The sequence below is a fragment of the Equus asinus genome, chromosome 25, assembly GCF_041296235.1.
Source record: "Equus asinus isolate D_3611 breed Donkey chromosome 25, EquAss-T2T_v2, whole genome shotgun sequence".
Taxonomy (NCBI): Eukaryota; Metazoa; Chordata; class Mammalia; order Perissodactyla; family Equidae; genus Equus; species Equus asinus.
The window spans coordinates 31377541-31665898 of NC_091814.1; the positions used below are offsets into that span (position 1 = coordinate 31377541).

Below are 288358 nucleotides of genomic sequence, written 5' to 3' on the forward strand. Positions count from 1 at the left end.
ACCCGCTGAAGAAGAGATTCACATTTAAGAGTTTTCATACTCAGATTGGTGTTGTAGGAGAGGAAGCAGAAGTGAAAGGGTTATGAGGAAAATTTGGAATAGGAGCCTGGGCCAAGATCAATGATGGGCCATGGAACACGTGAGTGAGATCCAGATGAAACCAGTAGGAAACTCTTCCCAAAGATAAACATCTGTTTCTGACTTACTTATCTTGTAAATAGAACTTTTCTGCTAATAGCTTACAAAATGCTACAGTTTATTTCATCCTCATGATTTTATTTTGTTATAATTCCCATTTTACAGATAAACCTGAAACTCCATGAGGTCACTGGCTCATCGAAGTTACACAGCTAGTTAGCAGCAGAGCAGGAACTAAAGGGCATATCTTAGGAGTCTCAGCGTTGTACCGCTTCCTCTGCCCTACCGCCACCGTGATATGAGATATCTCTGATTCCTCATGTTACTGGGCACTTGAGATGACAGGCCTAGTTGTGCATCCCTGTTAAGATGCCTTGGTACGAGCAGGTAATGGGAATAGAAGGAGGCTCCCGCTCCTTGGGCTGAGAGCTGATGGAGGGCCTTTGAAGGTTCCTAGGTGGCTGCAACACAGCCAGAACCAACAGCTTCAAAGCACCTTGAAATTCCTGAAGGATAAAAGTATCCTTTCTTTGTCCTAGAAATTGTAGGCTAAGACCTACAGTTGCCTCACTTGGACAAAGTACACTACTAATCTCAGAGCACATTCATTAGTCACCCTCCTGCTACCCCCGTGAGACAGGGAAAGGACATTTTATCAGGGGGGAAATCACAGCAAACAGATGCTTAGGTGATCCAGCATCACAGAAAGTCTTTAGTAGAGATAAGAATGTACCATTTAATATCCCATAACACCCATAACACCCAGACCCCTGTTCATAGCTTCTTATGTCTATCACTTCTTATGCTATGTGCTATTCTGGAAAACTGTACCTATCATTGAATGCACGTAGATGGAGGACAATGGCTAAGGGTGTCAGATGATTGCCTCTTGGAAGACAGGGGGTAGCCTGCAATGATGGCCAATGAATATAAAAATCAATTTTTATCACCAGACGAGTTTGAACAGGGCTATACAATAATACCATTTTAAGAGAGAGCAGCACTAATTTCCTTTTATTTTGCCATAATAGACTCAAAGATATCAGCTACCTACCTATCAGATACCCTAAAGGGCATCCTTTACTGCAGAGTGGTTCTCCGCATTGAGAAAGGGGATGTTTACAAGCTACTCTGAACAGGCCCTGCTCTGTCTATACATTTATACTTAGAGCTTTTGGTGCATTTCAATTGCTTTTTTCAGCAGCTTAGGGATCAATAGCTCTTAGACTCTTTAAGGGACGAATAATATACAAGATGGACATTTTAAGCTCGTTAGAAAATATATTCATGAGGTCATCCAGATTCCCCTGGTACCCAAGTTTGCTGGTGACATTTATTAATGTTTTTGCAGCAAATAGGGGGTGGAGTTCTCCAAGGCTCTCATCTCTGTTCTTCCAGAAAATATTGATTTTTTTTTTTTTATAAGAATCAGGGAGAGAGGAAGGGGTAAAAACACTGCTCAAAGCAAAAAAGAAGTCTCACGAAAGAATAACTTAGCTCAAAGCTGGCTTGACAAAGTAATTCTGCCTAAATAGCTTTGTGCCACTTGATAGAGACAATTTCTCCCGATTTTCTCTGAACAATTTCATAGCCTTCATGAGCGGCATGCTTTGAGAATATTACGTTCTTAATGGTAATGCAGAACTTTCCACTGAATCTTCCTACGAGTGAGCAAGGACAGCCTTACATTACTGTGGATTTGGAAAGCGATTTTAAATTTCAATTAATTAGGGTTAATTAATTAGACTTGGTAAAAACACTTTCAGATGCCAGACTGGGGGAAAAATAACTATTTCATGATAGTTGCTTGAACAAAAAGCCTGGAATGAATTAGAAAGCTCAGTCTGGCTCAGAGAAGCCTTGAAGTATTTGGGTATGTGATTGAGCTTGAGAGAAATTAGGTACTGGAATTTCTTTCTCCTAATGAGGAAAAAAATTAATTACACTGACTTTCTTTTGTTAAGTTGATGTTGGATCCAGACAACAGAATACTGAGGATGTTTGGATGAGCAGGGCATGATGGTGGCTAGAGGATGGGTTGCACAGGTATCCGTCCATCCGTGCGTATTAGAGACAACTGGGTGCCAGGCACCGTGTGGCGCTGGGGAGAGAATGGTACAAAACAGGCCCTATTCTCACCTTCACCTTGCTTCCAGTCCTCAGCTGGACTGCAACAGATGACTCATGCAGTCTACAGAAGGCTATTTTTAAGGTTACAAAGTATTTTTTTAATTAGTTGTTAACGTTTGGAAATAAGTAAATTTCACATGAAAAATCCAGGTATTTAGCTTGTCTTGAAAAAATTATTACATATAGCAGTACTCCTGACTCTCCTGGGGCTCAGCAGTGAGCCCCTTTACATCAATCATGCGTGCTCCACCCTGCCTCTTGACTCATGTATTGCCCACTGCACATCCCCATGGGCATTGCTTTTGTCACAATTATCATAGACACACACACAGAATGGGGAAATACATGTGTCCTCTGCATAAAGTGAGGATAGAGTGGGACTTGTGCCTGAACATCTGGAAATCCTTGGCTAACCTATTGGGACTGGTCTGTGCATTCCCCACATTTCATCCGGTCTTTTTTGCTGACCTTGTTTCAGTACTATTGAAGACTTTTCTCCTCAAGGATCCCCTACACCCCAAAACCCTTTCAAATCACCACTCATTATTGATCATAACGTGCCAGCTAGAGTCCTCCTGGGCTCTAACTCTGGAAGAGAAAGATGAGGCTCCCTCACCCACATATACACACCTGTGTTAACCAATAATGAGTGGAGAAGGAAGCTGAGTAGTGCTGTCTTGGTACACTGATGTGTCTGATGTTCTTTGCCTAGCTGGCTACTCTTATTCATTAATCTTCAGCCTAAACGCCAGCTTTCCAGAGAATCCATCCATGACCGCCCTGCTCAAAGAAGCCCCCTCCCAGTTTCTCACTCTCACAAATCCTTACTTACTGGTTTAATGGCACTTAATACAAGATAGAATTGTTTTTTCACTATTTTTTAAGACTTTCTATGAAGAAAGAGACCACATCTGTCTCTCCATCCATGGCATAATGCCTGGTGGGTAGACGGTACTTAAGATTTGCTGGATTATTGAATAAAATCCTAAAACATTGCAACCTAAAAGACTCTTCTGGAAATTATGGGAGAAACTCAAAGAATATTTGTGCTTCAGACCTCAACCCTCAGGACCTAAATTCAAACTGAAGTGTATCTGAGTCATTTTATTCCTGTGGAAATGATACTCCCCACCCAAGTCAGGGTCATAATTGGGGTCTTTTGACTATGTTTGCTGTGGTCTACTTGTCTTTGAGAGTGTACTTTCCTAAGGCAATTAAAGAGGCTCAGGGGCTCTGTCTAGAAGATGTCAACTATGAAAACACCAGCTCACCATTTTTAAATGATTATTCCCAGACTGCTCCATTATTTTTCCTGTGGTGCCAGCTTTGGCTTACGCCGCAAATAATGTAGAATGATCCAAGGATTTGCAGACCCCCCACTAAGCAGAACCTTTAAGTAACAGGAGATTCATCTTCCTTGGACCAGGCTGTGAAAGACAACCACACAATACTTTCGTATCAAATTCTGTGCTATACTGGAAAAATGGTGAGACGTTTGGGCTGCTCTCTGTGGTTAATCAAAGAAATGAACCAGCCTCCCAGTGTCCAAAAATATAATTTCCCAAAATGGAAATAAGCTTGCTTTTTTTTTCCCCCAGCTAAAAAAACAAAAGAAGGCATTATGAGCTTGCTGATTCTATCTTTTTGCATCCAAGAAAGATTTCCTTTGAGCTGTTCTAGACCAAAAACTGTTATCTCTTCTCTTGAAATGTCTACAGCATATAGTGCATGGCTATATCAAAGGGATATTAGACAAGTCACATAAACATAAGTACTATGGACTTTCAAAGGAGAGAGAGATTAGGCTTGGAGGGGCAGGAAAGGCTACCTCAAAAAGAAGAGAGTTGAGCTGGTCATTGGACTATGGGGAGGATGCAAGCAAGCTTAAAGTCAAAGGATGCCGTTTCATGGGTGAGGGGAGGGAGTGGGGGCAGTAGGAAGTTAAAGCAAAGAGAAGCAGTGCACCCGAGATGTAGATTCATGTCTTTACTCAAGAGTGTCCCCAGGAGGCTCTGGTTCTGCCTGCTTATTACCATCCCTTGAAGTACTCCATTATTTTATTAGTTCCCCATATAAATTATTTATCTGAGAGATTGCTGACGCTGACCAGCTCTGATAAGTAATGTCTTCTATGGGAAATGCTGCTGGAGGGACTAGAGTCTCCTGTGACTGCCAAAACATTGAAAATCAATTTTAATTCCTTTGTGTGTGTGTGTATGTGTGTGAAAGCCTCTGAGAACGGGGGTTGTTCAGAGGATGGCTGCCCTTTCTAGTGGGTCTCCAGCAGATCTACAAATTAGATTAGGGAAGTCGCCTGGGGATGCTACTTGTGATGGTGTTTGTTATAAAGCAACTCATAATAACTTGACTGGGAGCAGAACATTAAAAGGTCGCCTCATTTTATCTCCAATATGCTTCCTTTGAACAAAGTCACCGCACAGCCACATTTTGAGAACAATCTGTTAGTGCATTTACCTTCTTCTTGTCATTCAGGCTGAGCTTAGCAGTCAGAAAGAGCATCACTTTCCAGACTGTTTCAAAAAGCTCATAAAAGCTTTGCACAATTACTTTTGCTTCCTTTACCAAAAAAAAAAAAAATGCCTCCTTTAACTACTCAACTGCTGGCGTTTGCCTTGGAGTTCTCCGGGGCTTTTCCGTATATTCTCAGAGGCTACAAATAGCTGCCAATAACATGTCTCCTTTCAGGAAACCTGAGCCGTAATTACCAAGTAGTAGGTAACTTGATGGAGGGAGAGTAGAAATTGAGTGAAGTGGAGAAGGGGCTTTGATTTAGTTTACAAAATATTCTTCATGTGTCTGGCAGACTTTGTGCTCTTTCAAATTGGGCTCAACTTACAAAATTAAAAACAAATCATCTTCTCCAGTGTAAAGAGAGACATTGCCTAGACTTCACCAACCTAATGGCAATTTCGCCCTGTAGGAAGAAGAGTTAATGTCAACACAGGCACAGCATTTAACCTTATTGGAATGGAGCTTTGGTTCACATTTTTTCAATAAGCAAATATTCTTGAGCCTTCAGTGTCCTGTTCTTCTCTTCCACATATATATATATGTATATATTTCCATGGTTTGTAATATGTCTGGATAATTCTAAAGAGATTTCTGCATTTCACTCCACCCCACAAGATTTTGTGGAGGGCCTACTGCGTGCTCAGCATAAAAATACTTCATAACGACTATGAAGCTGCCCTCAGACAGTTGTGACTATCTTTCCAGAGTTTTCCCACAGATGGTGGGAAAGGGTTCAGCTTGGGGTTTTAGCCCACTTGTATGAGCTTGGATTCTCTTCTGTGTTTTATAGACCATCTCATCCTGGAGGTGAATTGGGCGGCCTGCAGACAACTCGCCTCTCTAGTTCCAGGAGAGATGTGAAGTAAAGGTCCAGGAGGAGGCAGCCTTTCCTTCTTGGTATGGCTGCCTTGAGCTGAGGATGCTCGGATCCAAGGAGAATCCTAGCCACCAGTGCAATTCCATCTGTGCATCCCTCAGGGGAAGTCATGCTGAACTTGTTGTAGTGGGTGCTTCTTTTCATTTCCTGCCATATGCATCTTGAAATTAAAAATTACCACTCTATCAGTTAGAATTGCTTTTGGCTTCAATAGACAAAGACAGTAGGGTTAATTAGTAGCAGAAAGAAGTCCAGAGGTAGGCTGCTGAGGAACAGTGCGGTGGCTCAAAGATGCCAGCAGAAACCAGGTGCCTTGTGCTTCCGCTCAGCCACCTTGGTGATCATCTGTCATCCTCATGATCACATGTCTCCCAGCTTCAATTCCTACAGAGAGTAGAAGAATAATGAGCAAGGGGAAAAACGTGAGAGCCAGATGAATCTGTATCCTCTCTAAGACCTTTCCAGTAGTTCCATCCAGCAGCTTCCATGTACATCTCACTGGCCAGAACTGTTCCATTCGGCCACCCCTGTGTGCAAGGAGAGGCTGGGAAATCACTGGGCTCACTCTCACCCTAAAAAAACTCAGAGCTGAATTATTAAGGAAAAGGGAAAGATGGGGTATTGGTAGACAATCTACAGTATCAGCCACAAAGAGAAGGATCCTTTTCTTTCTTTAGACCTCAACTACAGTATGAAAATTCATATATATTACATAGGCTAGAAATGAGAAATAATCACATTTCTTGTAAGGACGACTAGAAGATCCATTCTTTTGTTTTTCCTCTGCTGGCCTTGCAAATTCCTTCCAGTTGGTATTTACTGTGGCCAAATCTAATTCATTCATTTATGAAGCTATCTCAGGCACCAGCACAAGTCATAAACTATTCATCTCCAGAATGTTTATTTTTGAGAAGGTCACAGTATTGAGTGTGTGTATACCCCAAGGCCTCCCTCTCTCTATTTGGACCCCTTGTGGCCTGGGCCTGCTATTTCCCTTTAAACAGTGAAATGAGATGTACACAGCTCAAAATATGTATTGTGTTTTCCCACAAGCTCAAAAGAACTCTTAATAAAAGAGGTTTGGACCCTCTCTGACTCCCTGTCTTTCCTCTCTGTCTTTCTTGCTCTCCCTGCTGGTTTTGGCCAAATGCAAGTAGCTGGTGATTAGAACAGCTTTACTGTTCCTCATGGTTTTTTCCCACTGTGGATATCTCTGGAATCTTAACCACGAAATGCAGGAGAGGGGAGATCTCAGTTCCTTGATCTTTCCTTCTGAAACCCCAAACAGAAAGAGATATGAAAGGAAAGAAACGCCGCTCCTTGAGGAGGAGCAGGCCTGGAATCCCCTCTACTCCACAACGCTGTAAAAGCTTGTCTGCTCTGTGGAACCATCTTGCAGTTGAGATAGATACGGGGTCCAGAGCAGAGAGGTGAACGAGTTACTACAGGACGCTGGCACAGATTAGCTCTGCCATTGAGATGGCCCATCTAGCGGAAATAACAAGAGAGCTAAATAAGAATATGTTTTTCCTATGGCATTTTAATGGAATCACATTAAATCAGAACCATAATTTTAATAAATATAACTGAGCCTATTTTAGCATGAAAACAACAGTGACGTTTAGCAAAGTTCAAAGACCAACCCAAGTACCCTAGGCCAACGTTGCCTTTGATACTTTCTACCCACACAATTTCTAGTTTCCTAAAGCAAAATCTAGTTTCTCCTCTCTTCACCCCACACCCATCACCCCTCCAGGTGTTACCTTCCCCCTGTAGGTTTGGTTTTATGTTGAATCTGTCCCTCCTGGGTCCCACTGCTGCCTACTTCTCTGCTGCTGCCTGGCTCTCTGTTGTCCCTGCCCTCTCTCCCTGAGGCCTCCACTTGTTTGTCAGCTTCTGGAGTCCTGGGATGAAGAGTTCTCTTTCTATGATGCTGCTATCACTTCTAAGCCTCAAAGTCTCCAAGAAGGATGTGCCAGAAAGGCCATTCTTCTCTCTGCTGCACAGAGGCCCACACATTGGCTTTCATTCCACCCAACAGTATTAACGCTATGCTCAGCTGTGAAACAAGGCTAGTGGGGATAAAGTGAGGTCAATAGCAGACATTCTGCCTAGTAAAGGTCTAGCACCACCTCCCATGCAATGGGGGCTATTATTTCCCTACTTTTTCGGATCTATAGAACTCACAGCCAATTCTCACTGTCTCATCCATTCTCTTTCTACCCACGAGAACTCTACTCCAGAAGTCTCTCCCACCACTCTCCCCAATCAGAACACGTCAGAACAATCTCTCTAGCCCCAGGGGGAACACACTTTTACTTTATACTATGTAGTTATATATACTCACTTAACTTCCCCATTTAGACAAGACCCAAGGCTGTGCCTTTTATGACAAATGTATATATATATATATTTTTAAGTGTTTTCCTAAACAAAAGAATAAATTTCCCCCTGAGGTAAATTCTGTGACTCCCCTAGAATGAGAAAAAAAAGTGCCTCTATATTTGGTTCCTTACTGAATAGTAAGTTCTCCTTCACTGCATCTGCCTGGAAGCAGTGACTGTGTATTCAGAGCTCCAAATTCCAATTCAAGTGCTGTCACCAGCTGCGTGATATGGGACAAAGTCTCCTATTTCTCTGGCTTTTAGTTCCTGTGAGTAGAGAGTGGGTTTAGGACTAAATGATCTCTCTAAGGCTTCTTTTAGCATTAAAACTCAAAGCTTTCATTCAAAACTTGGTCATCATTGAGAAGTCAAAAAATCAAGATTCATGTGTCTCAAAGAATATTCCCGGCTTGGGAATAAGGCTAAATTTGCCTATGATTCCCCACAGGTAGAAGGGCAGGATTAGAAGGTTTGAACTCAATTGAACACAAAGCTATTTCAGCAACCGTGGGTTCCAGCTGAGAGGGCCAGCAAGCAGCCTTCTAAAGCCTCCACTGACCCCATGGAGAGTTGACTTTGCTCCCTGGGGGTGATATTGGAATGCTGATGCCTTGCAGGCAGCACAAGCAGGAATTTTATTATTATTGGTTTTGCAATTTGTTCGCATTTTGCTGTCATTTGCCTTAGTGGCCACGGATCTCTACATTAAGACTTCGATTCCATTCCCCCCGGGGCTCCCGTGTTTTATGGAGATCGCTGGTGTTTGCCGTCTTTATTGAAGTGGCTGCTGTGTTGAGCATAATCAAATGTCATTTATGAAGTCCTCCTGCCACTGGAGGACGGAGGGAGAGCCCCATGGCCTGCGCCTGAGCAACTCAAAGAGACAGGCAGCCTCAGAAGCACACTTCCAGATGCTGATCAATTACGAGGCTGAGGCTTGATTATTTCTGACCCAGGCTCGCCGGCTGTGAGTTATAGGTCACTTAAGTCAGCTCCAATGAGTTTCTTCCAGATGGGAGTGTCAGGTGCTGCCTGACAACTGAGCCATAATCCTCTTCCTGAGTTTCTTGCCTGGAATAAGCAGACCATGGGAGGCAACATAGACAGCAGAGAGAGCAGTGGACTCAGATTTCTGAGTCAGAGTTCTAATCCTGCTCAGCCATTCTTCCACTGTGTGACTTCAACAAAGTCATTTCTAGGGCTCAGCTTACTCATCTACAGAGTTGGAGTTTGATTAAATAGTCTCCAAAGATCCTTTACTCTAAATTGTTCTTCATTACATTGATGGAGAATTTTGCCCTGGCTTTCATTCGTATGCTTGATTCCTGACTTACGTGCGCTCTCTACTTTCTGAGTCTCACTTTCTGATAATCTTCTCACAAGCTCTGTAATTCCGGTAGTTGATCTTGGAGTGATTGTTACCCAGTCAATAACTTTTCTTCCAAGCTCTTTCTCCTCTGGCTTCTGACAGTAACCATTCCCTCTATATGTTCTTCCTAAGTTCACTAATGGCTTCCATATTGCAAAATCTAATGGGTGCATTTTAGCCCCTTTACTAATGTGATATTTCAACAGATTCTAGTACAGTCAGCCACCCCTTCTTTCTCGGGATACTTGCTTTGATAATACCATATGCTCCTGGTTTTCTTCTCACCTCACTGGCTACTCCTGCTCTATGCAAACTCTAAGTGACAAGTTTATGTCACCAACTCCCACATTTTTATCTCCAGTTCATACTTTTCTTATGAGTTCTAGATTCATATACACAACTGTCTATTTAGCCTCTCAAATTTAGTGTGTCTTGAACTAAACTCCTTATCCTCCTCCTGCCTAAAATTGGCTCCAATTCAGAGTTCCCCTTATCAGTGAATGGTTCTCTGTTCAGCTTTTGCTCGTGCCAGAAACACCCGTTTCCCTCATCCAATTCAATTCCAAGTCCTTTTGTTTAGACCTCCAAGGTACCTCCCAAATACACTCTCTTCTTTCCATCAATCTCCATTACCACACCTGGTCCAAAGCGTGTTTCTTCTGGATTACCACAAAGGTGTCTCTTCTAGGCTTCCTCCAGGTCCTAATTCATTCTCTTTATGGCAATTAATGTGATCAATTCTAAGCGCAAATGCAATCCCCTCAGTCTCCAGTTTAAAGTCCTTTAATGGGCTTCCATTGCTCTAAGGATTAAAGTCCAAAATGTTCTAGTGGCTTCCAAATTTGCTGTGCTATTTGTAACCTCACAGCCTTTGAACATAATCTTGCCTCTCCCTGGACCGTTCTCCTCGCAAGTTTTCATCTAGCTGCCTCCACTCCCTGGTGATTTTTCCTTAAAAACCCTTCACTTATATCAGGTGTTTCTCTTATTCTTTCTCATAACATCCAATAATGTTTCTTCATACAATCATCATTATATTAACTTATACATTATTTTGTTTGATTATTTCACTAATATTTGTCTCCCTATCTGGACGATAAGCTCCATGAAGGAGTGACCATGTATGTTTTCTGCTTCACTCTACCTCTACTGCCTTTTCAGAAGCTGTCATATAAGAAAGATTCAATAAGTATTTGTTGAATGAGTTAGCAAATCCTAATTTCTGTTCATTGTTTCACTAGCTGCCTACCTGCTAAGGCTCAGAATTTGATGCCCTAGTGTGTGACATAGAGCTCACCTCACCTCTTTGTGGCAGAATGTTAAATTGGAAGTTTTACATGAGTTACAGCTATATCAGACACCAGGTTCAGACACGCAATCAAGATGCACATTTTCAGAGGAAATGATAAGAACCAGTGTCATGATTCTTGAACCTCCTCATCAACATTAAAGACATATAAGGGTCAAGAGAATGGAAATGGAGAGCAGATTTGTGATGAGGATCTCTTTGGGGATAGTGGTGCTATGAGCATCCCCTCTTGACCTTCACCTACCTTCAAGAGAAAGGGATCAAATGGGAACACTCCACGGGCCCTGATCTGTGTCCCTGCGTTTGGATGCGGGAAGGGTACCACAGTGGACTGAGGTCTTAATCCCATTTGGGAAATCAAGAGAACAAAAGATAAGCTAGCCTGCTGCTTTGGTGGTAGAACAAAGGCGGGTTTCTGCCGTTGTTGACTATTCACCCAACCAGCAAGAAATCAACTTTGGCAGATCAAAGGATAGCAAAGAGAGTCAGAACTGGAGTTTTTAAAATGCTTTTCAAAATAGCCCACCTGAAAGGATGCTGAGACCTCAACAGAGAGCATCTGGAGGTGCATCCTGAACTTTAAAGAGTGACGAGGAATAAAAGTGAGATAGAGACACGTACACCCAGGGAAGGAAGTGAAGGTGGGAGATGATCAGGGATGAGAAGTCACCAAAGAATTTATAAAAGAGCCTCACAAAGGAAAGAGACAGATACAAACATCTACCTCTCAGGCCCATCCTTGTTGGCACAACTTTTCTGCTGCCCTTCTCTCTCCTCACACCCCTGCCATGACCTGTCCACTATATTCCACACTCCATTTTACCCCAGGAATATCAGATAAAGAAAGAGGAGAAACCAACCACACCATCTGTCCACAAGGCAGGAGACTCTTCTGCAACATGCTCCTAGCAGGGAAGGAGATAAAGGAGTAAAATGTGACCTCTTGATGAAGCTGGAAGCTTTGGTTATTACATAGGGATAGGCATGTTTAATCAACAAATTGAATCTGTGTTTGCAGTTTCAAGTAAACCCAGAACTTTATCTTTCCTAGAAGGGACCAGAAAAGTTGTGAGGTTTCCCTAGTTTGTATCCATAGGCAAGGAAGGACCTCGCCCACTGAGCAGGTATAAAGAGACAGTGGGAAATAAATATAAAAGTGCTTTCTGATCAATCCCACGAGTTCTGCTTATTCATAGCAACATCTACATCTATAGTGCTGTGAGTAAATAACCCTTCTGAAGAAAAGTGAAAGAGCTATTTTATGCTTATCTTAGGCTTAACGATATTTAAAGTATATTAAGCTAACTGCAGTAGCAAATAACCCTTCAAAAATGTATAGCACAAATACAATAAAAGTTTATTTTTTGCTGGTTGGGTGAACAGTTGGCAATTATTCAAGGACCCAGACTAATGGAAGCTCTGACATTCAAGATTTGGGTGTTGTTCTTTAGAGGTATTCCTATTCTTGCCACCTAGGAGAAGAAATACACAAGGTGTGCCCATAGGATGTTTTCACGGGCCAAGCCTGGGTGTGGCATGCATCATTTCCATGTCACATGCTACCAGTTGGACAGACTGTCACACAGATGCACCTACTAGCAGGAGAGGCTGGCATCACATTCTGTCTGTCCAAGAAGAAGAGGAAAGTGTGAACTTCAGTAAGAAGTTAGCAGTTTCTGCTGCATGGAGCATTATAAAACTGTAATTATCTGTTACAGTGATGCTCACAGGCCTCAGCAGCCTATGGATATAAATGAGATTACATTAATATTTATGTCCAAATTTGCAAAGAATTGTGTTTCAACTGATTGACTACAGATCCTCAGTGTCCCCCGTAAAAGCTTATGCCGGTCGTTTGTGGGAGCTCCAGCAAGAAATCTAATCAGCTCAAAAATAATTCCATTAATGGTACACCGCTCTGAATTTCTCACAGCAAGAATAAAAACAATAGCAAACCAATAATGAAATTCCTTATAGCAACAGCAAAAATAATAGCAAACACTTCTAGAACTTTCTACATGTTAGTCACTGCTCTAAGCGCTTTACATGTATTTTCTAATTTAATCTTCAAATATTGGACCCATTTACTAGATGAGAAAGTCAAGGCACAGAGAGGTCAAGTCGCTTGTATAGTGCTGCAGAGCTAGTGAGCAGCATGGCAAGATACAAAGCCACTTAGTCTGGCTCCAGAAGCTTCCTGCTGAAGCTCCATACTCTCTACCTTGCCAATATATTCTAAAGAAACAAGGATGTCTGTGATAGGGTGCCGTTAAGTCTGCTCATCACAAAACACCACAGACTGCATGGTTTGAACAAAAGAGGTTTATTTTCTTACAGTTCTGGAGGCTGGAAAGTTCATGATCAAGGTCCTGACAGGCAACATTGTTGTTCTTGATGAGAGTTCTCTTCCTGACCTGCACATGGACACCTTCTCACTGTCCTCATGTGCCAGAGAGAGCGAGAGCAAGCTCTCTGGGACCTCTTTCTCTTTTATACGGACACCAGTGCTATGGGATCAGGGACCAGGACTCATTTAGCCTTAATCACCTCCTCAAAGGCCTTATCGCCAATACAGTCACATTCAACATATGAATTGTGGGGGGCACATCCAGTCCATAGCAGGCGCTCTCCTGGTGCTTCCCAAACCCATAAATCCTGGAGATCCCTGAGCTCCAGAAATAAGGAGAGAGTCCCTCTCCTAAATTCTGTCTTCTCCTTTACCACGTGGATCCTAAGCAACAATACTCATGCCTAGAATGTCATAACACTTCCCAGAAAAACTAGTCCTGCGGCTCTCTCTATCGTGAATATCCATGTCAGCTCCTCATCGCAGTCTAGCCCAGGAAAGGCAAGCGTGCCCCAGTCTTCCTTCTCATTTCCCCCTACAGGCTGGAGGAGAGATTGCCAGCCTACCACAGTCTGAGTTTCGGTGTGGCTAGGCTGATTTCCTCAGCCACAAGAGATTCTGGGGACCACTCCTTTCGTGTTTAGCCAAGTTGACCTGTAGAAGTGGGCGGAGCTGGCTACACAGCTTGTCAGTCACCCCTGAGCTGCAAATAAGCTGAAAGCAAGATTCATCCCTCCAAAAGGAAATGGGGATTTACTAACTGGGTGACCCCAAACAATACGAGACAGGCTTTTCTCGGACCATCAAATGAAGCTGTCATGATGCAGACAGGCTTCAGGGAAAATGGTGTGTGTTATCTAGGCTACTTGGCCATTATGCATGACAGCTGCATGTCCTGAATTTTCTAGGTCAGTCCCAATTCCAAATATTCTATCACCTTGTCAGACCACGTATCCCAATTTTGTGTTTGAAAAATGTGGCCACCAAATCTTTAAGACACTAGATCAGTATACTAGCTTAGGGGATAGAACCAGTCCTTGTAATATTGATGAATATGTTTCAGAAAAATAAAATTTTTTTTCAGGGGCAGCATTAGAGCTTATAAACTGAAGCCACAGAGACCTCTAGAAAGAGGAAAATAATGACTCTAAATTCAGTTGCAGAGTTTCTGCTGCTCTAAGAGGCATTTGTAAAATCAGATAGGATGAGACCCTCATTCTGGTAGACGGGACAGAGGAAGGTCAGAGGGCGGGCAGTCTCAGAGCATGCATGTGGGCACCACCCAAACCCTCAACTCCACTCTGCCAGCCCACTCAAGGTGACCCGAAGGGCTGGACAGGGTGACTGGCCCTTAGATGCAGGTTTGGGGAGGGAAACCGAGGGCTCCATTATAATCCAAAATGGCATTAACTGAAATCTACCACAGGCCAGAAATCTGAACATCTTGATTTAGCATCTACCTCAGAGAGGGGTGAATAGAAATAAACTGGTCCCTAAGCACTCTGAAAAATGTGCCACATTCTCTGGCTAAACAGGGTATAAAATTAGTATACTCAGACGTAAATGTTCTGCAAAATACCTCTATACTTGTTCGTGGCATCTGGTTTTGCTTTTATTCTAATTACTATGCCATTTTAAAACTCCGAAACTTATTTTCCCTGAAAAAGAGGAGATTGTGTTTTCTCTCTCCTTCCTCAGAATAGAGAGAGGGCTTGGGCTCCTGCGAAAGAAAGTTTGTGGTGTGGCAGTGAGTTTGATAAGCACAGGGACTGGGAGATGCCACAGAGCTTAGAAGATCAAATAAGTGTGCGAGTGTGTGTCCATGTGTATGTCTTGCATGCAAGTTGGGAGCAGGGACATGGGAGTACCTGTGGAAAAGGCTCAAGGACATGGTGGGGTGGATGTTGATCCCTTCCAGGTCCAGTCTGAGGCAGACTTGGTACATCAGCCACTACCTTCAGTTTCTTGTATACTCTTCTGAGCAATGAACCTCAAAATCCTTTCAAATCATAGTGAAGGTAAGCAATTTGCTCAAATCAGTGGTCCTAGGCACATCCATTCCCCTTGTTTCAAATAAATAGAAAACTCAACTTCTCTGAGGACGTCATCAGTTTTTGCTTGTTAAATCTTCTATAGAAGGAAGAAAGACCAGTGATGTCAACATCTTGGTTTCTGAGTAAGAAGGCGCTTAGTGCTGTCCATCACCAGTTCTCCTACGTTAGGCCAAACCCATCCCCAGGACGTCTGAGAGGCTGTAGCCAGCTTTTGTGCAAATTAGACAAAAATGCCTCTTCCTCCAGGTGGCACAGCCCTGTGCCAGGGCACCAGGCTTGGGAGGGAAGCACAGGCTGGATCACAGGGCTGCCTTATCCAGTGCCCTGGTGCAGGAGTGTGCTGCAAATCTGCCCATTGCCTACTGTACTGGTCTCATGGTGGTGGAGATTGTCAGCTGGTCAAAATCCATGGTTAGGTATTTCTAAGAAAATTCTCCAAATCTGAAATGATTTAAAGACAGAATCAGAAAAGTCACCTCCTCAGAGGTATATGCTCTGCAGACAGAGCACGCACAGGTTAGACTGTCTTATACAAGGGTCAATTGTTTTGTCAGACCTCAGAGCCTTGATGATTATTGATGCTTTTAGAGCTATCATGGGCATGCCGTTTAACATGGATGCACGTCCTTGTAGGGGACCTCAAAGATGAATAGGGTAAATATGTGCCCTCTAGAACTGAAACAGTCTTGCATGGGTGATGAGGAAATAAAAATGCAAAACTGTGTAAGAATCCAGATGAGTGGAACTGAGGTCCACTGCAGAAGTTCAGACAAGCAAGAGAGAGAACGTTATAGGCCAGAGGACTCACAGAGGCTTTGTGGAGAATTCAGACACATAAAGTGGAGACAGCGAGGGAAAGAGGGATGAGTTTGTGACAATGGAGCAAAAACTGTGTAGCTATAGGCACAGGGCCAGCAGAGGGCAAAGAGGATGGATGTGAACGAAGCTTGGAAGTCTGAAGTGAAGACCCGGGACCATGTCTGTGTTCTTAGAGAAGAAAAAAGTGATGAATATTTCATATGCATATCTTGGAAGTAAATATTTAAAAGATGACACTTATTTAGAAAGTCAGCTTGATGAACTGAAAAGATCAGAGGCTTAGTAGTGAGACAAACACAAGTTCAAAGTCTGGCTTCATTCCTGATTCATTATGTAACTATGAACCTGTTACTTAATCTCTCTAAAACTCCGTTTCCTTATTTGTAAAAATAGAAATAAAAATGTCAGTTCTCCAAGATATTTACGGAGATTGAATGCAATAAAGGACATATTTATCTGTCACATAGTAGGTATTCAAGAACCGGGAGCTCTCAGGACTATGACAGCTTCAAAATCCTCTAACCACGAGTGACAGAAGGTCAAATAATCCATTTTGCCTTGATTTCTAAGACTATTGCAAAAATTGCTAACATGCATATGCATCAATAATAGCCAACTATAGACTGTAATGGTAAGATGATCTCTTGTCAGAGTTCTTAGTAATAAATGACAGAACCTGATTCTGCTTATTTTAGGCAACAGCAATGTTTATTAGAAGAGTATCAGGTAGGTCACTGAATTGATTGGTAGAAAGAGTCCAATACAAACCAAGACAGGCGATGCACAATCAAGATCATACCAACGGTGACTTGCAAGGCACTGCCCCCACTGGACAGCTGCCACGTGGCTGGATTCTCCATCCCAGCACATCACCTCCAAGCTACTGAACGGAACTCTTGCCTCCAAGCAATTATGGCACCAAAAATATGTCTAACTGACCCTTTGCATTATTCTCTTAAGGTTTAGTTTCTCTGGTCCCTGACCAAGATTAGGTTATAAGTCCATTCTATAGTTGTCAGAGGTGCGGATATAAAATATTCCTTCTACTTTATCTTCTGTAGGAAGAGGCAGCTAGGACAAGAGCAACTCCTCTCTCCTACCATGAGATTCCCTCAAAATAGAAAAGGGGTACGGATGGCAAAACAGCAAATATCCAATACGCAACACCAAGAAAAATCCATTAAATGCATGCACTCAAATCTAACAAGAAATATGCAGGACCTATAGAAGAAAACTATAAAACTTTCCTCTAGGAAGTAAAAGAAATGTAAAGTAAATAATGAGACGTACTGTTTCTGAATGAGATGTCCATATTGTTAAGATATCAATTCTCTCTGGGTCTATAAATTCATGAAATTCTGATGAGAATCACTAAAGTTTTTGTTTGTTTGCTTGTTTTAGTGTTTGACAAGGTGATTCTAAAGCTTGTATACAAAATAAGGTTATACAAAGAGCAAAGAATTTTTTGGAAGAGTAAAACAAGGGAGTGTTTGCCATACCAGATATCAAAATATGTAATAAACCTCTAATTGTATAGTATGGCATTGACCCAGGAATGGATACAGAGATCAATAGAGCAGAAGAGAACTCAGAAAGAGTCACTGTACAAACAGACATTTAGTACATAAAAGAAGGTACTTCAAATCAGTAGGAAATCAGGGATCAGAGAAAAACATAAACATGTGAGGTGATGGATGTGTTAATTACCTAGATGGTGGGAATCCTTTCACAAATTATATGTATATCAATCACCATGATGTACACTTTAGATATCTTACAATTTTATTTGTCAGTTATATCTCAATAAGCTGAAAAAAATGTTAACTAAATTAAATTTTTTAAAAAATCTTATCCTTTCTGTAAAGGACAAGATTGCAAATATTATAGGCTTTGTGGGACGTAAGGTCTTAGCTGCGACTACTCAGCTCTGCTATTGTGATGTGAAAGCAGCCACAGACAAAACTAAACCAATGAGTGCAGGGGCAGGCCCCATGGCCAAGTGGTGAAGTTTGCGTGCTCCGCTGCAGTGGCCCAGGGTTTCACTGGTTCGCATCCTGGACGTGGACATGGCACTGCTCATCAGGCCATGCTGAGGTGGCATCCCATATGCCACGATTAGAAGGACCCACAACTAAAATATGCAAATATGTATCAGCCAGCTTTGGGGAGAAAAAGGAAAAAAAATAAAATCTTAAAAAAAAAAATGAGTGCAACTGTGTTCCAGTAAAACTTTATTTACAAAAATAGATGCTAAGCAGAACTATTCAAAACATGATGTTGAAATCAGTGGCTATTTCTTGCAAAAAATTAATCTGGACTCTCATACTATGCACAAAAATAAAATCCATTTAAATCAAAGATTTAATGTAATAAATGTAAACATTAAAGCTATAAAAGTATCAAAAAATGTAGAAGATGTAAAAATATGGGAAAAAATGCACAGAGGTGATTACATAAAACTTTAAAATTTCTATACTCAAAAGACAGCAAGTAATGATAAACACTGGGAAAGACTGGGAGAAAATATTTTCAATGATCATATAAAACAAAGGATTAATATCCAAAATATATAACTCACATCTACAAATTAAAGAGCAAAAGATAAATAGGCCAATAAAAATGCAAAGAATATGAACAGGCAATCCACAGAAGAAATTAAATGGCCAATAAAGATAAGAAAAGATGCTCAATGTCACCAGTAATAAGGGAGAAGCAAAAAAAAAAAAAAAAGATTTATTTTCCCTATCAGATTAGCAAAAATAAAACATAATATTAGTGTAGGCAGGGACACACAAAAATTCTTCTAAAAGACAATAGTATATAATAAAATTTTAAAATGCATTCCCTTGAGATGTTATCACTCCCTGCCAGAATCTATTCTAAAGCAATATTTCCATATGGGTCCAAAGACTTCTTTTTGTGTAAGTTTGTTAACTGAAGTTTGCTTGTATTAGTGAAGAAAGTGGAAACACTAATTGCAGATCAAAATTGCGATGACTAGGAATGAGGTAGACCTACACATGCTGAAAGGAGATATAAATTTAAGAGAAAATAGCAAGATGGGAAACAACTCAGGGCCAGCCCTGTGGCCCAGTGGCGAAGTTTGCAAGCTCTGCTTCGGCCGCTCGGGGTTCACCAGTTCAGATCCTGGGTGCAGACCTAGCGCTGCTCATCAAGCCAAGCTGAGGCGGCGTCCCACATGGAAGAACTGGAATGACTTACAACTAGGATGTACAACTATGTACTGGGGCTTTGGGGAGGGAAAAAAGAGAGAGGAAGATTGGCAACAGATATTAGCTCAGGGCCCATCCTCCTCACCAAAACGCATTAAAAAAAAAAAAGAAATTGTTAAAAAAACCACAAATAAATATATATAATGGAGCATGAGCCCATATTTTTAAAAAAATTATACATATTTATAAATAGAGAAAATCAATTTTTTTAAACAGGTCTGAAGAAAATCCTTTAGTAGTGGTTACCTGAGGATGAGGAGGGGAACCTGGAGGTGAACATTAACGTTTTAATCTGTAAATGTCTGTCGGTGCTGGATCCTTTTGCTGAGACCTACTGCAGTTTACTGTGGGGGGGGCCAAAACTCATCTCCCACAGACAGAGCTGCCTGCAAAGCACCTGCCCTTTCACTTTCCTAGCTGCCTCTTCCTCACATTAACCAATTGTGTCTTCTCTCTTATGGCTGAACTCATATATATTCCAATGGAAATATTTCCATATTTTAATTTTACTGATCACAGTTACGGGTTGAGTTGTGTCACCCAAAAACCTGCGTCCAAGACCTATCCCCCAAACCTGTGAATGTGACCTTATTTGAAAATAGGGTCTTTGCCATTTTAATTAAGTGCAAATGAGGTCATCCTGGATTCAGTTGGGTCCTAATTCAGGGACTGGTGTCTTTACAAGAGAAAGGAGACAGAGGATTTGGACACATAGACACAGAGAAAAAGAAACAGTATTTACCAAAAGCTATGTTCTTTGATCCACCAGTCACTCCGTGTGGGTGTGTGTGTGTGTGTGGGTCTAAGGAATGGCCACCAAAAAGATACCTGACAACTGACGAAATTAAAGGGTAGCGATTCTCTATCATGGGTAGGATTCAGACAGAGGCTGGATGGCCACCACTTAGGATACTGTACAGGAGGCTCCTACACTGAAGCGTGGACTAAATGACTTCTTCATGTTCATAAACACTAGGAGTCCATGATGTCTAAGGAAGAACAGCATCACGCTGAAGAGGAAGGATGTGGAATGAGCAAAACCTGGATTGCCATCTTGGTTTCACAGTATACCAGCTACTTGACCTTGAACAAATTTCTTAATTGCTAAGAGCCAACAATAATATTTCTTTAATGAGCCTGCAGCTTTAGATGAACGAAATTGGCACCAGCTGATATTTTAAGGAAACAGGAAATTTGTTAGAAAGTTATTGCGTAGTTTACAGGAAGTACCAGCGACCACGGCTGCCTCCGATGTCTCTAGAAACGAGTTATAGTTGCTGCTGTTGCAGCACCTGATATAACTAAAAAAGACTTTGTGGGGGGTAGCTCCTGATTTTTCTTGTCAGCGTGTGAAGTGAACGTGTCTGATTGGTGGGACCTATGTCATGAGCCCATGGCATAGCTGCTAGGGAGACTGGAAAAGAAAATGCGATAAACGTCCCTATCATTTACTAAGCATTCACTATGTGCCAGGCACTTTTCTGTACTTCCATGCATTAGTTCACTTAATCCTCACAAGACTTCTGTGAAGTCAGTTATGTCATCCCCATTTCCACTGGCAAGGAAACTGAGGTACCGTAAAGCCTACTAACTCAGCCAAGGTACCCAGCTGGTATATGCAGAGCTGGGATTAGAACCTAAACCGTCCTGTCCAGAGCCTGTCACTTTTGGGAACAGTCCTTTCTGCTCCTCACCTGGCATTTCCAACTTCTACAGGGTAGGTCACTGTCCGCCTCAAAAAGCAACAGGTTCTTCAAACATGAGAAAGCGATTCAGATTCTGAATGACCAAATTAAAAATATATATATATCCATAACCTACAACTTACCTCTCAGAGCTGTTGCACATATTAAAAGAGAATGATGCATATCTAATGATTAACATACTGAGGATGCATAGTAAGCATTCCACCAGTAGAAACTGTTTTCATAATAGTTGCTACTATCACTACATTGTTCTTAACTTTGCTCAACCGCCTCTCGGCTGCTTCTGCCATTTATTATTTGTTCTACTACAGCTCTGCCACTCGTTCTCTCTGTGACCCCAGGTAAGTGACTGTACCTTCTGAGCCTCAATCTCCTCGCCTGTAAAATTGAGTTGAGATTGGAAAGAGGCAAAATAATGAAACTACGTTAATTCCAGGCCTTTTCCAGTTGTGACATTTTTTTCAACTCTGTTCTTCCAGCCCACGACACCCAATCCCTTCCCGTGGATTTCTCATCATCCGGAGCTCACAATTCACTGCAGATTATGTGCCACATTCTATTGTTCTGTAATTGTTTCCTGTTGTTTCCTCCTCAAAATGTGTTGCACAAAATAGCCTCCCAGAACACATAATGTGCTTTGGAAAACGGACCTATTTTACAAACAAGAGATTTGTTGTAGGAGCCCCTTACGTGTACACACACAAACACACACACACTCGTCGTCTAAGGTGATGCTCTGTGGACAGACTAGTTGAGGCGGTACCAGGTTATTTGAGAGAGAAGTGGGTCTCTCCTCATCTGTCTCAGAAAAAGTCCTGGAGTTTTCCTCAAAATGGCAGATCCCTTCCCCCTTTATCTCCACATAGGGCCTGAAGGGTGTCCTGGATGCTTGTTCCCTGGGGCAGCTTCTTTGAGGCCTGTACCAGGCATGTCCTCCATTTTCCCTCCTTACTCCCCATATTTATCTCCCAGTTAGTCAACCAGCAAAAGCTCCTTTAGTCCTCCTTCTCAGATGAGACTGTCCGAGTAGAAATATTTTGTGCACCTTGGTCACTCCACCTTATCTAGGAACTTTTAAAATTTTACTTAAAAATAAACAAAAAACGAAGAAACTTCCCTGTGCCTTCGCCTTTAGTCTCAAAGATCCCTTCTGTTCAGCACTTTTCAACTTGCGTTTCAACCACGTCAACTTGCATTTACTTTTATGCTATAACAGATAGTAAGATCTCCAAAGGCTCTGTAGTCGTTTTTCATATTCAGAAAAAGAGTCATCATTTTTTCATATCATTAAATAATTGACAGGGTAAATTCTTATACATAGTAACTACCCTTGAGATGTGCGATCTTAGCCCTTTTCTAGATAAGAAAAATGAGACTCAAAGAGTAAAGCTACCAGCTGGAGGTCGCAGAACTAGGACATGATCTAGTCAGATGAAGACCCCAGATATTCTGCCTCCCTGCTCGGTGTATCCTCCGTCACACCACAGCCGCTCCCTGACATGGTGAAGAGATAGGATTATGTTCCAGATCTCTGTCTAATGCGTGGTGCAATGCTGCAGTTGGTTATTCCGAAGCACACATTGGTATCGCTACAACTTCAAAGTCTGTGATCTCCACTGGGCCCTGTAACCCTGTGATGGTCTCCAGTTGCTTCGGGTTCCAGGTATCCCATCCCCGCAGTGGTGCCTCCGCAGCCATTCTCAAATAAGACTTGCCCATGTCATTATGGTGTAAATACAAGTCCCCAGCAACTACTCTCTCAGCTTCCTCCTCTGCTACCTGCATTCTTATCTCCCTCTGTACCTACTCTTTCCTTCTCCCTCCTAGTCTGCCGTCTAAGAATAACGTCGCCATTAATGTTCTGGATTCTAACCCCTTGTACTTCCTAATGGATGCCACTCCATTGTTTCTCTCTCCTGCTTATTCAACTTCTTCCTTTCTAATGGTTTTTCCTACTCAGAAAAGAGACACCCTCAGCTCTCTCCCATTAAAACAACAAAATAAAACAACACAAATCCAAACCTTACCCCCTTGTCCAACCTTCCTACCTCCCTCCTTCCCTTCACTACCTTCTTGAAAGCGTGGTCTCCCTCAGTTGTCTCTAATTTCTTATAATTTATGGTTCCTCCCATTCACCATTCATCTTATAATATGGCTTCCAACTATACCTCTTGCTTGAAATTGATCTTTCTTAGGACACCAAAGTCGTCAATATTACTAAACTCTCCAGACCATCTTGTCTTTGTTGTCTAAAGCGCTTAAACAAGTAGAATTCTTCCTCATTAAAACTTCCTCCTCTGATCTCTGTTAAGATAACGTTTCTCCAGCTTTTCTTCTACCCTGCTGGCCACTCCTTGGTCTCCTCTGTGGACTCCATCTCATCTGTCCTTCTCAGGCTTCACACTCTCGTTGAGTATCTTGTCATAAACATCTGTGAATAATGAATCAAAATCTGTTTTTTCAGCTCAAGTTTCCTCCCTGAGACCCATATAGCCAACTATTATGCTGGTATCTCCACTTGAACATTTTCCAACTACGCATTCAAAATATCTTAAAAAGAATTAATTACTTTGCCTGAATTAAATCCCTTACCATGTGCTGCTCTTACGATATGTACTATTTTGGTGAATGGTACCACCATAAAAATAATTGCCCAAAGAAGAATCCTTGATTCTTTCTTCCCTTTCATCTTTATTTACAAATAGTTCAAGTCTTTTATATCCTACATCCTAAATATCTTTTTAATATATATTCCTTCCTTTCTTTAGTAACTGTTACTGCTTTATTCTAGATCCCATCTGGATTACATCAATAGCCTCCAACTCATCTTCCAGCCTCTAGTTTGGCCCCTTTCCAACACTTCCTCCTCCCTGCAGACAGGGTAATCTGTCCAAAATGTAAATCTGATCCTGCCACTTGCCTCTATTAAAATCGTTCAATAGCTCCCTTTGGCTTTCAAGATAAAGTTCAAATTCCCCAGCTTGGCACATAAAACACTTTGTGATCTTGTTCCTGAATAACTCTCTAGCCTCTTCCTTCCCTGCCCTCACTACTGAACTGTACACAACCTTTACTCCAATATTGAAGTACACGCCATTCCCTAAACCCGTCATGCTAGTTAATGCTTCCATGCCAGTGCATCAAGTAAATGCCCCACTCATTCTGCCTTAAGCTCCAATTTCTCCAAGGTGAAATTCATTTAAAAATTCAGTTTGGTGGCCAATTCCTCCAGGGTGTCCTACCTTATTGTTTAATTTGATTTACATTTACTTCTTCTGTGCTCCTGTAGAAACCCTAGAACATTTTTTTCCGTGAAAGAATGGATGGATGGATGAATGGATGGATACTTTGAGTGTTACTCATCTCTTATCCTCACCTAACACAGTCCCAGGCACAAACTCAATTAGAGTTTGTAGGAGTCGATTTTACCTACAGAATTGCCAGCATAAGAATCAGAGCCCTTGAAGATGATATTCCAGTATGGTAAGGAGCCCACCACTGTGGAATGGTGGAAACTTACCTTCTATTATCTTCCCATGCATGCTGAGACTCTTGACTGCATGGATTTGGGAGATCTAGGCAATGTGGGGACAGTAAAGCCTTTCAATAAAAACATGATATGCCAGCCACCTGCAAATCCTACCTGCAATTTCTTCTCTTCCTTCTTCGATCCCAGGGAAATATGTCAGTGGATGCTGTCAGATAAGAACAAGCCATTGATCTATAGGGTGTGAGGCAAGGCTAGAATATTGATGCCACAGACTCTCTCTATGTATCAGCTGCTCCTCAGTAAATAAGGTGCCTTGGGAATTCAGACTTCTTGAACTAATAACCAACTGAACAAATCAAAATCTCCAGCACCCTCTGCCTCCACTCTGGAGGCCAGTACCCTCACAGCCAATAGTAATTTGGGCCTAGAAATTGGGGGTTGTATAATTAAAGCATTTACCTTCTCTCACCTTGACTTTTATTCTTTTCTTGAGTGTGTTTTTTTCTCAGTGCATAATTGAGTGTGAGAGGCAAAATGGGTAGTAAATAAAACTGGACTAAGATTTGAAAGGCCTACATTCTACCCCCAGGTAATTGACTAAATATTTCCTTCCCCTCTCTTGGTAGTAGCTTCTCCAAAAGTAAATTGACGATTTGGACCAGATCAGGGATTCTTAACCTGAGGCCCATGGTTGGGATTCCGGCCTCTGTTAATCCAAGACATTAATATGAAATTTGATGCATATGTACATTTTTCCTAGGAGGAAGGAACATAGCTTTTGTCAGATTCACAGGTGAATCTGTGGCTCCCCAAATATATGAAATTGAGGGTTGTACTTGACTTCAGCATTTGCACTTCTTTGGGTAAAATACTTTTCAGCACTGGGGAATCAACTGAGGTTAAGGGAGAGAAGCTGAACTTGAGAGTTGGGTTCAAATCCTGGCTCTTCCATTCACTTCCCATATGCCTTCAGGTGAGTCACTTTCCTTCTGTGGCTCTATTTCTACAAAGTAACAATAATAATATCCACCTCATATGTTGTGAAAATTAATAGAAACAGACCATATGGAAAAATTTGTGCTAGCTTGTCAGAAATCATCAAGGAATGCTTATTCAATGTGTGTCTAAAGAAGGAGAACATTGAGAGCCACCGCTCCATCTCCCACCTTAGCAATCTTGCCATTTAAATTGATACTTTCTCAACTGTCCCCATGGACTAACAAAGTCTTTATGTGCTTTTTTTTCCTCCAGAAAGGTGAGACATGAAGTAGGCCTATTCAATTAACATGTTTCTGTACAACTGGAAATCCATTGGAACAAACAGAACCATTCCAAGTCTTCTAAGAAAAGGCCAGAGTCCAGCTAATATGGCCTAAACTTTGATCTGAACAAGAAGAGAAACTCTCTTTCTCCTAAGACCTTATTCTGACACCATGTCTGTCCACAAAACCTGGTAATCCCAGGTGATGAGTGTATAGCCATACACTGTGGGGAGGTGAGGAGGGCGGGAATAAAGACAACAGTGGAGAAGAAGCCTGGGGCTGACAAGAAGGTCGTCGCCCAACCCACTTGCACCATGAAAGACCTGGCAGACTTAAACATTTAGAATGAGCCCATACCATCCCACCACCATCTCCTGTACTCATGTCAGCAAAAGGCTGGCTGCTTTACTATTCACACCTTTCTCTGTCTTACATCTCCCTCAACCTTTATAGCTTTTGTGACAGGTTTTCTCCTTCAAAAAGGGTCTTGATGTTCAGTAAACATTTATTCAATAAAAGATAAGGCCCTATAGCAAGCTAAGGGAGTTATAAATATATCTTTTAAATTATATCAACCTTTAAGGCATTATTATCTTCATTTTATAGAAGAGGAAATTAAGTTCATAAAGATAGTAAGAGACAGACTAGGTTTGAATCCAGATGTCTCTGATTCAAAGGCTTTTAAACTAAACTCTGAGCCCTCAAGACACAGTGATGAATAAAATATTGTCCCTGCTCTCATGGACCAATGGGAGACACAGATATGTAAATGGAAGACTTTAATACAGTCCTGTGTGCTCTCTTAGTTGGAGGCACACACAGGAGGCTGCAAGAGCAAAGAAGTTCAACTACGTAGAATTGGTGGGGGAGAAGAGGTACATGTGAAGTGTGAAGTTTGGGGAAGAGTTGAGTCTTTGAGGATGGAGAGGAGTTAGCCCAGAGGATGCAAGCCATTCCACACAGAAGAATGAGTGAATAAAAAGGCACAGAGGCAAGAGGAAGAAGTCAGAAAACCCAAAAGCATACATCACTTAGATGTAAACATTCCTCTGGCACTCTGACTTGCAAACTACCCTGCATTCTCCCAGCAGCCCGCAGAGATGGGAAACTGCCTCCTGCCAAGAATGAACTTGTGATCTTAGCACTGGTGCTGTGGAAAGAGACAAGGACTTTGGGGACGTGGAAACCAGTTTTTCTCTCCCCTTCTCCAGCCTAGACATCCCAGTCTCGACACAAAAGGTTACAATTTCCCTGGGAAGAAATTGTGCTGACCTCGGGTTTTCACAAAGAGTGTGGTATTTCTGCTTGGCTGCACAGCCTGCTGAAACACTGCTAAAATAACTAGTGAGCAAGATGTCTCAAAAGCAAGCAGTTGCATATTAGGGCCAACCAGAAGTTTGCCTGTGGTTTATCGACCTCAAAGGAATTAAAAAAGGTGACTATTTTCTGAGAAGTCATAAATGCTCCAGGGCCTCATGGCACTTGGCAACTCAGCTCCACCAGTGCGCACTTTCTTATGGAACTTCAAACAACACTGCTCGCTACAGGGTTGAAAACATAAACAAGTAGGGACTCCAGGGCCAACAAAAGTAGTCTAGGAATAAGGGTCCATATTCGCATTCTGTCTCATCAATTAGGTTAGCTAAGAATCTCCAGGCCTTCATTCACTCCTCTCTAAAACAGGAAAATATTTCTCACCACAATGCTGTGAACTTAGTTGTTATAACTGTTTTTTTTTTAAGTATTTGATTTCTGAAGATTTTCAATAAAGACAGCACACAGTCCTGGTCCTTGACTTCCAGGAGTTGCAGAAATTAAATCTGATCCTAACACTATTGACTAGATTTATTCCATGATTGAATTAAGAAAGCCAAATAAGTCAAAATAATTATTTCCTACTGCATTTTCCTAACTTTGAACATTCAAGAGAAAGGCCTTTACCCAACTCATATTTGTTAAGGGAATATACTGTGGGGGACTGGAATTGGCCACCCCAAGATATGTCTCTTTGGCATAAGGATTATTTGGGGCTGGTTACTTTTAAAAAACTGCAGACAGGAAAGAAACTCTGAAAAGTAGAATTTACTTACCCTTTGTTAAGAGACATTTACATTGTAAAGGAAATCTCCATCTGTAAAGGTGTCTCCCTCTCTGTACCAGGAAGAAGGGGGGACAACCTTATCTCTAGAAACTCTTAATCAATGCCAAAGGCAAGGCCTTAAATCTGCATCTTGTTTACTGTACTTGTCTGGTAACCTCCTATAACTGACTCCCCCAACCACCGACATCCTCCTTTGTCTTTAGCTGAGGAGGATATTTAAGATGGTGGCTTCAGCCATCATGGTGAGTTGCTCAGGTTGCCTGAGCCTCTCCCATGTATACATGTTATAAAGCTTTGTTTAATTTTCTCCTGTTATTCTGTGTCATGCGCATTTAATTCATTCTCTGGCCAGAAGAACCCACAGTGGGTAGAGGAAATGTCTTCCTCCCCTACAATGCATTTAGAGTTTAATCTTTGGAGTTAAGAAAATCTTCTTTTAAAAATAAAAAATCTTACGAAGAGGAGGAAATAAATTATCAACCCCATAATATGATTATTTTACCTGATTTACTGTCACATAGAAATGTAATTATAATTACAACACCATTGATGGCACAGAAACAAGGAAATCCCCTGATGTGAAAGGGGAGACTTTTTAAAAAGCAATCTTGGAGTTTGGAATATGCCTAAATGAGGAACCAATAAGGAAGAGTATAAAAAAATAATACCCAACCGATATTTAGCACTTTTAATGGCACAGACACCAAGTTTGGTGAATCTAGATAAGGGATCTCATCCCATCCTCACAGGCATTCTATGAAGCAAATGAGGAATGAGGCACTTAGCCGCCAGGAGATAGGATGCTATGAAAAATGAAACACCTTACTTCATTCAACAGTAAAGGATCTGCTCTGCTTGGAGTTGCTCAATTCCAGTTTGATTTACAAAGGCAGAAAAGAGAAGAGGAAAAGTTATACAAGGGGAAAAGACAGAGACAAAATAGAATGGGAGCATAAAGGATGTTTTAGCCAAGTGCTCTTCATCTACTCAAACAAAGTAGAATAGATTTATTATTTAATTAATTCACTCATTCAACCATAATTTAGTTGACATCTACACATTGTGCAGACAATACAAGATGTCTGACACCTCTATTGCCCTCTTCTGGAATATTTCACAGTGCCTTCAATAATCACAGCACTTTTGTAAGTGGTTCATGCCACATGGTTACAAGTGATGGGACCAAGTTTGGGTACTTGTTCCAAAGCAGCCGTCTCATCAGCAGCCTATGATGCAACCCAGAATGAGAGCTCAGCCCAATAAGAACACAGAAAGATGAAATAGACAATAGAGAAGGACAGAAGAGGAGACACATATAGAAAGAAAGCAAGTAGAAGCTATGATGCAGAAAACCGTAAATAAGCACAAGCCATAACTAAGAAGGAAGAGCTAGTCAATCCACAGAAGGAGAAAAAGCGAAGTAAAGGCAGAGAGAAGCTGAGGCACATCACGACTATAATGGCAGAGGAGCTGCGTAGGGAGCAGTAGTGGATCAAACCGCTTCCAAGTATATAATACCTGATTGTCATAACTACAGTCTATCCTGAAGAATGTTCTCATTCCCCTTGAAGTTAGGCTGAAAGGTCCTTGAGAAGGTTTCTTCTCTTCCTAACTTTCCTAGTATCATGACTAAAAATCCTGTAAATTAGAGTAATCAGACATAACAAAGATCTGTTTTCTTATAATCCAAATGAGTCAAAATAGCATTATTATAGATGACGCTATCCTACATAAATATATAAATAAGACATAGACCTAACAAATTAATTCACTAATAAATTAGATCAGAAGTATAGTTATAGGTAAGCAGGTTCAATTCTTTTATGAAACAATTAGGAATGTAAAGAAAAGAGAAAAAATTCAAGTTTGAAAGCGATAGATGTTTAAATTCTTCAAAAGGAATTGACGAACTTCTCATTAAGAATAATGAATCTCTTAGTCCATCTTTTGCTTCCTTCTAAAAGTGAGAAAGAATATGCTAAACCCAAGCCTCATACATTAACTTATTCCTCTATTTTCACTAGTGCTGCAACATAGGAAGGAATAAACTGTTTTAAAACGAAAAGCTCAACAGTGCCAACTCAGCTCTGACGCAAGCTTCTTTCTGTAAGACCGGTGCACTCGTATGTCCTAGGCTGGCTTCTGAGGATAGGCTTGGAAAGTAGGACTCCTTGTCTATCACATTGACTTTCCTGTCATCCTCCAGAATCAGTGACCATGATATTGCAAGGCAGAAATCCTACAGAGTCCTCAGATCTCATGACAGGTGAAGATGGAATGCCCCCACTTACCCAGTGGCACCTGCTCTGATGACCCTTTTCTATACAAACACAGTCACCATGCCCTCATTAGGAACTCCACACAAAGTCCACCATCCTCAGGCCTTCTGAACCACGTAGAAAGAGCCCATCCAAGAACCAAAAATGCAATGTCTCTTTCCTACTTCTATTCCCCCAAAGCTTTTATCCAGTTCCTGCCTTTTACCTCAGTAATATGTCTTTAAAGGCAATCATAAAATGACTGACAGCATAACAAAAAAAGTTGATCACTAAAAAATTGTTTACCAAAGACCTCTGCTTCTGACTATGATGGAAAAACTGCAATCAGATTTACTCACCTGCCTTAAACAACAAGAAAAACAAAAAAATATATATTTTCAGGGACTGGCCCCGTGGCCAAGTAGTTAAAATTCTGCCTGCTCAGGTTCACGGATTTGGATCCTGAGTGTGACCTACTCCACTCATCAGCCATGCTGTGGCAGTGACCCACAAGCAAAACAGAGGAGGATTGACACAGATGTTAGCTCAGGCTAATCTTCCTCAAGCAAAAAAAAAAAAAAAAAGGAGGAAGATTGACAACAGATGTCAGCTCAGGGCAAATTTTCTTCGCAAAAAAAAAAAAAATTCAATCATTGGAATGCAGGTAGCACAGAACTGTGAGTCCTCTTAGGAAAAAAGTAAATGAAGTAGTTCCTATGACTGAGTAAGATTACTGCCTGGAACCAATTTCCAGGCTACTGTTCAGGGACAGGGAATCCAACTAAAGTCCAATGGTCCTGGTGAGTTGAAGACGTGGAGACTGGAGCTCAGGGAGACCAAGGTGGATAGATTTTGCAAGGAAGAATGTCGTAGAAGAGATATTCATAGATAGAGCTCCAGAGGTCTGAAGAAAGGTCCCCTACAGTCTTTGGCTGCTACCATTATGAGTATGCATGAGAGAAAACTACCTGACACTATGGAAAGAACCATGAGAAAAGTGTAGGCAGAACAATATCTGGAGATCAAATAATGATGAGAACAATTTGTTTTCACACCAGCCAGAGTGGAAAGACTCCAAATATATTGGGCATTGGATAAGGTCTTCAGAATGGAATTGTCTTAGTAGTGGAACTAAGTTAGCACTACAACAAAGCCTGCTTTAAACTTTGCCTAGAATGTTTGTGAGCAAGCCTTATAAAGATCAAACTGATCTGAAGAACTTAACTGCAAGACAGAATAACGTATGACACTCTTTAAATAATACAACAAAATTCCACACCCTCAAAAATAAAATTCACAACATCTGTATTCAATCAAAAACATGCAAAGAAATAGGAAAATATGAACCATAACCAGGAGAAAACTCATTGATTACAACAGACACAGAGGGACCGGCACAATGACTGAGTGGTTGGGTTCGCATGCTCTGCTGCAGCAGCCCAGGGTTTCTCCGGTTTGGATCCCGGGCGCGGACATGGCACCACTCATCCAGCCATGCTGAGGTGGCATCCCACAGAGCAGAACCAGAAGCACCTACAACTAGAATGTACAACTATGTACTGGGGGGCTTTGGGAAGAAGAAGAAAAAAACAGATTGGCAACAGATCTTAGCTCAGAGCCCACCTCTAAAAACAATAGACATAGAAATGACAGGTGACAGAGTTAGCAGACAAAGATGTTAAAACAGTTATCATAAATATATTTAATGTGTTCAAAAAGGTAAAGGACAGTATGAGCATGATGAGGGAGGAAATGGAAAACATTTAAAAAAAAGAAAATTCTGGAGGTGAAAAATACAATATCTGGAATGAAAAGGACACTAGGTGTAGTTAATAGTCCATTAGACAGAGCAGAAGAAAAGATCAGTAAATTTGAAAATATGGCAACACAATTTATTTAAAATGAAGTGTAAAGAGAAAAGGCTTAAAGGAAGTGAAAAGAACGTTAATATTTGTGAAACGATACCAGTGTGGGTAACAGTAGTCCCAAATGGAAAAGGGGACGGAAGGAAAACTACTTGAAGAAATACTGGTCAAAGCTTTCCCCAATTGGAAGAACAACATAAACACATAGATATAACAAGCTCAAAGAAACTCAAGCAGAAAAACATATAAAGAAAACCATCAAGGTGCATTATGATGAAATTGCTGAAAACCAGTAATAAAAAGAAAATCCTAAAACAGCTAGAAGGGGAAAAAAGGCATATATGTCCAAAGTAACAAAGATAAACGTTATAGTAGAGTCATCATCAGAAACTACACGAATAGAAGTTAATGGAATGACGTCTAAGTATGAAAAGAAACAAACTATGAACCTAGAAATCTATATCCAGGAAAAATGTATTTCAAAAATGAAGGTGAAATCAACATTTTTCCAGACAGACAAAAGCTGACATAATTTATTGCCAGTTACCCTGCACTACAAGAAATGCTAAAAGAGGTTTTTCAAGCAGAAAGAAAATTGTATCAGGAGCAAATTTGGATCTACATAAAGGAATGAACAGCACCAGTATCTGGTAAACACGGAATTAAATATAAAAAAGCTTTTATCTCATTTTCTAATCTCTTTAGCAGATAATTTACAATCTAAAGCAAATATAATAACCATGCAATGTGTGGCTTTTTTCATAAGTAAAAGTAAAATGAATGACAAAAACAGCAGAAACAACAAGAGGGAGAGTATTGTAAGATTCTTACATTATACTTGAAGCAATTTGATATTACTTAAAGGTAGACTGTGATAAGTTAAAACAATATATTGCAACTCTAGAGCAACTACTAAAAAAATAAAGCAAAGAGTTATGGATAATAAACCCACAGAGCACTTAAAATGAAATTACTTTTTGCAATTCAATTAATCCAAAAGAAGACAGGAAAAGGGAGAAAGAGAACAAAGAATAGCTGTGACAAATAGAAAAGAAATAGGAACATGGTAGATTTAAACTGAATTATATTGATAACTGCATTAAACGTAAAAGCTTTAAACAAGAGAATTGAAAGACGGAAATTGTAAGAATGGATACAACACCAAGACTCAACTAAGCTGTCTACAAGAAATTTATCATAGAAACATAGATTAAAAGTAAAAGGATAAAAAAGATATGCTGTACAAACACTAATGAAAAAAAATTGAATTGCTACCTTAGTACAGACAAAGTAGTCTTCAGAACCAGAAATTTTATCACAATATGGAAAGATAGTCCATAGTCATAATAAGGTCAATTCATCCTAAGGACATAACTTTTCTAAATGTGTAATTCATCTTAAGGGCATGATTTTCTAAATGTGTATGCACATAACAACAGAACTTCAAAATACATAAAGTAAAAACTTATAGAACTGAAAGAATAAAGAGATTCACAATTATTGTTGAAGATTTCAACACTCTTCTTTCAGTAATGGACAGAATAACTAGTCATACACACATGAAGATAAGGATATAGAACACTTGAGCATCAACAAACATGACCTAATTAGCATTTATAGAATACTCCATCCAATAACAGCAGAATATTCCTATTTTTTCATGTACACATGGAACATTCACCAGATAGACCATATTTTGAAGCATAAAACATGCATCAATACATTTAAGAAAATTAAAATCATATGTTCTCTGACAACAGAGTGAAAATGGAAATGAATAACAAAGAACTATCTAGAAAACTCCAAAACATTTGGAAGCAAAAAATACAGTTGTAAATAACACATGGGTAAAAAGAAATCAAAGGGAAGATCAGAATGTGTCTTGAGATGTCTGTAAATGAAAGTGAAATATCTCAAAATTTGTGGTTAAAGCTTAGAAAAGAAAAATGGCCTCAAATCAATTATATAAACTTAGTACTTTAAGAAACCAGGCAGTGAAGAAAGCATTAAACCCAAAGTAACAGAGAAGTAAAAATAAAAAGATGAGAGGAGAAATAAATGACATTGAAAACAAGAAAGCAATAGAGAAAATCAAAGAATTATAAGCTAATTCTTTGAAAAAGATCAGTAAGATTGATGCAGCTCAAATCTTGAACTGTTGAATATGGTTACCACTAACCACATGGGACTATTGAGCAATTAAAATGTGGTTAATATGAAACAAAACATGTTGTAGGTATAGGTGTAAAGTACACAACAGGATATTAAAGACTTCTAGAAAAATGACGGGAGAAAATCTGTATCACCTTAGGTAAACAAAGATATCTTAGGACACAAAAAGGACAAGGCAAAACAGAAAAAATGGATAAAACATATCATCAAAATTTTAAAAGTCTGCTCTTCAAACGAAATTGCTAAGAAAATGTAAATGTAAACCACAGACTAGAAGAAATCTTTGCAAAATATAACTCATAAAGACTTGAATCCAGAACACATAAAGAACTCGCACAATTATTGCAAGACAATAAAAGACAAATGACACAATGAAAAAATGGGCAAACGATTTGAAGTCACTTCACTGAAGAAGATATATGAATGCATATGAGCATATTAAAAGATATTCAACATCACTAGTAAACAAGGAGATGAAAGTTATAAGCACAGTGGAAATAACAGGACACACCCACTGAAGTAGTCAAATGGAAGAAACTGAGCACATAAAGCATTGAGCAGGATGCGAAGCAACTGAAATCCCCATACGTGGTTGATGGGAACACGAAATGCCGCAATCACTTTGAGAAATAATTTGACAGTTTCTCATGATGTTAAGCATATTCTTATCAACACAATCAATCATTCCACCCCTAGATTCATGCAAAAGAAGGGAACACACATGTACACACAAAGAGTTGTGCATGAAGGTTTAAAGTAACAGCCCTCCAGCCCAAAATCCCCAGGAACACGTCTGTAGTTGAACAAGTTGGGTTATTACTCATTGCGTTGAGGGAGAGCACATACCTTGGGGAACCTTGGGGAATCTCAGTAAGAGGGCATTAGAAAGAAACTACTATAGGATTTGGACTCTGGTTGGGTGATTGGGGAGGCAGGTAACCTGAGGAAGTAGGAGTTGACTCTGGATTGGAGCTGACAGAAAGTGAAGGCAGTTCTATGATTGTGTATCTGAATAATAAATCTGTAGAGAGTGAAGATAGGCATACAACAGTAATTAGTAAAGTGGCAGTCATTCCATACAGCCAAGCCAAGGGATGGTTAGTATTTTGTGGGTAGCAAACAACATTGTTTTTGTCTGTACTTAAACAAAATTATGAATTGGACTTGCTTTGTCTCATCTCATCATAGTAACTTTGTCTCAAAGTAACTTTGTCTGAGGTTTGTATTTAGTGAAATGTTTATGTCCTATAGGAGAATAACAACCTAGTTGTGAACGCCAGGCCACCTTTCAAATATCAGGGGATGCTCTTCTTTTTTTTTTCCTTCTTTCTCAGTCAAAAACTGGCAACAATCCAAATGTCCCTTCAACTGGTGAATGAATAAATAAATCTGGTGTATCAATATAACCAAATACTACTTGACAATTTAAAAAAATGGACATGCAACAACATGGATGAATCTCAGAAGTGAAAGAAACCAGACACAAAAGTCTATATACTATATGATTCCATTTATGTGAAACTCCAGAGAAGGCGACAGAAAACTGGCAAAGAGCTGATCGCTGGACGGATACTGGGGGTAGATGCAGGTATTGACTGCAAAGGACAGCAGGGAACTTTGGGAGTATGAAAATGGTCATGTCACGATTGTGATGGTAGTTAAGACTATAAACATGTCAAATCTCATCAAAATATACTGCCAAAATTGGTGATTTTTGTTGCATATAAGCTTTACATTCACAATCCTAATTTTTTTAAAAGAATCCTTACCCTCCTTTTCGGGTAAGAATGGTTCAGTTTTAGAAACACACCAGCCTATCTCTTCTCTCCAGAGTCAAGTGAAAACATCGCCATTCTTGCTGATTAGTTAACTTTCCCAAAGAGTAGAAAGAAGTTTTCTAAAACAAAGGGGAAAAAAGGAGTTGATTTCTTAGTGGATCACCCCCATTAGCCACTGGTCAAGGAACACCTGACTAATTTCTTTCCCCAGAATTGACCCTGTCAGTGGCTCCAACATTCCTGTTTCACAGTCACAGTGAACTCTGGAGAAATGAGGATCAGTAAACGAAATACTGGCAAGTTGCTTCCCTTCTCTTGACCTCTGTTCTTACCCTAAACAAAGGGAGAGGGTTGGATATGAGAATTTCTCAGTGCACTTCTAGCTCAGAAATATTCACTATACGAGTTACACTTCCAAGGCTCAATTTAGGTTAAAACTTGCTTCTGACATTCGGCATGTGTTCGTGTGTGCACATGAGCGTATTGTTAGTGAAACAGGCTGGGTTGAACAGGTATAGGAGAGGAGTAGATGTTACAGAGTTAGCGGATTGCTTCATCTAACTAAAACAGCAACAGTCTGAATGATTTACAAGAATTTTTGAGAGTGTATAAGGCTTGTTAATTTAATAAAAATAGTTATTGCCTATAAGACTGGAACCTACCTAACAAAATACGATGGAAATATCCTTAAAATAACAATTTGGTGTCAGCTCTGATTCTTCTCACATTAACTTCTCTAAACTCCACTGAAGTTTCTAACACCAATACTACCCTTTGACCACAAGAGGGGCCTCTACTCTGGGCCCCACGCTTTAAAGGGTCCTTCTTTGTCCCACTCCTCGGATTGGTGTCTACCCCATGGAGTAAGAAGGCCATGGGGCCAAGGGGACATATCTACCTAGAGTGCATGTGTCCCCCATCCCCATCTATCAAGGTTTTCTGCTTACTTATACCTCAAGTTGAGGGGAAGAAAGAGGTTTGATGGTGAATATTGGACAGAGCTTGGATGTGCAGACTATGGTGTTCACATGAAAGTTCACAAGAGCCCTTGCTGTGCAAGTCAGAGCCAAGAGTGGAAAGAAAAAAGAGAACCACAAGCCAGGGGCTAGGCCTTCCTATGTCCCCATACTACCATGCGCAGGAAGAGAACTCCAAGCAGTCTAAGAATTCTAAATGTAAACCTAGTCTTCAGGTTGATACTTAGATATAACTGTCAATGCAGACATTTAGAACATATTATATTTAACAGTTTGTTATCTCAATTTAGAACATTTAAATACATAGACATATGGGATGTGAGCCTCCATCTGGTACCTTTGCCCTGGGGTCCTATAAATATTAGGAGCAGGCCTATCCCAGACCCACAGACAGGTTGAGGAGTGTGTATTCACTATCAGGCAACTTACCTCAGACTGTGCCAACACAGAAACATCTGAAGGTGCGCCATCTCGATGCAATAACTCCCTCCCTGTTCTTGGCTGAGAGAATTTAAAGCAGGATCCTCAATATTTTGAGGCCCTCCCATCGATCATTCCAGTTAATTTAAAACAAAACTAATAAATGGAAGAATTCTCATTATAAACTCTGATTGGTGGCATATTTAATATATATTGACCTTAATTTGCTCCCACAGAGATTAGTTTAGGAGGAAGGCAAGTCTGGCATGAAGGGATTGGGGAAGGGGAGGTATTTTTAAATGAGTTAAAAGAAATTATTAAAAGTAATTTTGAGCTGTACCAAGGAAATTGCTAGCCAGGGAAGGAGGGCAAATCAAACAGAAAATAAGCAGATAATGAAGTACTGGGAGAGCTAATGGGACACATTACCTAGAAATGGAAAAAAGATGGAAAAAACCCATGGCAAGGCCTCCTTAGCTATGTAAGGCCCGCCTTGATCAGTTTTCAGGCTTTCCACTGCAGGGGTGTGTGTGTGTGTATCCACATGGGTGTGTGCATATGTGTATGTGCATGTGTGTGTATGCACGTGTGCATATCTGCATGTGTGCGTGTGTGTGTTTTTATGCATGTGTGAGTATCTGCATGTGTGCATGTGTGTTTGTGCATGGGTATGGGGACAGAGAAGGTGACAGAAGGAAGATGGCTTCTTTTGTTAATACCCATCACGAAACAAATGGACTCTGTTCCTCCATAAAGAGGGAAAGTGCCTGTAAATAGCTCCTTGTTTTTGGCAGAAAGTGACCCATTACTTTTCCCCATGGTAGTCATATTTTCATCCAGCTTCCTCACTGGGAAAAAAATAGAAGATACTCTCAGCCTCCCCAGGACTTCTGGTGTCATCAGTTTGCCCTCAAAGTCCTGAAAGGTTAGGAAGGACATGTGGAAGAGTCCTGCCACATCAGGGAGAGTTTATGATGAACTGTGGGATTGACAGGTATACAGAACACCTAGTAATCTTGACATTTGTTGTCAAAATAGACATATTGGAAAGGTATGTGGATTTAAGAGACATGTCCATATGGTGTCTGTTTATTTCACAGGAGGAGTTATTTACATTATTTATAGTTGGGTTTGCAAAGTACTTAAGTCCTGAGACAGAGATCCACTCAGACTCGGCTGACCAGTGCCGGGGGGGCCACAGGCTGGGGGCAGGTCCCTGGCTGAGGAAGATCAGAGAGAACAGGCATAAAGGCTTTAGAGCTCAGAAATCCCATGTTCCACTGAATTCATAGAGCATTTAAAAAACCATGACACATCTCATTAAAAACAACTTTAATTTGATGGATATAAGATTCTGTGAAATGATATTAATTCACTCAACCAGTGGGTGCAAAACAGCGGGAGAGCACCAGGCTGGGATCAGAAGACTCAGCCCCATGCAGCTGAGTAAGTCACTTTCCTTCCCCATGCCCCACCACCTGCCTAGTGCTAACTTTATATGACGCTGAGGTGCAGCCTAGGAATGGAAAAATGAGGGAAACAAGCAGCTGTTGACAGCTATACATTTCACACAAAATGTATCAGAGTAGAAATATCTAAAATGGTCCTAAAGGGTCTCTGATTTCCAGGGCAGTGTAAATTTAAAAGATGAGTAATAGAACATAGAGCCATCCATCTGAGCATTGTCCAGGGGACAAGGTGCTCTGAAGGTTTAAAGTAGGGTTTGATCCACCCGGCAGGTAAACCCATATGATGGACATGTAGGGAGGCACTAGACCATATTAAACATTTGAACCACATAGACGCTTCCTCATGCTGAGGTTAACCTCCTCAAGAATACTTCTAATTGCAGTTCACTTCCTATGTGGCTCATCCAGAGGGGGAGACTATGCTTGCCAGAGAATGTAAGTGTAGTGTCAACTTAGAAATTCTAGTTCTCATGGCGCCCTAATAAAAATTCTTTAATGCCTTATTCTCCTGAGTTTATTCTTACTCTACTACTTACTCTTTGGGTGTCCTTGCACGCGTTACCTTCCTCTAAACATCAGTTTCCTATAAAATGGAAAATACAGCCTCTCCATCTTCCTTAGGTTGTTGTGAGGGCTTAGTGACTAAAGCATGTAAGAGCACTTAGCATAGTGCTGTCCAATAAATGTCAGCTAGGACCAGTGCTACATTCCCTTTCCTCACTCCTTCTCTCTTCTGCCTGCTTCTCCTCTCTCTACTCATCTACCCCATCTACTCACTCATCTACCCAACCAGGCAGCCAACCACTCAGTCATTGAGTGGTCATTTGCCATCCAGCAAAATGTATTTGGAGACCAGACAATGAGCTGGACACTGAAGCTACAAACATAAATAGTGCTCAGATTATCTCCTCAAGGGCTCACTCTCTCCTCAGCACTGGACTCTGCCATCCCTTAACATCATGAAGGACATACAACAGGTGCAGTCGTATTGAATACTCTGATATATTACTGATGGTAAATATCATCTCCCTGATGAACTCTAGGAAACTGACAAAATTGAGTCTCTGAACCTGTAAAGCTGAGGGGTGGTCTCTAGACTCTGATGAATTCACCAAAGTCTTACTAGGCCTCCCAGAAGCCACATCTTTCTTGGTGATATCCACCTGCATTTCCTTTAACTAAGACTTCTCTCTTATTTCTGCATCATGTGATAAGATTCAAGGTGTTTGTACATAATAGAATCTAGATTATCAGCACATTTGATGTTGGCTACCCCTTGCACCAGACTGTCCAAATCCCATGTGCAACATTTACCCAAGGCTTGTAACACACCGTATTATTCCCTCTGAGTAAGTTCGCCCTTAGTGCTATTTCCATCCCTCCCCCTCCAGGTAGCTAGAAACCATAAAACAGCACCTATTCACTTAAAGGTATTGTGGTGACTGAGTTAGAGCATTTGCCTTCCTGCAAAGATATTAACATACTCAAAAGCCCTTGAAGAAAATTGCTCCAGTCGTTGCCACCTTTACTCTTGTTCCCAGAATCTCTGAAAGACAGGGTGGGAAGGACTTTTCACAACGATAAATGGATTTGAAAAACCCAGAGAAGGAAATTATCTGTTTCTATGGAGAGCCAGGGTGACATGACAGATAATTAGCAGGAAGACCTGTTTCTCTGCTATGGGAAGCTTAGCCATATCAAGGACTTCAAGCCCCCACTCCTTTTTATATCCCCCAGTGAATTCCTTCTCTGCAAACAGCCAGCTCTGCCAGCTGACAGTGACTTTCACCTTGAATCCTTCAAAGTCACCTTTCTCTGAAAATCCCTTCGCTGTGATGCAGAATAGCAATAGCTTTGCCATCTTGGCCACAGTTCGCAGGGTATGTTGAGATGGAAGCGAGTTGAACCCCAGAAGAACTGACCTGTCCAACAGGCACGCTTTGAATATGGATGTGCCTCACATACTGTCTTTCCCATGTGCAATTTCTCATTTTCGCATAGGGTCTGAGAGGCTGGGCAGTTCCCCAGATGCTTATTGAAGGGGAGAGTGTGTTTAGGTCAAAGTGGGGAAAATGCTTCTCCCCATGGTATGCTATGCTGAATTATTTTTGTGCTGATGTGCAATGATGCTTTGTGTAAGAGGAAAATGGAAAGAGGTGATGTACAAGGGAACAGCTTAGCAAAGAGGCAAGTTACCCAATCTATTTCATGAGCCTTGAGCTGATAACGACTGAATTTCGAGAGTGTTATAATTTGTAATCCATAAATATTCCCCTCGAACAGCTTTAGAAGCTTGTTTTTAAAACATGCCTCTCAGAATAAATTGCTATATATAGGAAATCCTCCCTTGAATTTCTTTTCCAAGAAATGGTGATGTCACTTAACTTTCCCAGAGTTTTCATTTACATCTTATCCAGTTATAGGGATCTTCCACAAAAGTGAGTAAGTTGTAGGAGGAGGAAGAAAGCTTCCCAGGAACTTTACAGAAGAGCCTCAGGGCATCTTTGGGAAGGCGAACCAGGAGATCAACAAGGATGGAGAAGCAGAAGAGCTTCAGCATCTGCATCTGAAGCAGCAGAAGTAGCTCCCACTGGTGTCGGTTCCTGAAATTGAATTTAGGCTGACTCCCTTGACCAGTTCACAATCATTTTTTTCTTGCTTGTTCAGTCTCCTTCCAGAAATGACAAATGGGAGATTGTCAATGTGTCATTTCCTATCTCAGTATGCTTTAGAACATTTCACTCCACCAAAATAGCATGTGACCAATGTAGCTTAGATGACTAAAAGTGACATGTAGCAAATCAGGCAAAGAACTGGTGCTACCCGGGCGTCTATTCTATAATCAAGCCATAAGCACAGAGGGCATAGTCTTCGCCAGGCATGGAGCTGAGTGCTGTAAATAGGGCCAGCCATCACTTTCCTCCACCCTTGTCTCCTCACCATTTTTGTCTTCCTATTCTTGTCTCAGTAACAATAATAGCTAACATTTACCTAACACGGTGTGTGTCAAGCATGTGCTGAACACATAATGTATTATCTCATTTGATTGTCCCCAAACTCTGTAAATACTTAACTACCATTTTCATCGTCTTCATCACCATCCTCATGAAGAGGTTTACCACCTTGCACAATTAGGTGAGAGAGTTAGGATGTGAATCCAGATAGTCTGATCCAAAGCTCACACAGACATCACTCTCTATCTGTCTCACCATTTGCCTTAACTCTCTGTTCAGCATGTGGAGTCATGGGCAAACCAGAGCACTTTAATTATTCTAAACGTTGTAAGTTGGTTAAAAGCATCATATTTTGTTGTGTTCAACTAGAGGGGAGGAAACTGAATTGCAGCATGGAAAATGTAAGTTAACTATAAAGGCATGGCTTATTTTAAATTGTCATTCCATTATCTTTTTTTTTTTCCTGCTGAGGAAGATTTGCCCTGAGCTAACATCTGTGCCAATTGTCCTCTATTTTGTATGAGAGTCACCACCACAGCATGGCCACTGACAAGAGGTGTATGTCTGGGCCTGGGAATCAAACCTGGGCTACTGAAGTGGAGCGAGACAAACTTAACTACTGAGCCACGGGGCTGTCCCCCATTATCTTTTTGATCAGAATAAGTTATGAAGGACAGAACATTTTTACATATGTTTCAGCATTGTTTGGGTAGTCATTCCTAAAGCAGAAAACAGATTAGTCATGTAGAAGCTTTTCAGAGGCATTAAAGTATTGGTGAATGAATTCCCGGTATTAGCCATTTCCAGCTCTCTCCTTCCACAGCACCTGCAGGGAAGTACTCCCTTGTCCCATCAGTCCGCTGTCTTCCTCATTTGTCTCTTTGTCTTTTTGTCAGCTGAGAATTCTTAAAAGATAGAATGGCTTCCCCTAAGTGCCAGTTCACAGACCAATTGGCAGTGACTGCCTCTTTTGCTGAACCAAGAAGGACTGGCAAGTCAAAGGATGCCAGGATTCCTTCTCTATGCCTGCCATGGACTGAGGAGGAGTGCACCTGCCAACTGTGCAGAGCATAAGTTGCCTCCTTGAGACAGTACAGAGAGCAGGTGGTGAGACGGACACTGGACTGAGTCAGGCGCCTGAAGCAGTGGATTGCTGGAGTGGGCAGGAAACGGCTTCAGGAGTCAGATCAACTTGGGTTGGAATGCCCCTAAGTCACAAATTAACTGCGTGACCTTGGATAAATTATGTAAGTTTTCTGAGTCTTAGTATCCAAGTCTCAAAAAGAGAATCAATTTATATCTACAGAAGAAGGCACGTAATGAAAGTGTGTATTTTTATTCTTTTTGAAAATGAACTTCTTTGCTTGATTTTTAATCATAATCTGAACTCACTTTATTTTTCTATATATATTCCTAAACTACTCCCCCTGTTGTAGTCAAATTGGACTATTCAAAGTCTTCCCCATCATTTTGTTTATTCTAAAATGTTCCTCTCACTCCACAAATTCCCCGCCTGAGGGCTTATGGATCCTACTGCCATTTAAATCTTAGATTATCTAAAAAACTTTCCCCCAAATATTCAAGCCCACATCTCCTTTAAACTTCAAAAGCACACAGGATTCTTTGTAATTCCACACCTACTCACTTCCCCAGCCTAAACGCCTTCTATGCACCTAATTTAGGCTGCAGAAATACCAAATTACTTTCACTTCCAGAAGTCACCATGTTGTTTTATGTGTCTGCTTTTTGAAACAGGTTTCTTTGTCTAAAATGCTTGTCCCCCAGGTGGACTCCTACTCATCCTTCAAAATCCTATGGAGATGTCACTTCCTTTATGTAAAGTATTCCCTCATGTCCCCTCTGTCTGGCCCACTGGAATTCATCACCCCTATTTCTACATTAATTTGACAACTTGTACATTTGCGATCATTGCTTTTATCGTATGATATTATAAATCATTTATTCACATATGCCCAGATACGAACTCCTTGAGGGTAAGAATTCTGCAGTGTATATTTTGTATGTCCAGGCTCTAGCACAGAGCCTGGCATGTAGTCAGGAGGTGCTCAAAATATTGGAATGGTTGACTAAACATCACATATCATCTGAAACACTATTTTGCATTTGATCATACGTTCTCTTATTCCATTGTTATGCCTATCTGTCTAGACTTCTCAACAGACGCTAAGTACTTTGGAGGCAGAAGGGACTAGGTTGACACCGTGTCTCCTACAGGGCTAAGAATTTACTGGATAATCATTCGTTGGGTGGGACAATGCAACAGGGAGGAGGGTGGAAATGGACTTGCAGCAAGAAGTGAGTGGATCCCTAGAGCTCACAGACATGAGACTGGCAATGATCCTTCCGGACGCACAGGAAAAGCATGTGGGGCTGACCACGCACGTGTCCTCCAAAGGGAGCCTGGAGGTCTTATTTGTAAGGTAAAACCAGACTCGTGCCTGAATCAGGAATAGAGAGAAAGCCCAAGTTATGAAGTTGAACTCCATTCTTGTAAACCTCTCCCTCGCTCCCTCCTGAAAGCCGTTGCGTAGCCCGCTAGGAAATTGGCTTTCATCAATTACACGTATTTTGCAAGTGCTAATAGTTAGGTGGTGGAAAAAGAAGGCAGAAGGGAAAAAAGAAAAACAAAGAAAAGTGAGGGAGAGAGAGGGAGAGGAGCTGGTTTGAAGGGATTTTATCTAATTTCATTTTAATTAGATCCTTTTTCTAACTGAGTTTCTAATTTTTCAATTAGCAATTAGCAGCTGCAACTCATTCTGAGCATCACGAGGTGCCAAAGACACTAATTACACCACAGGAGTAGGAGGCTGGAAATGAGAAATAAAATTATCCATGAATGTTATTAGAAGAAAGGAATGATTACTCTCTGTAATAATATACTGATGTGAGCCTAATTAGATTGAAGGATTCAGAGGGAAAAAATGAGATTTAAAAATGGATTACATTTAGATGCCTCGAGGTCATAATTTTGCTATAAATATTGCCTTAGAAGATCTCACTCAAAAACAGGTTTGCAAGCCTGATAACGTTTATGTCAGGTTGTTCGGCAATGACCCACGTCTCTAGTAGACAATAACCCAGAACATCAATGACTTCTGAAATGCCAGTACTCTTCCTGGAAAACGTGTGTCTGAGAGTTCAAAAATAAACACTCACACACATGCACATACATAAAGGAATCAATAAAAATGATGCCCAGGAACTGGGAGATACCAAAGTAAACATGCCATTTTTGGCCTTACGAATCGGGGGTGGAGTTTTTAGCCATGAAATAGAAAGATATGCAGCTGTAGTTTCCAATCTGTTGGTCCAATTACTTTCCTTCCACTCATGACAGTGCTGAACCCATGATCGTGTTTCAGGGAAGTGAGCCTGCAGCTGATGGCTCCTCCATGTCTAGAAACCGTTGATTCGAAAAACACTCCAGTCAAGGATAGCATAGCTTTCTACTAACAAAGCAGCCACACAAACCATCCGTATTCTCAGAGAAGAGCTGATTTTCTGGCTCTGGACACAGGGAATCAAAACTGCTGTACTGATCCTCCAGAGTGATCCCTAATTAGCTGCAGAGTAATCGCCCAGACTCCCTGAGGCCAGAGTGGCTGACCATGGCTCTAGTGGACTCTGACAGAGCCACCATCCCTTCTCCTTCTCAAGTGCCACCTTAGTGTTTGGACTTGGCTTGGCAGACATTCTCACACCTCTGTGGCCCATAGATTGCTTCCTGACAGCAGGAGCTAACACTGCCTCCTCTTATCTCCCTTGGGAGAAAGGTAAGAAGCTTTGGAAGCAAAGCAGAATATTCAGTGAGCAAGTTAAGTCTAAGCATCCACAGCACCCTCCAATAAAATTCCTGAAAATCTTGCCTCTGTCACCTTTTTTCTTCTCATTCTCTCACCAGGGTTCCTCAATTCTAATGGCTTTTCCTCTTTCCTAATGATTTCCAAATGCCTTGACCTCTCTCCTGAGCTTTATCCCGACAATTTTTACCACTTCAGTGGTGGTTTTAGCTGTAGATCTCCTCAGGACCTTAAAATCAACATCGGCAGTATCTATCACATTTATTATGCTCTCCATCCCCATCCCGAAGTGCCCCTCAGCCTGCATTCTAGATTTCTGTCAGTAGTTTGGCTATCCTCCCAGGAGCTCAGACCCCAATCCTTGAAGTAATCTGTAAGTCCTCCCTTTTCCATTATCCCCAGCACCTTCCTTGGCACTTCAATCAGTCCTATGAGTTCTGCCCTAATGATTCTCCCACAATGCTTCTTTTCTCATACCCTATGCCCCACTGTAGGCATCCCTTATTTCTTACCGTAGCTACTAACCAATTCCTTCCAGACAAATGCCTTCTACCCTACACTCCCAGCTTCATCTTTCTGCAAAACTGCCTGGATCATGTTATCCCCTAGCAGAACTAGTCAGTGGTTTCTCCTGCTTTGGAAAATGCTCAAACTCCTAAACCTCTCTGTTCTTGCTCCAGCCCACATTTTGGATGTAATATTTTCCTCTTATGTTTCAATATTCTGTGGTACAGCCAAACTAATGTATGGGCTCAATGCCTTGCTTGTTCTGTACCCTTTAATTGATATTCCTCATATCTACTTCTAGAAAGTCAGATCCAGCTCCAATAAGGATAATATTCCTAATCCTCCTTTGTACATATATAGGGCTTTTCATTTTCAAAGGAAATCCACATCCATATGGTTTATTCAAGCCCCACAACAGCTCCAAGGGAGGCAGGAAGCATAGGCATTATTAATCCTCTTTCACAGAGGAGGAAACTGAGACACGGGCAGGATAAGTGAATTGCCTGGTAATCAATGGTAGACCAGATGCAGACCCGCTGATTTTCAGATGATGCTGTTTCCTTTGAGCACTGCCAATGCTCACAGTGTGCTTGCTTTTGCTTTCCAATCGCTGGGATGGAGTCTCACAGTAAAACAACTGCCCTCCTGTTGCAACCTGGAAAAATTGATGAGCTCCCATTCCTTGGCCTGCCTATCTGTCTTTATATATCTCACCACATTTGCCACTAATTATATTTCTCTTTATAATCTGAGCTCTCTAGTTAAGTAATGTAATTGATCACTCCTGAAAAATATCACTAATTCCAAAATGGCCCAGAAGTACTTTGTCATGCTGTTTCCTTTTTCATTTCTCCACCCCTGGTGTTAGAATTATTAAGATGTCACAAGCCTCAGAGGGAAAAAAAAAAAAAAACAAAAAACAGTACTAAGGGCCTCGAAATGTGGTGTCTGTATGTGTCAGAGGAAAGAAGGCGTTCAGGAGCAAATGAGGTATTTTATTTTCAAGACAGAAAAGGCAAAAATTAATTTAAAATAGAAAGGAACTAAAAGAGACAGAAATCTTCGTTAATCTGAAGCTTCCAAGGGGTAGAGCGTCTGTAAAGAAGAGAAAGCGGAGAGCAGCCCTTACTCTGTAAACTGATCTTTGTCGTCAGCTGTCTGGGTCACTGCAAACAACTCTGATTGAGGAGAGAAAGGCAGGATGGGGATGGGATGATGCTGGGTTGGGAGGGGAGGAGGGTTCGTACTGGAATTTCCCCCTTCCCTAATATACCCTGCTTAAGCTACTCTTCTCTTTTGTTTCATTCAGGAAGCTAAAGCCAGAGAAGAACTAACCCCCAGGCTTGCTCAGAGCGGGTGGGGTGGGGGGAGCATGACTGACACTGCCGCCACGGGGCTGGTTAGGATGCAGAGCAGTAGTACTGGAGGCTTCTGTGCACTCGCTCTTCTGTGTTACCCCCACTCACTCGGGCAGCAAGTTGGATAAAGCAGAAAAGGAAGGACCAAGAATGACAATCCTCAGAAGCTCGCTGCCCTTGGAATTTCCTCTTCTTCGCTGAGAGTCTTAATTTTATCCTCAAAAGTCCTCTTCTGGATCTTCATGTCCTCTTCGCACTTAGACAACACTTCTTGATCTATGCGGGTTATTTGGTCTAAGAGAGGACTAGGGAATCACACCCAAATCAGCAATATAGACAGAATATAGACAGAAGGTCTATAGGTACCACGTGGTGAGTACCTATTATGTGTCAGACGTTATGCTAGAGAACTACCTTATCTCATTTAATCCTATAGCACACAGTAGAATAGGTGTCAATTCCATTATCACGGCTGAGGAAACTGAGACTAAAAGTGACTAAGGATCTCGCCCAAGTTCCCAGAGCTAACAGATCCAGAGTTTCAACCCAGGTTTGTCTGATTGCAAAGTTTATGTCTTTCCATCGGACCACACTGCCCCACTGACCTACAAAGTGTTACCTTGCCCATTGTCCAGAGTAATGGAGAGAATATGGCTATAGAATCATCCAGATTGTGGTTCAAATCCTGGCTCTACCGCTTCCATACTGAAGAATAATAATTTCTATCTTAAATAACTATTTTAAGAAGTAAATTAGATGAAATAGTCTGTAGCGTGTTACTGGGTAGAGATGAAGGAAGCACCTTCATGAGCACCTTGTCCACACCCATTCTTCCATCTCATATGTGCAAGGCAGAGTCACATAATGGAAAGGACGTAAAATTTTACATTAAGAAAGAAAATTAAGTCTGTCTGACAAACATTAATGTACAATTGAAATTTCACAAGATTGTAACCTATCAATAACTCAATAAAAAAAAAATGATCACAGAAAAAAAAAAGAAAATTAAGTCTGAATTCCAGTTATACCACCCAGTAGCTGTGTGACCTTATGCAAGTCACAACCTCTCTGAACTTTAGTTTTCTCTGTAAAATGGGAATTTTAACATTATATATCTTACAAGATAGTCATGTGAATCACATCAAATGTGATACTAGAAACGCAAATACTTTTAAAATATAAGTATTATACAAATACTTTAAATATTATAAAAAGATCTCATTTAAACATAGATATATGAATATATGTGTGTGTATATATAAATATATACATGTTATAATACATGTGTATACGTTACATATATACATGTATATGTATTTATATACACATTTTATATGTATACACACACAGTCACATGCCACATGACGTTTCAGTCAACAACAAACTGTATATATGACAATGGTCCCATAAGATTAGTCTAGTTTTTATCCAACACCCTATATATGTGCCCCTTTACCCCTTATGCCCTCCCCCCACCTCCTTCCCCTCTGGATAACCACTAATTTGTTCTCTTTGTCCATGTCTTTGTTTATCTTCCACATATGAGTGAAGTCATACAGTGTTTGTCTTTCTCTGTCTGGCTTATTTCATTTAACATCATACCCTCCAAGTCCATCCATGTTGTTGCAAATGGCATGATTTTGTCTTTTTTAATGACTGAGTAGTATTCCATTCTATATATATACCACATCTTCTTTGTCCATTCATCAGCTGATGGGCACTCGGGTTGCTTCCATGTCTTGGTTATTGAGAATAATGCTGCACTGAACATAGGAGTGCAGAAATCTCTTTGAATGTTGGTTTCATGTTCTTTGGATAAATACCCACTAGTGGGATAGCTGGATCATAGAGTATTTCCACTTTTGATTTTTTGAGAAATCTCCATACTGTTTTCTATAGTGGCTGCACCAGTTTACATTCCTACCAGCAGCGTATGAGAGTTCCCTTTCTCCACATCCTCTCCAACATTTATTTCTTATCTTGTTAATTATAGCCATTCTGATGGGTGTGAGGTGAGCTCCGTCTATCTTTATCCAGGTAGGAAAACGCCTTGGAAGCCTCAAGTCAGATCAAGAGATGATCACCAGTTAATGCAAAGAAATGACTGCATGACACTTCGAGTTACTCTTGTTTCTGAGCAGGGCAGGTGGGGCAGAGGAGCACGAGGTCTTTAATCTTCTGAGTTGTGAGTAACAGGCAGCAGGGAGATGCTCTCTGACTTGGAGCATGCCCTGTGATCTTTCAGGATGAAAGTTCAGTCAGAATGCAAGCAGGATGATTTGCTAATCAAGAATGGGATGGAGCAAGTGGAATGCACAACAGACCAGGGACAGCCAGGCAGAAGCCAACCTCCTGCTATTTTTTTTTTTAAGATTGGCCCTGAGCTAACATTTGTTACCAATCTTTTTTTGTTTTTGTTTTTGTTTTTGTTTTTGTTTTAATTCTTCTCCCCAAAGCCCCCCAGTATGTAGCTGTATATTCTAGTTGTAGGTCCTTCTGGTTGTGCTGTGTGGGATGCCTCCTCAGCATGGCCTGATGAGCGATGCCATGTTCACGCCCGGGATCCGAACCGGAGAAACCCTGGGCCACTGAAGCAGAGCGCGGGAACTTAATCACTCGGCCACCGGGCCAGCTCCAACCTCCTGCTATTTATTTCTATTTCTATTCAATGTTCTGAAATTTGGAGAGCCCAAAACCCTGCAGAAAGACCATTTCAGCTGCTGGCAGAGATACAATGTCACAGAGGTGGGGACGGGGAGGAGCAGCCTCTGCCTTGAAACTCACTGGATCTCAAAATCTCCCCTTCTTCCTCCTCCCTCCCTTCCTCCTCCACCTTCTCCCATCTTCTTTGTCCCCCATTCTTCTCCCTCCCCCTCCTACTCCCCACCCTTGTCTTCTTTCTCCTCTCCCTCCTCCCCCATATCCTCCTCCTCTATCAGTTGTCTAAAGGGAGGGATCATAGCCTTACCCACTAAGTCACCAGGGATGGACAGGGAAGGCTAGATGCGGGAGGCAGGAGGAGGTCCGAGGCCTTTCCTGTCTCATCACTATTTTCAGGTCTTGGGCTGAGGCAGAAGGTTCAGCTCACTGGTCTTGTGACAATATTCAGGTCTAGGATTTGACCAGCAGCTGTCCCCAGCAGACCAGACTTTTGAACACCTTGTTGGACCCTCCATTGTCTCACAGCACCCACCCCCCAACCAAGCTAACATCCCTTGTCTCCAGCTGCTTCTTGGCCCCCTACTGTTCTCATTTGTGATTTTATTTTCCCTGAATAGAGGGAGTTACTCAGAGCTGGGTTCGCATCCAACTGGTCCAGCACCATCTTTCTCCTCCCTGGGCCATTTGCTTCTCTTCGAGAGTGTTCTCGCTGGGTCTGCCTTCCCTCTCTCCATCTGGTGCTGCATGCCCTCTGCGTGGAGCCTGCAGGGCTGGAGCTTGCCAGGCGGCGCAGCCAGCAAGCAGCAGAGCCTTTACAGCGGTGAACTAGGAATCCACACTACGTAGGCTTCTCTCCAGTCTATGTCAGAGAGACGAAACACCTTAGAGAGGTTTCAAAACATTCAAGAAAAGAAAAAGCAAACGCACAGCATGAGAGAGCTTTGTCCAGCCAGCACTTTTACTAGCAATAAATCTTCTTTAAAAACGTATGAGGAAAGAAAGAAAAAAAAATTGGGCAAATTGCTTTGGTGGAAAATCATTTCTCCCTCTCTCAGTCATTTCCCTGCAACAGTTCTTCACTCTCCCAGAGAGAGCCGCCAGCCATGTAAGGCAATGGTGCAAATGAAACTCACGCCGAGCCCTCAGTCAAGTCAGCGACAGGGCACAGACTGCTGCTGTGGGTCCAGCTGCTGTGGCCCGAGGAGCCCACTGGGTTTCCGATTTTGTGCTGACCCTTGCAAGTGTGCTCCAACTGGAAAAAATCGCAGACCTATCCATCCATCTCCGTGTTGAAGTCCCCAGGGGAGGCTGGCAGACAAGCTGCAAGGTGTCTTATTTTCCCTGATCCCGAGGATGGCCGTGGGTCCCTGAAGGAGTCCAGAGTGATCTCCGCCAGGCTGCTGGGAAATGACTGCATACCAAATAGGAACAGAGCCTGGGATCTATTCTCTGTGGCTGGATGTCCAGAGGTCAAACGAGTCTGCTTTAAAAATATCCCTGCATTACCCTTCAGGTGTCCATCACTAGCTGTGAGACTTATGGAGCTTCAGGTCCTTACAAAATAAAGGAGGCATACAGTGAGCAATGTTTGTCACATATCTCTGAATGCAGAGCCCTGGCACTAATTTCCCAGGACCAGGCTCCTTCTCATCTGCTGTACCCATTTGCCTTTGTGATTTGGGCCACACGTTGGGCCCACATGGTATTTGCACTACTCCAAGAGACCGGGAAAGCCTCCAGAGCAGGCTCAGACTCCAAGCTTCTTTACGCACCATTCAGCATCCCTCAGGGAGCAGGGCGCACCACCTTCACTAGGAGGTTCTTGCTGATCGCTTTGGGAGTTTGAGCCTCAGTGACCACACTCTGCCCTGGCCTGATCCCTGGGGCACAACCATGTAGCAACCTGGAGGCAAATGCATGACCCCAAAGAGAATAATTATGTCGTCGCCAATAAATAAACAATCATTGGAACAATTAGTGCTCACGCCTCTGGAGTTTGCTTCTCACCTCAGGACAGCCTTGCTCTCTGACCTTGTCAGTACACTGATATGTTCTAAATAAGTGGTTTTACTGGGGGTGAGATGCAAGCTATCTAGAAACTGAGCGTGACTAGAATACACCATCCCTGGCCTTCCAGGAAGTGATTTGCATTCTGATGCAAAATGATGCTAGAATCCCAAACCTCACCAAGGTTCTCAGCAGCAAAAGGAAACATCGACCCAGTAATAGGCTAAGTAATGTTCCTACTGGTGATGCTGAGCAAGGAAAAGGAATAAGAAAGAGAAGGAGATAAAGGAAGAAAAAGGCAAGCCATTATCTGGGAACCTGAGATGATTGGGGGTAGGACATCAGAGTAGGAAAAGAAAGAAGTGGCAAGAGACAGAAGGAGGGTACGTGACAGGGTGCGGTAGAGGGCCATTCACTGCATTAGATGATCTCTCTCTGTGGCACCTTTTGTCCTCTTAATTAACTCAGTACAAATAGATTGCATACCAATTATAGGCAGGGCTCTCCAGAAATCCTCAGGAAGGAGATATGGAGATAAATAAGATATATGGTTTCTGCTCTCAACTTGCATACAGTTCAGTTAGGGCTAAATTATAGACACAAATACCAAAACCACATGTTGGACATTACTAAGTTTACCACAGAGGTATACATTAGTTTCAAAGAAGAAGAGATTCTTGGCTGGGGGTGGAAAATTTCATGGAGGAGCTGGAATTTGAGCATCCTCTAAGCTAAACGAATGCCCTCTTTCCTGGCACTAATGAATTTTCCCTTTCCAGGGATTCAAGATAAGAAGGTACAATCTTTTATCTCAGAGGCAATTGGGTACAAAATGACAGGTGAGTTAATGATGAAATGTAAAAGTGCTTCCGGACATTTCTAGGTGTAAATTTTGTCCACGATACGCTCCCAATCATGCACCTCCTTCATTCCCACATTGTCTTCTACATCTATTTCTGGCCCCCTCCTCAATGCTACTAAGCACTTTGAGCATCTCTTGTCCCTGTAAGAACCATGGTTGATGTCCATGGCTGCAACAAAGTCTCCTGGGAGCCTGTTAAAGTACAGATGAATAGGCCCTCACTCCAACTAACTGACGTGGGACCACAGTGGGTCCATCTGAATTTCTATATTTATAGGATCCTGAATGAATCTAACAGGAAGTCGTATGTGTTAATCACAGGATCAGTGCCCCTGCTGTAAGGTTCTTCCACCTGTTACATTGAGGACACTAAAATGTCCTGATTATAACGTAAAAATATGGTGACATCTCTCTTGTGAAAGCCAACAGGGAGGGTTCCACTTGTTAATATTTTTCCATTTTTCAGAAGTTTCAGACTTTCTTGGAAGACGAGTTTGGGCAGGGGGCAGGACAGGACCAGGAGTTAGACCTCAGAATTTCTTTATCCAGCTTGGCTGCAAAGCCACCTATGACCTGGGTTGAATCTCAGAGCACCAGGTCATCCACTTAGTCCATACTGGCCCTATAAACTTTGAGCAGACAAGTCTCAGGTGAAAGGTTCTTGAGAGCAAGAAAGCAAAACCCTTCTTTCCCTCTGCAGGGAATTCTTCCTCCCCAGGATGTTATTTCTTCCCAAGAAACACAAATTAACTAACTGCCACTACTGACCTCCAGACCAACACAAACCCATTTCCCCTTGAAATTAACCTTCCATTCAGAATCTAAACAATGTCTAATTAGCTCCAAGCACTGGTGAGCTAACTGGAAGAGAAGTCTGTAGGAAATTAAAACAAGGGGATAGCTTTACTGATGAAAAAAAAGAAGAAGAAATAGCAAAACACCATCCTCCAATTATCCTTCTTCAAACCTCTGCCCCGGTTCCTTATCCTGCATCTTCATCTGTCTTCCTTTCTACAAACCTTGTAAAGGAGTCTGCTTTTCAGACAAATATTTTTCCCATCTCATTTGACACTGAGAAGGCAGGAAAAATATTGCCCATCACGATAAATATCAGTATAATATTCCAATTTTCCAGCATTTGACAGCAATCAAGGGAAGAGTAATGTGTTCCCTCTGTGACTAAATCATTTAGAGACCAAGGTATTCTGTCTCATTCTCATTAGGAAAAAAAATATTCCAATAATCTCATTATCCCAGTGTGAATAACAGTAAAAAAGCGCCAAGACTAATGACTTCTTCCGCGCTTGCCTCCACAGATACGGGCCCGGCTGTGCTTCTGTGGGGCACGACGTGGTAATGGGGTCTTCTTTAACAGTGATCTGATCTGGCAGCAACTGCTGCTCTGAAAGTCCTGCCTAACAGAGCAAAGTCTTGCTTTGTCTGCGACAACATTTACACACACACCCCTGGACCCCAAAGACTCTTTTTACGTACTTCTTAAAAAACTAACTCCGGTGGAAAAAGAATGTGTCATGGCATGTTAAACTTTATGGAAATCCTTCTGGAGAATAACATAATTTCATGGTGCATTACTCTGAAATGACCTAGTACTTGAACAATTAATTTTTAAGATGTAGCATTGACTTCCCCTTGCTGTATTTAACCCAGATCTGAAATTGTCAACAATGCCAAGGGTTGAACAATGAGTTCAGAGAAGAGCAGCAGTCTGAAAATTATTCCATCTCCTGTGTTTTCTTTTATCAGACATAATGCTCCCCTCTTTGGTTCAAAATGAAAGGAGAAAGGAGCAGTTACTCTAATTAGGAACACCTCATAAGCAACACAGCCTGGCAGGAAAACAGCACAGTCTAGCAGACATAAACTCTACTTCTTATCTTTGCCACTAGTTTACTATGTAAACTTGGACAAACTTCTTTTCCTCTCTGGGCCTAAAGTGGGGAAAAGAGCGATCTTGTTTGTTAGGCATCTAAAAGGAATTCCTTGGTGGTAAGTGAATAGATTTATTATATATCCTCAGACCTCCTTGGAACAAAAGCTCAGAATTTCTCCTAACTCTTTTGCTGTCCTTTCTAAGTCCTACTTTTTGTTCTACTACTTGCTTTCCCCATCTCCTTCTCTACACCCACTCCTCCTCTACATGCCCACAGATAAGCAGAGAACTGGTATGCAAGAGCATCTTCTTAAGACTCACATGAGATCATTTAAATTCATGGGAAAAAGCTATAGTATGGTAGAGTTGGAAAGAATCTTATAAAACATCCAAGTGAGTTCCTTCACTCTGGGGAAGAAAAAGACTCAGAGAAGAGAGATTTTTCCCAAGGTCACACAGGTGTTTATTGGTAGAACCACTAATTCCCGGTCCAACACTCTGCCCTCTAGACCAAACTCATGCCACAATTATTGTTTTCCATTATAACAAGCCCAGAGTTCACAAAGGCAACATTGGACTTACATACGCAAGCATGAGAATAAAAGGATTTTAGAGTTCAAAAAAAGCCTTACAAATCATTAAGGCTGACCTGCTAGGTGGGTAACCAGACATCTGGGTTTGCTTAGGGTTGAGGTGGTGTTTGAGACGTGGAACTTAAAACCAGGAGGGTCCCAGGCAAACTGGGATGGGCTGGTAACCCTAACTCATCTCCAAATGATGCTTAAATTTATTCTCCAATCCTCAGCATCCTAACATGAATCTCTTCAGCACTAGAGCATTTACAACATTCTCATTTAGTAAATTGCATTGCTGGAACTCCAACCTGTGACTATGGAGCTGCATTCTGCCCTTTGCGGTCCCACCAAACAAGAACATGGATCTGTTGTTCTGTGTGTGCCCACAGCCACTCTGCTATGGATCCTCTCTCTCAGAATCTGAGAAGACAATAGAATTAGAAGCTATATGGACACAGCAAAGCATTCTAAACATGTTCTTTCTCTCTGCTGGGCTTTGTTTGATGAAAACAACCTCTTATTTCTTCATGGCTACCTATAGAAAGCATTATTAAGTGACTGTAGAACAAGGTTTTTGCTTTGCTTTGCTTTTTACTTATCTGAGATTCCAATGTCCCCAATTTCATTCTGAGGCAGTATTCCTTTTAGGGACTGGCCTCAGGATGATCAGATAGCATAGGGAGACAAATTTCTGAGGCAAGAGAACAACCAGAATCTGTGGCTTTTTGTAAACTCTTCTGGGACCCAGATGACTTTTCTAGCCACGTATATCTGATAGGGCCAGAACTGCTCCCAGATGAGAAGGATTTTCTTAGTACTCTGCTCGCATGGGTGGCTGCTGCAACCTCACCACTAATTCCTTTGGAAACTGACTTGACCCACCATTAGTTCTGTTCAAGGCATTGGTACCTTCTTTCCATAGCACAATGGCTGTTTGGGTAATTTTCCAGGGCACCAAGACAGATAGCTGAGTCCACAAAAAAAAAAAAAAAAAAAAAAAATTGCAAGAAAATAAAATTTGGGGGTAGGTTTTCTCTCCTCCCAATCTTCAACATTTCCCACCATCCTTTTCACTATTGCAGGGACCAACGTCTTTCAGTTGTCCTTCAGCTACCCAAAGTGTCCCCCCTCTCTGCCTAGGCCCTTTCTTTCTCCTAAATACCACACGTTCCAATTAACCACCACCACCCAAAAAAAATAATCATAAAGGAACAAAAAAAAAAGATCTCTCAATTTGTGGTTCTGAGTTGAGTTCAAAAGAAAGCAATTTAATTATCTGATTAAAGAAATGTATGCTAAGGTGAGAATATGAGGTTTAACTTCCACAAGGATTTTTGTCTTAAAAGAGGAGCTCATTAACCATAATGCAAGTCTCTAATGGATTTTCAAAATGTTTGGAAAGAAGAGGGTCCTTTCCCAACCCTTGCCTACTCTCACCAGCTGCTCCTCTTTTTGTCTTCCCAATTGAAAGCTTCCCATTTATATATTAAACTCGGAGAGAAGCTGGCAGCTCATTTGGCTGCTTCTTAAAAAATAAAAATCATTGTTATGTACAGCAGTTACTTTGTAGAATAACCTTCAGTTTGGATCTGTTTGACGTTTCCTCACAATTATACTTAGGTTATGTATTTTTTACAGGAATACCACAAAAGTGATGCTATATTCTTATCAATGAAACATCAGGAAGAATATAACATCTATTTGTCGTATTACTGGTAATGTTAACTTGTATCTCTTGATTAAAATGGAATCTGCCAGGTGACTCCACTGTAGAATTAATTACTAAGTAATTTGTCCTTATTAATTAATAGGTAATTTGTGGGAAGATGCTTTGACTGTAGATAAATCTCTGGTTTCTATTCAAACTTTTACCCACTAGTTTTAATATCTGTTGATGATTCTTGCCTGAATCGTTTAACATTAAGACAGTACTGAAAAGGCGATTTTTCTACTGTCTATACCACGTCTACATTCACTAGTTGGCATCCTACCATCAGATAGAGCTTTCTTTTTTCTTCCATTCATTTATTCATTTATATTAGTATGGAAACATGGATTCCCATTTTATTCAATGGATCATAACCTGTTACTATCATTATTGATTTTGATGTTCTAAATGCCAGATTTGGCTGGTAGGAATTCACACAAGTAGGCTTTTATATGCTTCTGTCACATCTTCCAACATTCTTCGAATGCTTTCGTACATTCTGATGCCTGAAGATGTTGCAGACTCACCTTGTGCTTTCCCTGACCCAGTCTAAGAATCAATGATTTCTTCAAGAAGTTTTTGTTTCTTTCAATGGATAATATTTAGAAAGCAAAATCTAGGTGTGTTCATTGCTCCTGCCATGTCGTTGATTCTAGGTCCTCTCAGTGGGCAAAGCCAGGAAATATATTTATGTATATACACATGAACTTCTATACTTATTTCTATTTCTGTATCCATATGTATGTCGATAGGTAGGTAGGTAAATAGATAAATGATAGATAAAAAGATGATAGATAGAGGGTCAGCCCAGGGGTTCAGTGGTGAAGTTCACACGTTCTGCTTCGGCGGCCTGGGGTTCACTAGTTCAGATCCCAGGTGCGGACCTACGCACTGCTTGTCAAGCCATGCTGTGGCAGGCGTCCCACATATAAAGTAGAGGAAGATGGGCAGGGATATTAGCTCAGGGCCAGTCTTCCTCAGCAAAAGAAGAGGAGGATTGGCAGCAGATGTTAGCTCAGGGCTAATCTTCAAAAAAAAAAAAAAGATAATAGATACATAGATGATAGATAGAAAGCCATGAGTTTACACCAATACCTCCAATTCTAACCCAATACCAGAGGGTGTATTATGGCCTTCTCTCTTTTCATATTTGTAACTCCATTCTTTAACAGTAAGAAACTCTCGCTATTCTCAAAATATTTGCTTATTTGCTCAATCTCCCTGTATTTAACCAATATTGGCTCCTCTCCTTGGTCATATTCACACCTATCCTGACCACACAAATTGCCACATTAGCTTTGGCCCTGCTAGACCATACCACCTTCATTGAATTCTTGGTCCTGGTCCCATGGACACACCAGACAACTGGTCAATTCTTCACACTCAGCCTACATTGCCAAAATTTTTGTGTTGATAGTCAATAATCCATTAGGGAAATCTAAAGAAAACATAAAGATCTTTTATATTTACCCACTGTTTTACCTTTTGTGGTGCTCTTCATTTCTTCCTGAAAACCCAGGCTTCCATCTCTTATCAGAAGATATCCTTTATCATTTTTTAGGTCAGGTCTGTGAAGAGGAATTATCTCTTGTCTTATCTGTCTGAAAAAAAGGAAGAATAATCTTACTGGACATAGAATATAGAATTTGAGGTGGACGATTGTTGCCTGTCATGCCAGTCCACATGCAGGCATGAAATGGTCATTAAGAATCCGGCTGGTTTCTCATTACCCCTTTTATGGTGGGTTCACTTCCTATTCCGCTGTGTCTCCCACAATTAAAGTGGATGTGAGACACTTTTCTCTTAGAAAGGGTACATCTCTTTCTGGATTTAGTTCATTTAGGATTCCTTGAATCCTCAGATCTTTGATGGATTTTTCAAAAAACAGTATGATTTTATAGTTTATCAATTGTCCTCATTGTTAGGATGAAATCAATTGTCTCCTGCATCAGCCCTATTTTTGATACTTTTCTTTCCCTTGGTTTCTACAACTCTAATCTTATTGACTTCTTCTCTAATTTTTGTTCTCTCTTTGTCTAAATCCTCTTCATATCAAGCCTTGAAAAAGCACACCTTGTGGGATCTATTCAAAATGCAAACTTATTTTTGTATTTCACCGTCCGTTTATACTTTTCCATTGGAAGATGTCTTTCCCAAGTCCCTGGATAAAAAATTGGGGTAGTTACTCTAGGAAAATAAATAAAACCAAAGATGATTTATGTCATAGAGTCTCAATTTAGAAATCAGAAATTCCTAGTTGAATGTGTTAATTGGCATTTCAATCTTCTTTCAAAGGTATAACAGCCCTTTCCTCTCCTCACACCCCAAATGGCACAATTGAAAGCAGACTGACTACCTTGAAGAAAGGAGGTGAGGTTCATCTTTTCTTTCTTTATTACTTGCTCCTCGTTGCTGTTTTTAAATTTTCCACGGTTCAATTGAGGATAGGATGGAGGAAGGAGGGAAGAGGAATGAGAAAGCTCTGGCTTGAGTGGAACTGTCTCTAGGAGGGTCTGTTATCTCCAGGCTTGGCAGGAATGGGAAGCTGACTCTTCCTTTCATGAGCAAATGAGTGGGTGTTTTGGAGGCTCTCCTACTAAAACCCCCAAACAGAACTCTCTCTGACATAAGCTCTCTTTGTCAAGGAAACGTTTTAAATAACACCAAACGAACATCTTACCATAAGGTTCACATCCTTTCTCCAAGATCATGCACCCTGGATGCACCATCAGAAGGAAATGCAATTCTCTCTCACTACGCTGCTACCACAGGCCAGTTCATCTGGCTTTTCCCTCACGTTATGATTCCTAAGGCATGTGCTGGATGCCAAGCAATTGTCCTCTCCACTTTAAATACGAGGTTTACATTCCAAGCTCTCCAAGTGATCTCCTTTGAGGTTCTTCCCCACAGACTTAAGTGAGAAATGGTAAGAATCCCAGAATAGACTTTTCCCAAAGAAGTCCTCATCATAAATTCTTCTATCAATTTCTACAGAGCCTTTCACATTTTCTTCGTTGACATGAGAGTTAGCAAAACCTTCTCAGACACCTAATTTTAAATTTCTGCCTGGTGATCTGACACCCCGCTTTGTAATTTGTACATCTATTTTTTTCTTATTGTCTCAGTGAAAGCTTCCAATTTAACATCCTGTTTCATCTTCCTTTCTCCATCCATTAAATATTGATATTCCACAGATTTCTGTCCTTGAGCCAATTATTGCTTCATTCAATACACTTGCCTTCTCTGAGCGGTTTTTCCACTCTTGTGGCAACAATTATGTACATGCAAATTTGTTCCAAATCCTTACGTCGAGTTCCATTCCCTCACCTGAGCCTCTGACTGTTAATTCCAGCTACTTATTGAATACTAACAGTGTAGAGGCTTCATGGGAACTTTAAATGTAATAAGTCCCAAAACAAACTTAACATTTTCTTCATGCTGTTTCTAACTTGCACATACATGCCTTCAGTTCTGCTCTTCTATCTACCTGGAATGACCTTCCCTTCCCCGCCACATTTCATTTCTGTCTATGTATTGAGAAACCTACTAACCTTCTAGCCTAGACATCAACTTCTCATTCCAACACCCAGAAAATTTGATTGCTTCTCTTCTGGATCCCACAGATTTTCCTTTCCTCCACTAATGGCATTGCTTTCTATATATTCACACGTGTGCCTGTCTCTGTCCTTGTACCTTGGGAGTTCCTCCCAGGCAAGGACCATGTCACACTCATCTCTGCATTCCCTAGTGCCCAGGGCAGTCCCAGTGCACAGTCGGGTCTCACCAAATGTTTGTTTTATGTTAATTTTGCTCTATAGACGTCATATCAATTGATTTTTACAATATATCATCAGAACAAAATTATTACTATCTCCAAATTCTGGACAACAAAATTACAGTTCAAATAATGTTGTCACTAGAAACAAGGTCTCGCTGGAGGACAGTGGAGTCAGCACTTTAAAACTATATATTTTACTCATAGCTGAGTACTCCTCTTTTCTGGGGTGTTTGTTTTCATTCCAACCTTAGAGTGTCTGGCCTTTCAAGCATCTCTAAAGATCTTTCAATCTCTAAGCACGTACCACACATTTTTAGATAAAAGATTTATGAGGACACTGCCTCTATTCTTCTGCCTCCTCCAATTCCTTCCGAACAACAGGCCTAAAATACATGAGCCAATTCCTTTGGCTAATTGATATTTCATAGGCTTTCTACTTTGTTTCGTCATGTCATGATAGCCATACAAGTTGTTTATAATACTGGTACAAGGCCACCTCTATGCTTCTCTGCCCTTTTTGTTTACACAAGCAAGTCATCTACAACTTGGCCTGCAGTTAAAAGGGCACCACAGAGCCATGTGTCTCTCCAGGAGCCAGGCGTTGTGCTGAGAGATGCTTCAGGCTGTTTTCTCCAGCCCTGGCCTGTGACTCATAGGTGGGTATTGTAAAGAAACACTGAACTTTGTCTTATTAAACTTTTTTGATTCTGACAAAGATTTTCCTCAGCTTTGCCAGTTAATATAGTTGGCATATGTCTTAGCAGAAACTGGGATGGAGCTTGCATTCATGTAATTCATTCTGGGAAATGATTTCAGGAAAGAGTAGTCAGGGAGAAGGGCAGGTAAAATTGATGAGGGTGAAAAGCCAGTATAAGGGTGTAGTATTGAGCTGGTCACTCCTGTGGACAATGGTGATGAGGATTTTTAGTCTGGTTAATTTTAAAACTGCAGATGAGAAGCAGGCTCCGAGGAGTGGAATTTGCTTGCCCCTTTCTTGGGAAACATTTACATTTCTAAGGGAAACCTCTGTCTGTAAAGATGCCTCCCTCTCTGTGCCAGGAAGAAGGGGGATGGCCTTATCTCTAGAAACTCTTAATCAATGCCAGAGGCAAGAACTTAAGTTGTTTACTGCCTGGCAACCTCATGTAACTGAACCCCCCCAATCCTCCTTTGTCTTTAGTTGAAGATAATATTTAAGTGGTGACTTCTGCCATTTACTCAATCGGGTTTGATTCTTATCTAAAAGTTGTGGGACCGCCAAATGGCCGGACCCACGGCCGGACCCTACGGGGACTGATACCATTTTAACTTTTTTACATATTCTTTCCTTTGTCTTGTAAAGAGATAACTCACATACCTATGCCTTAAATTTAGCTCTAACCCTCAACTTGGAGCAGCAGAAGTGGCAGCAGCAACATGCCGGCAGCAGTTCTGCCTGCCCATGGGTCCTGTCACCATGCCAGCGGCGGCAGCAGCAGCTCCCCATGCCAGCAGCATCTCTGACTGCCCGTGGGTCCTGTCCCCACACAGCAGCTCTGACTGCCCATGGGTCCTGTCCCCATGGCAGCAGCAGAAGCTCTGACTGCCTATGGGTCCTGTCTCCATGTTATTCTATACTATTCTCTAAATAAAAGAGCACTACTGCCAGATCTTAAGAGTCTAAGAAATCTTTCTTTCAACTCCTCGGCTCACCGACCCCGCATCAATGGGACATCAATTTCACTGGGACACACTGAGGAGCTGGTACAAAATACACTTCAGAAATGTCCACCTCAAGGAAGGAAGTGGACAAGATTTACCACAAGCTCCCGTTTCCCATTGATCAAAGATTGTTCCATGGAATATTAACTCCCACTCACTTCTAAGTTGTGTATGTAGATGCCAATTACTTCCTGCACCATCCCCACCATGGTGTCACATGATCTTGAGGCAAAAAGCAAGCAAGGGGATGTCAGGTTGCACCTGTGTGACGCTGGCTGCCCTAGCAATGACTGGGGTAAAGAGTGGGCTGAGTGAATGTGAGACAAGGCACTTGAAGAGTCCAGTTTAACAGTGAGTCTAAACTAGACAGCTGGTCTCCAATGACAGGGCTGTGCCAGAGTTTCCTTTAGGAGGAACTGGAAAACAGAGAGCGGTGTCAGAATATATGTATGGGTGTGTGAGAGCTTCTCAGAAGCCAGTATCATCAGGGCCAGTACCATTGAGAGGAAAAGTCAGAGGATTCAAAGGGCTGTCAAAGAACTGCCAACAAAACAATACAGACAGCCAGAAGCTGTGCCTTGGACTCACCAAGTCACCTAATCCAGGATTCTCCAAGTTCTGCTTTGTCTACTGCCGCTAGCCTGTGTTCAGCTTAGCCTACGGGGCTAGATGGACATCCACATCCTCAAGGAAGCTGCGTGGTCCAGAGATCAGCCATGCTGCATCCCACACTGCTTTCCTCAGCAAAGTTAGCCTGGTAAATTTAAGAGGCAATGTCCTCCATCACCTCTGCCTCCAGCTGAGACTCTCCAGTTTAAACTCTCATCTCCCACCCAATTAGGGGACAAGTGCCACCGGCCCCTCTCTATCACCCCTGCCCATCATTGTGATGTCCTCCTAATGGTCACTTGGCTTATTACAGGCAACACTCCAGGACTTGGCCTGCCCCCACATTTCTTTCCCAACCCTTTTCAAAACCTTCCTCTTGTGTTGTTTGAACCTATAGTAAGTCAAATAATGTCCCCAAAAAAGCCCATGCCTTAAATCCCTGAACTTGTGGAAATATTACATTACGTGGCAAAGGGACTTTGCAGATTTTGTTGTTATAGACCTTAAAATAGGGAGATTATCCTGGATTGTTCATGCAGGCTCAATCTAATCACTTGAGCCCTTAAAAGTTAAGAAATTTCTCCAAGTGGAGTCAGCCAAAGATGCGACAAAAGAGAAGCAGGAAAGATGAGGCAGAAGTGGAGGTCAGGGAGATTGAAATGTGAAAAGGACTTGCCTCACCATTGTCAGCTCTGATGGTGAAGGGGGCCATGACTCAAAAAAGGCAGGCAGCCTCTAAAAGCTGAAAACAACCCCACCCAACAACCAGCAAGGAAATAGGACCTCAGTCCTACAACCCTATGGAAGTGGATTCTGCCAACAACCCAAGCGAGCCTGGAAGCAGGTTCTTCCCCAGAGCCTCCAGTAAAGAATGCAGCCCTGCAGACATCCTGATTTCAGTCCTGTGAGAGCCATTTCAGACTTCCGAGCTGAAGACACTAAGGTAATAAATTTATGTTGCTTTAAACAGCCAATTTGTGGTAATTTGTTAAAGCAGCAACTGAAAGTTAGTATCAAGGCTTAAATGCTTCAAAAACAACTGTTTTGTTTACCTCTGATAAGCTGGTTGATTTTTAAGGTGCTTTGGATTGGCTATCTTACTTTTCTCAGGAGAAGTTGCATTTTCAAACTTGGGAGCAATATGGAAAAAAATGGAAGATTCTGAGACATGGGTACCCATTCCAAAGGAGGCTCCCCACCATCAAATTTAAAACCTTGGGATTAACATTATCAACATGAAGGTAAAGAGCAAAAATCATTGAGGGCTCCTCAGTCCATAAGGTTAACATTGGCTCAACTGGCCATCCACCCTCTAGCACATTGCTTAAAATCCTGAGAAATATGCCATAGGGATGCTCCAGGCAATTGCACATCCCGCTCCCCAGGAATCCCCACCATGCTCCCGTCCTGAAGGTCTGGACTGGGCAGATTTGCACTCTCTCCTCCCTGACTTCCTGATTCCCCCTTGCTCTGGCTTCTTCTCTTCTGGTCCCTCTATAACTCTCTTAGACCCTGCAGGGCACTGTCCTAACTGATGGCAGGGTCTGCTCCAAACTCCGTTCTGTCAGAGAAGTGGAAAAGGGAAGTCAGGAAGCAGTGAGAAAGCCTTTAACAATCTCTTCTTCTCCTATCAAAGGATTCCCTATCCAGGTAAAGAGGACAAAGGGAGGAATTACTCTGTGCTGTCTCCTTTGGGTCAGGCTTGCTCATGATGCCATTAAAGTTCCATTCTGAGATTAGAACGGAAAGAGAAGAGAAGAGATAATGGATGCGGCCAATGCAAGCAAAGCAAAACAAGAACAGTGAGTACAATTGAGTAGTTGTTTTTACTATTTTGCATTCCTTTAGGCCATGTGTCTTCTCCAAGCTTCCTTTACTTCTCTGCTAATATGACAGCCTGGTCTTAATTCTGGATGCCACTTGCATCTGGTTTCATCTATACTTTTGATCCATATTTCCAGATTATACCCTACATGACACATCACCTTTCTATATCAGTTCAAACTCATAGATCAACTCTCTCTTCTGATTTCAACAGAAACTGCCTCATCTTGTCACCTTGGTCCCCCAGGCAAAATGTAAAAATTGGATACCTTTCTCTCCAGAAAGGAGTGCTTTAAAATATACAGGAACCAACAAATAGATGCTAAAATTAGTGGGTAAAAGTTTATGGAGAAACAGAAGAGTATCTCACCCAAAATAAGTATTAATTTTAAAGGGAAAATAAGCACCTTTTCAGGAGAGAAACCTGGTAGACACACCTTAACCAAGTGATCAATGTCAACATCAACATTTATAAGACGTCAACATCATGTACCCCTTGATATCATATTCTGAGAAGGGCATATCACGTCTATGGCATTTTTACCAAAAATGTGTAATCTGAATCAGTCATGAGAAAGCATCAGACAAACCCAAATTGAGGGAAATTTTACAAAATACCTGACCAGAGCTCTTCAAAAATAGCCTGGTCACAAAAGACAAGAAAAACAGAAACTGTCAAAGATTGGAGGAGATGAAGAAAACAAACATGAAATTAAATGCAACACAGCATCCTGGATTGGATCCTGGAACAGAAGAAAGAAATCAGTGGAAAAACTAGTGAAAGCAGAATAAAATTTGCAGCCTAACTAATTGTATTGTACCAACATTAACTTCTTAGCTTTGATCACTATAACGTGATTATATGACATATTAGAGACTCTGGACCGTAGATATAAGAGAACTCTCTGTGCTATTGGCAACTCTTCGTAGTCTAAACTTGACTCTGCTGCAAATTACCTGTATGACCTTGAAAAATTAAACTGAGTCTCATTTATTCATCTTTGAAAGTTTTAGATCAAATGATCTCCAAAGATCCAAACTGAAATAAAAGAGAGGAAACATAAGCAAACGAAGAGAAGAAAATGATAACTGAGTGTACAAAATTTGTAAGACAAACCTTTCACATATAATATTCATCTTCAAAATAACCAAAATACACACACGACAGGCAAGCAAATTTCAGTAAGATAATGAGTAAACACTCAGCACACATTGTAGGTACTCAATAAATGTAATTGTTTGTGACTCCACAAAGTGATTTACCCGAGAAAGTAGAAAGGCTTTATTTTGGACCCTGGCCTTCTAGACTCTTAACGTGGTTCAGAGAGAAGGAGTAGTATATAAGGAAATAGTCTGAAAAACAAAACAGAATTAACATCAAAATCATGCGGGGTCGGTGAGCCGAGGAGTCGAAAGAAATATTTCTTAGTCTCTTAAGATCTGGCAGTAGTGCTCTTTTATTTAGAGAATAGTATAGAATAGCATGGGGACAGGACCCATGGGCAGTCAGAGCTTCTGCTGCATGGGGACAGGGCCCACAGGCAGTCAGAGATGCTGCCGGCATGGGGAGCTGCTGCTGCCGCCGCTGGCATGGGGACAGGACCCATGGGCAGGCAGAGCTGCTGCCGGCATGTTGCTCTTGCTGCTGCCGCTTCTGCTGCAAAGTTGGGTGGAGAGTAAGGCTAAATTTAAGGCATAGGTATGTGAATTATCTCTTTACAAGACAAAAAAAAAGTTAAAATGGTACCAGTGCCGTTAGGGTCCGGCCATTGGGTGGTCCCACAACTTTTAGATAAGAATCAAACTGGATTGAGTAAATGGCAGAAGTCACCACTCAAATATTATCTTCAACTAAAGACAAAGGAGGATTTTGGGGTGGGGGGTCAGTTACATGAGGTTGCCAGACAGGAAACAACTTAAGTTCTTGCCTTCCCCATTAAGAGTTTCCAGAGATAAGGCCACACCCCCTTCCTCCTGGGGAAGGCATGGAGATTTCCTTCACAAATGCAACTGTCTCTGATCAAAGGGCAAACAAATTCCACTCCTCGGAGCCTGCTTCTTATCTGTAGTTTTAAAAGTAACCAGCCTAAAAATCCTCGTCATAAACCGTTTTAAAATTAAGCATCCTAAAAATCCTCATCACTACAAGATACTATTTAGATCTGAGGAAAAGGAAGAGAACTGGAAAGTCAACAATGTTCCAAGAATGAAAAATCTCCAGTGGATTAAAATCTGAGGCTACAGAGAATAATCTACTGTGTGAATGAACCATTTGAAATCCCACCCCTACAGGACCACACATCTAGCTGGACTAGCTAAGTGGAGTCAGGATCACAGGACCACTCCCCTAACTCTCTGCCCAGGATCAGAACCAGTCACATGGATCAGGTCACTGGAGCTGTATTCATGCCTCTTCTCTGTGTACCTTTGAATAAACAGCAATAGAGACTAAGCTGACTTAGACTTTGCTCTAAAGAACTCTGCGTTTAAGTGGTTTTGAAAATGGGCTTTATGGATTGGTAGAAAAGATATACTGATAGATCTTTGAACAAAAGTCCAAAAGAGTGATCAAGGGACAATTTGAAAACATATACAGGATATTTGCTTCTAGGAATGGCAGGCTAGGTTATTTGGACTAATTTTCAAGCTGAAGACAAAATGCTGGAAAAAATATTTTTTAAATATTTTCTTTAAAATATCAAAGAGCTGAGGCAGTGGCATCACCAAGACAGCAGAATAAAAGACACCAGCCTCACTCCCCCCAACAAAGATCAACAATTAGATAGCTACACATGATTGAAAATAGCTCTGGGAGAGCTCAGGAGACCAATTAAGAAAAATCAGCAACACAGTGGAACAAAAGACCTGAGAATACCACACAAAAAGGGTAGACAGAACAGCTTCATTCTGCCCATATCATCCCATCCCCTAGGGCTGCACTGGTCAGCACCACGAGGGAACTCCCCAGGATTAAAGAGCTTCCTCACCAGGAAAGGGAGAGGAGGATGAGCCATCAGCTTCCCCAGACGTCCAGGGCACCGCATGAAGGACCCGAAGAACCCCCTTTGGGTTCACCTCAAAAAGAGACCAGAAAGCTGAGACCTCTAGAGGTGGCTAGCAACAAGGAAGAAGGGCAGAGGCTACCAATATAGCCACACAGGAGGAGTGATCCGGGTTCCCAGTGACCTGCTCTGCAGAGGACTCCAGCAGCCTTTACTGCAGAGGACTCCAGCAGCCTTTACTGCTGAGGACTCCAACAGCCCTTGTGGATGCTGTAGACACCCCAGTTTCATCACTCAGGATCTCATCAAGGACCCCAGCCATCAGCTCCAGAGAGGACCCCAAAAGCTTTCACTGCTGAAAACTAACAGCCAGTACAGCTGTCCTGGACCTCCTGCAGATGTCACCCTAATGTTTTCTCCCTACAGGTTTTCAAGTTCACAGATGCCAGCTGCCCAAGTCCCTCTCTACTCCCTCCCATCCATCCCTCAGCCTGGGATCTTCAAGGGCAGCCTCTGCAGCTGCATGCATGCAAGACACCAGCCTAGACCTCCATAGCTGACCCCACCGCTACGTGCACATTCATGGCTAACCACAGCAGCAGCAGGACTGCACACTGACACCAAGGGCCTCCACAGCTACTTGTGGGCCTGGATCCATCCCTGACTCCTGTCACTGAATGGCACCACTAGGCTCACTGCAGGGACACCCACATGCTGTGAGCCTGACTCCCATCATTGGCCTCCATTGCCATGCTCATAATGACATTAGAACCTACAGTAACATGACCGCATGCTGATAGCCAGGGCCCCCACAGCTGTTAGTGCACTCAGATTTGTTTCTGACCCCTGCTTCTACCTCCAACCCTCACCCCCATGTGTGTCTGCAGCTGATACTTGCCACTGCACAGGCACCTGCAGCCGTCCCCCACAATCAAGTGTGCTGCCTGTGCTGGTCCCTAGCCACTGGACCTAGAGACACTGCTGAAGACCCCAACAGTCCTTGCAGCCACTGTGGACTCCCTGCAGCTTTCGCCAAATATCACACAGTTGTGAATGTTGTGGACCCCAGCAGCCTAAACCAAGGAGACATCACACCCCCCTCCCACCTGGAACCATCTCATGGCCCTGCACTTGGTGCCCTGCACTGCTAGACCTGGGGTCACAGCACATTCCAGTGTTTCCTCACCTGCAGGTAAAAGGTCTTTCCTTTTCACAGTCATTTCACAAAGTCTGGAAGAGGTGACTGCTTCTTCAAATGCACAGACTCCTATGCAAGGCTGCTGGCATCATGAAAAATCAGGGAAACACAACTCCACCAAAGGAACACAGTCAACTTCCAGTAACTGACACAAAGAAGCAGAGATACACAAATTGCATAAGAAAGAATTTAAAATAATAGTTCTAAGAAAGTATCAAAGTGCTGAAAGGTGTTATTATCAGGTTTAAAATAGAGGAAAAGTCAAGAATTCAGAAGAGCAAATTGGGATTCCATGCTGCCTTTTCCCTGAGGGCATTTGACAGTCAAGAGGAAATGGCTACAGAACTGAGCTAAAGTTTTGATGGATTTTCTAGGTGAAAAGGGCAAACTGAAAACCGAAGGTGGGGAGTCCTATAGAACAACCCCCTTTCACACATGCTTACACACTAAACCAGCACATCAAAGAGCTAACCCCCCCAGAACAGAGGCTCCTTAGCAAAACATCTCTCATACCCTGACAAGAAAAATAGCAAGGATGATAGAAAGGTGATGTGGGAGAAATGAAAAGACCCATCTTTAAGAAGCTATAAACTAAATTCTGACAATGCAGTGGAAATTGCTCAAATTTCCATGATCTGGTTGGTCCAAAATATGCCATCTGACAGTATCATTCCCAGATGCCTGAAAAAGCAAACTCAAATCAACTCTGGAGGAGGATATCGTCATCCAAGGCCTCTGAGAATCTAAACAAATAATTTTCAAGGGCCATGAGTGGCAGAGAAAATTTTCAATTACATAAAGAAGCAAGGTAACAGAAATGAGAACCAGCAGACAAGGAGCAGAAACAGATCTCTCAAGTATCTTTTCAGATACTGAAACAACCAGAAATGTATTTTAAAACCATTATACTTGCTATTTAAAAAAAATAAAATATCTGCTTTTTCAAATAACAATATTTGAGGAAAATGGTTTGAAACCTGGCATGTAAGGAGCTGGAAGTTGTCATTCCCGTCCTCACAACAAGAAAAAACTGAACTGAAAATCAACATCTCTTCTTAGATCCAACAGAGAATTTAGATCACAGGGCAAACTGTTGCCCCCAGGATTGGAGAGGCAGACAGGCAGATACAAAGAATAACAATTTAAAGGAGCACAAACCTCCACCGGAACCATAACTTGGATAAAAATGCCTAAGCTGTAATTGGTGAATTGCTGGAGACTCAGTGTAGACAAGTCTGAAAGTTAAAAACTCCAGGATGGCTCAGTATAAGGGGGTGTACTATGCTTTGTGAGTCTTACCTCTAGGGGCTGTACCAAGTTCTCACAGTGAATACTGGAGGAAATCCCCTCATACTACCAGTAGGGGAAGGGGATAATAAATCATTTTAAAATACACTAGAGCATTCTGTTCTTAACAAGGACTGCCTTTAAGCAAACAGTAAAACATAGCTTAACCCCTTGCCAGATAAACATAAAACCTTGCAGTAAAGGCCCATTTACCTCGGTTCCTTTATACCCAGTACATCATGTCTGGCTTTCAACAAAAAATTACAAGGCATACTAAAAGAAGAAGACACAGTTTGAAGAAAAAAAGTGAGCATCAGAACCAGACTCAGTGATGGCAGAGATGCTGGAATTATCAGACCAGGAATTTAAAATAAATATGGTTATTATGCTAAAGGGTTTAATAGAAAAAGTGAAAAACATGCAATAACAGATGAGTAATGCAAGCAGAGATATGGAAACTCTGAGAAAGAATCAAAAGCAAATGGTAGAAATCAAAAACACTGCAACAGAAATAAAGTATTCCTTTGATAGCTTTATCAATAGACTAGACACAGATGAGGAATGGGTTAATTAGCTTGAAGAAACGCCAATAGAAACTTCCAAACTGAAATGCAAAGAGGAAAAAGAATGAAAAAGACATAATAAAATATCCAAGAACTGTGGGACAAGTACAAAAGGTATAACTCACAAAATGGGAATATCAGAAGGAGAAGAAAGAGGCAAAGGAAAAGAAGAAATATTTGAAGTAATAATGACTGAGAATTTCCCAAAATTAAAGACAGGCACCAGTACATAGATCTAGGAAGCTCGGAGAACACCAATCGTGATAAATACTAAAAAATCTACAGTGAGGCATATCATATCCAAACTGCAGAAAATCAAGGAAAGAGGCAATCTTGAAAGAAGTTGCAGGGGATGGGGGAATCAAAACCTTATCTATAGAGGAGCAGGATAAAAATTATATCAGACTTCTCAGAAATCATGGAAGCAAAAAGAGAGTGAGTAAAATGTTTAAAGTGTTGGGGGAAAAACCCCACCAACTTAGAATTCTGTATCCAGAAAAATTATCCTTCAAAGGTGAAGAAGAAATAAAGATTTTCTAAGACAAACAAAATTGAGAAAATTTATTGCTACTAGACCTGTCTTGCAAGAAATGTTAAAAGAAATTCTTCAAAAAAGGAATGAAATATAAACGTCAAATCACATTGCACACCTGAAACTAATATAAAATTGTATGCCAACTATGCTTCAACAAAAAAAGGAAGAAAACTGGTATCAGTCAAAAACTTGGATCCACATTAAGAAGAGTATTAGAGAAGGAATAAATGAAGGCAAAATAAAATCTTTAATTTTTATTCTTTTTTTTTAAAAAAGATTTTATTTTTCCTTTTTCTTCCCAAAGCCCCCCAGTACATAGTTGTGTATTTTTAGTTGTGGGTCCTTCTATTTGTGGTATATGGGATGCTGCCTCAGCATGGCTTGATGAGCGGTGCCATGTCCGCGCCCAGGATCCGAACTGGTGAAACCCTGGGCCGCTGAAGCGGAGCACGCGAACTTAACCACTTGGCCACGGGGCCGGCCACTTATTTTTATTCTTAATTGACTAAGAGATAATAGTTTCAATTTGTCAAAATAATAATGGCAACAATGTATTCAGTGATTATAGTTTATGGATAAGTGAAATGAATGACAACAATGTTATAAAGGATAAGAGAGAAGAATTGGGAATACTCTAAGGTACTTGCACTATCCATGAACTACTATACTGTTATTTGAAAGAAAACTTAGATTAGTTATAAATGTGTACTGCACACTCAAGAGCAATCACTGAAAAGGTAAAAAAAAAAAAAAGATAATAGTTGAGAGTCATCCAGAATTGAGGGAAGACACCAATCCATAAAATTAAAAAGCCCTATGAATTCTACGAAAGATAAAAAAGTCTATGCCACACATATCATTGTAAAAACTACAGAAAAGCATCAGCAAAGAGAAAATCTTAAAAGCATTCAGACCGATTTTCAACAAATATAAGGTACAGAGAGACATATGAAATGCACATAACATAGCACAACAACAGAACCAGCAACATCTCGAATGTTGGAATCTTTATAGGCCAAACAACACATTTCTTCAACAAATAAATTACAAGAAAAAAGCAGAGGCATTTGTGAGTAGGGTTATACATGAAACGTGATTGACATGAGTTGGTAATTATTGAAGCTGGATGATTAGTACATGTGGATTTATTATACCACTCTTCTACTTTTGTATATATTCAAAATTTTTCATGATGAAACTTTAGTTTAAAAGAGGAAGTGGTTGGGGCCAGCCCCACAGCCTGGTGTTTAAGTTTGGCACACTCCACTTTGGTGGCCCGGGGTTCGGTTCCTGGGCACTGACCTACACCACTCATTGGCAACCATGTTGTAGAGGCAACCCAAATACAAAATAGAGGAAGATTGACACAGATGTGAGCTCAGGGAAAATCTTCCTCCACAAAAAAAAAAAAAAAGGAAAAAGGAAAAATAAATAAAAGGTGCATTTCTCAACAGCAACAATGAGGGACAGAAGTCAATAGAATGAATTCTTTAATGTGCCAAATTAATTAACTACCAATTTAGAATTATGCACCTGGCAAAAATATCTTCCAAGAATGAGGACAAAATAAAGACATTTTTGGGAAAATAGAAACAGTAAAACTTCTCTAAAGGAAAGTGATTCCAAATGGTATAATAGAGAAGGTATAAAAAGGGACACCATATGGAAGATCTGAGATATAAAAAGAAATGAAAAGAACATGGTAAATACGTGGATAAATATACTTGAACATGATCTGTATAAAACAGTAATAACAATGTCTAGTGGGGTTATTTAAAAATGATAGTAATAAAATAGACGGCAGCAAGAACAACAACAAAAAAAATCCATATAATCCATGAGAAGTTTAAATGGCATTAAAATGTTCTAAGGTTCTTGAATTATCTGGGAAGCAGGTAAAGATGTTAATTAATTTTAGACTTAAACGATACGCATGCTTTAAATTCTAGGGTCCCTAGTAAAAAGGTAGAAACTATGTCTTTAACATTCAAAGGCAAAAAATACAATGAAAAAGATATAAATCCACAATTTGGCAAGAAAATTTTAAAAAATGAACATAGAGCAGATATAGCAAACACAAAAGCACAAAATAAAATGCTAAATTTAAACCAAATGCCCCATGAATTATATTATGTATAAATAGACAAAATATTCAGATAAGTACTGACTTTCAAAAGCATTCAGCTATATGTTACTTAAAAGAAACATCTAGTGGCTGGCACATGGCCAAGTGGTTAAGTTCGCGCTCTCTGCTGCAGGCGGCCCAGTGTTTCGTTGGTTTGAGTCCTGGGCGTGGACATGGCACTGCTCATCAAACCATGCTGAGGCAGCATCCCACATGCCACAGCTAGAAGGACCCACAACGAAGAATATACAACTACGTACCAGAGGGCTTTGGGGAGAAAAAGAAAAAAAAAATAATTAAAAAAAAGAAGAAACATCTAAAACTTAGGGATATGAAAAGATTTAAAAAAATGATTGAAAACTTTAGACAAAAGAAAGTTCGTATCGCTATATGAATATCTGTCAAAATAGACTTTTAGATGAAAAGCATTGCTAGAGAAAAGGAGAACAATAACTTTATAATAAGAAAATCTAAAGTTAAGCAGTAAACTATAACAACTTTACATTTGTATGCATCTAATAACATAGTCTCAAAATATGTAAAGCAAAAATTCATAACTATAAGGAACTGATATAACAAGAAAAAAATCAGTAAAGAAATACAATATTTGAACAACAAAATTAACATCATAGACATATGTAGAAGATTCTATCCAACAGCTACAGAATATGCATTCTTTTCAAGCATACATACAACACTTTTTAAAATAATCAGATACTGGGACATAAAGTGAAATGAACAAATTTTTGAAGAAATAAACTTTATAGAATATGTTCTGTGACAATAACATAATTAAGCAAAAAATCAACAACAAAAAGATGACTTGAAAAAGTCCTGTTTGGTAGAGTTAATAAATACACTTTTAAATACTTTCAGGTCAAAGAATAAAGCATAATAGAGGTTTCAGAGTGTTTTGAACTGAAAAATAAGGAAATAATATGTATACTATGACCTGGGATGAAGCTAACAGAATACATAGAAATTTATAGCCATAATTATTCATACTGGAAAAGGAGAAAGATCGGAAATCAATGAGCTAAGCATCATTCAGAAGAAATTATAATAAAAACATCAAAATAAACCTAAATAACATAGAGGAAAAGAATTAATGTAGGTCAGAGCTGAAATTTAATTTAAAAAATATGAAAGAAGAAAGAAGCTTTTTATGTGTTCTTTTGGAATGATGTTCAAGACATATTGTTATGAAAGAATTAAAAATATATGTTGGGGGCCAGCCCAGTGGAGTAGCAGTTAAGTTCATGCACTCTGCTTTGGTGGCCCAGGGTTTGCCAGTTCGGATCCCAGGTGTGGATGTACACACCGCTTATCAAGCCATGCTGTGGCAGACATCCCACATATAAAGTAGGGGAAGATGGGCACAAATGTTAGCTCAGAGCCAATCTTCCTCAGAAAAAAGAGGAAGATCAATATCAGATGTTAGCTCAGGGCCAATCTTCCTCCAAAAAAAAATATATATATATATGTTGTACTCTGCTACCATTTGTATAAAAAGGATATATTTATATTTGGAGAATTTTCAGTGTTTATACCCTCTGTACCATCATAGTTTTAAACAAAATGAAAATTACATTTTTTAAAATTAAGTAAACACAAATTTTAAATGAAAAAAATGATCAGTTGACCCTGCCCCAGGAAAAGGAACTAGAGTGAAGGCAGACTCATAAATACCCCATTCAAGTGAAGATGTCATTGCCTATGCTTTTACTGATCTTAAGTGAATGAGGCGGTAGTGCTGGCAGTGGGAGAGATGGAAGTGCCAGTGATGGAGGCGGTGAAGGTGGCAAGGTGGAGATGGTAGAGCTGGTGGCAGCAGTGTGGTGCTGAAGATGGCGGTAGAAGCAATCACAGTGGCATTGGAAATGGTGAAGGTGGAGCTGGAGGAGGAGGTGGAGGTGGAGGTGGTGGTGGCAGTTTGGCAGGACTTGTGATGGTAAAGCTGTTAGAACTGCTCCAACAAACCATAGAGGCTCTATTTGCCAAACTTGCTAGGCAACAGATAAGACTTACTCATCAATATGGGCCAAAAAAGTATGAGAACATTCTATCAAATCACTCCAGTTAAGGTCACCATGTTTTCTCCTTTCTTTCTGTGGGGGCCTGGAATTGGCCACCCCAAGATATGTCTCTTTGGCATGAGGATTGTTTGGGGCTGGTTACTTTTAATACACTGCAGACAGGAAAGCAACTGAGGAGTGGAACTTGCTTGCCCTTTGTTAGGAGACATTTACATTGTAAAGGAAATCTCCATCTGTAGAGTTGTCTCTCTCTTTGTACCAGGAAGAAGTGGGGATGACTTTATCTCTAGAAACTCCTATCAATACAGAATGCAAGGACTTAAAGCTGCATAATAATCTTATTCCTGTTTCTGGTAATCTCCTGTAACTGACTCCCCCCACCCCCAACATCCTTCTTTGTCTTTAGCTGAATATGATATTTAAGGTGGGGGCTTCAGCCATTTTGGTGAGTTGCTCAGCTTGCCTGAGTGCCTGAGCCTTCCCATGTATACACATTATAAAGCTTTGTTTAATTTTCTCTTGCTATTCTGTCTCATGCGAATTTAATTCGTTCTCCAGTCAGAAGAACCCAGAGAGGGTAGAGGAAATGTCTTCCTCCCCTACATTTCCTTTGTGCTCTATTTAGATCAGCAAAATTCTGTCTCTTGATTAGTTCCCAGATAGAACTGAATTGACTGTCAAAGGGCTGAGGAACGTCTGATCATGTGGGAGTTGACCATATAATATAAGGTGACAAATAAAAATGGCAAGCAATAGGATATATTGGAGAATATGAGGAAGCCATTTGGTATAAACCTAATTCAGCCTGACCTTTTCTTTCCAAAAGAGCCTGACCAAGGCCATTGAGCATGCATTGTATATCTGCTTTAGAGATTCCCTATGGCAAGAGCAAAAGGCCCTTGAGGTAAAGGTGCAACTTCCCTGCCCCTCCCAACATTGGCATCTCCTTAAGGATTAAGCATCTTTCCTTAGGCTAGAAACTGATTGCTGCACTCACCTGTGACTGCCCAGATTGAGACAATAGACTTGCCTCCTGCTACGCCCACCAAGATAGCAGAGCCACTACCTGCTGTGTCCATCAAGCGCTGTGCTGACAGGGCAATCTTGTGATTATTGTGGGAGGGACATTTCAATCATATGTAAAGCACCCTCTTTGGGGGTATATAACCACTCTGTACACCTCATTTCTTTGCTGCCCTTTCTTCCTTTGGGAAGAAAGGCCCCGGGCCATGGTCCTTAGATTTCAGCTCAGAATAAACTCACCCAAATTTTCATTTACAGATTGGTTATGGGTTATTTTTGTCGACAAAGGGATTTGAGAAGAGGTACACTATGAAATACTACTTATCATTGCTGTTGGAACCATAGGCTCTGAGAGCAGTTGCCAAAAGGGCAGTTAGCTACTTTATACCTTGAGAAACACCTGCTTTGTGTTTGAACAAGGCCATGTACCTGGTGACAGAAGGAAACCTGAGAATGAGTCTTTAGATGTGAAGGGTAAGTCCCTGGGTGATTCTGCACTGAGGACATGATGACCAAGTGGCCATGGAGGGAAATAATTAGTAAGCTCAGGAGAGAAGCCAAGAACCTTGGATAGGCCACAGGGGCCTATTCCTTCTCCCCTTCAGAGGCCCACTGGCTCTAGGTCAGAGGTGAGGCAATTGAGTGAATTCCCACCCCCAGAGAAGAGAAAGGTTATCCCTGCATCCCAGCCAGCAGCTTCAATTTCCCTCTAATCATGCCCCTTAGTTGGCCCAAGCAAGGGGGCTGATTGCTCAAAGACTTTAAAAATGGGGGATGAAAAGCAGAATCCTTAGAATAACATTTTATCCACATTCAGTCAATCATTTTTCACTCTATACTTCCCAAGATCTACACTTAGGCAACCACACAGGGGCTCTCTGATTATCTCATTGGCTTCTACTGTGTGCTCCAAAATTTCTCAAAATCAAGCTGTCTTAATTCACTTTTATTTAGAGAGAAATGCAGAGATTGCATTATACATGACAGTGCTAAGAGGAAAAATATAGCCATAAGCATTGAACAAACAACTGGAGGAAAGAAAGGGAAGGAAGAAAGGAAAGAAGTGAGGGAGGGAGGGAGGAAGGAAAAAAAGGGAGGAGGGAGGGATGGATGGAGGGAGGGAGGAAGGAAGGGAGGGAGGAAGCGAGGGAAGAGAAAGGACACAGAAAGCTAACATCCCAAAGGTCTGAGACTTACTGCCTTAGGACAGTATTAGTCAAGAGAAACCTTTCTGCCCCTCAATAATTTGAAGGCAAAATGAGAACCAGGTGAAAAAACAACACTACAGGCTACACAGGCTTAAATTCCCTCAAGAGTGAAGGTGAGTGACATTTACTGTTCAGGAGGATTCTGTTATTATTAACAGCATTATTGTTATTCCAACTTATTCCAGGTCGCTTCTTTAACATCACAAAACTCCCTGAAAGTGACTATTCTCTTCTTTGGTCCTTTCTGTACCCTTTCGTCCCCCTTTGCATTATAATACACAGGCTAACAATACAATAATTTTCCCCCATTGAAACGTACCCTCTCCCCACCCCCAAAAGTAGACTAGTGTGATTATTGAGTAGATCTGGGTACTTTGTGCTTCATCTTTTCTTGCTGTAACTAGACAGCTCTTTTTCATTCTTATGATAACTGAAACATTTGAACAATCACTGTCCTACAGAGGAGCTGATCTTGGAGCAATTGTGCTTTGTACCATTCTATCCCCTTTGGGAGCAAGATCGTTTTTAAAATAATGACTTCTCTAGCAGTTTATTACCAGCCTGGAGTCATTTTCACACCTCAGAAGTGAAGGCTTAATGAGCAGAGAAATTAAAGAGTAAAACTCTCCTAGTGTCTTCTTAAATGGTGGCATTTTGGCAGCTCAGGAGAAGATGCGCTTCCAAAGAGGAGAGCAGCACATTTATCTTGTTCTTCAGGTGACCTTTAGGTAATGAACCTCAAAGTTCCCTCCTCCTCACCCTGCAACTCTGCGCCCTTCTTTTCCATCCTAAAGGAGATGTCTTGCAGGAAGATCAGTTGGAGAATAATGGAACGGTGTTGGCATAATGAGTTCATCTGGCACGATGCTGAAAATACACTAATGGCTCAATAAAATCTTTCTGATTGAGTAGTGACCACACCCCCCAGACACACACCACTACAGACACTCCCTACCCAAAGTTGCAAATTCCTAGGCATCTTTTAGAAACACTCAAACACCACTTGTTCTTATGACCCTTTCATAACTCTCCCAGTTAATTGCTCCCTCTTCAGTGCTCTTCAGGATTCTTATGTCAATTATTTACACATATAGTTGTGATCATTGTGGTTATAATCATCTATTTACATGTCTGTTTTTCCCACTAGACCTTGAGTTCTGCAAGGATAGTGACAAAACTGTGTTCAATTTTACATCTCTAACGCCCATTACAATGCTCAGCCAAAGTAAGAACTTAGTAAATATTTGATGAATGAATAAATGATGGAATGATTCCAATGGTTCTTTTTAAATGAATGATAGTATCAGGGAGCATACCCTTTGACTTAAAATAGAGCAATGAAGATCCACAGATAGATGTAAGGATTGACTGTGCTATGTGCATGAATGCCATGGTTCGGCTAGAGAAAAAAGATTTACCAGCCCACATCCAACCTCTTGAATAAAACTTCCCGCATCAGTGCTACCATACAGATGCCCTGGGAAGCACTTATGCAAATCTATTAGCTTCCCAACCTAGCTTGGAAAGATCAAAGATCTCATGTTTGGATGGTCTTTCCCTCATAACATCTGTAACCTTTGGGGATCTGTTTCTGGCTAAGAAATCTGCTGTGAGGGTACAATCTAATTGCCCGGAGGAGGCAAGTCAAATTAATGAAGTAGGAGAAATCAGTGTATAGCAGTGGCTGCCGAAATCAGCATCTGCCTGCCTAATTGCATATTTTGCTTGATTGGATTTGAGGCTCTTATTGATATTTGGAATGTTTGTCTCGATCTGTTAATATTGGTAGTTAGAGGGCTGGACTTTAATTTTCAACACTTTCATGTATTTTCTCCTGTGATAGAGAAAGCCATAGAGGAAACAAGTCATGAGAATCTGTTTGGGGGTGAAAGAGAATATTGGGGAAGGAAGGAGAATACAGGAATATGAGAGTCCTACCCCTGGGAGGACCCGGGAGGTCGAGATCTCCCCAAGATGATCAGCAGCCAATGCTATTAACAGACATGGAAAGCATCTCTGTGCAATCCCAGGTTCCACACGTTGTTGTCGAGTGGAGCTTATTGTCTTCGGAGGCAGGAGATTCACCCCTCCCCTGCAGGCAATATGAGAAATGAGGCTATTTGCTTTTAAAAAAGCCAATGGAATTAAGCTGGTGTTCACTGCTTCATAAGGAATAGTGGACAAATTACCTTAGCTAGACCATTTTCGGTAGAATTGTTAGTTAAAAGTGACAAGCAGGTCTGTAATTTACACCCCACTTTGGAAATTTAAGCTGGGAGGCTCGGAGCTCTCAATCGTGCATTGTAAAGCTTCCTTTGTATTTCTGGCTCATTTTGTGCTGGGAATCATTTAGCCATTGACTTTAACTGCTAATACAGTTCCATCAAATACCAAGTATAAATCAAAATTACTGAATCATTCAAAATCTGTCCTCAGAGTTGTTTATATGTATTTTTTCCACCATTACTTCAGTATAGTTACAAGAGAAGCTGCTAAATGATGATATATTGTGCATGCCTTGTTGCCATCTTACTAAAGCCTCTTGCAAATAAGATGTAACCCATGACAAATTATTTTTCTAGTTATACAAAACGTAAATAATGATAATAAAAAGGGAATCAAATTGATGAAAGAAGAGGGAGAGAGAGAGGAGGGATGTTTCAAATAAATACCTCTTCTCTTAGTCTTTGCTGTCCAAAACAGGTGAGAAAGACAAAGGAGGAATTTTAAAACTAACTGCACCACACAAGGGGCTAAATTCCTGTCTGTCTAGACCAGCCTTCAGGAGTGAGAGAAGACTCTCTGGTCACATACATAACTTTCTGTTAGGAGTTGAATCTACTCACTTTGAGCCTTATATGTAGAATCTCCATGCATCATTTGTAAAAGTCATTCCATTTAAAGAAATATTTGGTGTGTACAAATCACCACAGATCGTGAAGATAACAGTGGGAGAGGCCCAACCTGGTGATTCTAGGCTCACTAATAGCCATTATATGTTAACAGACCTCAGATGGTAAAATTCCCTGCAGTATTCAACCTGAGCAAATCTGCCATCCTGCCCAAATCTTTGTTTTATGGCTTTTTAAATGGTACTTCAAAGGATAAGGATAGATGGATAAATAAATTAGCATTAGACATATTCACAGTGGAGTAAGAAATATTGTGGCAGGAAGAAATTGCTAACATCCTAACAGTGTGCTGCCTTTCCCCACTTTTACTTCTAAAATTTCTACCAGACCTGCCTGGCAGAAATGTTAACTATGGCTTATTAATTGAAGGCCTTACCCCTATCTTCTACTTAAATCGTTATTTTCTCCTTTTCTGCCACAGATACATTTTGCAGATCTGTGTGATATTGGAAGACACAAAGAAAGCAACAAATCAAAAAATCCCACCTCAAGCCATCATGATCATTAATCTTACATTAACACATAAAATAAAAGATTTGGGAGTGGGCATTTATCAAATGCTATTATCATTATGCTTTTGTCTGACGGGTATTACAATACAAACATAAGGCTCAGAGATAAGGCGAATTGAACTTTCTAATAGCAGCATCAACAAGAACCATTAGATTTATGTCATAATAACAACATACATTTTTTTTTCCAGATTCCAGAACTCAGGAACATCAGTTTTTGAAGGAGGTTTCAGAAACCTTATGAGCCTTGTAAATTTGGAGTGTCACTGCTGTGTCCTCCTAAGCATCGATAATCACCCGCTATCACAGCATGTTGGCTCTCCAGGGCCCCACATCAAATCATCAAAGCAGTTTAGAAATCTAAAGAGAGAGAAGAGCCGTTGCAATTAAGGGTGTTCTGCCCATTTATAGAATGAAATTTTCCAGGAACACAGCTTAGTATAAACCACGTTTCATGAACATTTCAACATAATATAACGAACACAAGATTTTCAATGAAGCAGATAGCAGAGCAATTTGTACTAGCAGATGGTTCACCCTGGGATCAGAGCAATTATCTCCTTTCTCTACACACAGGGGTAGCCAAAGATTCAACAGTTGATGATTCAAAGCAACTTAGCAATACAAGTGAATTTCCCAGATCTTGAAACAAACAGGGTTTGCATCCTCCTCCCTCCACAAGCAAGTCCTGGAGAATGTTCTGAGGAATAAAAGATGACTTCTTAGCTGTGTATGCATGCTCACCCTGCTGAGTTATCTCAGGGAACTGGAACCAGAAGATGTGAGGACTCAGAAGACTGCTCATCATTTTGCCACTCCTGAAAGACTTAAGACTTTCTTGTGACCATTGCCTGGGAAAATGTCTCCCATTCCCATTTTTACTTCTCCACTATGTCATCCTGAATCTATGGACAGGTCAAATCACCCTAGCTAAAACGAACCAACTATTGTCAAGTCAGAGTTTGCAGTTCACTCTTCAAGTGGTGAAGAGATACAAATTTGTATACCATCTTCTATAGGTAACTATAGAATATGGAGCCAGCACACCCAAACCAGCTAAAAAATGTTTACTGGGGAAAAATTGGCTAAATACAGAAAACAGCTATAATAACCTTTGTCTAAATCAAAATGTTAGTTCAAGTCACCCAAGTTATGAGTGCTTCCTTCAGCTTCCTTCAGTTGTGGTGCAAATACTCCCAAAGTTTGAACATCTGCTTGCCTTCGGCAGAAGTAATTATAATATAAATATGGAATTAAACATGTTATGTCTGGGCTCAGTCACTTTTGTGTACCTGAGTAAAACAAAAACTAGAAGTAAAAATAAACAAACAAAAAACAGTTGGTGGTAGAGGGTTGGACATTGGGGAAAATGATAAATCAGGCCCCTGTACAGATTTGAGAGTTAGAGATTGACACCCACCAAGGAAAGACTGGAAACAAAGAGACAGTCATAGAATTTACGACTTGGAAAATCGAAGCAAATTTAGGAAGATCATTAGCAGTGGAAAAACAAGGGAACGGGGCCACTCAGATTGTTGAAGGCTGCCTGGATTACATGTGAGTCTTCTAGATTCCAGCCAGAAACTAGACATGCCAGCTGCCTCCATTCTCACGGAAATAGAAAGAGGTGGCCTCTAGTTTGGAGCAGAGGTAAAACTCAAGGAAGAATTAGGAGATAAACATAGAGGCTACCCTGAAATCCTGAGCATCGCCTATAGAAGAATCTTTTAAGATTCAATGATTCCTGAAGTCTATAAATCACCACAGGTGTGACCTTCTGCTCTAAGATGAGTAGAGTAGCTTCACATGCCCCGTGGTTGACTGAATGCCTTCTCTATTTAGGAGGAAGGCGTCAGAGAGATATATAAGGGAAAGTTTACACAGAGACAAAGTGGGGCCTGGCCTGAAAACTCCCTGGGCCTTGAAGATTAAGATAATTTTATTACCTAGGACAGGATAGTTTGCTGGAGCAGTGCTTTACTCTCTGGCTTCTACTTCCAGAACAATCTCAGACTCTCTGAGATCTCCATGTCCACTCTGGTTCTGATGAGCAAAATAAGAACAAGAATAACAACAAAAATTTAAAATTTTATTTTAAAAAACTGTTTAAAAAACACTTAGACACCAAGTGCCAAGCATTGAGTTAATTAGTTTGAGATATTTAATTTAATACTCATTAGACTTTATGAGATAGATCTTATTATTCCCCTTGTCCATATGAGGAAACTGAGGCTATTATTTTATTCTTTGGAGTCCAGACTAAAACTCTGACTATCCTTTTGATATATCTTTATTATTTGAATCAAGGACCATTCTATCACTATTAGATCATCCAGAGAGCACTTTTTGCTTTTTCACAATTAATTTTTATTTAAGCTATAGTAATTTAACCCACGATTATCAGGACAAGAGACCACAAATTGAGATATAGGTAAGGGGTTAGAGATATAGCGAAGAAGAAAGAAGAAGGTTGTCCAAGCACCTCTGTTGATTATCGTTAACTAATAATGTAGGTTTATTCTCAAGAGGATAAGCTCTTTAACCCTATCTGTTGTCATAACAACAGTAAAGAAAACAACATCAGCAACAACAACACATACTTGTAGTAGGAGGGCTTGCTATGTGCCATTCATTGTTCTAAGTGCTCAATGTAAGTCATTTAATAAATTAACTCATTCACAAGAATTAATGAAGCACTCCTACAATTATCATCTCTATGTTCTTTTCTTTTATCTAGACAGTCACAGCTGTGAAGAATTTACCATACGATCAAATACCAGTAATGTATTTTTTAAACAAGCATATTAATGGTTGTAGAGATCTGAAATGCAAGTTTCAAACACTTTTTACATTAGAATTATAGATTTTACTTTTTCAGTCACTCCAGGAAAAAGGATTTATTTTGCTCTTCATTTTTCTGGTGAGCAAGACATATATGAACCAATTTACAGTACAAGACTAGACATCTTGAATTTGAAGCTGCCCTGTTTTCTACTTGTAAATTCTGTTATTTAGAGGAATCCCTGTACCTATTCTAAAAGAGCTCACGTGGTGCAGATATAAGCTGTAGTAATGCCGTCTTATTTAATGATTTCAAAACATCAGGCATTAGGTGTTGTTGCCAACTCACTAACTCTCTTCCTCATAATGATATTGGTAAAAAAGTACAACAGATGCATAACAGCTGGCTCATGAACTTCAACATCTCAGCCATTTCTTGGCACCACTATCAATGTTTTTCCCCGAATACCAATTCTAATTGGTTAGCATTGTACAAATGTGGGGTGTGAAATCTTAAATACACTTCCTGGTTATCGATTTTCAAATTATATGATTCCACACAATAGGAGGTAGATAGTTAGGCACTTAAAGTCCAGCATTGCTTTATTTTCCATGAGCATCACTTGCAGGTTATAGGACTTTCTCCTGATTAGTTAACCTGCAAAGAGTCATTTCTTTCCTAAGTTTTATCTGACAGTATAATTTTTTACGGTTGACTTGTAAAATCTTTGAAAATAGGATTTTATAATAGGAAGTGACAAATCCTAGCTCAGTTCAAGCATGTGCTTTCAATAAATGCATGTTCCTTTCCCCCTGCAAACCCTGACATTTTCTTCTCATGACCCAAGGTCAATCGATCAGAGAAAGAGTAGGGATGATAATTAAAAAGAGACTGTTAGTAAATCAGCACTGTGAAAAATAGTTATAAATGAAGTGCATGTATTTCTGAGAAACAGCATTATCAGAACCTTGCTTTCGAACACGCTTTTCTAATATCTACTACTGTTTTCATTAATGAGTGTCCCACATCTGAAGTCAGAGCAGGCTTTTTAGGACCACGGACAGGGACACAGACGGGAGGCAAACTCACTGCATATGGCAACATCAAAGGTAGAGAGTTTTGAATGACAATTACATGCATTCATCTTCATTTGGGGGGGCCATCTGGTTTGCACGAGCTGCTGGGATTTCAAAACTCAATGAAGATCGATATTGCCCAGGAGACGGAAACCTTCAGGCAGACCAAGGACAAATGTGCCTGTCCAATAGACAAAATATTTTTTAAAAATCATAATGTCACCAGATTTACTAATAATCATATTGTATTTAATTTAATAATTTTGTGATTTTAGGAGCAGAGTGCCAGGATCCATCAACATTAGGTTTTTACTTTCTTCCCTTGGGGAGATTGATAAAGCTCAGGCCAGCATCATCGGGTACTATTTTATAATTGAATTGGTTTTGTTTCCTTCAGCAAACTGTTTTGAGTACAATGGAGAGACAGTTAGGAGTGCCATGTTGTAAACCAGAAGTAGAAATAAAGGGGCAGCAGCTGAAATGTGCCAAGTGGGCAAGTTAGGAAATAAAATGCAGGCTCTTAGCTTAGATATGCTGTTCTTGAGGAAATTTATATTGAGAGATGGAGAGAAAGAGATAAATATAGATATGGATATATAGAGAAAATGATTATCTTTATATCAGATAGAAAAACTTAATGGAGATGAGGATGAGTCAAGGAAACAGTGAAGAATACAGTTTTCACTTTAAGATTTTTCTCTCTTTATGTCTATCTATAAAATTTTGCCTCTAATCTTCTTCTAATTTTGAGAAACGCATCACAGTTTTACGCTTGTTGGATAGAGGTAAGTGAGGTATTGTGACTTTAAGATTTATTCAGAAATCACTGCTACTTGTGGTCATAAACTTTAGATTTTTTTCTTGTAACTCCAAAGAACATTCATTCAAATGTTCCTTCCTATTTCTACCAAGTAAAGCAATTCAGCTGCTTTGCTGACTGCTGAATCTCTAGCACGTGAAAGAGCAAGTGGCAGACACTCAATATATATTCGTTAAATAAATGAAAATTTGGCCTTCTCAAATTTATATTAATTCTTTTTTTATTTTTTTTTGAGGAAGATTAGCCCTGAGCTAACATCCATGCCCATCTTCCTCTACTTTTTTATAGGTGGGATGCCTACCACAGCATGGCTTGCCATGCTGTGCCATGTCCGCACCTGGGATCTGAACCGGCAGATCCTGGGCCCACTGAAGCAGAATGTGTGCACCTAACCACTGCCCCACCGGGCTGGCCCCTATATTAATTCTTAAAGGATTCATTTTCACTTCCTCTGTTACTAAGATTTCTCTCACTACCTCCATCCCCGTTGGAAGGGGCATGTCTCTCCTCTAAACTCCCATAGCTCTGTGTGCCTCTCTTGTAGCTCTTGGATTAGTATGGCTTACAGCAAAGTAAGTTGTATAGGTCTTTTATTTCTGTTACTCAAATACAGCCTGTAAGAGCAGGGAGTGTGTAATTTGAACCAGGTAGCTGCTCAATGAATATTTTTTCAATGGAATTAATTTAGTCTCAACCTTTTGCAATGACCAGACGCTCCAGAGATTTCCTGGTTCACAGCTCTCTCCTTGCTTCATAGCTGTTTTCTAGAAGGGTCCAAGGCTCTGCCACCCACTTTCCTGAATAATAATAATAGCCAACATTTATTATTGAGCACTGAGATAACTGCTTTAATTTCATTATCAGGTTTCATCTTTGCACTAAGGACTGTGGTAATCCCCATTTTAAAATGGACATAACTGAGCCTAATGAGAGAGAAATAAAACTTGCCAATAGCAAGCCAGTCATTTACAAGGGCTGAAATCAGCTCTCTCTGATGAAACTTGGGCCAAAAAAAAAAAAAAAAATGGAATTTGGAAATCAATGTCTAATTTAAAAACTGAAATCCATGTCCTGAGATGAACGTCTTAGAATTTTGAATTGTCAAGTTTCTAAAGCAACTATCTTCAGATTTTTTCAATTTCCAAACTCCTATGTACTCAGGACACTTTTAAACACATAAAAGCGGTGGGTTTTTTTAGCCAATTTGACTTATTCTGATGATTTCATCATGCCTAAGAGAAGTGCTAACTTGTGCATTTCTCAGTTAAATGGTATTATTTGTTCTTTACATCATTCTTACTTTTTTTTTTACACACAAACGTATGCGTTTCACATGACGCACATCATAATTTTGCCTACTGTCACGTAATGTTTAGAGTGATGATTTCCGATGGAGGAAAGGAGTAAGGGGGAAAAAAATCTTTAAAGCCTTCTGAAATGAGGTCTTTATTTACAAAGTTATGTTGCTGCGTGACTGTTGCAGACAGATTTGTAGTCAATGTATTCGGAGGTTTATATGCGCTCTTTACTCCGGACTTTGATCCCTCTTCTCTTAAAATGCAAGCACTTATTCTCAGCCTACTTTAGGATTTCAATTCTGCCTTGGAGATATTGTCCTGATAGTCTGAGTCATTGGTCCTGTTCTCAATAAAGTGTAGAAGATGGATAGCTTTAGCACTTTCCTTCAGCTCTTATAAATCTCATAAATGGCTTCATCCATATTGCCTCTTGGAATCCTTCACACTGCTTTGGTTGGTTTTTGTTACAGATAAGAAAGAGGAATGTTGGCCAACCTCGATGCGGAGGAGACCGAACCAGCTATGCTAATAATTCTACGTCTCTCCAACTTTATTCTTATTGTTCAACCAGCAATGAGTGGCACTCCCTAAGCGAAAAACTCTGTGGCCAAAGCAATAAAGAATCAGATACCGTCAGATCATTTGGTGCCTAAGTGAGGCCGGACCAGGCAACTCTCAGGGTCCCCTAAAGGTTAGAAATGATCTCCTAGCCATCACTGCTAAATACTGGTAGCAGCAATTCTCTCAAGATAGATAAGGAGATTAGACAAACTTTCTGAACTTGTCCAATTTCTTTGTTGAAAAACAGGAAAATTGCTTCATCAGAATGAACTTCCCATGAATAAGCAAGTTTCTAAAATTAGGAGACACAATATGCTTCAGCAGAAGAAAGAAATCACAAGAACTAGACCCTGAGCAAGAAATATTTTTCTTTGCTTTACCCCAAATCTCACTTATCTTATATTTTGTTTCAGCATATGCTTTGTAAAACTAATTTCTTCCCCCAGCCTCCTCCTTAGGACTCTCTGCAGATGTAGAGATGATTTTTCAACCCATGAGACTGAGTTAGATTATTTTAGACCTCAAGTAGTTTTTTTTTAAGGCAAGTAAGAGAAAAATGAAAAGAAAATAAACAGAAGTTATTTGTTATTCTGCCCTGATTGGACTATAATTATAATGAGATAATTTACAAATTGAATCATGCTAGAAAATGCTATCTTATCCTGAGTTTCATAGAAGTCTCACTGCTAAGATGATGGCTTTACTGATACCCTTCTTGAGCACGTTCTCTGAGATTTCAAAGCCCTCGAAAGAGATTTCTTATGTCCCTTATGTTTAAAAAAAAAAGAAAAATCAAAATAAGCCTTACCAGGGTCTACCTGGCACACCACAAGGGAGGCCAACATCTTTGTGCTGTACTGAATTATCAGATCACACAAACCCTTTAAGGAAGCCCAGTGAACTCACGTTTGCCACTTGGTTTCTCACTGACAACAGTAGGGCAGGCCCAGCTGTTCCTAGCAGCTGTTCAGTGTGGAACTGCCTGAGCCGAAATGCCTTCCAGCTGATGGTGGTCCCCAGGAGCACTGGAGGACAATCACCGTGTCTGGGAATGGAGGCGGATAAACCCAAAGGGAGATAAACCCAAAGCGGAGGGAAGTAAGAAAACCACCCCCCACCCTGCCTCTGCCTCTTGTAGAAGAAAAAATAACTGTAAACCTGTTTGTTCCCAGCCTGCCCTCCCGAGGGCTTCACCTTTATAATGAGCTAGACTAGATGAGGAGATTCCATTCCGCTCCAAATGAATTATCATTATAATAGGCATGTAGGCTGCCCATCAAAGATCCCAGGACTGGGGTAGCAGTAACGTGGAGGGGGTGAGAAAGAGGAGGGGGAGAAATTTACATACAGAGATAAGCATGGACAGTCATTAAGAGAACAGGCCTTCACTTCAAAAAGACGTGAACTCGGCACAGGTCTCCTGCCTGTTAAATATGTACAGTGTGTGCTTATTTGATGATGAAAATCAGACGATGGCTATTTGAATGGAAATGAATTTTAATAAGCGTTGGAGGCAGAAGAAGCAGAAACTCTCCTTTCTCCCCTCTATCGCCAGGCACCTTCTTGACCATCATTACCACAAAGGAAAGAATGCCCGCATGCTAATCATCCGGTGAAGAACACTCGCTCTCCTCCTCAGTCTTTGTGGGTGTTCATTAACCTTGTGGGCTCCTCAGCCAGCAGTGTACAGCTGTCCTGGGGATATTTCCATATCCCTTCAGAAAAGCAGGGTGTCGAGTCAGCCTCAGGGATCCTGCCTATAGAAAAAAGGGGGAGAAATCTCCCTTAGGAATGAGAGGAAAGAACTATTAACGTTTAGCACTTATATTGCACTATTTAAAAATTTGCAAAATTCTGCACTTACTTTGCACTTTTATGAAATTAAGTATGACATGATTATTTATTACTCATTTTTCATCCTGACAGAGAGACAAAAGAATCGTCCTATTACTGTAATTCCTAATCTCCACCTTCAGTCTGAGATAAAAACTAAAACAAATCCCCTTGGGTCATTTATCTCTTATTGGTATTAAAGCATAGAATCAGAACAGAGAAATATCCTGGTGACCTTAAGAGCCTGTGAAATCTATGCTCTTACTCCAAGCAAAACCACATAAAAACCATCCTGGCAATGACAACAGAATAACGTAAAAATGCTTTCGAAGGAGTTTGGCTTGAAAATGGCCGAGTTTGTTTGGGAAACGACGGATTCTTTAGGAACTGTCTTTTTCCAACGTTCTCCACCCTAATTCACGTGGTTATTGTTCTTTCTCTGTGCACAAGTCCTGAGTTTGTAAGGTCATTGACCTTAAGTTAGTCCAAGCTCATTAAGCCTGACCTTAAAGGCACCACTATCCCACTTAAACCTTTTGGCAAAAACCCTGTAACAGATTTTATTTTCCGACTGCCATCTCTAATGGTTCATTAAAGTCACTAAGGCTCTTCTGGTTTATTTCATACTAAGCCGGATAAGTTGTGCATTTTTAGGATGGAAAGAAAGAAAACACTCCTATTCTCTAGTCATGGAATATCTAACAGCTTTAGGATCTAGAAGTAAATATTGTCCTCAGCAAGAGCTGTGGGCGCTCTGTAATCTACATGTCATTGTGTTAGAGATATTGCCGCTAACTCCACTCTGCACCAAAGCATTAGGGAAACAAGAGGATGGAGGATGTTCCAGTAAGCTTTTTCTTCTCCCAGTCCTAAAGCAAGTATTGCATTCTTAAAAACATTCGCAAATGAATGTTTACTGATGTATGTGTCAACCATATATTTTATATTTGAGGATTTGCCTTATGAGGATTAAGACTTCATCACCGAGATTTTGACAGACAGTTCTTAACATCCTATAAAGTTTTGCGTTTTTTTTTTTTTACCAAATCTCAATATTGAATGAAGCAGGAGAGTGCCAGCCCAAAGAGATCTCCACACACAAAAAATTAATTGTCCCCCACTGCAGAAAACTAAAATTAACCTCTGTATTCCTTTTTGCTAGAAAGGAGGGTTTTAAAAGTTTAGTGATGAGTTGAATGAAGTTGTTCTCTCCCACCTTCCTTTTCTCTTGAGCTCCTCTCACCAGCCCTGGCGTCCCAGAATTGGCTAGGATAGAATAGCAAGAGGCTGGGGCTGGGCTTGCAAAGGTCTCAGCCATTTCCTCCCCATTATCACCCTGTTAAGCTGCTCGGGCTCTGACAGCCTAACAAGGTGCTAATGGGCCATACGTTCTAGCCCAGTTCACAGCAGGTTGTTTCAAATGGTTTGAGGAGGTTGATTTGCATTCGAAATCTTCCCTCTCTCACTTGCTTTTTTGTTTGGCCCCTTGATTTCTGCTCCCCAGACACTCTTCGAGGTTGACTCAGAATGGAACAAAATCACATCAGTTCAGAATTTGAATTGCCTGAGTTTGGATTTTAAATGTGCCCCATTATTTCATCAAGTTATGGTGGGGGGAGGAGTGCAGGGAAAGAAAAGAGAGCAAAGAGATTTTAAAATGAAAGGGAGAGATGATGACAGATGGATGCAAATGTTCCTTTTAAGTGGAGAGGAGCAGCTGATGTTGGGGCATGAAATTAAATTAGTACATCTGTGGCTGGATGCATGTCATTCAGCTTCATATTTTCTACTCCAGAGGAGTTTGGTTACCTCGTGATTAAACCGGCTTACTTTCACAGGCCATGAGTACTTTCCTGCATACAAGATGGAGGCCCTTTTCATAAAATGGGGCTGCTTGTAGAAAAACCTATCGCATCTGGGCAGCCCTCTCATCTCACGGTATCCTACCACCCTTGGAAGGAGGAGTTGGTGTGGTTGAAACTCCAGTTCCTAAAGTCAAAGGGAGGTGGGAGGGAAATGAAATAGAAGTTAGCACATTTTCCAAGGAGATGGTGTTTACGAGTGGCCTGCAGCGTGCTGGGCAAGTGAACAATCTGCCGTTGAAAACCCAGCTGGCCTCTGGAAGTGCTCAAGATTCATAAATGTTTACAGCCATTTCTATGGAGCAACAGAATGGCTGTTTCCTCAGGACCAGGCTCCAGGGGTGCTCCCCATAAATAAAGGTGCTCAAGCTTCCACTTCTCTTTTGAAAGCCAAGCAGCCCTCAAGAGTCAGGGCCACTGTCAGGAAGGTTTATGGCTCAGCTCATCTCCTAGGTCTCTAGTTTTCTCTCCTTCATATTGCATCTCAATTTCCATTCTCTCTTTCACACCAAAGCTAAAGATCTAAGCCAGTTCCCCAACCAGTAAGGCCCTAGGTCACACGACATCATATTGTAAAAGGCAAATGGATGGGGGAACCACATTACTCAGAACCAGTTAGGTGAAACACTAAAAAAAAAAAGAGGAAGACACTTGAAGCAAAAGTTAATTCCTGGATATGTGCAACAGATCCAGTAACCACCTTGCCCATTGGCCATGGCAGTATTCTAAGAGTGGCCCCCAAATCTCCAGAGAATCTGTGGGCAGGATCACAAATAGGGTTTTTTGTTTGTTTCTTTTTAAAAGAACATTATCCAGTGTCAACTTGAATCTATTTAAAAAAACAAGAAAAGGGGCCAGCCCCGTGGCCGAGTGGTTAAGTTCGCGCGCTCCGCTGCAGGCGGCCCAGTGTTTCGCTGGTTTGGGTCCTGGCGCGGACATGGTACTGTTTGTCAAGACACGCTGAGGTGGCATCCCACATGCCACAACTAGAAGGACCCACAACTAAGAATATACAACTATGTACTGGGGGGCTTTAGGGAGAAAAAGGAAAAAATAAAATCCTAAAAAAACAAAAACAAGAAAAACAATTAACTTAAAAGTATCATCATGATAATGCTTCCTTATCCGGGTAAAACAGCCACTGAATTCTCTTTTCATCCACCAAACTGTTCCATGGATTCAAAAATAAAGTTAAAGACATTCACTATTTTACTGTTCTTCTCTCAGCAATGACAGGGTTCAGAACAGGCTACCCCAAAATACGGCAGCTCAGTGCATTGAAAATTTTAAGCTGAAGGAATTTAAGAAGTGGTAGGTGCAGGAAGGACCTTCTGACCTTCCCCTGAAGCAGTTCAAAATGATGCCGGCTCGGTGAGCCAAGGGGTCGAAAGACAGATTTCTTGGACTCTCAAGGTCTGGTAGTAGTGCTCTTTTATTCAGAGAATAGCATGGGGACAGGAGCCATGGGCAGTGAATGGCTGCAGGCATGGGGACAGGACCCATGGGCAGTGAATGGCTACAGGCATGGGGACAGCACCCATGGGCAGTGAAGAGCTGCAGGCATGGGGACAGGACCCGTGGGCAGTGAATGACTGCAGGCATGGGGACAGGAATCATGGGCAGTGAAGAGCTGCAGGCATGGGGACAGAACCCATGGGCAGTGAATGGCTACAGGCATGGGGACAGCACCCATGGGCAGTGAAGAGCTGCAGTCATGGGGACAGCACCCATGGGTAGTGAAGAGCTGCAGGCATGGGGACAGGACCCATGGACAGTGAAAAGTTGCAATGTGTTGAGTGTTAGGGCTAATTTTATAAGGCATAGGGACGTGACTTATTTTCTACTAGACAAAAGAAAGATGATGTAAAAAAATCATTAAATGGTATCAGTGCAGGTGGGGTTTGGTTATGGTGTGGTCCTGTAACTTTAGATATTAATTGGGTCATATAGATCGGCATGTAGGCCAGAATGCCTTGGGCTTCTCTCCCTGGGGCTGCCCTGCTCCACATCAATAAGACCCTCACATGAGAGGTGCCCTCCCTACACTTGGAGGAAAGCAGTACCCTATCTCCAAAACGGCGTGACTCTGAGAGGAATCCAAATGAATAGGCCTAGTTAAGTCTCTCCCAGTTTACCATTCTTAGCTCAGACTCCTTTGTCCTGTCACATTTTTCCACTACTGTCCACTCTTCATCAAACCTAGTATAAAAACACTCAGGTTTCACCATTTCTTTGGGGCTTGGCTTCCCTATGAAGGCTCCTGTATCACGTAAAACTCATATTGTTACCACACAAAATTGGAGTTCTCTGCCCGATGCACATAAACAGGCCAATTAATTATGGCATCAGGCTTTGGGGGAGAAATCAGCTTTTATTCTGTGAGATTGATATGCAGGGAGACAGGTGGCGTGTGCCCTCAGATCTGTCTCTCTGATTCAGGATTTAGGGCGAAATTTAAGAGGTTAGGGACAACAGGCCGGCACACAGAAATGCTGGTGGGACAGGTTTTGATTGGTGGGCTTCAAGCGTTTACAGTACAGTTCTAAACATTTATGATGAGGTGGGTAAGGAACTTTAACACTGATCTTCCTGAATGAGGGACCTCTCACTTCTGATAAGAGTCCGACTTTCAAGTTCCAGTCATGTCCCAGTCCTTGGGTTCCGTGGAGAGGAGGATCTTTGGTCCCGAGTTTGTTTCAGGTCATGATTTCTTCTTTTGCACATCCCTGGCTGTGCGACTTTGCAGATTTTCTGAAAGGCAATTCTGCATCACTCTGTTGAGAGATGGAGTCAGTTGAACTGGTCCTGGAGGGCCTGTGGTTGCAATATTAAATAAATTTGGGTGCTTTTTCTCTTGTTAATATGTCTCTTGTTACAGAGCTCCAGCTGAGAACCTAGAAGGGTAAAAATAAAATATTTTTTCCCTCCCTTACAGCAAGCAAGAGAGGAATTAGGAAAAATGCATGCCCCTTCCATACAGACCCCAGCATTTTATGAAAGACGTTCTCCAAACGATGTCCACCTGTGAAGGTGCGTAAACTTGAGCGAAGGCCTAGTCACATCATCTGCCTAGGTTAGCACACACCGTGTGGTCTTTCTTCAAGCAATTTGCAGGTTGTCTTCAGATTTCTTACAACGGAAATGCACGTACAACAAAGATGAGGAACGTATGACCTCAGGGGAAGAAAAAGAAGAGAGAGTCCCCTGTAAATCCTTCCATAAGGGTCTCCCTACCTTTAAATTTGTTTCATTGTAAGCCTTACAGCCCAGGCGAATTCCCCATAACACTTTGCCCTGAAGATCATCACCACACATGTTGGTTCCTCCTTCAGAAGCAATTAGCTAGCCAGTCCATATTTAGCTCCTTTCCCAGACAACTCCTTGACTCCCTGAAGCACTTCTGATGTGGTTCTTGGAACTGTCTCCAATGCGCTAGGACTGATCCTCCCCAAGCAAAATGCTTTGCCTTTCTGTGCCAGGAAGATGTTTGCATTGTTTTCACTGAATCTTTCTCTCTCTAAAGAGATAGGACAAAAAAGCATATCTTATTCCATTGTTGCCATTGTCCCATAGCAAGAATCCTTGGAATGGTTCTTACTAAGGAAAAATTAAGCCTGAGTTGGAAAAGTCAAATTGCATTGCTTCAGTAGCCAAGCCTAGACAGACAGAAGACTGTGAAGCATGGGAAGTGTATCTCCAGCTCTTTCTCACTTCCCCATGCAAAGCATCGCTTCTTGCTCTAGCAACCCCCGTTCCCGGTGCTGTCCCCACAAACCCCCACGAGCAAGCCCTACCTTTTTCACGGTCTCTGCCTTCTAGGACTTTTTTATTGCTTCTTTCCCCTTCAAAATTGGACTTCCATCTGTTTAATGGACATTTTTCTTACTTAGGCTAAAGTAATTCACCTAACAGTTTATTTCACTGTCCCAACTGATGTGACAAAGGAATCTGAATCCAAAAGAATGACTGTTACAGAATTTTGAGGTCCCTGTGAGCCACTGCTGAGGTATTCCTTAAAAGGAGCAACTATATTGACTCAGCTCTTCACAGCACATAAAGAAACACCTACCCCTTGTCCAATAGTGATTCAATAACTATTTGCTGATTTCATTTTATGAATAGGAGATGAACCCTTCTGATTCCCATGATCTCAAGTTGAATTGTACCTATAGAAACCAAGAGTCATTTGAAAATGAAACAACTCTGAAGCAAGTATCTGACAACATTTTAGATCACTGCTTACTGTGCATAGGAATCACCTGGGAATTTCATTAAAATGCAGATTTTTTATTTACTAGGTCTGGGGAGGGGCCTGAGATTCTGCTCTAAGGTGATGCCTCTGCCACCATAGCTGGTTTATATCTTGAATAGCAAGGATCTATAGGGTTAGAGTGGAGCTCAGAATAAGAGAAAGGGAAGATGGGATCATTTCTGGATAATTTCCTGGGCAGAGATGGAGATAAGGAGATGGCATTGACTTACACACAAGATGTGGTAGACTATTCAGATTCTCTGAGGAGGGGCCTGTTGCAGTGATTCCTTCTTTCATTCAGTTTTCCTTCATTCAACCAATATTTCTAGTTCATTTATTTATTCAACAAATATTCATCCCACTCCTGCTGAGTTCCATGGACCGTGCAAGGCTCTGAAGGAGGAAGCAGTTGTCAAGGTTGGCATCACTCTCACAAACACAGAGCTGAGAGAATACACACAAAAACTATGTGGGAAAAGAATAATGGCTACTTTCCATCCAACAACCAGATATCCATAAAACAGCCATCAGATTAAGTATCCTCAAAGAAAACCCCCTGATTTCTAAATTCAGCTGCTTCTTTTCAGTTCTCAAATCAAGCTGCGCGATCACGAGATGGAATCTCATCCTCGGTGCTCAGGGAAGACCTAGTGTGTGCGGTGCATTTGCTTCTTCACAGCTTCAGCTCGCAGCCTCCCGTAACTCAGAAGGTAGAAGACACCCTCCAAAGAGACAGAGTTTATTTTAAAACTCATTCATATTTGTGTGAAGTAATTCAACCCAAATCACTGCTTGCACCCCTACTATGTGCAAAACTGCACTCAGTACTAGGGTCCCCAGAGATGAAAGTGCATAGTCACTGTGCTCAAAGAACTTGGATGGAGGTATTTTAATTTGAACACAATATGGCCGTAAAGTCAGGCCATTTCCATACTTAACAACATGGTAACAGTGACAGCTTCAGTGACCCTAAGGAACATTTCCTGTCCAAGAACCTGGAGCCCATGGTTTGGGGAGACTTCAAGAGTAACTCAGGGATTATACAGCATGACCAAATGGGATTTATCCCAGAAATGCGGTTATTTCAACATAGGAAAATCAATCAGTGTAATACTTTGTATTAACAGAATAAAGGGGTAAAAAAACACATGATCACTGCAATAGATGCAAAAAGGCATTTAACAAAATCCAACACACTTTCATGATAAAAACACTCAGCAAATTTAGAAGGGAGTCTTCTTGACCTGATAACGGGCATCTAAGAAAAACTCACAAGTAACATTTAATGTTGAAAGACTGAATGTTTGCTTTCTAAGATCAGGAACAAGAAATTAGGCAACAAAAAGGAATAAAAGTTACTTAGATTGGAAAGCAAGAAGTAAAACTCTCTCGTATATGGAAAATATTAAGGAACACACACACTCTCACACACAAACTATTAGTATTAATTTCAGTAAGGTTACAGGATACAAGATCAATGTACAAAAACCAATTATGCCATCTATACACTCACAATGAACAATCCAAAAATGAAGTTAAAAACAATTATATTTATGATAACATCAAAAAGAATAAAATACTTAGGAATACATTTAACAAAAGAAATGCAAGTTTCATTCATTGAAAACTATGAAATATCTTTGAAAGAAATTAAAGAAGACCTAAATAAATGAAAAGACATCCTATGATCATGGATTGAAAATTTAATATTGGTACCATGGTAATACGCTCCTGATTGATCTACAAATTCAATGCAATCCCTACCAAAATCCCACCAGGCTTTTTTGCAGAAATGAACAAATCCCAAAATTTTCAAGAGACTCAGAATGGGCAAAACAATCTTTTTTTTTTTCCAAGGCAGGTTAGCCCTGAGCTAACTACTGCCAGTCCTCCTCTTTTTGCTGAGGAAGCCTGGCCCTGAGCTAACATCGTGCCCATCTTCCTCTACTTGATATGTGGGATGCCTACCACAGCATGGCGTGCCAAGTGGTGCCATGTCCACACCTGGGATCCAAACCGGCAAACCCCGTGTCACCGAGAAGTGGAACATGCGAACTTAACCGCTGCGCCACCAGGCTGGCCCCTAGGCAAAACAATCTTGAAAAACAAAAACCAAGTTGGAGGGCTCACACTTCCTGATTTCAAAGCTACAAACAAAACTACAAAACAAAACAAAGTTACAATAATCAAGACAAGGTGGTACTGGTATAAGTATTACATGTAGATCAATGGAATAAAATTGGGAGTTCAGAAATAAAACCTTAAATTTACTGTAAATTAATTTTGACAAGGATGCCAAAACAATTGAATGGGGAAAAATTAAGCTTTTCAACTAATGGTGCTGAGACAATTGCATATTCACATGCAAACATTGGCCCCCAATGTCACATGAATGAAGTCGGACTCCTACCTCACACCATGGACAAGAATTAGCTCAAAATGGATTAAAGACCTAAACTTAAAAGCCGAATTATAAAACTCTTAGAGGAAAACAAAGGCATAAACTTTCATGACCTTGTATTAGGAAATGGTTTCTTAAATATGATACCCAAAACAAGCAACAAAATTAGGAAATAGATATATTGGACTGCATTAAAATTTAAAACTTTTGTGTTTCAAAGACAACTATCAAGAAAGTGAAAAGACATGCCACAAATTGAGACAAAATAATTTCAAACTGTATATCTTAAGAATTGTATACGGGAGATATAAAGAACTCTCACAACTCAACAATAAAAGGTAAATAATCCAATATTAAAATGTGCAAAGGATCTAAACAGACCTTTCTCCAAACATACACAAATGGGCAATAAGCACTTAAAAATTTGCTCAACCCCATTACCCGTTAGGGAAACAGAATCAAAACTACAATGAGGGAGAGTGACATCAGCAAAATGGCAGCATAGAAATTTCTAGCACTCATCCCTCCCCCAGAAATATCAATTGGAAGAACTATCCATACAGGAAAATACCTTCATAAGAGCCAAGGATTCTAGGTGAGAGATTTCAGCGCCTGGGTGAAGCACAGAAATAAGAAAAGACACATTGAGGAGGGTAGGAAAGACAGGTTCATATTACCCTCATCACCCATGCCCCAAACCCTGGCATCCCAGTGCAGAGAGAGAGACACTCTCCCCACGGGAGAAGGAGAATGAAGTGAGTTCCTGACTTCACTGAGGACTCCAGAGCTGGCCTGTCACAGCACCAGGCTGGCTCCTATAGCCCTAGGTAGCTTCCTGCAGGCTCCCATGAACCCAAGCCCCCAGCTCCTCCTGGTGCCTGCTGGCTCCAGTGGCCTCAGGTGGCTCCCAAGGCCCCAGCAGCATCCGTACGTAGCACCAGGTTCCGAGTGGATTCCTACAAACCCAGGCTCCCACCTACCCCAGCACTGGTGGGTTCCTGTGTTCCAGGGCAGGTCCTGTGGCACCAGGTTCTGAATCAGCTCCTGTGAACACAGCATCCCTGCCAGGCCCAGCACAACACTAACTATCACAGACTCAGGCTTTTGAGGCACTCCAGTAAAAGGCCAGATTCCAAGGTCTCAGGTTACAGGAAGGCTCCTGTGGTCCCAGGCTCAAGCCTCACCCTGGCACCAGGCTCACTCCCATGATCACAGCCTCCAGGCTGGCTCCCAGAAAACCAGGCTCTGAGCCCATCCCGGTACAGGACTGGCCCCTGCAGACTCCGAATCCAGGTCCATTCATGCAGACCAAAGTACCAGGCCCATCACCACAGACTTAAGCATCAGGCCCACCCCAAGAACCCAGGCTCCAGACTTGCCTCTGCAGACACAGGCACCAGACCTGCCCACCCAAGGACTTCAGCAGCAAGCTTGCCCATAGACACCAACAGATGGCCCACCTAGAATCTCTGGACAGCCTGAGTGGTAAAGGGCTTCGCCTGCCAAAGTCAGTCTATAAAGACTGGAAGAGGTGCCTACTTCCTCAAATGTGCAGACACCAACACAAGGCCATAGGATCATGAAAAACCATGGAAACATGACACAACCAAAGGAAACTAATAAAACTCCAATGAATGAGCCTAAAGAGCTGTCTATGACCTATCTGACAGAGAATTCAGAATAATACTCTTAAAGAAATTCAGAGAACTACAAGAAAACACAGACAACTAAATAAAATTAGGAAAGCAATGCATGAACAATATGAGAAGTTCAACAAATAAATAAAAATCACTAAAAATATTTAAAGAACAATGAACATCAATCCATCTCAAACCCTTCTAAAAATATTGAAGTGGAAGAAACGCTCTCAAACTCATTTTATGAAGTTAGCACTACTCTGATACCAAAGCCAGGTAAGGATACTACAAGGAAAAAAACTATAGGCCAATATCCCTAATGAACATAGATGCAAAAGTTCTCAACAAAATACTAGCAAATTGAATTTAGCAGTACAGTAAAAGAATCATACATCATGATCAAGCAGGATTTATCCCTGGGATGCAAAGATGGTTCAACATACACAAACCAATAAATATGATATATCACATCAATAGAATGAAAGATTAAAAATCATATGATCATCTCAATCGATGCAGAAAAAGCATTTGACAAAGTCCAACATCTATTCATGATACAAAGGCTCAACAAATTGGGTATTGAAGGAATATACCTCAACATGATAAACACCTTATATGACAAACTCACAGCAAACATCATACTGAATGGTGAAAGCTTTCCCACTAAGATCAGAAACAAGACACGGATGCCCAATCTCACCACTCCTATTTAACATAGTACTGGAAATCCTAGCCAGAGCAATTAGGCAATAAAAGAAATAAAAGGCATCCAAAGTGGAAAGGAAGAGGAAAAACTGTCTCTGCAGATGACATGCTCTTATATAGAGAAAACCGTAAACACTCCACCAAAAAACTGTTAGAGCTAATAAACAAATTCAGTAAAGTTTCAGGATACAAGATCAATATACAAAAATCAGTTGTATTTCTACACACTAACAACAAACTATCTGAAAGAGAAATAAAGAAAACCATCTTATTTACAATAGTATCAAAAAGATACATAGAAATAAGTTTATCGAAGGAGGTGAATGATCTGTACACCAAAAATTACAAGACATTGATAAAAGAAACTAAATAAGACACAATTAAATGGAAAGACATCTTATGTTCATGGATTGGAAGAATTAATATTATTAAAATGGCCATATTGCTCAAAGTTATATTTAGATTCAATGCAATCCCTATCAAAATTCCAATGATAATTTTCACAGAAATAGAAAAAACAATCCTAAAATTTATACAGACCACAAAAGATCTTGAACAGCCAAAGCAATCCTGAGAAACAAGAACAAAGCTGGAAACATCACACATCTTGATAAAAAACTTTATTACAAAGCCATAGTAATCAAAACAGCATGCTATTGCCATAAAAACAGACACATAGACCAGTAGAACAGAACTGAGAGCCAACTCAAACCCATGTACATACAGTTTACTAATATTTGACATAGGAGTCAAGAATACTCTACGGGGAAAAGAGTTTCTTCAATAAATGATGGTGGGAAAACTGAATATTTACATGCAAAAAAAGAAATTGGACCCCTATTTTACACCCCTTACGAAAATTAACTTGAAATAAATTAAAGGCCACCTGTGAAACCCAAACTGTAAAACTACTAGGAGAAAATCTAAGGGAAAAGCTCATGGACATTGGTCTTACATAAAGCTGGGAGAGAAAAACACAATGAGATACCACCTCACTTCCATTAGAATGGCTATAATTTTAAAACAAAGAAAAAAGGAAAGGAACAAGTGTTGGCAAGGATATGGAGTAATTGGAACCTTCATACATTGCTGGGGAGAATCCAAAATGGTGCAACTGCTTTAGAAAACAGTTTGGTAGTTCCTCAAACAGTTAAACATAGAGTTGCCATATCACCAGTGTTGAGCAGAGTTCCATGTACCAGTTACTAATACCAGGAAAGGACTCTAAACACTTCTGCCCATTGCACCTTCCAGTCTTCGTATCAGAGTCACCAAGGAAATCACAAGGCAGTCAAGCACTGGATGAACAACATTTTACTTACACAGAGAAAAGACAGACCAAGACAATCCTCATTAGTGGGTATTGGTCTCCCATAGCCAGTGGGTTTCTCCCAGCAGCTGCACAGGGCAATTCACTTACATGCACCCCTCTTGTGCTACAGTGGAAGGACCCTGTCCTCTCCCCACAGAGGACAGATATAGCAGAGGGGTTGGCCAGGTACCATATGACGCACACACTTTAAGCAGAGACAAAAGAACACTTATTGAGCATGTAACAAGAAAAGATGTTTCTACACAAGGTTATAAGTTTAGCACAGGTTTTGTGGGTTCTTTCTCTCTTGATAAGAAAGCTCCAAGTCCAAGGCCTGCTCATCTGTGGCCAAATGGGGATCAAAAGACTACACGCGTTAGACTGCATTTCCCAACAGCAGCATATATCCAAGAGAACTGAAAACATACGTCTCCGGAATAACTTGTACACAAATATTCAACGCAACATTATTCCTAACAGCCCAAAAGTAGAAACAACCCAAATATCCATTATCTGATGAATGGATAAACAAAATATGGCATATCTATATAATAGAACATTATCTAGCCATAAAAGCAAAAGAAATACTGATATAGGCTACAACATGGATGAACTTCTGTGCAGTAAAGAATATAAGCTTACCCAAAGAGAGATCTGGCCTTTGCCCTTGGCTCCTGGGAGGTAACTCTAGGCCCTTAGAATGTCCTACTAGATAAAAAGTGTTTTTGTTTGCTGTAGGGCCTTGGGCTAGGCAGATTTTAACAATGGAATTCAGGGTAGGGGCTTCGGGACACATAGTATTAGTGGACCTGTTATATAAAGCTGGGACAAAAAAACAATGAGATACCACTTCACGTCCATTAGAATGGCTATAATTTTAAAAAAAAAAAGGAAAGTAACAGGTGTTGGTAAGGATGTGGAGAGTATTAGTTGGATGTGGCAAGTATTAGTTGCCCTCTGAAGACTGGAGACTAAGGTCACATGTGGGTAGTCACACAGGTTTGCATGATCGAGCCACAGTACAAACTGGACACCAAGGCTCTGGTGAGCTCCTCCGGTTGGCAATACTCTATGGGCACTGTCACACATCGATGACAGGAAAGTAATGCCATCCATGACTACATGGGGAGAGGACAACTGGAAGTCCTGTGTTTGGAACTTTCCTGCCCTATGCACTTCTTCCTTTGGTTGGTTTTACTGTGTATCCTTTATCCCATAACCATGAGTATAACAGCTTTCAGTGAGTTTTATGAGGCCTTCCAGCTAACTGAGAGTCTTGGGAACCCCCAAACTTGTAATCAGCAGCAGAAATGAGACTGATCTTGCAAACTATTCCTTCTAACTTCTCAACTTTGAAAAGATTATGCTGAGTGAATGAAGCCAGACACAAAAGGCCACGTATTATATTATTCTATTTTTATGAAATGTCCCAAATAGGCAAATCCATTGAAATAGAAAGTAGATTAATGGTTACGAGGAACTGAAAAAGTGGGAAATGGGGAGTGACTGCTAACGGGCACAGTTTTCTATTTGGAGTGATGAAAACGTTTTGGAACTAGATAGTGGTGATAGTTGCACACCTTTGTTAACACTCTAAAACCTACTGAATTGCACACCTTAAAAGGGTCAATTTTATGGTGTGCGAATTTTGTCAAAAAAAAAGAGCTTAGGATTGGTACCCAGTAGGTTACACTTGACCAGGCTCAGAGATGAAGAAGAAAATGAGGATTGACTGGAGCTGGTAATCCACCTAGCCTAAGGGCACTCATGAACATAAAGCCTTACTGGGGGCTAATTTGTCAGCATCCCTCATGTGACTTCTCATGAGAGACTCCAGTGAAAGAGGCTAAGGGAGCAGCAGTAACAAACAGAAGTCAACAGCTGGACTCTGCTCCCCCATTTCACCAGTACCCTTTGGATAAGCAGTGCAATTCAGTGTCAGTGTCTCCATAAAACACTCTTGTTTAAAAAAAAAAAAATCTTTCTGCTTGTGTTTCTCATTAAAATGCCACCTTTGAGTCATTCAGAAAGGGTCAGGTTGGATGTTGGTTCTAAAACCTTTGACAGCTACTGTAATTACCTAGAGGTCTGATAACAGTGATGGCTCTCACAAGTTTAATTTTGAAGTTTCTGCCAAGCCATTAACATGTAACCAGAGCACAGATATCAAAGGAAATTAGCAATGAGGAGAAAACCAATCTCATCTACCTCCCGACTGTCACCTCTTCCCTGGGCAAGGACATGTGCTCCTTCTAAGTTGACATTTCCTGGTATAGTGAGAGGAGCCTGGGGTCTGATCTCTAGTTCTGTCACTAACTAATCACATGGTCTTGGGCAAGTTATTAACCATTTTTGGTATTCTTAAAAATGGGATACCGTTGCCTCTCCTGCTGTACCCTCTGGCCAAGCGTCATCTTGACAACACCATTCTATAGATAATTTCTGTAGAGTGAGGCAGGCCAAGGACAGATGTGTGCACAGGGCACTCCAAGAACACCCTGAGAGGGCAGTCATTGAGCTTAGCATTGGGTAGGGAAAGCTGCCTGCACACAGCTAAAAATGGATTAAAATAAAACATGGAGTTGAGCACTTTTAGGGAATATAAGAGAAAACATCTTAAAAACATTTTTAGGGGCCAGATTAGTGGCACAGTGGTTAAGCTCGCACATTCCGCTTTGGTGGCCTGGGGTTCGCTGGTGCAGATCCTGGGTGCGGGCATGGCACCACTGTCAAGCCATGCTGTGACAGGCGTCCCACATATAAAGTAGAGGAAGATGGGCATGGATGTTAGCTCAGGGTCAGTCTTCCTCAGCAAAAAGAGGAAGATTGGCAGCAGATGTTACCTCAGGGCTAATCTTCCTCAAAAAAAAAAAAAATTTTAAAGGGTGTTCTAATTTATTGTGACTCAGCTGCCATAGTGGCAATTTCACCTCTTCCAATGTCATTTAATCACATTTAATTCCTTCTTTCAATCCTTACAACAAACATTCCAGAGGTTGTTATACTCTCCGTTCTACAGATGAGAATACTGAGCTCACAAAGTTTACGTACTTGCTTAAATTTCACTTGACTGGTCAGTGGCAGAGATGGGCTTTCAATCGTAGTTTTCTGATGAAATCACCCACGTTCTGTCTACCAGACCAGTGGCTCTGGGATCTGACAATAATCAAAATTGCCTCAGGTGTTATGAGGCTCAACAGGCACAGGACCCACTGCTACATCCTGCTACCTATCTATTCAATCCTTAGGGGAGTTTTTAAAATTTCATTTTAACACAGGGTTCCATCTTGCATGTTTTCCCTGGCTATTCTTTTCCTAGAGAATGCTCTGGATCAAGCCCAGGAGGCAGTGTAGTGTAGTGGGCAAGTCCATGAATTTGGAGCCAGCTGGAATCTTTGCTAGCTATACAATCTTAAGCAACTTATTTGACCTTGTTATGCCTTTGTTTACTCAACGATGCAATGGGAATAATGCCTCCTTCAAAGGATTGTTACAAAGATTAAACCAGTTAACGATATAAAATGGTTAACAAAGTGCTAGACACAGGGTAAGCGTGCCCAAAATTCTGCCTTGTGTTGTTCTATCTCACCCTCCTTAGAGGAGAAGGAAAAGAAGGGAAAGGAGCCGAAATCCAAATCCATTTAAACAGTCTGTCCCTGATAAGGATGCCAGTCAGTGACAGCTCTTCCCACGTGACCTTCCATCTAGCACTCAAATATTGCCTCTACGGATCCAGAGGTTTCCTGTGAATTTGTTTTCCAAATTAACTTAGAAATGTCAACGGAAAGTTCATGCCACTTCAAAATTAGAAACCCAAATGCTGATGAAAATCCAATTCAATCACTATTTAATGATCACCTACTATGTGCTAGACACTGGGAGACAAAGAGAGACAAGCAGGACACAGACCCTGCCTTTGAAGAACTCATGGTTCATTAGAGAGGGTCAGATAAGACCATAAATGATCATATTATAAGGTGCAATAATGTTACCAAAACTAAAGTGTGTTTGCTTCCTGGCGAGTTGAATCAGACTGTCCGCCAGAAGTAGTTGTCACACAAAGTAAAGTATGTTTGTAGCAAATAGGAGACCACGTGGAATCATTTTCAAAGTCATGGCTCTCCCCAAACACCAGAAAGCAGGGGCGGGTATTTGCTTGCACATGCTCAGTTGGAAAACATCCTTCCACATACACTGCAGGTTACGGTAAGAAGGCCTAATCTCCTCCCAGAGAGGAGATCTTAGCATTAAAAATGAGGCAAACAGCACTGGTGGGATAGTGGCTAAGTTCACATGCTCTGCTTTGGTGGCCCGGGATTCGTGGGTTTGGATCCTGAATGTGGACCCACACACGATTCATCAAGCCATGCTCTGGAGTGGTCCCACATACATAATAGAGGAAGATTGGCACAGGTATTAGCTCGGTGACAATCTTTCTGAAGCAAACAGAGGAAGATTGGCAACAGATGTTAGCTTAGGGCCAATCTTCCTCAAAAAAAAAAAATAAGGCAAATGTCAAAGGTCATAGGTGTTTGCCTTTGTGGTGGGTCTTGGTCTGGTCTAGGGTGGCTAGGGATTGCATCTCCTAACATAACAAAAAGGAAAAATAAAATTGGAAAAACAGTTAAATGCTTCCAAACCCACCCTTGAGTTCCTGGGGCAATTAGTCAGTGACAATGGGAGAAGCCCCATAAGAGAACAGAAAAGTGCTCTGAGAGTCCCAGGGAGGGAGGCGTTACCTCCATTTTGATAGAGATTTCATGAAGAAGAAGAATTCACATGACTTTGAAAGATAAGAAGGATTTTAACAAATGAAGGGAGCAGAGCAGGAGGAGATGTCGAGAGAACATCCCAGCTGGAGGGAACGGCATCAACCAAGGCAGGGAGATGGAGCAGGGAGGTCCGATTGGAGAACATCAAGGAGTCAACTTCGTCTAGCCCTAAAGCAAGAGATGCATATGTATAAGTGGTGGGGGAAAAAACCCCAGGAGAGATGGGTGGTGGCCACATGTGCAAGCTTTAAATTCTGGGGGTGGAGGAAGGGCAGAGGTCAACTCAATTTAAACATAAAGAGCCAATGGAGAATTTTGAACAGCAGGGGTGATAAGATTGGAGTTTTGATCAGTCTATTATCATGTTGTAAATAATAATACTCACCCCTCAAGAGGTGATGAGGATGAAAAGAGCCCAAATCAGTAAAGCATCTGACAAAAGTGATTAAGTGCAAAATTAATTCTAATTCTCTTCTCCCTTCTCTAGCACCCAGGAAATCTGTTGTTTCTGAAACTGAATGTCTGACACCTACAAAATTGGGCCAAAGAGTCTTGTGAAGACTCTGCTGGCTGTGAATTTCTTCTTCCTTCCCAGAATCCAACTAGAGAAGGGGTCACCCTGTGACCGGGGCCTAGAAAATCCCCAGGTGGAGGCCAGAGGCTAAGCTTTATGACCTGTTGTCATTTGCCGAAGCCTGAGGAACTTAGAATTCCACAGCTTATCCGCAGCCAGCCTCGCACCCCCTGCTAAAAGCCAGCCTGCAGGAAAGCTGGCTCCTCTCATCTTTTTTAATATCTCTCTTTAGAGGCTCGTTTTGACTGACCAGCCAACGTCACTTGGCATTCAGGAACCGTGCCTCCCTCATCCTCCCCACTGCACTGAGACTGGAGAATGATTTGGGGGGTTGTAGCCTTTCATTTTTCCCCCCCTCTCCTCTTCTCCTGCTGCTGGGAGTCTTTTCTTCCTGATAAGAACCTTCCAGCAGCTTCATCAGAGCCATTGTTAAGAGAAGGCGAGTCTTCTCACAATGGATACCTGATGACTTCTCCTTTCTGCAGACAAATCAGCCCTTGGAGAAAGGTCTCATTATTGCTCTGGTGCCATTATTCTGAACGTGCCGGCTCAGGGCCCCTCACTCAGGCCCAACGGGGAAGGGAGGGCAGAGGGAAAGAAAAATCCTGTCTCTTGCCATTCACTTTTTAAAAATGTGGCTGTGAAAATACTCTCTTTCCCTACTAATGGGATTTGAAGGAGACACAGCTTCCGCATCTCCTACCCTCACACATTCTCACAAAGTCCTTTATAGACTCCAAGGTTAACTGTGCGTTTCTGGGGTTGCTCCTTTCTTGTCCAGCTCAGGGTGTTTCATCTCCCCAGAGATCAAAATGCACTGACCTCTGCCCTCTCAAGCATTTCACAGTGTCTTAATATCGAAACACCACTCTTTCCGCCCTTCGCCCCTCCTAGGTAATTTCTCTTTTCTTTTGTCCTCACATCTGCAGGTAACTCCCATCAGCTCACTCAAAAAACCACGAATTAAGAATCCATTGAGGTTAAGGCACTGGGATAGTCTCAGTGGGGGATAAATTACCTCTCAGCCCTCTCTGTCCACATTTCTGTGTACCAGAGATCAGGGACAGGCACTTTCATTATAAAAGGCCAATGCCGCGCAAGGCTTTCACCCACTGGACTTACTTGTGACGTCCTCCAAGTAACAGACACTCACCAGAGTAATTATGTAATGACAGCTACTCAGTGGGGAATATTAAATCTAGATTTCCTAACGCAACTCCCCCGAAATTTCAAGACTAAATCCAATGAATTCCTTTCTTACTCAATCTTTGCCTCTTGGAAAAGGGGAAATAAATTATTTCAAGTCAAACTGAAAAGTGAACATACAGATATTCACTAATAAGGGGAAAAAAATGTATTGGCTAGAAAAGGGGAATGGTAGAGATCTCCATTCTTAGGCAAGAAAAAAAGAAAGAGAGAGAGATTTAAAGTTATAACTGAATCATTTGTTGGAAGAAGAGCAAATACTGTAGGTTTTGCTAATATTGACCTCTAAATCAGAGAATTGGAAGGACCAGTAGACAATTTTAAACAGAATTAAAGGCATTGATTTTGGTAAATGAATATGGAAAGCCAACATGGTTTGGATAGTGGAGCCACACCCCTCTCCCTGTCTCCTTTCATCCCTGTCACCCTCGAGAAGTTAGCAGAGCCCACTCTCCACAGCCCGTGCCAAGGGAAGGGGGTCCCACATCTTGAGACTCTAAGGCTCCTCTGCAGGAAGTGGTACTTTGGCTGCAGAATCTCTCCTTTCTAACTGTTGAATTCAGTTCATGGCATCTCTTCTCACACTGAGGGTCTCCTTTATTTGCTTTTTTATCTTTGGCTATATTTCAGCAAGCTGGGGTCATTGAGTAAGTGACATTTTCCATTAGTCCTATTAAAGATTAATATCCAAATGCTAAGGGAAGAACTAAAAGTGGAGATTTTCCTTTAAGCAAACAGACCATTTCAAAGGGGGTTCACAAAGATTCACACGGAAGTTCATACAGAATCACTAGAAATAAGTAAGATAGAAACAAGCCTTGATGCCACCCCCTAACCTCCTCTCCCCAGTGGGAGAAATGGGGAGCATCCCTGGTCCAGGGTTAAGCTCTCACAGTTCCAAACAGGGTGAGGACCATGCTGATGGATGGACATTGCCCTGGGAGCCTGTGAATTCTTAAAAAGTGATGATTCCTCTTTGGTCAAGGAGGGACATCAGTTCTGCTGGCAGGTTCCAGAACGGACAGGCACACTAGGATGCCCCAGAGGGAAGTTGCTACCTAGAAGTAGGCATGGCCCTTAGGTTAGGTATTCATGTGCTGGGCATCCATGCTAAGAATTGCACTAATTCTTTCAAATTATATCCCTAAAATTCTGCCACTTTCCAGATCAAATATAGCATTTGCACCTAAATTCAAAGAACAACACTATAATAGAGTTGAATCTCTTTGTACCTCGGTTTCTTCATTTAAAATATTAATAAGAATAGTTCCTGCTTCTTTAGGTTACGATGATGATGAAGTGAGATTATCCAGCTGGGCACTTGGAACTGTTCTTGACGTGTTCCAGGGCTCACTAAATGTTGTCTAGTATTATTGTTGCTGCTGTTGTTACAAATTAAATTGTATAAGCCTTAACTTATTTAAAGTAGAAGCTGGTGTCTAATTGGAGAAAGAGTCATTTCAAGGCTTAGGTCCCACAAAAAAGAAAGTTTTCTGAGGCATTGTTATTATAGGGGACGAAGACATTTCCTCTTCCCAAATGTGGGTTCGTCTGGCCGGAGAATGAATTAAATTCACATGAGACAGAATAGCAAGAGAAAATTAAACAAAGCTTTATGAGGAGCCATGGCCCGGGGCCTTTCTTCCCGAAGGAAGAAAGGGCACCGAAGAAGTGGGGTGCACAGAGTGGTTATATACCCCCAAACAGGGTGTTTCACATGTGATTGAAATGTCCCTCCCACAATAGTCACGAGGCCATTCTGTCAGCACAGAACTCGATGGAAACGACAGATAGGTCTGCTGCCGCAGGGTGGCAGGTGTGTTGCCTCGGGCTGGGGGGGGGGGGTCACAGATGAGCGCTGCAATCAGTTCCCAGCCTAAGGACAGATGCTTAATCCTTAAGAAATGCCAAAGTTGGGAGGGGGAGGGAAGTCAGTTACAGGAGGTTACCAGACTACCACAATAAAATGCAGATTTTAAGTCCTTGCCTTTGGTATTGATTAAGAGTTTTTAGAGAGAAAGTCATCTCCTTTCTTCTTCCTGGTACAGAGAGGGAGGCACCTTTTACAGATAGAGATTTACCTTACAAATGTAAAGGTGTCCTAACAAAGGGCAAGTTCCATTCCTCAGAGCCTCCTTCCCTGTCCCAGTTTATCAAAAGCAATCAGCCTCAAATAATCCTGATGCCAAAGAGACATATCTTGGGGTGGCCAATTCCAGGTCCCCACATTATCAATACACATCCAAATAAATGAGGCAACACAATATCATGTCTTCCTTTAGCAGGACATTCTTTTTCTGAGTCTGTTTCACTTTGACCTAAAAGGGGTGGTAATTTACAGTCTCAATAAGAGCATGCTCAGTGGGTGGCAGTGAAAGTCTGGTACAGTTCCCATAGCCTGGAACATTCTTGACAACAAGTAGAAGTTATCCAAAAAATTAAAATACAAGATTATCTGCAAGCTGTACATTGATAATCAAAGGTTAGTGTGTTATTCTCACTCAGATGAACAGAGGTTCAAATTGTTCAGCAGGGTAGTGGAGTGGTAGAGACCGCATGCTGAGAGTTTCTGGTTTTGGTAGAGCGTGCCTTCCACAGATGGTGGCAGATAGAGGGACTCCGGGCAGGGAGTGGTGACATTTACCATTACTGGCAACCCAACTGGCGCACAAGTTCTCTAGAGGACGTGGAGAGCAACTAACTCTCTAGCTCCATGTTTTACGAATTATAGCGCAAGAATCACCCATCTGTATAGATAGTAGTGATAGTTCCACAACAGTGTGAATGTATTTCATACCAGTGAATTGTACACTTAGCAATAGGTAAAATGATGCATATTAGGTTTTGTATATTTTACAACAATAAAAATAAGAACTACCCATCTTCAGCCCAGAAGATATGATATCACAGCAACACACCTACCCACAAGATGATAGGACAAAACAGGGAGTAAATCCATTGGTGAGAAAGTTGACCCAAAGAAAAGGAAGCTGGCCTATCAGTGGTTTCTATCAACTGCTGTTGAGATTTACGTAAACCCTCTTACATATGCTGGGAATTGAAAACTAATAATCAGGAAAGAAGTTATCTCCACAGTTTGGAAAGGTAGCCAAAGAGAGAAAATAGATTCTGCCTGGAAAATGTTATTTACCCAATTAAGACAACTGTTTACCGTGAGGCCCAGTTTCTTGGGCCACGTTCTCTGCGGTATGGTTGAGGTTGAGTGGGGCTTCCAGCCCAAGTTCATGGTCCTTCAAGGCTCCTGTTAAGATGGCCATTGATTCCTCTTTTCAATGAGACTAGTTTTGCCAGGAATGGCAAGATTGCCAGCGACCTCACATCTTTGCCACCACTCACATAATTGCTACTGAGTCCGCAGGATGAGGTGGGGATTCTTGGAAAGGCACCTGCTGTGCCCTCTAGTGGCAGCTGTGTTCTCATGTGGTTCTTTGAAGGAGAGGGAAATATAGTCTACCATTACTGAAGGTCTGACTTCTAGTCATTTTCCTTACGGGACTCCTCCTTGATTGAGAGAGTGCTCTCAGGGTCACTGCAGAGAGGAGCCCTTGATGCCCTATATTTCACTGTCTGTACCCAGGAATTCAGGGCATTTCACAAGATCCTCATCATCTTCTTCCTTTATTTTTGAGTGAAGTCCAAGAGCATACATGCAATAGAAATTCTAGAAACTATTCTGGACATACAGGTCTCCAGGGTATAGAGGTAAACCAAATGCTAACAGTTTCTGTGGCAGAAACTGGCCTTGGCTCACCAGCCCTGTTTCTTCTTCCCAAGCCTGTGTCTGGACTGTGTCTGCCTGCCAGCCTGCAGTTGGATTTGGCCAGTGACTGAGTTCTAGCTCCTGAAAAGCATGAAGAAATGAGAAATGCCACTTTTAGGCCCACAAAAACTCCCACACTTGGTCCTCCATTCTTTTATTTTCCCCCCTCTTATGCTATCTAAATGGAGAAGGGCAATGGAACCATAACATGGAACACCACCCAGGGAAGAACATGGACATCAGCCTGTGACATGGCTCATTGTATTAAGCCACTAAGGTTTGGGGATTGTTTATTACAGCAGCAAGTATTCCTTGGCCTAACTAGTATAGTGACCCTTGTTCTATTTCCAACATAGCTTGCTAATAAGAGAAATGGTGATGCACATAATAAAAGAAAAGGTAATAAGGAGGAAAAAGTTATATATCTTTGCCATAAAAAAAAATCCTTGCTTAATGATATGAAAGGCTTCCAGTAAGCTGAACATACCAGAAATGATTGTTAAGCAAATCGTAGTTCCATAATGATAACTATTGTAAAACCAGTTATATGTTTTTCTAAAGACAAAACAGTCCCCTATGTGATAAAATTGCCTGCTTAAGGATATAAAAAATCTTTTATGAATCAAATTTATAAAAGGACAGCTGAATAACATATCACAATGATACACTATCAAAAGCTATATAGAAATGATCAATAACATTGTGCCTCATTCTAGATTGCAAAAGAAGTATCTGCATTATATCAATTGGAAAACACTATTCAGCTGCCAGGATTTCACTATAACAACCTCATCAGGGAGATTCTGCCCTTTTGTCCAATGGTGGCAATGAGGAAAAGCTGGCCGACCATCTGGCGAGGATGCTGTCTGGTATGCAGGTCTGCCCTGGGTGGATACTGGCTGGAAGACATCTCAAGCCTCTTTAAACCCTGGGAGTTTGTGTCCTAGGAAAGGAGCCAAATGATTTTGCACAAACTCCAAATTCCTTAAGTTTCACAAATGCTGTTTTTGGACTTCCTGGAATGTGAAGACTTATTATGTGAAAATTCCCAATTCTAAATAAGTAATGCAAAAAGCAAACAAACAAATAAAAAAGCCCACATTTGCATGTAATGAGGTCTTCCTAGCTGTTTCCCTGATGCTCTTTTGGAAAATAAAATTACACTGACTTTGCATTACCTGAACTCTTACTAACTCTGGGGTAAAGGGAGGGTGGGAAGAATGTGGATTCTTTCATCCTAAAGAGCTACCAGCATTTCAAAAGCAGGAAAGTCATTTTGCAACTTCCCTGTATATCTGGGAGGGGAAATGAATTTGAAATAAAGTAAATGGCTAAAAACTAGTGTTAATTGAAGATCCATCAGAAATTAACCTATATTACATCTGAAACTGTAGTGCTAATTGATGGAAAGCTAGGATTCAATTTAAAAGCAGATGGTTCACACGTAAATTTTCACAACTCAAGTAATAGAAAAGATTTGATACCCTGCCATATTTGTTTACCCCTTCAATATTCAAGAATGGACCCCCTCAAAGACACACATGTGAAAGAAGGAAAGTTCCTCTTTCCTTTTATTGGTTTAATTTCAGTGGGTGCCTATGTTGGAGATGGAGGTAGGGTAGGGGCAGGGTCTGGGCAGTGAGAAGATGCATACATATTACCAAACATAAATTGCCAGTAAGCGTTCTGTTTAACTGCTGTTGCACAAGAAATCTTGGTTCCCAGCAAGGAGAAATTTGCAGGCTGGTCGCATTCATCACCACAAAAAGCCCTGGGTTTTATGCTGCTGTTGTGTTTGGTGGCTTGTTTTAATTAGGGACTGGGAAATTGATCAGTTTTAGCCTACCAAGCACGGATTCGGGCTTAGGTTCTTATTTCTTTCCCCACCATTTTCAGAATTAATTTCTACAATTCTTTAGCTGCATCAGCTCTTTGACCCTGAGTTCACCTGAATCCAAAACAGCTGGTTGAGTTGGTCAATGCAAACAAGCAAATTCATAAAATAAAGTCAAGAAAAATCACTATTTCAGTCAAAAAGTTGATCTAAATGCAGTACAAAGAGCTTATAAATTCCACTCCTTTAATGAGAAGCAAACAGCTGTGAAAAGAATTGACTCTGAAGGCATCTTATCTAAGGCAAAATTTAAGATAAGACAAATGTTTTTAAAATGTCACTATCTTAACAACCTAAAAAGCCTATGGCACAATTTCCATGTGTGTCCTTTTAACAGTGAATGAATTTAGCATTCTGTAAACACTTGCCTGTATTTCTGCTCTCCACCCCAATACACACGCACACAAAACAAGAAAAAGCCACCAGTTTTAGATGCAAAGATTGCACTTTTTCCTAAACAGATACATTCATTGTTTAATGGGACCCATTATTTTGAAAGCAAATAAATCCTTTAGTTCTTAAGATGATATCAAGTTTGACATTGACTTGCATTTCAGAAAACACTCGTACACATGTGGCCTGGAATTGAAAACAAGAAAAAAGGAGGAGGAGAGGAGAAGGCTTTAAAAAGAGAAGATCTTACCAGATGATGAAAGGAGTGTTCTGTAAGGTTTGGACAATAAGGAACAAAGCCTACACTGCCTATAAAGCATAGCTAAACACTACCTGGCTCATTGTGAGGCCTCTCTGATTGATGAAACATGTGAATGGACATGGAATATGTTGTCAGTGCTTCAGTTATTCCTAGTATATTAGAGAGAGCAGTGGAAGAGGACGAAGGGACATGGGTCTGTTCTCAGCACCAACCAGCCATATGTGACCTTGACCAAGCCCCTCACTCTCTATGGGCCTCCAGTTCCTCATATAGAATAAGGGGATTCATCCAGATCAGAGCTGCCCACAATGAGTTCGTCAGAAACTCTAGTTTCACAGGCCATAGTATAAGGTGAAACAATAAAAACATTGAATTAAATTAAATGATTCTATAGTCAAAGAAATTAGGAAAACACTGGGTTAGACGAAGTCAAGCAGGTCTCTTTACTGCAGAACCTTTCAGTCTTCCTGGCACTCTTTATCATATTGTAACCAAGGGTCCTCCAGGACCAGTTCAACCGACCCCATCTTATCAACAGATAAATTAAGAAATTGTCTTTCAGAAAATTAGCAAAGTCACATTGCCAAAGCATGAACAGAAGAAGAAATATTGACCTGAAATGAACACAGCACCAAAGATTCTCCTCCCGACAGAACCATAGGACCAGGACATGGCCAGAACTTAAAAGTCGGACTCTTATCAGAAGCAAGGAGTCCATCATTCAGGAAGATCTAGTGTTAAAATTCCTTCCCCATCTCGTCATCAATGTTTAGAACCTCACCATAAATGTTTAGAACCTTACCATAAATGCCTGAAGCCCACCAATCAAAATCTGTCCCACCAGCATTTCCTCATTCCAGCCTGTTCTCCCTAACCTCTTAAATTTCATCCCAAATCCCGAATAGGGGAGACAGATCTGAGGGCACACGCCACCTGTCTCCCTGCAGATTGATGTCACAGAATAAAGCTGATTTCTTTTCCCAAAAGCTGATGCCATAATTAACTGGCTTTTTTATGTGCATCAGGCAAGAGAACCTGAATTTTGTGTGATAACAATACTGCATTGTAATTTTCTTCCTGGCATATGCTGCTGCCCTGTTTATTTAGTGTATCACCCACTCACCCCCTCCAATTAGAATGACAGCTCCATGAAGGCCTTGTTTGCTATGAAAGACAGCAGAGTGTTGACTAGAGCCAGCATCATGAGTGTGTGACCCATGCAGTCCTGCAGTGCCCCGTGCTCAGATGGGCCCCAGGTTTGGTTTAATGCCCTGCTGTTGTTGTATTGGAATTCTTCATTTTTTTTATTGGTCACATTGGTTTATAACGTTATATAAATTTCAGGTGTACATCATTAAATTTCTACTTCTGTATAGACTGCATCTTGTTCATCACTAAGTCTAGTTGCCATCCATCACTGTACACACGTGTCACTTTACCCCTTTCACTCTCCCCCCATCCCCTTCCCCTCTGGTAATCACCAATCTGTTCTCTGTATCTATTCATTTGTTTATTTGTTTTATCTTCCACATATGAGTGAAATCATACGGTAATTGTCTTTCTCCATCTGACTTATTTCACTTAGCGTAATATCCTCAAGTTCCATCTGTGTTGTTGCAAATGGCAAGACTTTGTCTTTTTTATGGCTGAGTAGTATTCCATCGTGTATGTGTATATATATATATATATATATATATATTTACACACACACACCCCACATCTTCTTTATCCATTCATTCATTGATGGGCACTTAGGTTGCTTCCAGGTCTTGGCTATTTTAACTAATGCTGCAATGAATGAAATTCTTAATAATTTTTGAACAAAGGACCTCAGATTTTCATTTGTCACTGAGCCTGCAAATTATGTAGCTCATTCTGGTATGAACTAAAAACGCAGACTCTAGACACAGATAACCTGACTTTAAAGCCCAGTTCTTCCACTTACTACTTGTTTGCTTTTGGGCAAGTTAGTTTGACCTCTGTGACCCTGTTTCCTCACCTAAGTGGGGATGATAATGATAGGACGTGCTCATACAGTCAGTGCAAAGTTTAAATGAGTTAGTATAATAAGTAGGACACTGTGAATCGGGTCTGGTACATTGCAAGTACCATATAGGCCTGAGATATTGCAGCCCACCCCTAACACCAGAATAAGGTCTGGCACAGAGTAACATGACATAAACATTTATAAATTAATGAGTACCTATGCCATGATGTTCATGCAAATCTTTCCAAAAGGAAAATACAGTATGTACTCAACCCCATTGTGTGTCATTTGACTTCAGAAACTGTACTCTTACAAAATTCAAAAAGTATACAGTGAAGGTTTCTTTTCCTGACCCTTTCTGCTAGCCACACCACATTTCTCCTTGGAGACAACCAATGCTAGAAATTTCTTAAGTATATTTCAGATAGTCTACGCAGAAACAAGCAAATGTAGTTTTTTCCTATTTTTACATAAATGATAGCATATATGGCAAAACATATATACACACATACATAAAACATATACGTATAAAACTTATCCATCTATGTTTTGCTATATATATATATTTGCCATACATGTATAGTATATATGTGTGTAAGTAGACATACTTGGATTTTTTACTTAGTATACCTTGGAGACAGTTCTAAGATCCTTGACAATCTCCTTATGGATACATTATATGACACTACACAGATGTACCACAAGTTACTGAAGGAATCACCCACTAAAGAATATTCAGATTGTTTCCAATCTTTTGATATGAACAGCATCGTCATATAGATTTATTATTGTGTAATTACAACTGTAGAATAAATTCCTAGAAGTAGAATTGCAGAGTCAAGTAAGTTTGGTATATTTTTGCCAAAGCCCTTACTAACGCTGTATGGTAGAGCCATTTTCCACACCCTTATCGATGCAATGCATCCTCAAACTTTAGAACATTTACTCACTGTATTTCAAACAAATATCAGTTTCATTTTAACTTGGATTTATCTTATTATAAATAAAATTAGGCATCTTTTCCTATATTCAAAGAAGCAATCCTTTTTTCCTTTCTTTCTTTTTCTTTCCTGCCTTCCTTCGTGTATGTATGTGAACTCCCTGCATATCCTCTGCATGCTTTTGTATCGAGTTAAACTATTTAAAAGTATATTGTGACTTTATTATTAAATTGTAGGACTTCTTCTTCTACTTGGGAAACAAGCCTTTTTGTGGTATGAATTGAAAATAGTTTACCAGTTTATTGGATTTCTCTTTTTTACTTTTTTGTAATAGTTTATTACATGCTCAAATTTTCATTTTCATGAAGTCAAATTAAGAGTGCACACGTGTAACCATTTTGCTGTACTGCTTATCTGAGCTTGCCATGTGGCATGTACTAATAGATCCCATGTAACTTCCTCTTACTCTCATGAAGAAGATCTCTCTCTTATCCCCAGTTTACAGGTGAGAAAAATGAGGTTTAAGGTGGATAAGAAACTACTCAGACAGTGAGTAAGTGGCAGAGCTAAGATTTAAACCCAGCTCCTTTGATTAGAATCCATTCTTTTAGCTTCCTTACTGTGCTGCTTCCTCCAATACCTGTGAGATCCATGGGAGGTGAGCTTGCCTTTGTTTTCTGCGTTCTTATAGTACCTAACACAGGGCTAGGCATATAAATGCTCACTGATTGAAGTACTGTTTTCCTTTACACTTCTCTCTCTCTCATCTCTCTCTCTGTCTTTCTCACTCCTCTCCTCCTCCTCTCCCCCTTAATGCAGCTCTTACGGGCAGCTCGTTTTAACTTCCTTTCAGCCTCTTATATTGATTTTTAGGAAATCCACAAAGTCCCGAGATAAGAGAGAATACACAGGAAGACAAACATCAGACACAAAATAGCTAAAGGACATTTGCTTTTAGAATAGTCTAAGGTGGCTTCATTTGGCCAGATAAATGTTTTCACTTTAATGGGAAGCATAGACTCTAGCTACATACAAACACCCAAGTCCTCAAATAATGGCCAGTTCACCACTAGAAAGCCAAAGGCCAAGCTGGGAGCCCGAGCCAACTTCCGACCACAAGGAGGTGTGTTTCCGGAATCACCCGGCTTCAGCCGCCAATCTCATTCCATGGGAGTTAGTGACCCTCGGATCACGAGGCCTCCCATTCCTGGGATAGCAAGCATGAGGACTCTCCTCTGCACCTCACAGAGCCATCCCCACCATGGGCATTTCCTGCAGTGTCCTGGATTTTTCTAATACTCCACGGAGCCTCTGAGAGGCAGCAGCAATGCCCGGTGCCCCAGAGATATGCCAGTAAATAGAGGACGCCATGGACAGTGACTGCGACCCCAGCTGCTCCCCACCATCAATTAAAAATAGAAGCGCAGAAATCAAATCAGTTAAGGTTTTGCTTAACTTTGACCTGTATAACAAGCCTCTTTGCTTAGGCAGCATGTGGGAGAGAAGCAAGAACCAAGATGCTGGCTCCTGGTGCATCTCTGCTGGATTTTTCATTTAAAAAAAAAAGGATGCTTATGTTCTGCACTCTCTTTAAAAAAATCACCTGACAGTTTCTGAAAGCCAGTCTCTTGTACAATCTTGTGCTCTCTTACCTCTCCTCCTCCGTGCATCTGGATGATTCAAACCAACTCGCTTTTCTCCCCACCCCAGGTCTTTCTCAATTCTCCTTCCTCCGTAGTCCTATCAAGATGTTACAGGGCACAGGTTTCCAAGCTGGCAGGGCTGGAGAGACGCTTGGGGCTCCTTTTAGTATCACTCTCCAGACCTCAGTGCAAAGCCAGTGAATCAGAGTGTGAGGGCAAGGGAAAGTGGGGGCTGGGGAGAGAGGGAGGGAGGTGGTCTCAGGAACTTGTTTTTCTGTTTTGTTTGTCTGCTTGGGTTTGGTTTTTAAATTTTATTTATTTATTTTTATTGCAGCAATATTGGTGTATAACATTATATAAATGTCAGGTGTACATCATTATATTTTGATTTCTGTGTAGTTTACATGACGTTCACCACCCAGAGACTAATTACAATCTGTCACCACACGTGTGCCTCATCACCCCTTTCACCCTCCTCCTTTCCCCCTTCCCCTCTGGTGACCACTAATCCAATCTCTGTCTCTGTGATCGTTTGTCATTGTTTTTACCTTCTATTTATGAGTGAGATCATATGGCATTTGACTTTCTCCCTCCGACTTATTTTGCTTAGTATAATACCCTCAAGGTCCATCCGTGCTGTCACATGGCCAGATTTCATTGTTTTTTCATGGCTGACTAGTATTCCATTGTGTATATATCACATCTTCTTTATCCATTCGTCCCTTGATGGGCTCCTAGGTTGCTTCCAAGTCTTGGCTACTGTGAATAATGCTGCAGTGAACATAGGGGTACATGTATCTTTATGCATTTATATTTTCATGTTCTTTGGATAAATATCCAGCAGTGGAATTGCTGGGTCCTGTGGTAGTTCTATTCTTAGCCTTTTGAGGAATATCCATACTGTTTTCCATAGTGGCTGCACCAGTTTGTACCCCCACCAGCAGTTTATGAGAGTTCTCTTCTCTCCACATCCTCTCCAACTCTTGTTATTTCCTGTCTTGTTAATTAAAACCATTCTGACAGGAATGAGGTGATACCTCATTGTAGTTTTGATTTTTGTTTCCCTGATAGTTAGTGATGTTGAACATCCTTTCATGTGCCTGTTGGCCATCTGTATATCTTATTTAGACAAATGTCTGTTCAGATCTTTTGCCCATTTTTTAATTGGGTTGTTAGTTTTTTTGTTGTTGAGCTGTATGAGTTCTTTATGTTTTGGATATTAACCCCTTATCAGATATATAGTTTTCAGATATCTTCTCCAATTGTTAGGTTGTCTTTTCATTTTGTTGATGGTTTCCTTTGCTGTGCAGAAGCTTTTTTAATTTGATGTAGTCCCATTTGTCTATTTTTTCTATTGTTTCCCTTGCCCGGTCAGACTTGAAAATATGCTGCTAAGACCAATGTCAGATAGCATACTGCGTATGTTTTCTTCTGGAAGTTTCATGGTTTCAGGTCTTACATTGAAGTCTTTAAGCCATTTTGAGTTGATTTTTGTGCATGGTGTAAGATAATGGTCTACTTTCATTCTTTTGCATGTGGCTGTCCAGTCTTCCCAACACTATTTATTAAAGAGACTTTCCTCTCTCCATTGTATGTTCTTGGCTTCCTTGTCGAAAATTAGCTGTCCATAGATGTGCGGGTTTATTTCTGGGGTCCCAATTCTGTTCCATTGATCTGTGTGTCTGTTTTTGTGCCAGTACCATGCTGTTTTGGTTACTATAACTTTGTAGTATATTTTGAAGTCAGGGAGTGTGATACCTCGGGCTTTGTCCTTTTTTCCTCAGTACTCCTTTGGCTATTCAGGATCTTTTGTTGTTCCGTATAAATTTTAGGCTTCCTTGTTCTATTTCTGTGAAAAATGCCATCGGAACTTTGATAGGGATTGCATTGAATCTGTAGATTGCTTTAGGAAGTATGCACATTTTAACTATGCTAATTCTTCCAATCCAAGAGCATGGAATATCTTTCCATTTCTTTGTGTTTTCTTCAATTTCTTTAAATAATGTTTCATAGTTTTCAGTGTACAGGTCTTTCACCTCTTTGGTTGAGTTTATTCATAGGTATTTTATTCTTTTTGTTGCAATTGTAAATGGGATTGTATTCTTAATTTCTCTTTCCGCTACTTCATTGTTAGTGTATAAAAACATAACTGATTTTTGTATCTTGATTTTGTATCCTGAAGCTTTACTGTATTCATTTATTATTTCTAAACTATTTTGGTGGATTCTTTAGGGTTTTCTATATACAAAATCATGCCATCTGCAAATAGTGACAGTTTCAATTCTTCCTCTCCAGTTTGGATCCATTTTATTTCTTTTTCTTGCCTCATTGCTCTGGCTAGGACTTCCTATACTATGCTACATAAGAGTGGTGAAAGTAGGCATCCTTGTCTGGTTCCTGTTCTTAGAGGGATAGCTTTCAGTTTTTCTCCATTGAGAATGATATTTGCTATGGGTTTGTCATATATGGCCTTTATTATGTTGAGGTATCTTCCTTCTATACCCATTTTATTCAGAGTTTTTATCATAAATAGATGTTGTATCTTGTAAAATGCTTTCTCTGCATCTATTGAGATGATCATGTGATTTCTATTCTTCATTTTGTTAATGTGGTCTATCACATTGATTGATTTGTGGATGTTGAACCATCCCTGCATTCCTGGAATAATCCTACTTGATCATAGTGTATGATCTTCTTAATATATTGTTGTATTCGATTTGCTAGTATTTTGTTGAGGATTTTTTCATCAATGTTCATCAGTGATATTGGCCTGTAATCTTTTTTGTGTTGTCCTTTTCTGGTTTTGGTATCAGGGCAATGTTAGCTTTGTAGAGTGAGTTAGGAGGCTTCCCCTTCTCTTCAATTTTTTCGAAGAATTTGAGAACGACGAATGTTAAATCTTCTTTGAATGTTTGGTAGAATTCACCAGGGAAGCTGTCTGGTCCTGGACTTTTATTTTGGGGAAAGTTTTTGGTTACTGTTTTGATCTCCTTACTGGTGACTGGTCTCTTCAATTTCTCTATTTCTTCTTGCTTCGGTGTTGGAAGTTTATATGATGCTAAGAATTTATCCATTTTTTCTAGATTATCCAGTTTGTTGGTGTATAGCTTTTTGTAGTATTCTCTTATAATCTTTTGTATTTCTGAGGTGTCCATTGTAATTTCTCCTCTTTCATTTCTGATTTTATTTATTTGAGCTTCTCCATTTTTTCTTGTGAGTCTAGCTAAAGGTTTGTCAATTTTGTTCATCTTTTCAAAGAACCAGCTCTTGGTTTCGTTGATTTTTTTCTATTGTTTTTTAGTCTCTTTTTCATTTATTTCTGCTCTGATTTTTATTATTTCCTTCCTTCTACTGATTTTGGGGCTTTGTTTGTTCTTATTTTTCCAATTCCTTTAGGTATACTGTTAGATTGTTTATTTGAGATTTTTCTTGTTTGTTGAGGTAGACCTGTATTGCTATAAATTTCCCTTTTAGAACTGCTTTTGCTGCATCCCATACATTTTGACATATTGTACTTTCATTTTCATTGGCCTCCAGGTACTTTTTTATTTCTCCTTTGATTTCTTCATTGACCCAATTGTTGTTCAGTAGCATTTTATTTAATCTCCACATATTGGTGGCTTTTCTGATTTTATTCCTGTAGTTGATTTCTAGTTTCATACTGTTGTGGTCAGAAAAGACACTTGGTATTATTTCAATCTTATTAAATTTATTGAGACTTGTTTTGTGGCCTAATATGTGATCAATCCTGGAAAATGTTCCACATGCATTTGAAAACAATATGTGTTCTGCAGTTTTTGGATGGAATGCTCTGTATATATCTACTAAGTCCATCTAGCCTAGTGTGTCATTTAAGATCAATGTTTCCTTATTGATCTTCCATTTGGATGATCTATTCATTAGTGTAAGTGGAGTATTAAAGTCTCCTAGTATTTTTGTCTTACTGTCTATTTCTCCTTTTATGTCATTAATAATTGTTTTATATATTTAGGTGCTCCTATGTTGCATGCATAGATATTTACAAGTGTTATAGCCACTTGTTGGATTGTTCCTTTCATCATTACATAGTGCCCTTCTTTCCCTCGTTACATTTTTAAAGTTTTTGTTTTAAAGTCTATTTTATTTGATATAAGTATTGCTACCCCAGCTTTCTTTTCATTGCCACTTGCATGGAGTATCTTTTTCCATCCCTTCACTTTCAGTTTGTGAGTGTCTTTAGGTCTGAAGTTTGTCTCTTGTATGTAGCACATATAAGGGTCTTACTTTTTAATCCAATTGGCCACCCTATGCCTTTTTATTAGAGCATTTAGTCCATTGACATTTAAAGTAGCTATTGATAAATATGTACTTATTGCCATTTTGTTACTTTTTCCTGGGTGTTTTAATAGTTCTTCTCTGTTCCTTTCTTCTTTTCTTGCTCTCTTCTCTTGTGGTTTGATGGTTTTCTTTAGTATTATGTTTGGGTTCCTTTCTCTTAATTTTTTGTGTATTTATTATAGCTTTCTGGTTTGTGATTACCAAGAGGTTCATGTATAATAACCTACATATATAGCAATCTATATTAAGTTGATGGTCTCTTTAGTTTGACCTCTTGCTAAAAGCTCTACTCTTTTACTCCCCTCCTCCCACATTTTATGTTTTTGATATCATATCTAACCTCTTATGTGTGTGTATCCATTACCCTCTTATCCTGGAAATAGATAATTTTAGTACTTTTGTCTTTTGATCTTCATATTATCTTCTTAAGTGGTTGATCTACTATCTTTAATATATATTTGCTTTTACCAGTGATATTGCTTTTTTTTTCTTGATAATTTTCTTATTCTTATTTGTGGTCTTCTCTTTCTCACTTCCCTTTAGCCTTTCTTGTAGGGCTGGCTCCTTGGTGACAAACTCCTTTAGTTTTTGCTTGTCTAAGAAATTCTTTATCTCTCCTTCCGTTCTGAATGATAACATTTCCAGGTAGAGTATTCTTGGCTCTAGGTTTTTCCTTTCAGCACTTTACATATATTGTGCTACTCCCTTCTAGCCAGTAAGATTTCTGCTGAGAAGTCAGCTGATAGCCTTATGGGGTTTCCTTTGTATGTAACCTGTTGCCTTTCTCTCCTGGCTTTTGGCATTCTCTCTTTATCTTTAATTTTGACATTTTAATTATAATGTGTCTTGGTGTGGTCCTGTTTGGGTTTATCTTGTTTGGTGCTCTCTGTGCTTCCTGTATTTGGATGTCTGTTTCCTTCCTTAGGTTAGGAAAATTTTCAGTCATTATTTCTTCAAATAGATTCTCTGCTCCTTTGTCTCTCTCTTCTCCTTCAAGTGTGTTTAATATTGTTCCAGAAGTCCCTTAGACTGACCTTGTTCTTTTTAATTCTTTTTTCTTTTATCTCATCAGTCTGGGTGATTTCCTCTAGTCTTAGGTCCAGCTCGCTGATCCATTCTTCTGTATCACCTACTCTGCTATTGAGCCCCTCTAGTGAATTTTACATTTGCTCTATTATAATCTTTATTTCTGATTTTTTTTAATATATATTTTCTAATTCTTTGTGGACATTCTCACTGAGTTCATCCATTCTTCTCCCAAGATCAGTGAGCATCATTATTACTTTTTGTCTGAACTCTTTGTCAGGTAGATTTTTATTTCTGTTTCATTTAGTTCTTTTTCTGAAATTTTGTCCTGTTCCCTTACTTAGAACATATTTCTTTGTCTCCTCATTTTGCCCCTTTCTCTCTGCTTGTATCTATGTTTCAGGCAGGTTCGCTATGTCTCCCAATCTTGTAGAGGTGACCTTGTCTGAGAAATGCCTTATTAGGCCCAGGAGTGTGCTTCCCTCTCATCACCAGTTATAAATTTTCCAGGGTTGTCCTCTGTGTAGGCTATGTGTGTCCTGTTGTAGCAGGATTGCTCTTGCTGCAGCTGCCCAGGGAGGCTAGGCTCTTCCCCTGGCTGGCTGATTCTAATGCTCAGCTTCATGTGGATGCTATAGACACTTCAGTCACTTTATTGGGCATGAGGAACCCCTGCACAGTTGGCTGCAAGGTCCATTAGCACATTTCTGTTGCAGTTTTTCTGTTAAGTGAGTAAGCCCCCAGCATGGCTGGTTTCCAGGCTCAAGGACTTACAGTTGCTGTAGGCTTCTGGCCTGCAAGGCTGTTATCAACTCTCCCAGGATTGCAGCTGAGTGGGACTGGCCCTAGACATGGGAGCACCCAATTATTTCAGGCTTTGGAAGGTGGGGCTGATCACCTACGTGGCTGTTTGAGAAGCAAAAGTCTACTACAGATGACAAGCCCCACTGCCTGCATGGCCACACAGCCCATCAACAAGTCCCATCCCATGCATGCACCCTGACCCACTGAGGAAGACCCAGTCTCCCCAGTGCAGAGGCCCTACACACTCCACCAATGCTCCACACACTCCACCTGCTCCTCCTGCACACCCTGCACCACAGAGGTGGACCCAATCAGCCAGTTGCAGAGTTCCCAGGCACTCCACCTATGCAGGCCCACAAATTCCCTGAGGGCTTGCTATTGGCTGGGGGCAGTCCCTAAGGCAGGCTTCCTGCCCTGGCTGAGCTGGATTAAATCTTTGTTCTAGTGAGTGTGGCACTAGACCCCTGGGCTAACAGAGGAAGAACTCCAATGGCATCTGCCAGTGTCTGTGTCAGCATGCCTGTACTAGGTCACAGCAATGGCTGCTGCCAGTGTCTCAGTCCCTAGAAAGGTCTCACCTCTCACTGAGATGCACCCAGAGCCTATCAGGTGAGTCTCTTTTCATCAAAGGACTGTGCACCTTTCTTTCTGGTCATTTTAGGTTGCTTTCTGAAATGGGTGAATTGGTGCCTTGGCCCTTTAAGAGCAGTCTTTCTTTCCCCTTATGTCCAATAGCTTTTCTTGGGTATTCCTCATTGTTGTTAATAGCCAGCAAAGCCAGATACTATGACACTTGTCTTGGTTATGCTGAGTCAGAAAGCTGCTTATTGTGGTAATGCTCCCCAGCTCAGATCCCCCACTCCTCCAGGGAAGACTGTGTACCTTAGGAATGCTCCCAGCCAACCAAGAAGCATTGTAGCTCAAAGGTGGCTTTTTTTTAAATCTCCATAAAGGAATTTCTGCCTTTTCCACTTCAGTCAGCACTGTCCCTTACTGAAGGGGTTCTTCTTATCCAGTTTTCAGTTCTCTCTTAGGGGTAATTGTTCCAAGAGTAGTAAATTTGTTGTGTCAGTGGGAGGAGGTGAGTTCAGCATCTGCTTATGCCACTATCTTCTGGCTTTGTTTTTTAATGATTTTAATACAACCAATCAAAAACGGTCAGAGTCTGGGAACCACAGCTATTTTGTCTTGAAGTGAGCAATTGAATTAGGTGAACTTTAAAGTTCTTTTCTACATGAAGGTTCTGATATTCTGTGTTTGGGACAAAATAATCAAAGTTCATAAAGAGTTAAGAGTGTGCAGAGTTTGGATCTCAGTTCTCTTACTTACCATGTGACCTTCAGCAAGCTACTTAACCTCTCCAATCCTTTTCTTCTCCATCTGTAAAGTGGGGTAGTAACTGTGCTGACCTCACACCATCATCATGAGATTTACCTGACATTGTGTATGTAAAGGGCTTAGTACATAGTAGGTACTCAGTACATGTTAGTTCTTGTCAGTGACTTCAAATTAATTAATAAATCACTTAAATTCTTAATTCAAAGGGTTTTTTAAAAATCTAAGCAAGCGCTATATGTATTCATTATTGTTTTCTTCCAATGTTCCCCAGATTCTCCCTTCGGAGCTCATATAAGCTCTACTTGCTGCACAGAGGGAGGGAAGGCAATGCCTTGCCAGTGGTGGCCAGCAGTCCAGGCCATCCCAACATCTAACATTTGCCCGAGTAAATGTTGCAGAGATTGCTGAAGGTGGTTCCCCTGTTTTCAAAGGCTCCAGGTGCTCCAAAGGCAGAACTGTAATTCAGCAAGCTCTCCTGCAGCAAAGAGTTAAGGGCAGATGAAGATTTTATATTCTGTGTGTAGCCTCCTGGGCACCCCCCCCCCCATCCCTGCTTCAGTCCTTTGTATGTTTACTAATCAGAGCCCAGAAAGGAACAGTGGAAGCAATCTGGTATTATGATTATAATTGTTTATGCTTCCTAATATTATCATCATCATCCGGATCATTTCTGTTGTTATTCTTACTTAATGTCTAAACAGCCCACAGGGCTCTCAAAGTTTACACAGTGGAGATGCCAGTTGTTAAAGCGGTGGCAGTGCCCGAGGTCAGGCTCCTGGGCTGGCGGAGGCAGCGATGACAGTTGCTGTCTTTCACTCACTGCACCGTCGGCTCCCACCTACAGCTCCTCCTTCATCTGCCAGCCCTCCTCAGAGACAATCTGTAAGTCATTTCACAAGGACTTGAGGGAATTGCAAATTTACTCTCCTGCCACTAGGTGGCAGGCCGCACGATGTGCATTTTCCAAGTAAGATATTAACAGCAGTCATAAACGATCCCCTCTGTCTCCAACCATTTATTCCTTATAAAAAAATCAGTAAATCTCAAGCTCATTTCTGATTTCAAGCCCAACTTGCTCCATGTCTGAGAACACCCCGGGTCTGCCTGCTGTAACACTTGCCCTTCAGGGATTCATAATCACAACCCTGATAATAGCAGACCCATGTGTCTACAGCATTTTATAGTCTACAAAGCACTGTAGGGCTGGCAAGGCTCTTTCACACGCAGGATCTTATTTGACAAGCGAATGTACATACATACCGAGCCCAGCCATAATGCAACTTCATTATATTGATCAACAATGCCCACGCAGTGTCCCACGGATCCATTTGCATCTACTTTATATGAAAACAGTTGCTATACAAGTTCTTGGAAGGAATGGCAGTATTTTAGGGTACTCAGCAAGTGCTAGGCATCACGTTAGCTCAGTCTCTCTGGGACCTGAAGCTGCTCCACCCTAGGGAGACCGGCCTGCTGACAGGCCAAGTTTACCGGGCTGGGCACCTTAGGCGCACCATTTTCCAGTTTGGCCTGGTAATGTCACACCATGGGGGTTTGGTCTGCTCGCTCCTCACAAAAGAGAACCAGCTACAGCTTGTCATTTGCTTATAGCCAGCGTGAGTCAAGTCATCCTAGCACTTCAGGAATAAATTAGCTCATTCAAGAAAGAACGAATCCTGAGTGCGTGTGTGTGTGTTGAGGGGCTATTATACTGGGGGATCAAGGGTGGGGGGGAACTGAAATCCACTTGTCTGAGATTATTTTCATCTGTCTCAGTTTTATAACTCAGTCTGAAAGGGTCTGATTCCTTTTATTAACAATCGAAGGTTCTTCTCCCAGTCTGAAGTTCAGAGTCACACGGACTGCATAGGCACGTAATGGTCTACTGCAGAACTCACTGTTTTCTAGTGTGAACTACACACGACATGCGTGTGTTTCATGAAATCAGCATACAAGCCAAAAACGTATTGGCTTGGGGAGTGAGTTTGTCCATCAGTGTAATATTCCTACCAGTGCAGCTATTCAGCTCTGGGAAAAAGAATGTTTTCCAATAATTAAATAGAGCAGGTGACTTATGGCTTCCACATAGAAACTCTGCTATTTGCATTTTGCATATATTTTACTACAAGGCTGGAGGGAAATGAATTTTGCATAATTTTCAAAAAATCCTAGTTGCACGTAGAGGTTATAGAAAGCCATGACTGCTTCCATAGACAGATCCTTAATCAAGTCCGTTCTTTTCCCCCCAGCCACTGAGATGACCCTGTTCAGTCTCCCCGGGTCACTCACCATCCTGACCTCCCACCACCGGCCGCCAGTACCTTTGCAACGTGACTTGCTACTTCGGAATGCAAGTTGCATAGCAGGTGCAAATTCTGTGATGGAGTTTGCAGAATGGACAGAGCACCATCTCACCGGTTTCATTTCGACTGTGCCCCGAGCAGACTTTATAAAGAAATAAAGACTGACTGTCTCAGGACTTAAAAGAAATGTGCTGTGTTATCATCATCAATTTATGAAACTCCCACAAGGAAGCAGACATGATACAAAACATACAAATTGTACGTTGTTGCCTCCAGAAGTTCAAGTGGTGAAGAACAAAATGTGGAAATTGGATATTACTTTGTCTCTCACCTCGTCTCTCTCCCTCCTCTCTCCTTTTTTTCTTTTCCTTTTCTCTTTTGCCTTTGAGTTGGAGGGTCCCCTCTGGTGATGAGAGCTTGGGGGAGGGGACCTCTGTGTATAATATTTTGAAAGGTGAGGTGTGAGTCAGTTCTAAATGCTGGATGGGGACCAGGGCAGCAAGGGAAGTTGCAAGGGGTGTGTGTGTATATGTGTGTGTGTGTGTGTGTGTGTGTGTGTATGCATGTTATGAAGAAAGGGGTGAGAGTTAAATGGGGATAAGAAAGAAGAAAAACGAGCAAAGATATTCGCTAGGCTTCTGTGTTCACTCTACTGGTGTTCTATACCCTTCCTCTCTACCTCCACGTCACCATCCCAATCTTTGAGAGTTACGAGCCACAAAGACCTTTTCAGGACCTACCTCCCTGCTTGTGAGCAGGCCTACAAGCCTCATAGTCACTGTATAAACATTCCTCTGTGTCTAGAATGTGTCAGACATTATGAAAATGGAGCCGACCAAGGCATGTTCCCGCCATTGAGGAGGTCACAGCCTGGTGCAGAAGACAATTCTGTAATCCCAAGACAGAGGAACACGTTCTAAGATGGTAGAACAAAGTGATATGGGAACAAATAAATCTGCCCTGACTGTGTAGACAGCTTCAAAGGGGAGGGGGCATCTTATAAGAGGCAGAAGCAAATGAAAGAATTCTGCAGGATTCTAGGCAGAGAGAAGGATGTGCACAGAGGACAAAAACAGAAACTTGCACAGCCTGCTGCTGATGATGACAGATTCTGATGAAGAACATTGGAAGTTGAAGTTGTGAAAGTGGTTAGGGTCTTACTGTCAGTTGCTTTATATGCCACAATTAGCCAAGTCCTTTTGATTGCAAGTGACAATAACCTGACTGGAACTGGGTTTCGGGGCCTTGTTTTTAAGGAAAGTTATTATGGAAGTGCTAAGGTATCTGAGGGTACTCAAGAACAAGGATGCAGCTAGGTCTCAGAAACACCTCGAAGCAGGGACCGCAAATTGTCAGTAACCCAGTTATTTCCCATCTCAAGTTTCTGCTCCTCTCTCTGCCAGTTTTCTCTGTCTCTCTCTCATTTTCTACATGGTGTATATATATATATGTTATTTAAAGGCCTTCTTCTCTGCTTTTCTTGTCCATAAAATGAGATAAATGGCGCCAAGAACACCCAGTTTTCCATCCTTCTATCTGGGAATTCAAAGAGAGCTTGACTTCTTTTTCCCAATTTCAATGTAAATTTCCCAGGGAAGAATTCAGACTGACCCAGGTTGTGTCAAGCGTCCACTGTGGAACAATCTGCTGAGGCCATGGGGCATCACAATGTTTGAACCAGCTGGGGTCAAATACCAACCCCACCAACATAACATAACTGGGGCCTGAGGGAAGGGGCCTCTACTGCAGCCTGTGGATGGAGAGAGAGAGAAATCCTTGAGGGGGCAAAGTGGAGCCGAGCAGACAGTTCCATAGGTGCCCACTCCACCATGGACTCTGTTCTCAAAGCAACAAAGGCACATTGCCAGCTTCAAGGAGGCACGACATGGTCTGACTCAGTCTGCTCCTGAGAGATAGACAACTCTGTTTGGAATTCAGTATAGCATCTAATAACTTTACTGTCAGGAAGTGCTTCTTTATATCCAACCTGCTGCAGTCTAAACTCCCTTTAGAAAACATGAAATATTCACCTCTGACCACTGACACAAAGATAGCTACTAAGTGTTCCTATAATTTGTCCCCTATAATCAAGTGACTGCCAACAGCAAGCGTTTTCCTCGGTTCTAGGGTTTTAACAGAGAATAAGATGAAATCTATGCTGACAAGGAGTTTGGAGTCTGGTATCTAGGAAGACAGCAAAGAAGAGTCGATCCCCCACCTATTAGCCTCAGAGCATTTGGGTATGTCTGTCTGTCTCCTGCAGACCCAGCTCTGTGGGAAGAACTCAGGCACCTCCCACTCCCATCTCCGCCCCAACCTCTAGCAGCTTATGTGCTAGCTGAGGGTTTGAACCAAATACAGTCAGCCCCGGAATTGAGAGCCCCTCTCTATTCACCATTGTTCAGTTCTGTCACCAAAGAAGCTCTCTTTAGCTCAAAGCCTGCTGGGCCCCAAAGAGAGGGAAGCAGAGGGTTGTAGATGCAACAGGGGCCACCAGACTCCATGGATGTCCCTTAGCCCAAAGGAGGAGGGTCCCCTGGGTCAGCAATGCCCTCAAAGGCCCCTCATCCTGAAAGGGTGGGCAGCCTGAAAACCAGGACACTGTGGGCCCCCGCCATGGGAGGGGAAAGAGGCAGACAAATATTCCTGGGAAAGAGGAGACCAGGCTTCAAACTGCCCTGATAGGCCAAATCAGCAGAGCTATGCAGAAGCCACACCCGCCAAAAACCAGGGCCAAAAAAGAAAAGTCCTGAGTGGATGGGACTAGGGTGCATGTGGGTGGCACACGCAGGAGGATTTGACGCCCCTCCTGTGACCTGGTGACTTGGCCACCCTGGGGAGACACAGGTCTCAGCACCCCAAACTTAACTCTAATCTTAAACTCTCAGCTGAGTTAAAAATCTATGGAAGGGTGAAGAGTGGAGGCGGAGGTTGGCGTCATTTTCCCCCCGCTAATTGGAGTCTGAAAGCTTTGTTTTAGGGGAGGCTTAGGGCTCAGCACGGGGCGGGGCTGGGCTGGGTTTGGGGGAAGCCGCCTCGGCCGCGCTCAAAGTGAGCTCAGCGCGCCCTCTGGTGGCCGCTCCGTCCACCGCACGTCTCAGGAAGCCGCTGGCCACCACATACAAATGGACTCGGCGTAGTTAAGCTGTCAGGTCTAATGTATTTATTTGACTCTCTGCTGTTAAAATGATTTCTCTACAGCACTGCGGTTATTTACGACTATTGTCAGTACAAGGCGATGAGAAGGCAGCAGCAGAACAAAACAACAACAGCTGAAGGAAAGGTTCTGTCTGGGAGGGCCAAGGGGCTTGGTCGCAGCCTTTCCTGTGGCTGCAGAGCTGTTTGTTTACTTAATCTGCAGTGGGGGCTTTTGAGCTCACTCATCCATAATGCAGAACGCACTGCCCTCAGCCCTAGCCCACAGCCAGCCCCAGGGAGGGCCCGGTGAAGGGCATCTGGCCCGGGGAGGGCGGCCCAGCCCTCTTCTGCAGGAACCGTTTTCACAGAGATCCTTTGAATGGACTTGCGGATTTTCTAGGGTCCAGACCAGCATCTTCCTCATCCGGATGAGAGTGAGTTCTTAGGGGCTGGACCTGGGACTCTGATGTCCTGTGGTTTATCACTGCTGACTTTCTAGGGCCGGGTTTCCCAAAATGCTGTCCCCAAATCAGCAGCATTCCACATCACCTGGGAACACGTTAGAAATACAAATTCTCAGGTCCTGCCCCTAACAGATAGAATGGAAATGGAGTGAGGGGGGCTCTGTGTTAGAAGAAACCCTCCAGGTGGTTCTGATGCATACTTAAGGTTGAAAACCACTGCTCTGGGCATTTAAACGCCAAGGGAAACCTTGTAGTGTGTTTACAGAGGAGAATAGCCCCCGGCTCTGCGCCTATCCTTCCTCCTCCCCCTTCTTCTAAAAGCTCCTAGAGTCCACTTGGGTCCCATCCTCCCTAGGAGCTGCTTTGGGAAAAGGTCTGCTCTAATCTGCAGTAACCCTACAACACGTGTGGTGTTAGAGAGGCAGGGCGGGGCGGTGCTTCGTGACACAGGTCCTACAGCCAGTCTGTGCTCAGATTCAGCTCAGATTATGACTTCAGGGAAATTACTTACTCTTTATAAAATGAACATATTAATAATAGTCTTATGAGGTTATTATCAGGGTTGAATGAGTTAATACAGTAAAGTTCTTAGAAGAGTGGCTGGCATACAGTAAGTGTTCATAAATGCTGCTATTATATTTTGTAATATTGTCTTTCATGTCCCTCTGTGCCAGTCTTGGCCATTGCTCAGAGCCGTGGTTTGTGGACAGATCACTTGTTGTCAGAAGACCTGTGTTTATATATGGCCTTTGCTGCTTATAAGCTACAGCACTTGGAACAAACCACTTAGATTCTCTGTGCCTCAAATTTCTCATCTAAAAATCAATACCTACTTCAAGTTTTCATATAAATTATCCTATTTACTCCTCACACAAGCATTTGTGCTAGGAAGAACAAGTCTGTCACTATGCCTAGTGTACAAATGAAACCACCAGGATTCAGAGAGGTCAAGTCATGTGCCAAGGTCACACAGTGAGTACCAGGTGGAATTAAGACAGAAGTCCGTTTCCTCTGACTCAGGGTCTTATGAATTTTTATGAGATAATGCGTGCGAGAGCACTATACAAATGATAGTTCTTGTGTTTTTGGAAGAGCAATCAGAAGAAAAGCATGCCATTTTCTGAATAGGAATTCATAAAATCAAAATAATGAACCATAAAGTCCCTCTGGGAAAAAAAAAGAGAGAACTCAATAATACCACAAAATAAATAAATAAAACAAAAAAACAGAGCACAACATTCTGCTACCAAGATTGAGTAAATCGCAGACATAAATGGAGAAGCAACACCAACACTTCTCCCCTTCTTGGGAGATGCGTCTGTGTTCATGAAACGTGTGGGATTGACAGCACGAGCTGATGGTCTATTTATCCCGGGGACAGGCGCAGCCTCGTCTGTTTAGCATTTATATAGTGCTTGTCTCCTCCATAGCGTCTGGGCGCGAGTGAGGAACATGGTAGAATGGGTCACCGCCAGGGACGCAGAGGGGCAGCGAGGGTCCCGGAGCAGGAGCGATGCTGAGGACCCATGAGGGTCTCTCAGCCCTGCCCCACCCCACCCCTGAGCGAGGAAGAGACCTGGTCAGCCTGGCTGCCCTTAGCAAGGGACTCACAGATGGAGCCTAGGAGACAGCTCTCAAAACTCTTCTACTGGGAGGAAAGAGTTTTCCCCTGAGTGGTGAGGGAAGGAAGCCTCCTGCAGCCCGCGCTCTGGTGGATCGCCTCCAACAGCGCTTACCTCTTGCCTCTTTTTTCCCAAAAAATCTTCCACGGACTCCTCTCCCTCCAGCCATTCCCAGCTTCTCCGCCTGGTTTCCAGCTCTGCTCCTCCTAGCCGGTCTTATTTCCTTGGACTCCCAGTTGCAGTCTCCACTTCAGGTGTGCTGGGATGTGGTGGCGAGACTGGGAGACCCAGAAGGGACGACCTGGCCCTCAGTTCCAGTTCTGTTCCTATGAAGTTGAACCGGGAGCAAGTCTCTAACTTTCCCACTGGTTTCATCTTGTGCAGGATGGTACAGGGCTCCTTCGAAGATGGAAATTTGTGAAACACCTGTAATGTGTCTCAATGTGCTGTTCATTTCTAACTTTTGCAAGAGTTCACAGAATCTATCTGCCTGGGGGAAAATGAGGACATTTTTTAATAGGAAGAATGCAAAGAAAAAAAGAGTGAAGAGTCAGCTATTGTCATCAGAAGCAAGAATTTGCAGCTAGACAAGTGAAGTTATTGTCTTGAGATGTAATTTTCAAAAATGTCTTGATGTTCCATTTTAGCAAGCATTCAACCTAGAAATTCCACCTCATGGAATTCTCCAGTAGTCTGGAGAGAGCAACCTGTCGGCCCAAGACAGCTAAGCCATGAGACTTGCTGCTCTATGGGAGAAGGAGGTTATTATGCAGAGGACCCAGGAAATGATGAGAAAAAGAAGGCAGAGAGAGAGGAGGATAGAGAAGACTTTGGCTCAATGGAGTCTGTGCCCTTGCCTCCACTGTTTTGCTCATTTACCTGTGGGGGGCTCTGGCCCTGGGAGACGCCTCACAGGGTGCCCTTGGGGTTACAGCCACATCACTGCAGACTTAGTAATGCAACATGGGGAGGCAAAAATGCCCCCTGTAGCTGAGCTTTTCTGGGCCTCTTTGAGTGTCAGTGACACAGAGGTTCCCATAACACCCCATCCTCAGTCCCACTAGGGAGGAAGGGAAGGCAGCTGAGTTGACATCCAATAGGTCCCCCATGAGGCTCACTGTGACAAGAGGAAAGGGGGGCCCAGAGCAGAGATTAGCTGATGGGAAGATGTAGGATGTGACAATCCTGTGACTACCATGCTGGCCTGAGTGGAAGGGTAGTGAGTCAGCTAGGAAGGGCAACTAGCCTTGATCAAACCCAGAGAGTGACACCAGCCACTGACTTCATCACCAGAAGCCAGCAGAGCACCCAGCAGCCAGACGCTTCTTCACTGCGCCCCCAAAAAGCCAAGTGAGTCTCCCACCCTCCACACACCCAGGCGCCATCTCAGAAAAGAACAGGAGCGAATAGGGGAGACGGAGTCATTGTCCCCAAATTCTGAGCATTACCTCCAGGAAATGTTTAAATTAACAAAATGAAGCCAGTTTAAAACATAGTAGATTCAACAGTAATCTCTTTGTCACCACTCAGAGGACGGGGACTTGTAAGGAAGAGCAGAGAAGACACAGACCACATTTGCTGAGCATCTGAGTCATAGATAAGGCATCGCTCTTCATCAGACAACGCCGCTTTTCGCTCGCAGAGGCTGCGTTTATCTTCACTCCTCTGCTTTTGTGCTTTTACTGCACCTGGAGAGCCTTCATCCTGTCCTTCCAAATCTTGCCCATCTTCAGTGTCCTAATCACAGCTCATCTTCTCCAGGAGGTGTCTCTGAGCCCTCCAGCCCTTATAGGTGGTCCCTTCAATTAGTCCTTCCTTCACCCATATGTCCGTTTCTGGGGGCCGAGACCAAATGCTCCTAGGCATCAGGCACTTAGGGATACAAATGTGGCTAAGGCATACAGTGTTTGCAGAGGAGCAGAAATCTCCCCAAAGTCTTAGGGCATCTACAGACTGAGATCATTAGAGCTTAGGTACATATAGCTGCCGATGCTTTGAACAAGGTTGATCTCTAATAAACACTGATTAGATGAATGAAGACAGCTGATCTTGGATTCTTGCCCCTGCTCTTTCCCTGTTTGTTCTCCCAGGCACGCATGCGCAGGGCTTCAGCCACACACTTCACCAAGACAGGGGATGCTGGGGCATAAATTGCTTCTCAGGTTCCAGCGGGCTCTTCCAGGTGAACACCTGCGAGTACTTCTCTCAGCCTCCCAGGGTCGCGCCATGTGGTGATGCTGTTGTACAGGGAGCCACCGCAGCGTAAAATAACAGGCTTAATGGCTTGGATCCCCTAACTTTTAGCCGGGAACTTTTTTTTTTTTGAGTTACTTCTCAGCTCAGGGGAAGGATCAAGAGAAAGACAGATTTCACATGCTTCCTCCCTAGCCTTTTTTAAAAAGCCCACCAGTCCAACACTAAGACCAATTGATTCATCCTTTCCTTGGGGGCGGGGGGTGCGGTGGGGTGGGGTGGAGTTGGGGGGTGGGGCTCGTAGTGTCTCTTCTTCCTCCTTATCTTGTAGTCACCAAGTAGGTCCAGGTCTTCACCCTCGGAAGCATCGCTGACGGTTCTCCGGCCTCCTGTTTAGGTAAGACTCCGATGTACTCCCCACCCTGATGTACACTCTCTCTTCCAGTTCACTGACATTGCTAATCACTTTTATCCCACCAGACAGAACAGTGCCCCACACTGAGTCAGCATGTAATAAATAGTTACTGAATAATTAGGCGCATTTTGCCCTGTATCTAACATGTCAGGTGTAAATTACCCCACTTCGAATTCAGGCACCTCCCACCTCAGGCCCCTGCAGCCTCCTCTCTCGCTGCTCTGGAGCTGACCCCTCTAATCCAGGGCCCCAGATACCTTGTTGCTGTCTGTCAGAGGCCAGATGATTCTGCACTTAGACGGGGGGACTCCTTCATCCTGGCATCCCCCACATCTGTCCCCATATTCCCTTTCTTCATCCATCTGAATTCTATCTACCATTTCATAGACCTGAAGGGGCCTCCATGAATGTCCACGTTGTGCAGTCCAGTCCCACTTCCCATAAAAAGCCCTCCGATTATGCCAGTCTTGGGCTGCTTCCCATTTGCCTGCAACACTCTCCATTCTATACTTTTGCTTGTGTCCTCCTGCTGTATCACGTGCCACTCAAATCACGTTACCCCTCCTCCTGTGAAGCTTCCCTGAAGCCAGGGACTATTTTAGTCTCTTTTTGAATCCTCTGTTTAAATGCCTAACCTCCATTGCACCCTCATCACACATTACAAGGCAGCCACACCAAATGCCTGGCACAGCCCCATGAATATCAGGGCACTGTGACCTCTCGCTCCTGCTAACTCCTGTGGCCAGTTCCCAGTGAGTATTCTAAGTGCCTCACTACTCCGTGTGCTGGGCTCAGGCCATTTAGGGAATGTGGACAGGCAGAGGGCTAAGTTCAATAGCCCATTTTAGAAAGACTCTTCTCCATCTACTCCGACCTAATTTAATTACCCTTCAATTTCCAGCAGGGAAGAGAAAGGGAAGGATGAGGAAAGAAAGGAGACTGTTCTGGGGACCTCTGATCTTCCTACTGAAGCAGATAGTGATGTCCTTTGCTTCTTGCAAGGCCCATTTTCTGGTGTTGTAATGCCCACAGGCATGGGAGGAAGTGAGTGTTTAACAGAAAAGGCTGTCACCCTGATAACCAACTTGCAGTCAGGGCCATCTCCGGCCCTGGCCCCCCGCCCAGCACACCAGGACAAGGCATGGTGTGGAGGAAGGGATTGGATAGGAATGAAACTGACTCCACCCTGGGACCCCATTAGTAAGCTGGGGGGTCAGAACTTCCTCATGTAGAAACGACCTAAGCACATTCCTACCATAAAGCTTAAAATCCACTTATCCTGTTGGTATTTTGATTCCTTTTTTTCACAACTCCAGAGAATTAATGTAAGTATAAAAATTGCCTTCTGAAACTGGGAGTGCATGGCCTGGAGGCCTATGTATAAAATTCTGGGAGGTTGGCCTCGGGACCCCTGCTGTCAGCTTCCTGTGTCTCTCTCCCCACTTGCAAGCACCTTTGGAGCAACTTTACCAGCATCTGGGCTTCCGATTCCTCCTCGTTAAAGGAAAACATAGGATGAGCCCAAAGCAAGTTCCTCCCAGGTTTGCCTTTGAATCTATGACTCTTTGACTTTCAAACAACCACCATTTTTATGCTCTCAGCATCCTTCCCAAGCACACGCAGAGGCAAACGCCTAATAATGTGTCGCCCCTCTGGGGAATTTTTTTTGTTAACAGAGATCACGTTTCATACATATATCAAAAAAAGGAATTCGTCACGGTAGGAGTTCAGCCATCAGCCAGGCAGACTCAGGAGGAATCTCTGGGGGCATCGAGTCCTTCTGAGGACCCTAAACCTCATGTCACCTTCTTCCCTGCCCAGTAGCAGGACTGTCCATGGCTCGTGGAGCAAGACAACTCCTCGAGATCAGGTCTGCACCTCACTGGGTGTTTTTACTCCTCATGTGTGTGAATCCATAGATTGCCACACTGGGAGAGTCCTATAGAATGCCCAAGTAGCAGAGAGATCTCCATATGGAAAGAGTTATAATACAGACGTAGGAAAACGGTAATAATAGTCATTGCATTTGCAGACCAACCATGTGCTCACTGTATTAGACTCTAAGCATACGTTGCTAAGTTAATTCCCAGACATCCAGGAGAGAAGGATCATTAGTCTCAATTTACAGATGAGGAAACTGAGGCTCAGAAAGGTTAAGCAACTTTTCCAAGGTCCTATCAGCAGTGGAGGGGGGCACCAGGATTGTTAGTCATCTGTTGCCTGCAAATCTGGGCTTCCTCTTTGCACTCTCTGTCCAGCCGGATCCTCAGGCAAGAGCTGCCCTTCCAGGGGGAGGAGCATGAGAGACTAAAGGGCGGGAAGCCACTGCCAGCCCTGGCCACCTGCAGCTTCTCCATTCCCCTCCCACCTGCCTCTCCTTGAAACAGGAGGCCTTGGCGCCCACATACGGACTGTTCCCACCATGGGAACACAGGCTAAAATGACTTTTTGTTAAAGTGCGTGTATATTTTTGGAAATGTTCTAGAGTGTAAGCATCTAAAAGGCTGGGTCAGACAGTGCCTGGGGCCGTGCGTGGGGAGGAGATCCGACACGCCAAAGAAAGCTAAGCAGCAGCTTCAAAAAGTAGTTTGATATTTTTCCCCCTGATTTTGATCTTAAAAATGTCTAGAGCCTCAGACAGCCACCGGCAGCTTTGGCCAACGGGGGCTCTAACCCCCACGACCTCGCTGCCTCACTGCAAAGGCTTCCAGTTAACAGAACTCTTTTTGTGTGATGGAAAGCAAGGGAGAGCGTGAGAGACAGAAAAACGCTGGGGTTGACAGAGACAGCTGGTTGCTGTGGCAAGGCTTCAGAATTGTCAACGGAAAAACAGTGGAGACAGCGAGAAGGGCCGAGGCGCTCCGTGTGATGCGGCCAGCATGCTCCTTCCGCCGGCGCTGACACCTAAGGGATTCCAGTTTGATGCCTGAGCCGGTTTTCGTCTTCGCGGACGGAGGAGGCAGACGACGCAGCCGCTCAGCTCCTGATCTCTCAATCGCTCTGTCTTTGACCAGTGACAAGATGGCGTTGATGAGTTCCCAAAGGAGGCTGCCTTCTCTTGGGTGGTTTTTCCCCCTTGTTTTATGCTTCATCTTTTCAGAGTAGTTTTTCATGAGTGGAGACAACAGAAGTAGACGTCGTGGTTATCCAGACACCATTTGATCCTGCCGTTCACGTCTGAGTGATGGCCTAAGACATGAGTGATACTAAGTGCCGGATGCCATGGGCACTGCCTCGCCAGGGAGAGCACCCAGCCCCAGTCTCTCGGAGCTGCTCCAGCCACCCCTGACGTGGAATTATACTATCTTCCCCTAAAGCTCACCTTCCCCCTGCCTCTCCCGCCCCTGTACACACACATATGTGCACACCAAACACACGTGTACAATATATGCATTCACAGAGCAAAATACCCATCCCACATGCCTGAAATTCGGTTCCAAACTCTCCTATTCAAATATCTCCATAAAAGAAGAACATGAAATAACATGAAAACAAGATTACATAGGAAAAGACTGGAAGGAAGCTTTCACTAAAATATTAAGAATGGCTGTCTCTGGATGGAAGAACGTAAAATGATTTTTTTTTCCTTCTATTAATTTTGTTTGTTATAAGATTAGCACTGAGTTAACATCTGCCACCAATCCTCCTCTTTTTGCTGAGGAAGACTGGCCCTGAGCTAACATCCATGCCCATCTTCGTCTACTTTATATGTGGGATGCCTACCACAGCATGGCGTGCCAAGCGGTGCCATGTTCGCACCCAGGATCTGAACAGGCAAACCCCGGGGTGCCGAAGTGGAACTTGCGAACCTAACCACTGCACCACCGGGCCAGCCCCTGTTATAAAATTTTTATAATGAGAATATGTTCTTTTTCAGTGGGGGATACTTATTTTTTTAAAAAAAATAAGGAATATCTAATTGGGTGATATGCAATGACCTCATCAAGTGTCTTGGATTTATGAACTGTCGAGAGAAAGGCCATATAAAAAATTATAAGGGTAATGCACTCTTGGGAGAGTGGAAACGTCCAGAAAGCTGAGACGATGCTGAAAGGGGGTCTGAAGAACCACAAAGATAAATTTGTCCTTGAAAACAATAACCTGCAGCTGGTCCCTGGGCTTTAGTTTCTTTATCTGTAAAATGAAAGCATTGCATTAAGTGATGGTGAAGATCCTTTCTAGTTTGTGATGTACTGTAACTACATGTTATCAGCCTTTCATGTCCTGGGAGTTCCCACCTGCCCCCTGTCCCCTCTCTTCTTATCTCCCCTCTGTTTAGAGCCTGGAGGGCAGAGCTAAGTCCTCTAGATCCAAATCACAGCCCTTCTGGAACCATGGGCATCTCAAGGGAACTTAGAGCCTACTCACAATGATGCCATGGATCTAGATGAAGCAACCAGAACTCATCTAGGCTATTTGCCTGCCCCTCTCTGATAACAAGTCCATATCTTGGCAACACCCACATTTCCTTCCATTCCACCATTCAAATATCTATGCAGGAAGATGTCTCACAAAAGCTTCACAACTTTATTCAGATCTCAGAATTTAGGGAGCCAAGACTGTAGTGATGAAATTATAGGCTTTGGCATTGGTCAAACCTGGGTTTGAATCCTAACCCTTCTGAGCTGTGTGATATTAAAAATGTTGTTCAATCTGTCTAATCTTCCATTTTCTCCTACTAAAAATATACATGCAGTCATTTACCACATGACGATGTTTTGGTCAATGATGGATGGCATGTACAATGGTAGCCCTGTAAGGTTAGTACCATACAGCCAAAGTATGTAGTAGGCTCTACCATCTAGGTTTTTGTAATTACTGTAGAAGAGGAAGAAACTCTCCTCTACCCTTCTAGGTTTTTCTGGCTGGTCTATAAATTCAATTGACATGAGACAGATTAACAGGAGAAAAACAAACAAAAGCTTAATAACATGTATACACGGGAGGAACACAAGAAAAAGGAGTAACTCACCAAAATGGCCAAAGCCCTCACCTTAAATACCACCCTCAGCTAAAGACAAAAGAAGATGGTAGGGGTGGGGAGAGTCAGGGAGTTCAAAGGGAAGGAAGGCAATTCACAGGTAGGTGAAAAGGAGCAAATGTTTGGAAAACAAGAGTTTGGCCACACAGAAACAGAAGGACACAGAGGGGAGCCCAACAAACGGGCTTTTCTAGGTTCTTCCCTTTCTACCACCCAGGTCATGTTATAATAAAGTGAGAGCTTGCTTCCTGAGACCGGTTTTTTTACCTGAATTGTTTTAGGCAGTTAAGGAGGAGGTAATAAAAACACTCTTAATCTTTTATTTCTAAAAAGCAACCAGCCTAAAATAATCCTCATGTGAAAGAGACACATTTTTGGGTGGCACATTTTGTTCCCCTTCGGTACACTCTATGATGTTCACACAATGAGGAAATCACCTAATGCCACCTTTCTCAGCACGCATACTCATCGTTAAGCGACACATGACTATGCTGACACCTCACATGTAACTTTGTTGGGGGTGTATTTCAAAAGATAAAGTGTTTTGCACATGGCAGTTGTAAGATTGCTTCTCTCTTCCTGATAACTTAATTCTGTCTTGGTTCCAAAAAATTCCATTTCCTCTTGCCTTAACTTCAGTAGATACTGAGAAACAATGCACAGTCTCCCAGGCAAGATACTTTTATTCCTCCCAGGTTCAAGTCCCACGCATCAACGTCAATAATCAGAATTGACATCCAGCTCGTGCCACCCCAAGAAACATCTCCCCTAGAGATCCTGATTCTGCTACTTAGTCTCTTCTATCTCTACACTGTCCACACACACACGCACACGCACACACACACACCCGCCCTCAATCATATTCACTCTTCTCTGGCATAAGATTGACTAAATATCTAAAGCTATGCCCTGACCTTTCACCACCAGCTAAATGTCTTCAGATGTTGCCACTTTGATTATAATCCCTGCCTTCTCTTCCTATTATCTCAGATGCCAACCCCATGAGACACATTAAATACATAATGCATTGTGACTTGCATCTGGGCTCTGCTGTCTGGTGTGGGGAGGTTACAGCAGAAGCATATGCCTCCTTCTTAAAATTCAATTATTCAAATTCAATTTCTTCTCTTGCTCCCAGTCCTCACCAGCATGTAGTCTGGGACTTTTCATCAGATCAGTCAAACTGCCAGCACTGGAGCCAGAAGTTATTGGCTTCCATTCAATTCATTTCAGCTGCCATTTGTTGTTATTGTTGTCGTTACAATGCCCTGTTCTGGGCACTGGGGGTCCAAAGATGTAGACGACGTGGTGGAAATCCCTAAGAAGTTTATGTCCCAGTAGATGGAGGGACTTATGTGTGTTTAACCCCAATAGTGCACGACAAGCACAATTTTAGCATAAAAGATAAAACAATATAAGAGTACAGAGGAGAAAGCAATTAATTATTTCGGCAGAGTGAGTCAGGGATCAGTCAGATAAGATCTCTTGTCTACAATATGGGTGATGAAACCATATGCTCACAGGAAATAGAGATTAGAGTCAACCAAAGCAGAATTAGGGTGCCAAGCATTGTTCTAAGCACGAGGGCAGAAGTGGGCCATGGGGGTGGGTATAGTAAAAACAGAAAAAGAAACCACTGCCTACAAGTAGCTAATATGCCTTCTCAGCTCTGCTCCTCAGCTCATGTGTGTGCGTTGCCTCCGTGTCCATGTATGTCACCTCTCTTTACCATCTGAAACCCCATTAATCCTTCAAAGCTCCATTCTCACCTCCTTTGTGGATTCCTCACCCCTAACAGAATTAATTGCTTTTCCCACATCATTTTGTTTTTGTATTTGTTATTTGTTCCCATAGCATTTTTTTGCCTAACTCTAGTGACATTCATCAGTGACTGCCTTTTATTGTCACACGTGTTTTTCCTGAGAGAAGAAATCCTATTGTATTCATATCCGTAGCCTTGCAGTAACTCACAAGTGCTTAGCACAATATAGACACTAAATAGATGTTCTTTGCATGAAAAGTCAGTGGAAAATATAAACCCAGCTGAAAATACATAATGAGATACTAAACATGTTTTTGGTCAAATTATAATGGGAAGTATTTACCACTTCTCTGAGCCACAGAAATCTTTATCCAACCGCCTGCTCAAAATCCTCTTCGATGTCTCAAGGGTACCTCACACTGAACTCATTAATGTTTCCCAGAGTACTCCAAATTGGTTCTTTTCCCATCTTCACTATTTCTGCGAAGGGTACCATGGTCTATGCATTCTACTAGATGGAAACTGAGGGGTAATTTTTGATTCCTCTCTCCCTCACCCATCATGATACATCCCTTGGCTTTACTTTCCAAATGTCTCTTAAATTCCATCTCTAAAGCCACTACCATGTTCCAGGGGCCACCAGCTCTCACCTGGAACACCGTGATAGCCTGCAGTGGTCTCCCTGCACCTCTCTCTGTCCCCTTCCAACCCATTCTAGAGTCCAAGTCCCTTCTTGCTGCCTTTCAATTGCCTCCCACTGCTCTCGGGTAAAGACTGAAACCTCCCCACTGACTTCAAGGCCTTGTGTGTTCTCATCCAGCAGTCAGCAAACGTTTTCTGTTTACAGAGCATTCACAGTAAAGGTTTTAGACTTTGCAGACCATGTGATCTCTGTTGCAAGTACTCAGTTCAGCCGTTGCAGCAAAAAAGCACCCACAGACAACACGAAAAAATGAGTGCATCTGTGTTCCAATAAAACTTTATGTACAAAACAAAGAGCAGGCTAGATGTGGCCGGTGGGTCATAGTTGCTCCAGCTTCATCTCCCTCCACTTTGCCCTCTGCTTTCTGCACTGACCGTCTGGTTCCACGACATCACTAGGCCACCTCCTGCCACGGGCCTTTGCTCAGGCTGGCCCTCCTTGGTCTGCAATGCTTCCAATCTCTTCCCCCTTCCTTGTTTGCCAGCTTTATTCCTACTCTTCCTTCAAATCTCACCTGGATTGCACTTCTTCAGAGGAACGCTTCTTGACTCTCCAGTTAAGTCAAGTCCTTGCTAAATGCTCTAAAAATGTTTCATTCTTTTCCTTCATAGAACTCATCACAGTTTGTAAATACATATGTATTTGTGTGATTGTTTAACGCCTGACCCCTCCCCCTTGACTGGCAGTTTCATGAAGGCAGGTCTCACTTTGCTCACCATTGGCCCCAGGACCTTCCTAATCAGTGCCTGGCACACAGTAGTCATTGTTGATGAATGGATAAATTGATGAACGAATGCCAAAGACAGAATGCATGAATATGAACAGTAATTGAAGGACTGACTGAGGTTGCCATATTAAGGTTAAATTTGTAAACCGCTACAAACTTTCTGAAGAGCAATGTGTCATTATGTCTCAAAACCCTTAAAAATGTACATATCGTTCGACTTAGCAATTCTGTTTCTTGGAATTTACTGAAGGAAATAAGCATAAATGTATATAAACATTTATGTACAGAGATTTTCATCATACCATAATAAACAACTAATTGTAAACACATTGTAAACCATCTAAATGTCAAAAAAAATAATAGGAGATAAGTTTAATAAATTCATCACTTGAAACCATTTACTATGCACCTGTTGGTAACAAGCTTTTAAAATCATATTTAATGACTTGAAAAAATGATCACAATACATGGTTCAGTCAAGGCTGACTACATAATTTGCATAGCCCAGCAGAAATGAACATGTAAGTTCCATAAGCAAGATAAAAGTACCTTTCCTTTCTTCCATGGTCTCTCACTTGACTTGACATCGCATTTTTTTTTGCTATTTAATGTTGTTCTAAATAAATAAAAATTTAAAATTTAAATTATCAGCATGAATTTTACCATTCATCTTTCTAGTGCACAATGCAAGTTTACAATGCAAACAATAAAACCATTTAACCCACTTGCAGAATTACCAAAATTATATAATTCGTCTTTTGAAGTTCATACTCACGTGTATTTCTTTCTTGCCAAAACTGTGGAAATACTGCATAAAATGAGCTTGACTATTTTTATTTCACTTCTGGATACATGCACAGTCTATCAACACTCTTTAAGCTTACTGGTGAGTAAGGAGGAACTGAAAGGAAAAAGAACTACAGGTTGCCTTGTTTTCCCCTTTCCTTCAATGTCCTCATTTTTGGCATAAGTAATTGGCTAACAGAGGTCAGTGGCATGAGTAGGAAAGGATATGATAGGGTTTCTTGGTCAGTCATGTTTCTTAGCACACCGATGTCTCCTTTCTGCTTTAGAAACAAGTTCTGGTTCAAATGGAAAGCATGACCTCTCATGACTGTCAACATTCCTACTTGTCCAGTCAAAGATATAACACACTTACCTGGTACTTGCTTTCAGTCTCCTGGAAGTCCCATGCGTTGTGGACCCACAGCAATTCTGTGCTCATGGAGCATCACGAACATTCTATGCAAATAGGGCAGCAAGAACAGGAGTCGCCCATTTTGCATGGCTCTCCTCTGCTCCTGTGCATATCCCATGGGTCTTCACTTACAAAACACAAGTTCAAAGATAAAATTATTAAGAATTTGGGGCTGGCCCCGTGGCCGAGTGGTTGGGTTCGTGCGTTCCGCTCCAGGCGGCCCAGTGTTTCATTGGTCGGAATCCTAGGCGCGGACATGGCACTGCTCATCAAACCACGCTGGGGCGGCATCCCACATACCACAACTAGAAGGACTCACAACGAAGAATATACAACTATGTACCGGGGGGGCTTTGGGGAGAAAAAGGAAAAAATAAAATCTTTAGAAAAAAAAATTATTAAGAATTTCACAATGGCAACAGCAGAGCTTTAAAGCAAGCACAGGCCACATGCTCACGAAGCCAGCCCTGCATTAAGCAGAAATAATTGCAGTTTGATCTCCATTTTACTTTGAAAACACACACACGTGCATGCACACTCACATGCGCACATATAAATACACAAAAAAGTTTTTGAAAGATTGGAAATATATACCCTGAAATATCAATATTAGCTATACAGGTTTTATGAATGATTTCTAATTTTTGCCTCATGTTCTGCTGTTTTCTACAGTATATGTGTCGTAAATTTGTAAGAACAAAAAATAGCGTGTTCGTAAGACTGATGCTGAGGGAGTCATCCCTTTATGCAGCCCCAGTGAGAAGCATGTCAGATGGGCGAACAGGCCCTCCTCAATGTGCATTCTCAAGGCGGCAGCCAATTTCATTTCACCACTTGGAAGCGCTCTTTTTCCCATTCCCACCAGGATGGGGAGAGGGTGCCAGATGGCAGAACGGCTTTGTAGTTCGTTTAAGATAGCTTCATCCATTGTTGGTACGGTTTAAGCACTCCAAATTGTGTCACCTTCTAATCTTTGCCAATAATGTCATCATTTGATATGGAAACGATGCATACTATTAAAATGGTAATTTGATTTTTAAATATGCTTCAGCAGTCAGCCCGCTCTGACTGAAGTAGTTATCTTGCTTTTCCAAACCCTTTCTTCTTGAGCCACAGCAAGAAACGGCAAGGATTAAGTTCAAGTGTCTGTTATATCTTCTCCACCCTTCTATTTTTTTTTTTCCTTTTTTGATGGATGGGATAGGTTTGGCAAATTTCCTACCCTAGAGGAAGTATGGAAGTGAACTCTGGTTGATCGAATTTCTCTACCTGGAATATTGCCTAATTCGTCATTCCTATCCAAGGCACCTCACACAGCCTGAAGCATAGTAGGTGCTCAGTAAATACCTGTTAAATGAATGAATAAATTGTTGTGTGGATGCATAAATGAAGTGAGTGATTTATTCAGGTATTTCTATTTAAAAGTTCTCCGTCAGTCCCAGCTGGCAGAACTGATTTAATTTGGGACAAAATAGAAAATGATACACATGGTAGTATTTGAACAATAGGAGCAGACACTTAGCTCAAAAATTTTCTACCAAAGTGCCTAGAATTCCACCAAAGAGATACATTCCTTTGGGTTAAGTCATTCATTCATTCATTCTACTTTTTTTTTAAGCAAACAAGTAGAACCTTTTGCCCCCAGCTTTCTCAAGATATAATTGACATATAACATTGTATAACTTCAAGGTGTATACCATGTTGATTTGAAACATTTCTGTATTACAAAATGATTAGCACCATAGCATTAGCTAATGCCTCCATCATGTCATGTAATTACCATTTCTTTCTTGTGGTGAGAACATTTAAGATTTACTCTCTTGTCAACTTTCAAATATATAATACAGTATTGTTAACTACAGTCACCACGCTGTATATTAGATCCTCAGAACTTATTTGTCTTATAACTGGAAGTTTGTACCCTCTGACCACATCTCCCCATTTTCCCCATCCTCCCTCCCACCCCTGGCAACCACCATTCTACTTCCTGTTTCTGTGAGTTCAGTTTATTTAGATTCCACATATACGTGAGCTCATACAGTATTTTTCTTTGATTTATTTCACTTAGCATAATGCCCTCAAGTTTCACTCATGATGTGGCAAAAGGCAGGACTTCCTTCTTTTTTATGGCTGAATAATATTCCATCACGTATATATACCACATCTTTATCCATTCATTTGTTGATGGACACCTAGGTTGTTTCCATAGCTTGGCTATTGTGAATAATGCTGCAATAAACATGGGAGTGTAGATATCTCTTCAAGATCTTGTTTTATTTCCTTTGGATATATACCCAGAAGTGGAATTGCTGGTCATATGGTAGTTCTATTTTTAATTTTTTGAGGAACCTCTGTAATGTTTTCCATCGTGGCTGCATTAATTTACATTCCCACCAACAGTGCACAAGGGCTCCCTTTTTTCGACATCCTTGCCGAATATTTGGGTTAAATCATTTTTTAAGTCTCTTTTTAAAATTCAAAACTCCACAGGAGAGGATACTGTATTAACCCTCTATTCTTCAGGACAGTTTTGCTGATCAGTTAACTAGGGTTCACCCAGGACAGCAGAGAGCTGGGGCTTATGACTATGTTTGCCTGGGAAGGAGGAGTCAGGCATCTATTTTGTGCTATAGAGGGGTGTCCAGGGTAGCAGGAGAGCAGCATGAGTACTCTGGGACTAGAAAAGAGAAAGAGGAAGTTAAGGAGCCACATGAGGAAAGAAAAATGTTGAGAGAAAGAGAGATTAAATAAATTTAAATAAACTTCACCTGCTTCAAATTTTCCCTTGGACTGACTCTCTTTTCTCTTAATTATTTTTCAGTGATGCCCAGTGTATCTGGCCATTCACCCAGATCCTGGCCTCTGAAGGGAACGTAACCCACTTACTCTATGCTCAGGATCCGGCAGGGCTCGGGGAGGGCGTTGACAGTGGAATGATTAAAGGAATTAAACTCTTGCAGGAATTTAACTCACACCATAGAGATGGAGTCTTGGTAACTGATCCAGGCAGTCAAAAAGGGAATTAAGTTCTCTGTCCGACTCCCGTGATTTCTAGAATGAAACAAGAGGGAGAATGGGACAGAATGAAGTGGATTGGAATTGAAAGGGGTGTTGTTGAATTTTTACACAGAGAAGGTATAATTTCAGCCATGAAAGAATTAAATGTCTCTGAGAATAAATCTTAGCGCAGAATCAAACATTTAAGGAAAAAAGATGAATAAGCGGTCTATAAGATTTAGGTTCAGGAAAATCTAGGTTATTAATGAGTGTTGGCCATGTAGAGATTAAATAATGTCCCTCTCATTCAATTTGTGTTTATTTAATGCAGAAATTGGCTGGGCAGTATTACTAAGGCTTCACACTAAAGAGAAGTTTGAAATTCATGAAACAAATCACCCATTTCCTCTTGTCTGTGTCCTTGCCAAGCCTAGTTCAGCATCCAAAGGCGTGAGAGATGGAAAAAATAAAACAATATGTAATTTTCTTCCTTGTTTAATCATGAAAAGGTTGCTTTCCTATCCTTCCTTTCTCCGTTGTGAGCCTTTAGGGAGGAGTAAGAAATTTCAAGCTGCTTACCCAAGTCATTATCAGAGTAGATTAGAGTTAGGCGCCTCGCATGCAAATAGACCAACTTGACAAAAAAATAAATTGGAATTTAGATAGCAACAAATAAACTGGATTGAAGGTTAATTTTGGTGCCTTGCCCTTACACCAACGGAGCTGAAACTAGGACAGAGGTACCGAATTGCTTAGCTCTACTCTCTGTCCTGCAGGACTTATTATACAAGACTCCTCTCCCTCGCCTCCCCTCGCTCCACGCACAAACACATCTGCCTCAGCACACATGCTCCATCTACTTCAGGCTAATGGTTATCATCACCCCACAGATGTCATATTATCAAATGATTCTGCTTCTGTCTTCAAGGTACAGCCAGGCACCATAGGTTACCTGCCAGAACAAGTCACCTCTTAGTCACATCTCACCTGTGTGTCTTTCAGAAAATACCCCCAGGCATTTATTTTCTGGATGCATTATTCCAGTCACACTCCCCAATTCCTTTCTAAATCTCCCCATCTCTCACCAACTCCTTTTCTATATGTCTGGAGACAGCTTGTAGCAAAATTTTAAAGTCAGTGAAGTTCATTTTTAAGTTGATCTGCCTGTCACTCCCACCATTTCCTCATTCTTGGTGCCCCTTGCGTCATTCAGTGCCCTCAAACTTCCCCCTCTCTCCCCTCAAAACCTACTTCTAGAAAGGCCTCACACTTGTTACTTATAGATGGTATCTTATCCAAGATACTTGGGCTTTAAGCCCAATAAGAAGTCATCCCTTGGTACCACAGTAAGGGCCTTTCAAGTGTTAATGAGGAGATGGGGAGGAGAGGCTCTCTGTGATTCTGAAATTATACCTCCCACAGAAGCGTTTCTCAAAGTGGGGTCTGAGGAATCTGCGTCAGAATCACCAAGCACACGGATTCACCTTGCAGTTTGCTGGACCGCTCCTTCCCCCAAGAGCTAGTAAATACAACTTGTTGAGGTGAGCCCAGAAATCTGCCCTTTAATGAAGCACCCTGATCATTCTGAAGCTCAACAAAGTTTATGAACCTCTGATCCTGGGACAATTGACGTAAAACACTCTGCTTACCCAGCAATTAGTTTCAATAGTCATCACCCAGGCCCATTTTCCAGTTGTGGAATCAGCCCAGAGCCACTGCATGGCTTACCAAAGATATCACACTACTGGTTAGCAGAAGAGACAATATTCTGAAACAAGCTTCCTGACTCCAAAACTAGGACGTACCCCGTGCACTTCAGAATGAATTCAGAAAAGAGTGATATAAACCAAGAGCATACTTGTATAAAATGACTTTTGAAAAATGCCGAAAATCAGAACATCATCCATCAGATAGTCTTCAAATGATAGTTCTTCACGTGTCCAAGTGCTTGGTAAAGGATTTCTTAGACCTGACATGCAGACTTCCATCAGAAATTCGAATTTTCCGTTCAGCATTGAGAGACCCTACACAAACCCTCCGACTCTTGGTTCCGTTCCTATGATCGAGCACATCACATGGGACCTACATCTCTGAGCTTCCTGATTTCAGAAACTCCTTTATCTTCTACTATATAATCATATTTGGTCAGGACAGTGGAAAGGAGCTGCCAGAATGTAGTCAATACTGAAAAAAGAAGTGAGATGAGCCACATAGGTAAAGAAGTAAAGACCACAGAGCTTGAAGGCTCTGAAAGAGGCCCTTTCAAGCCAGAAGAGACTACTATGGACTAGAGAAGTAAAGGAAGATTTTGGAAACGAAGATCATGGTGGTGATGGCCACCAAGGTCATGGTTGTGATGACTTATGATGGGAATGATCTACTTATGAACGATCTACTTATACTAGGATGCTGGTCTCCCATAATAGGAAGGGATCTCGTGGTCCCATCCCCCTTCTGAGGCTTGACTCTTCGGACTCAACTCTTGCAAGAGACCTCATAGGAAATTCCAGTGACTGCCTCTCAAAGTGATACATTTTATCTTTGGATCTTCCAATTTTTAGAAAGCTTATCCTTTTATGGAACTGAAACCAGACTTGATCCACCTGAGGAAGATAGAAAACAAGGGCAGAAGAGCAGAAACCAAATTGATATAAAAGCCACAGAGGGAGAGTTAAGAAAAGGAAAAGAGCTTTCCTTTACTAACGGGAGATCATATTATGGAGCTGGTTTGGGACTTTTGTTTTTTTCTGTAACATGCATAGGGTTTTCCACCCCAAAAGATTTTACTCCTTGCTAATCGTAACCATTCCCCAGAGGGCAATTTTCTCTGACTAAATAAGGTTTCTCAGGTGTAATGAACTGTAAAAGAGACGAATAGGCTCTTCCCCACTTATAAAACCATCACAGATGAACAGCAATTGAAGCAACTTGCTTTCTTTAGCCTAGAGAAAGTGGAGCAGAGGCTCTCCAATATGAGGCAGGCTTTGAAGTCCAACTCAGAAGCACTGGGCTTCAAGGCAGCAGGAAGGACTGAGTCAGACAGAGCATGAAAGCCTCACCACTATTCTTCCTGTGCGTGAGAGATGCTAATACAGCCCAGGAACTCTTGAAAACGGCCTCCAAATCATTAAAGCAACTCTCATTTCAAGGATAAGTGTTCTGTGAGATAATATTAACTTGCCTGATCTGTCATTTCAGAGAAAGAAATGTGGCCCATTTATAAATGAGTTAGGAACTCCGTGCAGCATTCAGTGACCTCTGGAAGTTGTCTAGCAGAGTGTGGGTTCTACGATATTTCTTCAAAGATGGAAAAGGCTCATTGCTCTTAAAAAATCGGAGCTGATCTCCCACAGCTGGCCTCGGGAGCATGCACGAGGTTCTGGGTGTTTCATCTGGGCAAGGCTGGCAGAGGCAAGATGAATGTTCACCCTTTTTAGGCAGACTATGAGAATAAATTCTCTCTCGTGGCCTTAACATATCTCTATGAGAATAGCTATACAAACACTTGATTTAGAAAGGATTAGGGTATTGATAGCCGGTCTTCCTGAGCCTGGGAAACAGAGTACTACCTCTGAACAAATGGGAACTAAAAAACCTCATTAAGCTAAAAATATATTCACAGACAGATTTGCCTCCCCATCTTTAAATTATTTCATAAAATAGAAGCCACTCCCTGACACCATCAGCTCATATTGATTCTCATAGTCAATGAGCTGTTTCCACAACACCAAAAATTAGAAGAAGCATGGATAATTCAGTCAAACGTCTGCATGTCAGTCTACGATGTTGCCAAAAATCTGGGTATTCAGAATCTTCTCGATACTAGCTGTATTTTCCCTTTTCTCTTTCTCCAAACTCCATAAAATGACACTTAGTGAAAGTACATTAAAAACTAACTGTAAAGCACCCTACAAATATGAAGGGTAGTCATTACTGAGAACGCATTGCTCTAAAGAATCAGTATGAATCCTTTTAGAAACATTTTGGGTAAGAAACATCTTCTTGACTGTAAATCAATTATACCATATATTTCTCTACCACCACCTCTCCCACTCTGAACGTTACGGAAGCAGCTTAGGAAAACAAGAGAGAAGAACAATAAATGATATTGCACTGTTGCTTTGGAATGAGAATTGGTAGTATGGGGCGGGGGGAAACAGATGGGAAAGAAATGTACCCAGAGCAGATTATTTTTGTTTAAATAAGTTCATAATATGTGAAATGCACGATGGAAGCCGACAGGGGAAGTGGAGGATCATTGGTTGAATAGCATCAATATAAACACAGATGCAAAAGAAATTGGCTTGGGAGATGGAAGAACCTAGCCTGAATAATGTTGTATACTAATAAAAACCATAAAAAAGGGGAAAAATATAGAGAGTAGGTGATTATTTCTGTAATACTTGAAGATGTACATTTCCACAGATATCAAGGGGAAAGGAAAATATGCCTTACCTATTCCTTAGTTAGCTATTTTTGCTATAGTTCATAATTCTTCCAGGTTTCACCAAATCCTGACTTGTCTATCTACTTGACTGTATGCCAAGCAGACCTCTATCTTATGAAAAAGGCTATTTATGGGTCAGTCCTGGGAAATATATAATATGGATATGTGAAATGTGCACAGGTTTAACCTAATCCCAGCCCTTGCTGACATTGACTCTACTTAATGAGAATCACAAAATATTTAGGGCAGGCGGAGGACAGAGGAGCTATCCTTCCTCTAGCTCCCCTGACCATCCACTCCCCTCGCGCTCTGGGGAGCCTTTCACTCCCCTCCACCTCCATTCCGTGCCAGACTACATTATCCTGGGGAAAGAGAAAGATATTTGCTGGTTACATAGTAATATTTATCAAATATATCAGCAGAAAGAGCAACTACTCCCCATTGACACCTCTTAGTATTTCACTAGGCTGTCTGAAAATCTTTTGATTGTATCCATAAAAAGTCACCATGGATTATAATAATAATAGCTAGTTTGTATTAAGCACAATATGCCTGGCAGACATTGTGGAAAGGACATTATCTACATCATCTCATTTGATCCTGACAATAACCTATGAAGTAGGCTGATTACTCTCATTTTACATATAGGGAAAATGAGGCAAAGAGACATTTAATTAGTTGGCCAAAGAGACATAACTATTAGGGAGGGCCAGGTGCAGGTCTCTTGAAGTTCATAGCTGGCTGCCTTGACTCAATAATCATGACTGACCTTACAAGCATGACATTATTTGAGGGATATGGGCAAAGTTCACCTATCCCCAGTCTCTCTTTCAGAGGTGCCTGAAATGTCACTATTAATAATTCAACATTTTGTATTAAGCAATGTTCTCTTCTTGCAAGGCCCATTTTGCAATGGACCAATGTCTCAGACCAATGTGTCATCTACTTTCTACGACAATTAAGACCCAGAAAATCCTGGGAGATGGAGAGAGCAAAGAATTCACAAAAGAGAGGAGCAGGGAAGAGAAGATGCCACAAACAATCTTTATTTACTTCATCATTCTTCCACGGGCAAGCCTGTGAGAAGGAAGGAAAATACAAAATGGTAGAAAACATTATGATTAGACATAAAGCATTCCTACACCTAAGACATTGGCATGGTCAATAGGAAGAAGCGAAGGAGTGTCCTTTCTCAGAGACTTTCCAGGTGAGGGACCTCTCTTGGTTGAGTTGAAGATCTGCTTGCCAGAAGACAGAAGATGGACAAGATCTTCAGAGAGGGCTTCTCATGACGCTATCCAGTGTGCTGGTGCTGAACTGATTGACAATCCATTCGGAGCTTTGTGAGATAAACCCAACCTGTTTCATCTTAGTTCTGTTATTGTGACAGAATAGGCATCTTTTCTCTGTGAGAAGGTTTGCTATGGAAAAGCAATTCCCTTGTGATAAGAGCCAGGAGGGAGAATAAGTAAGAAAGAAGGAGTAAAATTCTTTGTTGCTGCTAACCGAAAGGGACAGATGCTTCATAAAAAAATGACAAGCAATAGTCCTTTCAATAGGGTGATAATACATCTGGTTGATCTGATGTGTGGCTGTTCTGACAGCGTTTTCTGAAGAAAGGCAACTACATTAAGAGGCTCACGACATGCTCGGGTGAAGGAGTTTACTTCTTCCAAATCAAAATATTATTTTCCTTCACCAATTGCAATTTGTAGTTCAATGAACAATGATGGGATTTTATTTTAAATCCCCCCCTTTCTTTTTGGTTCTTTGAAAACTCTTAGAACGTGCAGCTCTCAGCCCCAAGCCCTCAAGCGTGTAGACTTTTTTTTTTTATTAATGTTATGATAGATTACAACCTTGTGAGATTTCAGTTGTACATTATTGTTAGTCATGTTGCGGGTACACCACTTCCCCCTTTGTGCCCTCCCCCCACCCCCCCTTTTCCCTGGTAACCACCGATCAGATCTTCTTGTCAATATATTAACTTCCACCTATGAGTGGAGTCATATAGAGTTCATCTTTCTCTGACTGGCTTATTTTGCTTAACATAATACCGTCAAGGTCCATCCACGTTGCTGTGAATGAGCCAATTTTGTCTTTTTTTATGGCTGAGTAGTATTCCATTGTGTATATATACCATATCTTCTTTATCCAATCATCAGTTTCTGGGCATGTAGGTTGGTTCCACGTCTTGGCTATTGTAAATAATGCTGCGATGAACATAGGGGTGCAAGGGACTCTTGGGATTTCTGATTTCAGGTTCTTAGGATAGATACCCAGTAATGGGATGGCTGGGTCATAGGGTATTTCTATTTTTAACTTTTTGAGAAATCTCCATACTGTTTTCCATAGTGGCTGTACCAGTTTTCATTCCCACCAACAGTGTATGAGGGTTCCTTTTTCTCCACAACCTCTCCAACATTTGTCATTCTTGGTTTTAGACTTACTTTTTAAGTGATGCCCGAGATTTGGGATAAAAAAATCAAGAAGCACTTTTTCTCTGCTTTACAGGAAACTTGCCTAAGACTGACAGTCCCTTTGAGGGGCCCACTCATGAATCCTCCTGTCTTCAGGTGAGATGCACCAACTACGTGGCAGCTGAATTCCACCTCACAGAATCCTCAAGAACTTCACATTTCTTCCCTGCCTTTGTGTCGTGGGTTTGGGCTGGTCCTCTTTGGCACAAACACTGGTGACTCCATGTATTTCAATGTTCCCAACCTTGGCTCTGATACAATAAAGGTGTGGCAGAGTAACACTTTCATATGTTACCTGGCACATTATTTTCTCTACTCCTTTGTGACCCTCCCTGTTGCCACTGTTGACAAGGGGCCAGCTTTGACTCCAGACCCAGAGAACAAAGATGCCACATTGTAGCTTCCAAACAAAGTGATGAGATTTCTTGTGTAAGACAGAAAATGTACTAAAAGGAATGCTCTTAAGTACCACTATCTCTGCCCCACCCCCCTCCCCTGCATATAAGGGAGAGAGAAAAAAGAGTTGGAAAGGATCTAGGAAGCAGAGATGTGGGCCCATCTTTGTGTCATGCCCACCACCCCCAGATAATTTGGAAGAGGAGAATAGAACAAGAACCACTGATTTTCTGGGGTCAGAGAGAGAAGATCGGTGTCTTACTGGTCCTACTTGGAGTTATAGTCTTCAGCATCTGTTTCAGCGACCCTTGTGGCTTTGGGCAGGTAAACAACAAACCAGAGAGGCTGTAAGTGGGTACATCAGGATGCAAGGAACCCTGACAGTCCCTTAGTCTTTCTGCAAGCTCATGAGAAGGGTTAGGAAGGACTGAGGAATGGCAGATGGATGCACAGGACCCTGGAGATGTGAATAGGAAAATGGTGGTGGAGACAATAATAAAAACCAAAAGTACTTCAGTGAATGAGGCTGATGTAGGGTGAACACTTTGCAGTGAGGTCAGTGTGAACGAGGCTCCTTCGAGGACCAGAGACTCACGTTATAGCTCAAAAGATGACAGCTAAGACCAAAACAGGTGAAACCTGGGAAATGGACAGCCCCAGCCCAGATGACACCATGGTCGGGGGTTATAAAACCACCCTTCTGCCTAGTTTAAAACCAGTGCCAAGGGAAGAATGAGAGGGAAAAAGCTAAGTGGGAGGACTTTTTTCAAATCTAGACTGGAAATGAATTATAAACCCTACTTGCCTGAGAAGATGCTGCCTAGCACTAAGCTTAACTGGAAGTGACTAGATTAAGTTTCTGCATCAGGTGGAATGAGGCCTCAGATTCAGAAAATTAAATTGGCTTTTAGGAAAATGAAGAAATTTCTTTTTGTTCACCTGAGCCTGTGGCCATGAAAATCTATATCCAACAAAGAGGTTATATCTCATGGAGACACTTACCTTACATGTTGTTAAGAAACTATGTAAATAAGGATGTGCTTAGTAGAATCATATGAGCTTCCTACCATTAGTGCTAAACGCAGCACTTCCCAGAGCCCTAAAGGACTTTGAGTCGCTCAAATCAACTTCCCCTTAGGATTGCTATGGGAGATAAAAGTTTCAGCCTCAGTTTGGCTAGCTGCAAGTCCATATCCCATTAGGATTCTTTCCCCAATTAATTATGCAAATGGGTTATTGATTATTAATTAGAACATTTAGCGATGTTATGAAGAACTTGCAAGATAAATCTTTTTGACTTGTATTTAACTGGTAGATTATATAAGCAATAAAGAATACATGAGCAATAGCTGCATAATTACATTTTATGAATAGCAGAAACCTGTAAGGGATGTGGAGAGATTTAATTGGCATTTAACAAGATAACTACAGCAAATTAATTAGGAATTATCTGCTAAAATATGAATTAACTTCTGATAATATTTTAACCAGCTACTCTATGATGCTAGAGTCTTCTTATTGTTGCTAAAATACCTAAATAAAATACCCTGCTAGTTAAGATGATTGTGCTAATTTGTCTCCCAAATAATCAATTAAGTTTTATTGAGATTTATTGTGTAATCAGAACATTTTAGAGAATGAAAGGAAGTATGGTGTGTAGTTCCTGCCATCACGAGATTCACAGCAGAGCCGGAGGAAAAGAACTCAGCACAAAGGATTCACAGGAGTAAGAACGTTAATGGGATTGCAAAGCCTGACTTACTTTACCTCTTAAAACCTCAGTTTTCTCATCTGTAAAATGGGGATGATAATATCTAGCTCAGGGTTTGTTGTGCGGATACCTATCTCAGTGTCCGGTACTTAGGAATCTTTCAACAAACATCAGCTTTGTTCTAATCTTACTGTGTGATTCTGAGAAGAAAATACAATAAGTGAAAGTAATTCACGCGTGTGCAAAAGGATGTGCTCTTCAGCTGTTCAGTGAAGCAGTGTTCGTAAACCCAAACACCGGGTCAGTCTAATGCCCATCCAAGAGGCAACAGTCAAATACATGGTGATGGATTCTTACCACAGAGTAGTACCCACCGCTTACCCAGAGAAAGCCTCATCCACGTGGGCTAACATGGAGAGATGTCCAGGAATTTTACAAAATATAAATGTACGATGTCATTTCTATTAAAAATGGCCACGTGCAAGATCGAGACTACACATTCTTTATGGGTTTATATAAATGTACATAAAAACCTCAAAAAATTTCTGGAAATATACACCTCACACACAGCTGTGCTACCTCTGGGCCCGGGGGAAAGGCCCAGGACTAGAATAAGTGATCAAAGGGGACCCGAGCCTTGTCTACAAAATTTCATTTTTAAAGGCTCTGTAGATTATATCACTTGTGTAATTAAAATTTAAATTATAAAAAAATGGGGGCAGATGGGCATTGCAGTGGTTCGTGGATTATAAAGGATGGGAGAAGGCAGAAGGGAAGGGGGAGAACATTCGTTGAGTCGTGTGCTGGGCTTCCCGACACAGCACTCCATACTCATGTTACAGGAAGCCTGTGGAGGACAGAGAGGCCTGACTCACAAAGCCGGACAATAAAGGGAAATGACTGACTCGACTAAAAGAGGGCATGATGCGGAAACCAGGTAGAGGCGTTTTTACCTGAGGAGGAGACAATGAGAGTATCTGTGGGGTCTGGAGCAGGGGAAGGGTGAGATCCAAGGGGCATTGTAACGGATTTATTTGACGATGGGTAATGAGATACAATGAAGATGACGAGAAACAGGGAGCCCCCCAGAAGGCTGTTGAAGACATCCAGGTGTGCGGGATTGAACACCTGAACAGTGGAATGGAGAGAAAGGGCAAATCGGAAAGACACGTTGAAGCAAACCCCGGTAGGAATTGATGAGAGGAGGGGTGAGTTACAGAGGATTTCAAACTGTGTAGCCTAGCAGCCTGCAGGTACAGGGAGTGGTACCTCAGGCAGAAACGTGGTTTGGGGGCAGACAGCAATTCGAATGATTAAAATAAAAGGGCTCAATTTTAAAATGCAGAATTCAAGATGATAGTTGAACTTCTAAGCAGAAATGCCCTATTGGTGCATTTCGTGCGTGAGTATGATGGTCTAGTTTCCCTCTAAGAGGTGTCAGTGAAAGCTATGAGACTGTACAACTCTCCAGCGATGTGACTGAAATGTGTGGAGAGGGAAAAGCAGAGAGTCAAGAACTGAGGGGAGGGAGGTGGAGAGTGGGGAGAGAAGCACCCACTCACTCAAGTTCAATGTTCACATGTGAGTCTCCTCCATCAGAGGATATTTACCAGGTGCAGGTACCTCTGAAAGAATATTGTATCCACACCGAGACCTCTTTCGTTCTTCAGAAATTTTTTTTTTTTGAGGAAGATTAGCCCTGAGCTAACATCTGCTAATCCTCTTTTTGCTGAGGAAGACTGGCCCTGAGCTAACACCCGTGCCCATCTTCCTCTACTTTACATGTGGGACGCCTGCCACAGCATGGTGTGCCAAGCGGTGCATAGGTCCACACCCAGGATCCGAACCCCGAACCTCAGGCCACCAAAGCAGAACATGCGAACTTAACTGCTGCACCACTGGGCCAGCCCCTAGAAATAATTTTTTAAATTAAGGAAGGCTCCGAAGTCTTGCCTGTCCAACCAGAAAGCAAAGCTATATACACTCTGCCCTAACAATGTTGTTTCCTGGCAATCTGCATTCCACTCTGCTTCCCTGTGAGAATAAACTGAGAGCTGAGACAGAGAAATAGCTGCCGTTCCCACTGGCTAAGCCCTTCCTGAGAAGGACCCTGTGGTCTCCCTCAGAAACGCGGGCTAAGTGACTGAATCTTTGCATTGGTCTGCCATCCAGAAGCATTCGCCCACTCGACCTCGTCACTGAGCTCAATAAGAAAGACCTCCCCATGCATGTGTGGGCTCTTGACCTCACAACACCCCTCCCAAGAAGGAAAAGGAGGAGACTGATTCATTTTTCCCTCCTCTAGGTTTGTTTCATTTGTGAAAAAGATAGAATAAGTAATTTTACCATGATTCCTTGGTAACTTATTGACGGGAAGCAACTGATGCCTAAGGAAAGCAACAGACACTAATTGCCAGCAATTGTGCTAGGAATTGTATCTGCATCCTCTCATTTATAATTATACCCATTATAAAGATGAGCACACTGAGGCTTCCAAAGACACGTAGACAGGAGGGAGCAGAGCCAGCACTAGAGCCCGGGTCATCTGACACCAGGGCCCCCCATGCTTAACCGCTGCACTATGTTGGCAGACTCAGGTGCTTTTGATTTAGATTCTTCTTTTCAGTTGACCCACTGTATTAGTCAGGGCTCTCCAGAGACACAGAACCAACAGGAGATGTGCAGATACAGCTATATAGATATAGATAGACATTAAAAGAAAAGGGCTCAATTTTGTTTTATTTTTTTGCTGGGAAAGATTCACCCTGAGATAACATCTTTTGCCAATCTTCCTCTCTCTCTCTTTTATTTTCTCCCCAAAGCCCTTCTAGTTGTAAGTCCTTCTAGTTCTTCTATGTGAGCCGCCACCACAGCATGGCTACTGACAGATAAGTGGTGTGGTTCCATGCCCGGGAACAAACCCAGGCTGCTGAAGAGGAGAGCATGGAGCTTTAACCACTAGGCCATCTCACCTGGCTCAAAGTGTTCAGTTTTAAAATGTAGAATTCTGGATGATGGTTGGACATCTAAGTGGAAATGTCCATATAAGTATGTATTTGTGAATATGTATACATGTAGTATACACATATATATATATTTATTTATTTATTACAAGGAATTGGCTCTCAAGATTATGCAGTTATGGAAGCTGAGAAGTGACAAAATCTGCAGTTGGCAAGCTCAAGATCCAGGAGAGCCAATAGTGTATTTCCAGTCCAAAGCCGGCTGACCTCAGACCCAGGAAGAGCCTATGTTTCAGCTCGAGTCTGAAAGCAGTAAAAAATCTATGTCCCAGCTCAAAGGCAGTCAGGCTGGAGGCGTGCCCCCTTACTCACAGGAGGTCAGCCTTTTTGTTCTATTCAGACCTTCAACGGATTGGAAGAAGCTCATCCTTACTGGGGAGGGCAAACTGCTTTACTCTGTCTACGGATTCAAATGTTAATCTCCCTCCAGGCACACCCACAATAATGTTTGACCGAATGTCTGGGCACCCTGTGGCCCAGTCGAGTTGACACATATAATTAACCATCCCATCCATATTCTTCCCTATAATGACTTTGATGGCCAGGGGCAGTGAATTTTTCTTTCTGGCCCCCTCCCTCTGAATGTCTCTTCCTGGAGAGGAAGGTGATCATGGGAAGACAGAGAATGAACCGTGCCACCTTCATGTGGCAAGCTGGTCCCAGAAATGGTTCAGCAGAGACTGTAATCCTCCTTCAGGGCTGTACCAGGGAGAGTCCTGTATTGCATGGGAGGCTGGACTAGATGGTCAAGAATCTTCCAACTCTCAGATTCTATGTGCCTGATAAGTTTGCTCTTTCTGGGCCCCTTTTCCTCATCTTTTGTTGATGAAGGAAGCTTGAGAGCTCAGTGAGGGCAAGATATTAGTTTTGGCCATTCAACTTCTTCCCCAAAGTCCTAGGGTATTTCCCTGAAGGTACAGCAGAGTGCAGAGTCTGAGAACACAGCCTGTGTCCTCAGTCAGAGCTGGAGCCAGATTTCAGCTCTGCCAACCACTAGGTATGTGAGTTGGGCAAGTTAGTTCCTTATCCTCTGTAAGACTCACAGAATTGTTGCAAATATGTTAATATAGAAACAGCATCTGAAGGTGCCTGCCAGTGGTCAGCGTCCAATAAGTTGTTTTTGTTGATACTGTTGTAACAGAAAGCAGGCCCTGAATCAGTCACTACCTGCGTCCAATAATCAGGCCAGGATGTCGTTTCTCGCCACCTAGTGGCCATCAATCACACTACACCAAATAAGTCAACTTACCCAAACACAATTGAATACAAGTGATGGCAACCTTGGCGCCTAATGGAAAGAAAAGGCAGAGAAAAGACGATGTACCAGTGACACTACCACCTTCACCTCCTGGAGTTTGGTTTTTAGCCTCCTACTGCTTGTTGACGAGAACTGCCTCATCAAGAAAGCTTGACGCACACACACCAAGGTGGATGTTTTCTGTTGTAAACTGGAAAGTCCATTTCATTATTTTTAAAGAATCTATTTACAAGATTAGTAAAATGTATGGAAAGGTGGGTTGAGAGATAAGCATGTGTTCTAATGAAATGAAGCACAGACCTGTGCAGCGTGGAAGAAAGAACTTGAGTAGCTCCGATTGTCTGCAGCCCCACATGGGGTTTTCAGTACAAGCCAGGCCAAAGTGCCTTAGGCGCAGTGTGTTGAAGGTTTTAGCAAACCCAGGCAGAGAGCAAGCTTCAAGCTCATCTCACCTCCTCTCCTCCCTGGCTCCAAAACTCCACAGAGACATCGTTTAGGAAAAAAACACAGTTAGGCAGTCTCCTTCCATTTCTCCAAATGTCAAAGCGAAGTCCAACAGAAAGCAATTAACAGATGTCTGCCCAGCAGAGAGTGCGGGAGTTCCAGGCAGAAATGAGTGCAGGCATATCTTAGCATATCACAGGGTGGCCCCATTACCCAGCTAAAAATAACCTCTCCGCCTCCTCAGCTTTCTGTCTTTATTAGCATCAGTCCCAACAGGTTAGCTCTTTCCCCTTGAAAGCTTCCTTAAAACAAGTGGCAAGTGAGAAAACTAAATTCGGACTCTGCTCAGGTGCAAGTTTCCCCAGGGAAATTCTAGCCTCTCCCTGGAATTGGGGGTGCAGGTGAGCCACCACTGAATATTCCCAACCATTTACCCCAGACCCCATCAACTCTCCTCCTAGAGGCAGGAAAAACACCAAACTGTCCCTTAGAGGACGAGATTGTGTGTGGTTTTACAGCAGGATCTTATTTGTGACATTAAATGAGCAAATCATGAAGCATCTAAATGATTAATTTCTCACTGGGCTGTCAGCAAGCTGTCACCAACTGACAGTTCTGTCATAAGTGTCATTTATAATGTCACAAGTCTATTCCCCATCAATGTCATTAAACAATTACACTTGGTTTAGAAAAAGAAAGAAGGAGGGCAGGGGGATGCGTAGAAAGCCACGTGTAATGTTTAAGCAATTACATACTTTGCTGTTCCTGGGTGGCAATCCCTGCCAACAATTAGATCTTACTTGATTTGTTCATTTAGGCAAATTATCAATTATTTGGAGGCGTCAGCCTGGGTAATTTTTTCTTCTCCACTGGAGGCAGCCTCGGTGCCCTGCCAGGGCTGATATCAACAGAATGGAGACGGAGCTTTGATAATTAGCCCTCTCAACTCTGGGGCCTGCAGTTCTGCACTCCCTTTTTGTGCTCACACTGGTATGCTCCTTTGTCGGGACTTGGCATCTGGATGCAACCACTCATTCTACGAGCTGTTTAAATAGAGATCGCTCTTCCAATAAGTATGGCTTTTTTTTCCCCTTTCTTTGTAAAATTTTGGTAAATGCAACCTGCTATGCGGCTACACCCTCCTTTCCTCTCTTCCACCTTTTTCTTTATGTGATGCTGGGCCACTGTGTTGACTCCCACTCATGACCCCAGGTATCCGCTATGTGTCTGTGAGAGAAGAGTGTGTCTCAATGCCTATGTTCACCAGAATGGCCATGCAAGTGATCCTTTCTGATCACTATGTGACATAAATAGAAAAACAAGTGTAGGTGTGTAGGGAGGGGACTAGGGTGGGTGAGGATAAGAGCTTGTGAGGATGAAAAAGAGAAAGACAGAGGGATACTCTTGAGCTCTCTAAAGAGATTCCCTTCTGGAATGGGTGTCTGGAGTCCAGCCTGGAAAGGGTAAGTTTCTTTCAAAAGCAACAGGAAGCAGGCCAGGGAGGCCCTGACTCAGTTATCCAAAAAGAGATGCTTATGCCAAATGTGGTCTGGGCAGTTGTCACTCATGCCTTGAGTCCACAGATGGGTCTGGCCCATTCCTGGTAGATTCCAGGATCTGGCGCATGGCTGTTCTTGGTTCAGAGTTTTAGGACTTTGCCTTTTTTTTTTTTTTTGGCAGTTGGGGTGGATATCTGTTGTTTTTGCCTGCCAGTATTTTCCTCTTCTGTAAAGAAGACCCCAATTTTTCTTAGCAGGACATTCCTTTCCCACTCCCAGACTGTGTACTTTAGGTGGGGTTGACCCCACTCCTGGCCCTAGGGGTGAGCACCTGGCCAAGACACGGTCAATGAGAGCATCCCGTCTCCCTGGCCACAGTAATTAGTCCAGATAGAAAAGATGAGCCAAACTGATCCAATGAGAGCCTGCTCCAAACTTTTCCTGGTACTAATGAGATGGAGTTTGAGTCTGGAAATGCTGGGGGCTCTCTTGCCACCGTAAGGGAAAAGTGTGCCTGGGAATGAAGCCAGGATAGAGAAGGGCAGAGAGAGAGCACCCAATGCTATTGGAGCATCTGGTCCAGAATGCCAGAAGCTAGTGTACCCTTGGATTTTTTAATTGGCTCAACCAATAAATTTCTTTTCCACCTAAGCTTGGTCAAGATGGGTTTCTATTACCTGCAAGCAGGAGAATCTTGACTAATCCAGATTTTTCTCTCCTCAATTCTCTAGTTCTTCCCTTTCGTGTTTACATCCAGTTTGTCTGTGAGCGTCGGTTTCTATCTTCCGATTACTGGTATCAGGGTTTCCATTTTGTTCCTTTGTGGAACCTTCACTTTGGTTTGGAAAACTGTACAAACTCTCCTGCCATCTCCACCCATTGACCCAATGGTGGAGGAGACATCAGGGTGGGGAAGTGACATCCATCTGGCTGGTTGAAATCTCCTGGCATTTAGAAGCTTTCTCACTGGCTGCCTGAATTGAAGCCAAGTCTTTGAATTTAACTCTGAATGTGGCTAAGACACATGTAAGTATTACTCAAGTGTTTCTTCCCAATCTTAGCAATAATTAAATGAAGAGAGAGAGGGAGGAAGGGAGGAAGGAATTAAGGAAGGAAGGAAAGAGAAAGAGAGACAGGGGAGCAGGCATGGACCCTTGTCTTTTGCCTCCACATCCCATGTAAACATGATGTCATGATGTCACGCTTCCCCTCCCTGGGGGCACAAGTGCTTAAGAGCCTTCCAGCTGGTCTATTGAGAACACTGTGAGAGTCTGGCCTCAGCTGCCATCTTAAACACAGGTCAGCTTGAATCGGCTGTGTCTGCAAGTTCTCTTCCCAAGTATTCTTTCTCTGCTTAGCCCCGTTCATTGAGTATCAGCTTCCACTCCCCTACACATCTCTAGTTCTCTTGCTACGTGAGCATCACATCACCTCCTTCTCTACCATTACACCTGACGCTCTGCCTCAGGCTCCAGGGAGTCTCCAGCCCTTACAGGATGGCATTTATAAAATCATCATTGATATTTAATGTAGAGAGGATCACTTGTATACACTACAGGGATAAGTGGAAAGATACCCACCCAGGGCTGGGGAGGGTTATTCATCACACCTGGCATGGCATTTGGACAGAGTCTATCGGCTGCGAAAGAGAAGCCTGGCAAAAAGTGGAAAACTGAGTCCATCAGGTGCCTGCTTTGTCCACACCACCACTCATGCCAATGACGTCCCGCTGAATTGACAGGCTTTCTGGATGAATCAATTGGTTCTTTTGTCATCTGGTTGACTCAGAAATAGTTATCCCTTGAGCTCTTTAGTTTGCAAAAGATAAATACACACTGACTTGAAAGAAAAATAGTGTAGAATAAACATACGGGGCATATAGTTGCATTTTGCAAGCAGAGTCAGAGGAAAAATCAGAGGAAAAAAAGGAGTCAGAGAGAGAGAGAGAAAGATAGGAGTGCGGAGAGTGAAAGGAGAGAGAAAGAGAGAGAGGATGGCACCTGATGGCAACGCTGCCTGGACCACCCCAGCTGTGCTGTGTTGGAAGCCCAGGTGTGCTCTGCCCCAGCAGCTGTAGTCAGGGCCCAAGTGTTTCTGGAACATTGAAGTGATTCTGGGGTTGATATCATAACTGATGACAGAAAAAAAATCTAAATTACACTTAAAAGGAATCTACCTTTTTATCTTTTAACCTTAGGCCTTCCCCAGCCAAGCAGAAAAATCAATCTTGGCTAATCCACTGACCAAGTAAAAGGGAAAAGAACAGAAAAGAACCTTGCATTAAACAGCCGCTTGATGCTTAAAGAGGTATCAGAGGGAAGGTGATCCACAGGAGTACAGGCTCAAAGGGCTGAATTTGGAACTTTTATCCATATCCCATGGCTGGTCATTAGCCAGGAAGACAAAGGATGCAGTTGCATTACGTTTTAGCTTATAGATTTTAAGCCATGCTTTCTCATCATCTCTTTGCTGAGAGCTGGAAAACTGACTTCTCTCCTATCCTGGATAGAATATAGCCACCTGTGTGACCATTATGTAAGCATTAGCTGGAGAAATCAAGGCAGAGTCACTGCTTCATCAGTGCTGTTGAGTCAATTCTGACTCCTAGTGATTCTGTGTACAGAGTAAAACCCTGCCCAGTATTTTTGCGCCATCCTCTCACCTTCTGTCATTTTGTATCAGACAATGCTCTGCTGCTATTCATAGGGTTTTCATGGCCAATTTTTTTGGAAGTGGGTGGCCAGGTCCTTCTTCCTTGTCTGGAAGCTCTGCTGAAACCTGTCCACTATGGGTGATCCTGCTGGTATTTGAAGTACTGGTGACATAGCTTTCAGCATTATAGCAACACGCAACCACCACAGTACAACAACCAACAATGGGTGGTGTGATTCCCTGACTGAGAAATGAACCCAAGCCACAGTGGTGAGAGAGCTGAACCTTAACCACTAGACCACCAGGGCTGACTAGAGTTATTGCTACCTGTGATATATTAAAGACTGTATCTGGTCTTTGTCCCCAGTTCCTGGTACAGAACTTCAAAAACCCTTGGAATTTCCTGAATTATAGAAATGTCTTTTGATATTCTCAAGGAGCCCTTTTGACCTATCTGAGTTTATTCTGAAGAGTTGACTTCATGGTGGACCCTTAGATAGTTTCAAGGGAGAGGCTGGCCACTCCAGAAAGACCAAGCATATGATTAAAGAGTTGGAACTTACTAGCCCACTCCCACACTCTAGGGGGAGAGGAGAGACTAGAGATTGAATTCAAGCATGTGATCAACGATTTGATCAATCATGCCTACTAAATGAAACTGCATATAAAAACTCTGGACACTAAAGTTCAGGGATGTTTTTGGTTGGCAAATGTATCAATGTACCAGGAGAGTGGAACACCACAACTCCATAGGAACAGAAGGTCCTGCTCTTAGGACCCTCCTGTACATTGTTCTATGGACCTCTGTACCCGGCTGTTCATTTCCATCCTGCATAATAAGATGCTAATGATAAGCATGGCACTTTTCTGAGTTCTGTGAGTCATTCTAGAGAATTACTGGATCTTAGGAGGTTATGGGAAACCCTAAATTTGTGTTTGACTGGGCAAAAGTGTGGGCAGCCTGGGAATCCCACTTAAGGCTGGCGTGTGAAGTAAGGGCAATCTTGTTGGGGACCTTGCCCTTTAGCTTGTGGGATCTGACCCTAACTCCAGGTATTTCAGTGTCATAATTGAATTGAATTTTAGAACACTCAGTTGGTGTCAGAAAATTGATGTCAGAACATGCTACCTGTTGAGCATTCTCAAGCAAAGAAGCCACAAGAGGGACCATGCAGGACAAAGACAAGGGGTCTCTGAGCTCTATACATTACATTTTCACAGCAACAGGACAATTGGTGGACCATTCACTTGGGCTCAGACGCATGTTCATAGAATCCTGGGACTGGAAGCACCAGGAGATGAAGTCCATGCTACCATCTGTTAGCAGAATGGCTCTCCAAACATCTCAGAAGTGTAGTTTCTTTGCAATTGTCTCTTTTCAGTGTGCCTAATACCCTCCCACACCCACCTATCCAGCAATCACCCCACTCTTCCTTTACTTTTAGTCAGAACTCATGTTACCACTTAGCGCAAGATGTATTTGATTTACTTATTTGTCTGTATCTCCCAGTAGAATGCAAACTCTCTCTGAGGGCACAAACTTTGTGTGTTCGCTGTCATGCCTCCAGTGCCTAGAACAATGGTTGGCATATAGTAGGTGCTTGATTCATGTTTGTTACATGAACAAGGATCCCCACTCTCACAGGATGGTATTCTACCTCTTAGCCAGCGAAAGGCAACCCCAGAACTTGCTTTGTCTACTCTAACTGATAATTTCTGATATATTCTTATACTCACTTGCCTCCTAGAGCTCATTTTCTACCTGTGAAAATTCTGCTTACTTCTTAGGTATCAGTGCTGGTCTCACCTCCTCAGTGAAGCTTTTCCTGATAATCCCAGCCCTTACTGGTCTATCTTCACTCTAATCTCTGGCAAAACTAAAAATGTGTTCCACACAACTGTATGCTGCTGTATTGTCTCTTCTAACTACTCTAGATGTAAGCTCCCTGAGGAACAAACAGTCTCAGATGTACATTATCTGAATCACTCACAGAACCTAGTCAGGACTTGGCATACAGTAGGTGTTCAAAATATTTGTTGGTTGGAATTGTTGCAAGACCTTGATCCTTATAAATTTGATAAAGTCAGACTTGAGGCATTCCACACTCCCTCTCTGCGCTCCCACGGTACTCTGTAGAAAAATCTATCTCATTATCAGTATACGAGTCTGTCTGCCTCCACTGTCAAATCTTTGATATCTAGGATTGTTCCTTTTTCATCTCTGTATCTCCAGGACCTAGCCCAGTGCCTGAAACACAGTAGGAACCTAAATTTATTATTATTAATTGAATGAACCGAAGTGAGAAAATGCATCTTTTACATTTCCTTGCCCTCACTCTTCCTAGTACAGTGTGAGGTCCTGAGTAGGTCCTCAATAAATACTCGCAGATGCTTGTCTTTACTTCCCTGGTTGGAGAGATGTAGAACATTCTCTTCTACTGACTCCATCTACGCCTTGCTCTGAGAGAGACCATGCTGAACTTGGGGGTTTGCTGAGGTCTCAGGAAGAGAAGAAAGAATGACAGACCATGGAGGTTGCTTCCCAGATATGATGGAAATGGGAAATGTGGGTGTAGCAATCAGTGGGGATGACCACAAATCTTTCTTGCCTTTAAAAGTATTTGTTATTTTGGTAAAATAAATATAACATAAATTTTACCATCTTAACCATTTTTAAGTGTAAGTTCTGTGGCATTAAGTACATTCGCATTATTCTGCACTGATCACCACCAGCCATCTCCAGAACTTATTCATCATCTCAAAATGAAACTCTGCACCCATTAAACAACAACTCCCCATTAGCAACCACCCCCCAGCCCCTGGCAACCACCATTCTAGTTTCTATCTCTATGAATTTGACGACTCTAGGTACCTCATAAAGTAGAATCACAATGCGTGATCTTTGTGTCTGGCTTATTTCACTGAGCATGGTATCTTGAGGGTTTATCACTGTTGTAGCATGAGTCAGAATTCCCTTCCTTTCAAAGGCTGAATAATATTCCATTGGATATATATGCCACATTTTGTTTCCCTCTTCAACTATCCATGGACACTTGGGTTGCTCCTACTTTTGGGGTATCGTGAATAACGCTGCTATGAATGTGGAGGTACACATATCTGTGCAAGTCCCTGCTCACAATTCTTTAGGGTATACACCTAGAAGTGGAATGGCTGGATCATATAGTTTTTCTATGTTTAATTTTTTGAGGAACCACCATACTGTTCTCCATAACGGCTGCATTCTTCTTACCATTTTTAAAAATTGTGTATCTTTTTATTTATATTTTGAATTGGTGATATATTCACAAGATACAAAACACAAGATCAATAGCAAAATATCTTTTTACTCCTGTCTCCTAGCCATTTAGTTCCCATCCTGGAAGCAGCCAGTGTTACTACTTATCTCTGCTCTACCGTAGCCCCCCCAAGGCACCCCAATATCCAAGCAAGTTCAAGACCTGGACTGAGACTGTCTTTCCAAACAGAAAGACTTCAAAATTACCCATGGTCTGCGCAGAGAAGGGGTTAATGGAAAGCCAAACTCTGAAATGCACTATACATAATGAATAACAAACACCCTTTTAAGATGAGTATTATTAAAGCACCAACATGTTATTATCCAAAACGTATGAAGTGTCTTCTCTCTTTCTTTGGCCCTTAATACTACATTGAAAGCATTACCTAATGCCCACTCCAAAGATTAGATTCCTGTGAAAGAAAAGAGTCAACATGCATAACACATCACAGCACCACCCTTCATCTTTTCCATTTGGATTCACAGTGAGACATTCCCTGGTTTAACAAAAAGAGCATTTACAAAATGGCTCTTGGGGCTTAATTGGTATTTCTTTCTTTTTCCTGCCGGTATAATTCAGGAGAGGAGACTGCAAAGCAATTTAAGAACATTAGCATTGTTCCTAAATACCCACGTCCAAGGTTAGTGAATACAACCGGAAAAGCCCAAAGAGCACCCAGGGAGATTAAGGGAGGTTTTGAAGCAGAACGCGTGATTCTAATGAACTTGGGCTCTGCCTCACGGAAGAAGAATCTATCTAAATGCATTAGGGCCAGCGGAGCAGACGGGTGGCAGCTACCTCAATGCGAGAGATGCTTTTCTCAGTAAGTTGCAAAACACTGCAAATAGATTTGGGTGGGTTTGAAGCCCGGAGTCACTATAGGATGCTAATTATGATTTCCATACTGTTGCCAAGAGAAAGAAAGAATCCTCCAGCATGGTGTTGAGAGCCACAACATATGTACTCCAGCTGTCCTGGCGAATGTCCCCCTGGTGACCCTCACAGTGGAGGCCTCTGTTTGGTTTCCTCCTCTCCCTGTACAGATGAATTAATTCATTTGGAAGGTGGAGAAGGGTTTTTGGAAAGACAAGAGTGTATGATATGTTAGTACCAGACATAAATAATTTTTCAGGTTCTCTTTTTTTTAAATCTTCAATACAATTGTTACCTGTGCCCTGGTAAATGATCAGCTGTATAGACCCACATTTCAATGTTATGCATCGAAAATGAGCAACAAGAAATAAAAATATTGGGGCAGGCCTGGTGGTGCAGTGGTTAAGTTTGCATGTTCAGCTTTGGTGGCCCAGGGTTTGCCAGTTTGGATCCCAGGTGCGGACATGGCACAGCTTGGTACGCTATGCTATGGTAGGCGTCCCACATATAAAGTAGAGGAAGATGGGCACGGATGTTAGCTGAGGGCCAGTCTTCCTCAGCAAAAAGAGGAGGATTGGCAGCAGATATTATCTCAGGGCTAATCTTCCTCAAAAAAAAGAAAGAAAGAAAAATATAGATTTTAAACAATCTCAATTTTGAGTGTGAGATTGCAAGTGCGTACCTTGTAAAACAGTGATCTCCCTGCTGAGGTTCTGGGTGAAGGGGACAGACAGAAGACTTTTGACATCAACTACCTGGATAGGAGCCAAACCAAACTTTACAGGTGGAGGGCAAAGTCCTCCACACAACTGCCCTCACTTCAGATGCCAGTCGCAAATCCAGGTCCCCAGGCCTCCTTCACGTCTAACCCACTGGCTACGAATTCAGGGGTTCCTGTTATCGCCTCAGGCTCAATAATATGCTAGAATGATGCACAGAACTCAGGAAGACAGTATTCTTATGATTACTGCTGTATTATAGCAAAAGAACACAAATCAGAGCCAGGCTTGTATCCAAAGGGGAGAGCCATATAGCAAAATCTGGGAGGATCCCAAACGTGAAGCTTCCTTTGTCCTCTCCGCATGGGGTCAGGAGGCATCACTCTCCTGACACATTGAGATGGGGCAGTACACGGAGTATTGCCCACCAGGGAAGCTCACCTGAGCGTCTATGTCCATAGTTTTTATTCGGACTTCATTCCACAGGCATGAGTGAATAAGTCATTGGTCATGTGATTCAATCTCTATTCCCCTCCCCTCCCTGGGGTTTAGTCTGACAACAAGATGGCTCAAAGCCCTAAGCTTCTAATCATATAGTTGGTCTTTCCAGCATGGCCAGCTCCCATCCTAAATCTTTTCCTTAGCATAAATTACCCAGCAAACATAACCTATCAGGTTCTACCATGAATAACAAAGACACTCCTATTACTTGAAAAATCACAATGGTTTAGAGGCTAACTATCAGGAACTGAGGACAAAGGCCAGCCAAATTCTTTATTACACGGGGCTAAGGTGGAGGAGGGCAGTTAAGAGGCAGACAAATGGGGTACAGTGGGAGACGATGAGGTGATTCAGGAAGCAAATCCCAAGTTCCAGTTATATTTCATTACACCATCTTGAGCAAGTCACTCAATCATCATGGGTCTTAGGTCTCATTCTCTTCCCTCATAACAGTAATTACTGATCCCATTTAATGAGTGCTTACTATGCACCAGATGCTGTGCCAAGACTTTGCCTACTTAATCTCGTGTATTCTTCACAATAAGCTTGCAAATTCTGTCATTCTGTTCTCTCCATTTTGTAAAGGGTGGAGAGGTGACTGAGAGTTGACTTTCAAGTTAAATATCTTGTTCAAATAAGTGGAGCTGCTGGCCATCAAACACAAGTGGGAGTCCAGAGTTCCCATTCTTAATTTCTGTTCTTAACACTGCACTGACAACCCTTTCCCTGGCTTACAGGCATATTGGGGAAATAAAGGAGAGTGATATGAATTATTATAATCTGAAAGAGAAGAACTTTATAGTTCAAGGTTATAAGATTACCATTATTATGATGTCACTGATTGTTACTATTAGCAGTATTATTTGCTTTTTATACTTCATATGAATTTTGTCTACTTATTTCAAAAATGGTTTCCACTTACCATATGAGTTTCTTTTTTTTTAAATTATTTCATAGTTTAATTGGCTCTTTTTGTTTGTCTTTATTTTTTATTGCAGTAACATTGGTTTATAACATTATATAACTTTCAGGTGTACATCACAATATATTTCGAACTCTGTATAGATTACATCATGTTCACCACCCAAGGACTAGTTACAATCCATCACCACACACGTGTCTAATCACCCCTTTCACCCTCCGCCCTCCCGCCTTCCCCTCTGGTAACCACCGATCCAATCTCTGTCTCCATGTGTTTGTTTATCATGGTTTTTGTCTTCTACTTATGGGTGAGATCATATGGCATTTGACTTTCTCTGGAGTTTGTATTATAAAGAAAGAACTCTTTAGAGAGAAGGCAGATCTTTCAACTATAGTAAGAAAATTCCATGTAGTTCTCCAAACATTTAAGTATGATATCTCCTACATGCCACTGTACTTAGAACTTGGAAGGACCAGAAAGATGAGTAAGACATAGGCTCTGCCAATAAGACGTGTGCATAGAATAACATCATACAAGGCAGAATATGTCAAATGCCCCGAAAGACACAGAATGCCCTGCGCTGGTTCAGAGGAGACAGGGAGACAGAACACATAAGCCTCAAAGGATCAAGAAGAATTTCATGTCCATACCTTGAAGGATGGATGGGATTTTGAGGCACCTGGATGGGGTGGAAGATGGGGTTTTCTGAAGAAGGGAGTCTGATAGCAAAATCAGGAGGTCCAATTCAAAATGTTCTCAGGGATTAGCGAGTATATAATTTAGTGGTAAGATATAATTATAGGATGAGCACAAAATTCAAAACAAAAATTCTGGCTTTGCCGCATATTAGCTTTATGATGTTGGGCAAAGTTCTAGCCCCTGCAGCACCACTTCACCCATTAAAACATAAATGAAAGGGGGCCGGCCAGGTGGTGCAGCTGTTAAGTTTGCACATTCCACTCTGGCGGCCCAGGGTTCGTCACTTTGGATCCCAGGTGCTGACCTATGCACTGCTTGTCAAGCCATGCTGTGGCAGGCGTCCCACATATAAAGTAGAGGAAGATGGGCAGGGATGTTAGCTCAGGGCCAGTCTTCCTCAGCAAAAAAGAGGAGGATTGGCAGCAGATGTTAGTTCAGGACTAATCTCTCTTTAAAAAAAAACAAATAAATAAATAAGTGAAAGTAAATAATACCCAGCTCTTAAAGCTTTTGTTGAGGTTAAATAAGAAATATATGTGAAAACACATTCTATGAACTAAACAATATTAAACAAATACTAGGTTTTATAATTTTTCCTTTTTTGTTTGTCCGGATTACAGAAAATCAGCAGGGCTGTGATAGATAATACCAATGAAAAAGACACATTGGAGCCATACTCTGGAGGGTGCGGATGCTGGGGCCAGGATCCTAAGGTGAAGAGGCTGAGCTTTGTCCAATAGGAATCGAGAGGTTAGCCCATATCTTGCTTTGTTTTGTTGGAGGCAATTGTAATAGCATTAGTGCCTGTTATTTCAAGAATAGCAAATATTAACTCCAAGAAAAAGTAAGATGGTTCATCTGGAATTTTCAGTGAGGATAAGCATGGAATGTGGTCAAGCTTTGTCGTTGAAGATGATTTGAGCAGGCTTACTTTTTCATTGGTAACAGGAGAACTGACAAAAGCCTGAAGACGCTAACCTGGATTCCACGTGGCCCCATCTGGAAGCCACGGCAGGGATAAGATGTTCTGGGAAGGCCCCTTCCAGCCTGAGAACTTGAAGTGCTTCTATCGGCAACTCTGGCAGTCAGTGTCATTCTCTTTCTGCCTCTCAGCTTGCCTTATATTGTCCTCAGAAGCAGAGGCGAGGAGAAATGTGATTCTTCATTTGGCATCGTAGCCAGAGTTGGAGAGTTAAAGCTATCGCTTTAAAGTATCCAAAACATGCATGTACTGTTAATTTTCTATTAAGTAGAGGTTCCAGAGAGATTTGGCTTAACTAAGTCAAACTGTAAAAATTTAATCAAATCATTTTAATTAACTCATATAATTATCTAGGTGTGCTTTGATAGCGTGGGGCTAGAACCTAAATACCTTTATTTTTGAGCACCAAGATTAACTATTTTAAATTAGTTTATTATAAAATTTTCCAACATACAAAAAAGTAGACAGGATAGTACAATGAATCTTGATACACTCTTTACTGATATTTAATAGTTGTCAAAATTTTACCATACTTACTACTTCTATCCTTTTTTCTCATCATTTTTCATGGTATAGTTTTCCATTTGTTCATATCTACTTTCGTATCTTTTAGACATGTATAAAGCTTGCTAGATCCAAGTTTTGCACATTTTAAGTTTATGCCTGGTTTTTGTTGTTCTTATTTATAAATCGAGTCATCTCTTCCCTTAAAACTTCTAATTAGTTATTGTTTGTCTATAACATGAGTATTGATTTCTCTCAGTTTATTTTATATCCTGCTATTTTACTAAATTCCACTATTGTTTGCAGTATTCTTTTTCATTGGTTCTCTTGAGTTTTCCAAATGCATAATATGTTCATTATTATTACTTCTAGAAGTTCCGCAATTTAGTTTGGTATTTTCCCTTTGGCCCAACAGTCTTTAAGAGAGAGTTTTGATCATTTGTCCATTATTTCTGGTTTAATTGCATCTTTTGTTCAAAAAAGGCTGGTTTGCTTTTTAATTTTCTAAAATTAACTGAGGTTTTCCCCTGTGTTTTAATATATGGTAAATGTTTGTGCGTGACTCAAATGTACATGAAAAGAAAGCCTAGTGTTTATTATGGGTACGGAGTTAAATGCATAGCTATGTGGGCTACTTTATTGACTTTTTTTTAGGCCTTGTATATTCTTAATAATTTTTAATCTTCTGGTGTTGAAACAGATGTGATAAAAATCTCCAGTTATTAATGTCTGTCCGTTCTTTCGTTCATCTCCTGTATTTTCTGTTTATAAAAATTGCAATTTTACTTTCTGTGTGATATTAGTAATTATTATATCTTTATTGTGAATTATACTCTTTAAATTTATAAAGTAGCCTTGATCTCTTTCAATGTTCGTTGGCATGTAATCTATATTTTCTGATATTCAGATCATGTTCTCTTTCTTTTCATTTTCAGTTGACTAGTATATCTTTATCTATAGTTTTATTCTTAACTTTCCTGATTTACTTTATTTTCTGAGTATTTCTCATATAACAGCATGGATTTTGCTTTGCTAAGATCAGAATTTTCTTTTTCTTTTAACGGATGAGTAAAATCCATTTACATTTATTGATATAACCAATATTTTTCCTCAATTTAGTCACGTTGTTTTATATACTCTGCTGAATCATATGAAATCGCTGACAGTTTATTGTTTAAGACCTACAACAACACCAATTTCATGTTTCAATCGAATATGTACATATGTAGCTATATCTATGACTTTCTATGTCCACAGACATGCACAATGCACATACAAAGTCCTTTACTTTGTCATTTGTTTTATTTTTATTTTGTTTGACATTTAGAAGGGTTCTTATTTATATGTTAGTGGTTATCACTATTTAATACCCTTTTTCCTTATATAATAGTCTCAGCTAATAATTATTTCTTCTCCTCACCTCTGTCTTCCCCATCATCCAATTTAAGTCACTGGTCTTAATTTATTGATAATTTTTGTACAATAAGAAAACGCATGCTTCAACTGCTTGAATTGTCAGCCTCAACTGATATCCTCTTACTCCCACTTGCAACATACCAGGCAATCTGTACAACTGTTATATCCATTTATTCTCCCCCTTTTCCTCTCATTTTTGTTAGTTTTATTATTTGACACTGTTTGAGCCAATAGTATACTTTATTGGCAATTTATTGGCAATTGTATATGCCAATAGTATACTTTTTTTCAAACTTATCTCCAACTTTTGCTTGTTGTTCTGCAGTTCAATATATCCATGCTTACCCCTGAGAACTTAAAATGAATCTTCTAATATCATTTATTGATCATCTGAAGCTTATTTTGCAGTAAATTTCTCAGGACGATCTCATGAGAGTAACACTCCATGAGAACTTGCATGTTTGTAACTCTAGACTTGATCTCTTAGATCGCTTATACAATATTTGGTTACTATTTTCTTCTTGAGTCTCTTTTAAATACTTTCATCATTTTCTAAATGTTGCTGTTGAGAAGTCTGATTCCAATCTAATATTTTTTTCCCTTGAAATGACTTAGTCCCTTTGTCTGGATGTCCAAAGTATTTTTTTCTTGTGTTTGAAGTCCAGTTGTTTTATTAAGGTTTCCTTGGTGTTGACTGTTATGGGTTCATTTTTCCAGTTATCATAAATATGTAGATTTACTGCTTCTTCTCTTTCAGGAATCTTTTCCTGATTTATGGTTTTAAGTCTAGTTTTCTTTCATCAGGCACTTTTTTGTTAGATCCTCTTTTTTTCGTTATTTGTGCCTTTCCTTTATTTATTTCATTATTAATTTATCTTTGCCTGTCTTCTTATTTCTCACTTGCTTTCAAATCCTTGTTATAGCTTCCTTTATTTCTGTTTGATTTCCTTGATTTTTTCTTTTCAATCTTCTAATTTCTTACTGTACTTTCCGTAGTGTCTTTTCTCCCATACATTCCTTCTTATTAGCCTTTATTTCTCAATTTCTCTTTTTTATAACTCTTCCTTGAGTTCTATGAGTTCTTAGGTTAAGCCACCAGTTATTGAACTATTTCTTCTATTTCTGATTTACACCATTGTCTATTGTTTCTTTAATTTCTTCTCTCTCATTTTGATATTGCATGTATGTTTTCTTCTGCTTTGTGTCCATATTTCTGTGGGGTTACTCCTGGACTCTCAGGCAATTATTTGTTTTATTGTTATCTTTATTCTTATAATAACTTTGTATTTGATTAGACTATTCCTTTCTGTGTGCCATGTGTTTAAATACGATGGCTTTCCCTACACTATTAGGGGGAAGTTCCTGGGGCAGGTGGGGGCCAGGAGACCAATTAGGGTAGCTCTCTCAGCTTTACCGCCCAGGCTTCCTCTTCCCTTGTTAATGCGAAGAACACAAAATACAGCCCATCTGTCTCTTAGGCCTACGCCCGGTGAAGAACATTTTCTGCCTCCAGCCCTGTGTTTCCCAGAGTTCCTCTTGCCAAGGTGATGGGCTCACTTTTAGGTGAATGATTTTTCTGCCATATTACTTCCTGGGATGTGATTCCTTTGGGGCCACCATCCCCTCCTCCCAACCCCTGCTACCTCCCCTGACTGTCCAGTGTTACTGTCTTGCTCAAGTCATCTGCTCCTAGCAGCGTCCCTCTCATGGGGAAAGGCTATACTTCTGCAGAGGGACATTGGCTGAATATGTTGGAGTTCATCAAGGGTTTGCTTGACTGGAGCACTGTTGGATACCTTGGAAATGCAACATGCAGGTTTTTGCTTTCATCTGCAACTCCCAGTATCTAAAAACTTCTAGCTTCACAGTTATCCTCAGGCTTGTCCAGACAGATTTTTCATTCCAGGTAAGGCCTTTGCCTTTTGAGGGTGAGTATGTATAGGTGATCCAGGGTTTCACAGTTTGTGGGGCTTGTCATGGGTTTGCACTTTAGTCCACCACTCCCTCTCCCTATGTCCTCCACCTCCCATCTTCTGAACTGTCCAGTGTTGCTGCGCTGCTCACTTGCCACCACCACACCACAGTTGATTGCTTATAGGTACCATTGCTATATGTGGTTTGGATCATACCTACCAATGCTCTAGGGCTTAGGGAGGCTTTTTATCACTCCGTATTTTAAAATATATTATTTATACATAGAGAGCCCTGGTGATCTAGTGGTTAAGATTGGGTGCTCTCACTGCCATGGCCTGGGTTCATTCCCCCATCAAGGAACCACATCACCCATCTGTTGGTTGTGTTACTGTCGTGGCTGCATGCTATTGTGATGCTGAAAGCTATGCCGCCAGTAATTCGAATAAAAGCAGGGTCACCTGTGGTGGAAAGGTTTCAGTGGAGCTTCCAGACTAGAGAGACTAAGAAGAAGGACCTGGCCACCCACTTCCGAAAACATTTGCCATGGAAACCCTGTGAATGGCAGCGGAGCGTTGTCTGATAGAGCACCGGAAGAGGAGAGGATGGTGCAGAAAAGAGCGGACAGCGTTCAGCTCTGCTGTACACAGGGTTGCTAGGAGTTGGAGTCAACTCAACGGCATTAATAACAACAAAAAATTCATACGTATTTTCTTATATTATCCTAATTTTCTATTTTGTTTTCAGGAGTTTTGGAAAGGTTCAGAAACTGCATTGCCATCATGATCTCACCAGGACCAGAACTTGGGATCAATTATTTTTTGATAGAATATGGAAGAACAAAGCTCTCACACATCCTTCATAAAATCTTATAATTGTAGAATGTGAGTTTTCTAAAAAAGATCAGAGTCCAATAGTCTCATTTAATGGGAAAGACAATTGAGGCCCAGAGAATGAAAATGACTTCCTCAAAGCCAGTTTAGAAAGTAACAGAGGCAAGTGTGAAATACAGCTTTCAGAGAATCTTGGCGTTAGAAGACAACTCAAGGGTCATGTAGTCCATTTTCCTGCCCAGTGCAGAAATGTCCAGGAGAGAGGCAGCCAATATCCCTTTGAGTACCCTAAAGAACCGAGATGCAGAACTCAGCACAGTCCGCGTATGGTGAGCACAGACTTTTATCTTTTCACTTTTTTCTGCTTTGAAAAGTATAAGCTGAGACAGACAAGGATGAATGGAGGCAGATGCTATTGCTTTGTTCCCTGGTTTTTCCCAGTTTCGAAGCTGGCTGGGAAGCACCTCTAGGCTGATTCACAGCCTGAGTTGGAAACGATCTTCAAGTTCATCTAGTCTATTGTGACTCATTAGTCTCTGCTTAAACGTGCCTGGCAGCTCACTCCATCACCAATTGTTCAGAAATTCTTCCCAAAGTGCGGTGATGCACATGAGAATATACATGGATTATGCAACATTATATAAATTTAAGAGGTTGTTAGAATGTCTTATATTGAATGTAATTTCCTTCCTTATAACTTCCAAACATTGTTTGGGGTTCTGCCCTCTGAAGCTATGCAAAATAAGTCTCACCACTCTTGTACTTTACCATCCTTGAAATAGTGGAAAACAACTATTGAACCCCTTCCTCCTGGCTAAGGCTTGTGTTTTTTCATGATTATAAACACAGCCAGCATCTCTTCTTCTCATGGCGTTGTCTCCAATCCTCCCAGCAATCTATTTAACCTTGCCTGACTGAGCATACTCCAGTTATCAATGTTTCTCTTGAAATGCCAGAAATAGAGTGAGACTAAACCCTTTGTCTGGACATCATCCTCGTATCAACACAGCCTCATTAGTGATTTTGGTGTCTCTTATTATGCCATATTCATATTCGGCTTGCAGTCAATTACTAACACCTAACCTTTTCTCATGAACTTCTAGTAAAGCAGTTCTCCTACTTCTCGAGCACGGGCAGGTGGTATTTCTGGTCCTAGATGCAGGGCAACAGCTTGGTAAGCACCAGTACAAGTTCTTTCAGAACTCCAGCGATTTGTTGAACCTGGGACTTTCACTCTTTTAGGACATCAGGGCTTTCTGATATACTCCATACCTTTCTAGGATTTAATTCTTCCTGAGCTGTGTTTGTTCTATTCCTTTTGGTTTGAAGTCGTATTTCTAGGCAGAGAAGACAAAAGAAAACCAGAGGTTGAACAATCCTCTTTCTCACTCTGAACAATAGTTTCCTATCACTTTCTGCCACTGCTTTGGCTCCATGCTGATTGCTTCTATCACTGTGTGTAGCAGTATACCATCTAGTGTGCAGACAGTGGTGCATCCTGCTTTGTTCTTCTGTTTGTTTTGAAGACAGAAGGAGAGATAGAGAGGGAGACAGAAGGGGAAAGAGAGAGAGAGTGAGAAGAGGAAAAGAGAAAGAGAAAGAAAATTAGTAGGAAGACACAAACTTGGATGACCTATATTGACCCTATTTAAGGGGTAGATATCTGCTGTCAGCATAGCTTGACCTACATTCCTCTCCTATTTATTATCCAGGACAACACCTTCATGGTCCTCTAACATCCTGCATTTCCTTATCTATGAAATATGGATATTTAGTGATAACCTGCATTTCCTCTGACCTTAGAACATTTGTAATAATATAACTGATTTCTTTATCACCCCTCTATTTACCAGGTAGGCTTTATCTGTTGGGGCTGTGTATTAAAGAAGATCCCTATGGTTAGAAGGGGTGTATCTTGGCGCTAAGAGGTCAAAAGCCTCAACTCCAATGTGAGTTTTCAAATGCTGTCTGGCCAGTTATATCAAGCACCAACACAACCACTAGTGAGAACCTCGAAAATAAACACACCTCAAAACAGACAGTTTTAGGGAGAAAGGTTAAGTTAATTTTTAAGTTCATTCCTATCCTTTCTCCTGATAATGCCCAAGTATTTTATCATAGCATGTGTTTTTATGTTGATAAAGGAAAGTGGAGATTGTGAGGTAGAAAAGGAAGCAGGGCTAAGAGATGAGAACAAGATGTAACATACATACTCCTGTTCAACTTTTCTATAAGCTGGAATTCAGACATCATATTTCCCACTTCCAGAATTGTGGTGAGCACCATGAGGTCAATAAACATTACTAAAAAAGATGTATGTATCTGCATTTTTATTCACAATGAATAAAGCATAATGAATGAATATAAATGAATAAGTAAATATACTATGAATAAACATAATGAAAGAATGTATTTTTTTTATATATGCATGTATCTATATTTGCCTACATCCACCTACCCACATCCAGTTTAAGAGACAGAACACTTCCATTACCCGTGAAGCCATCTTTGTGCCCATCATCAGTCTCTTCCATTTCCCTATTTGTTAGAGACCATTTCCCTGTATTTTCTGTTTATCAGTCTATTGTTTTTATTTATTATTTTGTGACATATATCTTTATTTCTAAATAATATATCATTTAGTTTTGCATGTTTTCAAACTTTACCTAAATGGAATCCCATTGCATGTTTCTGGACTTGCTTTTTTGTTGTTCTGTTTCATATTCCTGAGATTCGTCTGTGTTGCTGTGTATTGCTATTGTTCATTTATTTTCACTGGTGTATAGTATTCCACTTATTCAACAATATGTTTATCCATTCTATTGTTGATGGATATTTGAACTGTTTCTAATATTTTGCCATCACAAAGAGTGCTAGTATGAACATTCTCAGCATGTTTCCTGGTGGTATGTCAGAGTTTCTCCAGGTATATATCAAGAAATAGAGTTGCTAAGTTTAAAAAGTATGTATATTTTCAAGTAAACTAAGTAATACTAAGTTTTTTTTCAGAACATTACTGCCAATTTTCACTTTTGCATGCTATGCATAAGAGTTCTAATTGATCTACATTCTTGTCAAACTTGATATGGTTGGACTTTTTAAATTTTTCAATCTAGTAAATGTGAAATATTTCATTATGGTGTCAATTAGTCTTTTCCTACTAAAGAGGTTGAACTTTTTTTTTAATTTGGTGCCTCTGGGAAGTGATCACCCAATTTTGCTACTGGATTATTAATCTTTGTTTTCTTGTAATTTGTTCATTTTTATGAATATTTATGTTGTTCTTGAGATATTCTTTATAGATTCTAGATACTGATCCTTTGACACTTGTATGTTTTACAAGTACCTTCACCAGGTATGCATCTTGTCTCCTTAACTTTCTTTATGTTGCCCTTTGAAAGATAAAACTTCTTAGACTTTTCTAAAAGTTTTAAAGCTTAGCTTTAATTTTAGATCTATGAGTTAATTCTTTTGTATGGTGAAGTAAGAAGTTGAGGTTCACTTTTTAGCCATGTAGACACCTAGCAGTCCTGCCACAATTGTTGAAAAGACTTTCCTTTCCCATTGAATTGCTTTAGGGTCTTTATCAAAATCATTTGGCTCTATAATTGGGGGTATATTTTAGAATTCTCTATTCTGTCTTGGTAGTTTGCACCCGATATGTCTTCAAATATTTTTTCCTGCCTCATTCTCTACTCTTCTTCTAGATCCCCAATTACAAATATGTTAGATTGCTTAATGCTGCTGTCCGGGTCTCTGAAGGTTTGTTTCTTTTCATCCAATATTTTTTTTCTCCGCCTCTCAGCTTTTGTGATTTCTGCTGTCCTAGCTTTCCGTTAACTGATTTTCTGCCATCTCCAATCTGCTGTTTAACCTATTCGGTGAATTTTTCATTGCAGTTGTGGTACTTTTCAGCTCTAGAATTTCCATCTTGTTCTTTTTTAGAGGTTTTAGTTTTCTGATCGTATTTCCCATCTGCTCGTTAGGAATATATCTTCCTCTCAATTCTTGGACCCATTCATAATAGCTGCTTTACAGTCCTTCCTCCTCCTTGTAACATCCGCATCATCTTGGAGTTGGGGTCATTGACTTATTTAATTCTCGCATATGGGTCGCATTGTTCTGTTTCTTTCACATGCTTTGAGAATTGATTGATACTAGACGTTATGAAAACTGTATAGAGTCTGAATGCTGTTATTTTGCCCTGAAGAATGATCTTTTTTAACTTAGTTGGACTCAAACTCCACATTTGTTCTCTCCTGCAATGGACAGAAGCTTAAATCTCTCTTCAATTCTTCTGTTTTCATTTGTTTGTTTGTTTGTTTGTTTTTGTCACATCTCCTTCTGGAGTCTGTCTCATATAAGGAGAGCTAATGGTCATTCAAGGATTTCAGTGAATTATATTTGCAGATTTTGGAGTTCATCTCTCCATGGATCCCTACCTTCTAAGATTTCTCACCTAATTTTCTACCTTTTTCTTTTTTTTTTTACCAATCTCAAATTCTACTCTAACACATTAAGCCAGTAAGACTTTGGCTTTCTGCCCAATGAATTTTATTGCACTGGGAAGTGCCACAAACTAAAATATCTAACACACATTTCATCTTTCAAGGTTTGACTCCCCACTAGTTTATTCCTGCTTTTGGTAGCGCTCTTGTTTCTCCAAGTAGTAGAATAACTCTAAAAATATTTTTTCCATATTTTCTAATTGTTATCTGAGGAAAGGATGTTTCAGCCAAGCTCCTCCAATGTTACTAGAAGCCAGAACAAACGATGTCTTCTTAAAATTAGATTTTCTAAATGTTTGTTGCTGGGAATAGAAATGTAATTAATTTTTATTGATTGATTTTATAGCCAACATCCTTGCTGAATTCTCTTCTTTATTCTAATAAATTAGATTAATGCCAATTTTCTACTTTTACAATAACATAATTGTGAAAAATCATACTTTTGTTTCTTCCTTTCTAATTCTACCACCTTTTATTATGCTTTAGTACTTTTCTGCTCTGGCTAGGACTCAGTGCAATGTTGAATAAAAGTGGTGAGAACAAATACCCTTGTCTTATCTATTTTACTAAGAATACTTCCAATATTTCACCACTAAAATATCAGTTGCTTTAGATTTCCTGTGGATTGCATTTAACTGTTTAAAAAAATTTCCTTTTTTTGCTAGTTTTCTAAGAGTTTTTTTTTAAATATTTATTCATCCAGCTTCTTTTTTTCTTTTTTGCTTTTTTGGTGAGGAAGATTGGCCCTGAGCTAACATCTATTGCCAGTCTTCCTCTTTTTTTTCCCTCCCCAAAGCCCCAGTACCCAGTTGTATATCCTAGTTGTAGGTCATTCTAGTTCTTCTGTGTGGGATGCCAGCACAGCATGGCTTGATGAGCAGTGTGTAGGTGCGCACCCAGGATCCAAACTAGTGAACCCTGGGCCACCAAAGCAGAGTGCATGAACTTAACCACTCAAACATGGGGCTAGCCCTCTCTAAGAGTTTTATTAAAAATAATAAATATGTGCAGAATTCTGTAAAACACTTTTCTGAATCTCCTGAAATAATCATGTGATTTTTTCATTTTTCCCTTTAATTGTTAATTCATTGAATTATAGTAATTGATGTCTAATGTTAAACTAATCTTACATTGCAGAAATCTGACCCCAATTAGTTATCACATATTGTCTTTTTTGGTGCACCACTAGATGTTATTTGCTAATATTTTGCTTAAGACTTTTGCATCTATATTCATAAGAGATATAGACTTACAATAATCATTTCCTCTGTTGTTCAGTTATTGGTATCAAATTTTGCTAACCTCATAAATGAGTTGAAGGGTGTTCCCTTTTTACCATATTCTATAATAGTTTAGGTAAACATAGAAATATTTCTTATTTATTTGGCATAAAAGAAAAGAAAACCGTCTGGAGCTTGTTGATACTTTTATGGGAAGATTTTACTACAGATCGAATGTTTTTAATTGTTATAGACTATGCAGCTCTCTATTTCTTCTTGATTCAGATTTGATGACTTATTTAGGGGTATTTTGTCCATTTCATCTGGTTTCAACTTTATGGGCATTGAATTGATCATAATATCATTCTATTATCTTTTTATCTCTGTAGCACCTGCAGTTTTATCATCTTTTCCATTTCTAATATTACCTGTTTGGGCTGCCTCTCTTTTGAATTAGTTAACCTCAACATAGTTGTGTCAATTGAATTGGTCTTTTCAAAGAATAGACGTTTGGTGATATTAGTCCCCAGTATTGTACTTTGTCTTGTGTGGCACTGAGGTCTGCTCTGTCCTTATCATTTTCCTCCTGCTCTTTTCTTTGGGTTTATTTTGTTGCCCCTTTTCTAACTTCTTACGTTGGATATTCATCTTATTAATTTCCAGCCATTTTTTTTCTTTTCTAAGATAGGTATTTAAGGATTAAAGTTTTCACCTAAATACTTTTTGAAAGAGATTCTATAAACGTTCCCAGACCCCATGCTCTCCTGATTTTCCACTTATCTCCCTCATCACTCTCCCAATCTCCTTTGCTGGTCCCTCGTTTCATCAATCTCTGAAAACCCAAGTGTCCCAGTGCTCAATAAGCAGACGTCTTCTGTTCTTTATTTTCACACCCACTCTTGGCAATCTAATCCTGGGTTATGGCTTTATATGTCTCTATATGCTACTAACTCCACAATTATTTCTCTAGCCTAGACCCTTGTCTTGAAATGCAAACTCATCTATACATCCAAGTCTCCTTGACTTAAATGTCTAATAGAACTTCCTCAAGTTGGCATACCTATGATGGTTCGATGAATGTTAAGAAAATATTCACTATGCCCCTTTTCACTGTGGAAAGGTATACTTCTCTACCCCATTGCTGTTGGTTGGGCTTAGTTAGCCATGTGACTTGATTCGTCCAATGGAAGATTAGCAAGTGTGATGTGAGAAAAGGCTTAAGCTGTGTCTGTGCAATGGAGATTGTCCACTTGGGCTTTTGCCATTGCCACAGGAAGAACACACCTTGTGTAGCCCACTGGTTCCAAAATAAAAGTGGCACACAGAGCAGAGGCTGATCCACAGGCCTGCAGCTTGAAGCAAAGCCATCACAGCCAATCTACGGGTATATGGCCCCAAGCTGAACAGCCAGGCTGACCTGCAGATTTTGAGCAAAATAATAAATGGTTATTATTATATGCCACTGAATTCAGGGGTGGTTTATTATGCAGCAAGAGCTGACTGATACAGAAATTTGTACCAAGAAATGAGTGCTTATGTTAGCAAAAATCCTAAAACGTGGACCTGGCTCAGGAAACTATTAAATGAATCTGAATAAATGGGGACATGTGCCATGTGGTGGTGAAACAGTTGGAAAAATCGTCTCTTGTGATCATCTAGAAGACAGAAAATGTACCTAATGAACTGGTTGAGTTGAATGAGTAATTTTGAGGCAAATTGTGGAAATATGAGCTGGCTTCTGACTGAATTTAATAAGATACTACAAGAGACGTATGAATTCAAGCAAGAATTGGCTTGGGTACAAACAGAATTGAGAAAAATATAGAAAGTCAAAAAGTTCTATAACTTGCAGGGTTGGAAAATAAAACTCCTTCTCATCAAATCAAAGATTCCAGGAAGAAGTAAACATCTCCTTAACTTCTTATAGGTCAATCCCCCTTGGATGCTCTCCAATCTTACCAGCTTCTGAAGGTTCAGAACTGCCACCTGGCCTCTACTGTTTCAGGGCTCCATTATTTCCATTGCATTAATAAGCCAAGTTTTGTGACAGCCTCTCCTTTTGTCAGTCCTGACCCACAGAGGAGAGCCAACATTGAACTTGTGATGCCATGCCCCCCTCTTCAGCACAGTCTTGATGGCCTTCATGAATAGAGTGTCCTCTTGGTCCTCCCATGGAACATAATCTTCTGGTGGGTGTTCCAGCCTCTGATCATGTGTCCATTCCAGCATGCTTACTTCCCTGCACCTGAGCTTCCTAAATCATTCCTATACCATCCTGTATAGCAACTCAGTAATTTCTGTTTTGCTCAGCATGGGCTGTCGATTTCTGTAGGCTTCCAAGATGCACTCTAGCAATGAGTTTGTCCCAAACCCTAAAATCTTTTCCAGGATGTGAAACCATGTCCTGAGAGAGTGCCCCAAGTCAGCAAATATTGCTCATTCAGCCTTAGGTGCCAGCCTCTGAGCATATTTAATATCCATCTCCATGGGTACTTCTGGGGCTTCTGCCAGGAAATACTGGCTAATTCTTGCATCTCCTGCGGAATATATTCTCTTTCCTTCCTTATCAGGCGCAACACTTCCCCAGGTGGTTTATGCTGGGGATTTAACGCCGGTAATTGGCCTGGCAACTGGGAAAGGAAGTACAGGCAGCTCCTGATGGAGGCACCTGTTGCCTTGTGGAGGAAAGGCCTCTGCAGGGTCTTCTAAAACAGAAGTGCTAGCTCCCATTAGGGAGACGTACTTGCCCTCTGCATGCTCTGAGGGTTCAGGGGAGTCTACAGAGGTACGATCCCTATGACATCCACCCAGATGTCCCTGTAACTGTATTTCAGGGTCTAAAGTTTTCCCAAACCAGAGCCCAGACCTGACCTTTGGCTGAGGAGTCAGCATTTGAAGCTCTATGACCCTAACTACCAGAACCTGCGTTTGCCCCTCAGCTGTATTTAATTGTCCACTGAAGGAGGTAAAGACCTTTTTCAGCTGCCAAAAAGGCTCTCTGGCCAGCACACTTGTTCTCTAGCTGATTGTTAACTACCCTCAGTTTCTCGTTGTCCCTCTGTAGGGGGTCAAGGCAACTTAGTAATAACCAGCCAATTCCATTGTCCTATGTGCGTTGTTCCCCTGGATCTTTCCAACGCCTGAATCATCACACCAGGAAGGGAATTCCTTCCACTGGGACACTTTCCAGAGTCACAACTAGTGAAAGTTTTACCAATTGGACTGCCATTTTGTCGCAAGTACTGCCTGTAACCTACATAGCACTCGGGCTGAGATCCTTTTGGACAGCCAGATGGTGGTCAGGGATCCAGTTCCCAAACCCCAGCCCACCACCTGACTTCTTTTGACCACTTTCAGTAACAGCTGTGTCAGTTTGAGTTCTCAAAGAAGCAGACACCAAAACAGAGTTAGAAATGCAAGAGATTTATTGGGGGACAATACCTAGGAAAGATGAAAAGAGCAAGGGAGCAGGAATAAGCTGGGCAGCCTTCAGACCACGATGCAGGTCCCTCAACCCTGGAAGGAGAGAGGGAAGGAAGAAAGATTGGGCAGGAAGAGCCTGAGACTGCAGTGCAGCTCTGAGAAGGTTCTGGCCAGACCCATGTTAGGCAGAAATGCTTAGGTCATATTACTCTGCCCACACACACACCCTTGTGCTCAGTCGTTGGCTGGAGCTGCTGGAGGAGTAGATGTCCTCAGCTCATACACCACGACAGATCCCAAAACACTGCAGCTGGAGACTGTCAGCTCACTGCACTCCTTGTGGGAGTTTCCCTCTTGAAGGGAGATCTGAGCAGCACACTTCCATGGTTGCTGCAATCCTCTGGAAGAAGAGATCCAGAAGTTTTTCCAGTTCATACCAATGGAAGGAAATATGCATCAACCTTGCTACGTTTATTGCAGCCCTACTGTGTGCCAAATAATCTGTCAGTTTGTGATGATACAAAAGTGACCACATCACCTGCATCGTCAGTGACTCATAGTTTACAGAGGACTCAGATACATGAAATGTTAACTATGGCTCAGTGTTGAGATCCGTACAGTACAGGTGTGTATAAAGGTCTCTGGGAGCACAAATGAGAGATTGATTCCTTCTGCCTTGGCCAGGCAGGGAAGGCTTCCCAGAGATGGGCCATTAAAGGAAGAGCAAGTGTTGACCAGCAGGTCATGGGGTCGGGGCATTCCAGGCAGAGGGAATCATGTCTTCAGGGTACCTAACAGTCACTGGACCATGGGAGGAGCCCAATGGCTATGCTGAAATAAATAGGGTGTCAAAGTGGGAGTCTTTAGGTTGCCAGATACAGAAACTAGCTGGAGTTAAAAAGAGGTTTTATAAAGGACACAGAAATTTCATTGTATCCAAAAAACAAAAACTTAAAAATAAGTACAGCTGGATCCCCTGGGAATTATAACTGGGTACTGGAAAAGCTTCTGAACTGATGCAATTTCTTTCTGCATCTCTGTGCCCCACAGTGATCACAAGCCTCTGCTTTGCTCTGTTTCCTTCTCTCTGCAGACTGGACCTGCCACTTATCAGCTGTCCTTGACTCAGACCCAGTCACGTCCAACCCATCTATGTGACCTTGTAGCTCCAACACTCCCTACCAATTGACAGCAGTCTCTATACCCCTATGTCTCTTAGTGTAGAGTTGTCTGAAACTTACAATGACATGCATAAAAAATAAGATGTATTAATGAATCGCTAGAAAAATGGCTAGATAGATATGTGAGAAAACAAGGTGAAACAAAAATTATAGGAACCAGTGGTGAGTTTATATGTATTAATGTATAGTTCTTTCAATTTTTCTAAATGTTTTGACATTTTTCATAATAAAACGATGGGGAAAAAAACCAAATTCTCAAAAGGGAGACTCTGATTGGCCCCAGTTTTGCAAGTCCTAGGTGAGGTAATGCGCTGGCTGGCTGCCTTCTGGTCAGAGGTTTAATCCTGGTTCAATCTGTCATGGCCATGGGGGCAAGAAGTCACATGAGACAGAAGGCTGCCCCCTCAAGGCAAGTATGCAAGGCTGATACTGTGAAACATGCTTCCATATCAAGTTTAATGTGAATAAGGGAACAATAATCATGTGAAACTAGATTTTTACCAGCTTCAGGATGAGAGTATCTGTAGCAAAACTCTGGGGGCCAAGGAGAAAAGCAAAGCTATGTAGTTGCTCTAGGTGCTGCTCGGAAAAGGGAGCATCTGCTCCTCCTTTTGCTCACCTTCTCTGCCCTTCTCTCCACCACAAATCCCACCCCAAAGGGAATGCATCCCAGGTTGCAACAACAGGCAGATTGCCTTTATCTGCCAAGGGATGGCAAGCCTTGATTTAAGGGATCTCTTAGGTAAGGAATAGAATGAGATACAAGCAAGGCCACGGTGAGGAGAGAGGGTGGCAGGAGGCAGGAGGCAGGAGAAACATGGAGGATAAAACAATTTCTACCCACTGAAATATAGATGGTGAACTCAGAAGTTTTCCACCATAATAAACAAGAAGAAGAAGTGCAAGAATTGGACGTATAACTTTATGACCTGTGAAATTGAATTGCCTCTTACGGATTTTTACCTTTTGGTGGACGATGAGGAACTTTGTCATCTCAAGCAAGGATGGGTCATAAAAAGCCACTGGAAGGAGAGGAATCAGACTTGTCTGATTAGAATCCAGAAGGCCTTGGTTTCCAGGCCAGCCTTTATATATCTGAGCTTCACCCAGTGGAAGCCGTGAGATCTGTAAATTACAGTGCTTCTTAGCCTCAAGAGTTCATGTCTCACCCATCGTAAACACCAGGGAAAGGCAAGGCCACCCTCTTAAATCAGCAGCCTGAGAGAGAAAGCAAGCTCAAGTAGAACAGCTGGGCAAGGAAGATAGTTGGGGAGCCCCCCCTAACCATGGCAGCTGAACCGGGTCTGTGGCTGATGAGGATTTGGGATCCGCTGAGTAGAGTTTCCTTCACTCACCTCTGACCTGCCACAGGCTATGTTTAGTAACACAACTTAACAAATAAACAAAATTCATCTCACCAAAAATGAAACATGCCATCCCTCCGCCATCTTCTTTCTGTCCTAGCTAGAAAAGGGATGAGGTAGAGCTAGATGGACAGGAAAGACATGGTCCGTGTGTAGTCTTGCCAGTGACTGTGACTTAGAATTTCAAGCTCTGAATCAGTCAGTTCTACTTACTTTATTTCCTAAATATTGAACCCTTCACTTCTTACCTTCTTTGCCTCTTCTCCCTGCCTGCCAGCATTGTCCTAGTCTGTCACTTAGATTGCAGTGGCTAATATTTTTCCTGCCTCTAGTATGTCTTCCGCCAACCCGTATTGCATGAGGTGCTAGCAGGAGATTTCTGAAAGGAAAAGGTATGGAAGGCACCACCCTGGGCAGTGGATTCTATTTTCCTAAAGACAGTGTTCAAGCTAGTTAACTTGGCATTCACAGCCTTCTGTGACCTCCTCATGGAAACCTTCTGGAATTCTTAGGATGAGTTCCGTTCCCTTCACTTGTGTTCCCAGAGCCCCATGGACATACCTCAGATACTGCATGAGACATTTTGCCTTTGCATGACGCACAGTTGAAATATTTGTTAAAGGGAAAAAGACAATATTTATCTCTATTATGGTAGAAGGAGCTGATGTAGGATTGAAGAGACAGATGGAGCCAAGTCAAGGGCTTGGCCCGGACTCATTAAGAATGGAATAAAAGTTATGTAACTGTCTGAAACTTTTCCCCCATTTCTAACCAGACAACCAGATCCAGCCTACCCAGGTACTGCCCCCCGGCAATGGAATTTGGGTGGAATTTGGGTTCCGCGAGGCTGAGAGTCCAGCAGGGAATTTCGACCTGAGTTAGAAATGTAGGGTAATTTAACCCAGTTTGAAAAAAGAAGAGTTGGAAGTGATAGTATCCAAGGATAAATAGAAGGGAAGACCAAGACCTGAGTGGCCATAAGCTGGAACCAAAATCATGAGTCAGGAACAAATGTAACAGGATGGCAACCAAGGGGTGGCTTGAATAATAGGCTCAAAAGCCAAATGGCGATTCTCTTATCTTTAAGTGTAAGTGGGTACATGGCAGGTGGATGATCAAAGGCGTCTTAAAGAACTATAGCAAAGCAAATAAGACTTGGAGAACCAAAATATTTCAGGGTCTTGCAACTAGGATCCCACTTTAGAAGAAATAAATTTATCAGGAAACTAGTGAGGCTTAAACTTTTGGGCCCTTCACTTGGGTCCATTTTAAAGCCTTGTATATAATTTTTTATTTGAAATTTAAATTCATTTTCTTTTATTAGCTGTAGGGCCCACAAAATCTGGAACACAGCTAACTTTTATCATTGCCACGCTAACTAATTTAATAAGGTTAGCCGGAGTTTTCTATCTCAAGCATACAAGTAGTTATTCTCCATTAAAATAAGTCCCAAGGTAGGAGTCAATAAACCCTCAACTGAAACTGCCAAGCACAAAGGAACATGTATGTCCAAGCAAAGGAAAGGAAGCAGGAAGAAAATCAGAATCCAGGAATGCCCTTTCTAATCACGAACAACAGTTGCCTCCCCTGGGGCTATAGCCATCAAATATCACATCAAGTGACATCACTTGAGCATCAGCGCTTATAGAAAATGGCAGGAGGAATTATTTATATGAAAACCAAAGAGATCCAACCACGAAAGTGACTATGTATGTGTGTGTGTGTCTATGTGTGTGTGAGAGAGAGAAAGAAAAAGAGAGAGAAAGAGGAGAGAGAGAGAAAGAGAGAGGTACTATGAAAGAGACAAGAAAGTAAAGTAAGAAATAGAAACACAGCGAAAACATATGTAAATAGATGGTTCCAAGGGAAAAAGACAAAAGGATAAAGTCAATTTAATTTTAAAACAATGAACTATACCTGTCAAATAAATTTCTCCTTTCCTTCAGTGATGAGCCAGGTAGAATAAAAACCATTGTCCAGAAAGTTCAAAGGAAAGAAGAACAAAACTGAATAATCGTTCAGTAATAAAACAACAAGTTCTTGCCGATCTGGGCCGTTGTGGTGTCAGTCCAGGTACGTCAGGCAGTGGTAGGCTGGTGAGAGAAGCCCATCTAAGGCAGGGGGGTGTGTATAGAATCGGGTGGAAATATAATTAGAGCCATGTGGCTACCTTACATGTGTGGTTTGGGATTTGAGAAACACTAGGGAGACACTCCAGAGCAAATATATTTCCCTCAATCGGCCAGCAGACTGCCTGAAATTGCATCATTAGAGAAGCGTATTGGAGGTTAAGCACACTTTTTATGTGGTCCTCAGTCAAATGGCAAATGCCCTTGCTAGGGTCAACACAATAAATTATTAACACCTTTCCATAAATTGGGACATCTGATTACACGCTTACAGTGATTGGAGGGTTAAGTTATCCTGAAAGCACAGTGAAGCCCAGGAGGGGTTGCAAATTCAAACTAGCTTCTCAAGTCCTTGCCTACCCCATACATGAGCACACTATGCCCACACTTGCTTTATAGAATAGCTTAGTTCCCGGACTGCTTCACAGACTTCACTGCTGTAAAAGCTATTTAGTCAAACTAGTCCTGGGGCATTAGCAAAACTAGCACTGAGAAAACAGCCAGGCTGCCCGTCTGCCTGGTGATAGAGCTGCCACCATTACATTCTCGCCCATGAGGAACTGCTGAAGCTTGTCCTCGCCACTCTTGGGTTGGCAGCCACTGGAAAATTGACAAAGGAGTGAAAAATCAGAAGGCAAAGTCTCATTTTCATTTGAGCATTAGGAGAGCAAATGGAAAAAATAAGAATCAAAAGGGTTTTTACTTGAGACGCTTGATTTGGAGGAGGAGGGAAATATGGGCTATCTTAGTCCCCTTTCCAGCTCAGTGATGGTGAAAATAAAGCTCCAGGATGATCTATAATGTAAAAGTTTGGAGATGACTTTGTTTCAGGGGGAAGAAACAGCTCCGGAACTTATGAATGTCAGGCAGTCTCGCAGATTGCTCACAGGAGAGGAAGGCTTGGCAACGCCATTGCTCACCGCTTGATGAGATTAATGGCTGGGGAGGAGGAGATGTGCACTTGTAGACCTGACAGGATCCTCCATCACACACTGGACCACCATGTAGAGAAGGGAGCGGCACGGGAGGGCCCCTGTGCTATGAGAAAGAGAAAAGTCAGCACAGTAGGTAGGCAACATAACAGTTGGCCTCGTGATCAGGGGAAATTATGGGGACCCTGAGAAGAAGGGGATGGGAGAAGGAGATGAAATAGACGCCACTATAGAAAAAGTAACATTTGACTCACAGACTCTCAAAACTGAAAATCTTTGCCCAATCTTCTCACTCTACAAATAAGAAAACTAAACTAATGACAATATCTAATAGGTAGTGAGCACCCACTATTGTACCAGGCGATTGACTACACAATATACATAAATTATGCCCTTTAATCCTCTCCATGTTTCTATAGTGTAGGCACTATTATCAAAATTTTACAGAAGGCAAAACTGTAAACTGGGTTATAAGGGTCTCAGTAGTTTGTGCAAAGTCATTGGTTAGTAAGTGGTAGACCTGGTAGACCAGGTGGACTCCAGCACCTGTGCTCTTAACCTCTATGCCATGAGGTCTAAGGGGCACAGAAACTTGTGCCACAGCCTGTGGGGACCCGAGCCGGGTCCAAACTCGAGTCTCCCAATCCCTAATGTACAGCCATTCAACCACTAATACTTACTGCTTCTTCCTGAGCCAGAATGAACAAAGTCTCAGTTATTTCTCCCACGTGCTTGTGATAGAGAGCCACTCAGGTGGATAATTAGTAAAAAACCTTTTGACTCACTCACAGTTCCTGGGAATCACTCAGATGTCTGAGGGAAGTAGACAATTGCTTGTAGGGCTCATAGAAGATTCTGGCATCTGAGAGAAGGTGCTGTGGTTCATAATGAGGAGCCGCAATATATCACTAAGACCTGGACACTTACAGTGTCCAGAAAAACAGTGTCGTCAAGTTCTTACTCGGACAAGTGCAGCTAGCTGATTTTTACTCAGGGTCCACATTTTCTAGATGAGTGGCTGTAAAAATCCTTGGGTTAAGAAAGACCTTGAGAAATCTTTTAGCCCATTGCCCTTTCCTCTAGGCAGGATGGCATTTAATCTATCTCTGGCAAGTGATTTGTTTTCCTTTCTTTAAAAAATAAAAATATCAACAAGGACTGTCACAATCCGCTTGTGTTAAGAAGTTTCACTCCTTCTCAGGCTCCAAAAGTTCACCTAAATATCTAATCCGAAATATCTAAGTCTTTTAAGGAAATACAAATCTATTTCTTATTCTCTGTTTTACTGAGTTCTCCCTCAGGGTGAACATTAATTACGTACATAGCACAGTCCCAGGATTGGGGATCTACCTGGCCCTGGCTCTCCTTTGGATAATAAAACCATTCAGTCATCTCTGAATCTATGTGATATATGTAAGGGGGATAAACAACCTAATTAGTGGACCACAGGAGTCTACAAAAGTGAAAACTGTCTTCGACTAGAAGCTTCTCATTAACTCCAAACCAATACAGGATAAATCTAGGCCCCCCACAGGAGCAAGTTGGAGGGAGAATCCCAAAAATTCTAAAAGTGGCATTGAGATGGGCCTTGTAGAACAATGATGAGAAAGAAAGAGCAAGGTTTGGAGAAGGACTCCATAAGGAAGAGCAGATAAGCAGATTTTAGATCCAAGTAAACTAGGATCTAAAATCTGTGCTTTCTAAGCACATTCATATCTATATTTTGAGGGTTTCCACACTTTGTTTCTTAGAAGAATTGAACTCCATGATAAATTTCTATTTTTTCCTAGGTTAAATCAGGGAGGATGTTGCCTTAGGCCAGGAAGTCTCCTTGAGCAATGGAGAAGGATGTTGGGGTAGGAACGATGCATAGCACAGACCCCTAGTGGGCAACTGGATTGGTGTGGGGTCAGCAAGTCAGACTCAAGACCTAGGCACAGCCAGGGAGTATGGAGAATAAGCACCCAAGAGGCCATCCTCCAGCTTTCCTTGAGTGAGTAGAAGAAGAGCCCTGATCTTTTATGTCCCTCAGAGCAACAGAAGGACACCAAGGGAAAATGCTGTGATTAGATTTTTCTGTAATAACATGCATAACAGCTGATGGCGATAAGCAATCATATAAATATATGGAGTCCAGAGGAGTGTGGAGTGTTAGAACTAGACCAAGCCTGGGCTATGATTCTAGGCAGATAACCTCTTTTGATTTCATCTTCCTCTCTCTGTTGGCAATCTCTTCTATGTATAAAGCTTCCAAGACCGTCAATATGGCAATGACTCCTTAATCTCTATTTTTGTCCCAGATCTCTCAACTGAACTTCATACTCATAGAGCCAAATCTCTGCTGAATATCTCCTGCAGGGTATTACACACACACATACACAACACAACCAACTCAGAACTCAGGAAGGAGTATGATCCTGACAATCATACAGAATCAGATTTTGAGTTACAGCACTATCATTTATTGGTTATTATTTTCCTTAGAAGCCACTTAGCTTCCCCAAAGGTAAAATCAGTGCTGTTTTAAGGATATAATTAGATGATATTGTAAAGTACAATTTGTAAAGTACATATTAACACATAGATGCTCTTTGATTGATGAATGAATGGATGGATGGATGAGCGGAAATGGAGATCCAGTGAATCATGATTTCTATACTAAGATCACCCATGATCATAACAGACAGATATCCATGTGCAATAAAAGAAGCATGGAAAAAACAAACATTTCCATTTACTTAATGAAGGAAGAACTGGAATGCTGAGTGGAATGAAAGAGTCTCTGTGAATAACTGAAAAGAGCGTGTCACCTTTTGGAAAGCAAAGTTTTCCAAAGCTGCTAAGATATGTGATATTTCATCCAGTTCATTGGCTGGGGAAAGACTAGACATTAATGGATGAATTGTGAGGCTGACCAAGAACTGTTAAAACAGCAGCTGGCAGGGATTGAGAGGGGATAAGGCCAGAGGATTAGTGTTTGCCCAAGACATCTGCCATCTGTGAAAATATTCTACATTGACAGCAGATGTAGATGACAAATGTGGCCTTTAGCTAAGAGGAAAAGCTCAGAGATACAACTGGAACTTCAGATCTGGAAGTCTCCCAAAATCAGAACTTTGAACATGTCACCCAGATTGAAACTTTTAAATAAAGTTTCCCCTAAAATGTTTCCCTAGAAAGGATCTTTAAGTGTGAGGTAGATGGTGTTTCCAAGGACTTTTAGTCACTTTAAAAAGCAACAGAAAAACAAAACTTTCTAGGGTAAAGAAACTGCTCTGTCTAGATGGTGGCGATGGTTTACGCAATTGTATATGATTATAAAAATTCACGAAATTGTGTACCTAAATGGGCAAATTTTATTGCAAGTAAATACTATCTCAAAAGCAGCAGAGAAGCAGAAAAAGCCAAAAAGAGATAAAATATTGTACCTACTCTGATGACTAGCTAGAAAATAACTCAGTGAGGGCAAACATTTGGGGTCCAAGGTAGTGGAAGGCTGGATGTGGTGGGAGGAAAAATGATAATGGAAGATGTTGACTTACTCTGAGAAAAATAAAATTCCAATATCTGCAACTAATTCTAATAGGGCCTAAAAGAACTAACTGTCTAGAGACAGGAGGCTATGGCCAACACCGCAGAGAAGCTGGGAGATTTCTTATTTCCTAGATGGTTGATCTCAGACCCTCTGGCAGAATCACATTCATTCATGTAGGAAAGTAAAATGGAAATTCTGGAAAGTTTTTCTAGCACTAACAAACAGGCTCTGAGTCTCAGAGAGGGGCTCCTCAGAGGGCCAGGAGCAGGAGCTGTACCTCCTTCCCAGAATGAAGAAAACCACCTCGATCCCATAAGATATTAGCCTCTTAAGGCAAGTAGGTATGGAAGGATCAGCCAAATATGTTTGTATCCTGGGAAAACCAGACATAAGACATATTTTGGCTCAGTGTGTCTCTTTGGATCACTGATCCCCCCACAGTTGAAGGAGCCCTGAAAACAGCTGCTGCCTCTGTATTGACAGAGAATGTGGTACAGAGCAGGGGCTCCAGACACCAGAGAGGGTCTAACTGGCCACTGAATGGGATAGAGTAAGTGATGGGAGAATCTACAGAGAGAAACCAGTGCCGTGTGGACATAGGAGGTCATCCCTGGAAAGGGAAAGGAGAGGGATGAAATGGAGACATTGTGGAAAAACTTAACACTCTACACAGGAAGTCTCATTTGTTGAGATCACCTCCAGACAGGATCTAGATTAGATGGTGACTCGTGTAAACTAAACTCACAAGAGACTAATGTGTAAATCAAAATTGCAATTCATGCATTTAGAATGGAAAAACCCTTTGTGAAGTAACCAGAATACTGGAATCCGACATTTAGAACTCTCTCTTCCAGGCATCAGAAAACCTGGAAACTAAATTATTTATCACAGTGTTTTTTTGATGAGTGTACAGAGTAGGAAATAGGGAGTTTTGAAGGATAGCTCGCAGAGGCCATAGGAAATCCTGAGGAACTGTACTGTCTCATAGGAGTCCAACTCTCCAGGGACCTGCATGCTCATTTCCTTCACAGTCAGTGTCTTTGTTCTCTGGATGTTTTAGATGAACAATGACAAATTTTGGTTCTTTGGTGTCCTCCTTTTTTCAGCTTTATGCAGACCCACTTAAATGTACCACACACTGTGCTAAACACTTTACAGATGTCACAGGTGTCAGCACGTGACTCTAGAGACATATCAATTATTTTCATGTAATTGACGAAGAAACTGATTCCCAGAAAGCATAAGTGGTTACACAAAGTCACCGGAGGCTGGCAGGGATTTGAATCCTCATCTGTATTCCTGAGGTCACGCTCTTAAGCGCCACACTATGGTCTCTTCAGGAAGGAATTGATTCATTTCATCGGGCTTTACTATCTTGAGTCCATTGCACTCCAGGCCAGCCCACCAAAGTCTCCCCTGCGTTATTATTCCCACATCACTCAGCTGCCCATTTACAAAATATCTTTCCAAGTTTCTTCTTCAAGTGGATAATCATGTGCATTATGTACAGGTTTGACTATTTTAACTCTCACAGGAGAATCATACTTTTAAGATTTTGGAGGACAATAATGAGGAATAAAAGGGAAACATTGTGCTGAGTGACCAGTAACGACTTCCTTCAATTCAAGGACACAGAAGCTGAGGGGGAGGGTGGTTTCCTGCAGACCATCAGTGAAGTGCATGGAACAGGCCCCAGGGCCTCCAGTTTAAAATGCTTCACTCTTTTTGTGGCTGAGACTGAACATGAAGCTTTTACCGGAGCCAATGGATTCTTCTTGGGTAGAAATGACAGTATCTAACTGGGCAGAGCGGATAGATCCGCAAGGACAGACCATGCCTGTTTCTGGACTAAGGAGCATATAGAATTGGATAAGAGTGAACTGCAGCAAGATTAACAACTACAACAGGATTACACACTCCAGCCCTGGAGAGGCAGCAGGACATAAAGAAAGAGCATGATCTTTCCTAGCAGCAATATTTCCCCTCTGAGGGTTCATCTGCCTCCTCTCTGCCATGTCCAGTTATCACTCCTTCATCAGCTCTTCATCCTGCAAGAGTTTATCTAAGTCTTTTTCTTTTCACCTTTTCGTTACTTCCAAAAATTGTCTACCTACTGTGTGCCAGATTCTAGGGAAGCATAAGTAAACAAAAATGGAACTTACATTCTGTCCACTGCTGTCACTTTCCTCAACCACTTTGTTCTTTCATTCCTTTGTGGTTGCTTCAGGAAGCTTAGGTAAGAAGAGATGAATGTGTCATCAGTCCGCCATATTTACTCAGAAGTCCTGTGGCCAGGCTAAGGGTTTACTTTTCTGTCTGGGAGATAGGAATACCTCTGAGAGTACTTTGAAGTCACAGGACTAAACGTGTCGGCCAAACATCTCCAAACTAATGGACTAAAAGAAAGACTCAATGGAACTTTAAGTTATGGCTATGATTTATAAAAAACCCTTCTTCATAAAGGCAGGATATAATGCTCTCACCTTTCTCTTTATGTTTAAGAAAATTTCCCAACCTTACCCAGGATCTTCTCCTATTGATCTGGTGTTTGAGGGTCTGCTCAAAAGTTCTCTCTCCTTTGTGAAAGAGCATCCCTGTTGCCTACAGAATAAAGTCTAAACTCCCCAGCATGGTATCCTAAACCTCCCCTGACTTGACTGCAAACGCTTGAGCCAGTCTCCCTGGAGCATCCCCCCAAACATTGACAGTCACACCTCACTGCTCCTCTCACACCAAATATTATATTACCTTTATACCTGCTCATGCTGTTTCCTCAGCCTGAAACATGCTCCACTGCCTTATCCTATAAAACCCCACTTATCAGCCCAGTGTTACTTCTTCTCTGAAGCCTTCCTTTATCCTTGGTCAGAACCAACTCCCCATTCCTATGCATGACTGTAACACATCTGCACAACTCTGTCTATCTTATGCTCTGTTTATGTTTTTATCTTGGCTTGGCTTATTGTTAACCATTAACAACTATTTCTCCTTCTATTGTTTGAAAGCTTCTTGAAGGCAGGTAGGAATTTAGTGTATACAATAGGCACTAAAATGTTTTGAAATCAGTTTTTGAAAGAGGTAAATATAACTATAGTTGAAAATGAAGCAAACGTGAAGTCAAAGTTGGGAAATATGGAGACTTTGTAGTGGAGAATTTCACTCCTCTCAGAAAACAATGACACCAAATTCTACAATAAAATCGTAGGATCTCAATAATATGGCACATGCCCTCTTCAGCCTTGTCTGCCTGCTGAGAATCTATTCATTCTCCTTGTCTCCATTGAAGCTAGCCCTGGTCAGAAGTAGCTGTGCTTCCCTTACATTCCCAAACCATTTTGTACAAAATTCCATTTGAGGAACAATCACGCTGTGTCGTAATGGCTTCTTTACCTGTCTACCTATCCCACTGGACTATGACCTTTATTTTTTTCTAATAGGATCTCATATGTGCAGAATTAGATTAAGCAGAATCCTTCATTCATCACTGAACTCTTCATGGTCCCTCTATTCCATTTTTTTGGTTAAGCAAAGTTCTATGTGGCTTGTACAGTGGAAGTCCAAAGAAATCTGGAGAAAATAAAACTCATTTCCTATTCTCGAAGAACTTAAAGCTAATGTCTTTTTCTTCTTTGTATCTCTACCACTTAGCTTAGTGCCTGGCACATGGTAAGTGCCTCTCTGATGATTCAGTTTCTTCTGCCTGGTTAATGTTGGAAAAGCCTCAGAATTTAGTTTATGGAATGCTTATCATCTCTATCAACACACTTCAGAGATTCTCATCTAGTCTCAAAGTCTTAAGTATCATGCTAAGTATGTACTGACAGGCTTAATATGTACGCTGAACTTCAGACTTATACATCCAGCTTCCTCCATGAAATCTCTACCGAGATATCACACAGGCCTCTCACACTTAGCATGTCCAAAACAGAGCTCTTGAGCCACATTCCACCATGCTGCCAAACCAGCTGCACCCTCAGTGTTCTCCTTTTCTGTAGATTTACCCAGCTTCTTAAGCTAGATTCCCCGCACTCCCCCTTGACTCCTCCCTTTTTCTAACATCCCCACAGTTAATCCATCAGAAATACTGTTAGCTTTACCTTATTATATATTTATTCGTTTGTTTGTTCATTGTCTGTGTGCCCCAGTAGGAATAAGCTCATTGAGTGTAGAAATTTTGTTCATTTTGTTCATGCCAGTATCCCTGGCACTTATCATGACAGGTACTCAATAAACGTTTGTCGGATCAAATTTACACAAATATTTGTGAAAAAAAGAACAAATGAGTACATGGTATCTCAAATCTGCCCTCTTGATAAATAAATTTAGAGGCCGACAGTCAAGATGCTTTATTCAGAATGAGTCAACAAAGTTGTTTTCTGCCAAGATTCTAGAACCCAGAAATCAAACATGCAATATTTCTATAATAAGAAAACAAGAAGCAAGCTGTTTTTAAATTCTTCCATCTTATAAAGTAAACTATGTCAAAAGTATTCTGCACAAAAGGATGGAAGAAGTCATAAATGGATAAAACTTCTCTGATTGAATATTCTGGTCAAATATTGGCTTCTGCTACAAAATAAAATACTACCTATTCCACCAAACATAACTTTAATTTTTTCCAGGAAAAGAAACGAGAGAAAAACACAGAGGTTGCAACCCACAGCTCTATCTACATATCTCTTGTTTCATGCAAGTGATAATAAATGGCAGAATATTAAAAGAGATATACAGAGGAACTAGCAGTAATATTAGAGCTGTTTCTATGGGATTTGAAACAAAATTGGATTATGCGTGGTATGCAAAAGGTTAAAGGACAGCATTGAAACTTGTGCATGCCCGAGTGTACCAGAGGGAAGATGACCTGCTGCCATTCCTGGAATCTTCCCAAGTTATTTCAACTCTTGATCTAGGGTAGTGTTCCTGATAAATAAAGTTGGTCCCAGAAGCTGGACCAGGATAATGTTTTCATGACCCTAAGTGTTTGTATGAATTTACTGTCCACCCTACCTCACCAAAGAAGATTACGGTCTTTTTCCAGCACTTGTAATCTTTTAAAAGGAATAGGGATTCATAATTGCACATATAGATGACATTGCCATTTTAAGTCTCTATATGGAATCACGTCTGAGCCATTTAGAGTCTGCCTCAGAGTGATTCAAGGAGCAGGTTTAACAGTAAATGTCAACTCCTGTTACCTGGAGTGCCGTACACGGATCACACGGTGAGGAGATGAAAAGCAACACGTTTTTGGAATAAAGTGAATTCTGCACACAGATGGAAGGTTCCAAACCAAGAGAAAAATCTGGGAGTTCAACAGGTTCTCTGGGCCCTGTTTTATATTTCAGGTCTTACCTTTAAATGAAAAATGAATAATGCTATCTGAACTTGTGGAGGCTAATAGAACTTTAGCCTATTGAATTCTTATCTCCCAGAAATATCGTTTCCTGGTGTCTCTAACTACATGCCTTAGTCCAGGTCCTCTGAGAAGCAGATACCAAGGTGAGATTAAGCATGGTGAAGAAATTTTGTTAGAAAGAAAATAAGAAGGGAGCCAGCAAGCCTCAGAGAGCTATCAGACCACATAGCAAGTCTGAGCATTCCAAAGGAAGCAGAGCGGAAGGAACTGTCCTAGACCACCGTGCAGTCTCTGGAAGGTTCAGCAGGGCCACCAAAGGGTCATAAAGCCAAAGTCTGAAGAGTCCAGTATCTCCCAGGGCCTGGTCTGCTTTAGTATCCCTGCCAAACTCCATCACAGGCTGGGAGCCACCTGTGGGAGGTTGATCTTAGCACGAATGCAGTGAAGGAGCTCAGAGCCCAGCAGTTGAGACCATTTGTCAACTACACTCCCTGTGATGAGAACTATTTTAGGCTGATTACTTTTAAAAACTGCAGACGGGAAGGAGGCTCTGAAGAGTGGAATTTGCTTGCCCTTTGATGAGAGACATTTGCATTTGTGAAGGAAGTCTCCATCTGCGGGGATGTCTCCCTCTCTGCACCAGGAGGAAGAGGGGATGACCTTATCTCTAGAAACTCTTAATGGGGTGGGCAAGGACTTAAGCCTTGTTTGTTGTTCTTGTCTGGTAACCTCATGTGCCTGACTCCTCCCACCACCAACATCCTCCAGGGAAGCATAGGACTTCTTGACTTAATCTGATCTGATACTTATCTAAAGTTATAGGACCATCCAATAACCAGACCCCACCTGCACTGATACCATTTTAACAACTTTTTTTACATATTCTTTCCTTTGTCTTGTAAAGAGATAACTCACACTATGCCTTAAATTTAGCCCTACTCTCAACCCATGTTTGCAGCAGCAGCTCTGACTGTCCATGGGTCCTGTCTCCATGCTATTCCTCACTATTCTCTAAATAAAAGAGCACTACTGCCAGACCTTGAGAGTCCAAGAAATCTTTCTTTCCACTCTTCGGCTCGCCAACCCCACATCACCTGGAGTTGGAAGTTTGCAAGGGACATTCTCATGATTGCTCCATGAGAATTCTCATAATGTAGGGATAGTACCAACGCAAGATAATAAAGAAAGTACTTGCTAAGTACATGACAAATGTTAATTCTCTCTTTCTGAGCAAGAAATTAAAACTCGCAAAGAGCTAATTGATGAGTGTTCGGAAAAGACTATCGCCCAATGGCTGGCTCTAAAGGATCCGTGCTTATCTCCAGGGACAATTCATCCCAGAGCACAAGGTACTACAGAGTTAAGCACCATGAAACCCTTGAGCTCTAAGCACCATCATAAGCCTTGGAGCTGGATCCTCGAGTAAAATATCTCCAAATCCTCAAATGTGATGGCAAAAGCATTTCCCAGAGAATGTTTTGATTAATCCATAAATCTTAACGTTAAAAGGAATGAAATGTCATCTTATTTCTAAAGACTGGAAGAACTTACGAGATTCTGGCTGTTTGAATTGCCCTACCAATGAGAGATAATCAGGGCTCCTGAAGCATTTCTGCCCTTGGAATGGGAGAAGTGATTGAAAGAGTGGGAAGAGGAATCCCCAAGAGTCTAGAAAGGGTTCTTTCAGAGTGGGTTTCCCCAGATTAAGGTAGCTGGAGGCAAGGAACTGCATGTTCCACAAACAGGAATGGTCTACTCAGCTTTTGGCTAGATTGCGCATTAGAAATCAGAAATCTGCACATTATCGTTTCATTCCAAGTGGGCATTTGTAGAAGAGAAATGGGGCAGGGGTACATTTCAGTGGCATGGAGTACTTTTCCTTTTATTTCCTAGGGTAAGTTCTAAGAGGAAAGGGAATTGCCAAGTTTATCTAGGAAGGACATCAGGGTACCTCTGGAGGGCAGTTTCAAGCTGCAAAGCCTGACCTGCTTCAAGGCCAGAGGGGACCTAGTGAAACTGAGAAATCAAGAGACTGAATGGAGGCCAAGTGCCAGGTTTTGATTCCATGTCCCTGGACCTTTCTTCATCCAGCGGGAGGAAAAGGCAGGCTGGGACGATGAGCTGGAGACAGGGAGAAGACATCACGACCTCTAGGGAACCAATCCAGGGCTGGGATTTCCTTACTCCTCCTCCTCAGGGGTCTGGGACCTCAGCCGGAGAGCTGGCCTGTCTAGCTGCCATTTCCTGGATTTGTTCTGCCCAGGGTACCACAGAGCTCCAGCCAGTAGAGCCATGGGACAGCCTAAAAATAGTAAACAAAACAGAGACTCTGCAGTCGTCTCGGATGACAGCAATGGCTAAAAGAAAGCAAAGTGGTCCCTGTTCACAGGGGAGAGGCAGGATGGAGACAGCCAATGCATCACCTGCTACTGCTGAAGGGTTTACAAAAATCCGGTTATATTTTTTAATCATCTTGCATTTTAGCCCTTTAAAGTACAAATATGGATTTCAAACATATCAAGGGAACAAATTAACTTAGAAAAATGGTAATGCTTTCCAAGGTTGCACCTGCCATGAAATTGCTCCAAGTTTGCATTTTCCCCAGGTCTCGGGTGTGTCATTAGGCCAGATTGATTGCCCTCCTCCCCCGAACAGCTCCCCCGTTAGAGGGTTATTGTATGGAAATTAATGGAAGGTTGGGAACATTTTTTTGCAGCTGCAGTAGTCAGAGTCAGTTTTGATTAAGTGATAGAAACCCTGCAAACAGGGGAGATCTCTTTACTTTACCTGCCTCCTTTATTATCACTCGAGTCAGGCTTAGCACTCGCAGCCTCTCCATGGATGCTGCTGTTTGCACTGATTCATCTCTGTGTTTGTAAATGTTTCCCCACTCGATTTCCCCATCAGTACTGCAATTTGATGTGAAACTTAAAGCCTGTCTACTCATTCTTCATTTTCTATTTCTCTGCCCAAGATCCTCTCTCTCCACCCCTACCCCATCACTGCTTTTTGGAAAGGCAGGAAGAAAGTGCTAATATTCCCTACTCTCCACCCTTCTATCCTACTTAGCCCCTAAGAGAAACTATTGAGAGCCTAAACCAGCAATCATAGCTCCGATGGCCCAGGGGGATTTCGAGGTGCAAATTAAGTCTTGGACAGGCTGCTCAGAGAGCTGACAAGTGAGGGCTGACACTTTTCCTCTCCTCCGGTTCTGTCAGGAGCTTTCAAACGTTCCAGAAAAACTGGGGCTCTGGCAGATTAGGAGTTGATCTGCTTGTCATGCAGGGTCAACGTCAGACTAAAGCAATTGAGGGCAACAAGACATGATGGAACAGAAAAGTAAAGGATGGTTTAGGTGCAAATTGCCTGCAGAGGGGTGGAGGAGGGAGATGGCATGGCGTGGGACTGTGTGACCTTCTAGAAGTCTTTTCTATTGATAAATTCCATGCCTCTGTGTTTATGCCCCACTTTCTACATTCAGTCAAGCTTTCATCCATTTTCTTTCCCAATAAGTATTTCCTGAGTACCTCACAGCTAGATATTGTGCTAGGTGCTGAAGCTGGGAAAAGAAAAGGTGGCTGGGAATAGTCTCCTAGTTCAGTGGAGAAGACAGACACATAAACCAAAAATTACAATATAATTTGTATAGCACAGGTCAGAGTTCTAGCAGAAATCCATTAAAAAAAAATGCTTTGGGAGGACAGCAGAGGAAACAAGGAAATCTGCCTGAATGGGAAAGGGCAGAGGGTGGTGGGGCATACGAGAGACCTTTTCAAATGAGGGAGCATTGGAACTGGTTCTTGGGAAGCCACCTGTCAGAGAACAGGTAGAAGAGATAAGATTCTGGTTAGAGGGACCAGCATAAGCAAAGGTCTGAAAGAGAAGAGTACACTTACAGAAAAACAGGGAGATTCTCCTGGCTGGAGCAGAAAGTGCAGGCCAAAAAGGGTAGGAGATGAAGCTGGATGGGTTGAAGTTGGCATTGGATTATAAATAAGGTAACAGACATGCTAAGGAGTAGGACTGGATCAATGATAGAAACTGAGACTCTGGAGGTTTTTAAGCAAAGGCATTTCATTATTTTGCTATTTTAGAAAGTACAGACCCCCAGCTGCATGGAGGAGCCACTGGTGTGGGGAGACCTCAGAGGGTGAGGCCAGTCTGGAGAAGGGGGCGCTGCAATTGTCCCGCGAAGCCTCTAACTCAGCCAGCCAGCCAGGTCCTGTGCCAGGGCTTCCACCTGCCAGAAAACCACACCAAGACCCTCTCAGAGCTCATATGCCAAGGACATGTTTAAACAAAAAAGTTAACTTTAAAAGATTGCTATCTAGTAGTTTAAAAAGTTTCCTGACACATTGAATAACATCTCTTGCCTCCAGCAAGTGAGGATGGGGTCAACCTAAAATAGATATTTGCCAGTGGTCAAGACTGGACTGCTGGCCCTGGGTTTGATTGATGCTTCCAGGACAGCCTCTGAGTGGGCTGCACAGCCCACACCATTGACCTCATGAATCTTGTCCTTAATCCAGGGAGAAAATTAGCTCCTGCTTTTGAAGAGCAGCATCTGCCCCGAAGCTATAGTTTCTCTGCTGAACAAGAGCAGACTTGGTCTTTCTTCCCAGATTTAGTTGAGGAGGCAGCTCCATTTGGGTGCTGAGATGATACTTGCATTCCGCAAACCTGTTCCTCCCCCTCAGGAGCCCACCCACTTCACTTTTTTATCATCATGCCATGAGTAAGGCTCCCACCTTTCATTTTCCCCACACCTGGGATGAGCGTCTGTTGTTGAGAACAGCGGCTGTTATCAGGAAGAAGCAATAGCCAATTGGCTATTACTATCTCAAATTCCTCCCGCTTAAATCACTCTGGGGATTAACGTTGGACAGCTCCAAAATGATATACGAGGAGCCAATTTCTCTTCCCCCCTTGGGCAGCCACCTTCCACCTGGCACGGTAATCCTCAAAGCTCATTTGGGAGTCCAGCTCATCTTGGCCCCTTTAATAGCCTTAAAGGGACAAGCTGATCCCCCAGGCTTGGTAATTTATGATCCTGATAGCATCCTCTTGGAAGAAAAGGAGGGCAGTTCCATCTAAGGGCTGCCTCCTGCTGAGAGCTTTGACTGCAATTCCTGCCTCTCTCTTTTCTTTCCTTCCTACCTCTCCCTCCCACAAACAGTGAAATACGAAGGCGATGAAAAGTCTTGTGAATGTCTAGCCAGTTGTAGGTATTGTTACAAGAAGGAGGTCTTGATTATTTCAGCTTCTGAAGTGCTTGGGGTGCTTTGACTGGTTTTAGTTGCTTTGAAAGTAACCTGTTGCCTGTTGCTTGAAAGGGTAGGGTACTGCCAGGCCGTGATATTTCATATTCTGGAGAAGCTAGTTCCCATGTAAAAAGCACCATAATTACCTCAGTTTGGTGAAGTGCTTCACTGTTGAAGACCCCCATCCCCATTCCCACTTTGAATACTTTACTGCTACCATATCCTAGCTTAGTAAAAGCATCATGGATTCAGGGTAGCTGATGTTAGGATTCTAAGACATCAAAAGGACAATCTCAAGTACGTTTTCAACCCAAGATGGCATTAACATGGCTCACCTTTTTTGCTCAGTACCTCCTCTAAATGTAACTCTGAAGGAGAGGACTCAGTTATGTGTTTGGGAAGCCTTCCATTGATTGCCAAAAATAGATGTCTGAACATCATGCACAGACAGCAGCCTATTTGAAAAATGTGTGGTGACACTGATCACAGGGACACAGATAAATCAGGAAATGAGCATGAGTTGGTAGACTGCCAAGCTGACAAGGCACAAAAGTCACAAAGAGGATTCCACATCAGTAAAGCCCAGGCCAAGACAGGAGTTTTCCAGATCTGACCAGTAAGGAAGCAAAGCAGTGAGTCATTTCTTCTAAGACAGAGTAACACTGGAGGGCTGGCTATTCCTCCCCAGACTCCCACTTCCACATTCTTCCAGACTCAGTCAGACATTGAGACACTAAATATCACGAAGTTTCATCTGAGCAAGATGATCCCTTCAAGATCCCCAAGATCTACCTTTAAGAAATCCTTAAATGTAGACGAGCATAAACTTGATTGAAAATCTTGTGGGGGGGTGGGGGAGAAAAGCTATAGACTCTCCCTTTCAAAAAATCACACATATACCTAATCTTTGCTTATAATTTCAAGAGGCTTATGAGATCCCTGAAGCCTCGTGACGTACAGCAGAATAAGAAGCCCCTAGTGTGAGCTGCAGCTATGATGCCAATAGAGAAATTTATCCATTCATGCATTCATTCATTCAATGAAGTTATATTAAAAGTCTACAAGGTCCCCGGTGCTATGCTGGATGATATTAGAACATAAAGGGGAAAAAACACTCTCTATGCCCTCAGTAAAGTAGAGTTAGGCATGAAAGTGCCATGGGGAGATCCTGGCTGAATCTGAATAGAAATTGCCCATGGGAGGCTGGTGACTTTCCTTCCTCAGGATTCATTTTCACAGACTGATTCATGTGGGAGTGGGGACCTTCTCTATAGAAAACGACCTCAACTCTCAGTGCTGGGAATTCAGAGATAAATAGACTTCTCTGGAATATTAAGATGGATTTGAGAAAGAGCCTGGCAGAGGCCAAACCACAGTGAGGAGTGTGGGATGCACCCCTGGGAAGCAGCCTACTCCGAGGGAAGGAAAACTTTGGAATGATGAGGTGGATTTAGCAACGTGGCACGGGGGCTGAAGAAGAGAACTGGTTCTCCTACAGCAGGTGGCTATTTACCTGTTCAGTTCAGCCTCCTGGATGCACATGTATACTCCAGAAAAATAACAGCTTGTGTATGTACATTAACAAATTTCTAATCCTAGGGTTCCAAGCAATACTACTGTGAGTAACCTCTGAAAAAGTAGAACAGAGAGAAGAAAGAGTTATTTATCTTCCAGGAAGTGAGAGGTAACACCTGGGGACCTGGAAGAGGAGCGACTGTCAGTCAGGAACTCAGAGGGAGCAGCAGCATGTAGGGCTGCAACGTGAGTGAACACTGCCAGCCTAGGTAGAATGACTGTGTGCAGCCACATGAAGAAAGGTCAGTGTTTAAAGAATGGGATGCATTAGGCTCGTGGGCAGCATCCCAAGAAGAATGACAAGATTATGGCTGGAGGTGCTGACAGCAGCAGCAGAGGCAGTCAGCATTGCTCCTGATTGGGGAAGAGAGGAGGGTGGGAACTGGGGAATGCGCCAACAATGGCAACGATTGCAGAGACTCATGACACTATGGCTAAGAGAGTGAGGGCAGTGGCAGGAGCCATGGTGCAAGAAGACTGGTTCACGTGCTCAGAGTTCTACTGGAGCAAGAGAATTCTAAATGGATACTGATCAAATCCAGTAACTTTGCAGATAGAGGCTCTCAAGCTGGGTAATTCATATTGGTATCATTTCATTGGCCATACAGGCTAATGAGCCCTGCAGGTATTTAGATGACAAGTGCACGAAATCATGACTGATATTCAAAATATCTAACAACACAAGCGACATGGACATCAACCAGTAAGAATAAACACCAGCCATAGGACTACAGCAGGCTCATTAAGGCCCCTTACTCAGCCAAGTATAAGCCTTCATAGTTAGATCCCAGAGAGGTCTGGGGAGATCCCAGAGTGGAGGACAGTACAGCCAGGATGATAGTGGGGCATTTTACTTAGGGATTCAGAGTAATGGCTATTTACTAACCACGTTAGAAGTCTTTTGATATTTTAACAACCTGTATATGGTTATATATATTTTACAGCCTGTATATTGGAACATACCAACTGAATATCAACTCTGGACAAAGCTAACCAAGAATATAGAGCACTACTTGATGAAATGTCACTTGACAATCTAAAAGAGCTGAATTCAAACAAACAGAGTAGAATGATGGTTACCAGGGGCTAGGCGGTGATGCTGGACAATGGGTACAGACTTGTTGTTGGAAGATGAATAGGTTCTGGGGATCTAATGCACAGCATTGTGATTACAGTTAACAATACTGCATTATATCCTTGAAAGTTGCTGAGAGTCTAGATCTTCAACGTTCTCACCACAAAAAAGAAATAATAATTATGTGACCCGACAGAGGAGCTGGCTAATGCTATAGTAGTAGTCAATATTGCAATATATAAATGTATCAAATCAACACGTCATACACTTTAAACTTACACCATGTTAAATGTCATTTAAATCTCAACCAAAAAAGGAATAGCACAAAGGATTTTTTAGGGGGTAATAGAGCTCTTTTGTATCCTGTTTATGGCGGCAGTTACACAAATCTACACATATGTTAAAATTCATGGAGTTGTACACTAAAAGAAAAAAGATCAATTTTACTGTATGATCATTGAAAAGATAAAATAAAATTATCCCCAAAAAATGTCACTTGAAAAATGTCACGTGCTATAGGATCTCGTCAGGAAGAGAAATCCCCATTGGCTGCAGAGGAAGACTGAAGGCAGACTAAGGTATGGTGCGAAGAGATTCACTAGAAATCGGAGACCTGGGTTCTGGTCCTGAGCCAGCTCCTTACGCAGCCCTGCAACCTTAGACATCCCCATTGAAATGTGAGAAGGGATGTAGGGAGGAAGTGCCTTGGCAAAGTAGGCAGGGATCCAATCACGAAGGCTGTGAATGCCAGGCTAGGAAGCATGAATTTTGGAGACACGCTGTGGAGGAAGACCAACGTGCCCAGGAATGGGATAAGAATGACACAGGGAAAGATGACTTCAGGCTCCTCAGTAACATATTTCCTGAGCAGGTGTTTGGCTAGAGATCTGAATGTTGTTATTGTCCTGTGGCCAACAAGAAAATGTCAACAGCAACATTTAATAGCTTTTGGTAGGAATAATATAAGAAATCTATGCAGAAGGAGAAATAGCAGTGGCTTGAGTCCTGTCCAAGTGGCTGCCACCTGCCGTTATGCAGAAAAGGAAAACAAGGAAGGAAAAATAACAAGGCATCACAGGAATACACATCTCAGAGATGGCAGTCGTTGGGCCTGCATGCAGCCTGGGAAATGAACAAAGAGTTGGAGGGAAAAAAGGGAATGGCCACATTACCAGAAAGCAACGGCTGCCATAGGTCAGAAGGCTGCTGGGTAGATGATAACCGCTCATTTGAGTATTGGATCCAAGCAGGAAGCGGCAAAGCATACTTAATGCCCTGGAACTTGCCTCCCCCTCTTGATAGGCTGGAAGGAACACACATGATATAAATAGCACTGTGTGAATGACAATGATGAGGGAGCAATGGTTGGGTCCCATCTTCTCATGCCTTTTGCTGCTGGCATCTCCCAGATGGGAATAGCCCCTTTAAAGCTCTCGTCTTTCCTGAAGCCTGCCCCAAACTCTCTGATCTCTGGCAACACCAACCTCTGAGCAGTTATAGCATTCAGAGTCTGAAGTCTGCATTCCGACACTTATCTGAATATGTCTTGCATTGTTCTTGAGTATTGTCCCTTGTGCCGGTTTAATTCCTCTACTAAACTCTAAATTCTGCAGTGGCGTTGGATGTGACTTTTTCATTGTTCATGTTGTTCTTGTTCGTGTTTTTAACAACACACAACACTATGTACTCTGCTGGACACACAGATAGGAAGTATTTAATAAACAATTATTGAAATTCATTTAAATGAAATTATCCATTCAACAAGCATTTATTGAATGCACACGATGATCCAGGTGCTGGATCAAAGCAAGGGAGAAAGCAGAGAACCTGGCACATAGTAGCCACTCAGTAAATCTATGCTCTGATATTGATAAACACATGGTGCCAAGAAAGTATGTGGGACTTCCTAACCCAGATTTCCTTGAAGAGGTCATGCATTAGAGAACAATAGCTTTTAAAATTGCCATCACAAGATGTGTTGCCCCAGGAAGTAGTGATACTAGAAATTATCACACCACCAGGAGGTCAAGACCACATCATTAGAATTGATTGTCCCCCAAATCAACACCGAACCCATTTTGCTTCACGTCTCTGACTTCCTCCAGCCTGGTCTCCAGAGAGATTCAGGAAAATATTACATCTTACATCTAAAAACCAAAGACATGATGCTCTGAAAAAGAAGCAATAAGACAACTATTGGAAATTGAAGGTGGGACAGTCTCAAAAAACGTAAAAATAAAAGCTAAAAAGAGATGGAAAAGATGAGAGACATAGCATTCGATCCAGGAGATCCAGCATTGACTAAGAGGAGTTCCAGAAATTCAGAGCTGAGAAACAGAGGAGAGGAGATTGTCAAATAAATAAGCGATGATTTCCCGGAAATGAACAGACACATGCATTTCAAAATTTAAGTGCAAACAAAATCCTAAGCAGTTTAAATGAAAAATAAAGACCTACAGCTAGACACATCTTTTTGAAATTTCAGAATATTAAGCAGCACTGAATGCCAGAAGACAATTGAGTAGTATGTAAATTACCCATTTTATTTTACTCTCACCCCAAACCTATGAGCTGGCTCCTGGGAGACAGTTCTTCCCACTTCTGCTGTTTCCTTCCATGTGGGGGCAGATCCACGTGGACAGCTTTCCTGAGCTCTCTCCACCTCCTCTCTGGGAGAAGGAGTGACAATCCAATTTGTGAGTTTGGAAGAAGGAATTGGACATGTATAATCTAGCACTTTCTTCCACTTCCCTTTTCTTGGGAAGAAGCTTCCCACAGGAAGCAGAGGTCTGCTTTGTCTCAACAGACTGTAAAGCAGCTGGCTCTTGTCTCCTGGATAAGTCGGCTTACTTCTGTGGTTCAGCATTTGGAAGCATTTGGAAGCCCGTTTGCTTGCAGATTCACTACATTTCACCTCAGGGAAGACACCGTCAACTGGAAGGCAGTACCATTCTTGTATGTACCACAAAGAAAGGAAAGCACTGACAATTAAGCAATGCAATCCTATCAGTTTGAATTTTTTAATACTTATTAAATAAGATTATTTCTTTTAGACACACGTGTTTATGACATATCACTGCTTCGTATACAAAAAAAGGAAAATAAGTTGGCTATCATATTTCTAAAACACATTCAGAGTCTCACTGTTTTCAATCACATTTTGACTCAGAGTTATCTACGTCCTTAATTTACAATATAAAATCTTCCTCTTTGCCATCAAGATATAGCATTGGACTCATAGTGCTCTGGGATTTTGTCTTCCAAGTTGCAGACATCCATTCTGCAGATTTTGATGCTGGCACTTTACCTTTTAGACGGTGTCAGTGGAAGGTTTTTGGACAACAACCAGGACTTTTATTTCTTCCTTAAATGATCCTTAATAGTTTATTGACAGAAATATCAAGAAGTGCAGTGGCCTGGTCTTGCCACCAAGAATAACCCAAGTTCATGTGCCTGCAAGCACTAACAACTATGTCATGACTACCACCTGGCCAGCAGCAAGTGTAAGATGCCATTGATTGTGAAATGCACCCTCAGTTCAGAGACGTTAAATGTGAACAGCATGTACATCTTAGAATCAATAAAATACGGTAGGCTTGTTCTTTAATTCCAGCTTAATCACTAACAAAAGAGATGTTCAGTTTCTCTTATGCTTTATTATTTTGTAGTGTTTTCCAAATTGTTCAAAACTTGGATGAAAAGGAGGACCAGCATTTATTAGGTCCCGTTGAATTCCAAGAGTAAGTACTGTTATTATCCCATTTTACAGGTTAAAAAATGAAGCTCAACAAAGTTAAATAACTCGCGCAAGGATTCACAACTCAGGGGAAAAATCAGACCGCATCCTGGTCTGCTAGGTGACAGCACTAACCACCAAGCATACTGAGCTTTGTAAACTACCTGATGAAGGGTTCCAAAGGATGGGTAGGAATTCGCTTGTGAGAAGGACACACCAGAATAAAAAGGGTCACAGATGCGAGGGAGCATGACCCTTTCAGGAACTTCTAAGGATTTCCTCAGGGCTGGAGGGCAGGACAGGAGGGGAAGGGGGATGCGATACAATACTTAAGATGGAGCACTGCCCTTTGCAGGGATGATGAGCAATTTTGTGAAATAGTTCCCTTTTTACATTCCAGCTTAAACACTGTTGCCCGGGGAGGCCTTCCTCACTCTTGTAGTCTAATGAAGAGTCTCTGCTATCTGCACCCATGGTGACTTTTCTTCCACCTTAGAACTTAGCACACTGGATTCTAATTACTGAATCAAGGACATCCACTGCTAACTGTAAACAAGCTCCGTGAGCAGAAGATGGAATCTATCTAGGTCATCACTGTATTCCCAAAATGCAGTATGGGGCCTGGCACAGAGCAGGTGCCCCAAAACTGGTTGGCATATGAATATACAACTCAATTAGTGGTAGGCCAGGGTTAGCCAGCAAATGAGGATGTTACAAAACCACAAGGGGAACCACCAGAGAAATTTAAGGACTGGCCTGACACAACCAGCGTTGTATTTTAGAGAGCATCTCTGATTGCAGGTCAAGAACGGATTGGAGGGAACAGAGCGAAGGCAGGGAGACAGTTAGGAGGCTGCCTCAATGGTCCAGACATGAATCCTATGGCAAGAAGGTGGCAATAATGAGATATCATCAGCATTGAAGTAATACGTAGTTGAATTCATGAGAGACCTGCACAAGAGGACCAAGGCAGAAACCTGGGAACACTGACATTTAGGAGACGGTGGGGAAGAGGAGTCAGCAAAAGAGACCAAAAGGAGAAATTTCCAGAGAAATATGAAGAACAGGAGAGCATGATGTCAAAGACGCTAAAGAAGAACAGAATTTGGAGGACGAGAAGGATGTGATCAACAGGATTAAATTCAGGCAAGAATTGAAGTCAGATTTCCACGGGACAAATAAGGGACCATTTGTGACCTTGAGAGAGCAGTTTCCGTGCGGTGGAGACAGCGGCTGATTGCAATGGGCTGAGCTGGAGCTGGGGACTGAGAATACATGAGACAACGTTTGAGGAAACTAATTTTCTAAGACCTTCAACGCAAGGGAAGGGAGTGATTAGGTGACAAGGAAGGGAATGTACAACTCAGGGAGGGTTGTTGTTGTTACTGCTGTCCTGTGATTGAATACAATTGAGTCTGTAATAAAGTGGGAGTGAGAAGCCATCAGAGGCGGAGAGAGTGAAGATATTGGGAAGGGGGATGTACAGTCACGAGTGGCTTAACAACAGGAATATGTTCTGAAAAATGTATCTGTTAGGTGATTTCGCCATTGTGCGAATATCATAGAGTGCACTTACATAAACCTAGATGGTATAGGCTACTACACACCTAGGCTAGATAGCACCAATCTTATGGATCCATTATTGTATATGCAGTGCGTCCTTGACTGAAACATCGTTACATGGCACGTGACTGTATTTGATGCAGTGAGGTCTCCAAGGAACGGGAAAGTCTAGGTGAAGCAGCTGGAGGCTATAAGCACCAATGATAAGAGACAATCAAGTCTTTGGGTGCCGACCTTGTGGGAATAAAGGCAAATGGAATGTACTCTGCTGGAAGGAAGTTAGGATAGACAGAAAGAGAGAAGGGGAATGAAAGGAGGAGAGGAAAGGAGACAAGGGGAAGAGGAAGACAGAGGAGAGGAAGGAGGAATGGACTTCACTCTTGTCAATCAGCTAAATCTCTCTTCCACAAGGAGGTGTAAATGAAGGGCAGATGGAAGCACCCGAAATATATTCCCCCATATTGCTTCCTCCTGTAGAAGACATCCTCTCCCTCTCCCCATCCCCCCACCACTCCCTCACCCCCACCACAGCAGAAATATGAAGTAAATACCCTCAGGCTACCTTCAACCTAGTTAAAGCCACTGGAGGCGACTAACCCAGTCTGGAGCTGGGTTCCGTTCCAAGACGTGTCAGAGCCTGAAAGCAGAGGGTACTGGCTGTGGGTAGAGGGTGCTGTTCCATTCACCTGAACAGGCTTGGAGAGCATATCTCCATTTTGAATGCGTGGGCCTGAGAGCAAACCCAGCGGGCCCTATAAAGATGCAAAGATCAATACTCATAAGCCATCCACAGGCTATGTGTAAGGCCTGATCATTGAATAATCTCGCATCGCAAACACACAAAACGTGAGCGATTCCCAGCACATTTCTGCAAACCATTTGATTTCATTTGGAACAGACTGCTGTCAGGAGGAACATTTTCCAGGTGGGGTGTTCCCCTTTGTTTCACCCCTGGCAGCCCTTTGTGACATTCTTTGGCAGATATGTGCATCCTTACGTGGTGAACCTTTTCCCTCTAACCTCTTTCCTGGCCTAATGGAGCCCTTTTCAGCAGCAAATCATTCTTTGAGCCTGTATTACATCTCTTCTTCTCAGGATTTGCTCCATGGGTATAATTGGCTGCATTCAACTCCCCTCTGTCCATAACACCATAGATCATACAGGCAGAGATGGATCCCCAGTGAACCAGAACAGGCTTATGGCTTCAGGAAGACATTAAGATATGCATATTTTATTTTAACATCCTTTGGGTATAGGGCAGCCAAGCCTTGTGTCTTCCTAAACAGACTCCCTGGCTACGTAGTCAATGACTAAATAATGCGTTGTATGGGTCTCACCTAATAAAAACCAAAGGCCATGTATGGGGCAAACAAGGCCGAAATCTTCCCTTCCTGTGCCCCACTTCTCCAAATGATGGATATAGTCTGTGCTTCTGTTGCTGAACACGAGCTCAATTAAAACAGTTCCTATACACTGCTGCTGGAATCACTTTTGAATGTTCCCATCCTATAAACATATCATATTATAATATTAATGTGAAACCTGCTCACTTTATTGCCTCAGTCCCTTCACAGTTCATTGATTAACCAGATGCCAAGCATACATCCCCTTTACTATGTATGTGTGTGTTTTATCGTGGAGGATGCATTATCAATCCCATCCAAAGTTCCTCGCTGAAGTTTTCCTATCAATTGTTTCCTTACGGTTCACGGCATATGGACAGTTTATTCTCTCATCAATCCTCAAGGGGCCATTCTTGTCCTTGATAATAATAACAGCGTTAATGGATGTGTTCCCGTTTCAGGATATACCATTATCTTGAGCTAATTTAATTAAGCTGCACGACAGCATTGTATCTCTGCTTCCTATTGTCCATCATGCTGTTCTCCCACATCCCCAAAAAACGTGTCCCTGAGCCAATGAGGCTCATTTTTATCCTTTGAGAAGCATGGATGGTCCTTGGATGAGAGAGAGTTCAAGGAGAGCATGGTTGGTTAATGGGAAGGGGGTCACAAGAGGGAGATAAGGAAGGACTATGAAAAGGAATACACATCGCTCTTGTCAAGAGTTCCACAGTCTAATACAATGAGCATAGACAGAGTTCAAATCACAGCTCTGCCACCTACCAGCTTTTTGACCTTGGAAAATTTTACTTCTTTTAGTTTTGAGGTTGTCCTCTAGAAGAGGTACAAGAATTGGCTCTTTGTATGATTTTTTAGAAGAATTAATCAAATAATGTATGTTTCCCTAGCACATGGTTGGTACCCTGGTAATAATAGTTCCTTCAATTTTGTCCTATTTCTCAACTCGGGTTTCTGCAGTGGATGCTGTTAATAAATATTGCAGGTGTGTGCTGCTCTGACAAAAGGTGTGTTTCTAAATAAAGGGTGTAAATTAGGTTGGAGAAATGAGTCATATTTTAAATGCAGTGGAGAGTATGCTGTTTAAAATTCTTCTGCGCTGCATTCTTTTGTGAAGCAATCACCCCCCTATCCATAACACGTGTGCATAAAGCAGTAGATTGCTATACAAGAGAATTTCTATAGCTGAGTGATGGCCCTCCTCTTCTGTGTGGTCACTGAAATAATAACAATGTCACTGAATAACATTTACTGAGAGCTTACTCTGTATGCTCTGCTAGTACTTTACACACATTCCTCACATCCTCTGCGAAATAGATACCACATTATCCCCCGATTACAGATGAGAAAATTGAGACGTAGAAAGATTGTACAACATGTTCAAGGTCACATGGCGAGTGGCAAGCTCTGATTTCAACACGGGCAGTCTGGCTCTCCTGAGTCACTTCAGAAGAGGGGCTCACTCTAAAGGGAACTAAAAAGGAGTGCTTGAAAAATCTACCTTCCCTAACCCAAGACTTCTTAAGGACTCAAGTTGTACTCCCAATATTTTCTTTAAAATTGTAGCTGTTCCTGGGGCCAGAGCTGAATTCTGCCACCTGGCTCCTCAATCTGCCAGAGATGCAAGATGGTGGCGTTCTAGATCTCATCTAAAAACTGTGCTTTTCCTAAATATTCAATATCCCACTCTCTCCATCCACATGTGGACTTATGCTGGCCAGAACCTTGGTTGTACATCAGACTCAGGGATCTAGAGAAGAATGGGAAATATTGATGGGGTCTGGGTGGAGCACAGAGGAAAGGGTGAAACTGAGTTGAATCAGTTTCACCAACTGAGATTGAAGGAGCTGGTGGGACTCTGATTACTGATTATCTACTCTGTGCCAAACCTCATGCTGGGTACTTTTAATAGGGCTGAGCAAACAAAGTGCTTGGGGGCCACCCATGATGTAGTGATTAAGTTCTCACACTCTGCTTCAGCAGCCTGGGGTTCGTGGGTTCGGATCCCAGGCATGGACCTACACGCCACTCATCAAGCCACACTGTGGCAGCAGCCCACATACAAAGCAGAGGAATATTGGCACACTATTAGCTCAAGGCCAATCTTCATCACAAAAAAAAAAAAAAAGGAGAGAGAGAGAGAAAGAGAGATCCTTGGGTGCAAAATTCAAGGAGGCTCTTACTTCCAGGGTTGTGAAAGTGCCAACACTGGCTTTCATATTCTCATTTCGCTTAGCTATCATTGAAAGCTTGATAGGGCAGTGTTAACAGCTCAATATACTATATTTGCATACGATCTGAAAAGAGAGATGAGACCTCAACTCCAAATACAACTTACCTTATCAGACTTGTTCTTTGAAATTCATCCCTTCAGGTATCCCCTTATTTTACCCCAAATTTAACCCCCCAAAGGTAGATGATTCTTAGCTTTATAAAGTCATTTATGCCAGGATCCATGAAAGAGTAGAAGTCTCTCTATTATACCTGTCTCTCGGAGTGACTCATCCCAACTCTCTACTTCATAGACATGGCCTTCCTTTTCAAAGAAGAGGGTGCAATGACAAGTGGCCCCAGGGTATTACAGGCCCACTGGGTTGCAAAGATTTACCAAATTGCACAGCATTATAAATGCTTGGAGAACCCAACTTAGTGATTGAGAGTCCCCATCTTCTAGAGAGGGTAGCGAGTCCGTCTTCATCTTCAATCAACTTTCAACTTCCTGGTCTACAAGGAAATTAAGGCACTCACCTGAGCAAATGAATGACCTATGGGAAATCTGAGACTCCTGGGATGGGAGTGTCACAAGATTGTCCTTCTAATTTGGAGCCCAGAGTGAAGATCTCTTCTCAGGCCTGATAACTTTACACCCCTCACCTCTATCTGTATGTCTTCCTGGGGAAAGACCAGTGGTAAAGGTAGGATTTGAACATAGAGTTGGAAAAGCATAGCTCAAGCTTAAGTCATTCTTCAAACCTTGAAATACCCTTCTCACCACTTCTACTCTCCTCCTTTTGATGACTCCTTAAGGAAAAAAAAAAAAAAAACTGTTTCAATTCCCTGGAAAGAATCTGGTATATATTTTATTTTATCCAAATGGAGTCATCCACATGTTCCTGAAGACCCCAACAGTTGGGACCATAACTCCTACATGGCTGGCACCTCTTTTCCCTCTGAAGAAGCTCAGAGCCCACCTCAGTGTCAGCCACACTCAGTCCAGTGTCTTTTTCAGTGACAAGCGATAGGTTTAGGCAGCACTGTCAGTTCTTGTGAGAATTGTTCTCTTTGTCATTGGCAAGAGCCTTGCTATGCTTCTCCCAGGAAGCCACTCCAGGACTGGACAAGCTCACTGTGTTGAGTGTCCTGAGCTGGCTAGGGTCAAAAGCCCAGCACTACAGACAGCTTGAAACTCACATAGCATGGTCTTCAGGAGGCAGAGCCAGAGATCAAGAGACATAATTGAAAGAAGAAAAGGAAAGGTTTTTCTTGCAGCAGGTTGGCAAGAAGCACGTGAAGGGCACAGGAGAGCCTGAGCTGAAAAGAGGCTATGGCTGCTCCTGTTCTGCAGAGGCCGCTGTTCTGGGAGAGTCATCAGGGTGCATTTCACTCACACCTTCTTTGAATAGGGACAATGGTCCAGTTGGTCCCCTTCTCAAGGTCAACCACTGAGTCAGACACTGTCATCAGAAGTGGGCAGTTGTCTGAGCCAGCCTGGCAAGATGTTAGCAAAGCAACAGTAGCTGCAATGTCCTGCTTAATCACCTGTGTATTCTCACAACAAGCCTAGTGCTTGACACATGAATAGTCAATAAAAACTCATTCTAGAACATATACTCTTAAACTATATTATTGAGATATTTTTGCCTCCATTTTCAACCGTCTTAGTTGGCCTCACTGATATGGCCATCAAGAAAAAAGGCCATCCTAAAGTATAGACATATATCTTCGGCCAAGTGCCCTGATATAAAATCTCTTAGAAGATGTATCAGGTCTTCAGCTTTAAGAAATCATTTCTAAGGGGGCCCGCCCTGTGGCTGAGTGGTTAAGTTCACGGGTTCCACTTTGGCAGCCCAGGGTTTCGCTGGTTCAGATCCCAGGCACAGACATGGCACCAGTAATCAGGCCATGTTGAGGCAGAGTCCCATATAGCACAACCAGAGGCACTCACAACCAGAATATACAACTATCTACCGGGGGTCTTTGGGGAGAAGAAGAAGAAAAAAATCAGATGGGAATTTAGGCATTCTTTGTATGCATGTGAATGCTCTATAAAGCTCTCTATATGGCACCGTGTGGAGATATTGAAGCATTTATTGTCATTGTCATCCTCAGCATCTTCACCATCTTACTGGTTATCATCTTCAACTTCTTATCAACCTTAACCTTGGGCAATTTATTTGCAGACTCAACCTGCCCTGCAGCAGGGAAATTGACTGGATGCATTTATTCGTCCAACCTTGAGCTGGACTCAGTTAATGCTATACCCTAGCTGCGCACTCTTGCCTCATTTTGCAGCCAGCGTGGCCCCAGCAACAGCTTGTGCTGTACCCACAGTCATAGCGCCCAGCTGCTGTCGCTGCCACAACCACTGCAACACACTGAGAAGCCCTTCATGCAGCAGTGACTGCCTGCTGCTCTGAGGCTGCACCCACTACCAGTGACACCACCAAGAAGTGCAGGGAAGTTAAGGCCTCTTGGGTTGAATTTTGGCCAATGGGAGGCAGGTAAGTTCTCCTTCCTCTCCCTCCCCCAGAGACACAGCAATTCACAAGGCCTTCCAGAAAGCCTACCAGAAACCAAGCCGTCAGTTGCACTTGTTGCAAATCTGCAGCCAGTTTGGCAATGCTTCCGCTTGTGTTTGCTCTTCTCCTTCACTACCACAGTTCCTTTTGTCATCACTGTTGTTTCCCTTGGAATGCGCTCCCCAGTGAAGAGCTATTAAGTTCCTTAGTGGTCTAGGAGACAAGATAAAAAGACAAGATAAACGATTAAAAATTGTATACGTTGTTAATCACCAACCATGTTCCGGTCTGTTCTAGGTGCTGGGGAGAAATTGGTATTATGAAACAAACATAATTCCTGCTTTGTGTTCATGGAGTTTCACCTCCTAAGTATGTAATTATAAATTGCTCGGAAGGAAAAGTCAGCACTCTAGATTGCATAAGAAAGGAGCTTGATGTGAACAAGGTCAGGGAGGGCAGTTGCCCTGGGGAGGGGGTGCTCACCCTGAGAGCTGTGAGTGAAAGGGAGTTAAGCGGGTGCAGTTTTATAGGAGGAAAGAAGGGCCAGATGTGTGGAATGGAAGAGCAATGTGGTCAGTGTTTACACAGGCGCTGTGGCTGATCACTCAGTGGATGTCACTCAGAAAGCCTTTTAGAAAGTATAAATGGCCAGGCCCTACCATAGGCCTGCTAAATCAGAGTCTTGAGTAGTGCCCCAGAAGATTCTTAAACCTTCCTTTCGAACCTTGGCCAGGTTTGGAAACCACTGGATCAGACATATAGGGCCTGCCGTGTATAAAGAATAAAGAAGGAAAAGTTTTGTTCTGGGCGTGCCCTTTTCCTACTGTCAGAGGCCACCACCTTTCTTCTGCTTTCCCTCTATCCCCCTTCCCTTCCACAAACCATGCCCATCGTACACGCATGTGCACACACACACACCCCATAGTGCCCACGTCTTTGCTCGCCCAAGATGCTCTCTGCAGTGCTTCTCTCTGGCCCACTCTCTTCAGCTGTGCCCCACACTGAGGGCCTTTCTTGATCTCTTGCTGCAGCAACATCGACCTGGCCCATTTGGTAATCCCTTGGGCCCCTGCCGCCTGCTAATCAATAAAGTGTTCTGTAGCTACGTGCTGACTGATGAACACACTTCCAGATAATCGTAAGAACTCACATGTAAGGATATGGCCCTGTCTGGTACCATAGCTTAAAAAGACATTTTCAATGTTATATCTCATTTAGTATTTTCAGGAAAACTAAATTGTTTTGGAGTGTTATCCACACTAAACAGCTGACACATCATCTCTGGCCAAAGTTACGCAGCAAACTTGCCACTCTATCCCCAGGGAATACACTTCTCTTTTACAACGGGATCTCCAACATCTTTTTTAAAGCAAAGGAGGGACTGATATGAGGTTCAGCTTAAGGAAAGCCTAAATAGAGTGAAGGCGGGATCCGGAGGTAATTTGGCAGGAGAAAGCTTTTAGCACTGCGGTGTGTACAAGGCAATACAGTATAGCGGTTAAGAGCAGCATGTCTGAGCTTTTGAGTGAGAGGCTTGAGTTCAAGGCCCAGTGCTGCAAGGTATCAGCTATGTGGTCCTGGCTCAGCTACTTAATCTCTCTGACTGCACCTTCCTCAACTGAAAGTTAGGAGCTATACCTCCTAAGGTAGGCGTAATGCTTAAATGAGATAAAACATCGAAAGCACTTAATAAAGTGCCCAGCACACAGTAAGTCCACTCTTTTTATTGTTATTATTATACTACATAGACAACTGCCTTCTCTTTTGTGAGACTGGCCTTAGAGATGACCATCCGAAAAGGAAGGTGAATGTGTTTGTGCGGCGGGGAGACAAGGAGGAAGAAGCGAGGGCGCAAAGGAAGAAGAGTAAAGAGATCTCGCCCACCCACGTGCACCTCTTCCAATTCCATCGGCCCAGCTAGGCCATTTTCCAGCCCCGCCAGAAGGAGTGGAAATTGAACTGTGATCTGGAGAGCTATCCGTTCTGACCATTAGTCAAACACCGGGAGCCAGTTAGACCTAATTGTCTTTGAAACATCCAAAGACCAAACGCTTTTTTGGAGGTCAGGCTGTGCAGCTGAAAAGGAGACAGAAGTACCTGGGATGAAAATAAAAGCATAATAGGTTCATATAGTTGGTCTGAAAATTAGCTTTAGGGGTCTCCTTACGTTGGTTTCTTAACGATGTGAAACGTAGTAATGGTTTCAGCCCTAATAAAGATGAATTGCTTTTTTTCCCCTAAAAAATGATGAAACTTTGGTAAACATCCCAGGTTTATCACTTAATTTATCCCCAGCTCATGGGGAGAGAGAGAGAGAGACTTCCCTCCAACCCAGCCCCCATTTTTAATATTCCAAGCTATTAGATTTCAATAACCCACTCTCCAGCAACGTGTGTCTCATTTCCCTGGACAGACCAAATAGGCAATAACAGCCTCTCGGTTAGAACACTAATGTTGTAATTTAGAACTTCTGTCAAGATGAAAGATCTTTGCTGGGATCCTCAGAGGGCCCACAGCAACACTTCAACCCAGGCCTTGGATAATGAAGTTTTCATTATTAAATAAAGATATTTTAGGAATGTCATAAACCATAAATCCACTCTCTTCTATTGCCCTGCCACCTTATTGTGTTTATTTCTAGCGAAAGCCCATCCTCTTTATACTATCCCTAACTCCTCCGAACTTGGCATGTCTTGCCTTTCAACCCCTTAATCCCACTGTGATGCACTGAAGTTGCTATGGTGACAGAAGAGTGTCTTCTCCCACTTTGGACCCATAGGCTATCACAGAGGAAAGTGTATATGGAGGACATGAGTCCCTGTTTCCTCTCCTTGGCTGCTCCTTCCTCCCCGCCTTGCCCTCCCAACCAGCTGAGAAACTGGCTCCAAGCAGTTTTATCTCACCTCAAGGAAATGCTAACATGCACCATCAGGTCTGGCTGTTCTTAAAAATTATGGCACAATCAATTTTTAATGTGAATTTAGTACTGGTTGGAAGCATTGGACTCTGAGTCCCAGAGAAATGACTCATCTGTTTATCCATTTGCCACATGTCGGGGTGCGTTTCCTCAAATGCCACCTGCCTTAACCTGGCTCTAATACCAACCTCAAAAAGGCAACCTCCCTGGGGATGCTCGTGCCAACCTCAGGAACTTGCCCCCTTGCTGAGCATCTGAAGAGGAGAAAAGGATTGATGCTCTTTTTCCCCAAGACCAAGTGACACCGAGAAGCCTCAGAAGGCAAAGAGAGCTAAGACGCATCTCAGTGGACTCTGCAAATAAAAAGAATCAGGACGTCTGAAATTTGGAACTCATTTAGGCATCCCCAGCCCGCTGTTGGACCACACCCGACAAGCCAGCTGTCTTAAAAATTGAGGGGAAATTTTCCCGTCTATCGCAGTGAAGTGAAGGGCCTCTCATGTGCACATAACCAAATGTCTCTTTGCTGTGAGTTAGGCCCATATTCAAAGGAGATAAAGATCTACTTATAATAATTCAGAATATTAGGTTCTTAGAAGGGGAGTACTAATATATAGACAGGGAATTCGTTTGTGTCTGTATTTTTATTTATACCAATAATCCAAACTGAAACAAAAAGAGCTATTAGATGAATCAAAGAAGAATTTGTAGATATACCTGAAGACAAAGATCATGACCTTATGGCTCCCAGTCATCTCTCTGTGTAGCTTCTTCCATCATGGGGAGATTTAAAGTTGAACAGATTTAGCTCTAAAATATAGCAAAACAAAACAACACGAAAAATCACTTTTTCATCACCACTGCTCAGTGGGCTTCAGGAACAGTTGGTCTCAGCAAATAACGCTCCTTTCTGAAAACATCTGAGAATCCAAATTACGAATTATATGTATATATATTTTTTTAAGTCCATCTTGAAGCACACATCAGTTTGGGTCATTTATTGTGGGAGAGGGCACAACTAACCATAGAACCCTATCAGCCTCTGAATTCACTGAAAATAAACGTCCCCTCCCAGGACTAAACAAATGAGGAACTTTTGTGTGATGACACTCACACCCGCCTGTAATAGGTTGCTAAGATTCCACTAATTAAAAAAATCTCATTTGAAGATAGCTAATCGTTTCCGCATTTCTACAAAGCTCTAGTCAGACTACATTTCCCCGAACTTCAGGGTCTGTCCTGATTACTACTCAATTAGTTTTGATTCAATTCACTGAAGAAAAATGTCCATTTCATTAGTGTGGAGAAATAACCATTGGACACAAAATATATTTCCCAGTATTGCTATGGCAACCAGGATGACACAGCTGAGCTCAGAATGTTAATGCCTTCCCTGGGACTGTATTTTTAAGACAGCGTGTGGCCATTAAGGCTTGCTGAGGTTGGGGTGCCTGGTGCCACATGGTTGCTGGGATTGGCAGGCAGAAGAGTCCAAGGGACTCCTGAGAACTCCCCTCCGCTGCCACTCCCCTCCCCTGCCACTCCCCTGGGGCTGGCATAGCAGCAGCAGCATGGATTACTTCTTTGCAAGTCCCAAGAGCAGCCTCTCTATGTGACATGCAAAAGTCCAGCTGGAAAGTAAAAACTACGGTCCATCATCCAGATGTGTTTTTCTGCGTGTTGCCTGCTTTGTAGATGTGTGTGACTGTCGAGGTGATGGACCGACTTCTGAGCTCTTCATTAATACCTTCCAGCCAGCCCAGGTTGGCCGACTTTGACAGAGTGAGGTGAGGAGCTGGCAAATTTTCCACCCAATTCAGTAAAGATTGCAGTCAACCTGGAGAACTCCATGCCCTTAAAAGGCAACTTGGTTCTTATCTGCACTCCCCAGGTCGATGTAAGCAAAGGATGAGAAGGCAGATTCTAGATGACTCAGCTGAAACAAATGGATCTGTTTATATGGGATAGGAGCAAAAGCACCAATACCAGTCTTCAAAAATGATAGGTGTGGCCATGATTTAAGGGTTAATTAGGGCAGATAACCAAATTAGACCATAACAAAAATTTCATTTGGGAGACTGAATTTTCCAGGTTAAATGGGTAATTGCCCATATTTTCCCTTAGGCTATGTCAGCATAATCTTAAACTATCAATTAACAGCTAGTTGCTGTGTGCTATGTTCAAGGCTCCATGGCTTAGGATACAAAGATTAAAGGCAAGAGAGCATACTCTGAAGGAACAGTTTAGTTAGGAGATCGCACTTGAACTACTAACGAAAGCTGCTATTTACTGAGTACTGACTCTGTGCCTGGTCGTATGTACTTTATATGTAAGTATATGCTTGTGCATGTAAGTACATGTGTACGTATATGTAATAAGTGCTTTAGATGCATTATTTTATTTAATCCTCATACTGGCACTGTGAAGAAGACATTAGCCCTATTTTATTTATTTTTGTTGTGTTGTGTTTTTGCTGAGGAAGACTGGCCCTGAGCTAACATCCATGCCCATCTTCCTCTACTTTATATGTGGGACGCCTGCCACAGCATGGTGTGCCAAGCGGTGCCATGTCCACACCCGGGATCCGAACCAGCAAACCCGAGGCCACTGAAACGGACCGTGCAAACTTAACTGCTGCGCCACTGGGCCGGCCCCTAGTCCCATTTTATAACCAAGTACACCAAGGCTCAAAAAGATACCTGGCTAGTCAATTACTAACTTAATTACCACAATTAATTAGTGGAACTGGATTCGAACGCAAGTCTGTCTGACTCCACGATGACCTAGAACCAGCATGCACACTGCTTTTCACAAACACGTGAATAACCACGTGGTAAATGTTTTGGTGCCCAGTGAGTGTTACAACAGTAAATACCTGATTTGTAAGGAAAACGGCAAAGTCCTATTGCATTTAATTAATTTAGCTTCCTTTTCAAATTCAGCTTCAAAGGAATGGGCAAAACCAGAGCATCCCGTCTTCTCCATTAACCAGATGCTCCTCACATTGCCCTCCCTCTCCTTCTGCAGACCACAGGGGAGGCAGGATCGCTGTGGAGAGAGCTGCCAAAAGGCAAGGACCTGGCGTTGGTTCTAACACAAGAGCAAGCTCACAGCCAATTATCTCATTCTCAGAGTCTCAGTGCCCCCGCCCCCACTGCACCCCCCTGGGATCCTGTGCATCTGAGCTTCTTTATTTTGAATCATCATCATGTCACCATCAAAAATATTTATTAAGCTTCTGCATACATATTGTCCTGGTCACCCCATTTATTCTTGCTCCCTTGGCATGTGTGTAATTTTCACTCTATCTGTTTGCAGTTGCTTGACATGATTTTATGTCATCTTTATACATCTTCAGCTACAGCGTGCAAGACACCCGGAACTCAGAGTGGGTCCCCAGCCTTCTCTTTGCTTGGCGGTTGCAACAACACCAGGATCTTGGTTCAGGGACTGACAGAATGGCTGCCTCTTTCAAATACAATCAGGAGCCGAATGAACTGACATATGTAGTGGTTTATAATCTAAAATCATACCACAGATAAGACATGCAAGGGACACACATTTCACAATACAGATTGTCTTTGTTACTACAGCAGCATTTGTCAAAATGTGTTCTAAGAAAATCTACTCCCTGGGGATGTTAAAGAATGTCAGTAGAAATAAAAGGGGGCCGGATTCTGTGGTCAATTATGTTTAGGAGACGCTGGGTTAAACAAAGTTAATCAGGTTTCTTCACTGCAAGCGTTCTCAGGGCTCTTAAAATGCTAATGTACTGTATGACTCTCCAAGAGAGGAGAATGGGAGGAAGCATTTACCACAGAACCGTTTTTATCTTGGAGCATTGAGGGACTAGCGTTTTGCAAGCTCTGGAAAACACAGAGTAGGGGTCAATCTTGGAGCCTAATCTGTACCCCTACATGAGGAAGTCTGGAAAATGGCACAGTCCACTGGGACTTTTTGCATGAAAATTCCTAAGCATCATGGGAGAAATGTTGAGGACTTTCAGACTGATATTTGAGCCCAGGAAACAGGAAATTAAGGATACCAAGAAAGACATAGTGAAAATATCTGGTCCCAAATTCCAGAGGGAGTGGCCTGAATGGGCTGGAAACTAGTCAAGGTGAGGTAGGAAAGAGCTGAAGTGGCTCAGACCTATCTGAGTGCAATGATCTTTAATTTCTAGAGAAAGTCTCTGTATAGCTTTAGATGCTTTGAGATACAAATGACAGAAAATCCTAATCGAACAGGTTTAAACAATAAGCACATTAATCATCTCACCTAATAGGAAGACCCGGGTTCAGATCTTCAGAAACTCTGTGATTTTGTTAGCTTGCATCACATCCACTGGGTCCTGGATCCCACCTCACCTCCTTCCTTGATTTTTCTCTCTCAATTTGTTGGAGTAAATAACTTAGGAAGGATATATAAAAGGCAGATTTTCTAAGTTCTCAAATGTCTAGATATACCCAGTTTTACCCTGAGAATTGTTGATAGTTGGCTAGGTCTAGATTGGAAATCTAGTTTGAAAAATGTTTTTCCTCAAAGTATTGAAATCATTTCTCCATTGCCTATTGGCATGCAGTGATGCTGCTGAGAAACCCAAAGCCAGTCTAGTTCTTTACCATTATATACTATTTCTTCATGCATTGACTTTTAGGGACTTTTTTTTCCAAATTGATATAATTGACATATAACATTACATTAGTTTCAGGTGTACAACATAGTTATTCGATATTCATATATACTGTGAGATGATCACCACAATAAGTCTAGTTAACATCCATCACCATACATAGTTACAGCTTTTTTTTCTTGAGATGGGAACTTTTGAAATCTACTCTCTTAGAATCTTTCAACAATACAATACTGTATTATTAACTATCGTCACCATGCTGATGCTGTACATTACATTCCCAGGACTTATTTATTTTATAACTGGAAGTTTGTACCTTTTGACTCCCTTCACCCATTTTGCCATACCCCCAGCCCCCGCCTCTGGCAACCACCAATTTGTTCTCAGTATCTATGAGTTCATTTTTGTTTTTGTTTTTTATATGAGATCGCATGGTATTTGTCTTTCTGTGCCTGACTTATTTCACTTCACATAATGCCCTCAAGGTCCATCCATGTTGTCACAAATGGTAAGATTTTCTTCTTTTTATGACTGAATAATATTTCATCATATATATATGCTCCATCTTCTTTATTCATTCATCTATTGATGGACACTTACATAGCTTCCATGTCTTGGCTATGGTAAATAATCCTGCAACGAACAGAGGATGCAGGTATCTTTTCTCTGTAGTGCTTTTCTTTGGATAAATACCCAGAAATGGAATTGCTGGATCATATGATAGTTCAATTTTTAATTTTTTAACAAACCTCACTACTGTTTTCCATGTGGCTGCACCAGTTTACGTTCCCACCAGCAGTGCACCAGGGTTCCCTTTTCTCTACATCCTCGCCAACACTTTTTACTTCTTGTCCTTTTGAAAATATCCATTCTTACAGGTGTGGGGGGAATCTTCTTTTTAACCTTAATCTTCTGAAATTTTGCAAGTACAAATCTAAGTTTGGGCTTATTCAGGCCTCATTGATCCCTTTCCATCTGAAAAGTCAGTCTTTCGCTCTGTAAATTTTTTTCTAGCATATCTTTGATAATTTCTTCCCCTCAATTTTCTAGAATATCTTTTTCTGAAATTCTTTTTAGTTCTTAGAGTTTCTGGATCAACTGCTGATGTTACCTATATTTTCTCAAATTCTATTTCTCTAATTGTTCCAGATTCTAGGAGATTTCTTCAGCTTTCTTTCCATCTTCTTACTTTTTTTTTTTTATTAGATCTTGTCAGTTGTATTAGCTAGGGCAAAACTACCTGCTGCTATAATAAATAAACCTCCAAATTTCAGTGGCTTACTACAATAAGCATTTACTTCATGTTCATGTAACTCTTTAAACACAGGTGTCCCTGTTCATCAGGCAGCTCCTCCTCATGGGAAGATTCAAGGCCCCTGACTCCTTCCATGTTGTGGCTCTGCCATCACCCAAGGCCTCACAGTCACCTGCATACAGCCAGAAAATGGGGGGAAAGAAAGCAAAGCTGATTCTCAACAGCCTTGATGTGCAAATGTCACACAGCACTTCTACTCACATTCCATTGGTGAAAATAGTCATTCAGCCCCACCTAGATGGAATTTCGTTGTGGATGTGGGGGGGGGGGGGGGGGACTGTAAAATATAGTTCCTTCTTAGACAACTGCTTCCCATGATAACTGTATATTTTGGAAGGAGGAGAACAAATTTTCTGCTCCGTTGATGCCTGTTAGCAGTCTTTTTTGCAGCAATTGTATTTTTTCTTTCTGTGAGATCAATCATATCCTGTAACTGTTCCTTTCACAGAGCACACTTTTCTCTTTTGTTCATGAGCAACCACTCTTTCCTCTGGGATCAGCCATTTTTTATTGTCTTGGGCATTCTCATTTATGCTCTTGTTTCCTTCGTGTTCTGGCGATCCCTGTGTGTTTTTTATATTAAGGAATTGGGGAGCAGGCTGATTATTCTGAGCAGATGGAGTGGACTTCATCTACTGCATCTTTGTAGGCAGGGTCCTCTCAACTGGCCTCTTTTTTCATGGCAAGGCTGATGCCCTTGTACATGGGTGGGCTTTTCCACTGTCAGTTTCACTCTAGGCTATGTGGAATGAGAACGAGAGAGTCAGCAGCTCTTAGACTGTGAGCTCTGCAGGCGTCAGAATAAGAAAAAGTCTACTCTGGACCACCGTTCTCAATCAAGAAGCCTTGGTTACCCTAGAAAGTTCATCTTTAGAGAAGAACATTGAGATGTTTCCCTAGAGAGTAAAACCAGTTTGTCTGTCATTCTATGAACAGGAAAGGAAAGGGGAGGGTGAACGCAACTGGCATAGCTTTCCACAGACAAATCTTGGCTTAACCCTCCTATTTGCAATTACTCTCTCCACTTCTGTCCTTCTTATTTACCAACACCAAGCTGCATACATGTTCAGGTTCTAATCAGCAAGCCAATCTCACCTCCACTGCAGCTTCATCCAACAGAGGATCAAATCCAAACAGCTTTCCCACAGTTTCATCTATTAACCTGCCTCCATCCATCCTGTCTGATGGGCTGAAATCTCTCAGCTGGTGAACTTACCTCCCCTTACTTTTAGGATTAAGTGTTCATTGTTTTGTATACTTTAAAGCTATAATTTTGATGAGGTCTTACGAGGGGAAAGATCTCAGTTTGCCATTTTAAGCAAGATTAGAAAAACACCTGTAAATGTCCTTTGTAGAATGTTCACCAAGCTTTATGAGAAAGGAGGGCTATAAAAAAAATTAAAAGCAGTGGCTGATAGGATTCTAAAAGAACTTGTTCAGCTTTTAGAGAAAATTCTCTCTCAATGTATATGGTCTGACTCAATATGTTTATCTATTCATTGTTTTTTTTTTTTTCAGTATACTGAGAACTTTTTATCTACCATAGGCTGTGCTAGGTATCCGGGCAATACTATGAACAATATGGTCTTCCAGTCATTGTCCTCAAGGAACTTAGAAATTATGGGTGGAACTAGCATTTGAAACTTGAAATTTGAATTTATTTTTCACTATTAGAAGAAGTTCGGGACACCAAGGAAGCACATGAAAAAGGCACTGAATGCAGACGTTGTGTGTCATGGAAGGACTACTGGAAAAGTAACAGGAGAGATGACACTGAGCTACCCAAGCTGAGGGATGGGTGGGGTTGGGGTGAGTATTCCAAGTAAATGAAGCAGCGTGTCAGAGTCTCAGAAGTGGTTCCATCTGCTTATATGAATAGCTTCATATATGACTATTGACTGTGCTTAAAATGCTGTCCCATCCACCACTCCCAGCCCGCCAAATGTGGCAAAATTCTCCACTCAGGCATTCCTCTACTCTTTGAAGATCTGATGCAAACTTCCCCAATAGGTCTAAGCATTCTCTTCCATTTGTCCATTACAGCTTATATGTTCCACAATTATAGCAATGGGCATACTCTAGAAAATGTCTGGTTCCCATCCTGTATCTACCACCAGTCTAAACTCCCTGGGGGCAGAGATTGTCTTTTATTCACATTTGAACTCCCTGCACTAGCACAGTGACTGACAAGTGTTAGGCCCACAATTAATCTGTGTTGAATGTTGAATGATGAATGAATGAATGAAGTGGCAGAATGGTAACAATATATTGGTTGCCCTTGGTTGTACACAAGTTTGATGTAACTTAGTAAACAAAGTAGAGGTGAATGAATAATTTAAACATTCACTTCTATAGGGGCTTGGTACAGGCACTTATAAAGGCTAAGGGCATGGAGAACTTCTCCCAAACTGCTGCTACCTACAATAATCCAAGCATAACAAATTCTGAGATTATGAATTAGTGGGAATCAGGCAGGTCCTTATTGGTTTAACTATCACGGTACCAGCTCTCCCTCACCTGTTTCCCTCGCCCCTGCAAGTTAAGTGGACATCTGAGAAAGGATAAATTCCCTCTGGGTGTGTATAAATCCTATGCCAATGATGTGAATTTGTTTTAGATGGGACCAAAGAGGTAGGAGAATGAGACTTGGGATTGTTCCAATCAAAGGACTTAAATTACAGGTCCTTTGCACTATACATCAGTGAGTTCACAAAATATCATTCTGTTCATAAAAATTGTTTTGCTGCAATACATATACATGATGTTATGATGACGCGTGTCAGATGGAGCCTTGGCACAAGTGAAGCAAGATGTAAGATCAACTACAGGACAGTAATGGGTAAGTTCCCCAGGACATAGCGCAGGCACCAAAGAAAGATTGCATATTTACAGGAAAGTGTGAGAACATTGCCTCCTGGGCATGTAAGAGAGCACAAGTACAGCAAAGGCCATAAACAACTGAGCTCCAAAAGTAACACGAAGTTGAAAAGCAACCGAGTAAAGAGAGCTGTAACTGTGAACTGACATAATGGACACCGGGAGACCCTGCTCTCCTGTAGCAAGCCTTGCTGCATAATTATTGCTCACTTGTTTAGAATTCAAACCTCTATCTTGAACACCAAAAAGCTGAGAAGCACTGGATTCAACTATAAATAGTCTAAAATTTGCACTTTTCTGCTAATTTTTAATTTGGGTAGATAAAAACTCATCTTTAAATTTCTAGCCCTTTCTTTAATCACCAACACTGATTACTAAACTTCCATGATGGCAAATAATCTCTATTATTAGGGTGACCATACGTCCTAGTTTGCTGGGAACACTCGCAGTTTCTATCTGTTGTCCAGATTGTGCACAGTTTAACATGTGTCCTAGATTTTTCATTTTCTAACAAATCATTAAGATAAACTAAGATGAGTTTGGTAATTTCTACTTTGTGTCTCTAGTTTCTGCTAGTGTCTTGTCCACTACTATGCAGTTAGTGCGTAGAATATAGAGTTCTGATTAACATCTGGTTAAATGTGGAAGAGGACAGGTGATAACTCAGCTTGCTTTTCCTTTCCCCTTCAAGACACCTTCCCTTCAAGGACTGGAGACAATCCCTGATAAAAAGAAACAGGTTCAGATTTGCTGGCTAGGGACAGCTAGCTCCCCTGGTCTGGCTGCGATGGGAGAAGTGTTCAGTGTTGCTGCCTTTGCTGGACTCTTGGTATACCAGCAGCCCATGGTGCTGTGACCAGAACAATGGCCAGTGCCACAGACTGCGAGCTGCATGAAGCTATCAGGCCACCAGTCAGTGGATCAGTGAGAATCATCAGGAATTATAGGTTTGGAATACGCAAAATAAGTGCAGGAAATATAGACCTGACTATCTTACCATAGATCACAGAAAGAATAGGCTGCATACAATAGTTTCGTGGTTTTTATCCTTTATCGTGTGACATAAATCTACAATTATGCATTCACTTTACTGTTCGTAAGGCTTTGTTTTATTTTGTCCTTTTGAAAGCAATGATCTCAAAAAAGCGCACGTTTAGTGAAATTTTAAATATGGAATTTCCATTTCTTAAGAGACTTGGTGATGAAGATGTAATTGGAACAAATTTTAGGTTTACATTTACCATCGACCTGATGTCACAGGAAGACACAAGCATTCTGAACAAGCATCAGCATCTACTTCAAAAGCTGGTAATTATTCTAGGCAGACTCTTCCCAAAGATGTCAGTTGAACAAGCCCGGCTACCGAGAGTTCATTTACAGCACTGGAAAGCATGACTTTTCATTCGGATCAAATGAGTATTTTTCTAAATTAATTTCACTCTTGATTCCAAGTTTTTTCCTGTGTTGTGTGAAAGTGAAGTGATAGCTATGAAAAGTATTGGCCCCACCAGCTGGAGAACTTCGCACTAAGACTTAGATGATGTCAGTTTTACGTGAGCGTCAGAAGGTTCTTCAAATAGGAAAGCAGCTAATTCCAGTAAAGTCTTTTAAATCCAATCCATGAAATCAGAGCGAAACTTTTAGAAGTTCATTCTGTCTTGGTAAAATATTTAACATCCTTGGAAGTGCTATTGTAAATCTGGATAAAAAACTCAACCTCAAAGATAAAGTTACTTGTATTTACAGTGATAATATAATACAAATTTTGGTGGAGCCCAATATTGGGGTAAAAACAATATTCTGATTAAATTAAGAAGCCTGTAGAGCAGAACTCTAGTGGAATTGATTGTAGTCACATATTATTCGTGAGTGTGTCCGAACAGGCTTTCATAGCCCACCTGTGAAAATACATGCTATATTTAAAGCCAGCTAAATTATAAATTTTTGTGAAAAAATTCATGTTAAACTAATTTTTTAAAAAGTTTCAGTACGACAGTGCATCTTTTCTCTCTTTGCTGTCTATCGCCATCAGGTTTTAGAAATGTTTTAATTTTTAAAGAACTACTTTGCAGACAAATCCAAGCATCTGACGACGGTATTGAACCTTATTATAAACCAGGGCTCTAAATTGGGCTTGCATTTTGTTTGAAAGAAGTTGCAGATCTTTAATCAAAATATTCAACCAATGGAACACCAAACAACTTCAGCTTTTGAAATGTATAGCAAATTGTAATTACCGAAAGAAAATCTGAAACCAGGAAGATAATGAAATATAATCCCATAAAAGCAAAGGAAGAAATGAATAAACTAAACAAGAGATGAAAAGCATAAAACATTTTATTTTGAAATTCTATAAATATACTTTGGAATATCTTGACCCCTGGGGAAAATCTTCTAATGGAGCTCCCATGGTTGTTTTGAATAAATTTACATTCTGTACTGGAATGGAGCTATCTTGAGATAGCCTTCAAATTTTGCAGATAATTGATTGATGTTTTGTTTTGTAAAATTTTTTTTTGAAGAAATGGAGGCAAAAAGACAGTATGTGCTAAAATATTTATGCATTTACATAATAAAAATGAAGTGAAGAGCAGCTAGCCCCATGGCCTAGTGATTAAGTTCCATGCACTCTGCTTTGGTGGCCCAGGTTTGCAGGTTCAGTTCCTGGGCATGGACCAACACCACTCGTGTTGGTGGCATTGATCCATCACTGTGGTGATGACCCACAGACAAAGTAGAGGAAGACTGGCACAGATGTTAGCTCAGAGTGAATCTTCCTCAGCAAAGAAAAAAGGAATTAAGAATATCTTCCATCCAGCATAAATTACACACAGCTTACCAGATACTGAATACCTGAGATATTTTTTCAACTAAAAATAGTACTGTCTACAAAGAAAAACCAATTGATTCTAAATTTATCAACCACAAAATGTAGTGAAGGAGATTGCAATCAATTTTATGAAAAAAATCGAATAAACCATATTCAAAAAATTATTTTTCAGAAAAATGCCCACATCATAGTATTAGAGACTGATATAACCAAGAAACATATGTAAAGATAGACCAAGAACAACTATTTACTTATGTTATTTTTAATGCTTATATAATCAATATAAAAAAATTATTTTACTTTAATCTATATGATACATTATTCTGACTTTTACAAATACTTTTATTTTGGACAGTAATTATTGAGTAGAATTAATTCATATATTCATGCATATAATAAGCCCATTTAAGATGTAATAAATACTTATTTCAAAAAGTTATATAATTTTAGCTATTTTAGTACTCCCTTTCCCCTTCTGATTATACACTTACCTCATGAACAAGTCTTGTTTCCCAGGGACCAAATGGTAGACACTTTCTTTCTCAGTATAGCAAAGAAAGCCTTCATCTCAGAGGTCCTGCCCCCAGTGGCTATATTGTTCTAAACCACTCTTGATTTAGGGACCACCCAAAAAATAGGAGAGAGACACTAGCTGCAGCCTCATCCTAGATTTTAAAACATGAACTCACAGAAGCATATGTAGTTCAAGCTAGAAAGAACCTAAAGAGATAATACAATTCAATTCCATCATATGGCTGCAGCTCCCATTCCTGCATCTATCGTGTGCCAGGAACATCATCCTCAACTCTTTTTCCAAACAGTAGATCTTGGAAACTAGGGGGAGAGTACTTAACCAAGGAGTCATAGGAGCAGATGTAATCTTATGGAGACTCTAGGTCTTTACTCAGGGAGTAAATGCCCCTTTGTAAAATGTACATTCTGGAAACCTGTAGATTTTTGTAAAAATGAATATTTTATAAAATAAAGTCATTTGTAGACTATTAAAATGTTTTTAAGTATCTCTAAATATGATCTGTGAATCAAATATGTTGGTTATAAAAATTAGAATCCATCAGCATGTTAAACTTTTATGAAAATCTACCTTCTCTGTAGACCTGCAAGGAACAGATAAGATGGCAGGTGTGGGATTGGTTCAAGTGCAAAGAGAATCTTGATTGGGAGTGTAAAAATCATATCAAAAAAAATATGTTTGGGGCCGGCCCAGTGGTGTGGTGGTTAAGTTCACACACTCTGCTTTGGTGTCCTGGGGTTTGCAGGTTCAGATCCTGGGCACAGACCTACACGCCACTCATCAAGCCATGCTGTGGTGGCATCCCACATATAAAATAGAGGGAGATAGGCACAGATGTTAGCTCAGGGCCAATCTTTCTCACCAAAAGAAAAAAGAAAAAATCATATCAAAAATCATATTAAATTTCTGTAAATTCAGAAATAATGACTTTCTAAATATGTTTATAAAATTTAACAGTGAGTGTAAAAATAACTCAGCATTTTCAACTCCTTTTATTTGACATCTTAAACAATTATATTGGCTTATTAAACAGAACTGTTTTAAGCATACCATTTTTAGATTTTTCTCTTCATTGGAGCATACCTTTATCGTCAATTTTTAGAAGACTGCCTTATCTACAAACACATAGATTTCTGAATGTGGGCTTGATTACATGTTAATAAACCACCAGGAAAGATAAGCATTTTCAAGAGCTATTAGAGGGTCTAAAAGTAAAGTCTTTTATTTCCTGAATAAAGTTGAGCTAGTTGACTATCTTCTCTGACATATCGTGGAGAGAGGAGAAGCGACCTGCAGATATCAAAGCTTTAAGTCCTTTGGGGAGCAATTGCCTTTCCATAGCTATCAATCTTGTCTCCACAAGGAAAAAAATAATACTAAGAACCTACTATGCACCAAATGATTTTACATACCTAATTTTCCTAATTCCCATTGAAAATACTCATTCTAAAGATGAGGAAATTTCAGCTTAAAGAGGCTGAGTTGCTGGTCCATACTCTCATTTCTAGTAAGTGGACAAGTCAGGAGCAAAACCAAATGTATGTGACCCCAAGACACACCTTCCTTTATTCCATTACACAGCTTCCTCCTAGTGTCTTTCATGTCTATCCATCATTAGGATCAACTGAAACGATAGTGGGATGCTGTGGAAAAGGGGAAAGGAGCCTACGTATTTGACAGTCTTCATGAGATTCAACTGTCCACATTCACCAGTCTGTAAACGCAGGGTGAGGCCACGTCTATATTGTTCACCACTGTATACCAGGCACCTCATTCCATCCACGTGGCATACAGAGGCCAAGGATATTTAGAAGGACTCAATAATTTTTACTAAATGTTGAATTCATGACTAAAATTTTAGTCGGTGAAGGGAATGGAGAGAAAGACTGAAACTGGATATTTTGACCCTGTTGACTAGTAATCAAATTAATGTTTCTACTGCTTTTTGCACTCATTCATATCTAATTCATCCACTCATTCAGTAAATATTCACTTTGCTGAGTTCTAGACAGTAGGGATGTAACAGCAAACATGTTCCTGTCCTCATGGAGCTGACATGCTAGTCATCAAGGAATTTCACAGTCGATTTTGAGACCTCACAGCTGCCCTGTGAAATGGGTGAGGTTAAGTGTTATTTGTGACCTGCTGCCTCTCTAAAACATTGCTAAAATTTCTGATCCATGCAATATCATTCAACAAAGTATATCAATGACAGAAATACTGTGTCTGAACATGTATTTTTTTATTCCCCAGATTCCCTTCTGTTCTCAAAATAATGTGATAATTTAGTATTATTTTATTCACCAAATTCCTTACCGGTAAAACACACACACACCACCATCCTATCCCACCCCTTCCGAACCCCCGCCACAGTGCTTGATGAAGAACTGTCACTACAGTGTGTGGTATGTGCTTATCATGTGTTGGACACTTGGGCCTTATTTTATATTATTTCTGATATTTACAATAACCTCAGGAAGTAAATATTGCTATCTTCAATTCACAGATGAGAAAATTGTGATACAAGAGATGATTTTACCCAGTATCACAGTGCTAGATTCAGGTACAAATGTATACCTGTCTTGGTCCTGTCAGCGTTTTCCTCGCTGTATCATGACTCCAGCCAAGCTTCCCTGACTCATTTCTCTTCTGCCTTTAACTCATTCTCCACAGCTTCACCAAAGTTACATTCTTAAAACACAGGTTTGATCATAACTACCCTCACAAAGACTTAATGGATTGCCTTGGCTTTTAAGATAAAACGTGCAGACCTCAGCGTGGAATACAGGGTCCTTCTTGACAGTCCCCAGACTCCTTTTGCCAGGCACTCCCAGCTGCCATTCCCCACCAAGCATTTATTCCCACAACACAGCAGGCTTTTTTTGTGGCTGTTTGTGTACGCACTTTGTCTCTGCTCTATTCTTTTTCTCTCTCCAGCAAAACCCCACTCTTCCTTTCATATCTACCTCAAAGGGCTCCTCCTTTGGGAAGCCTTCCCCAGCTTCTCCAGAGATTTATTCCTCCCTCCAGGGATCCCTGGTGCCATGTATTAATCATGGAGTCACTTGTCACATGGGTTTGCTTGTCTTCCCTCCCCGCGTCCCCTCCCCACAATACATGGGCTTCTTCAGGGCAGAAGCAAGTTCCTCTTCACATATCCCTGAAGCATAGCACTGGGCCTGCCACACAGTAGGGCTTGAAAAATTCTAAACGAATAACAAATGACTGCCCTCTCTTTCATGCTCCTTCTCTTACCAACTCAAACCCCAAAGGCAGGAAGACAAACCCAGGGCAGGCACGGCCAGAGGGCTCCCTGCAACTACGAGGGGACTCCAAGGTGGCAGCCACAGCCAACCCCCGCAACATTCCCCAGTAGAAATATAATGTTAGATTGTCTTGATGTGACTTGATAATGCAATAATTGACGAACTGATTGTATAATGTAAAACAGTTCAGCTATGAATAGGCCACTCTCTGAGATGAAACAAAAATGAGAGAGTGTCTGCATAATCGGTATGTAAACACAAGCAGGATATTAAGCATTCTCTTTTATTCTTAAAGAGCTGAAATGAGAAGAGCCCTCCCCCCAAAGCAATCTCTCTTTTTTCTCGCTAATAAGCTTTGAGCAAATTTGGAGGAAAGGTGTGATATTGCTCTCACAGATAAATAATAACCAAAAAATCATAACGTTGATGTGATTATATCCCTCCGATGAAAGGGAATTAAAGGTAGATTCTTTTTTATTAGTTTACAGATCCTGGGCATCCGACGCCTCATAACTGCTCGATATATCATGCTAGTTAATCATTCTTGTCATTATCTTTAATGTCTTATTAGTGGGCTTCATTCATCTGGTTTTTATCTGTTTCACTGGAAGCAGTTTTAATCTCATTTCAGCAGCGCTGATAAGCCTGTTAGTTTGCACAAATTGGTTTTGGTGACAATGTGTAGATAGCAGTAATGTGCGATTTCCAAATGGAATAGAAAAAAATCTATACGGGCCCAAAAAGGCAGGTGGAGAGAGCACAGGAGCTGAGAACAGGTGGAGACGATGGTCTCAGCTTCCTAAAGGAAAAATGGAGAAGGTAGAAAATGGGCTGGGAGGAAAACAAACAAGGAAACGGGAAACTTCATAAATTGTTACAAACCCCCCTCCCCCGCACCCGCCCAGCCCAACTCAGGAACGCTGGCGGTGATGGCTGTGTCCGACCACTAGATGGCCAAATTGAGTCAACAGGGTCCCAGTGCCGCGGTGGAAGACAGCACGATTGCTAGTGGAGGATTCTTACTGCGCTTTGCCCCTGAGCTGGGGTACCTGATTCTCCGATTCTACTCTGAGTCTGTTCCCAATACAACTGGAAATCTTCCCTCGCAGACTTTCTCCGGGTTTCCCTCCTGGTCTAGCATACTTAATATCAAGCTATCTTTGTGCAATCTAACCAGCTAATGGAGCAGCATTGACCGCTTACTTCCACCCGGCCTTAGATTGGCCTGACTCTGGGCTTCTTAGCGTAAAAGAACCAATAAGCCCATCAGGCTCAGTGGCTCAAAATTGCATTAAGTGTAGATGTTAAAGTAAATACAGTTTCCGCAGGTTCCCAGATTGTGAGTCATTTTCAGGGGGGCGGGGTGGGGGGGGTTGTGAATCAATAACCTGCTCATCTGAGCGGCCAACCTGGGAACGGATGTCTGATTTAAGAAAGGCAGCCCTTTGCATTCCTGACTCCTGCGCTTCTCGCGGTCCTGGTACCAACGTCGGGAAATGAAGCTTGTCTGTTACAGTCATAGCCCCTTTCTTGGGAGCGTTGGGAGCGTTGATTCGGGGGCGATTGTCTGGAAAGATTTAAAACCCAAATCACTGTCCAAATGGACTAAACTCTATCTGATTTATACTTCACAAAATAATAATAAGGAAAGGAAGCATATCAAGATAAATATGTCTCATCATAGGCTCAAAATCACTTGTCTCAGAAGCAAGCAAATACCAGTGCATACAGACAGTCGCTTATCTGGTGGTGCTTGGGGTGGGAGGGTGCTAATAATATCCCAAAATCCACGACTGCCAAAACCCCCTGCCGCTCCATTTTCAGCCCCTCTGCTTTTCTAGGAACGTTTGGTTCGTGTTTGTCTGATTCATTCTCACAACTCCAAATGTTGATATAAAGTCTGCTTGTGAAATTGAGACTTTTTTTTTTAGAAACCCAGGCTGCTACACTCCCCCCAAACCCCAGCAAAGTGCGAACTCTTCTCTATTTTAGAATCTGAAACTCTCCACCAGACGTTTCAGGTAGTTTAAGCTAAGAAATTCTCACAGTCCCTCTTTATCCCACGTTCTGATTTTCCTGGTTTAACAGCATATTTATCTTGTAACTACTCTGTGGAGCAGAGTCGAGGATGAAGTTTAACCACCTCGCGTCTGATCTGAGCCTGCTGGTGGAAATGGAATCCCAAGACCACAGCAGGGAGAAACTGATCTCCTGCAACTGTCCTCAGCCTCCGCTGAAGAGAGCTGAGCTCTCCTTCTCGAATTATGTTGCCACTGGGCAGTCATTGCAAGCAATAACATCAAGAACCCAGGACACCAGATAGGTTTACATTTCTTTTCAACTCTGTGTTGTTTCTTCATATGGAAATGATAGCATCAGGCAACTGGGTACTCGCCTGGGGCCATATGAGTACGGTCTCCATAATTACCCAGCCCAGTGGGGCCGTATTGATTGTGCACGTGTTCTGACAAGAAGATGGCCTTTTTTTTTTTAAGATTTTATTTTTTCCTTTTGCTCCCCAAAGCCCCCCAGTACATAGTTGTATATTCTTTGTTGTGGGTCCTTCTAGTTGTGGCATGTGGGATTCTGCCTCAGCGTGGTTTGATGAGCAGTGCCATGTCCGCGCCCAGGATCCGAACCAGTGAAACACTGGGCCGCCTGCAGCGGAGCGCGCGAACTTAACCACTCGGCCACGGGGCCAGCCCCAAGAAGATGGCCTTTTGAAGCCAGCTTTGGCGGGGACAATACAGGACCTAATACCACCATGAGGTAACCCAAGAGAGCCATGGAGCCTGCTGTCAGCGCTGTCTCTTGGGGAAGTTCTGGTGGAGATTTAACTAATGCATGTGTGTCTTTGTTCCTCCTCTAAACCATGCTGCTAACTCTGGAACAAAGTGCACTTCCTGCCAATGAGGTCTCCCTAACAGCCAGGATGCGCCATCTGTATTTGGATTTGTTGACTTGTGGCTTTAGAGATGAACTCAAGGCCTTTCCGTGAGCATCCTCTCCTCCCCCCAATTCCCACGGTGACGTCCAGCTCCTAAAGCTCAGGGTGTGGGTCTTTGATTTATGTACTGGCTCCCCAAACTGCCGCGGAATGCACTGCTGTGTGCCCACACAGCCCTAGGAGCCTTGTGAAGAATCGGTGCCTGCAGCCCCAGTACAGAGCCAAGCCTGCTTTAGGTGGGCAGGACACCATGGTAGACTAGGGAGTAAGGACCTCGTTCCTCTACTCTTTTGTGTCCTTCTATTGATAACCAGAAGTCGCCTATGTCAGGACGCGTATGTGTGTAAAGTGCCGAGTGCCTAGGAGTCAGATTCGTTAATAGCCTGATCCAAGCTAGCACGGCTGTTGGAAAACAGGAGCCAGGAAAAGCAGACGCGTGGCAAACGGTCCATCTGCCTAGGCCTAGAATCCAAATATTACAGATCCGATGTCAGGAGCACAGATGTCACAGCCAGCTGGGGTTCCTGCCAAACTTCTTCAAAACTTTTCACTGTGCAGCTGACACCTATTTGAAAGTTTCTCCCTCCTTCTCTTCACTGAGATAAGGATGGGTTTCTCTGATCTGTGTGGAGAGGGAGAATAAAAATAAAAGTAAGCTGTGTTTTCCAGGCTCCGTTAGCCTGTTCTAGGACAGTCACAGAACAGCGTTTCTGTGTCTCTGTCCTTATGTGACAACAGACATCTCTAGGACTCCAGGTGGTGTCTGCTGACTCTCTCCATTCCCCCAGGGACAGCTGCTGCTGAGGCCACAGATGCCTGAGACCAAGCTGCAGATACTGAGAAGAGGCCTCAGACCTCCCATCGCCTCTGCTGCCAAAGCTGGCTGCAGTGCTCAAGAATTCCCTGGTGTCGCCCAAGCTGGTGACATCCAGTGAAGCAGAGGTTTTGTTGTGCCCTTCTTTTATTGTGGCCCCTTTATTCAAGACTTTGGCTTTATTGTGGGGTCTGGGGTCTGAAGGACAGATGTCAAGATCCTCCCTTTCCTTCTCTTTGCTGTATTGTCCTTGACCAAGCTCATGCTCCTCAACCTTCTTTCACTGGGGCATACTCTTTCTCAGCATGGCCTTGGTTTCTCAAACAAGAGGGTCAGTGAGGAGGTCCCCCCAAGGGCCCAGTTTTGATATAAAACAGCATAGGCTCCATCTGGGACCTCCCCCAGCCCCTGAATACATACACAGACAGATACCCACATCAACACATCCCAGGGCCTAGGATAGTTAGGAGTGTTTCTTCCATTTCCACTTGATACAATTATTGAGTCCAATTTAATATTTGGGGAGTTACATGTGTAACCCGGTTACAATTGAGGCCAAGTCCACGAATAGAATCACATTCAAAGAAACCCAATCTCTCCAGTTTTTAGAGAACTTTAATATTTACCAGTTTCTCTCAATACAAATGTCAAAGGAACCCAACTCGTAGCCTCCAGTAAGAACTTAGAATTGTCTTTCCCCATTCCTCTGACTCTCTGTATCACTCGCGTACCCCAGTGATCTGAGTCCTTTCCCCAGAGTCCCGTGGCTGTCTGTGTGAGTTCTTGGCTTTCCTCCTTCTCCCCCTGTTCTTCCATCTCTATTCTTTCATTCGCTCCATGAGTAAATCTCATTCTTTTATAGGCAACCCCCCATCCTTGTTTCTCCTTTCTGTCTCTCACCGCACCTTGTTGGAATTCTGCATCACTGAAGTCCAAGAATTGAGCCTCAGAGCGATTCAATAAGGCGCCTCTCAAGGTAGAATTCTTCCTAGAGAAGGGGAGAAGGAGAGAAGCTGAGCATGCCAAAACGCACTCCCTAAGCCTTCGGGGCTGTGGGAAGGAACGGTGACTCTCACGTTAACACTTTTTGTCTCCAATACACAAAGATCGAGGTTGAGTTTTAAAAGGAGTTTTAATCATACACCTCTCCCTGCATGTTCTACATCAATTGAGAAAGAGGCACCGGAGGCTTAGGGATCGTAGCACCTCAGACCTGTGGTCAGAATCAGGCTCCTCACTCTTCTCTGTCTCACTTGGTTCCTGGGGCCCAGAGAGGGGAGACGGGGTCTGAAGAGCAGACCTTACGCTGTCAGCCTCCTGAGGGAGCTTGGTCTGGCCCATGGTACTGAGCCCGGAGGGCCCGAGAGACAGATGGACACCTAGACCTTCTTGCAGGGGAGCAGGGTCAGAAGGAAGGGCGCGCCTTGGCGGTTAGAAGGCCTGGAAGGGGTTGAGCCACACCTGCCCTTCGTCCACTCTCCCCAGTCAGATAAGTCATCCTACTTCCATCACCCAGCGCAAAGGGAAGAGTCCAAAATCCCTTCCCCAAACTGAAAAAGCTCAAAAAAGCCCAGTACTTGTGGAGACAAGGCATAAATATAGAAACAGGGAGAAAATAATCTGCTGCAGTTAATAAGTGACGGTTTCTGTCCACAAGACTCATTCTAGATATCTATCTTTAAAAGATTTGTCTTTCCTTATTAAAAAGATTTTGTGTGTCTTTTCACACAAAGTAATAGAAAGAAAAATAAAGTAGGAAAGAACCAGAAAATGGGGTTATAATTCTGACTCTGCCACCAAGGATCTGGCTTTCATGTCAGCGTCTGTCCCCAGAGTTCTGTCTGTCACATGCCCAGCAGACCACTGGCTGGGCAGCCCCTCCATTGCTGCACCTCCATCCGTGTACCCAGCCCGACCCCTAAGAGCCCACCTCGGGGCAGCAGCCCAAGTTCTCACATGTAAGGAGATGAGAACACCTCCTCCACAGCAGTTTTATTTTTAAAAAAGAGAAAAAAGCTGTAATCTGAGGGTCCTCAGTAGTAGAGTGGCTGACTAGTGTAGAGGAGTCATGGATAGCCCCTAGCACTAACTGCCTCTGTTCACATCTTGGCCTCATCACTCACCAGCTGAGTGACCTCTGGCAAGTTACTTAACCTCTCAATTTCTTCATCTGTAAAACAGGGGATATGAACAGTGTGAACCTGATTGTGTTATTGTGGGAATTAAGTGAGTTAGTGTATGGAAAACACTTGGAACAGTATCTGGCACGTAGGAAGAGACATGAAGTGTTTGCCAGCATTATTATGGTCTCCTAAATTCCCGTACAGAAACAAACAGAACATTATAACCTCATCACAATCATTTTATGAACCTTTCTAGTAAGGAAATGCTTATGCTTAATTGCTAATTTAAAAGTTAGAATTGAAATGTTTATGTACGATTTTGAACCATGTTTAAAAATTACAGAAAAGATGTAGAATTCCAACAAAATGCTAATTGGTTATCTTTGATAGTCAGATTATGAAAGATTTTAATTTTTCTTTATGTTTCCATGCATGAATTTTTTACAAATAGCATGTATTCATTTAAAAGAAAAATGTTTATTTTGATTTTTTAAATAATTCTGGTGTCTGGGGTGAATGTTAACTGGCAAAGCATCTCTAACAAAATGTGGCTCTTCCAGTGTGGATATATCACACAGTAGACAGGCAATAAATTCTGTTTTTGATGGAAGAAAAACATTCCTTTGTCAGCAATAAATTTCTCTATTCCTAGCCCACCCCACAGAAGTTATCAATGTTTCTCTCGTTGGTAGGTGTTTCTCCCGGGGGTGCATTCCACAACTCCACGGTGGGTATCAAGTTATGCTATTCCTCTGAGGGTCCGTCCATCCTGAAGACAGTTGTTGCTTGAAGCAAGAAGCTTTGTCAACCCCACCTGCCCCCATCACCCAATCCCGCGCGTCATATTTACTAAAGTATTAAGCGTTTGATGACAGAATGTGCTAAAGGCCATAAATGACAGCTAAGCTCGCTCTTCTATTGCTGCTGCATTCCACACTCAAGGTCGAAAACTTTACGGAATAACAAAACTTGAATAATTCTAGCCCCAAGTTTAACCTCAGCCTCCAAATCTACCACTTTCTAGAACATTCCTGGGATGGAAGCTCCTAGCTTGACTCTCATCCTTGAGGTTTATTGCCAGTTTCACAGGGTTGGAATTTTTTCCAGTATTTAGGAGTTTGGATTTCTGTAAACCAGAAGAGTTTATCTGCTAAGTGCACCACAAGACTCAATCTGTTAGCTTCAGCATCCAACCCAGGGGAAAAACCACGACATGGACAATTGTTGCCATCAAAGAGTTAAGCCTGAGGTGATGGCACCATCATGAACTCACACACGCTCTGGCTGAGAGCCTAGGACCAGAGAAGGTAGACAGCCTCAGGCCACATGCACACAAGCTCTGCCTTGTCTTGCCTTTGTTGTTCCTCCATTTCTTGCTCCTTTTTATTCCCTCTGGACTCATCAAAGTCATAGAATATCATAGACAGACAAGAGTTGAGCCCTGCCCAACATCACACAGGTAGTTAGAAATAGTAGTAATAGCTGCAGTAGTAACAGCAAGAAACGCAGACAGCATTCACTATGGACCAAGCGCTGTCCTTAGGTTTTCAATATAGTAGCTCATTTAATCTGCACTAGAACCCTGTAAGGTAAATACTGTTATTATCCTCATTTCATGGGTGAGGAAACTAAGACCCAGAGAGGTTAGATAACTTTCCCAAGTACACACAGAGTCAGAACTCAAGCCCACTCAGGTGAGGCCAGGATCTCTGAAGTCAATGGCTCAGTGTTCTTTCCAAAATACCAGGTTGTTGCCTGGAATTCAAAAGCTAAAATCAGCAGCCAAATCTTCTTCCTGAGTCTGCTGGGCCAGACAGAATGAAAAAAAAATAATCACAGAGGTGCAAAAAAGAATCCATTTGACTTTACCTCAAAAATATTTTCTGACACCCCCACCCCCACCGCCATGTGCTAGGTGCTGGGGGAAAAGTCAGAAATGAGTAAAACAGGGGCACTGCTTTCATGCAACTTAGAATGTAATAGGGCAAGATGAAGAATGAAACGTGTTGAACATTGGTAAAAGTCATGGGAAAAGCCTTTTCGTTTGAGGACTGGGCACAATGGCTTTGCATCAAAGTGCAATGAGATAAAGACTCCTGGCAATTTGCTTGCCTCCCACCCAGCTCTCCTTCACCAACACCAACCCTCAAGGTTAAGACCCTTGGGTGAGGCTGTAATTAGCAAAAGGAAGGGGAAGGGAATTGGAGTTCGCATTGGTTGATAATCTCATCAGTGCTTGCAAGGATGGTAGGAGGAAGCTTGTATTAATCTTATTGTAGAGATAAGGTATCCAAGGCTAGGAGAGGTTCAGCAATTTGCTTCTAAAGTCACAAAGCTATATGTTGCAAATACAGGATTTGAAACCCTCTTTGTACCCAAAGCAGATGCGCTCCTCACTGCACAGCACTCCCTCCTCCCTCCGTTCCCTAGACTCATCTCCCAGCAAAGCCTCTACCCATGGGTCCCGTTTGGTGAGTGATGGATGAAGGCTTCTGACGGATGCCAACCCCTCCTCCAGGCCTGGCCTGGCTGCTTCACCATTCCAGAACAAACACACATTTGATCTACGAGGCTACTTTCTTGCCGTGAAAGGTTGTGTCTCCCAAGTGGCCTGTTCCTTGGTAGTTGGAGGGAAAGTGTGATAAAAAGCAAAAGCCGTGTCCTTTGAAGATAATTCATACATTGGCCAAGAGATGCGATAAAGTAGCTAGAAATCCAGCCCGGGCTACAAACAACTCCACATTAAAGGCATCTGTGTTTAATAAAACTAATAAATCAAACCCTGTTAGGTGGCGCCTCCTGGCTATGTTTTAGGCCTATAATTGGTGCACATGGATGATATGAGAATAAAAGGCATTGAGTCAGCAGAGAGACTGCTAACCTTTGAAGTGCCCCTTGAGTATTTCCAGGATTCTCTCCATGATTTGTTTGGGAAAGTTTATCGAAAACAGAGTATCTTTCTTAGAAAAGTGCCAGACTACCAGTCTATGCCTATCAATGGGAAGTACACCCTCTCTCTGGGGATCTTCAAGGACAACGAAAAAGCCAGAGAGGAAGGTAAAGGAGAGATAGGAAAGGGAAAAAAAAAAATTTAAGTATACTGATTTGTTGTGCACCTCATATGTGCACTTTATGTATATTTTCTGAGCTAATCCTCCCAACGACCCTGTGAGATATGTGACACTATCCCCTTTTTACAGGGAGAAGGTGTGTCAGTTAAATGACTTGACCAATGGCAGAACTGCTTGACTTCCAGCCAGAGAAAAAGCAGCTAAGGAATCTTGGGGTATTGATCCTTGAGAAGGTGGACCAGGAGAAGAGCTCTTAGAAACTTTAGGCCAGTCTCAGATTATTGCTTAAAGAATGGGACCCCATTTGCATTGGGTCAGAAGAGAACAAAGGATACAAGTTTATGCGCAGGAGGACTGGGTATCAGGCATCTCTGACGGCTGTTGGACTTAAAAGGAAGTGGTAGAAATCCTTTGCCTGGAGAAAATCTTAACCTTCCAGATAGCTGGGCGCAGTAATGTTCTAGAAAGGGCACTTGACAGGTCCATGCCCAGGCACAGGCACTTACAAGCAGTGTGACTTTCGGTGAGCAACAAACTCTCTGACCTTCAATTTGCTTTGTAAAATGGAGATAGTCATAACTAATTTGAAGTATTTGGGGAAAGCAGTAAACGAAATGATGTATATAAAATGCTCGGTGAACACTAAAGTGCTATCAAGCATAAGGATTGTTATGACTCCACCTTTCTGGAACTTTTCATATATAATACAGCCCAGAGACAGAGGGATGGACTGAATGACTGACTGTGGCTCCTTTACACCCCCAGAAGTAGATTATTCAAAGCTTGGGAGTGAAGTCGAGCTGCTTCTAGGGATCATTAGCTTTATAGTTTTCAGAAAACCTCAGCCTAAAGTAGAAATCACTTTTTCCTCCCTCTCCCCAGTGAAAGGTTCAATGACATGTTCAGCTCTGGCCCTATCACAGAGTTTGAGAGCCATGGACCAGGTCAAAGTCAGCCTCCTGCCAGGAAGCAAGACAATTTGGATGAAGAGTTAGCGGGTTATAATACTGAAGGTAATACGTGATTTGAGGCTAGAAGAAATTGGCCTTTTGCCTCAGAGGTCATTTAATGACAGGAGATTCCAGCCCATTTTCAGAGGCCAACTTAGAAAAAGAAAAAGACCAAGGCCTTAATCATTATAGCAGATTGATTAGTCAGGGACAGATGGCTTGGGGTCTACTCCCTACTCTTCCTATAGCTTACCAGACACACACTAAGTTCATCTCTTAATCAATATTGTAAATAGTTACCTCCTCTCGTTAAAGAGAGATAGTATCAATCTTTAATGATCAGTAATAGACAACGTCAGTTTAATTCCTTGTATGATGTCTACAGGACGGACTATACAAGCTGGTGGGGAGGGATAAGCTAGAGAAACTTTGATATACATACGTACAAGAATACAGAAATAGAAATTGATTTAGATCTACTTAGCATGATGAATTATAATGACAAAGCAGTCTGAGATCTTATCTGTCATTTTTTTAACAGTGAGAAGCTCCAGGTACTTCATAACTCCATCCTTATTCTCTCAATCCTCGTATCAAAGAGCTTTCTGATTTTTAAGAGGATGATAGCATTTGGCTTTTTTGAAAGTTTCGGTATAACTTTGATAAACTTTCCCACACAAATCACCAAAAATGCTTTATGAGCCTAATTAAGTCACCAGAAGTAACTGCCTTTATTAAGAACCTTGCAGATTAAAGGCTAAATGAACATCAGCCTGGAACAGGAAAGGTGTTCCTAGGTGGAGGCTTTCACTCACACCTCAAAGAGGTGTTCCCAAGGGGCTCTCTTCTCACACAACTCCTGGGCATTTTGTAGAGCCTGAAAAGTTGGACATGGCACACTAACTCAGTCATCCTCTTCAGCACTGGCAATCATTATCGAGGGCTTACTAATGCAAAGCACTGCACTTGGTATGGAGTGGCAAATATCGACTTTACCCCATGCTTTCCTTCAAGGAGCGTACAGTCAAGATGAGAAGACAGGACCAAGGGACAACCCAAGTTTGTCTGACCTCAATGCCACATGAGTGTCATAGGTACTGAAAATTATAAAAATTCAGAAAAGGGCAAAATCACTTTGACATAGGAGTGATTAAGGAAGTTCTGAAAAGGTCCAGGGAGAATTCTTTGAGCCTCTGGTGTCTGCTCAGTGTTTTGTTAGCCATGGGCAAATGGACGGCTTGTAGAACACTGTTACAATGCCAGTTATCATCTCAGTGTTCCCAGGAATGTCTCATCTGCCTCCTGGACATCTGACCCCAGTTTTAGCTACAGAAAATTTCAATGCCTGCAAATGCATCTTGTTCGGTACAGCACTGGATTTTAAACTCGACCTTAACTGTCAAAATGTAATATTGCCATCCCTTGCATTGTGAAATTATTTCTACTTTTTAAAGAGTGTTTCCGTTTGGGGACTATTTCATCTTCATAGGATTTCTGAGATCAAATGGAAATTATTAACTTCAATTTATACCTGAAGTAACTGAGGTCCAGAAAAGTCGTTTAAGAGCACACGAAAGTCTTGAGCAGAGGCAGGCTGGGACCCCGGGCCTTCCAACGCCCCATGCAGGTGGAGAGACGAATGTATCGACTGCAGTTATCTGACATCAAGGCAGGAGAGCGTGATTAATGGTTGTTTGTGAAGTGTCCAGAGACCCCTGGAGAAAAAGGCGTTGTAAAAGGGCAACATATTAAGCTAATTAGTGCAGGAGTAATTCCTTGAAGATGGCATTTCAATCAGAAGCTCTCTTCAGAGGCTCCCCGAACAGTCGGTGGCTCTGTAAAGCCGGCGTTTCCTGTGGTGCAGAAATCATAACCACAGTTTGGCCATGCATCTCCTCCTCAGAACAGAGACCTGAACGCGATGAGAAATTGCTTTCAACTCACAGGGAGTTGGGTTGTGGCCTGAACATTTGCCTTATACCTGCTCCATCGAAAGTGAAACCAAGCTTTAACTCCAATTAGAGCTGGCTACTCTGGGCAAGGAAGATGATGTGGAAGGAATGAACACAGACTTCCAGGAGTGATGAGGACAAGGAGGCAAGCAATATTGTTGAATGTCTGCAATGTGCCAGGCCATTTTGTGTGAATCCTAGCCTTTAATACTCACCACACCCTATGAGGCAAGGACAGTTGCACCCTTCTCACAGATGGGGAGGCTTACAGAGGTTAACAAATGTGCTCCAGGTCACGGGGGTACTAAGTGGCAGGCTCCTAACCAGCACTCAACTATGTCTGACCAAACGCCCAGGCTTTTTGCATTCTCAGTTCTAAGTCAAGCCCGTCACTGAAATGAGGCTGAGAAAGAATGGAGCCAAGGCTTAGGGAGAGATCTACTTCTGACCACACTTCTCCACAGAAGACTGGCTGCCTAAAGCATGGGACCCACTGCAAAGTGAAAATGCAGGAGCCCTCATGCAAAAATTATTAAGAATTTTAAGACAGCAATCGCAGAGGATTAAGCCAAGGACAGCAACCTTCTGAGTGCTGGGCCCTGTTCAACAGCACAGGTTGGATGTCCATGAAGCTGGCCCTGCTCCCCTGAGTCCAGGGCATAACAAATATGAGAAGGCAAGAATCTTGGAGTTGGGGGTAAATCTGGAAATATAGTCCAGTGGTAGGAAAAATGGACCATGTGGTCCTCAAGAACCTTACGTCCCATCATGGGCCTGCTCATCTCTCCCTCTCTCTCACACACACACATACACACAAGCACACACACACACGCACATGCACATGTGCACACACGGAAGTGCATGCACTGCCTAGGGGAACTCACAGATCAAGACTGATAAAAATTACATGGCAAGGCCCTGGGGGCAATTGTAATCCTTTTTCTAATCTCAGGAAGATTCGAAATAGCATCACGGTGACACAGCGAATGAGAGGACATCACCCCTATTGCAGCTGTCACTTGTATCTGCAATCGGGTGAATTATAGAGACTAGCCACGTCCAAGAATTACTGCACTTTTTGCATGGTTCTGTGCATGGCCCTTCTTAAGGTGGAATTGCTCAGGTTTGTGTTCAGACTCTGGAGAAAGCTTAGGAAGTTCCGTGCTGCCACCCAGTGTTCAGAGCGTGGGCCCAGGAGAAGCAGCTGAAGGCAGACAAACATCCCAGGCTCAGTAGGGGTTGGAAACATCCTGAAGCTACAGAAGATGCTGGAAAGCTTTCACAGGCCCCAGCCAAGCTTATTGTAGAGGTCACATCCTACATCACATCCAAGGTATTAAATGTACCCAGATCCCACACTAAATAAATTGACATGTAACTATCTAAGACTTGAGTTGAGTTGTTTTTGAGTTGGTTGACATGTTGTGTTTTGAAATTTAGTTGAATGTTTATTTTGATTTTGCAATTTTCTTTTTGAATTATGGATCCAATATGGAGGTTTTTGGAGGTGACGAGCGGCTCTTAAACATTACCCTAAGACAGAAATATTTGAAAAGGTCCTGGACCCTGGGCTCAGTACCTGTAGTACCTGCTGCTGTGGGGAAGGCAGGCAAACAGAGGAGTACCACGGAAGAAGGGAAAACACGGGGAGTATTGGATCTGATCACCTCTGACAACCTGTGCAGTACAAGTATTAGTCCTTTCTCATTTCCATGTAAAGTACCAGCCTCAGTCTGTTGAATTTGTCTAGAAGAGTCCTAGGCAAACCATGGCTAGGATCTCTGACACTTTAGTGTTAAGATTTCATTGTTAAATAACAAAACAGAAAACCTTTGGTCAGGTGTGCTGCCCAATGCAATTGCCAAATAAGGCCCCCGCACTCCCACAGTGATGGGTTGGGTTTAGCTGCTGATAGACAAGCAGCCAACATGGAGTTTCACGCTCTTGAGTCCCTGAATCCCTCCTAAGGTATGGCAAGTAACTTTTTGTTTTGTTTTGTTTTGTTTTGCTTTTTGAGGAAGATTAGCCCTGAGCTGACATCTGCTGCCAGTCCTCCTCTTTTTGCTGGGGAAGACCGGCCCTGAGCTAACATCTGTGCCCATCTTCCCCTACTTTTATATGTGGGACACCTGCCACAGCATGGCTTGATGAGTGGTGCCATGTCCGCACCCGGGATCTGAACCGGCGAACCCTGGGCCGTCGAAGCGGAACATGCACACTTAACTACTGCGCCAACAGGCCGGCCCCTAGCAAGTGACTTTTAATTACATAAGATAATAAATGGTAAAGCCCCTCACATAGCTCCTGCCAGAGAGACACAACGTGCAAATATTAGTCTTCTACTCCTCCCACTTGGACTGTGCTTCTGGTTAACAGGGTCAGCCAGCTCATTGGTGTGGGAGCACAGGGGTGAAACCAGAGGATGCAGAAATAACCAGCTTTGTGTAAATGAGGGCAAACTGGACCAGGAAAAGAAGTGACGAATTCAGGCTGGAAGAGGCCGCGGAGCTCATTAGATCCATCACCCTTCTCTCAGGCAGAACTGGAGTGAATCTACTTTGGCCACCTTGTGGACCAAACGTCTCAATTCTGCACATTTGTGGATTTAGAATTTCAATGGATTTAGGACACAGGGGTTTATATTCTGTGAAATAATCTCTCTCTTTTTTTTTTTATCTCCTTCCATTACCTATTCTTTAAGCTTTTAAATTTTATCTTCAACCACACTGGTCAAGACCCTATTTCTTCCATTAACTGTATGTGATGCATTTTACTACGAGCCTCTGTGACCCAGCTTATATAGAAGGATTATGGGATCACCTGATTCAGAGTTGGCAGAACCTTTATGAACAGAGTCTAGCTCCATCTAGAGCTGGAGTCTTCTTTACAATACTCCCAGTAAGTGCTCTTTCAGACTCTACCTCAATACTTACTTATTAAGCAAGGAAATTGTAACTTTCCGAGGCAATCTGCTTCCTATAAGTAGCACAGAAGTACAGCTGCCAGAAAGTTCTTCCTTCTACTATCCCTGTAAGATTTAAACTAAGGTGAGTCAGTCATGCTGAGCGTGGGACTAGGCATTTAAACTTCTCTGCTATGGGATACAAGTGGGAGCCCTACGTGGCCCTCAGGGACTTCATGGTGGACTGGCAACATTCTGTGGAGAGATAGCAAAAGCGACGCCCCACTCTTTCCCCTCCAAATGGCTCCAAGGAGTCCAGACTTTTGCAGAAGAAGTTAGTCTATGGAATCAAGGGGACATCGAGCATAGAAAACCATGGGCAAATCTTGCGTTTGTGCCAGGGCTCAGGGCTGTTCTGAGACCTTAGAACTCTTCTTTCTAGAGGTCATCCAATAACATTCTTAAAACGCCTGAAACCAGGATCCTACAGAAGCCTACGTGTTCGCCTCCGCACACCGAGTATTAAACTCTACTCCAGTGCCATGGTTGTTATTTGTGGTTTTAGATGTGAGTGGGGGTGTGTCCTAATGCTGGAAACACAGTCCTGGGCTTCTGAAATCTAGAAGAAAAAACCATCCAAGTGTAAAGGAAAGGCAACAGTTGGCTTTCAATTCTACACCATCTGCATTTAAAAACAGAGGAAAATTAGCCCTGAGTTTCTGCATCAGTCGGAGGATGTGCTTCAGAAAGTAGACAGTAGCTTTTGGCATTTCATTAACTCAAGAGCTAATAACTGGTCTGACTAGCAGCTGGGCATGGTACTGATGCTAGGGATACAGGGATGAGCACAGCAAAAATACAGATCCTTGACATATCAGTTTAAAGGAAAGGTAAATGATTAAACAACTAGAAATGTTCTTATAGCCAAATTTAAGGAGTAGGGATTATCCTTATGGAGGATATCTCAGTCTACTCGTAATTATGCACTTTTCCAAGCTTCAACTATGTCCTAAAAAGGTCCCTAAACCAAAAGCTCCTCCACATCCCTTCCTACTACCCCTTCACCCAGCTGGGCCCAATTGTGAGCAGTGGTTGTACAGGTTATATTAATTTTCTGTTGCTGCTGTAACAAATTGCCACACACTTAGTGGCTTCAAACAACTCAAATATATTCTCTTTCAGTTCTGGACGTCACCAGTCTCTGGGCTAAAATCAAAGTGTCGGCAGGGCAGTGTTCCTTCTATAAGCTCTAGGGTAGAATTTAGTTCCTTGCTCTTTCCAGCTTCTAGAAGCTTCCTGCATTCCTTGGCTTGTGGCCTCTTCCTCCATCTTCAAAATCAGCCATGTAGCTCCTTCAAATCTCTATGACTCTGACCCTCCTGCCTTCCTCTTATGAGGACCAGTGATTACATTAGGCCTACCCAGATAATCCAGGATAATCTTTCCATCTCAAGATCCTTGACTTAACCACACCTGCAAGGTCCCTTTTGCCACATGGCCTCACGTATTCATAGATTTGGGGAATGAGGATGTGGAACCAATTTTGATGAGGGGGCCTCTATTCTGCCTACCACATGTATCATTTCTTGTTTGTTTTTTAACACAAATAATCCATGTTCTTTACAGAAAATACAGAAAAGTTTGAAATTAGAAAATAAAGAATATGACCACTTTTAAAATATCTCCATTTTGTTCTTTAAAAAAAAAACAAACCCGACTAAATATTATCTAATGCACTTCCTCACTTTACAATCTAATGTAATCAACCTCCCACATCAACAGATGTGACTATATATGAGCATTTTAATGACGGTACAATGTTCCATTATGATACTGTCCTATGATTTTCGAACATGTAGGTTGTTTCTAGTTTTCTGTACATACCAATAATGGTGTTATAATGTTATTCTTTATGCATATTTGTATATTTGCCCAATATTTTCTGAGGGCAAGTTCCCGGAAATGTAATTATTGGGCCAGTGTCTGTGGCTGCTTTTAAGGCTTGAAATACATATGGCCAAGGTGCCCTGCAGGAAGTCAGTGCCAATTCACAGAGCCGAGTGCAGAGCACTCCATTACCACGCATGCTCAGGAACCTGCCCGGGATCTGACTTTCAACCCCTTACCAAACCAGTAGACTGATTGAAATCCCATTATTGTTTTAATTCACATTCCTTTGATAAGCAGTAAGGTTGAACATTTTTCACATATTTATTTTCTACTTACAGTTCTTTTGTTATGTGCCACCGTAAGTCTTTTTTCTGTATTAAAATGCTTGTATTTTTCTTAATAATTTAATAAATCTGTAAACTAACTCTATGTCGTATTTGCCACAAATAATTTTCTCCCTTCTGTGCTTATTTTATCTTATTCATTGAGTTTTTATTGCCCAGAGGTTTCAAATTTTTTTGTAGTTAAATCTATCAGTCTTTTTATTTATAGTGTCTGCCTTGGGTTTCATGCTTAGTATCATGATATCATGGTATCATGGGCCTCAGCCACCCTAATGTTACATAAATATTCTCTGGGGGGATTTTTAATCCATCTTGATTGTTTTGCCTAAAATACATGTTAATGCCATTTGCTACAAGGATCCTGTTAAGGCAGCCACGTGAAACATGAGGATGCAGCTCCCTGCGAGGTTGACATCAAGCTCTAAATAACGGGCACATTGTGTGGCTGTGTGCAAAGGCTTGGCAGCAGCGCCTCTGATTGGGGTTATGCTTGAGGTCCTAATTCATTGTGGTTTTTAAACTAAGTGAAGAGCCTTCAGAAAGAGGATCTACCATCTCTTTCAATTCAGTTGAGATCAATATGACCCTGCTCCTATCTTTCATGGAGGAACAGTTTAATTTCATTTTCCGTGTCATTTATTTCCGCTGCTCTTTGGATCACTGAAGTGTGGGCAGAGATTTTACGAGATGGGGTCCAAGCCCGTGGAGTTCTTGGCTCTGGCTGTGCTGCTGTGGGCTCCAGCCAAGGAGAATCAGGGAGTGGAGGGCTTCAGAAAGTAGAACTCAAAGAAGTTACTGCAAAAGACCCAGGGCCTTCTGTCCACCACTCAGGGGAGACCTTCCGTTGTTCTTGCCTGATCTGGAGGGGCAGCTGTGGACTCCTTCAGCAAGTGCTCCCTGCTGAGTTTGGGCTGGTGCCAGGTGGAAGCAGGAAACCCAAGCTGGCATGGTGGGCACTCTGCTGACCAGACAGGTTTTGCTGTACTTTGCAAACCTAAAGATTTAGATGAAAGTACTTCTATTTTTCCAAAAATCTGAGTCCCAGGACTTTCCGTTGAATAGAGGAACAACATGCTGAACAGTCTGCTCTCTCCCTAGGTCTGCAAAAGTAGGTGGGAGTAGAGAGTCCCCTGAGGACAAAGCCTCATTGCTGAGCATCTCCCTCATTAAAGTAGGAAAGTGGACCACACCTGCTTTTTAGTGCATTTACTCAACAAGCCGTTACTGAGAGCCTACCTCCACACCTTTGTTTATGCTGTTCCCTCTGCCTTGCATGCATTCCTCTGCACCCACCTAGTGAAATCATAGTCATCAAGGCCCAACCCAAAACTGCCTCTAACTTAAAGCCTTCCTCAACATCTTTCCAACACTGCCATCTTTGCTGCCTCTTCCTCCTCTCAACCCCATCTACCCTGCAGGATTGCATAGTGGCTTTGGAACCAAAGGGACTTGGGTTTAACCTGATTCTTCCACCTCATCACTTCGGTACATTTGGGACCTTTGGAATATTGACTTAACGGTTCTGAGCTTCAGTGTCTTCATCTGGAAGGTGGAAATATGCTAATCTTCATAAGAGTGCTGTTTTGCAGATTAAATGAGATCACACATGAGATAAATAAGAGCAGGTCTCTGACTTCCAGATGCTTATATTAATTGGTTAAAACCATAACACAGTATTGCCATCGTAAAAGGGATACAGAATGCTTCATCAGTACAGAGAAAAAAGAGCTCTTGTCAACCTGGAAAGATCAGGAAAAGTAAATGGAAGAGGGAGCATTAAGCCTCTTGAAGAAGAAGTAAAAGCCTACCAGGTAAATATTCTGATTGGGGCCGGCCCTGCAGAAGAGTGGTTAAGTTTGCAGGCTCCGCTTAGGTGGTCCAGGGTTTTGCCGGTTCGGATCCTGGGCACGGACCTAGCATCACTCATCAAGCTACAACTAGAAGGACCTGCAACTAGAATATACAACTATGTACAGGAGAGCTTTAGGGAGAAGAAGAAGAAAGAAAGAAGAAAAAGATTGGCAACAGATGTTAGTTCAAGTGCCAACCTTAAAAAAAATTAATTAATTAAAAAAAAAAAAAAGATTCTGATTGAGGGAAGTCTGTGAGCCAAAGATGAAGGGGAGAAAGGCAGGTTATGTCCAGAGAAGGAAAAATAGCAGGCTCCACCAGAGCTATTTTAAAAGTAGATTATTTTGTTTTTGTTTTAAAGCTTCAGAAACCAAAAGTTTCCGAGCACGGCCTGATATCATTAGAATTATCTTTAGAAAGGTCAACTTGGTGATTATGTCCAGTACAGTTTAGAAAGGGTTCATTGGCCAGTTAAGAAGGTAATGCAGTCATCCATATTGAAAAGAACAGCCTTAATTCTGGAGTCAATAAACCTGACCCAAATTGCAACTTGTTTGGTTATGACAAAGGGAATGGCTGTATCAAAGAGGGCTTATTCTCAGTGACTTGGAGTATGGTAGGGCCATTAAAGAAAATAGAAACCCTTAGAGGACCACCTTTTGACATGCTGGGATGGAGATCCCAGGAAGAAGAATCATTCAGTAAGAATGGAGGTTAAGAAAAGGATTGGCACCCAAGATCAAACTTGAGGGTTTATCTACATAAATGGGAATGAAAATTGTGTGAATGGATGAGATGCCCAAAAATAGAGGAATAAAAGAGGACCAAGGATAGAACCTTAAGTAATGTCTACAATTTAGGGAGTAGAAAAAGGAAGCAAGACCAGGAAGAGCAATATCGCATCCACCTATAATATTTTCCCTTAATCTGCAATGTTCACTGAGATTCCCTTTGTTTAAATTACCATGATTCTTCAAGGTCTAACATAATTCTTACACGAAACAATTATTAATAGCTTGAATTTATTGAGCACATACTGGGTACCAGTAACCGTGCTAAGCACTTTGTATGTACAGTAGTCCCCTCTGTGGCTACACAGAGGATATGTTCCAAGACCCCCAGTGGATGCTTGAAACCTCAGATAGTACCGAACCCTATATAGACTATGATTTTTCCTATACATGTGTACCTATGAAAGAGTTTAATTTATAAATTAGGCACAGTAAGAGAGTAACAACAACTAATAATAAAATATAACAATTACAACAATATATTGTAATAAAAGTTAGCATAGACCCTAGTGACCTCAGCATAGGATCTTTTTCTTTCCTTATTCAGTCAAGAACTTTCCCCTTTTCACTTAAGGGAAGCACTTTATGGCTTCTTTTTGGCATATCCCAACTAACAGCATCACTACCCTTGAGCTTTGGGGCCATTGTTAAGTAAAATAAGAGTTACTTGAACACACTGCATTGTGATACTGCACCAGTCCATCCGATAACCGAGATGGCTACTAAGTGACTAACGGGAGAGTAGCATATACAACGTGGATACAATGGACAAAGGGATGATTCATAGCCTGGGTGGGATAGAGTGGGATGGCATGAGATTTCATCACACTACTCAAAACAGTGTGCAATTTAAAACTTATGAACTGTTGATTTCTGGAATTTTCCCTTTAATATTTTCAGACCACAATTGACTGCAGATAACTGAAACCCTGGAAAGTGAAACTGTGGCTAAGGGGGGACTACTGTATTAACTTTTTCCCATAATGATATGATGCAGGTACATTAATTATACTCATTTCACAGATGAGGAATTAAAATTCAGTGCGATTTAATGATTTGCCAAGGTTCAACAGTTAGTAAACAAAGCTAGGTTGTCTGGCTCCAAAAATCAAACTCTAACTTCTTTGTTGTATAGCCTTTAACTAGTCTCCAGTATACCTGAGGCAAGATCAAAACATCTTTATTTTTTGAAGCTCTATGGGTGATCCTAGGAGCACCCCATTTGAGAACCTTGCTACATACTGCACAGGTTCACAGCAAATCTGACCTCCATGTTGACAACACGTGGACTAATTGCTTGACTTCTTCAGATGGAGATAACTTTACCTTGCAGGGTCAGCATAAAGAGCAAATAAGGAAAGCAGGGCAAAGTGCCTACGTGCTATTCCTGTTCTTGCTGTTGCTGTTGATAAGCACTCTTCCACCTCCCCTCGAGCTCCCTCCTCTCCTGAAATCTATTCCAGGTTACTCTCTGCAAGTCCAAGTTCTCAGGCATCACTCATCTGTCATGTTCTGTATTTAACGTCCTGCCCACCCCAGGGAAGCAGCAGTTTACAGGGACTTCCTGGTGATGCAATGTCAGAGGTCTGAATACTTGGGCAGAGACAACCTGGCTAGATAGACCATGCAGCTGCCCCATGAGTTGGACCTGAGCCCTCATTCCCTTCTTATTTCTGATACGCCTTCCTAACAATGCCAGTGCCTTTATTTCTGTTCCCAGTGAGGGGCAACATCCTTACATCTCAGCTTCAAGAGACTATGCCATCGAAGCAGACATTCCTCCCACACCAGCCAGCTCCTCCCCTTCCCCATCGGGAGCTGATGCGTTTGGTTTGGTCACATTTGGGGCCTAATTCCATGCAAGGAGCTAAATCCCGGCAAACACGGCATCTACCAAGACTTTCTCTTGGATTTTACAATCATCTGCTCCTGCCAAACCTCCGCTCCCATGCTCTACTTCCAGGAGGGGAAGGCATATGGACCGTTATTTTTTGCCAAAACGGATCAGAAAACAGAACTCAGTTCTCATAAAAATTGCACAGTACCTGCTTCCCTTTCTTTGCTGACAATAAAAATGAAGCCGGAGCTCCGGGAGCTATCTTTCTTGAAGGAAATATTTTTCACCCAGATCTGACTCCTAACTCTGTCATTTCTCACCTGCTCAAACGCCTTGATCACTGAGGGAGAGGACTATAAATAACAGAAATTATAATTTTGTTAAGAATCGTGTTTTATACACAATCATATGGAGATCTTGCCATTGAAATCCACTGATAATTTTAGAACTTTCCTTACAGAAGTGGAAAAGAATCCACAGTATTTTTTTTTATTTTAATTACTCACTGAATGAAATCTGAAAGTATTTAATTATTAGATTTATGCCTCAAGATAAGTTCAATGATAATTACAGGATGTCTCTTTTTTTATTCTAATTCCAAATAATTAAATCCCAAACACATTGGATCATTATGATTATAATTAGAATAAAGGTGTCTTATATTTGAAACCAAAGTCTGGCTTTTTGTGTAACCTTTTTGCCACCTCATCAAAGGAGAATGCCTTGGAAAGAAATCTGTTTTAATCTCTCTAATGCTTCTTTAAAACAAAATAAAAAACATAATTGTCTGCAGGAATGCTTTTCCATTGCAATACTCGCAGAAAGGTGAGGCCCGAGCTTTCGCCTTGTTTGCGGTTCCAAGGCATGCTGTCTTCTCTATCGTCATTTGTCATCCGTTGACACAAGGAGAACTCAGAAACCAGGCAAAAAGATGAAATAGATGCAGTCCGAATATCAAGGCAATTCAGGAAGAGGATCTGTGAAATGATCCATCTCCCCCATCCCCGATTTGTCAATCAATTTTGGGGTAGATTTTCTGAGCCCCCCCTCAGTTAAAGATGAATGGATGAAGATGGGTTGGGATTGGGTAGAGGCCTTAGGGGGAGCCACACGCAGACTAGAAAATCTAAAGTGAAATCCCATAAAATAAGATCTCTAACTAGGGTTCAGAAGGTATTTAATGCTTGGAGCCTGGCAACAATAATTAATTGAGAGAAAATGTGCCTTTCCTTTCCCTGTGTTGATGAGGTTGGAAACACCAGTAGGATGGCTCAGGACAGCATATTAGTTGGGCTTACCATCCTGTGGACACCCCTACACTCTGCTTTGGGATTTGGGAAGCGGGAAGGGTGGTGGTTTGTGGTTTCAAGGAGGAGCTGCAGGGCGGGAGTTCAGGAAGGAGAGGAGACAGGAGTCTTTAAAAGTAAATAAGCCAGCCCCAGATGTCTTCCCCTGACTAGTAGGCAGAGAGGAGAGCACTTGCTTATTGGAAAGCATTTGAAGGCTGGGGGGCTGAGAGTACGGGAAGAGGGAAGCGAAAAAGCTATAAAGAGAAGGCTAGAGAGCAATCAAATACTTAGAAAAATGTCACATTGAAACCTCCAGCTGCCGGCGGCTGGAGGGAAAAGAGTTCCAGACAATAGCTGAGGGAACAAGTTGAATCTTGTGTTCATTCCTGTGGTTAAAACAAGTCTGTACGACCACAAGGAAAATTCCATTCTCCTCAGACCTTAACTCCTGCTTACCTGAGTTGCAGACACTTTCTGTGGAAAGGCCCCTTAAAGTTAGAACTGACGATGCACAAAGGTCCGACGGCCCTCCTACCCCAGACTTTCTCTCATATTCACGTCCTCACATCTTGAAAATTACCCCCTCTCCTTTGAGGGGCCTGGTTGCCGTGTTGACTAAAGCGTGAAAAATAAAGCAGGCTTCAGGGGAAGGACAAGTCCCATTGCCGCCACTCCCCACCCCCACGACCACAGCCACATTCACTTTCCAAACCTTGAGAACCATGGATGTCAAATAAAATTATTCACTAATTCAATAAATGTTTACTGAATGCCTACTATGTTTCAGGCTCCAGACTAGAAATTTAGGGAGGACAACCAAGGTCAAGCTGTTGTTAAGAACTTCCAAGTTGGGAGGCACAAAAAATAGGAGAGTGTATGCTGCTAACTGTAGCACATCATACATGGTGAACACTGGACATGGTCTTTTCCTTTCCTTCTCTGGGGCGTTCGGGAGTCCAGCTGACAAGTGGCCTGCCTGCCGGAGTCAGTCAGGCAAACATCCCACTTCACTGATATTCCCACATCTGCTTCTTTGCATCCCCCCAGACAAGCCTTAGGCTACCTTGCTCTGTAACTCTCCTGTTGGAATAGGACGATTATTAATAATTCTCCTGGGTCCAAGGGAAGATGGAAAACAAGTTTCCTTTCTTAAATAACCCCTGTGATACCCAATTCAGGGAGGTCTGCTTAGCACAGCCAGCAGAGGCAGAATCCACTGAGACAGGCGTGGGTGATGGGAGGAAGTGCGTCTCCCCAGTGAGAAAATAAAACATCAATAATCTAATACGATAGGAAGGAGGCAAGGTTGGTAGACTGTGGCACTTAATGGAGATTACAACTTATTTACAGTCTATCTGGGAAAGGTTGCGACCTGACTTGTCATCTGTGCTTGTCTTTTAAAAGTTTCAGTAAACTCTAAAATGTGTTTAGGAATATGTAAAGAGAGCTACAGGAATTGATCAAGGCCCTCCGAGAGCTCGCAGAAGGGGTGTACTCACAAATTTTAACAACCAGTTTTCCCTGGGGGAAAAGTCCTGCTTTTTAGCTCTCGCCAATTTTCACAGTATAAATACTCTCACAGTGGTTGATTTTAAGGTACCAACATGAGAAGTGGGGAAGTAATGCATACCACCAGCTCTTGCTAGCTAACATGAACTGACTCCAGAACACCAAAGCCTTGCAGTCTAATATACTGACACAGGTAAACACAGGACACACAGACAGAATCTCCTGGTCAGTTGGCTGATTGGCGTCAGATGGAAAATGTTTAACCAGGACTCAGAAGGAGCATGTTTTGGGGGTAGCAGGAAAATTGACTGCACAGTCAAGTAGAGACTGAGAATAAACAGTGTCTGTATTTCCCGCTTCTGGTTACTCCGAAGCACAGAGAACCATGGGAGGTCAGAGCCTGCAAAGACCTGGGAGATAATCAAGACCAATGCCCCAATCCCCTGCCCTTTCAGAAGGGGGATTGGGGCATGCAGGAGAGGAGTGAGTTAGATAGCCTCTTCTTCAGACATACACTTTTGTTGATGGTTTCAGTTTCTCTGACATTAGGCTGGGATACTGAACAGGAACCTTGCAAATAAACTTGATTACTAAAAAACAAAATCAACCAGAATTCCCTGGGGCCCTCCAAGCACCCGTAGAGGACAAGTGACTGTCTATACAGCTGATGGAGAGTGGGTGAAGGTGCCACCTGGTGAAGGCACAGGCTCTGTCCCAATTTGTTATTCAATGACTTGCCCTGGACACAAGCTTTCTGGCAGAACAGAAACAAACCCACAAGTCTGCCAGCCTCTGGCTGCCTTAGCCTTTGAATCATCGGTGAGGAATAAGTTCTGCCTAGGAAGGGAAAAAAAATACATTCCCATGTGAAGAACCCCAGCAGTAATTTGCTGGGCGGGAGAGCTACAGCTGCATCTTTTGGGCAAATGTAATGGGATGGCAAAGTCTTCAGTGCTGAAGGAGCTCCAGCTCCTTCCTGCCTGTAATTCATGATCCCTGAGACAATTATGAGCAATGAAAAGGCATAAATCAAAGCAACATTGAGTAAAGCTAGATTTGGGAAAATAACACATTACATTTAAATATCCATATATATTTAATCTGTGTTTAATAATGCAAGGAATACATTAGTCAAGGTTTAGGCAGATTCCACACTGACGTTAGTTACAGAACAGCCTGGCTCTCTGAAGTTTCCCAGCCTTGGCGTCATAGGAATGAAAACTTCTGCAGGAATGGAGCATGTCATTGCAAACCTGGGGCACTGCAGAAATGCAAACAGAGGAACTGCAGAGGTCACCACAAAGTCAAGCTTGCTGCAGAGAATAGAACTTGGGGTGAGCAAGAGAAATTCACAGTTCCAGGCTCTGGACTGACTTTCTCCACGTGCCACCTTCTGCATGGCAGGGCAGGGAACGGGGTTAACACCATGCAGGGAGAGAGGGACCAGGATCTACTATTCCAGCTGTTGTTTTATCTCAAATCTCCTCTTCTGTCCTTGGGCTTTCATTCTGGACCACCAGATGGAGAATGGCTGCCTGGGCCCTAGGGAAAAGTCAGAACATGTCCCCAGGGGCAATGCCCAAGCTCAAAGGCTCTTGCTGCCATCTGGAGAGGTGAACCAAGTGAGTGTATTCAAGGATGAAGGAGGAATCACAAGCATGCCCAGCTTTAGTGCAATCATGCTCCTCCAAAAGCGGGAAAGGGAACCGGTGGGGACACAGTATAGTATATGCCAAGTGGCATCTAGGAGCTGGAGAGAAGGAATAAGAGGCTGGCCTGCCAAGATGTAGAAGAAATCTTCCCGCTGTGATTGATCGTCACCCAATACAACAATCATAAAGCCCCGAGTACTTTGAGCTTATCATGAATCTCTTATTCCACTTTGGGCAACTCATTCCCCAGACTCCAGAGTCCCACTCTATGCTCTAAGTCACTCACAACCTCAACTAAGGCAGTCTCAGGAACAAAATTACAGGAGGAAAGTATCTCAAAGACTCTCTAACCCAATCTTCTGATTTTCAGATAAGAAGACTGAACCCAGAGAGGCAAAGCAGCTCATCCAAGGTCACCCAGTCAGTAAGTGGATAGTCAGATGAAAGCCCGTGTCTCATTCCAGTGTCCACATGGAACACTGGCCCTCCTGTGAAGTACTGTTACCAGTTTTGAAGGTCTGTAGCAAAGGAAGACAAGTATGCATTAATGTCAGGCACTGTGCTAAGAGCTTGAGTATATATTATCTCTAAAAGATTAAATACTAACCTACCTCAATATAAGTTTAGGATCAAAAAGAAAGCTTGACTCTAATTCCAGCTCTGCCATTTTTTCAACTGTATGTTATTGAATTGGTCACTGTACTTCTCCTGCCCGTTACCTGTAGAACCTCCAGATGTCATCAACCAAATCACAGAATGAGCGCTCAGCTAGTCCAAAGCACAAAGAAAGAGATGAAGGAAAGGAAGCCTAGATCGAGGAAGAGAATGAAGGTGCCTCTCACAAATGCCTCGGGGAAGCAGAACTGTGACGATGGTCCAGATATGAGCCAATCTATATTCTTGAGTAAGTCATGAGACACCTCTATTTCCCCACCTGTACTTGGGAACAACTCGTCCTAACTCCATTCCCTATGAGAGTCATTCCACGTGTCAAAACAGTCCAAGCTGTTCCCAGAAAAGAATTGTGATAGACACCTCCTTAGTGTGTTTCAATCTTCCTTCCAAGAGCTGAGTCTGTAAAGATTCAAATTTTCTGAAATTTCCTCATCCCACAGGGCTTCTTCCTTGGAGGGAAAGTCAAATTACTTCTTAGTGTCTCTTTCAGTTAAGCACAACTCTGAGAAGCATGCTCATTCTAGCAGTTGGCACTTAGAAAAAACACAAGCCATGATTCACCAGTCGTTTTGAGCCAAGTAGCTTGAATTTGCTCAGGGCAGGAAAATGGCCATGGGGGTGGGATGGGGAAGGGAGGGGAGGACCCACATAGATGATGGCTAAGAACTATCCAAAAAGGCAAGTACAGGGGAGACTCTCAGAACATATGCTCCTGTTCTTGTGGCTTCCCTGCCAGAAGCCTCCTAAATCATTGTGAAATGGCTGCTTTCTGCCTGCCTCGATCATGTATTATGGGGCATTAATAAATAATGGGAGATTGTAGAACCAAAAGGCGGGAAAACCCAAAGGGAAGGTGATGGAGAGGCATAATTTAACAAGTAAATGAAAGAAGCTATTAAATCATAGTTAAATTATGCTGGCACCAGAAAAAAAGGATTTGCCACTACAAAATACTTTCCATAAAATATTAGAATTTCTCTCCTGGCTAACGGAGGCATCTCCCAATCATAAGGATAGAAATCTGTGGCCTGTGGCTCCCAATAGATAGTGAGCTTCAGCAAGGGCCCTGAGGATAGAGTTTCTAGGATGGATGCACATTCACCATTTGATGCCCCATTTATGATCCAGCTATTGCTAGTGGCCTCAGTAGCCGGTTCACTAATTTTATGCCTATTTCTTCATTGAGTCCCTTAGAGGAGGGGAAGTTGAGGTTACCAAAGTTGTTGCTTAAAAGTAACTCTTTGATTGTATATACAGCTTTATACTTTCTCAAGCAGCATCATATCCATTAACATTTTGACATTTACTATAACTCTGTCAGGTAAGAAATGAACTCTTTCAGTGGAGAAACCATATTTTGTTTATATTTTTGCGCCCAGAACCCGGGAAACCGCACATTTAATAAGTATTGAATTGGATGGCCGCATGCATGCATGCTTGGAGAAATGAGTGAAAGAATGAATTCCCATCTAGTAGCTAAGAAGCTCGGAGAGGTTGAGTGACTTGCCCAAGACCGAACTGTATAGTGTGGGAGTTGTAACCAGCAACCAGACTTTCGGAATCTCAACCCTGTGCTCTTTCAACACAACATGTTGTCTCTCTTCAAAGTCACACAGTAAGCTAGATCAGAGCCAGTATATGGAACCCCTGTAAAATCACAGAAGCAAAAAGTAGGCACATTTTTCTTTGTTGAGATTGCGGTTTTGACTGTGCCGTAGACTATTGTTGAGCATTTGAAGGACTTGGAGAGTCTCTGTATCTGAAGGAAGTTTCTGGAATCCTCTGGCAGAAGATCCACACAGAAGCCAGGACACTTCGCAGTAAGGCCCTCCCTTTCCTTGCTTGCAGGGATGTTTGCTATAGTCTTGGCAGGAAAACTTGCTGTTATTCAATTTCTCAGACATGCTTGGGCCCCAAGCCCCAGTGGGAGCAGCATGTGTGTCAACACGCCAAGGGAATAAAGTCACAGCAGAGTAGATTTGTTTGGACAGGCAGGCTTAGCGGTCTGACAGGGTGTGCAAGCCATCCATGCTACTCTGCATTTTAAGAAGGAGCTACTAGGTAAATGCATCAGGTGGCCGGGGGCTAAGTGTATCCAGGGTCCCTGAATGGTCAGGGGTACAGAGGGTGGTTGAACACCTTTCAAGACAGTGAAGGGGACTCTGAACCTCTCTCCAGACAGTGGCGGCTCAACTCAGCCATGCTTGCTTAGAAGAATCTTCAGACCAGGAGAGAAGACAAGACATGCCCTTTAGAGACCTGCACTTACCAGCAGGAAGTATGGTACAGCAGAAAGAGACTCTGTGCCGTGGGCTGTGGAATCAGAGAGAACCAGCCCCCACCACTCGCTACTTAAGTAATTTTGAGCAAGTTATCTAACCTCTTTGATCCTCAATTTTTTCCTCCTTTAAATGGGAATATTTGAACCTACCCTTATCAATTAGTATTAAATTCAGCTGCAAGTGACAGAAACTCTAAAACCCTAAGTGAATTAAACAAGACATTAAAGAGAATAAAAATAATCTAGATGCAAGTAATTTTAGACAAGTATGGTGGCTCCACAAATCCTCAGGGATCCAGGTTCCTTTTCTCAGGTTGTTCCACCATCTGCAACACACACTTACACCAAATGATTCAAGATGGCTCTGCAAGCTGCAGATACTTTGTCCAAAGTGCAGTCATCAGGCAGAAGGGGAACATGCCACCCCCCGGGAGGATAGTTCTCAGAAATTCCACATCCTTCCTCTTATAGTCCACCGGCCAGAACTTAGTCTCATGGCCACGTCTCCATGCAAGAGAGCTGAGAAATTTAGTTTTGATTCCTAGTGTCCATATACTCAGTTAAAACTCAGAGGTTCTATTTCTTATTAAAAAGGGAGGATGAAGGGGCCAGCCCCATGGGGTAGTTGTTGGGTTTGGTACACTCTGCTTCGGCAGCCCGGGTTCGTGGGTTTGGATCCCAGGTACAGACCTACACCACTCATCAGCCATGCTGTGGTGGCAACCCACATACAAAATAGAGGAAGACTGGCACAGATGTCAGCTCAGGACCAATCTTCCTCAAGCAAAAAAAAAAAAAAGAGAGAGAGAGGATGAGTACTGGGGGGACATCAATAGAGTCTCTTATGTCTGATTTATAGGACAAAATGAGATGCTTGTAAATCATTTACTTCCAGGCCTAGCATGTAGGTCATACTTAGTAAGTGCTATTGACTACTGTGTTTAAGGTTGATGCACCCTCTTTCTGGAGCAGACTTCTTTTTTTTTTTTTTTCTTTTTGAGAAAGATTAGCCCTGAGCTAACATCTGCCACCAATCCTCCTCTTTTTTGCTGAGGAAGATTGGCCCTGAGCTAACATACGTGCCCATCTTCCTCTAGTTTATGTGTGGGATGCCTGCCACAGCATGGCCTGACAAGCAGTATGTAGATTGGCACCTGGGATCTGAACCAGTGAACCCTGGGCCGCCAAAGCGGAATGTGTGAACTTAACTGCCGGCCCCTGGAGTAGATTTCTGTGGGAAGTCTGGGCAAGGCCCAATACCTGACTTCATTCCAGCGACATTGTGTAATCCCCTCAGATTATCATTGAGATCAAAGGGAAGGTCCCAATAAAGTCAAATAATAAATTTGGAGAGGGCTCAGGGGAGAGAAATGAAGACAAATAAAGCACTGCTAACTAGGGCCCATGAGGGAGAGATTAAGGAGCCATGAAGACTTCACCTAAAAGGCAGAGGTCTTCAAAGTTGCAATATCTGTTTTATCAGTGAAGGCAGTCAAACTCTGCTTTCCTCCACTGATGGCAAAAATAAAGGAAAAATATGAAATAAGGTAAGAGTTGAGTGAGACCTGGGGTCGTCATGTATATAGGTTTCCATGCAGCAGAAAGAGATGGATCAGATGGAGAAGGGATCGTCAATTAAAAAAACTGTTTTTTGGCACCTTGTGGCTATCCAATAAGTATTTCTTTTTTTTTAAAGATTGGCACCTGGGCTAACAACTGTTGCCAATCTTTTTTTTTCTGCTTTTATCTCCCCAAACCCCCCCTGTACACAGTTGTATATCTTACTTGCACGTCCTTCTAGTTGTGGGATGTGGGACGCCGCCTCAACGTGGCCTGACGAGCAGTGCCATGTCTGTGCCCAGGATCCGAACCCTGGGCTTTTGCAGCGGAGCGTGCAAACTTAACCACTCGGCCACGGAGCCGGCCCCCCAGTAAGTATTTCCTGAATGGAAGGAGAAATATTAATCTTGCTGGAGGAATATGGATATGAAGACAGTGTTAGTCGGGGTTCTCCAGAAAAACATAACCAACAAGATGTGTATGTATGTATACACACACACACATAGACACAAAGAGTGTGTGAGACAGAGATTCATTTTAAGGAACTGGCTCATGCAATTGTGGAGGCTAGCAAGTCCAAAATCTGTAGAGTAGGCCTGCAGGCTGGCGATCTAGGGAACCATGGATGTTGCAGTTTGAGTCCAAAGGCAGTCTGCCACTGCCTGGAGGATTCTCTCTTTCTTGGAAGAGGTCAGCCTTTTTCTTAAGGTATTCAAGTGATTGGATGAGGGTCACCCACATTATGAAGGGTAATCTACTTCACTCAAAGTCTACTGATATTTAAATGTTAAACTCACCTAAAAAAATGCTGTCATAGCAACATCCAGACATATTTGACCAAATATCTGGGTACCATAGCCTAGTCAGGTTGACACTTAAAATTAACCATCCCAAAGACCCTCAGAGTCTTGTCCAGCAAGAGAATCATATTCACTTGGGGACCTCTTTTTGTTGTTAGGTTTTCTCTGCTTGAATAGTCTTTCGTAGACAGGACAAACTGATTACTCAAACAAATACCTTGAAATATTTTGAAATATAAAAGAAGTACATCTACGAAGGGGTTCGGCTCAAGGAACAGATAATGGGTTTTCATTTCAGAGTCAAAAGAAATTAAAAGCAAGAGGAAGGAGAGCTGAGCCTTCAGACTGGACAACATGGAACAGACTGAAATGACAGGAAATAATTAAAGCCACAGGAGGTGGCTGACGGAGAGCCCTGACAGATGAAAAGTCTGTTATTGACTAAAGTGGTAGTTGGATATTTCATAGAAATTAATTGAGTTGTTTCTCTCGTTGCTCCCAATGGAACCAAGGTGGTGGGGGGAGGTGTAGTGAGTGAGTATGTTGAGTGTGTGAGTGTGGATGTGTTTATATTTGAGACATACTTAAATGGAAGAGAGAGGAGTAGGAAGCAGAAGGGGAACAACATAAATATTTAAGAAAGCTTTATTTTCCTGAAGCAGAGAATAACATATGACACTGAGGAAATAACGTCCACCTTGACTTTCCACGACCAGCGAAAGAGAGAATAACCTATGTATGTTTTGAGGGATGCTGTGAAGACACCTATCCTCTCCCTTCTTTTCTGGTCAGCTTTCTTGGAAGACCCACTGGGGGTCACTCCTTTGGGTTGTAGCAATGGATGGGCTGGCACTTGGAGCAGAGATCAGCCCTCCGCGTTTAGGAGCTCCAGGCCATTAGGGTCTTGAGGGATTCCTACAGCGCATTTCCAAGTCCTGAGCAGAGTCGAGGATGATTCGTCTAAAGCCCAGCCATGGTCGTGCTTTGCTCAGCTCAGAAGATGCCAGAGGCTTCCCTGGCCAAATGAATTCCGTGCTGGCATCTTTGACCCTCAAAACGTGGCCCTGACTTTCCCTTCTGGCCTTATCTGCTACTATGCCCCTGCCCATGACTACCACTGCAGTTAACCTTTCCTAGTCCCGGCTCCCTGGACTTTTGCAGTGTCTCACTGCCCCTGTGCTTCTCCTGATGCTGTGTCCTCAGCTTGGAATCCTTCTTCCTTCACTTTAGCCCATCCACGGAGCTTTCTAAACCCAAACCCATGCTGCCTTCATCATGAACTGCTTTCTATTTAATTTTAACTGCAAGAAGAATGAATTTGTTGTAAAAATATTCATTCATATCAGGAAAGTATAAAGTAAAAGATTTCTCCACTCCGTCCCTCCCACCAGTGCTACGGAGAACAACAACCTGGCATCTCGTGGGTGCTGGGTGTAAGGGTTCTGATGGGTTTGGTGGGGATCTAAAGACCTTTGAAATTCGGGTAAACGGAGATCTCTCCAACCTCTCCAGTCCCCTGGCCCTTGGTAGCCGTCTTATGGTACTTTATCTCATTCTGGATTGTATTATAGTTTCATATGTAGATTTATCTTAATTGACCTCCACACTCAAGTCTTTCCTCACTAAAATGTAACTTATTTGAGCATCATCTACGTTTCCCTTTTTCAGGACTTAGAACAACTGGCTCCATATTTGGTTTAGCTCTTCAAACCTCCATGAGCACCTGTCCTGGGCCCTTTTCAGCTGGGACCAAGGAGGAAAAAAAGGAAAACACATCCGGCTTCAAAGAACCTGCATTTTAGGTGACCTTTCTCTCTGGCCAGAAAACAAAGACTGTTTGCAGAATTGTAAGGTACTAACTACATAGAAGCAGTAGGCTCTGGCTCCGTGGAGGTAGCGCTCGCCTGAGCTAAAAATTGCTTGCCAGAAATATTTGAGAGCAGTTACAAAGCAGTCATCAAATGTGAACAAGTGATACTGAGTTCAAAATGGGGGTAAGGAATGAGAAGAAACATCGGTAAGGAGGGGGTTAATAGTGAAGCTCTCTAGAGGAGAGTGACTGAGGGGGTAGTTGGAGCACCTGGGATGTTATTTATGATGCATTGATGGCTGCCACCGGCATTCTTCCGGAGAATTCCGCCTGCATGAGGAAGTCATTAGAGAAGGAGGCGCTGCCACACCAGAAGGGATGAGACCCTCCAGCTCCTAGTTTAATCCCCTTACCCTGGAGATGCATTTCTTTTTCTGTTGACCTTTCCTGGTCCTCAGTCCTCCACTATTGTTTGTATTTTCAACCAGTGTAGCATATATATACTGAAGAGATTTGATGTCAGAAAGACTGGACCTCAAATGTCACCTCTGACACATCCTCACTGGGGGCCAGAGCAACAGAGATCCCAAATTTTCTCATCTGTAAAATGGGAATAACAGCACCTAACACCCAGGGCTGTTGTGAAGATGAAATTTAATTGCATTTGGGAAATGATTTGGCTCAGTGAGGGGCACAAAGCAAGTGTTCAATGAACAGAAACTATTTTTATTGTTAGGCTCATTATCTTTAACTTGAGCACAATCATGATCGAGAGAGAGAGCTCATCTCCCACTCCTCGGTGCTGCTAGAGACCAGTCAGGTTCCCTCACGCTAAGAGCATTCATTAACTGCCAACGAGTTTCCTGCCTCTGCTTGAAGAATGCTTCTCCCAAAGGAGACGAAAATCCGCAAGTTCCTACACCAGCTCATCACGGATGGAGCCAACAAGTGGGAGGGATGGGCAAGAAGTATCCTGCAAAGGTCTGCAAGATGGTTTAAGGGCCAGGTAGGGGATAGAAAGAGTATCAGTGTGAATGACCAGAGGAACTTTTCCATTAGACTGAGCAGGGGCTTAAAACACATTGTCCCAAATTCAGCTTATTTAGTTTTCTCAAGACAAGTTTAAATACGGAAAGAGAGAGTTTACATTTTGTTCCACGGAAAGAAGATATTTTTATAAAATATGACATCTTGTCGCAAGAGGCCAAAGCCATTGCTTGTGAGAAAATACGGCTATGAGCCAATGACCTGAAATCTTGAAACAACCAAACTCAAATCTTTGTATGGATCCCCAAGAAAGGAATATCGCTGCCAAAGAAGAGATGAATATGGATGATTTGTTCCAGATTCCTTGGGCCTTCCAAATGCATATTTTTATACCAAATCTTGCTCTATGTTCTGTACACAAGATCAAACTTAGGGGAGATGAGATCAATATTGAAGCTGTGTCTGAGATCTCATCTCTTTAATACTTTCCTCATTTCCTTTAGTGGGAGAAATAGAGCTCATGTCTGTCTTTCAAACAGTTGTTTTGCATTTTTTGATCGGGCAGGATTAAATTGAATTAGATGGATCTGGAGTGGTTATTAGAACCATTAAATTTGGCATGATGGACATACCTAGAGAAAACATTTACATAAGGAAATCAAAGCTGGACTCATTTTTTATCCAGTGCTCTGACCTCTATTGGAGTTCTGACAAGCAGAATTTAGCCGAATATTTCTTAAGATGGTACATGTAACAATAAAATGGCATCCCCTAAGATATCTATATTAATCAACATTTCCTTTTGCTAAAAGGAATAAACTGCCAGAAAAGAAGAGAGCTTTTCAAATATTTATAGGCATATTTTCCATTTGGGTCCTTATTTGAATTTTACTCTCATTTAGAATACAATTCTGACAACTCCATCATTAATGCCAGCTCTGGCAATATTCCATGAAGAAACACCAATATAACACAAAATCTAGATGTGAAAAGGATTATGATGTCATATTAAAAGAAGGGAAAGGAGAATTAAAATAAGAAACCTATCTGAAATGATCAGAAATGAAATTCTCTTTGGGATAAAATGGTCTCTTCTAGAAATGCAGTCATTTAAAATAAGATTAAAGTGATATTTTATAAGAACTAACATAGAATACAAATTATTTCTCCCTGAATGAACTCAAATTTGCATACAATGAAGGGTAAAAGTAAAAGAGGGCATTTTTAGGCTATTAGACTGAAGCTTCTCAACTTTGCTCAACAATTTCTCAACCCACGCTCCTCCATCAACAACATTAAGGTGTTAATGAGGCAAATTCTAGGGCCCCATCACTTCAGAATCAGAATGTGTATGGGGGAGGGGGGAAACTCTGCCTTTTAGACAAGCCCCCAGATAATTCTAAAGCCTATAAGTGTTTGAGAACCTCTGGTTTGGTGGGTCTCTGGGAAGTATAGGTGGACCAGGTCAGAATTCAGAGCAGAGCACACTCCCTATTTTGAGAACCACCAACTCTATTTAATTGTCCTGAGTTTGAGCCCTTCCTATCTCTTACTACCAGAAGGGGCTTAAACAAGTCACTTTGTCTCCCTAGGCCTCAGTTTCTTCATTTATAAAATGGGATAATTTGTTTCACAGGTTGCCTTGAGTATTGAGGAAGTGATATTCTTCCACAAAAGCACTGCCTGATAAAGGTTAGTTCTCGTTACCATTATTGTTACTATGTGGCCAAGAGTATGATCATAAGAGATAACTTTAACTAGCAACATGGCCACTGTTAAGAGAAGGAATATAGAGATCACAAACTAAGTATGCCAGAAAGGAACTAGCTGGTAAAATTCTGTGTGATCATCAAATACATGTCAAGAGTAAATATGAATCAACCGGTTGGCATACCTTGAGATGAAAAGAGTATTGTTGGGAATGACAAGGTAGAATTAAGTTGGGACAGAGCCATGGTGATGGGGTAATGATCAGACCGGGATGGCTGCCGGGCAGGATGTGGTTTTGTTTCTCAGAGGCATCTGGATGCTGAAGACTGGCGAGTGGGAATATAGACAGGTGGCTCTCTTGGTGGAACATCTGGGGACTGAAATCAGAGAGGAAGAAGGAAGTTCCCAAAGACTGGTGTCTGAGAGGAAGCACGTCTGGATGGAGAAAGGTGAGCCAGAAATGGCATTTAGAAATCACAGCAAAGGAACAATGAAGAATCCTGAGACTAAAGTTGATTTCCAACCTGGGAGCAAATCATCAGAGTGCCAAAAAGGATGGAATTTTAAAATATTTCCTTAATCAGCAATGAGGCAAGTTTAGTTACTGAAATCCACAGCCCTGCCTTCCTTGTGGGTTCCCTGTGTATGCGGTAGGGCAGAGGAGGCAGAGAGGGGAGGAGGGAAAGAGGGTGCTGTGCTTCTCCTAGAAAGGGAACTGAAAACACCAGGACCAAAAGGAGCCGCTCTACTAAAGGGCAGAGCTCTGGCTTCCTTTGTGTCAAGCTCTCAGAGTGTGAATTTCAACTTCTGAGGGTCCTTCCACTTGAAGCCCAGGTGAATTGATGTTCTTCCTGGAAGTTCTGTGCTGTACCCAGCTTTTCCTCATTTTGTTCCCTTGGCCCTGTTTCTGACATTTGGAGTCCTAATTATCCGTTAGAACTGATTCCAAGTGTCGACTCATCCACCACCTCCCCTTCATTCCATCCATCACTCTCTTCTCTGTGACCTGTGTTAGTGTTAGGTATCTGCATGTGCGTCTATGTTGAGTAGGTTCTTTGAGGTCAAGGACTACATCTGATTCACTACTTATCCCTCTAGATGCCTTCTTCCATACAATAAAGATGCTCAAAACACATATATGAATGATACTCCCTCATCCTCTATTTTCACTGGGCTTTGGGATATTGTTCACCCTGAACTGATAGAATACTGTTCAACAGACCCAACAGAGGAAGAAATAGCTGTGGGTTTTTCTGCGCATTACAGCAGGATTTAAAGAAGGCTGCTTCCATACCAGCAAGCCAGAAGATCTCAGTAGTAAAGGGCTACCTTAAACCAGAGACCTTTGTTAGGAAAGATTGTTTATTATTGAAGGTTAAGACCCTGGGACCCCATCTGTCCTTTTTCTGCCATCAAACCTGCCCTTCCTCACACAGTTGCATATGGGCAGGAGGCCTCACCTTAGTGTGCACTGGGAAATCTAGTCTATCCATACAATCCTCTCTATTGGTTGCCTCTTGTAGAGGTTCCCTACTGATGGAAGTCACAACACAGACCAAATCAAGGAGATTAAAAGATGTCAAGTGTCTGAACATGGCTCCTTTGGACTCTAGGAGGAGTTGTTCAGGTGTAACTCTGATTCCTATGCTTGTTTCTACCCAGGCCTTGGCTTTTAACTTCCTATATGTGAGTTTATATTAATAGGGTATTCTCAAGTTGGAAAATGCAATTCCAGCTTCTGTTCTTAGAGGGCTCAGAGACTGTCTGCACTGGAAGGGAATTTAAAATCACTCAACTTCAAAATTATTTTAGGAAGAAACTGAAGTCAGAGTGGGGAAGAGACTTCCCGAAAGGTACATACTCTGCTACTGGCAAAAGTGGGACTAGAGTCCTGATGTTTTTCAACTTCAGCAAGTCCTCCATCTCTAAGGAAAGCAACACTTCATAAAGTATCCCAGATCCTCACATCCACCCCTGTCAGAGCACAGCTTCCCACTTGGTTAACAAATGGGCCAAGAAAACCCTCTCTGGAAGACTGGAGTGTGGGGACACTCCCTTGAACAAGCTAAACTTGTCCTGCTGAGGCGCTACACCTTCCCTGATTCTTCGGCATGCCACACTCTTTCCTACGTGCCACCTCGGCTCCCACCACCTGGTTGTCTTTACCCATCACCTTCTCAGGGAGCCCTTTTCTGATACCCCTAATCCAAATAGTACCCCACATGCACACATCCATCAACCATCACCTCTCTCTGATTTTTCAGTCTCTATGGTAATTACCGTGACCTGAGATTATGGTATTTATTTATTTATTTTGTTTGCTGGCTGTCTTCTCACACCAGAATATCAGCCCCCTGAGGTTAGGGGGCCTTCTCTCTTTTGTTCTCTGTAGTGTCTCTGGCACTTAGAAGACTGCCTGGTATAGAGCTCGTACTTGGTTATCTCCAATTGTACAAGTGAGTGAATGAATGAAGTGAAAAGCAAGTGAACTCTGGAAGTCCCTTACAGACAAGCCGAAATAGCCTGCACACAGAGGGAGCAAGAAGATGATCTTTGATATGGAGCGTCCTGTCCAGTGAAGTCTAGAATGTTAGCATTTAATGGTCACGTTCTCTCAGGAAACTACAAATAAAGAGGGGGAACGAGATAATGTTGGATCAACCACTTTGACCAAATTGTCTGATTTAGTCAAAGAGCTGTTGTGGAATTTTAGTCCAGTACTGATACACTATTGTTGGCTCTACACACATGCACATAAGGGAGTGTGCACGCACACATACACTCACTCACACCCTCCTGTTGCCTCCTACCCAGTAGATACTCCAACAAAAGCTCTCAAACTAAAAATGACATGATGCTGTTCAGCGTCTCAGGGGGATCCACCTGTCCATGGAACCCAGGAGAGCAGAGAGGCTGGTCTCTTGGGAAAAATAAAAGTCTGTAAACAATTATATTTGTCATTTTTCACTGGAAATATTTGTTTAGTCCAAGAACTAGCAAAGAAATATTGAAAAAACAGAGACATTTTGACATCATTTATTTTTTCATACAGATATATCCCCTCTGCTTTAGAGGGACATCCGACACTAAGATGTGAACATCTTCCAACTTTAAAAAAAAAGAAATTGGCTTTTTTAAATAAAGAAATGCCCACAGTGCAATTTGTTTTTCATTAAGCACTGCCCATCTCCAACTATGGTGGGGAATTTAGAAGGAAACAAATTCAAACTCCAGTTTAATTTCCTTTTTCCTGTTTAGCTCCAAGCTCAGTAGGTGATCTTCTAAGTTGACTGGGATAACATTGCACCTATTAGCACTCGTCAACCAAAAGTAGATTGTTCGGGTTTCAATAAATGTTTTTTGAATTGGATTTAGGTTGGTGAGAAAATAAATTGTCAGAAATTCTTTGAGGCAAATTACATATTGAAATGAACAGTTTGATGCATAACCCTTCCATCTCCCCTCAAAAAAAAAAAAGACAGAAAGAAAGGAAAAAAGCAGACGTCTTGCTTTTTCTAGGCTGTAAGAATTTCTTCTGCTGTTGCATCTGTGAACACTTTACAAGGCAATGTCTACAGTTGGATTTTTACAGCCCATGTTTGATTGGAGTTTGCACGGCAACTGGGGCTGTATTTTTTGGAGAAACTTCAAAGCTAGTGATTTCCAGTTTTTAATGGCCAGAGTATTTATTTTCTACCACAGCATAATTTCTACAGTTATTTTTTATGGGAGCAGCGTAAAATGAAAATCAGGAAGAATTAGTAACTTGCTCTTGTATCTGTCCAGGCTCAATGGCTCTTACCTGCTCTAAGAGGCTAAAAGCCAACGTGCTGACCTCACAATGTTGGAAAAATTGAACCCATGCCGGTTGTCAAGGACAACACACTCTCCGTCACAAGTACAAAGGGAGCAGGAAAGGCTAATGAGGAAGACGCCTTGCACCCCAGACAAGTACACAGCACCCTGCCCCCTCTGCTCAGAACCCGGGTCATGTTTGTGGCCACAGATGCCACATGCATGTAAGCTTTGCATGGGTAAGAAGAGTAAGCTTTGCAAAAATGATTTCCACCCCTTTCTACCGAGAAAGCAAAACACCACAATTGAGCAGGCTGCTCCTCAGTAAGGGAATGGATAAGCACCAGCTTTCCATCGTGGTTTAATCAGCCTGATGTGCATGCAAGTAAGAACTAGAAGAGAGGCTGCTCACCAGCAAACTCCCCAGGACTTCTGCCGCCCAGCATTAGGGGATTTTTTGTTGGGTTGGGTGGTTGTTATTGTTGACTTCCCTTCCTGTGCTTTGGATTAAGCGATTTAAACTCAAGAGATAGCAGCCACTAGACCTGTATCTAAGAAGGTAAGTGATTTGCCCGGATTCACACAGTTAGTGGCAGAGCTAGTCTTTGCAAGACTCCTTTACATAAAACAAGGCAGGTGAGGCAGGGGTGAATGAAAAAGAGGGTACTTAAATTATTAAGAGCTGGAAGGGAAGGGGCTAGATGAAATGGAGGGGCTTTGAGAGAAAATTGATAGATGGTGCTTTTAGTGGCCCAGTCTCCCCCGCCCACCTCTGGCTCACTTTGCTCCAAGCCCTCCTTCACTCTGAGTTCCGCCTGGGCAAGTCCTGAGCCCCTGGAATGCATCTTTGCCTTCCTTATCTGAGAGTTAATCACTAAATAGCAGGTGGCGAAGATTCTGTTTTTCATCTCTCTTGTTCTCTCCCCTCCTCTCTTTTACTCATTTCCTCAGGGCTACGAATTTCTGAATCTTAAGCAGGAAACCTCCCTGATTTGTTCACACCTGGAATCTCACTCTCTCTTTGCTTGGAGACTATCCAGAGGAGCAGGGAGAATCAAGAGAAAAAGCTGTTGTCTAAAGAGAGAAGAGATGTCAGCATTTAAATATTAATACACGCACTCTATGAGGCATGTTGCATACACATATTTTAAACCAAGCATTCTTTCTTTCAACTCCTATATTTCCCAACTCATCTCTACTCCCAGCCAATGCCTTACAAGACACAGAGTATTTACTGTGTGTCACTTTAGTTATCAACACTCCACACAAATAGGTTGACAGAGGAAACAGGCAAAGTACCTTTGCAAGGCTGTTTGGGGTTGAAATAACAACTAGATTGCCTAGAGGCTCTTAGAGATTACCTTACTTTTTGCTCCTACAAATGTTAGAAACTGGCTGTGGAAGGAAGCTGTCATCAACCTCCCTGTCTCCGTGGTTGTTGGGAAGTTCCAGCCTTTAAGCTGGGCATTCTGTCCTCTTCATGGACTTTCCATTTTGGAAAGGATTTAGGCAGGTCAAGCGGTGCAGGCTCCCGCCTTTAGTTATCATTTGTCTCTAAACCCAGAGACTGGTGTTTGTGGTCTACTGAACATTAAGCTCCCTATGGGGAAAATGGAACAAAATATTGGACACAAGGATGTAAATCTAAAGCCACGGTTTCCAATCTGTGGACCCTGGGACCCCATGCGAGCACCATATTTGCATGAATCAGGACCTATAGGTTGACTTCATGGCATGACTCAAGTACATATATTCTGACACTTCCAATGTATTTATTCATTCATTCTACAAGTATACATAAGGTGCCTACTTTGTGCAGGAACTGTGCTAGGTGCTGAGTATACAGTGGGTAGTGAACAAATCAAACCAGTCACAGCCTTATGGAGTTTCCAGTCCAGGGGTGAAGACAGGCACAGAAAGTTACAGAAACACAGAGTGAAAGCAATAACTCAGATTTGGGATAATATATAGAGAAGGTTGTGATTAATAGCATTCAAATTCCTTTTAGGGCGATAGCCTCTGCTCTTAAGCACTGCTCTACAAATGCATTCCTAAAGCGTTAAGTATCTTTATCTGCAGGTCTATAAATTTTTTCAGATGAAAATGTGTTCTCCATACTGAAAAAGGTTGGACACCACTGATCTAAGTCATCCCCAAGAGATGTCTTTTTATCCCAGATGAGTGAATTAAATAGCAAGAAGTGATGTTTCCCCAATATTCTAGCAGCTTTCAGGTGGACAATTCTTCCCTAGATCTGAGCTTGCGTTGCTCTATTGAAAGTTAATCTCAAAGCTCTCTGTACCCCATCATCCAGGAATGCTACCTCTCTGGAGAACCCTGGAGGAGAAATCAACAAAGAACATACCCATTTGGTCCTAGAGTCTACCTCCCCAGGGGGCAGAGAGCAGCCCCACCTCCACCCTTGACTTGGGTGAGGTTGGAGGCAGTCTTGTGGTTGACTTTGGTATGCTGTGGAATTGCAGGCCTGGAGCCACGGGACGTGACTTGTTGCTCTATTAGACACGCTAGGTAAAGTCCTGAAACAAAGAAATAAAGCAAAGATTAGATGGGAGGATTTTCCTGTCAAGAATTATGAATGTAAAAAGAACCCAGAAGATACAACTGTATTTGAAGAGGAGCCAAGCAAGATAATGGACAGGAAGCCCTGTTAAACATGAGGTCCCACTTAAATCAAAATGATCCACCAAATCTCAGCTCCCAGTGAGGTCTCTGCTTGCATATTCAAGGGGAGAAATATTACAGGGACATTTTTAGTGTCAATTCTGTCTTAGACCATGTGATGGGCACTGAATCTACAAATAACACAAAGTATGGTCCTTCAAGTGGCTTCTTTTAGAAAAGGTAAATTGTAATGCTCATTTAAAAGATAATTAAACAGTATTTTAGGCTTTGTGACAGTGGGCACAACAACCGCATGAGGGGCAGGTCAATGTGTGCAAGAACTATGTTTAGAGTCAAGAGACAGGATTTTTTCCTGGTTCTATGTCTAATTTGAGTCTGACCTCTTATCATCAACTCAGTTTCCTGACCTATAAATTGATAAGGTTACTTCCAGCTCCTGGTACTATGGTTCCAGTTCCCATACCAGAAAGGCCTTCTTATAAAGGTACCCTTAACTTCTCTGGTCACAATTATTCTTCCTATAGAACTTCTCACAGCAGGACAGAAACTCTACCTATTTGTATCAGGCATGGGTTGTGGGATAAGATATTTCTTGATTGACAGCAAGAGCCTCTATCTTCAGGTCCTCTCCACGTGACCCCATGAGAAGACCTTAAAGGAAGGAGATCAAAAAGCCAAATGGTGAGGACAATTTGGGGGGTAGTCTGTAGGAAAATGATCTGTTTATTTAGTGGCTAGAAACTTAAATGCACGTATCATATGTCTCCCCACTCCCCTCCCCACTCCCCCACTCCCGCCATGGCCACGGGAAAAGGAAAGAACACAGCAGCTCTTTAGCATAGTTAGACCTCACCCATTTTCAGCCCTGGTCTTTCACTGAGGTAATATCTTTATCTGCTGCCAACTAGACCTGTTGGTGTATGTAACTATTGCTTCATTCTGACTCATCATGGCTTGCTTTGTGGCAGCGAACCCAGGAGGCATTGTTTCCTGGTGATGCCTGGCCTACTTCTTCCAAAATGCTGCAGGGCAGTCCTGGAGCACTGGAGGGTGGATTGACTTTCCGTAGGTCAGTCAACAGCCTTTGTCACAGCTACCTCCTGATCCCCTTTAAGCCCTCTTTATGAGTCACAACATAGAAGTTCCAGTGAAAGCCTCCCACGTTCTGCTAATTCCATAAAGGACTTTGCAAGAGTGAAAACTGGGCATCCAAAGCCCCCATAAAGTGCCACACATACCATGCCCTCCAAAATCAGCTCATTGAGGAGACTGACCACAGTGGGAGGAGCACTTGCATTTGGAAGTCAGATAACTGATCCAGTTGGACCAATCCCAGTGCAACACAGACTGCATATAGGTCCACATAACTTGCTGTTTCTAATTCCATGTCTTGCTCATGCTGCTACTCTTTCTGGCATGCCCTGCCCCACCCCACAGCTTCTCCTCAGTAAGCTAACTCCTGCCTATCATTAACCCTCAGCTCCAACATCACCTTCTCCAGGAAGCATTCCCTGACCCTCACCAGCTGCATTAGCTGCCCCTCTTAGTGCTTACCCAAATGCCCCATGTATAGTTTTATCGTTGCACATACTATATTGTTATATAATTACTGTCTTCCTCTTCTATACTGTGAACTTCTTGTCAACCAGAACTAACTCCTTTTTTTTCCTTTCCATAGCTTAACGCATAGCCTAGTAAGTGTATTGAATGAATGAATGATCTAGATCGTCCACTTACTAGCAGTGTGTTCTGGGCAATTTAACTCACATCTTGAGCCTCCCTCTTCTCATCTGTAGCTTGGAGATAACAATCCATCTTTCATTGGGATGTTGTTCAGATTAGGAAGTAACATATGGAAAGTCCTACTACAATGCTGACACATAGGATGGAGAATTAATGCACATAGGGTCGTGGATCTGCACAGGGGATGATGAAAAAGAAAAACAAAGAAGCAAGCTCATTTTAGGGCAATGAAGACTTCTATGTTCAGTTTCTAGTCCCTTTCTCCATGGATTGAATGTCCAACCAGTAGCTCCCTCACTTCGAGGAAGCCTGGAAGTCTTTTTTTGTTTGTTCCTTGTTTTTTCTTAAATGGGAAACACACAGCAGATAATTCCCAAGTTTCCTAGGACTTCAGCATCTCCAAATGGATTGACTGATTAGCATAGTTACTCTTGTCATTTCTCCCATTGACATGGGGCCCTACAAGTCTAGACTCTCCCCCACCCCCACCCCAATGCTATTATAAATAGGTCCTTTCAAGTGAGGTCAGGTTTACCCAGAGTATCTGGTGAGTTATCCACACACTGGGGAGAAAAGAGGAAGAAGCAGTGGTATGAGCCTCCAGGAACCTTGACAAGTGAACTGACACTTGGAGGGTTTGCTCCATGTATCCAGAAGAGTTTCTAAATAATGGAGATAAGGAAGCAGGAAAAGATAGCAGAAACCGGGTAGATACCATGACAGCAACTGCTGCTGGCCCCAGACCACAGTATCATGACACAGGACCAGCCCCACCCACCCCAGTCTCCCCAAAACACACATGCACATCAGCACCCCCTACACACACACACAAACACTGCCTCCCTTCTGGGAACAAGCAGGGTTCTCCCCTGGTCAAATGCCCCCACATCCTCCGGTGAATCAGGCTGAATCAGACGCTATGAGTCATCTAAAACACGCGAGCCAGGGTTAATTTATTCAACAATCATTTATTAAGCAAGTTCCCAGTGCTAGGCTCTGTGCTAGCCACTGCAGGCCAATGCCTTCTAGAACATGCTTGAAAGTCTTTCTCCCTAAGCCACCCCATGGAGGGGAAATCATTTCCGTCAGAAAGTGTGGTGAGACAAGGGCTTGGCATGGAGGTATTACCAAGGAAGAGATCTGTGTTGAGGCAGGCACAGGTCATTGCATTCAATTCATTCTGCAAGGACACACACAAGGGCCCAAAGCCACTCCCAGGGACCCACAAAACAGCCATCAAGGCAGAGCCCGGGAGCAGTAGGAAGTTATGGAAGAGGTTCAGCAATGGGGGAAGAGCAAAAGTAAGGAGGTTTCCCACCGAATTTCTGCCACTTTTAAATTCAACCATGGCCAAAGAGCCAAGAAGCACTTTAGCAAGTTCCCCACTGTCACCTCCAAAGTATCCTAGGATTCGAGAAGTGGAGATGAAGGAGTTCCTTACAGGGAAAGGGACAGAGAGTGATGGTGGGGCCTGGTTTGGATCTGGCAACATAGGCTACCGTGAAGATTTTAAAACATGTCTGCAAATACTTACATGATCCTCCCAAGCAAAGCCAGGTCTATATCCCCTCCCCTTGAATCCAGGTGGGCTTCTGACTTGCTTGTAGACAACTGATTGTGGCAGAAGTGATGCTCCGTGACTTCTGAAGCTAGGTAGGAAAAGGTTTTGCAGCTTCCATCTTGTTTGCTGGAACACTCACAGTGGGAGCCCTGAACTATGAGCCACTGTGTAAGACTGCCCTGAGGTGGCCATGCTGTGACGAAGCTCAAGTGTGTGAAGCAGCCAAGTGTGAGTGTTCTGGCTGACAGCTGTACTGAGGTCCCAGCTCACAGCCAGTGCCGCCTGCCAGCCTTGTGAGCGATGAGCCTGTAGATGATCCCAGCCTCATGGCCTTGAATTGGCCCCCAGCCTTTGAGTCTTCCCAGCTGAGGCTCCAGACACTACGGAGCAGAGGTAGGCAGTCCCTGCCACACCTTGTTTGAACCCCTGGTCCACAGAATCTGTGAGCAGAATGAGATGGTTGTTTTACGCCACGGAGTTTGGGTGACTTACAGGGAGGGGCAGGGCTTCAGTGATCCAATGATTCTAGAGGCGCGAGTGAACAGTGTTAGAAGAAGAAGATAGAGGAACACACAAACAAGAGAATAATGCTACAGGAGAAGGACATTGACCTGAATGATGCTGTTTGTGCTGTTTTCTTTTCTGAGGTGAAAAAGGAACTGAATATAATCACATTTCACACGCCATCCCTAGGCCCTCCTTTTGGTGGTGCAGCCTTGCAGTGGTCGTGAGCACTCACAGTGGTTGTCCACAACCTCCTGTCCTGACCCCTCCCTTATGCCACTCTCCTGGAAGAGGACAGGAGCCTCCTGCGCCTTGGAGGAGCCCTGTGGTGGGAAGTCAAATGACTTCCCCGTGGGACTTCGGTGCTGCAGTGGCTCCGATTGAAAGCTTGCAGTCAGGAATTCCTTGGTTCCTCACAGCAGGAGAGGGAGGTCACTTCCTGCTGATTCAGATCTGGGCAGGTGCTTCTGAAGCTGGGGCTTCTATAGCTTCTTCCCTTACCGCCCCCCAGGGGTGAATCAAGAGGCAACAAGGATTACGTCTTCCCAAAGGCGTCCCAGAAATTGTCCAGTTGTTCCTGATATGGTGGACAGTCGTCATCCTGAAAGAGACCCTAACCAGCATGGAGAGTGCTCATTTCATGCCAGCTTCGGGGAGTTACTTGGGGCCAACAGCTCTCTCTGCTCTTTGAGTTTCCTTTATTTCCACTGCTTGGAAAATAGACCACCTGCTCACCCCCACCCCTCCCACCAGCCTGCTAGGAATACTTATCCTTGTTTAAACAGCCCCGTATTAGAGCTCAAGTGCATTTTAAGAAACCCCTTTGAAACAGAGGAGACCCTCAACCGGCCCAAGCCAGGAGCCTGACGGCTGCCCCCATAGTCAGCTCACAAGTTGGCGAGCATCCAGGGCCTCCGGAGTCCTTGAGGAGAGTATGGTCAGAACTTGATACATTCAGTGTAGAAGTGGGGAGCGTTCTCAGATCTGCAGGGCTCCCCCAGGGACCTCTGTTTGGGTCTCCTGTAGTGTTCCATTTTCCAAGGGTCCATGCATGTTGTCAGAACGCCTTTCCATCTGCCTCGGTTTACTCTGATTTCAATCTCCTCCTTCAACTGAGTGGGTGAATTGGACCTGAAGTTATAGACT

The 288358-nt window shown here is 42.0% G+C and overlaps 1 long non-coding RNA gene across 1 annotated transcript; it reads right to left on the bottom strand.

Annotated features, from left to right (window-relative positions):
• Positions 1-279986: 279986 nt before the first annotated feature.
• On the bottom strand, positions 279987-287061 carry LOC123280773 (uncharacterized). The gene is made up of 4 exons (XR_011498275.1): positions 286682-287061; positions 285142-285320; positions 283958-284055; positions 279987-283298 (listed from the first exon to the last, which is right to left on the bottom strand). It is a non-coding gene; the product is annotated as an uncharacterized lncRNA (long non-coding RNA).
• Between the last annotated feature and the right edge of the window lie 1297 nt (positions 287062-288358).